We start from the raw sequence: 285110 nt of genomic DNA, 5'->3' as shown, positions 1-285110 counted from the left end.
GCTGGGTGTGGCCATCGGCCCCCTAAGGGGGCTCCCAGTGAGGACAAGCCCGGGTGGGGGTCAGGATATGAGGGAGGGGCTGTCCAGGGTGCCGTCGGATGCTGGGAGATGAGAGCCCATCCTGGCCTTCACCCCCACAGCAGGGGAGGCTAGGCTGAGCGTGGTGCTCTTGGAGTGTGTGGGGTTCACTCATGAGCCCCCCACCCAGCAGCTCCTCCTTGGGCCTCCCCCTGGGCAAAGGTGTGGCTCTGGCCCTGGGGAGCGAGCGAAGGTCTGGGGTGGGCATGTAGGCACCTCTCATCACCTCCCAGCTGGGGGACCCCAAGCAACTCAGATCACCCCCGCTTTGAGCTCCAGTTTTCAAAGCTGGAAAACGGGGTCACCGACATCTGCCTTGGATGACTAAACGAGAACGCACTTTAAGTGCAGACTGTGCCTGGCACCGAGGCTGCCATCGCTGCCAGGAAGCACGCGCCAGGCAGGATGCTGTCTGCCCGCCACACTCCCAGTACCGAGCGTGATGGATGCAAAACCCCGTCCCGTAATGTCCAGAGTGCCCGGGGCAGGCAGGCAGGCAGCCGAAGCCTTCTTATCTGATGCCCTGGGTGCCCAGCACAGAGCCTGGCCTGGGTGCTCAGCCCTGTGGGTGCTCAGTACTCAGTAGCTGAGTGAATGAGTCTCAGCCCCCCATCTGTGGGGTGGGGGGCCTCCCACCTGCAGGGTGAGGATCTTCAACCCGACTCCCTGGGGCCCCGGCCAGCCGTTGTGCAATTCAGGTGAAATGTACATCTGTGTCTCTTTTTCTGATGGCTCAGAAAGTGTTTGTTTTGATAATTTAAATGCGAAGGAGGAGGAGGAGGAGGGAGGTGGTAACTTCTCAGCAAACCAGATGGGGGCTGGGAGAGGTTCCAGGCCACGATGTCCCCCTGGCCCTGCTGGTCCGGTCAGCCTAGCTGTACTTACCACGGGGCCTGGTCATCACTCAGCCAGCCCCTCCCACAGCCCTTCTGGCCCAGAGGAGCATCCATCAACGTCTCCTTCCCCCTGACAGCCCAGACGATTAGCCAGTCCCGCCTGAATCCGGTGGCCCTGCCACTCGCAGCCACCATCTCTGCTTCCCCCTCCTCCGCCGGGGACCAGGCCAGGGGGTGGGCTGGGGAGTAGGGGCACAAGGCAGGCACAGCACGAATCCCCTCTTCTGGGGCACCGCCGGTGCCCCCATTTTACAGACCAGGGCCTTGGCTCCCAGAGGCCAGAGACCTGCCCAGGGTCACACGGGTGAGGCCCGGAGCTGTCACTCAGATGTAGACTGGTCTAGCTGCGGGGCCCACGCTCTTTATTTCTGTCGCCCTTGTCCCAGCCTCGGTCTCCCCTGTGCTAAGAGAGCTGCAGACTTCCTCCAGGCCCCACCCCCCCCCCCCCCCAGAGGGGCTGCTGCCTGCTCACCCTATCCCAGCATCCCGGGGACGGGCACGATGGATGCGGGTCCCATGGGGGGCAGGTGCGACATGCCCACACACCCACGGACCGATCCCCAGCTGATGGAGCTCCACCTCGGGGGCGTGGCTCCATCTGGTCAGGCGCCGCGCCAGGCTGATGGATGGGCCGCCCGCCCGACCACCCGCACGCTCACAGCTGTGCTCCAGGGTCAGCAGGGCGCCTCCACGGCCCCTCATTCAGTCATTCAACAAACACAGGCTTAGCGGGGGCGCCCACTGTGTGCTGGAACACAGCTGAAAAATAAGAAGACCCCACTGCTGCTGGGAGTGGGGGTGGGGGCGGCCTGCTCAGGGTCTGCAGAAATGAGGGGTGCAGATGCAAGCCCTGGCAGGTGGGACTGGAGGGGGCCACGAGGAGAGGGGGTGAAAGATTCTAGAGCTGACAGCAGGTCAGCAGCAGAAGCCGGGGGCGGGGGTGATGGTATGAGCCCCACTTTCTAGGTGAGGAAACCAAGCCTTGGAGACCGGGCACCACTAGTCCAAGGTCACAAGAGGGAGCAGCAGCAGGGCTGGGCCGGGGGTGACGCTGCATGGGGGCCACTGACACCACCGCCCCACCCTGCACCAGCCCTGGCATCCAAACCTTGACCCCGGCCCCAGCCCGGCCAGCCGAGGGAGTCCGAGAGCAGCCTCCGCCGCCACCTCACTCAGGGAGGCAACTGGCCCCTTGGTGCTGCCGCGGACAGGAGCCGGGCAAGAAATATCACATCATTAAAATGACAAATCCCTTCACTAACTGAACTGGAAGGCCTGCCTCCCTGCCTCAGATCACTCAGCCCCCTCCTCCCCGGCCCCCAGCTCATCCCTCCCCTCCCAGTCCGGCAGGAGCACGTGGAGGGACCACTGCCTCGTCCCTGAGATGACCTTGGGTCCCTAGCCTTCCGGCGGGGACAGGGGGGGAGTCTCTGTTCTACAGGTGAGGAAACAGAGGCTCAGAGAGGGGATGAGACCCTCCAGTGGGGGCTGCCTCATCTCCAAGGGTCCCCACCCCAATGTAGTGGCCGGGGCTCCCTGGGTGATCTCAGAGCCCACATCCAACTGCGGAATTCCACGGCCGAGCCCTGCCCCTGCTCAGAGGAACAAGGCCACAGCAAGACTTGTATTCCAGAACGCTACCGTGATCTGACACAGCGCCTTTCCCCGGGGCCCATCCTTGTCTCTCTCCCTGGGGGGCAGGGGGACACTTGTCTGAGCCCCATATTGTGAGAAGGACGGGGCAGGGCTGGCTCTCCTGGATTTACAGGCAGGAGCCCCGCAGGGGGGTTGCTGAGGCAGGCTGCTGCCCTCCGTCTCCCCATTTGACAGCAGGTCCTCTGGAGCAAAGCTGAGGCCGCGCCACGTGGGGCCTGGTGGGTACTGAGTGAGCGCCCGTCTCTCCCCGGGCCCACCTGTGCGTGCCCATGTCTCATCCACGCCTGCCCACACATGCCAAGCGTGCTGCACACCCAGGAGCATGCGATGCGGGTCCAGCCCTGGGCTCTGGGGTCCCGGGCGCTCAGACCTATCCACCCCCTCCCACATGTGTGCACACACTTGGCCACAGCCGCACACGCCCTCACCCACCCCTCAGGCACCCACCAGCCCCGTCCACATACATCTGTGTCCCGTGCCCACAGCCGGCAGGAGCCCCACATGGAGTCCGGGCTCCTCCGGGGAGAGGGGCAGGTGAGCAGATGCCGAGAGAGGCGGCCCGGCCCCACAGGCAGCCTGATTCCCAGAATGACCCCCCCACTCCGCGGCCCTCCTCCAGGCCCAGCCAGCAAGGACACGCCGTCCGCCCGCCCGCTGTCCTGGTCTCCTTGGACGCAGACAGATCCCACGGAGGCGTCTGGCGCATCCTGACTCGGCCGCAGCCACCACTCCGGCCGACCGGCCCCTTCTCCGTGCCCAGGGCCGTCCTGCCGTCCTCCCCCAACCTGCAGGGCGGCCGCGCCAGCGCCCCCCGTATCCCGCCCTCCCAGGGTGGAGAGGCGGCTTCTTTCAAAAATCACCACGAGGGGCTCTCCCAAGCCTTCCCACCTGACCTTGGGCCAGTCCTGCCTCCCTCAAGACCTCTGTTTTCCCGTCTGGAAAATTGGGAGGGAGGTTGGACTAGAAATCTGCTAAGGTCTTGCCCATCTCTGGCTGGGCGATTCTCCCAAAGGGTGGGAGAGGGGGGTTAGGGGAGATACAGGGAAGAGGAAGGAGATACAGAAGGGGACGGCCCCTCCCTGGCCCAGCTCCAGGCCTGAGAGGCTTGGGGGCTGGAACACCCGGGGGTCTGTGTGTGCTGAGCCTCTTCTCAAGCACTCCGGCCCCCTCCCAGTGGGTGCTTCGTTGCCATTTCACAGATGAGGAAACTGAGGCCTGGAGAGATGCCACGGGGAGCCTAGAGCCCACCCCACCCCCGGGTCCCTGCACTTGGCCTCCCCGAGGACCACAGTGTGGGAGCCGGGCGAAAGACTGCTCCCTGTACTGCCGGCGGTCAGGGAGGGCGGTGTTCCGGGAACCACTTTCTTCAGAGCCAGGCGCCTCCCCGCTCCCTGCTCCCACTCCTGGCTCCAAGCCCACCCCCCCGGCACTGCCCATCGCTGCCCATCCATCTGCTGTCACTTCCTGGCAGGACCAGCGGGCCATACATCACCCAACCACGAAGCCTGAGGCAGCCCGGCCAGGCGGGTGGGCCGGTGCCCGCCCCGGTGGGACCCACCCCAGGGCTGAGGGTGGGATTTCAGGCGCCCACTCCTGCCTGTGAACAGGGAGCTGGGGCCAGCAGAGGAGGGGTCTCCTTGGAGTCCCAAAGCCCACCCCAGGAGATAGCCACTCCCTGTGTGTGTGGGGGACACAGGAGGCAGTTGTGGGCCACGGGGTGACCTGAAGCGGAGTGTGGGTTGGTGGATGGCCCACAAGCGGAGGGCACTTGGCACTTGGTCGGTGGAGCTCTTGGCAGGAGGACAAAGACTCTTGTCTCCCCGGCCCCCACCTGCCGAGTAATTTGCTGATGGAGGTCACTGTCTCCTGATGGAGCCATGCTGGAGGGGGGCAGTGGGGAAGGCTCACACTTGGGGGGGTCCTCAGTAAGCCTCCTGCTCCCCTCAACCCGCACACCCCCACACCTCCTGCCCTCACCTGCCAGGGCTGCCTCTGTAGGGAGCCTCCAATTCTGCATTCATTCATTCCCTCATTCATCCATTGACTCATTCATTCAACAACCCTGTCTGAGCATCTGCTCTATGTCACAGCACTGGTATGCGGCCTCCAGCAAATCCAGCAACAGACAAGGACAGAAAGTCCATGGCGCGCTAGGTTGTGGTAGACCACAGACAGAGGGCCTCTATCAAACGCCCCTCCCACTGGTCCCCTAAGCAAGCCCTGGTCACTCTCTTGACCTAGGCGTGGTTCCCCCGCCAGCCTTCCAATGGCATCCACCTACTCTTGAAGGAGCCCAGGGTGCAGGGGCAGGCCAGGGCGGTAAAGCAGGACCGTGGGAGAACAGGTGTGGCTTGCCTGTGTGTGTTTTCTTTTTCAGCACGGTGTGGCCAAGGAAAGCCCATCAGGAAGGTGGCTTTTGAGTAAAGACCTGAAGGAGTGAGCAGTGACGGTGTCTAGAGAGACAGCGTTTCTGGCAGACAACAGAGCAAATGCAAAGGCCCTGAGGCAGCAGGAGGAGGTGAGCAAGGGGGGAAGTGGAGGGCAGAGAGGCACAGAGAGAGGCACCCTGGGCTCCTTCAAGAGTAGGTGGGTGCCGTTGGAAGGCTGGCGGGGGAACCACACCTGGGTCAAGAGAGTGACTCGGGCTTGCTTGGGGGACCAGTGGGAGGGGCGTTTGATAGAGGCCCTCTGTCTGTGGTCTACCTGTCCTGCTTCCCTCCTTTTTCTTTTTTCCCTTTTCTTTCCTTCACTAATTAATCCAGCAAATATTTTTTGAAGGCCAGAAATCGATGGAGCCTCTTGTTAACTCAACCCAAAGGACACTCCACTCTGCCCCCAGTGCCTGGGGTGGGGCTGGACCCCCCACGGCCCCCCTCCATGCTCCGGTTGTCAGCCCACCGGTCCCTTCACACAGACGCAGGGTGACAGGGTGAGAAAGGCCACCGAATGCTGGAGTCCAGGGCCGGTGAGTCTCAGACGCACACACGAGGCTGTCCCCTCCCGTCCCTGGTTCTCAGCTTCCTCACCTGTGAAGTGAGCAGGGCCAGAGGACCGAGAACTCTTTCTAGTCTAAAATGCAGACACTTTGTGATTCTCTCCCCCGTCCAGAGCCCTGGAAGCCCAGGGAGGGGCTGGGCTCGATGGAGCGGCTCCACCCTGTCTACAGGGAACTGAGCTTTGAGCTCGGAGGGTCCTCCTCTCCTCTGGACTCGGTGGAACCCCAGGTCTGGGAGGGGCACGCACAGACCCTGGCTGGCACCCCCCCCACTCCACTCAGCTGCCCCAGGAGCCCTTCTCAGGAGGAGCCAAAGAAGAGCAAGAGGTCCCAGTGGTGACTGAGCCCCAGCCGGGGATGGATGCTCCCTGCCCCTGGCCCTGCATGACACCCCAGTTCACCCCGACCCCCCATAGCTCCTCTAATTACATAGCCATAAAGCACAAATCTCTAACGATCCAATTAGTAACGCCATTACTCCTCTGTCCAGGATTAAAATTACCAATTAAACTGCTGTCGATTTTATCATCACTTAGGCTCGACACGACCGGGGCACTTCGGGCCACAGAGGCCCATTAGCGGGCCCTTGAGCAGGGCGCTGGCCGGGGCCAGGGCTGCAGGCCTAACTCAGCAGCTCAGAAGGAAGTCCTGGCACCCACCACCCCCAGCGTCCTGGTGCACTGCCCCCGTCCTGTCCCCCAACATCAGGGACTCCAAAAAGATGACAGCCCAGTTCCCGACGGAACCGGAAGTGGCCGGGGAGGAGGGACTTGTGCAAACCCAGCCTCTGTCTGGGCAGCGCCTCCAGCCTGGGCGTTCCCCCACGGTCCCCTCGTCAGGCTCCCTGATTCACGGCCCAGCGTCTCAGCGCCAGGCCAACCTGCACAGCTGAGTCCCAGGAGGAAGGGCCGGAAGCACTCCTGTGAAGCCTGGCCCCCCAACCCCGGCTCCTCTCTCTGCTTCCACAGTGCCCTCTGCCCCCAGCCTCGAGGTACCCTCCTCACACCACATCCCCGCTATCGGATGAGCTGCTCACAGATCAGTCCATCTCCCAGGTGACAAGCAGGGGCTCCTCGTGGCAGGGGCCTCAGTGTCTTGTCTCAGCACAGGGGAGATCTTGGAGCACAAAGTCAGGGCCCAGGGAACAGGCATGTGCTGGCCCTGCCTGGGGGGTGAGGGTGAGTGAGCTCCCTGTCCCCGGAGGTATGCAAGCACAGGCTGCAAGCACATACCACCCAGGCCACATGGTGGTAGGTGGAGGCAGCAGCTCACACGCGCGTGGCGTGGCATGCATTTTAGTCATGTCCGAGTCTTTGTGACCCCACCAGGCTCCTCTGTCCATGGGATTTCCCAGGCAAGAATCCTGGAGTGGGTTGCCATGCCCTCCACCAGGGCATCTTCCTGACCCAGGAATCAAACCCTTGTCTCTTGCCTCTTCTGCCTTGGCAGGCGGCTTCTTTACCAGCTGAGCCACCGGGGAAGCCCCCAGCTCACACATGGAGAAGCATAAACGCTGGGCTGGATGACTGAAGTCGGGGAATGAATCTGGTTCTCCTGAGAAAGAATTTGAGACGTCAGGATCTGAGAACCCTGTTGGAGAAACCAGAGGGCTCAGTCTTCTGATGTCCAGCCCTTGCTCTGGAGGTGCTTTCTGCAACAGGAGAGGGGCAGGAGCTGGGATGGGGGGTGGGGTGGTGGGATGGGCCCCGGGCAGTTGGAGACAGGGAGGCAGGCGCCAGCCTGAGAACTCTGCCCGGGGGGGTATGCTAAACGCTGCTGGTCCCAGCATCACAAGGACCCCTCTGAGACATCAGCTGAGCGGTAAGAGCGAACCTGTGTGCTCTGCCCTGGACCCCGGCTCCATGCTGCCCACATCATTTTCCTTCCGTGTTTGTCCTGGGATGCACCTGCCCTTATTCCCAACAGCTGGCCCGAGGTCACACTGTCTCTCTCTCGCTCTCTCTCGCTCTCTCTCTCTCTCTCTCTCTCTCCGGTCTGATCCCAGAGGACAGGTCACGGCCCCCTGGCAGGGGCAGGGTGTGCCACGTGAGGCCACAGAGCCCACCCACAGCGTTGGCCATTTCACTGTTTGAACAGCCCCTCATGCAAACGGAAGCTGACACACAAGCTCTTTTATGTCACACCGAGAAAAGCGGAAAGGACCTCACCCTGTCCAGAGGGGGCCACACCCTGCAAAGAGGGGCAGCCCCCTCCTCCCCCTCCCCCACCACAGGGCCGATGCCCAGGCCGGCCAGACGTGGGGTCTCTTCTAGAGGAGCGGCCGCCCTGGGCAGCTCGGTCTAGCGTCTCATCAGAGGCAGCAGACTGAGGCAGGGATCCTGGAGCCCAGAGCAATTAGGAGCGGCCTCGTGCCTGTCTCCCGCCAGCTGCCACAGCTGTCCCTCAGGAAGCGGGCCTGGAGCGGGGGCTGGGCCCCTGATGCCCCAGCCAGCCAGCAGCCTGCCCCAAGGGGGAGACCACAGCCCAGGGGACCAGGGGCAGGAGTGCTGTCCCATCCTAGGCAGGGACATCGTCCAATTCCTCCAGCCCCTGCCCACACTCAGCTTCCCAGACCAGACCTTCCTCCGTGGAGCTCTAAGAGCTCTAAGAGTTAGAGTTCTCACTCTCGGAAGCTCCTGGGAAGCTTTTTAAGAGCATTCCCTTGGCCTTCCCTGGTGGTCTTGCCAGTGGCTAAGACTCCACTCTGCCAATGCAGATGGCCCGGGGTCAATCCCTGGTCACGGAACTAGATTCCACATGCTGCAACTAAGACCCGGCACGGTCAAATAGAGAAATATTTTAAAAAACTAAATAAAGTACCCAGCCAAGCAGACTCTGGGGGAGAGTGAGGTGGGGGGAAGCGCCTGTGTCCGTCTCTCCCCCGCCAGGTTTTTGCACCTTTTGACATCAAACCCAGGCCCGAGGACTAGAAGCTTCTCTGCTCCTGTGGCCATGCCTCCCTCTGCCTCTCAGGCTTCTCCTGGGCTCAGGGGGGTGTAACAGCTGGAAAGGGAGGCTCTCAGGGTCCAGCCTCTCAGCATGTCCCAGCACGGTGTGTGCCAGGACCGGGGCACAGTGGGGTGTCATACCCTGGGCCCAGCCACACTGGACTTCAAGTCCAGTCCTCTTTTTTCCATCATTGAGCTGTTGCTCAGGAAGCAACAGTTTTAAAGACCTGTCCCTTCCACCCTGTTTCCCTCTCATGGACCCTGCCCCCTGCTCTGTCCTATACACCTTTGTCACCTGCAGGAGCTGGCCTCCGGGGGCTCACAGAGGGTGCCCAGGGCAAGGCAGGATCAGAGCAGACAGGGGCCTCTGGGCCCGGGCCTGCTCGTGCCGTGTGGCTGGGTGTGCCTCTGCAGGTCTACAAATTCCATTATTCATTAAGTGACCATGTGAGTTTGCCCGGACGACGAATATTTTATTCACCTCTACACACTGTCCCCAACGGGTTCTTGGAACAATATTGTTCCCTAGCCAAGGAGCAGAGGCCAGAGCCTCTGGCCTCCCTGGAGTGCCCCTCCCCGACCAGCGTCCCCCAGCAGGTCCTGAGTTTGGGCAGGGCTGTGGTCAGCGGTCCAGGCAAAACCCTGCACGCGATGCTTGCCATCCATCCACTTTGATATCCTGCCCTGGACAATGGGTTCATATCTCTTCAGGGCCTCCCAGATCCCTGCACAGCTCCACCCCATGTGGTGGAGCTCTCCCTGGTGCTGAATGTGGGTGGAGACAGGATGCCGGGGAGCATGCCGGCTTTGAGAGGAGAGGGCTGCAGTCTCCGGGTTGGCAGGGGAAGCCTCCAGCTTCTGCATGGGGAAGCCCCCACTTCTCTCATCTTGCCTCCCTGCCTGGTGGGTCCTTCCAGAGTCCTGGGGGGCGGGGGAGGGGTCACCTCTCCCAGGGTCTCCAGGACGCTGAGCCAAGGACTAGTGGGGGAAGTCCCTGGAGACTCCTCTCTGGAGGGCCCACGAGTCTCCGGGTAGCACCCCAGGGAGTGCGGTGTGATGACAGTGGCACCTTCCCCAGATGGGGGAGCGACAGACACAATTCACACCCTGCGATCTCGCCATCTGCTCCCCCGTGACGTGCAGAGGAGAGGACGGGGCTCTAGCGCCGAAGGGCGGGGGGGCTGGCGTGCGACCGCTCGTTCATCCATTCATCCTCTCATTCATCCTTTAAGCAGATCTTCGCCCAGCCCCTGCCACCTCCCCAAGCCCAGCCTAGCCCTGGATCAGGCCCTCAGATCTGGGGGGTGCAGACCCCCGGATCCTGCCCTCCAGAGCTGAGTGGGGGAGTGGTCCTCTCACACGTCTGAGCTCCTGCCCACCCTGGCTCCTCCTCCTGGGGTTCCTTTGGCTTGGAGTAAGAGCCACCATGTTCCATCCTCAGCCACCGTGTTCAGCACCCAGGATCTAGGCACTCACTCTGGGGGCTGGATGTGTTCCTATTTAACAGGTGTGTAAGCTGAGGCTCAGAGACACCCAGAGGCACAGGTCCAGCTCTGGGGTCTTCATGTGGAGCTCTTACTGCTCTTGGCACTGCCTGCCCCCTGCCCTGTCAGGAAAACTTCAAGCCCTGTTTCTATGATCTTCCTCTGCGAAAAACCCCTCCTCCCCCCACCCCCATCACCTCACCTGCCTTTCAGCAGGCAGTGAGCTTTGTCCTTGGGCGCTTGCTCTCTGAGCCCTCTGGACAAGCCGCTCCCTCATCCTCTGACTCCCAGCCTGGCTTGCTCGCAGGACCTGGCACCCAGGGGCTGCCCCACGAAAGGCTGAGAAGGTCGAGGAAGCTTCCTGAAGGAGGCAGCTTTCCTCTGAGCCTGGAAGGGCAGAGAGAGCAGATGACCCAGAGCCTGACTCCCCATCACATCCCTACCCAGCTCCTGCCTTGAGCTTGAACCCCAGCCCTGCCACCCCAGCATGACCCAACCTGGTCCCTTGGGCTCCCTGAATGGGGATGCCCTTGACCATGAGTTGGGGGCATGGCCAAACTGCCTTCAGAGTCTTAGAGGACTCCGTGCAGGTCCCAGGCGCAGCCAAAGTGTAGCCCAGGTGCAGCTGGCGGCATGTGGAAGACTCCCTGGACACACAGCCGGCTCCACGGGCCGTGACTTTGCACCAGGGGAGAGGACAGTGATGGCCTGAGGTCAGGGATGACCCTGGCAGTGGGGTGCTCCACGACCTTGCAGCTATAATCCCTTGCTGCTATACACCAGGTGAGTCCTGTCCCTTTAGCCTCCTGGGATCCTGCCCCAGGGAGCAGCCTGGCCAAGAGATGGTCACAGACCAAGGCTGAGGCCTGGAGGGAGGCCCATGTCTCCAGAGGACACCCACACCGTCCCTCAGCGCGGACGCGCAGGCAGTGCAAGGCGGGCCCACCCACTTGGTTTTTGTTTGATTTACTTAGGGACTGCTTCTGCCCGTCCCTAAGCTTCTTGGAAGCTTGCAAGCTTCTTGGCCTGGGAGTCAGGAGGGATGCAGTGGGAGCTCTGTCAGGCCAGCACCAACATGCCCTGTGGGCCACTTGGAAAGTCACCGGGAGCCGCATTTCCCCCCAGCCCCTCGGCGGGCTCCAGCCCACCCTCCCTCAGCGCGGGGGTCCCGAGGAGCCAGCTGGTTGCTCAGCAGACACCAAAGGAGCGGGCCGCTGCCACTCACCCTTCCAGTCAGTTAGTCGAAGCTCTAATTATTATTATTTCATATAGCTCGGGGTGCAGGGGTGGGGGGAGTTTTCATGCTAATAGGAAACTCCTCAGAGACACAGGGAGGCCCAGCCAGGCACCTCTCAAATGTTAACGTCTCCCCATCCTCACCACTGCCCAGGGGGTAGAACTGCCACCCTCACTTCACAAGGGAAACTGAGGCCCCAGGAGGTTAAAGGAGATGACTGACTGGTAGATGCGGCAGCCCCTGGTCTGTCTGGCTCCGAGGGCCGGGCTCTTTCTTCCCTGTTCCTCTGCTCCAGCAGAAGAACTGAGGGAGCGCAAACCACTCGGCTCTAAGGGTGGGATGTCAGACCCGGGACAGGTGGACGAAGAGGGCTTCAGCTGGGGCTTTTCTGAAGACTCTCACACCCCCAGCCCCAGGTCCTAAAGGGTACCCGCTGGCCCACAGAGGCTGGGGAGACAGACCAAGAGCCGCGGTCCTGCCTGGCTCCTCTGCAGGCTGTAGACGCTCCTGGGAGCCTTGTCCACAACCAGGCGTGAGAAGTGCTGGGCCCAGGCCTGGCCCGGCCCAGCTCAGCCAGGGTTGGCATCTCTCCCTGAGCCCCTCTCCCCAGGCTGTGATTAATCAGCGACAAAAAGCAGTAAAATGTAATCAGCCTGGGGAGGGCAGGGCCAGCAGGGCCATGGCAATCAGCTTTCCCCCTGGGGCCGAAGGCTGATTGGACCAAAGAGGGGAGGGAGGTGGTTCCAGTGGGGCCTCTATGGAAGGAATGATGCTGAAGCTGAAGCTCCAATACTCTGGCCACCTGATGCAAAGAGCCGACTCACTGGAAAAGACCCTGATGCTGGGAAAGATTGAGGGCAGGAGGAGAAGGGGACGACAGAGGATGAGATGGTTGGATGGCATCATCGACTCACTGGACATGAATCTGAGCAAACTCCAGGAGATAGTAAAGGACAGGGAAGCCCGGCATGCTACAGTCCACGGGGTCGCAAAGAGTCGGACACGACTGAGCGACTGCACAACAGGGGCAGGGTCTGCATCTGGGGCCATGGTGAGGCCTGGGGGCCAAGCCCTGCCCTGTAAAGATGCATGGACATCTGTGAACACAGGCCCGCACCCAAAGGCTGCACACCGTCCCCTGCCTGCCCACGGGCTCCTGCCCTCATCTCCCAGCTCACAACCTTGGCACACACAGGTGGCCGCACACCCCCCCCCAGCACGTGACCATCTCCATGTGGACTTGAAAACACACATACACACCCTGGTGGATAACAGGGTGTGACATGCACACACACGTGCTGCCCCCTCACTCCAGAGGCACATGTGCCCTGGGGCCTGGGACAGCCCTGCATAAGCTCCGGGTCTAACCTGGAGCCAAGTGAGCTGACCGACCCTCAGAGCAGTCCCCACAGGCTCCCAGCCACCTCTGTCCCCCACGGGCCTCCCCCGCCTGGCTGCTTCTCTGCAGGCTGGGTGGTGGTGAGCATCTGGGAAGGAGCCAGGACTGGGATTCCACTGCTGGGGTGGGGGGGCAAGGTCAGGGGCCAGGTCTCAGCCACAGAGCAGGGGAGACTGCCCGATACCTATCCCCAGCTCCTGCCAGCCGGCCCTGCCCCATGACCTTGGTCAACGCCCTTCTTCCTCGGACTCAGTTTCCCCTCTCTGGAGCCTCTCCTGGCACCAACACTGTGATTCTCTTCGAGGACTCAGGGGCCAGGGCGGGGGCAGACCTCCGCTGGCTGCCTGGTATCTGGTCCTCGGCTCCCTGCTGTCTGTTCGAGGCAGGTGGGGGCCAGCCAAGGGGCTGGAAGGAAGGGCCCCACCCCCACCCCACCCCACCCCATCTTAATTTAATCCGGGTGGCTGCGGACTTGGTTTGTATTGGGGTGGGGGTGGGCGACTGAGCCTCCGTAGGGAGAAAGAGGAGCCCGGGCCAAAGGGGTGAAGGAACCCCCGGCGGGCTCGGGCTGCCACGCAGGGGCCGGCGGCGGGAAGGGGCGGGGGGGGGGGGGCGGCGGGAAGCGCGGAGGGGGCGGGCGAGCGGCGGGCGGGGGAGGCGGGGAGCGCAGCCAGCGCGACACGGAGCGAGCGAGCGAGCAAGCAGGGGAGGCGGCGAGAGCCGGAGCGGCGGGCCGGGCGGCCGCGCCGGCGAGCGGACGAGCGGGCGGCCAGCAGCGCGCAGCGCGGAGCGCGCGGGGCACCGAGGAGCGGCAGCGGCGGGCGCAGCGCGCAGCGGCCCGAGCGGAGAGGCCCGAGCGGCGCCGCCCCCGCGGCCCCTGCGGGGCCCCGGCTGGGAGCCCGACGAGGGAGGGGGCGGCATGGACCGGCGGCCCGGGGCGCGGGGGCGCTAGGCCCTCGGAGGGGCGCCCCCCGCCTCGCCGCCCTCCGCAGCCGCGCGCCGCGCCCGCTCCAGCCGCCCCCGGGACCGCCGCCGGCCCATGAGCCCCGACCTCAAAGTTTGCGGCGGGCGGGCGGGCGCGGAGCCTTCAAGATGCCGTTCCACCCGGTGACGGCGGCGTTGATGTACCGGGGCATCTACACCGTCCCCAACCTGCTGTCGGAACAGCGCCCTGTGGACATCCCCGAGGACGAGCTGGAAGGTGAGTGCCCCGCCGGGACCCCCGCCGCCGGCCCTCCTACCTGTGCGCCCAGGTGAAACGCGGGCGTAAGGGCGCAGGGGCTGGGGGGCTGTCTGCGGGTGCCGCCTGCCAGCTGGGCGCTCCAGCGAACAGCTGCGCGGGGAGGCCAGACCAGGTCGCACCCCTGGGCGCCGCGGTGGGGGGTCGCGAAGGCGAAGGGCCGGCCCAGCCTCCGCCGCGTGGTCCCCCGCGCTGCGGAAACTTGCCGGGCCCCGCAGCGGGGTCACGGGGCCGCGCAGTCCGCGGTGACGGTGCGGCAACGCAGCGGGTTGGGTTGGGGGTCTGAGCTAGGCACCCCCCCCCGCGCCAGCGCCGGCCCCCGGAGCGCCCGCATCCTGATCCCCTCGGCGGCGCCCGCCCGCGGCTCTGCACTCGCATTGACATTCCGCTCGTGTCGCTTTTAAAATCCAATCTGCTCGGGCAGCCAGAAAAGGGGAGCGGGCGCCTGCCCTGCTCCTGCCGGCTGCCGGGCGGCCCCCAGCCCCTGTTGCGGGCCCCGTAGCCCTTTCCCCACAGCCCTGCGGGGACCCCAAGCCCGAGCGCCGGGAAGGCAGCCGGGGAGGTAGTGGCGACAACAAGTGGCCAGACTGGGCGGCTTGGTCGCGATAACCAAGCCTGGTAGGGAAAGGCAGAGGGGGACGCGACTGCATCTGTTCCCCGAGTCCCTCCACCTCTGGACATGAATGGGGACCTTGGGCAGTGGGCTGGGCAGGATCAGAGCAGATAGCAGAGCCCGGCGTCCTCAGACTGAGGATTATGGGCAGCGGTGAGACCCCTGGGGCCTGCAGCTATTTCTCTACAGGACTGGGGGCAGGGGCTCAGGCTTCCCCTCCCCCAAGCCATCCTGGGGGCGGCTGGCAGTGGAGTGAGGGGCTCTGGGCTGATGGGGGTCTTGGCCCCATGGTATCTGCTTGTCTGCTGTTGGGGGAGGGCCTGCAATCACCCAGAGGCTGGGCCTCTCTTCAGGTACCTTAGGGCCAAGGGTCTCTGAGATCTGGGGCTCAACAGGGCCTTTGCAGGGTACAGCTGAGACACCAGTGAAGTCAGGGGTGACGGTGGGAGCACAAGCCACAGAGAGAGGTCCAGCCGCACCCCCAAGCCCTGGAGGGAGCAGATCTTGAGGGAGTCAGAGGGGATCAGGGGGGAAGATCAAGGGGAGAAGGCACCCCCACCCCCAAGCCCGCACTGCACCACCATGAGCCACCTGCTTCTCACCACGTCCCCCCGAAAGCCGCCAGAGGTTGGGAGAGCTGTGGAAATGGGGTCTGGTGTCTGCTGCGGGCAGGACAGATGGATGGGTACCGCTACTGGGTCTCTGGCCTTGAACTCCAAAGCCCAAGTCCGTGCCCTGTCTGGGCCGAAGCCCGGGAACCAGAGTCTCATCCAGGGCCTAGGAAAAGGAGGGGGTACAGTGAGGGGCAAGAGGGCAGGGGATGGGGCATTAGCCGTCTCTGCCCTAACACTGTCTTCTCCTGCCCCGGGCACTCCAAACCTCTTAGAGTTCCCCCTCCACAGGCCCTCATCCATCCCTTCTGGCCAATCGGGCAGAGGTACACTTTGTCCCCCCCGCACCCCAGGCAGCTTTCATCTCATTCTCTCCTCTTGCTCCCAGCATCCCACCATGCCCCTGGCAGCCTTGCTGGGGCCTCACTGGTCCCTCTTCTCCTGATCTCCCAGCCCTGGAGTACAGACCCCAAGGAAGGGGAGAGGTGGGAGGAGGCTGGGGTGCAGGGGTGATCAGGGCACAGGGCGGGCAGTGCAGGGGCAAGGAGCCCGCAGGCTCCCCTTGGACCGCATGGCGGACATGCTGGCAGGAGCCCAGGAGTGTTAGTCACCAGCCACACCAAACGCACTGCCTGCTTCTCGCCCGTCCCCTTCTCCCAGGCCCTGTGGAGCAGGGGGCCCTGGCACAGGGGACATCTGAAGGGCAGGCTCTCCCTGGGAGGGAGGGGGAGGCAGATGATGCCTGTAGATGCTTGGCAGTCCCCGCCCGTCTGGGGCAGCCTGCGGGCAGCCAAGGATGAGAACAGGAAGTCCTCTGTGATCGACCCCCTTCTTGGCTGCAGGCACTCTGGAAGCCCTCCTCCGAGGAGACCAGGTCTCTGCAGGCCCGTGGTCTTTGGATGCCAAGGGCTGGGTGGGAAGGGTGACCATCCATGGCACAGAGTCCCCCTCTGCCCCATCCACCTCCCCAGTGGCCCGTCAGTGCTCCTGTCCCACCCAGGCCTCGGCTGGGGGACGCCCGTTGGTGGGCGAGCCACCTGTGCCAAGGACAGCGAGCCCAGCAGCTTGGGATGAGACGCTGCAGACAGTACATGCCCGCCTGCAGAGATCCAGGGGGCGGTTAGGACGGAGGAGGGAGGTGGAGAGCACTGGCTTAAGGTGAGGGCTTCCTAGCCAAGCGGTGAGGGGTTCACATCTCTGCTCCCTCAATTTATGGAGTGACCTCAGGCAACCACTTGCTTCTCTTGCCTCAGTTTCTCCATCTGTAAAAAGGGGTTGGCCTTGCCCCTCCCCAGGGCCGCAAGTGACAGAGGACATGATGGAAATGCTCAGCAAAGGAGGGGCTGGCACAGGGTTCAGTGGGGGCTCGGAGACCAGGGCAGCAGTGGGGAGGTTAAGGAGCGGGGAGAGGGAATCAGGGAAAGCCCATGAGGAAGGAACACGCGGTTCGCGGGGGACCAGGCCAGAAAGGCAGGCTTGGGGAAGGGGTGGGTGGAAAGGGCCTTGAAGGTCTGTGGACTCACTTGGGGACCCCTGGGTGGGTAGACGTGGCTGGGCAGAGCTGGCCCGGGTCCCTGGCCCTCCTCAAGTGGAGGACAGAATCCCCCAGATTCTCCCCAAGATGCACACTGCACGGCCCCCCACCTGCCGGGCCCGTGGCAGCGCTGAGGCTGACCCCAGTGGCATCGACGGACTTGAGCACCTGCGGGTGGCGGGCGGGTGGGGTGGGAGCTGGGGAGCAGCAGGCCCTCCCTCAGAGAGAGGAGGAGGGAGACAGATGGACAGGCAGCCACCCACCAGGACAGGGGTCTGCGCTGGGTACTTGACCTGCTCAGACAGTCAGTGGAGTCTGCACTGCATGGCCAAACGGGGCATTCTGAGTACAGAGGGGTCCCCTTTCCTGCCCCTCTTTCCTGCAAGCCCAGCAGGCACCTCCGCACAGGCCAGAAGCTCAGGGAGGCCAAAGTGCTGGGGCGCAAGGCCAATGCCGCGGAGAGGAGCCATCACCGCAGAGGACACACTCTGCCCCCTGAAAGTGACCTCCAGCCCACACACCCCTTCTCTGGACTCCGGCTCCCGTGGGGCTGGTTGGAGAGTCTGGCCCTGACGCAGCTCCCCGGGTCAGGGGAGGGATTGAGGGCAGAGGCTGGAGGCAGCAGGAAGGGACCCGTGTCGGCCTGGAAACTCAGAGGCCCTGCCAGCCCTTGCCCGGGCCAGGCGTCCCCATGCCAAGATGGAGCGCGGCAGGCTTCCCCCAGCCTCCTGGGGCAGGAACAGAGTGAGGCTTTCGGGGAAACACGCCCCGCTGGGCTGTGTCAATGGCAGCAGCAGCAACAGGCAAGCCGTGATGCCCACCCTGCTCTGGGAGCCCCCAGCAGCATCCAGGTCTCCAGGATGGGGCAAGAGTCACGTTCTCAGCTCACAAACGAGTCTGTGGAGGTTCAGAGAGGGAGGTGCCGTGTCCAGGTCTCTTGGCTGCTGAGCAGCAAGGCCAGACTCCAAGCCCTAGGCCTCCAGGTCCTGGTACCAGCAAACAGGAAGGCTTGCCTGGTGTCCGAAGCTCCCTGAGACCTCCCTTCTCCTTCCGGCTCTGCCGGAACATCTGGGGTGTTCTGATTTGTAGCATCCTGCTCTGAGCCAGGCTCGGCCCAGCCAAGCTCTCACATGCTTGATTTTCCTATTTATTCGTTTCTGCAGCCCCATTGTGCAGGTGAGCAAACACCCACCCGAGGGCACCTGGCCAGGACGTAGGAGAGCTGGGATCTGACCCAAAGTCTGTGTGACTTAGTGTTGATTCTCCGGCTGAGAAGGTGATCCCGGAACTTGGCCTCGGGGAATCAGCAGGGGCTGGGTCGTGGCTCTGAGCAAGGCTGAGGACACAGCAAGACAGAGGCGTGAGCGGGCGTGCCAGGGAGGGGTGGCTAAGGGGACACGTGGAAGGGGAGGCGGCGGCGTTTGGACTGACCCAGCAGTCTTGGGAGGTTAGTCCTGCCTGAGAAAGGGATGCCTCTGGGACTGTCGCCTGCCTGCATACCCCAAGATTGACCTGCTCTGCCCCCTGTGCGTGTATTTTCTCAGGACTTTTAGGAGGAGGTCAGGGGAGCGAGCCAGCACCCACTGCAGCACCACTGTGCTATGAGGCTGCGGTTTTGCCATCCCACTGTGAGATCTCCCAACTGCAGACCCAGAAAGATGGGGTGCCTTCCTTGGGTTCCCACTTCTCCAAACCAGCCCCTGACCTGGGCGTCAGGATGGTTCATCTGAGGGTGATTTCCCTCTGCCTGACTTTGGCTTGATCCCCTTCTTCTGTGGTGGCCCATGGGGGGCGGGGGTCCTTAGGGGCTGCACGAGAGGACAGGCGGCACCCCAGCCTCCCCCTACCCCCCACCTCTGGCTAACACTTGCCCTTACTAGGATGGTTTGTAAACTAAGAGTAAATGGGTTCTGAGAGGTGGCCCCACACCACGTGGACCATGAACTTCTGCTCAGCTCCTCTGTGCGTGCTCCAGATGTAGGAGGGGGTCCCTGAATCAGTCATTCATTTAACCATTTATTAGCAAATGGCTCGGTTTGGATGACTGCACCCTTCCAGGTCACGGGACACAGCGGTGAACAAGACCCACCCATCCCTGCACTCATGGCATCTCATAGTTCACAGTCCAGCGTGGTCAGGAAGGAGTCCTCGGTCGAAGGGGTCTGTGCGGGGGCAGGAAGGGAGGTGATGCCGTCCATCCTTGCTGGGAACCAGGGATGTATCAGAGTTCTCCATGGAGAGGGGACAAGCTTTGCAGGCAAAAGGAGCCTCACGTTCAGAGGGCTGCAGGGGGAGCAGCCCTGGTGCCCGCCTGGACTGAAAGGGCCCCTAGGGCTGGAGTTCAGGACACGTAAGGTGGGTAGAGCCTGGGGCTGGGTCAGGAGGCCAACAGAGCCAGCCAAAAACCTAAGTGTGTGTGTGTGTGTAGGGTCGGGCACACAACGCCTGGCTGCAATGCCAGTGTCTTCCTCTCTTACCCAGGACTCCCAGGGGACTGGAACCCCTGCAGCACGCTGGAACTGCTGGTCCTCTGCTCACACACCTCTGGGGGTGGGGGGCTCACGACCTTCTCGATGGCCCAGGGAAATTCTAAGTGGGCTTTGGCCTGGAGTTCCCCAAGTCCAGGGTTTACAGGAGTTCCTGGCCTGGCCCAGCTCTCCCTTCCAAGCTGCTCCTCTGGCCAAGGGGCCACTGGTTAGGAGACTGGTTTCTCAGGCCGTACCTAGGATTGGGGGGGTGGCAGTCCAGAGTCAAGAGGGTCTGGGGGACTAGGCAGCTCAGGTGAGGCCTGCGGACACTTGTCTGGCCTGCGTGGCAGCTGGAACCTTCAGGCCTTGGGTGCAGAGGCCAGGTGGGATGAACCTGATGAAGTCTGGAGCTTCGGCCGCAGCCGCCTTGCTATGTAGCTTGGGACACAAGGCCACCCTCTCTGGGCTCTAGTGGGTCCAGCAGGATCAGGGACTGACCCCAAGGTGCAGGATCCCACGGTCAGTCTCAGGGGCTCACAGACCCCCACAGTGGCCACCTAGCCTCCTAGACCTCACTTTTCAGGTATGCAGTACGCCTCTCCTTCCAAATACACCTGCACGCGTGAGCTCCCCTCCGCCTGCAGACTGAACAAGGAGACCCCCAGGAACCTAAGCAGAGCGGGGTGACAGTGGACTGAGAGACCCTCCACACAACAGGAGGTGCTCTGTAGGACCCTTCTGGGGCTGAGTAACAATGGAGGGACAGCAAGCCCAGAGACAGAGGTGGAAAAGTGAACGGGGACAGTTTAGAACCCTTCAACCCTCAACCGTTCCTGGATATCTTTGGTAAAACCTCACACCACGACTGCCCATTTTACTGTGGGTAAGACTGAGGCTGGCCCAAGGTCGCTCCTCGGGTTGCTTCTCAGGCTCCCAGCCCCGTACCTCGCTCTCCACCCCTGAGTCACCCAGGTTCCTCCGGGCTGTCTCCCCCTCCATACTATGTGGTGGTCGGGGGGAGTGACCCCCACACCTCAGCTGGCCTGGGCCTGAGGAGGCGCCTCCATCCAGCCTGTCTTCCCCCAAATCTTGGGCTCTGGGAGGCAGTCTGCGCCCAGCTGTTAGCCCGGAGCTGCGGCTGCCTTTCGCGGCCGCCATTAACGAGTGCTAGCCGGTGTTAACGAGCTGAGCCTGGGGAGGAAGTGTGATGGGGATGGGGGGGAGGATGGGAGGAGTGGGGGGAGGATGGGAGGAGCGGGGGTGGGCGGGAAGCCTTTGGCAGCTCACGGAGGACCAGCTCCCCGCCGGAGTCCTCCCCTGCACAGCGGGCTCCGTGGTGCCGGCCACACGGGGTCGTTGTGAGCACGCCTGGAGAGGCTGTGGGAGCCCGGCACGCGGAGCCCAAGACCCCGGGGCGGTCTCATCACTGCCGCCGCCCCGGCTCCACTGCTGTGAGCTTGGCCTGCCCCGAGCTCCAGGGAGGCAGCGCTGTAGTGGACTCTTGGGCCACCCACCGACTGTCTCTGACCAGACCTGCAGGGTCTCCAGAGGGTGGTGAGGGTCAGGGCGGAGGGGGCAGTCTCTATCCCAGGCTCAGGTGGAGGGGTCTGGGATCCCGGGGGCCTGGGGAGGGGGCTGTCGGGGACAGGGGTGAGGTCCTGACCGGCTCTGCCCCTCCCCCAGAGATCCGAGAGGCCTTCAAAGTCTTCGACCGCGATGGCAATGGTTTCATCTCCAAGCAGGAGCTGGGCACGGCCATGCGCTCCCTGGGCTACATGCCCAACGAGGTGGAGCTGGAGGTCATCATCCAGAGGCTGGACATGGACGGTGAGCCGCGCCCCTGCCTGTTTCCTCAGCCCTCACCTGCGGGGGGCACCGGGGAGCCAAGTCTGGACCCTGAGCCCCCAGGACTGAGCCCACAGGGGTCCTTTCACTCTCACAACTCCGGGTCAGCCCCAAGCCCATGGCAGTTTGCAGCCGGGTCTGGCCCCATTTCTCAGCTGGACGGCTGAGGCCAGACAGAGTGTGACAGCCCCAGCTATACCCAAGAAGTTGGAGACTCTGTACCTCTGTATTCCAAGAATTTTTCTTTCTTTGGCCGTGTTGTAGCTTGTGGGATCTTAGTTCCCCAACTGGGGGTTCAACTCGTCCCCCCTGCACTGGAAGCAAGGAGTCCTAACTACCAAGAAAATTTTAAAGTACAGAAAAGTAAGAATATCTACTAAATGGGCTTCCCTGGTGGCTCGGTGGTAAAGAATCCGCCTACAAGGCAGGAGATGGGGCTTCGATCCCTGGGTTGGGAAGATCCCCTGGAGAAGGTAATGGTAACCCACTCTGATATTCTTGCCTGGGAAACCCCATGGACAGTGGAGCCTGGTGGGCTACAGTCCCTGGGATTGCAAAGAATCGGACACGACTGAGCGACTAAACAATATACTAATATGCCAGTTCCCACCACCAAAAAAAAGAAAATCATTAGTTGTGTTTGCCATCTGGCTTTCCATGAAGGAAAACCTCCTAAGCACCAGGAAGGCCCAGTCCTCTCCTCCCAGTCTCCTCTGGCCCTCCCACGCCCCCTCTCCACAGGGACAGCACGTGCCCCCCTGAGCGGGTGGTCCCCCATCCTGAGCTTCGTTTCCTGTGTGTTGGGGGGAGGATGTCGGCCCTACACCTGCTCCGGGCAGCAGCGTTCGGGGTGAAACATGTCTCCCACGGGCGAGGCCAGTCAGGGCCCGCCTGCCGCACCCCAGCCCACACACACACCTGTCAGGTGGGGCCTCCGCACACTCGTCAGCTTCAGCGTCAGCCCGGAGCCTGGTGCGTGAGGCTCCGAGGAGGGACTCCCTGGGTCCCCGGCTGGCCCGCGGCGCCCCGGTGCGGCCTCCCAGCTGACCGGGACCCTGCCCACTCCAGGTGACGGCCAGGTGGACTTTGAGGAGTTTGTGACCCTCCTGGGACCCAAGCTTTCCACCTCGGGGATCCCGGAGAAGTTCCACGGCACTGACTTTGACACCGTCTTCTGGAAGGTACACCCTGGGTGACTGGAGGGCTGTACTGGGGCCATCGAAGGGTCGGGCCCACGCTGTAAAGTGGGGGCAGTGACGCCTCCAGGCTTGTCCCCTGGGCCAAGGGCTTCCCTGGGGAGGCCACTGGGTTGAGGACTCAAGGAGAGGGGTGAGTGGTTCCCAGCCCTCCGGGACCTAGAGGCTCGTCGCCGGCTTGTGTGGCCGCAGGGGCTGGGTGGGGACGGTGTTGGTATTGGTGGCTGTGGTGGCCGTGGCCAGAGCACCGTGTCTCCCCTGCACCCAAGTGCGACATGCAGAAGCTGACCGTGGACGAGCTGAAGCGACTGCTCTATGACACCTTCTGTGAGCACCTGTCCATGAAGGACATCGAGAACATCATCATGACGGAGGAGGAGAGCCACCTGGGCACGGCGGAGGAGTGCCCCGTGGACGTGGAGAGTGAGTGACCCCCCGGGACCCCCGGGCGGGGCAGGGGCGGAACCGGGCTGGGGGTGGGGAGCGCTGGGGGCCGTCCTAGTCTACGCCAGACGCCACGCCTCCACGCGCCCCTGCGGAAGGGCAGGCGGCCCCTGAGTCCATCGCCTGGCTGTCCCTTCTGTCTCTCTGCTGCTCCCCGGTGGCGGCGGCGGCCACAGCCTGCTCCAACCAGCAGATCCGCCAGACGTGCGTGCGGAAGAGCCTCATCTGCGCCTTCGCCATCGCCTTCATCATCAGCGTCATGCTCATAGCGGCCAACCAGGTGCTGCGCAGCGGCATGAAATAGGCGCCTGGTGCGCAGGGCCGGGGGCCGCCCGCACCGCCCCGCCCCCGCCCGCCGCCCTGCCGCCCGCCCCCGCGTGTCCTTCAGGGCCTTGCATGGGCCGTGGCCCCGCCGTGGAGGGCCCGGCCCCGCCTGCACCCTGCGTGCCCCACCCTGGCCTGCTGTCCCATAACACCAACTCTTCCCGCTGTCCGGGGCGGTGGGGGGCTCCGGGACGTTAACAGGAGGAATCTGTGCAGGGCCCGGGAGCTGCTGGGCTCCCGGAGGCAGGAGGAGGCTCTGTGTGCCCAGCCGTCCCTGAGGGGTGCCCGGGGCCGTGCAGGGCTGTGCAGGGGGTAGGAGGTCTCCCCCTGGAGTGGGACGAGGCCGGGGTCTCCTGGGCGCTGGGCCCTGCAGGCCTGAGGAAGCCCGGCCTCTGCTGAGTTCCTCCCTGTGACCTTCCCTAGACTCAAACCAGCCTTTGTCCTCACACTAGAGAATCAGCCCATTTCAGAGAGGAGGAGTCTGAGGTCCAGAGGGCTCCCAGAGTTGGCCTCAGCTCCCCCCATCAATGGTGATTTTCAGGAAGGGCAGAAGCTCACGAAAGATGGAGCCCGGTAGCCACCCCACCTGTTGGGCGCCCCCACCAGAGGCCCAGTGACAGGGGGCCTCATTGCCTGCCAGCACTCAGCACAGCATCTCGACCTGGCGTGCAGGCTGGGCCGCGGACGCCCTGGGCCGCCTGTGTGGTCTTCCCACCCATCAGGGGGCTGGCTCCTCCAGGGTGGAAGCCCCCCTGATGTCGGTGCTGGGACGCTCAGCCAGGCTGCTCGCCCCAGCCCAGGGCCCGCCCTCTGGGGGTCTCACCCACTTCTCCACACCATCCAGGCCGGAGACCGGCTCCGAGCCCCGCCCGAGCTGTGCCACCTCGTGCTTGGCACAGGTGGATGCGGGGGCCGGGACGGCAGACCCGGTCCTCAGCTCCCCTCCCCAGATCCGGAGCCACGCCTGGTCTGGACCAGTCCTGCCCAGCCACACTGAGCCTCCGCCGCCCCCCAGGGAGAGAAGGGCAGCAAGCACCGGTCAGGCTGGAGAGGACCTCACCTCGCCCATCTCCCGACCCAGGGCCAGAGCGCGGAGCAGAGGGCGCCAGGCGAGGGGCAAGGGCAGCCACGCCACTGTGGTGACAGACTTTCTTTATAAACATCCGGAAGGAAGTCCTCTGAAATGTCCCCTGAGGGGGTGGGCATGGAGCGGCCTGGCACCTAGTCAGGACCAGGGCTGCACCTGGCGGGGGCAGGGGGCGCTCAGGTCTCGGAGGGGCCCAGGCTTGAGTTTCCCACGCTCCATGGGGCGCAGCGGGAGGGGGCCTCGGTGTGCGCCGTAGGAGCCCTTCTCTTGGTTGTGGCCGACTCACGAGCTCGCCAGGCAGGGAGGAGGGGCTCAGCCCCAGTGGACGCTGGGCTGAAGGGGCCACCCCCCAGGTGGGGGTGCCCGCAGGGACGGAGGCAGCTCCTGGACTGGCGGCCAGCCCACGGGGTACTGGAACACGGTGGCTCTCACGGGCTCAGCCCTAGACCCAGAGGGAAAGACGGAGAATTAAGAGTGGGGCGCCACAGCCCAGGCTGGGGCGCTACCCCACCCCGCCCAGCTCACCCTCCCCAACACCCCAGCTGTGGGGGGGGGGGGGGGGGCGCTGCCTGAATCACCAGTTCAGGAAGGCAGAGCCTCAGAAACACGTAGGCTCTTTGAGCCTCCCCTCTAGGAATGCGCCCAAGGAAATAGTGGGGGTTGGGGGCAGAGACAGCTATGAGAGATGGGAGGAACCCAAGGAGTCCACCTGTGGGGAAGGGGTAAATGGATAAACATATGCACGTTCACAGCAGAGAATGCTATGCAACCTGTGTGAGAACAGGGGCCGACTTATATGCACTGATGAGGAAGGTGTCATGACATACTGCGTGAGGGGGGTAGAAAAAGCAGCTTATAAAATAATGTATATAGCATGATACTATTTTTGTTTAAAGATATATAACATATATAAATGCATAAAAAAAAAAAAACCTGGAAGACACAGCAAAATGTTAACAGTGGTTCTATCTGAGTGGTGCAATTATGGGTCATTTTTTTTTTCTACTTCTTTTATACTTTTCAAGAAAAGTTTTACAAGCACGCAAGCCTTTGAAATCAGAAAAAAAAATATTGTCTAAATTTTTTTTTTTTTTTATAAAGCCTCATTTCTCACGCTATTCACTCTCCTCCCCCTTGAGGTCCACCATCCTGAGAGCCGCCTCCTGGGGACCAGGGCCTGTGTGAAGCACGCAGCCCCGCTGTGTGCAGCCTGGGGCGGCCCTGTCCTCAGGGAGCCTGCCCCACCCGCTGCCTCCACAGCTGCTTGATCCTCCTGGACTTGAGCCCCACGCAGGCTGCTGCTCGCGCTTCAGCCTGCCCAGCCCTCCCCTCAACCCCCTCACCCCCAGGCCCCGCATTCAGTGCAGGCGAGGTCCTGGCGGCTGGCGGCAGGCCCGGGGCCGGCCATGGCCAGCTGTCTGCAGGAGGTCTGGAGGCTTGGGGCCCCTCTCTGGCCTGACCCGCCGTCAGACCCAGACCCAGAGCGAGGGCTTCAGGTGGCCTCGGGGCCTCCCGAGGCGCGAGGACAGGGAATCCCTGCTTGGCTGTCTGCTGCCTGCTGGAAAGCGCAGAGAGTGGCTCCCACCGTGATTTATGGTGTCGGGGAGACGTCATAAACTCCAGCAGCCGCAGAGAAGGGTGGGAGTGAGGCGGGGGGCCTTGCGGCTGCTGGAAGGGATGCCCCGGCTGCCCGCCAAGCCCGGGCTTCCCGTGGGGCCAGGGTGCCCCGCTGCTCCACAGAAAGGGTGTGACCCATCGGGGAGCCCTGTCCTGCCTCCAGGACCCGGGGCAGACGCCCGGGCGGCCGAGGGCTCCCGCCAGGATAAGGGCACGCACGTTCCCCAGGCCCGCAGGCCCCTCCAGCCCGCACAGAGCGGACGGGGATGTGGGCGTCTGGTGTGCCTGGCACGGGGACAGGGGCAGCTCTCCTCTGTCGCTGTCCTCTGCCCTGGGCCCAGTTAGGAGGAGAGAGTCTCAGGGAGGCGCCTGGGCTGAACAGGAGCGCCCGGCTCGGGGAGGGGTGCAGAGGGGAGATTAAGATGGATAAAGTCACAATCTGAAGCGCCAACAATGGAAAGCAGGATGAGCCCTGGCCTGGCCGGGGATTAGCCTGCTGGTCTGAGGCCGGCCCCCTGCTCCCAGCACTGCCCGCTCCAGCAGGCCCCTCAGGGTCAGTCTGCTGGGGTGGGGGGTGGGGGACACACAAGCAGCAGGCTGGGGCCCCCTCCAGCCTGCATCTCCCCTTCACAAGGAGGGCTGGCCCGCCTCAGCTTGAGGGCTCTGCTTGGCCTTGGGGGTTGGAGCCTTCGGGGCTGGGTGGCCCCAGGTGGGCCAGGCAGCCATTTGGGCCCTGTGTGTCCTGGTGGGGGGGGAACAGACACACCCCGAGAGGTAGAGGGGCCCCCAGGCCCGTCCCCACCGGGCGCCTGCGGCACTAACACCTCGGCACTAACCGTGGTCCGCCACCGGGCAGGCCCCTCTCCCCAGATGCTCTCCTCAGCCGGCGTGTCCTGGGGCCGCACCACATTGCTGACGCCTGAGCTCCGCCTGAGCTCTGGGCCGTGAGGGGGAGGCCCAGGGCGGGGCAGGCCGGGGAGGGGAGACGTCTCAGCTAAAGCCTGAAGGATGAGTCTGACTCTGCCAGGCAGACATGGCGGGGCGGGCAGTTCCAGGCCCAGGAAGTAGCACGAGGCGCCCCGAGATCAGGAGCGCCCACCACATCTGAGAAGCCGCCAAGCGTCCCAACGGGACGGGGGAGGTGAGGAGGTGGCCCCCACGGGCCACAGAGGCGGCAGAGAGTTAGCCAGGGCCCTTTGAGGTGGGCGGCGGAGTCCAGGCTCCCCTGAGGGGGAGGAGGCCCGGAGCGTTTCAGCAGGGGCTGGGGCCGGGGAGTGTTCTAGAAGCTGGTTGGGGTGGTTGTGTGGAGGATGGACCTCCAAGGTCATAACCACTCCTGACGGGACCAGAGGGAGGGGCCGTCACGCTCCAACATAAGAGTCGTGGCAGTACTGTGTGTTTTCAAGGTCGGGGGACAAACTGGGCACAGATTTAAAAGCAGGATTAATTTTAAAACAGCTTAACGAGCTCTCCTCACTGGGGCATGGAGAAGGCCAGAGGCTTGGCCCTCACCTCCTGTTCTAGCCTCAAGGGGAGGCCTCACCCCATAGACTGTGCCGGCCGGGCCACTGACCATGAGGTGCCACCGCAGACATCACCGGTTCTGGAGCCCCGGTGCAGCTGGGCGCGGGCGACCTCACCATGTCGGGCAGCTCCCGAGCACATCCCGTAGCCCTCTTCCTCCCTTCTCTCTCAATACCTGGGGGAAGGCCCCAGGAGCCCTGGCTCTGGCCTTGGCCGTGACCTTGAGGGGCAGAACCTGGGAGTCTGACCCAGGCTGCTCCTGTAGGAGGGGTGAAGGGCACCCTTCGTCTACTCCTGGGCCCAGGCAGCAGCTGGGTCAGCCCCATCCCAGCCCCCTCCTCAAGGCCAATGGCGAGGAGTCTGTCACCCCCCGTGCCATCCCGGCTCTGCCCACTCAGAGCTGTGTGCCCCCCAACACGTCACACCTCCCACAAGCCTCCCTTCCCCTTCTGCAGGGTCGGGGCAACCGTGGCCCTCTGGCAGGGTCTAGAGGGGACAGTGACCATGATCCAGCCCCTCCCTCTGGGAAGGGACACTTGGTGATGTGGAGTCAAGCTGCCTTGGCCACCTGCCCGCCTTCAGCCAGGGCAGACTGCCATAAGGGGGGAGACACCAAGGCTGGGCACAAGGCCAGGCACGGGAACCTACAAGCGAGTGCCCGTCGGCCTCTGGCCAGGGCCTGGGGGCCAAGAGCCCCGATGTGGCCCCCCTGGGGAGTCCGATGTGGGCATCCGTGTCTGGTCCCTGGGCAGTTGGTGGCGGCAAGGGCGAGCTGGCTGGGGTCCTGCTCCTGGAGGGTGCGGAGGCGGGACCCCAGGGCCGTACCTGCTGCTTGGGGCAGAGCTCAGCCGCTTGGCTCGCTTCTCCAGCCAGTCCTCCAGGTGGACCTCACGAAGCTCGGTGACGTCCAGCGGCCATTCCCTGGCCCGCCTCTCCTCTGGGGGGACAGACAGACTGGCGAGTGGGGGCCATACTCACTCCCACGCTCCCACATGGCAGGTGGAACCTTCTGGGGTGGGGGGCACAGGCTGGGAGGCCAGGAGTGAAGCCTCTGGCGTCTCCACCTGCAGCCACCTGCCTCCCCAGGCAGCACCCCCGGGCCTCCCTGCTTCCTCATCAATGGAGACCTAACCATGGCTGCCCCCCGGCTTTCTGGAGGCGGACACGGGATAACGTGTGTTGAGAGCCTGGTCTTCAGGAGGGTCCAAACCCTCCTGGGGTCGGCGAGGCAGTGTGGGCTGCAGAACAGGGCAGAGCCTGTGTGCTCCCCGCTCCACGGGCCATCGGTTCTGAGAGACGGCGGTGGGGAGGGCCTACAGATATAGCTGGCTGCTGGGATGCGCCGGCCTGGCCCATGGGCCTCACTTCTGCCCTGGAAAAGCGCGGAGAGACCTCTGTCTGTGCCAGGGCTGCGGCCGCACTGCCACCAGCCCCCTGGGGCAGGCACTGCCCACAGGGTCTGACTGGGCAGAGGAGAGTGAGGCCCATCAGGGGATGAGGGCGAAGGCCAGGCCGCCCCAGACGCTCACTGGCCACGTGGAGGGAGGCCCTGCGCTCGCCGGGGGCTCAGGCAAGGCTCTGTTTCTCCATGGGCTCAGTGAGGGGCAGCAGAAGATGGATAAAGACCACCTAAGAGGGAATTCCCTTTTCTCTAATTGCAGCGGTAAGACGTGAATGGCAGACAAAGGCTGACAGGCCGGTCTCCAGGCGGACGCTGACCTTGCCCTGAGGTCAGGGAAGGTGCTCTCTTCATCCCCTTGGACCCAGAGCGGCAACAGGGGAGCTGCCAGAGGCCGAGGAGGGACCCCAAACATGTGGCCTGACTGAGGAAGGGCGGGTGGGTGTACAAGAATGAAGGGCAGGCTAGCAGGGCCCCGGCGGGGCTGAAGCACACCCTCAGGACTCCCGGGCAGGAAGCCATGCGTCTCACTTTAAACCCAGCCGGGGACACGGACGGGAGCTTCTGGCTCCTTCCCCACTCATGCCCAGGGTGAACGGAAGGCGGCTCCTGAAGCCACGGGCCACCCGACATGGCAGTCACAAAAGAGGGGGTGGGGGAGACGCAGGGCAGCAACCCCCCCCGCACCCCCTGCCCCCAGCCCAGGGCCCTCGGAGACGCACCCTCCACCTGGACGCTCAGCTCCTGCAGGTCTCGCTCTGACATGTGGGAGAATCTGCAGTTGGAGCCAAAGTCGCACTGGCCTGCAAAGGAGGACAGAGGTACTCGCCGCCGGAACGGCCTCCCCGGGCTGAGGGGCAGCCTGAGGGGGCCACGCCGGCGCAGGGACTAAGAAGTGGCCACCCCAGCCCGGAAGAGGCAGCTGCACTCTGGCCTGGCCACAGGAGCTGCCAGAACGGCCTGTCTGGTCGCCCAGGCCCTGCTCACAGCCCTTCCCTGGCCGGAGACCAAAGTCCACTGTGGCCTCTAGTGAGTAAGTGAGTGAAAGTCGCTCAGTCGTGTCTGACTTTTTGCAATCTCATAGACTATACAGTCCATGGAATTCTCCAGGCCAGAATACTGGAGTGGGTAGCCTTTCCCTTCTTCAGGGGATCTTCCCAACCCAGGGATCAAACCGGGGTCTCCCGCATTGCAGGTGGATTCTTTACCAGCTGAGCCACAAGGGAAGCCCAAGAATACTGGGTGGGTAGCCTGTCCCTTCTCCAGGGGATCTTCCCAACCCAGGGATCAAACCGGGGTCTCCTGCATTGCAGGTGGATTCTTTACCAACTCATCAGGGAAGCCCCTCTGGTGACTGGGCTCCACTAAGCCTCTGCAGGCTTGTCCCCCGTCACCTCCCCCTACCCCAGCCCCATCAGGCTGTGGTGGGACCCTGCGAGGGCCCTGCTGCCTTGCACCCGCCCCCTGGGGGCCCCTGCCCACGGCGCGTGGTTGGGGGTGGGGCATAAACAGCTGGACTGCTCCCCAGAAAGGCTCTCACGGCAGCGTTGTCTAGGAGATGCCAAAGTCCAGGGTGGCTTTCCGAATCTCAACTGTGGAGACCAAAAAGTGTCTCAAAATAACAAGAGACTGTGGGGCTGGGGGAGGGATAAACTGGACACATACACCCTCCTGAATATAAAACAGATAACTAATAAGAACCTGCTGTATAGCACGGGGAACTCTACTCAATACTCTGTAACGGCCTATATGAGAAGAGAATCTAAAACAAACAAACGGTGGGTACAAATATACGTATAACTGAATCACTTTGCCGTACACCTGAAACTAATACATCACTGTAAATCAACACTGTAAGTCACTGTAAACCAACTGTAAATCAACCCAATAAAAATAGAGGTGTCCTAAGACAGCCTCGCGGACCACGTCGTGTTCAGGACACACTGGGGGCAGCGCCGTCTCCTGAGGGGAGCGTAGCCATTCACCCCGCTTTCTGAGGCCAACAGCAGTACCTGGCCCTGGTGCCAAGCTCCTTCTTACAGCTTGCTAACCACCATGGTATTCTTCTTTGCTTTGGCTGCGAGGAAACTCAGGGCCAGACCCTTAGTGAGCACAAAGGACCTCGGGGCAAGCCTGGAGGAGACGAACCGTTCTCCTGCCCTTGCCCTATTCTTCCTACCCTAGTTTTCACCTGCCTTTGGTTCCTCCACTTGTTGAGGTTTCTGTCTCTTTGAACTACATGCATCTTTATTAGCTGGGTACTGAGCAGGGAAAGCAACACCCAGCACCCTTTGTTCGAACTCTGAAGCTTCTTGCTATTGTTGGACCTGTTAGCGTCTCCAGCCGTGCCTGCTGGGAGGGAGGGCGCGGTGAAGGTCGGGCTCCCAGGCTAACTTAATCAGCCAGTCTATTACACCCATCAGTGTCTCCTGGATTGACTCGCAGGCTCTCGCTCACCCAGTGCTTGCTTGTCCTGGGTGACCTGATAAAATCACACACTGAGGTCTGAAGAGCTGAGGCTGTCATAAGGCACACCCCCCTGGGAAGGCCCCAGGGGACTGAGACCACGAAGCGGGCTCGGGGTGGTGGCTGGGGTGAGTGCGGGGAGCGGGCTGTGCAGAGGTCCAGGCAGGCCGGATGGGTCCCTGAGGGACCCGGATGGGGCAGGGCAGCTTACCTGTCAGGAGAAACTTCCGGCAGGGCCTCTTGTTCTGCTCATCCAGCAAGATGGCAGCTGCGTCTGCAAGGAGACAGAAGCCGGGCTCAGACTGGCTGCAGACGGGCACTTCCTACCACTGACACCAGGGAAGGGGAGAGCGCCTCACCCAGCGAGGAGGGTACGAGGGGACGACCACGGGCAGGAACGCGGGGGAGAGGGAGCCGAGCCTCAGAAGACCTCAGCCCCATCCAGCCCAAAGCCAGGACGGGTGTGAGGTCAGGGACTCTCAACCATGCACAGTGGATCACCAGGGGAGTTTTTTTTAAGTCCTGGTATCAGACGGTTTAGTCGTTAAGCTGTGTCTGACTCTTTTGCGACCCTATGGACTGTAATCTGCCAGGCTCCTCTGTCCATGGGATTTTCCAGGCAAGAATAGTGGAGTGGGTTGCCATTTCCTTCTCCAGAGGATCTTCCTGACCCAGGGACTGAACCCCCATCTCCTGTGTCTCTTGCACTCCAGGCGGCTTCTTTACCGACCAAGTCACCAGGGAAGTGGGTTTCCTGGGCTTCCCTTGTGGCTCAGACAGTAAAGAATTTGCCCGCAATGCAGGAGACCCAGGTTCAATTGGAAGAAGACTTCTGTGTACTGTCATTGCAACTTCCTAAGACTCTCTAGCCATATGCTTCTCCAGGGGATCTTCCCAACCCAGGGATCAAACCTGGGTCTCCTGCATTGCAGACGGATTCCTTACCATCGAGCCATCAGGGAATCCCATATTGAATATTAAATCTTACATGTTAGAATTTAAATTCTGTTAACCTTGTGTGTTCCTTGGTGGACAAGGAATCAATTGGTCAAAATCCGTGGGTGAGTGAGGCCCATGAGGACGGCGCCCTGGCTCAGAGCCCTCACGTCGCTCTGGAGGAGGGGGTGGCCAGGCCCGGGCTGTGCACTTAACCCTGTCTGTCCACCACCTTCTCCAGAGGCTGCTGGGGTAAAGAAAAGACCAGGGGCTTCGGAGCCTAGATTCACAGGACCCCAGGCAAGCGGCTTAATCTCTCCATGTCTCAGGTTCCCCACATGTAAAATGGGAGGAAAATGCTCACCTGCTGTGAACATTTAATAAGTTAATGGATGGAGAGCACTTGGCAGAGGACGCCACACATTAGAATTTTGCCAGGAAAGTGGGGCTGGGAGCAGGCTCAGCACCAGGGTCCCCAGTGACGCTAACGTGCAGCCAGCAGTGGAAGCTCAAACAAGTGCAGCTTTTACTCCATGACCTCCTCATAAACCCGTCCTACATGCAAGCAGGCCCATTTTGCAGATGGGAATACTGAGGTTCGTGCAAGGAAAGGGCCCACAGGGAGGAACCGGCAGCACCGAGCCTGCGCCCCGGCGGAGAGCCGCAAGCCCGCCTTCTCCCGCGAGGCTGCGGACTCCCTGGGCCGAGCCTCCCTGGTGGCTCGGTGGGCAAAGAGTCTGCCTGCGACGCAGGAGACACAGAAGGCTCGGGTTCATCCCTGGCTCAGGAAGAGCCCCGGAGGAGGAGCTGGCGATCCACTCCGGTGTTCTCACCTGGGAATCCCAGGGGCAGAGGAGCCTGGAGGGCTGCCGTCCACAGCGGGGCAAAGAGCTGGACACGGCGGGGCTGACAGATGGACGGGCGCCTCACCTCAGGTGGGCCAACTGACGGCCGGGGGCGGGGCTGGGCTGAGGTCTGCAGCTAGCTATCAGAGCACTCAGCCCGGCCTGCCTGCCTGCTGGAGCGTGGGTGGGGCTGGCAGCGTGGGGCGGGGTCCATCTGCCGGCACTAGGCTTGCTGCTCAGCCCGCCCGGCTGGTGCCAGAGGCTTCGCCTGGGGAGGTGGGCTGGTGGAAGGCATCTGGACATTGCTCAGAGCCTCCCCTGCCACCCGTCTCCCAGGCAGGACAGAGAAACTGGAAGAGGGGCTGAGTCTGAGTCTTGACAAGGTTGTCAAGACAACCCTATGGGGAAGGGCTCCAGGCTGCCCAGCATCTGGCTGCTGGCTCCAACTCCAGCCACACAGCAGAAGCTCCAGGCAGCTTTTCAAGTCTACTGAGTCCCAGCCTGCCTGTCTTTCCCAGCTTCTGTTTTCTTTCATCTGAGGGGAGGGCTTGAGAACTGTTAAAATGCTCCTCGGTGATGCTGAAGTGCATCCGGGTTGAGAATCCCCAGCCCAGGCCCCGCCTCTGCCCGGCATTCAGGGCTCCCGCGGTCTGACCCCACCGGCCCTCTCGCTTCAGCTCTCTGCGGCCCTGGGTCTGTTTGCTTGTTCATTGAGACATTCGCCCGGCAAACATTTCCCGGGCACGTCCTCGGCGCCAGGCACTGTGCCAGGATGAGGACTCAGCGGAGGACAAGTCAGACCTGGTCCTTCCTTCCACTCCGACACTCACACTAATCCATGCGGCGATGAGCGAGGTAAATAGCCAGCACGCGGCCAGATGACCTGTCCTGGCCCAGGGGTCGGAGAGGGCGTCCCGGAGGACACTTTGGGGGAGGGCAGGACAGCAGGAAAGGCCTGGCAGCTGAGAGGACAGTACTGGCTGTGGCCAGCGTGGCTGGAACTTGGAGGGAAAGGTCAGCAGGGCACAGAGGCCTGGGCAGGACAGGGGTTCCACCCTGAGCATGCTGTTGTAATGGGGCCTAAGGTCACAGAGGAGAGGGGCCCTGTTTTATTCACCCTTAGGTCTTCAGAGCCTCTTGGGCAGTCAGGCACGTGCCAAGTGCTCCCCAGCCCCGTGGCCAGCTTCAGCCCTGCTCCTCGCCCTCTCTCTCCTGCTATGAGAACACCTGCTCAGGATGGAGCCCAGGCTTTTCCCTAAGCCGAGGGCAGGAACACCAGCTCCTCAGAGAGACCCTCTCCCTGTCCCCGGTGTTCCCTGGAGCCTAGCAAGGGGTCTGAGAACGGAGCCTCAAGTCAGAACTGCGGGGAGAGGACTGCGCCTTCCATCTGCCCCTCCGAGGGCCCGTCTGGCCCAGGGGCCAGCGGCCTGGGCCTCTCTCTTTGGCTTCTCAGAGAGCCCAGACCAGGGCGGTCACTGGCCCACGGCGCTTCCCCGTGGATGATCAGCGCGATCAGAGACCAGGGCTCCCCCAGCCGGGCTGCCCGGCCTGCAGCACTCACCTCGGAACATGTCGTACCAGAGCTTCTTGGCCTTCAGGTGCTGCAGGCCATTCAGGTGCTTCTTGCGGTTGTGGAGGTTGTCCTGGAAGGACCGGTCACAGTAGTCGCAGAAGTAACGCTTCCCCATGGTGACCCACGCCGGGAGCTGCCACTGCCTGCAAGGTCAGAGCGCTGGGTCAGAGCGTGGAGGGCACGGAGTGCAGAGGGGCGCACCGGGGCCCGGCCTGTGCCAGGGGAGAGAGGCTCCCAGACCGCCAGGGAGGGACCACACGGGCAGATACTCAGAGCCTGAGATGCCACATTCCAGAGCGGTCATTGACAATTCTTTATTTTTTTTTCACTCAATTTTATTTTTTCAATTTTGTTATTTTTTTGGCCCTGGCCACACAGCATGTGGGATCTTAGTTCCCCTAGCAGGGATCGAAACTGCACCCCCTGTGCTGGAAGCGCGGAGTCTTAACCGCTGGACCGCCAGGGAAGTCCCTCTTTTACCAGTGCTGATGCCCAGCTTCTATCCCGGGCCGGCGAAAGCAGAGCCACAGTGGGGGAGGCTGGGGGGCATCAGGGTGTTTCAATGCTCCCTGGGGGTTCTCATCTGCAGCCAGGCTGGGGAACGGCCACCTGCCCCCCACTGGACAGCCCCCCACAGGGCCCCCCCACACCTCTCATCCCCCTCTCAGAGCTGTGCTCCTTCCATCTTTGCTCAAACACTACCTTCTCAGTAATCTCCCGTGACTATTTCATTGAAAACGGCAGAACCCTCGGCTGGGCTTTCCCATTCCCTGCTCCACTTTGCCACCTTTGAAGTGGCGTTATTTGTTATGTTTATTGTGTTGTTTCTTCTACAGGAATATACATGCTTGCGGGCTGGGGTATTTTGTTTTGTGTGTTTCTGAAGCCCCCAAAGTGGTGCACAGTACAGAGAAGGCAACCAAATGTGTGTTGAAAAAATGAACGAATTTCCATTTTCCTTATGCGAACAACTGAGTTTCAGAGAGAGGAAGTGACTCGCTCAAGGTCACACAGCTGGTACGTGGAAGGCAACCCCTGGTGCCCGACGATCCCGCCCGCTGGTGTCCGCTCTTCCACAGCCAGCTCGAGGCTTAAGGAAGCCAGAGGGCTCGGGCAGACATGCAGGCAGCTGAACGCTCAGGTGGTGGTCACGGAGGGAAACGAGAATGGTTCAGGGTCTTCAGACCCATGAGACCCCTCACCAGTGGTAACCACCGCAGCCAGAGGCAGGTGGCAACTCTATGACTCATGGCCAGCCCTTGGGTCCCCGTCTGGTGTCACAAGATGAGAGGACAAACGGGTCCACTCGGGGCCACCAAGTGGGATTGGCAAAGGGCTGAGCCCAGAATCGTCCCACACTTTTAAGGTCCTAGAGTCTGACCCCTCCTTTCCCAGAGCCGGTGCCTGAGGCCCTGAGGAGGAGAGGGCAAGCGACTTCCCCAAGGTCACCAGGTAACAGCCCGGGCCCAGCAGCAGAAGCCCTGGCCTCCCAGGGCCCGGAGAATACAGATAAAGCTGAGAGCCAATCCACAGGGCAGCCGGATGGGGATAGATACATCTTGGGATGTATCCCTCCTGATAATGGGGAGGGACACAGAGACAAACGAGCCCCCTGGAGAAGGCCGCTCCTGCGGCAGACAGCAGCCATTAAGTCAAGGGCAGTAATGGATCGGGAACAGACAGTCACTCAAAATGAAAACGTATAAAACCTCTCTTCTCCTATTACCGCTGAGAAACCGCATCCCAGACACACGGACTTGATATATTAAATTTGGCAGCTCTAATACACCCCGTCTTGCCAATAAACTTATAGGAATTGGATTGAAATTGTAAGAGATGAACGTTTAACCAAGAGATGAGTGCTTAACCAAGCCATTCACGAGGCCTGAAGCAGCTCAGAGGAGAGGAACGGACAGGGGGAAAGGCCAGGGGAGGGGCGTCCCTCGGGAGGCTGTGATGGAACAGGGGCTTTTGGCAGACTCGGCTGAGCAAAATCCCCCAAGGCACTGGGAAGCCAGTTGCGTGACCCCAGACCCCTCCAGGCCTCTACGTTCAAGCTAGGAATACGGGGGCAGTGGGTCTGACGGGCTGGCTAATTGCTTAGCGAGCAGCACACAGAAGTTTGCTTATCCAATGAATTATTACTAAAAGAGAAATAGCAATACAGGGCTTCCATGGTGGGCTCAGTGGTAAAGAACCCGCCTGCTAATGCAGGAGACATGGGCTCGACCCCTAGGTTGGAAAGATCCCCTGGAGAAGGAAATGGCTACCCCCTCCATTATTCTTGCCTGGAGAATCCCATGGACAAAAGAGCCTGGTGGGCTATGTCCATGGGGTCGCAAAAGAGTTGGGCGCGACTTAGCAGCTAAACGTCACTGGCAATGTGAATGACACTAACAACGTCTGGCATTGCGCAAGTGCACGATAAACGTTATGTAGTATCTGGTTCCACTGAGCACGTACTACAGGCCCGCACTGGGCTAAAAGCTCCAGAAGGCGTCATCTCATCGAATCCTCAGGACAACCTGTGAGGTTTCAGATGAGGGCTCTGAGACTCCCAGAAGTGAAATGACTGAGCCAAGATCATGCTGCTGGACGGCGGCCAGGCCCGGCTGAGAACACAGCGGGGACGGCTCTGGAGCCCACACTCCCCATGGCTAAGAGAGTCTCCTCCCAACAGATCATACCGATGACAGCTTTCCTCTGCTGTTTACTCACAACACCCCCAGGACCACATGGCGCCTTCAAGTCCCAAAAGGTATGTATCATGATCCCATTTACCAAGGACGAAACTGAGGCCCAGAGAGGGGCTCTGGGGTGCTCCAGATCACACCTCCAGGAAGAATAGCAGGTCTCGTCATGCCTGGGGCTCAGGTCTGCTGGGAAAGCCACCCACCAAGCCACCAGGAAATGAAAATCTCACACACACACCCCCCCAACCTACCCAGTGACACCAACTCAAACGATGAGCCCCTGGGGCAGGGCTGCGTGTGTCTGTGTATACGTGTGTTCGTGCATTCCCCGTCTCTCACATGCACAAACCACGGGGGACACGCCAGTCTCAGCTGAAGGCTGCCGCAGCAGCGACACCCACCCATGCCTCCTCCCCCCTGCCCACCCAAGCCACCCCTCATCGGGCAGGGGAAGTGCTCAGCCATCCAGGACAGGTCAATGGGCCGTGCATCCCATCCCAGCTCTGCCAGGCTGTGGCTCTGTCACATGCCCTCTCTAAGCCTCAGTCTCCCCGCATGGAAAGCAGGAGGTAGGTAGTTAGGCCAGGAGATCTCTAAAAGCACACATACACACACACACACACACACACACACACACACACACACACACACACACATGTAACACAGAGAGCCTGGCCCACAGCAGGCCCTCAAGAAACGTTGGCCGTCATCACCATCATTATTACTGGCCTCCATAAAGCCAGGGTATCAGTGCCCAGTGACCTCTGTGATCAGCTGCTCCATAATACAGATGAGGAAAGTGAGGCCAGGAGAGGGGAAGTGAGCTGTCCGCAGCACCCGGCACAAGGCGGCACAAGGCTAGTTCGCAGCCCCACGGCAGCCTAAGACCCCCGCCCACACGGCAGCTCTGCCGGCCCCTGGTGCCCGGGGAATGCGGTCAGGGGAGCAGAGCGGCTTTACGGGGGCCAGCACTTCCTGCCGCCTCCACAGGCCTGACCCCAAGAGGCAGAGGCCCTGTCCCTGGGCAGGAGCTGGCCCCCAGCAAGGTGACCTCGGCCGGGCACCGCCCAGGTGTGAACTTCCAGGGCTCCCGACCTCCCGCTCCAGTGCCCCGGCGCACATTAGGAGGGGCGCGGCTGCAGAACGCTCTGGACAGACACACAACCTGGCAGGCGGGGCGTGCCGGGCGTCCTTGCACAGGGCACAACCTGCAGCACCGCACTTGGCAGTCCTGAGCGGGAGGGCAGGGCAGGGGCGGGGGTGGGGACGGCCGGACGTCTCCCTGGCGCCCAGATGCCAGCATGGGGTGCTGACTAAGCGGGCCCTCTCTGCAGCCGTGATTCATCCCCGTCCTCCGAGGACGCTCTGCACCATGTGAGGCAGCCCCGTCCGGGAACACAGGCCCATCCGGTCCCGCTCCCTCGCCGGGAACACAGGCGGCACTGCCTGCCCACTCCCGGAGACCAGGTCTGCAGTGGCAACAGCATCTGCTGGCTCCCTGGACCTTTGCCAGGTGACAGAGTGGCTCTGCGTGGCCACGGGCAGGGGGCAAGGCTGGGGTGGGACCACCTTCTGGGGTCACACAGGCCTGGGTTTGAATTCCAGTTCTACCACTTATCAGCTGGGTGACCTCCGGAAAGTCCTTTTCATCTCCCGGAGTCTGTCCTCAGCTAGAAAACAGGGACCCCGCCGCTGCTGTGAATTTACCACCGCGGAGAGCGGAGGCTGTGACTGCTGTTGCCATCGTCATCCGGGGGGCTCACTCCTCCCCACCAAACCTGATTCAAAACTGCAGCCAAAGTCTCAGCAGCAGACACGTCTGTCCCTCTTGCCACCTGCTCTGCTTTCCAGAGCTCGTCTCACACGCTGACTTACTGTCAAACAGGCTGCGTCCCCGCTAGAACACAGCTCCACCAGGGCAGAGAGAGCTGTTTGTCCGTCCGGCAGCCGCACCTGATCAAATGCAGAGCAGCTGCTGGGATGAGTGAGGGACCTGCCCATCCCTGCCCAGGGCCTCCCGCCTGCTCACTGGCTCACCCACCCTCTTCTCCATAAGCTTGAATATGGGGACAAGCATAAGGACGAGAAGAGAGACATGAGGCCCCCCCAAGGCAAGAATGTCACCCTCACCCTCCCCGCAGGGCTTCTGTCCCCAGCAGAGCCCCCCTGACCCACTTAGCCCACACCCAGCGGGCTCAAGGAAAGGATGACCAATGAGCTGAGATGCAGTGAGGAGCAACAGGGAAGAAAAGAGAATCAGATTTGACTCCGTCATGCAAGGCATTCTCTTGTCTGATCCTCACAGACCCTCTGAGCACGCACCAGTGCGTCCATTTCACAGATGGGGACACACGTTCAGAAACACTCACTTCCTAATTTGCTCAAAGCCACGACTGGGAGAGACTCTGATGACCTCTCATCAACCTGAGCGCTGCGGGTGGGCCGGTGGGTGCTGAGGATCCTCAGGCACCTGCCACGGAGCTGCCACCACACGTGTCAAGGCCCGGTGGGGCCATCTCTCGCCCTGGGGCCCGGCTGACCCGGGACCCAGCTCTCCCTTCCCCAGCGCTTCATCTTGAGGCTGCTCCATTGATATTCTTAGTTCCTTTCATCACGAGCGGCTCGGGTCCAGAGCTGGCTTTGGCACAAGGCTAAAATAAGCCACTAGCTCGGCCGCGGGGGCTGGGAGGCAGCCTGTAATGATCCAGGCTTGTGCTCTCCACATGCTGCCCTCGGGCTCACCTGTCATTTCTTCTGATTACGGCACCACCAGACCCCAGGTAAACAGCAAACCTCGGCCAGAGGGTGGCTTTATGGCGCGCCCACTAGGAGCACGGCAACATTCCAGCATCGCATATGCCCACCGTCTGGAGTCGGTGGCATCAGACCCGCCCCACGCGGGAGGCCTGCAGACTGCCTGCTCGAGACCCAGCTCCAACGGCAGTGCCTAGGAGACCCAAATGTCTCCCCTGATGGGCGCCCCAGATGCTAAGGGTCTCCCTCAGATGCCCCCGCGGTCTTATAGCAACCACACAGCTCACTCATCCTGGCCTCCTGAAAGGACAGAGCTCCCAAACAGGAGAGGGGAAAAATCGTCTGAAGGAGGCTCTTGAACCACACGCCCCAATTCCAAACCATTCTCCAGCCCCAAGCCTGGGCTCCCAATACCATGGGACTCTCTGCCACTGCTGCCCAAGTCACGTCTCACCCTTTCACACCTAGACCAGCCTCCCCCTGACCTTTATTTTCTTTTTCCCACATTTTAATTTCAATAACATCTGGTTTGTTGTTGCTATTTAGTCGCTAAGTCATGTCTGACTCAGGGTCCCAGGCTCCTCTATCCATGGAATTTTCCAGACAAGAATACCAGAGAGACAAGAATACCAGAGTGGGAGGCCATTCCCTTCTCCAAGGGATCTTCCCAGACCAGGAATTGAACCCATGTCTCCTGCATTGGCAGGCGGGTTCTTTACCACTGAGCCACCGTTGAGCCCCTGGATCAGCCTCGTTAGTTCAGCCCACCCTGGGCAGCATCAGATCAACCCTCTGAAAACAGCTCCTCAAATTTTTCCATTGCTCCTGGTGAGGAGCTTATTAAAAATGAAGTCTCCTGAATCAGATCCTCAGGAATTCTGACTCAGCAGATCTGGAAAAATTTGCATTCTAACCAGTGAGTCTAGCACCCCCTAGCATATACCCCCAATAAATAAAAGCTTGGAGAACTGAGGTCCCACTGTTCATCAACCTTCTCTACCCCTGCATGCCACTGGCAGCCTCTGATGAAGGCAGTCAGTCTGGGTGGACAAAGCCCCCAAATTCGTGTCCCAGTCGGAAACGTGCTGGTCTACGAACACCCTCGGTGTGCTGAAACCCTGACTCGACCGGGTGGATAAAACACTTTTCTTACTGGCTATGTCTCCTGTCACACTCCAGGAGAGATTCAAATTGAAAACAGAGGACTTTCCCAGTGGTCCAGCAGTTAAGAATCCATCTGCCAAGACGGGGACACGGGTTTGATCCCAGGTTCCAGAAGATTCCACATGGTATGGGAGCAACTAGGCCCATGGGCCACAACTATTGGGCCTGCTCTCTAGAGCTTGGGCTCCTCAACAAAGAGGAGCCCCCGCTCTCCATACGGAGTGAAAGCCTGCACACACCAATGAAGTAAAAATAAATAACAAATAAAATAAATCTTTTTTTTTTTTTAAAGACACATGTATGGAATTTGATTCGGATTCCCTGATAGTTCAGTTGGCAAAGAACCACCTGCAATGCAGGAGACCCTGGTTTGATTCCTGGGTTGGGAAGATCCGCTGGAGAAGGGATAGGCTACCCACTCCAATATTCTTGGGCTTCCCTGTGGCTCAGCTGGTAAAGAATCCGCCTGCAATGCAGGAGACCTGGGTTCGATCCCTGAGTTGGAAAGATCCCCTGGAGAAGGGAACAGCTACCCACTCCAGTATTCTGACCTGGAGAATTCCATGGACTGTATGGTCCACGGGGTCACAAAGAATCTGACATGACTAAGCGACTTTTACTTTTCATGGAATTTGATTAATGGAGACAATCATTTTTTAGAAAAGAAAATACAGGTAGAAGAGCAGCTCAGGTATCGTATTAATGTTCTTGTCCTAAGTTTATCGATAATCAGTCTATACTTGGTACTTAAAAGTGTCTCACTGAAAAGAATTCTGTTGAGAGAATTCAGAGAAAAGCATGGCTTTTCAGGAATTGATTAAATTGATTCCAATTTAAAATATAAAAAGTTGAAATTTGTAGTTAGATAATTGATAAAATGGGCTTCCCAGGTGGTGCAGTGGTAATCTGCCTGCCAATGCAGGAGATGTAGACTCAATCCCTGGGTCAGGAAGATCCTCTGGAGGAGGAAATGGCAACCCATTCCAGTATTCTTGCCTAGAAAAATCTCATGGACAGAAGAGCCTACAGTTCATGGGGTCGCAAAGAATCTGACAAGACTGAGTGACCGAGGACAAGCACACAACTGATAAATTATCTGTCAGTAATTTATACGAGACTTGTTATTTTAAGTTGAGGAGTTAGCAAAGGTTGGAAACATTGGCTGCATGTTAAACACCTGCATATAACACCTGGGGTGCTATAAAAGCTACCAGGAGTGCCCCCCACCCCCCCATATTCTAATTTCATGACAGAGACGGAACCAGTATTTTTTGAATCCCCAGACTGAGAAAAAGTGACATAAGAGAACTTGAGTAAGTCTGTTAAAAGTATCAAACTGTTTACAAGAACTTAAAATTTATCACATTTACAAGTTTAATTTATTGACTTTTCTAGTTAATTGTTTAAGTATTCTGGGGAAATTATGTTAGGTTATATATCTGAAGTACTTAAAAGGAAAATCAAATATATTAAATGTTAAGTGGAATTAAATGTGTAAAGGAGTGTAATTGGGCTGAAGATAGGGCTGAATGTTTAAAGGAATTTTGTTTGCTCAACTTGAGTTCAAATATTAATCAAAGGGAAAGTTAAGGTTATTTTTCTTATTTTTTTAGGTTTAAACATAGAATAATAATTTCTAAACTGAAAGGGATAGCTTAAAGAAAATTAGATTTTTTTTTTTAAAGTGTTGCTCCAAAATGAGAATTAACTAAAAAGGCAATAAATAAATAAAACAAGCCACAGCTTAACTTCCTGTGGTCTTCCCTACCCATCTCCCCTAAAAATAATTCCTCCCTCCTCTTAACTTCCCATTAACCAGACTAGCTGTCAGCAAGATACAAATGTTCTTTCCCAGAAGCTTCACAGTCTCCTGTCCCAACGGGCTACCAAGATGCTTTGCAAATAGAAAATAATTGGTCATGGATATAGAGCATTTCACATTTTTCCTCCCCATCCCCTCATAAGGCATTACAGTTGCTTTTACAAGTCAGAGGTAGATCCAGGTTTCCAATCTGGTCCCTGCTTTTCAATACCACACCTACACAAACAACTTTTATCTCTGGCTCAGGCCTCTCCTCTGAACTCTAGATTCAAATCCCCCTTACCCTCTGGACAGAAGCAGTGGCAGATTTTTATTTTCTTGGGCTCCAATATCACTGTGGATGGTGACTGCAGCCAAGAAATCAAAAGATGCCTGCTCCTTGGAAGAAAAGCTATGACAAACCTTAACAGTGTATTAAAAAACAGAGACATCACGTTGCCAACAAAAGTCCATATGGTCAAAGCTATGGTTTCTCCAGTAGTCATGTATGGATATGAGAGTTGGACCATAAAGAAGGCTGAGCACCAAAGAACTGATGCTTTTGAATTGTGGTGCTGGAGAAGACTCCTGGGAGTCCCTTGGACTGCAAGGAAATCAAACCAGTCAAGGAAAGGACATCAACCTTAAATGTTCCTTGGAAGGACTGGTGATAAAGCTAAAGCTCCAATACTTTGGCTACTTGATTCAAAAAGCTGTCTCATTGGAAAAGACCTGATGCTGGGAAAGAAGGCAAAAGGCGAAGAGGGCGGCAGAGGATGAGATGGTTAGACAGCAACGCCCTATCAAAGAACATGCATATGAGCAAACTCTGGGAGATAGTGGAGGACAGGGGAGCCTGGCGTGCTGCAGTCTATGAAGTCACAAAGAGTTAGACACCATTTAACGACTGAACAATAACCACCTCCATTTGACGTCTGAGGAGCAGTTCAAGCTTAACATGGCCAAACAGAAGCTAAAATCATTCCATTGATTTTAAGTTGCTGAGGTCAAAACTTTGATGTCATCCTTGATTTCTCTTTCCGGTACCCCCTACATCACTCACCTAGAGCCAGACATCCTGGAATGTGAAATCAAGTGGGCCTTAGGAAGCACCACTATGAACAAAGCTAGTGGAGGTGATGGAATTCCGGCTGAGCTATTTCAAATCCTACAAGATGATGCTGTGAAAGTGCTGCACTCAATATGCCAGCAAATTTGGAAAACTCAGCAGTGGCCACAGGACTGGAAAAGGTCAGTTTTCATTCCCATCCCTAAGAAAGGCAGTGCCAAAGAATGCTCAAACTACTGCATAATTGCACTCAGCTCACACGCTAGTAATGCTCAAAATTCTCCAAGTCAGGCTTCAACAATACATGAACTGTGAACTTCCAGATGTTCAAGCTGGTTTTAGAAAAGGCAGAGGAACCAGAGATCAAATTGCCAATATCCGCTGGATCATCGAAAAAGCAAGAGAGTTGCAGGAAAACATCTATTTCTGCTTTATTGACTACGCCAAAGCCTTTGACTGTGTGGATCACAACAAACTGTGGAAAATTCTTCAAGAGATGGGAATACCAGACCATCTGACCTGCCTCTTGAGAAATCTGTATGCAGGTCAGGAAGCAACAGTTAGAACTGGACATGGAACAACAGATTGTTTCCAAATAGGAAAAGGAGTACGTCAAGGCTGTATATTGTCACCCTGCTTATTTAACTTATATGCAGAGTACATCATGAGAAACACTGGGCTGGATGAAATACAAGCTGGAATCAAGATTGCCGGGAGAAATATCAATAACCTCAGATATGCAGATGACACCACCCTTATGGCAGAAAGTGAAGAAGAACTAAAGAGCCTCTTGATGAAGTGAAAGAGGAGAGTGAAAAAGTTGGCTTAAAGCTCAACATTCAGAAAACTAAGATCATGGCATCTGGTCCCATCACTTCATGGCAAATAGATGGGAAAACAGTGTCAGACTTTATTTTTGGGGGCTCCAAAATCACTGCAGATGGTGACTGCAGCCATGAAATTAAAAGACGCTTACTCCTTGGAAGGAAAGCTATGACCAACCTAGACAGCATATTAAAAAGAAGAGACATTACTTTGTCAACATAGGTCCATCTAATCAAGACTATGGTTTTTCCAGTGGTCATGTATGGATGTGAGAGTTGAACTATAAGAAAGCTGAGCATTGAAGAATTGATGCTTTTGAACTGTGGTGCTGGAGAAGACTTTTGAGAGTCCCTTGGACTGCGAGGAGATCCAACCAGTCCATCCTAAAGGAAATCAGTCCTGAATTGGAATGACTGATGTTGAAGCTGAAACTCCCAATACTTTGGCCACCTGATGCGAAGAGCTGACTCATGTGAAAAGACCCTGATGCTGGGAAAGATTGAGGGCACGAGGAGAAGGGGATGACAGAGGATGAGATGATTGGATGGCATCACTGACTCAGTGGACACAAGTTTGAGTAAAGTTCAGGAGTTGGTGATGGCCAGGGAGGCCTGGCATGCTGCAGTCCATGGGGTCGCAAAGGGTCTGACACAGCTGAGCGACTGAACTGAACTGAACCCCCTACATGCATCTGTCAGCTTGTTCTGTTTGACCCATCCCCTTAATACATCCCAAATCTGATCACTACTCTAATCCATAACCTAATCTAAATTACCATCCAGCCTCCACTCCCACCACGGCAACTTCCCCTCTTCAGTCTGACCTCTGGAGAGCAGCCAGAAATGATGACCTTGAAAGTCATCAGATCATGTCACACCCCAGCTTGTCACAATCAGATCATGTCACACCCCAGCCTAAAACCCATCAGTGGCTTCCTAGTACAATAAGGAAAAAATAAGACTCCTTATCATGGGTTATTAGGCTATATATGAGCTGATCTGAGTTACTTCACAGTCCATTCTACTTTTTCCCCTGGAACACCCCAGGACAGAGCAGTCTCAAGACCTTTGCGCCAATCTTTTCCTGTTTGAAAGGCGACTATTCATTCACTCAGGTCTAGGGTTAAGTGTTGTCCTGGGCACCCTGGCTAAAATATTACCACCACTCCCTGCCCAATCAACCAGTCTTCTGCTCTTCTTAGTATTACTTGTTATTACTGCCCCTCCCCACGCACTCTAGAACGAGCGCTTCACAAGAGGGCAGGGACTTGTTCACCGCTGAATCCCCAGTGCAGGGCCCAGGGCCTCTTACAAAACATTTACTGGACCGCCCTCGTTCTCCGAAGTTCTTGCTATTTCCATTCCCCAGAAGCAAAGAGTGGATCTAGGTCTCCCGTCTTCCAAGCCAGGTTGTCAGCTTGCGAAACCCAGGGATGAGGAATACAGGAAGCAGGGGCAGAATCGCCTTTTCCCCGGGGGTCGGGCAGAGAGACTCAGCCCCCTGGACCCGACTTGTTGCCATAGGTTCCAACTCTAGACCTGGACTTGGGGCTGACAGGCGACAGGAGTGGGGACAAGCTTGAGATCGGTCATCCGGGCCTCGCCTACGTATCCAGTCCACGTCGTGTTAAATAGCGCGGCCCGCCGCGGGGTTCGCCGACCTAGTTGGAAGAGCCCAAGTCCTCCCGCGGGGGTGGTGAGGAGAAACTCTCACTCGATGTCCCCTTCACAGAACATACCTGCTTCGACGGGGCCCGACGGCTCCGAGCTCCTCCTCCGGCGCCCTCACTGCACTGCTTGCTGGGATTCGTAGTCCTCCCGTTGGGGAGCGTTCCGCCCTTCCCAGAAACCTTTGCGAATCAAAGCGGAAACAGAACGGAAGAGGAGGAAGCGTGAGGGCTTCTGGGTGTTGTAGTGAAAATATTAAATCTTTTTTTTCTTTTTAATGCTTAGGAAGTAGAATTCAGTAACACGTCTAACCAAGCTGTTTGGGATTCCATGATCTAGATTTTAGGAGACCTTAATCCTGCGCAAGCCATCAGTTTACCTCCATTCTTCAAAACGACGCGCGCCGAGATTCAGAAGAACTACAAATCCCATAAAGCATTACACGTGGAGGCCCTTTGGAGGGAAAGGTCGTCGCGGCGCCGGCGCTCGTTCTGCAGCGGACAAACATGGCGGCCCCGACGTTGACTGCGAGGTTGTACTCGGTGCTGTTCCGCCGGACCTCTACCTTCGCCCTCACCATCGCCGTGGGCGCCCTGTTCTTCGAGCGCGCCTTCGATCAAGGCGCAGACGCGATCTACGAAAACATCAACCAGGGGGTGAGGGCCTGGACCGTCCCTGACCTTGGGCCCTTCTGAGGGGAGACAGTGGGAGTGTAGGTGGGGCGGGACTCAGTCTACTTTTACGAGTAGCGGAGGAACCCTGGATGTTTTCTATCTGTAGACTGCCGTCTGTCCGTTACCCCCCGGTATGAATCCTAAAATGTTCAACGGGATCAATAGCTCCCACTGTGCAGGGGCTGTTATCGCTACCTCCCACCCCACACACCCACTTTTCCATTGGCAGAAGCGAAAACTAAACCCTCCTGAGAGCAAAGGATTTATTGGGGCCACACCACCAGGAGGCCAATGACAAGTCAGGGCTGGACCCGGGACCCCCTGTTTCGTCTGAGGGTTTCAAGGGCACATTTGAGCGGGCGAGGGCCGTGAATAGGACATCTTAGACATTGGGGCTGGCCTTTTTAGACAGCACTTTTCAGTTCCAACGCCTTTCTGTGCTGGCAGCGGTGGTATTAATAGTGGTGAGGGGGTGAGGGGGATCGGGAGGGTATAAAAGCAGAGAACCCTGGGTGGGAATACCGGGCCTTACCACCTAATAACTTGTGTGAGTTAACCTCTCTGAGCTTCACTTTTATCTGTGAAATAGAAATGATAGTAGCTATCTCAGGGAATTATTGTGAGGATTCCATGAGATGCTGGCAAGGTGTCGCAGTAGGTGGTAGGAGGTACCACTCAAAAACTAACATTTTTTACAATCCCAGGGAGAAAGTGGAAGCATAAGATAGAGAATAACAACACCTTTTAAAATCACTGTGTGCCAGGCACTGTGCTGAGTGCTCTGCATACTTTATATCGTTAAATTAAAGTATTTAATTTATGGCTCATACTAGGGAACGTCCTGGACAAGTAAGCTGTGTTCCACCACTCTGTTAATAATTTGAAACTGTCTGGCCCTACTGCCTAGGCGGGCTCTGTCTCCTGATGTACAGCCTGTGGCCAGGGTAGCTTTCCCTCCTTAAAAGTGCTGCTCCTGTTCATTTGCAAGCTGTTCCCCTGGCCATTTCAGTATGTGGGGAAGGCATCTCAGAAGATTGTCGTAATCCACCCATTCTTGGTGCTTTTAAGAATGAGAATACAGCTAGTTCCTGACCCAGGGATCATAAGTCTGATGAGGTTAAAATAGGGCTCAATGTGAAGTATTTGGGGGCCAGGCTCTTAGGACCTCTTGAGTAATACCTGGGAGTTGAAGAAATGAGACATTTTCCAGCCTCTGTTCCTTAATAATTGTGTGCTCTGGGCGCCCAGGTCCCTTGGTCTCTCTACCTCAGTTACCTGTCGAGTGAGATCATGCATCCCGCTTCCTGACACACTCACTGAGAGTATTGTGTAAATGCTGGGAATGTGTGTCAGGCCTAGTACTGCTTCCGGACTGCCCGCTGCAAGCTGTCTGGTTGTGGTATGTGTTTCTCTCAGGCTTGTTTTAGAGTCCAGGGCTGTGGGAGGCGTTGTACAATGTCAGACGCTAAACTCAGTTTGTGGCTCTTGTCTTTAAAATGCAGAAGCTGTGGAAGCACATCAAGCACAAGTATGAGAACAAGGAGTAGCTCCCAGGAGGCCCCCGTCCAGGCCAGAAGGACCAGGTCCAGCACCAGCTGTCTGCCCAGAGCCAGGGCCTCAGCTTGAAGACATGCTCGGGTCACTCTGCACGGACCACCTTTAGCTGTCAACAGGAGATGGCGTCACCTGACAGACTCTTTAACTTCTGCTGTGTTTGAAGTATGTTTAGTCAGTCATCAGCAAATAAATGTAAATTGTCCTTGAGACCTGCTTCAGCATCTTCTTAACTACCTGCTCTTCACTTAACCGGTTATTTGACACCACTTCAAAGTTCTCTGCAGACATCTGAAGGGCAGATTCCCTTATTCTGGCTCCCCCATTAACTTCCAAAGAATTCTAGTTTTCACACCATGAGCTAGAGCTGGAGGTGTGAACCTTCAACTTTGGCCTTTAAACTGATAGCTCCATTCTTGAATCATGCAGAGGACAGCTAACTGGCTTGGCCATGGGGAAGCGCTGTGGATGCAGCTGGGGAACAAATATTTATTCTCCATTCTGCCTTTAATTTGCTGAGGATCTTTGGGGAAGCTGGCATACCTCTCTGGGCCACAGCTCATCTTCTCATGGCTGTAAGGGACAGCATGGCTGGGAGCAGCCACGGAGAACACGGAGATGTGCTGAGCAGTAGAGGGCTTGGTTCTGTTTGGCGACTGGCCTGGGAAGACGAGTGACTCACTTGCCCACCGTCTTTCACCTGGAGCCTGGCGTGATGGGGCCAGAGCGAGAACAACCACTAGCATCTGATGGGGGAAGAGTCAGTTGGGAAACTCATGCAGGGGTTGGAGAGACCCTAGGAACAACTGCCTACCTGAGGCATATCCTCCTGAAGGTGAAGTCCAGGCCTGCAGAAATCATGACCTGACAGGTCGTACAGCTCTGGGGGCCAGATCAAGACCTGAGCCAGAGTAGAGGCTATTCTTTTTAAGAATGATTTCACCATGAAGTAAAGAATAATTCTGGGGGTTGAAGATTTGCCATGTACATTACACTACACTTTACCCAACAATTTGAGGATAGCGTGCTGGCGAAAAACAATAAAATGGAACTTTTTTTTGGGGGGAGGAATTATTGATCTAATCCTCTCTCATTTTTTTTTTCATTTATTTGTATTAGTTGGAGGCTAATTACTTTACAATATTGTAGTGGTTTTTGCCATACATTGACATGAATCAGCCATGGATTTACATGTGTTCCCCCATCCTGAATCCCCCTCCCACCTCCCTCTCCCCATCCCATCCCTCTGGGTCATCCCAGTGCATCAGCCCTGAGCACTTGTCTCATGCATCCAACCTGGGCTGGTGATCTGTTTTACACTTGATAATATACATGTTTTGATGCTATTCTCTCAGATCATCCCACCCTCGCCTTTTCCCATAGAGTCCAAAAGTCTGTTCTATACATCTGTGTCTCTTTTTCTGTTTTGCATATAGGGTTATTGTTACCGTCTTTCTAAATTCCATATATATGCATTAGTATACTGTATTGGTCTTTATCTTTCTGGCTTACTTCACTCTGTATAATGGGCTCCAATTTTATCCATCTCATTAGAACTGATTCAAATGTATTCTTTTTAATGGCTGAGTAATATTCCATTGTGTCTATGTACCATAGCTTTCTTATACATTCGTCTGCTGATGGGCATCTAGGTTGCTTCCATGTCCTGGCTATTATAAACAGTGCTGTGATGAACATTGGGGTACACGTGTCTCTGAGTTCTGGTTTCCTCGGTGTGTATGCCCAGGAGTGGGATTGCTGGGTCATATGGCAGTTCTGTTTCCAGTTTTTTAAGGAATCTCCACTTGAAAAGTTATTCTACAATATCCTTGAGCACCTGATGACAAGCTCAGGACAGCAGGGTTAGAATGAGCTTAATTGATTACCTGTCCCAGGTGAGGCATATTTAGCCCAAGCAGTAAGATTATCTCTAAGCCATCCTACATTAAGATTTGTCATCAGCATTTCTGAACTGTTGAGGTTGTGTGTCTCTTTTCAACTGGGAGACAAATATTAAAATAACCCCATTTTACCTATTTTATGGGAGTGAATATTATCCACCCAGAACCTCAACGTGACCCTCTTTGTAGATGTAATCAGTTAAATGAAGGTGAGGTTGTGGGATTTCCCTGGCAGTCCAGTGACTTAAGACTGCGCTACGAACGTAGGGGGCCCAGTTTTGATCTCTGGTCAGGGAACTAGATCCCACATGCTGCAACTAAGAGTTCACATGCCCCAACTAAAAGATCTTGCATGCCTCAATTGAGACCTGGCACAGCCAAATTAAAAAGAGATGGGGTAATGGGTTGGGGAACCCTCCCTAAATCCAATGACTAGTGTCCTTCTGAGAAGACCGAGACAGAAATTGGAAGTCGAGCTTTCAGGAGTCAAGGAATGCTAGCGATTGCCAGCAACCAGAAGCAAGGACAAGGATTCTTCCCCACAAACTTCAGAGAGACCTTGATGAAACCTTGATTTTAGAGTAATACCCTCCAGAACGTGGAGAAAATAGATCTCTGTTGTTGTCAGTCACTCGGTTTGCAGTCATCTGTCATGGGAGCCCTGGATAACATACACCTGTCATAATGGCCAAGCTGGGCTTCCCCGACGGCTCAGTGGTAATCTGCCTGCCAATGCAGGAGACACGGGTTCAATCCCTGGGTGGGACAGATCCCCTGGAGAAGGAAATGGCAACCCATTCCAGTATTCTTGCCTGAAAAAAAATCCCATGGACAGAAGATCCTGGTGGGCTACAGTCCATGGGGTTGCAAAAAAATCAGATATAATTTGGCACACACTGGCCAAGCTAAAGGATATTACCTAACCTTGTCAAGGATACAGGAAAATGACACAGATGGACTATTGCAAGAGAATGTGAAGCGGTACCATCTTCCTGGAGGATATTTTGTACTTATATGTCAAGATCCTTAATATACATACCCTTGACCCAGTAAATTCCACTTCTACCAAATTTTCCTAAAAAAAAAAAAAATGTTAATGTCCACAAGATATGTTCATCATGATGTTGTTTATAATGGCTGGGGGGGGGGGGGGGGCGGGGAGGGAGTGGCAGGCAGGGATGAGATATCCAAAATAGGAATTACTATTAAGGTGAAATATTATGTAGCCATTTAAAACCAAGAGATTTGGGGGTTAACTTTTTAAAAATATGGTTTTATTTCTTTATTTTTGGCTGTGCTGGGTCTTTGTTGCCGCCTGAACTTTTCTCTAGTTGCAACAAGTGGGGCTACTCTTCATTGTGGTGTGTGAGCTTCTCATTGTGGGGGCTATTCTTTTTTTTTTTTTTTTGACTGTCTTTGGAATTCTTCATTTCATTAAGGTTTTCACAAAATACAAAGCTCAAACATAACTGTCTATATCCACCACAGAACAGAATCAAGTAAGTGGTTAGCACACAATGATCTTTTTCATTTTTAAAAATATAAATAACAGTGTTCAAGGTTGGACAATTTTCTCCCGTGTGTTTGTCTTTAAGGCGGTACATCGCAGGCCCTTCACTGATAAGTATGCGTACTTGTCATCATGAAGCACTGCCCACAGGCAGGGAAGGCCACTGTGGATGCGGTCCTGAGGGTGACTCTGTGGGGGCTATTCTTTTGTTTTCTTTTGTGGAGTACAAGCTCTAGTAGTTTTGGCTCCTGGGCTCTGGAGCACAGGCTCAATAGTTGTGGGCACGGGCTTAGCCGCTCCACAGCATGTGGGATCTTCCTGGACTAGGGATCAAACCTGTGTCCCCTGCATCGGCAGACGAATTACTTACCATTGAGCCACCAGGGAAGCCTGACGCATTCATCTTAAACACTGGACCACCAGGAAAGTCCTAAAATTAAGTTTTAACTGCGAGAAAATAGCCGACAAGCATGGCAATGTACCAGCCTCACTAATGTATGAAACAGTGTTTCAAATCCATAAGAAAAAAACCACCAACACAGAAGAGGTTAGGGTGAATGACAGGAATAGGCAATTAAAACAGGAAATACAAATGGCCACAAACATGAAAGATGCCCAGTGTCACTAATAAGCAAAATGAAATACCATTTTTTTGCACATCTCATGAACAAAGATGGAGAAGATTAGCAAAACCAGTGTTTCGATGAAGAAGCAGGCACTGCCCACGGGCCCTGAAGCAGTGATATTGGAGAGTACTTCGGCGATATCTATTTTTAAATATCTGTTCCATTTTTTTTTTTTAATATTTATTTACTTATTTAGCTGAGCTGGGTCTTAGTTGCAGCACTTGGGACCAACCTTCATTTCAGCATGCGGGATCTTTTATTTTTTCGGTTGTAGCATGTGGGATCCTAGTTCCCTGACCAGTGATTGAACCCGGGTCCCCTGCATTGGGAACTTAGAGTATTAGCCACTGGACCACGAGGAGAGTCCGTGTTTATTCCTTTTGTTCCTGATCTTTCAAGATGAGAAAAATATCTCCAGGATCCCAGGTGCACATGCACATACACAAAAAGTCACTGGAGGCTTGTTCGGAATTTAAAAAAGAAGAAAAATGCCTTTCAGTGGGGAAGTGGTTAAATAAAAGGTAGCTTCGTACCATAGAAATCTTTGCAGACAATAAAAAGAATGGGGTGACTCCGCCTGCAGTTGAAAAGAAAGACAAAGTGAAAACAAAACCAAGCTGCAAAATGGCATGTTTAGTTGTTTAGTTCGATCCACTCGAGTAAACACATGCGAGTTGATAAGGCTACACACAGAATCCTGAGGTATCTGCATTAAATCATCCTGGGAAACACTCACCCGAGGGCTAGGATTTCAAAGATGTACCTTCATTTCGTGCAACAGTGATTGACTTTTTCTCCAAACAAGCAGATCTTGACATTCTAGTAAAAAATATTTTATAGGAAAGAAAGTAATTCAGTAAAAAATAGTTAATGCACATGCTCAGATAGAACAGTCACAATATAGAGCTAAGTGAAAAAACAGGTCACAAATTCCTATAAAGTGTGACACCTTTTATGTTTTTGGTAAACATGTATAAGAAAAAAAATTGGAAATGCTCACACAAAATTCCTCACAGTGGTTAACTGGCTGAGCCATTTTCTTTTCTCTTGTATTTTTCCCCCCTGATTTCTAAGTTTTCTACATCAAGCCTGTATTCTCTTTAGTGGGGGAATGGAAGTGAATTAAAAGGGGGCTGCCCAGGGAGAACATGAACACAGAGAGTCGCAAAATGTGAGCCTCCAGCCCTGCAACCCAGCTGCTGGGCGGCCCAGGGTGCCTCTTCCTGAAGTCCTGATGAGAACCTGTTCTTTTTTTGAATTTTTTTTTTAAATTTACGGCATGCAGGATCTTAGTTTTCCAACCAGGGGTTGAACCCATGCCCCCTTCAGTGGAAGCACGGAGTCTTTTTTTTTTTTTTTTAATTAATTATTTTGGCTGCCTAGGGTCTTAGCTGTGGCACACAGGCTTAGTTGCCCTGAGGTGTAGGGGATCTTAGTTCCTCGACCAGGGATTGAACCTGTGCCCCCTGAGTGGAAGCACACAGTCTTAACCACGACTGTGCCAGGAAAGTCCCAGGGACTTGTTCTTGATTGGCACTGCTAAATGGGAGCTAGGCCTCCCCAGGGTTCCACCCAGGTGGGGGAAGTGAGGATTAGCACCCTTCTCAGATTGACACAGAGAAGTTTATTACTGGGAAAAAGGTCCATCTCTGTCCCAAGCTCAGCCCATGGCATTTTCTGATGGCAAGAGCTAGGACAGTCTTTATAAGTCAAAAGCCCCAGGGACTCCACTGCTCCACTCATAGAGGTGTCAGGAAAAGCTAACTGCATAGATGCCTCATCAAGCAAGTTCCAGAAGGTCTCTGGAACTCTCTTCTGAGAAGTTGGCATCTGATATGTCAGCTCTGAGCAAGTAGGACCTCTTTCTGAGCGAAGAGTTTTATGCTGATATCCTATTCCTCTAGGTTCTCTCTTGCATTCAGTAACATCTCTCCAAATGTTAGAAACCATTCATTCATTCATTCAACCAGTACGTCTCTAAGGAGTGCCTATTTTTCCTGGCACTGTCTAGACCTTGGACAAATAGTGAAGAACCAGAAAGACCCCCACCCTCTTGGAGCTAAAGCATTCTAGTAGGTGAGACAGACAGTAAACGAGAAAGGAAATAAGGATTTCAGCTCATGTTGAGGGCTATGAAGAAAATAAACCTGGGTAACCTATAGGGGCGACTCAGGTTTGAAGAGCAACGTTTGATGGTCAGGGAAGTCTTCTCCAGGGAGATGACATTTGAGCTGAGAGTTGAATAGAAATCTAGTGAGGTAAAGACCCAGAGTAAGAGCGTTCCAGGAAATGAAAACAGCAGGTGCAAAGACCCTGGGGTAGATGTGAGTTTGGTTCAGTCACTGAACTGAAGGAAGAGAAGGGGTGAAAGACAGAGTCAGATACTGTGTGGTCTTGTATAGGTCACACTAAAAGAGTTTGGATTTCATTCTCTTTTTTAATCTTTTGATTTTTTTAAAAAACGTGTATTTATTTATGGCTGCGTTGGGTCTTAGTTTTGGCTCACAGGATCTTCACTGCGGCATGTGGGACCTTTTGTTGTGGGGCACAAGGGCTCTGTCGCTGCCGTTGCCCAGGTTTAGTTGCCTCATGGCAAGTGGGATCTTAGTTCCCTGATCAGGGATTGAATCTTCATTCCCTGCATTAGAAGGCGGATTCTCAACCACTGGACCACCAGGGAAGTCCCTGGTTTTCATGCTACAAAGAAAGGGAATCTCCTGGGGAGTTTTCTGAGTAATGATTTACTTTATAAACCTTTTACTATGAGCCAAGCATTGTACTAAGTGTTAGCGGTTCACGGCATTTAATTTGAATTGCAACAATCCAAAAGGTAACATTATTATTCCTATTGAATAACTCTAGTGAAGGGTGGAGAGCACAAATGTTTTAACAGTCCTGGGGTAGAGTTCATGCCCTACCACTCACTGGCTGTGTAAACTCAACCAATTTATTCACCCTCTCTGAGCCGATTTCCTCATCTGTAAAACACCCACCGTGGTCTTCACAATGACGGCTATGATTCTTGTTATTTCTGGAGATGCTGTCATCTTGCAGGGGTGTCAAGGGGAGTGAAGATTACTGTAGAGTAAATTCTCACCCAACTGTCTGTTTAATTAACCCAACCAGGGAGGGGCTACCCTGAAAACTTCTGGCATTTCAGGGCTGCCAGCCAAGGCTCAAATCTTTTCGGCTTTGGGTGGAGTCCAGTTTGTCCTGGCAGCTCAAAGAAAGAAGGAAGGCCCAGCCCTCAGAACATTCTAGTCTAGCCCCTGGTAGACACAAGGATGCTGCCTATCCTAGGCTGGGTTCCCTGGGCTGCAGACTCTGTGCAGGACGCTCATTGATGAGTGCTTTTGGGGTCAATGGGCTTCCCTGGTGGCTCAGGCGGTGAAGAACTTGCCTGCAATGCAGGAGACCCTGGTTTGATCCCAGGGTTGGGAAGAACCACTGGAGAAGGGAGTGGCACCCCACTCCAGTATGCCTGGAGAAGTCCATGGACAGCCTGGTGGGCTACAGTCCATGGGATCTCAAAGATTCAGACACAACTGAGCGACTCAACAGCAAGACATGCTTTTACCCGTTAAAGGATGCAAATGAGACATGGAAAAATGTTCACAATGTCTTATTAACTGAAAAGAATGGTGAGAACAGCCTGTGTTGAATGATCTCACTTTTGGAGAAAACCAATGTTTATATTCCTCTTTCTAAAATAATGGTGGAAGGATAAGAACTAAACTCCTAACAGGGATTCTTTCTGGTGGTTTTTCTTTATCTGCTTATTCGTGTGACCCACGGGAAGCATGTCACTGGTTTTGTAATAAGCTGGGCGTGGGGAGCAATGTAAGTTAATTACAAAGAAAGACATTCCATCCGGTAACTCAGCCAGTCCTTCCAGCAACAGGGCACCTGGACTGTCCTGCAGATGAGTCTGAAGTCTCCCAAGGAAGGGACAGAAATCCATGATTTTAAAATGTCTGAGCCACGTGTAGTGTTGGAGGGAATACAAATTCCTTGGGCAAGATGGAGGTGATGGCAGCTTCTTGAGTGTGAGCAAAAGATGAACACTCTGTACTGGGGGCGGGCAGCGGCCCACGCAGTACATATCACACCCACTCACACACACAGCTGCCTTCTCCGGGCATTCACCCAGGACCAGGCCATTAACATATCCCGTACCACTGGATCCTCAGTCTGAGGTGGGCACTGCTCTCCACCCCAATTTACAGGTGGAAACTGAGGCTCAGAGAGGTTAAGTGTCTTGCCTAGGGTAACACAGCTAGTGAGAGTGGCACAGAGGCTCAAAGACAGGCTGGTTGGCTCCAGAGCTCAGAGCCACTACTCTACACTGTGTAGAAATCATTTTTCATTGGGGCCTTGGTCTGATACGCTTGGCTTTATGCAGAGACTGGAAGCCAAGGGCAGGCTCCAGCCGGCATCGAGGACAAGGCGGCGATGGAATGCAGAGTGCTGGCCCCAGTTCGCGAGCACAAGGGTGCCGACTGCCTTGCTGCTGCCCCAGGCTTGTCCTCCCCTCAGGCCTCCTGCACATCCTCTTGCTCTGGACTCTTCCTCTCCACTGAACCCTCAGAAGCCTGCCATGTCCACTCCCCTGCTCAAACGCCATCAAGAGCTCCCCGCCACCTGTAAGATCAAATTCCTTAGCCTGACAATTTCAGATCCAGGCTACCTCAAACCTCACTTTATTCACCTTCTAAATAGGGGGCCCTTGCTGGGGGTTCCCATGGCTCTCTCATCTTGTGATTCAACATAGATTATAGGGGGACTTCCCTGTGCTTCCACTTCAGGGGGCACAATCCTTGGCTGGGGAACTAAGATCCCTCATGCCATGCAGCATGGCCAAAAAATAAACAAGGATAAAAATCGATGCCAAAATAAATCCATGATGAACAACAACAAATAACTCCTCCCAAAGCAACAACAACAAAAAAATCCCAACGTGGATTATGAGGGGACTTCTCTGGTGGGCCAGTGGTTTAGACTCCATGCTTCCCCTGCAGGGGTCACAGCTCAATCCCTGGTCTGGGAGCTAAGAACCCACAAACCATGCAGCACAGCCAACAATAACAACACAACAACCAAAAAGACACAGGGGTTCTAGAAACAAAGTCCAGGTCTGCTCCCCTCCAGCTAGGTGACCTTGTTGGGATGGGGTGGGGGTTTGGGCAAGTTGCGTCTCCTCTATGATCTTCAGTTTCCTCATGTGGAAAATGGGATGACAATATTGATAATAATAATAATACCTAGGGGTGCTTGGAAAGACGTGAGACGATGCTTGTGCTGTGCTTAGCACAGGTCTATGGGGTAGTTTTGTTACATTGCTTTAACGAGGAAGTTAATGGGGTGGGGGGGAAGCTGGCACAGTTTGCAGGGATCAGCGCCTAATTAGCATATTCAATCCACAAAAGGCAAGCTGAGAGCTTTGGGCATGACTGTACCCATCATTCAGTATATCACTTGGATGTACTGAATCATCCAAGGGACCCCCTCCCCCCACAGTGCTGTTGTCTCAGCTGCTTTAAAAGGAGCTACCTCCTTTGCATCCCTGGGAGGCCGGATCACTTTCTCATGTTCCCTTCTGTCCCCCTTATCTTGTTCCTGGCGTCTTTAACACTGTTGTAAACCCCAGCTGCCTCGTGCCTTCCTCAGACAGACCTTATCTCCTCCCCACACCTTTCACCGTGTAACAGAGTCCTCTCTGCTTCCGTCCATCTTCCTTCCTTCCTGACAACTTAGCAGACTTCTGTCTCCCTCCTGTGTAGGCCTTCGAACAGAGAAGCCACTTCCCACCCTATGGCTGCAATTCCGTGAGAAGCCTTATCTCTTTGGTTCACTAAGCTTTCCTAATGAAACCCATCCTTCAAACTGCAGCCTCCAATGGGTATCCTTTCCTTCTGCTAGGAGACTATGGCAGAGTAGAAATTTGGAAAATATGTCCTGTCTGGCTTGCTACTTTCCTTTCCTTTCTCCTGCCCCTCTGTCAATGGAATGACTTGATTAGGGGGATTGTATCAACAGAAGTATGGAGTGTAGAATGAGGGAGGTGATACACCCTTTTTTTCATGCTGAGCCAATCATGTGTGGAGTACTGTGGCTGCCGGCTCAAGCACCAAGCTATACTGAGGCGGGAAAACCAACGGGGCTGCAACTATGGACTTTGAGGGCTGTCGTATCTGGGTTTGAATCCTGACTCAGCCATGAATGAGCAAGTGACTACCTTGCTAAATGAAACTTCTAATCACACGTACCACCTGGCTTTGTTTCAAGGATTCAGTGAGGTAGTTAAACGTCCAACAAGGCTGAGCGGAGCGCCCCCTCTGGGCTTCCCGGGCACCTAGCGCACACCTACAGGCTGGCTTGAGCCTGTCTCCTCTCCTTCTGGTTCCTGTGTGTCCAGAGCATCCTGAGCCCTGGGAGGACTTCTGGGAGGACTGTCCTGGAGCACTGGTGGGAGGCACCCACCACCCCTCGCCTGGGGCCCTGTGAGCAGGGCTCTGCTGGGTCGCTGGCCACCCCACAGCAGGCCGGACTTTACACGCCTTATGCCAGCCATCCGGCCAACATCTCCGATCTACAGACAAGACAGCTCTGGCTTGGAGAGGAAAGGCCACCTTGCTCAGAGGCACAGGGTCCGGGAGTGGCTGAGGCCAGCTTGGTCCCGACCCCAGAGCCTGGCTCCTTCTCTGAATGGCAAAAGCAATATAGGCTGCTGGCCATTCAGAGGCCCCTGATCCCCGGTGGAAAGTTCTGGCCTGGCCCTTGCTGTTGCTCTGAGTTTACGACTCCGGGGAGGAACCAGTGCTTTTGTGTGCGGACCCCTCCTGAGCGGGGGAGCCCGGTTTTCCAGGTGTGACAAGCAGGTGCGTTCCCTTTAGCAGGTCACTCAGCTGGTCCTCACTGTCGCGCCTCTCCCGGGACCTGGGGGCGGGGCTCTGCCCATCGTCACGTGGACCCGGTGAGCCGGGCACAGGAGCCGGCAGGGCCTTCCACTCCTCTAACCAGACTCCCCACCGAAGGGGTCTCAGCTCCACGGTTCCCTGGCTTCCTAGAGACAGGGGCCTGGGGGAGGCTGTTTCATGACAGAACTTGCCCACGAAGGCAAAAGCCTTCCTCCGATTTTCTGTCCTTCTGCTGGGAACTGTCGGCAAAAACACAGATGCTGGCAGCTCTTAAACTGTTCGTGGCAGAGTGAAGGGCTGCCCACTGCAGTTTTTTTCTCTCTCGACTAAACGAGGTTCACTGCTCTGAGTGTTCCCCAATAGTGATCCCATCTGACCCCCACCCCCGCCCAGTTACTGGCCCCCATGAGGCAAGAGGGCTTGGAGGAGGATCATCCCCTTTCTGCACAAAAAGAAATAGAAGCCCAGAGAGTGACTGACCTAAGGTCACACAGCTTATTGAAGGCTAGGGCCTGGGCCCCAGCCTCCTGCCTCTTCATCCAGTGCCTTTTTTCATCACCCCTGGCCACCTTTATGAGCAAATTAACAATAAAAAGGATGGACAAATGAGGCCTGGGAGTGTCTATGTGAAGGAACGCTGAGTAAACCAGATGGGAGACAGGGTGGGCGCCTGCGTGTGATCTCTGTAAATAAAATTCCTAAGTGCGCAGGTATGATGGGTGCTCGTCCCACTGGAGGCGCTTTTTCTGCCAGGCTCTTCTATGAAAACCATTTTAAGAGGAGAAAACCACAATTACCCCTTGGGATGACAGAGCACTTAAGGGACATGTCAGGTGGCAGAGGGTGGGTTCATGTAGCCAGAAAAATCATATTCTGTCACAATGTCATCTTTGGAGAGCTAGAATTAAGAACCCATTGCTTTTACAATTCAGAGTGAAAGAAAGCTCCATACCACCTCCAGGGCTGGGAGAGACACACAGAAGCCTAGTGAATTCTTAAACAGGGCACACCTCCCCTATCCCCAGGGGAGTATCTGGAATCTGAAATCCCAGGGGCCTGAGATTGGGGCAAGTTGGGGGTTTTAAATAGGTTGAAAAACTCTGGACTCTGCGCCCTTTAAGGCTCCCTGAGTTCTGTCAGTCCATGTAAAATTCTCTTGATGATTATCGATTGTTGGAAGAGAATTTCTCTTATGATGTGAAGTTGGAATTTAACGCTCATTTTAAGATGTCCCCAGCCCCCATCTCTCTCTCTCTCTCTCTCTCTCTCTCTCTCACACACACACACACACACACACACACACACACACACACACTTAGGGCTGGAGATGGTAAACTTTAGACTGAATTTTTTACCTCGGTTCAGCCAGTGGAATTGCAAGAGCTTCTGACCACAGCCAAGGCCCCTCCCCACTGTCCCAGCACGGAGATCTAGATAAGAGTTGGTGCCAGGTTGCCCATGGTTCTACTGGGCTGCTCTGAGAGCTCCAGGGGGGCCCTGCCTCCACCCTTACCCTCCCTGAGGACTAGCCGCCCTGGCTTCTTCTAAAGATCCCATAAACATGCTCCAAGTGCTAATCCTCCTTCCTCACCTCTGAGCCCTCGCTTCCTTCTCTTTGATGTCAAGTTCCTTTAAAAAAAAATTTTTTTTTAATATATATTTCTTTGGCTGTGCAGGTCTTAGTTGCTGTACGCGGGATCTTTAGTTGTAGAATGTGAGCTCTTAGTTGCGGTATATGGGATCTAGATTCCCCAACTGGGGATTGAACCCAGGCCCCCTGCATTGGGAGCAAGGAATCTTAGCCACAGGACCATGACAAAGGTCCCTGAAGTGCCTTTTAAATGCGCCCTCTCTCCTGCCTCCTCTTCCTCATGTCCCATGCCTCCTACTGGCTACTTCCCCATCACTTCCTGGCAAAGCTGGGCAACGAGCCCCACTGCCTTAGTCTGCTTGACCTCGAGGCTGCAGCCTGACCCAGCATTCCCTGCCCCCTCCCCTCGCCCAGTCCCCTCCCACTTTCACCCCATCCGTGACCTTCCTGCCTGTTGGCCCCCTCCAGGGCCTCCACGCCCCCCAGCCTCTGCATCCCCATCTTAGCCTCCAGCCTTTCCCTGACTTCCCCTGGAGGGAGTCTCAGGGCAAAAACAAGGACCATTCAGTAGGCTGAATGGCAAGGCTGAAAGGATACATGAATTTAAAACAGAAAAATAGAAAGTGAAAAAACGGAACAGAGAGACTGAGCTCTGGGGTCACAATGGCAAATGGTCCAACACACATGCGATCGATCGGAGTCCTGTCAGCTTGGCCTGATGAAATGGCATTTCCTGTCCTCTTGTCCTGCAGCTGTTTGACTTTTTTTTTCCTTTGTAAGAAACGTAGTAACAAGGATGCAGGGCTGGGAGGAAGAGGGATGGCAGGAGACTTCAGGGTTAAGAGTCGGCTTTAGGGGACGCTTCTGAGACCAAAGCCTCTATTGGTTACTTGCTAAACGTGTGACCTCAGGCAGGCCACCTACCCGCTCACCTGTACCTACTGGGTGAGGATTAAGCAAAAATGAGCCAAGCAGAAAGTCTGGCCGAGGTAAGTGCACAGTGAGTGAAGTCGCTCGGTCGTACCCGACTCTTTGCGACCCCGTGGACAGTAGCCTGCACCAGGCTCCTCTGTCCATGGGATTTTCTAGGCAAGAGTACTGGAGTGGGTTGCCATTTCCTTCTCCAGGAAATCTTCCTGACCCAGGGATCAAACCCAGTTCTCCCACATTGTAGACAGACGCTTTACCGTCTGAGCCACCAGGGAAGTGGGCAGTGAGTGCTTTTTATTCTAATAACGAAGAATTGAATAATTGTGGTTTCACCACCACCACCAGCCATGCTCTTGTCATCATTTTCTCATTAGGTACGTTCCCTTCCAGACTTGGAAAAATGCAAAAAAAATCCAACCCTTTTTTCTAACATTTTCACAATCACAGTGTATTATCATGTACTCTGCTTTCAATTTTTTTTTTTTTTAATTTTACTTGGCCACGTTGCTTGGCACATGGGCTCTTAGTTCCCAACAAGGGATTAAACATCCGCCCCCTGCACAGGAAACAGAGAGTCTTAACCACTGGACTGCCAGGCAAGTCCCTTAAATTTATTCTTAAAAAAAAAAAAAAATTCTTGAGTTTTTGGTTTCTCATGTTGCTGCTAAGTGTTCACTGACATCATGTTTAAGGGCTACGCAACAGCCCCCTGCCTTTTGGTAGGCTTAACTTTTGTTTGTTATCTCCCTGTGTTATTTAACCCAAGCTTCTGGTGTGGGCAGGACAGGTGGGTTCTCGCCAAGCATTTAACTCTTCCAGCTTGTGCCTGGACGTCTCAGGGGGCCGCTCAAATAGGATGTGCATTCAAGCTCTGCTATTGTCTTGCCATGGGCTCTGGGCAAGTTACTTGAACTCCTGAGCCCCCCCTTTTATGCACAGGCTCTGCCCACCCACCTCACAGAGGCATAGGTGTATTTGTTCAAACTAACATGTCCACCATCATTGCCACTTGTGGACTAAAAACAAAAACACTCCAGTCTTCAGTCCTCTGGGAAGCACAAGATCTTAAAAGCTTCCTGGGAGATGGCTGTGATGGTGGAGTTCTCTGCCGGGGTACAGAGAAGGCACTTACAAGATTCCTGCTTAGGAGCAGTCATGGGGGTGGTGGGGCCGGTGGGCAGGTGGGCAGGGTTCCAGACACCACTTCATCTATAATGCTGCCCATCTCACACCCTGGGGCCTCCTTGGAGGATCTAATTGGCATTGAATGAAAACCATTCATCTGGTCCGATGTACCCACTTTATAGATAGGAAAACTGAGGCCCCAAGAGGTGAAGGGGTATGCCTGCCAGCACTATTCTGGGTGACCCCTGAGCGGTTTTCTTTCGAAGCACCCCGTAAGGGGGCCCTCGTGGTCTGAAATGGAAAATCACCATGAGGTGATGCCTCCAGGGAGACAAAGTTGGACCTGGAACTTGGTTGTGGAAAATTTCAAAAGTGATCTCTGTCTTCTCATGGCCTGCACACCAGGATGCTAAGGTGAAGCCGGAACTCCAGGTGGTCGGGAGGAGCAGATGATCACGTGCAGGTGTGAGGGTCTGTGTAAACAGTGAGGCAGGTACAGCCGGGGAGCCCCCGTCCCACCTCACTTCACTCCAGGCCCAAGAGATGGGCTTGAGCAGTTCAGAGAGAGAGAGAGAGAGAGAGAGAAAAAATTGGGCCTGACCCTGAGCTGGGTCCCTGGGAAATGCCTCCAGGAGGAAACAGAGTCTTCCCGCTGCCTGTCAGGATGGCTGACCCCGGACCTGATCTCAGCTAACTTGACATTTCGAGGGGAGCACATCCCCACCCCCGTATCTGCTCTGCGTCTCAAACACGCGGAGAGAACTGGCACGGCAGAGGAATTGCTATTGATTTCCACTTGTGTGGGCTGACCCAACAAAACCAATGCGTCAAGTGCCTGTCTGCCTCGCTGCTTCAGACGCTCATCCCAACCACGTACAGCATCTGGGGTGATTTGTCAAGGTCCAGCTGGGCAGGGGCCCTGGCTTCCGCCCATGGACTCCAGGCCAGGCCAAGTGAGGGGTCTCAGCCCAGCAAATGCCCCACCACTGATCCGTCACCAATCAGCCACATTCTGGGCAGCCCAGGAATTGGGATGTCTGGCAGCTGCGGCCACGCTGGGAGCTGGTTGGCCCTGGCTGGGAGGGGGCTTTTGAGTAACACGGCCTGAAGCCCACTTGCTTCAATTCAACAGGGCTCGGTAGTGGCATTATCACTTGTTTCTTCCTGCCTGTGACCCCCTGATTTCAGAGGATTTAATGGAATGTATGTGTGACCAAGAGCCACTGAGCTCTGGCTCTGGTGTGGCCACTGGCCAGCCGTCCTTGGCAGCTGTGAGGTGGAGAAGACACCCCTCATGGGACCAAGGGCCCGTAAAGGCCAGGGGTCAGAATGCATGTCCAATCCCTGGTTGCCCACCCCCCGGCTGTGTCCTGGGCAGCCACCTTCAGGTCTCAGCGTCTGGCTGCCCTCCCCCGCACTACGGGACTGGAAATCGTACCTACCCACTCCCTAGGGCGGCGGTCATGGGGGCTGCACGAGGTCACGGTGAGGGCTGGACAGCAGGGCCTCACACTGGCCCCTCCTTCTACAGGCAGGGAGCAGAGGCTCAGAGATGGAGGTGACCGTCTCCGGGCCACACAGCGAGGCGGAGCAAGATCAGGAGGGCTTAAAGTGAGAGGCAAGCACAAAAGGCTGATGGACAGAGCATCGTCCTGCCCTCTTCCTCTCCTGACGGTGGCATCGCTGGACTAGGACGGCAGGGCTGAGTGGGGGGCGGGGGCGGGGAGGGGAAGCAGTCATACGCCAGGCTCGGATCATTTCTTGAAAGGGTCAAAAATTTTATTCGAGGGACTTTTTTGTTTTCTGTTTGTGAATATACAAGCTTCCTGCTGTCTGGGAGAAAGGGAGGTGGTGTCCGGCTGCACGAGGCTTGGGAGGCTGGCCCTGGGGCTCCATGCCCGTCCCTCCGCCTGCTTGCTGGCCTCGCGGTTCTTTGGCCGCGGGCTAAGGCACGGTGTGTTCTGCAGGAAGGCGCTCACGGCTGGCTGGTGGATGACGAACGAGGCGGCCTTCTCAGGGGCTGCGAAGCTGAGGCTGTCAAGGGGTAGACTTGAACTTGGGGCCCCGGCAGGGGGCTCCCTGGCGAGGAGGCCCCGGGCGACGGTACCCCCCGGCTGGTCCCGGCGCCGCACTCTCATGATGGAATCATGCCTTTGCTTCTCTTGCGGTCGGCCATGGTCCTCCGGTTGTGGTTGGCTCGGGTGGCCTTGCTGGCTTCCTTCTTCCTGCGTTCCTGCATGGTCTCTCGGCTCTGCCCGTGGCCCCGGGGGCTGCCGGCCACCGCCGTGGAGCTGTCATGCCGGTACCTGAGGCAGGAACAACCCACCCCCAGAAGAATCCATCAGCCGGAGGAGAAGGCCCTGACGGGAAGGGGAAGGGCCTGCTGCTTTCCTCCGAGGTCCCCAGGAGGGGACACCAAGCTTGGGCCAGGACCCCTCCATGCCAGCTTCAGGTCGGAGGAGAAATGGAGTCTGTCACCCGCTGGCTGAGTGACCTTTGGCAGATTACTTAACACGTCTGGGCCTCAGTTTCCTCGTCTATAAAATAAGGACAATGACAAGACTAGCTACTTCCTCGAACTGTTGCCAGAAGTATCTTAACACACGTAAAGCACTCGGGGGTGTGTGTGGGCTTCCTGGGTGGTGGGCTGGGGCTTCCCCCGCCCACCGACACCGCCTTAAACGCTCACCCCTTCCTGGCCAGGAAGGCCATGCGTCTGGCTTCCGCTTTCTCCCGCAGCACCGCAGGGTCCTGCACAAAGTGGTCGGGCTGTGGAGGAGAAGGGAGAAAAGATCACGAGCTGCCCCCTTTCCCAAAGCCAGGCTGTGTCTGGCCCCATCTTGGGGATACCCCCCATGCCAGGAGTCGGGGGGCAGCCACGGCGGGGCAGGGCGATGCCCCAGAACTCGGCTGGTTGTTCTGGTCCAAGGTCTCCACCGGAAGCCCCCTCCTCTGACCCTTGTTCCCATTCCCAGCAGAGGTGGCTGACGGCTGGTCACAGCTGGAGCCGGATGATGACAAGGGGAGCGACGGGGGAGGCCAGGAGGGCGGCCTCTAGAGACCACGGGGAGCCTGGAACCCAGGAGAGCCGCCCGGAAACTGGCGCTTCCCCTTGCCGGCGCCAAGGCTGGGGGAGACTGGGACCCAAGGACCACAGACAGACTGTGGAGGCCTGGGCTGTGTCAAAAACACAACAAGGGGAATTAGTAACCTATGGAAAATGGCAGAATTTTGACATAAAAACCTGGGCTAACCCCTTGCCTGGAAGGAGGGAAAGCTCTGGAAGGTCCAGGCCTCCGTTGTGCTGAGGAGCCCCTGGGCAGGGGTGCCTGCTGCCCCCAGCCTCAGTGTCCATCAGGCCCTGCCACTCACTGACGCTGGTGGCCTGGCCCCGGACACAACTGAACCTGTCACCCTGCGGGGAGGATGTTGGGGGGGGGCGGGATCCAGGCCTCCCAGGCTGCAGCCCTGCTCACCCCCGAGCAGCGTTGCTCTCATCTGTTTTCTACAAGGCGTTAGTTAAGATTTCACTAGTAGAAAAAGTTTAGTGGCTAAAAAAATAGAAAATGTTCAAACCCATCATCACAGATGACCTTGGGCTCTAACGCCTCTCTGATGTCGAGAATTGCCAACCTGGGCATGGAGGCTGGCCCCCAGGCTCCTGGGCCTAATGAACCCAGCAGCTCAAAGGCCCAGCTTCTGATCCTTCCCCTGGGCCCTTGAGGGGCCTCGGAGGAGGCTTCTAAGCCAGCAGCTCTTCAAGCAGACATCCTGGGCTCAAAGGGACCCCCTTCCTGAGCAGTGATGCTGAAGATGCCTCAGGGCCAGGCTCTGGGAAGCCGGGCTGCGCCCCTGACTCACCCCTCGGAACTGTACCCTCCCCTCCACCTGCCAGTTGCCAACCAGGTACCTTGGGGGCTTCGACTGCAGCCTCCTGCTCCTCTTCCTCCTCGTCCTCCTGCCCTTCGCCGGGCACTCTGGTCCTCAGCACCTGAGGGATGGTGAAGGGCCTGAGGGTGGAGAGAGAAAGGGAGATCAAACACTAGGTTAAACCTGGAGAGCGGAGCCTCCAGGGGAGGAGGGGGTTCCTGCTGAGAGGGCCCGCCAGGACTGCAAACCAAAGCCAGCTTTGCTCCCACCCCGGACTCTGCGGGCACCAAGGTCTGAGGCGGGGGCTTCAGGGAGGCTGAGCTGGGTCCTGGGGGCAGGGGTGGTCTCCAGTCCTCGCTAGTCAGGGCGGCTCTGCCTTTACTGGGGGAACTGGGGAACCTCCCTAAGATCCCACTGGGGAAAGTTTTCTGCAGTTAAGAAGAAAAATGGAGAACTCCTGCATGAGACCCAGCTGATGGCTCCTCATTCAGGGTGGGCTGGACCAACCGGCCAGGGGGATGGCTTGGGGTGGAGGGAGCACTGGACCAGGAGTGAGAGGCTGGGGTTCAGGCCCTGGCTTGGTCACTGGCTTGTTCACGAGATCTGTGTAAGCCAGACGCTGGGGGAGGGCCGCCCACGTCAGCAGCCTCACCTGCGGCTGATGAGCTCGTCATCCGAGTCCGCATCGTTGGCGCCCACCTGGTTGCCATCGTATGTGTCGTCGTACTCATCCTCGTAGTCGTCCCCGCGGTAGGGCGCGCCCTCGCCCGGCTGCAATGGCACCTGCGACGGCCGACGCGTGGGTCCGCGGGGCCGGGCTGGACCACCGCCCCCTGCTGCGGGGCTGGCGGCCGGGGACGCCTACCCCGCCCCGCCCCCTCCCCCTGCCCGCCCCGCCCCCCGCCCCTTGGCCCCCTCCCCCTGCCCGCCCCGCCCCCCGCCCCCTCCCCTTGCCCGCCCCGCCCCCGCCCCTCCCCCTGCCCGCCCCGCCCCCTCCCCCTTGCCCGCCCCGCCCCCCTCCCCTTGGCCCCCTCCCCCTGCCCGCCCCGCCCCCCTCCCCTTGGCCCCCTCCCCCTGCCCGCCCCGCCCCCTCGCCCCCTCCCTCTCCCCGCCCCGCCCCCCTCCCCTTGGCCCCCTCCCCCTGCCCGCCCCGCCCACCTCCTCCACCACCACGCTGTACTGCTCATAGCGCTGCCGCTGCGCCAGCACCTCCCGCTTGTCGTTCAGCAGGCTCCGCGCGCTCTCCTCCTTCCTGATGTCGAGAGGGAACAGCGGGGAGACACGAAGGAAAACCATCAGGCTTCGAGGGCAGCGGGAGGGGGCCGCAGCGCGAGGGTCCAGACAGACCACCACTCACTTCTCCCGCCTCTGGCCGCCGCAAACTGAGATCAAGCACCGGCGGGGGGCGTGGGGCTCACCAGGTCCAGCCACTTCCGAGGCCCCCCTCTCCCCCGCCAAGGAGCAGCTATTAGAGTGTAACACGTGTCCCCCTCTTTCAGCCGGAAGACTCCCCTTCGAGGCGTCCACCCCGGAGAAACGTTGGCCCCCGCGCAGAGAGGTCTGATTGGGGATTTTCTTTTCAGCACTGTGTGTAACAGTGAAAAACGAGAGCAACTCATGTCCCTCATGGCCCAAGGACCAGGGCCCACAAGACGCTGGATGGGAGTTCTCAAGAGCGACAATTTGTGCTGATGCAGACAGAATTCTAAGACATCCTCCAGGGGAAAAAAGCAAGTGTAGAGAAACACAGAGCGTGATCTCATCTGTGTAAAAAGCAGAGGGCAGACCAGACCTGTCCCCTCCTCCTCCGGGGATGTTCATATCTATGCATGTAAATACAGACAGAGGGCTTGTAGGGCGCCCCCCGGGGCCCCGGGTTATTCTGAGGAGGGGCCTGGGGTCACCTGAATCATTTCAAATGAACAAAAACTGAAGAAACAGCAAGCCCGTGGGTGGCTTTCGTAGTCAGCTCAGGGGAGCCCCCGCCACTCTCTCTCACCCTGGCTTTTCAGCCCGGGGACCCCATCTGGCCCGCAGTTCAATCTCCCATGTCAGACGGCATGGCAAGAAAAATCTGGAAGTTTAACTCCGGTCCTGTCACAGGGGAGGCCAGCCGGGGGCGGGGAGGGACGTGTTTGGGAACACAGTGAGCTGCAGCACAGCCGCAGTGGGGACTTGGGCCTCTGGACTCGAGGCTTTGCAAATCTGTAGAAGAACCTGGCTTGTCAGACACACAGGCCTGTGGAATGTAGTTTCTAGCCCTGCAGGGGAAAATCAATATGAGATGCCAGGCAAGAAAATCCAGCTTAGCTGTGAAATCGGGCCTCTGGAATGTATTAGGGGTAGGGGGGAAAAAAAGAAGAGGCACAAAGCCCGTAGCGTCCATAAAAATCTATTAACCGGCTTTTAGTGTGGGGAGAGCCAGGCGCCTGAGTCTGGCTGGCTGTGTCTGGCCTGGGAGCCTGGGGCAGATCAGAACTGGGGCCCCCAGCACGGCGGGTTAGGACCTGCTTCCTTCAACTTTTTTTTTAGTTTTTTGTTTGTTTTTGTTTGTGCTGGGTCTTAGTTGCAACATATGGTATCTAGTTCCCTGACCAGGGATCGAACCTAGGCCCCCTGCACAGAGTCTTAGCCACTGGACTACCAGAGAAGTACCCCTTGAACAGGTTTTAATAAGGGCTTACTATGAGCTGGGATGGGGAGAGATTCAGAAGAGTAAGATCTGGATTTGCCCTCATGGAACTCAGTCTAGTGGCAAAGAGCAGAAGTGTGCTAGAAGTGTGTTTCCACGTCCTGGAAACACAAGGAAAGTAGAAATGAATGGGGGTGCAGGGGGCTGAGTGGGGGGCGTGGGGGGAGGCGCTAGAGAGGAGCCTTGGAAGCTCCGTGATGTGGAGATGTTTGGTCTGGACCAGGGAACCATCTCGGGCCACAGGAATCTGTCACCTCATTCCAGGAGAGGGAGCCTGTGACCGTGGCCTCGGCCCTTAGCAGGCGCTCTCTCTCCCAAGCTGAGGGGTGGAGAGGAGAGAGGCAGAGAGGAAGTGAAGGGGCCAAGCTCATTAGGGTGGAGCCCCTGGTAAAAGCGCACCCATTCAATCAACAGAGGCTTCCTGAGGTCCTGCCAGGTACCGGGTCCCACAATGGGCCAGGGGACCAAGGATGAATGAGCGCAGTCACATTCTCTCTGCCCCATCCCACAGCCCCTGGTCCACCCCATCCCCAGTGCGGGCAGAGGGAGGTTCTTTCACGCTGCATGGCCTCTGGTTATGTGGCTCCCCGGCAGGACCGCAGAGGAGCCTGGCAAAGTGCTCCTGCTTCAGCTGGGTCTTAGGAGAGGACACAGGTAAGGATAGGGTACCTTGTCCAGGAAGGCTCTGGCCCCATGACCTCATATGAAGCTAGAGAAGGAAAGAAAGAAAGGGGCAAAAGCAGCCAGGATAAGACACACGTGAGGGCCAGAAGGTCAGCCAAGCCGCGGGAGCTCCAGAGCCTGTCTGGAGCAGGGTGCCTCCTCTGCCTCCCTCAAGCCCAGGTACATGCGGGCTCCTCTGAGGCTTGATCACCTTTCTTCTCCTGACCTCCCTCCAGCCTGTCCTTCAGGATTAGCCCTCAAACTGGCCCTTGGAGGGGTGACACTCTCCTTTGAACTTCTACAGGGCCTGCAGAGGCAGTAAAGCCCTCCTCTTCCAGGTGAGGAATCAGGGGATCCAGAGAGGCCAAGCAACCCTCCCAAGGTCACACAGCTTCCACCAGCATAGCCGGGCCAGAATATAGGCCTCCTGACTCAAGTCTGCTCAGCTATTTCCTGAGCGGTGTGATCACAGGCCAGCCTCTTATCCTTGCTGAGACTTGATCCTGCCTCCAGGGATGATGCAAGGAAGAAATCAGAGGATGCCCTGGCATCAGGAAGAAATCAGCGGACCTGGCACCTGCTGAGCTTCACAAAGGGAATCCAGTCTCTTTGACTACAGGACTTGTCAGAGCCTTTATGGGCTAATGCGCTCTGTGAGTCTCCAGTGAGGCACACAGGGTGCGCAAGCATTTTTGGCAACAGAACTAATCTGAAAGAGAATGCCTTATCTTCTGGGGCACGACTGTCCAGTCTGAAGGAGTAAGGGAACGCAGCGTTACCCTCACTGCCTCCTTCCCTAGCTACGATACACCTGTAGCACGTGTGCTTGGCGCTGACCTAACAAGCCCCTCACCTCACCCCCACTCCTAGCAGCCCCTCATTTTGCTCAGGTCCTTCCCCTTCCCCCTTCTCCGGGAGCCCTGAAGCCCAGCTCCCCAGTGAGACATGAGGGGACTTGGGGGGCCACTGGGAAAGGTCTCCTGGTCTCTAAGACAGATGCAGAAAGACTTGGCCCTGACTTCCTGGTGGCCCGGTCATTTCTGGACGTCACGCTGCGGCCACCCAGGGGCCATGAGAAAGGAAGATGCAACCTTGAAGATGTGGTTGCGCCACAGGTCAACCGCGCCTCAACTGCCCTACCCTGCACCCACCCGTCCCACAAGGGGACAGAGTTCCTCATTTCTTGAGCCATTTAGGGCTCAAGTATTTGGTTTAATGACGCACATACATTTTAACTCGAGGGTGATCTGCCTTGTGCTGCTTGATTTCTCTTGTGTTCTGTGAAGACAGGGCCCAGGCCCTAAGCTCCCCGCCCTGCCCACATCAGGATGGGTGACCCCTCCGTGCCCCTCCCAGCACCTCCCCACTCTGCCGCATCTTGATTGATGGTCTAAGTCATTCCCAACGTCTCTGTGCCGTGGGAGGGCGAGGCCTGGGTGCCCCGCTCCCCTTGCCTCCCAGTGTGTCGAACACGGGATCTGGCCACAGTCAATCACCTGATAAACATTTGCTGAGTGGATAAATAAATAATGCGCATATGAACAGAGCCCCTGACTCTGTAAGCCCCAACCCCTGGGCTACCCAGCACGAGTCCAGTTTCTGAGCCGGGCGGCCAGGCGCCCCTCAGAGCAGGGGGACAGTCCTCGCCGTGTGGCCCTCTCCTGCAGCAGGGCCTGGAAGGGCGGGCACTGAGACGGGACCACATCGCCAGCCCAGGACCTGGAGATGTCGCAACGTGTGTGACTAAGCAGTTTGTAATAGCTTCCTGTCCAGCCAGCCAGATGGCTTTAGAGTTGCCCTGTGCCGGGTCCCCGAGCCCTCAGCCAGCCGCTCTACCAGCGCTGGATGGTCCCGGGAGCAGGGAACAGCTTGTGCTTCTAGCACTGGGGCTCCTGCCCCAAGAGTCGGGCAGGGCCCTCTCCCCTCTCTGCCCCTCACTGCCTCCATCTACGTGATGAGGAAGAAAGCACGCCAGACTTGCCCAGTGGCCCCCAGCTTTGTAGATTCCATGAAACGCTCCATTCACGCTGGGGGGCTGGCACCGGGCTGTCAGCGTCTGATCCTGCCACCACGCCGTGTGGCTGCTGACTCAATCCCTCCAAGGGGTCCCCAATCGAAAGCCAGGGGATCTTTCCAGAACATACACTGTACTGGTGAAGGGGACCCTTGCCATGTTCCCCATGGCCTCGGGGCCACTGCCCCTGCTGTTTGGTCCGCCTGGAAAGCTGCTCCTGCCCGCTCTGCACAATTGACCCTCCCTCGTCCTTCCACCGTCTGCCCCATGGCATTGACACCGAGAAGCCTTTCTGCCTGGACTGAAGCCCCGACTAGAGGCCTGGGTGTCTGTGTGCCTCCACCTTGGAGCATCTGTTTCATCTGTGAGTTCACAGGGCTTGTTTGCCAAGCCGATCAGTGCACATGCCACGTGGGCAGGGGCCGTGTCTGTTCCATCCCCCACCACGTCCCCAGCACCTCATAAATCCAGGGCCCAGAAGCACCAGGTAAATATTTGTTGAATAAATGAATAAATCATGAATAGACTTTTCAATGCCCCCAGAGTACGAAGGACACAGACCAAAAATAAGTAGAAAGGCCTTTAGATGGAATATATTCACTTGGGCAGAGGCCTTCATTCTCCCGTTGTGTCCCCGGGTGGAGAGGCGCTGGTCAGGGAGCACTACTGAGGATCACTACCCAGCTCTCCCACCTGGGGACTCCTCTGAAGATGGGAGAAGGGGAGAGGGGCCGCTTTGGCCCTGCAGGCCTTTTGCTGTCAAGGAGGACTCACTAACTCTGTGCACGGGGTTGGAGCCTGAAGTCAGACCATTAGAGGCCCGGAGCCCACCTGCTGGAAGCATACCGACCTGGGGTCTGGGGGAGCCCCAGGCGGAAGCCCCATGACCACTTCCATCAAGATGACGGCCCTGGGTGTCCCTTGTCCTCTCTGCACTTGCAGAGTTGGGGTCTCTGGGACCCCGCGGCCCACTGGACTCACCTCCTGCCCTTGTGCACCCGGCTCAGGTCCACCGAGTCCCTGCTGAACACGTCAAACTCGTCATTCTGGAAGACGTTGTGACGGGACGTCACCAGGGGCGTCGGGTCTGGCTTCACCTGTCTGGGGGGGCGACATAGAAATCCATTTCAGGGGGATGTTGCCCCTCCCACGATCTGTCCTTCAGAGCCTCCACTCCCCAGCAATAGCCACACCTGGGACACAGGCTAAAAACTTGCCACCCTGCACACGTGCCACTCACACAGGTTGTGTTCCCGACAGCCCTGCGAGACAGACAGTCAGAGGTCACTCGAGCTGGGTTTTTTTTTTTTTTGCCTCACTGCCTTCCCCTGTAAAATGGGCACATAGAGGCTGAGGAGTTGGTTCAAAGGCAGAGCTAGCCTCATTCTGGAAGTTATTCACTCATTCATTCGACAAACAACAGTTATTCACGGAAGAAACACCCGTTTACACTCATTCCTGTTGCCCCCGGGGGCTCCATGGAAGGAGTGGGCCCAACTCAGGAAGGGTGGGTGTGGGGGAATTCCCTGATGGTCCAAGGGTTAGGGCTCCACACTCCCGCTGCCGAGGGCCCTGGTGCAACCCCTGCTCAGGGAACTAAGATCCCACAAGCTGTGCACTGTGGTCAAAAAAGCCACAAAAAACAAAGGAAAGAAGGGTGGGTATGAAGGAAGTGAGAAGCTTGGCTGTGCTCCCTCAGTGACCAGGCAGGCGGCAACATCGGAGCTCAGAGGGCTGCAACCCCTCAGTGGCCCCCGCACCCCGTCTTCCCAGGAGGCGGAGCAGGGAGGCCCGGCGGTGCCCTCTCTGCGCTGCGGGGGGCATGTGAGCACCTCTGGGGGCCTGAGGTCTCGGTTTCCCCAAAGAGGACGTCGGCTTCCGTGGCTGGGAACCGCCACCCTGGGGAAGTGCCGAGTGCGGGACACAGGAGAAGGAGGAGGGGGAGGCAGAGGAGATGCGAAGGGCCCCGACCGGAGCCCGGGGCAGTCCGGGCGCCTGGGCCCCCTCCCACCCCACTCCCACCTGTGCAGGCTGCGGTCCAGCTGGCCGAGGGCGGGGGCCAGCCGCCCTTCCAGGACGTTGTTGATCACCCGCTCGGCGTCGTAGCCATAGTGCTCCAGGCAGGCCAGGATGAAGCCCTCACCGAGGTCCGGCAGCAGGTCCTTCACTTGGGAGATGAGTGAGTCCAGCTCCACACCGCACACGGTGGGGCCCGAGGCTGCAGCCGCCCCCAGGCACTGCGGAAGAGACCGAGGGGACTCCTGAGCTGGGCCGGGGACAGGCCCCAAACAGCACTGGTCTCGGAGTCAGGCGACCTGGTCTGAGTCCCAGCCCTGCCCCTCCTGGCTGAGGGACCTTACCCAAATGTCTTAAGTCTCTCTGAGCCTCCATTTCCTCCTCTGTGAAAGGGGGAGCTATGGCTAACCAGCTGAGCTGCTGAGTCTGGCTGTGTGACCTTGCGCAGGGCACTTAACCTCTGTGAACCTCGGTTTCCTACTCATAAAGCCCCCAGACTACTCCTACTTCATCGGGTTGTTTTCAAATGGTTCAAAGAGATGATACACAAAAAGTGCAGAGCACAGAGCCTGGTGTGGGCGAGGCTGTCCATAAGCAGCCGTGGCTTCTGGGAATCAGCCCCTTTCCCTCTCTGACAGGTTGACGACTGAGGTCGGAGGGGAATAGCAACCGCTGGAGCTGGCTGATGTGGAGAAGCGCCCCTTTGGCTCGGAATGGGTTAATTTTTTCAGCTTTTCAATTAAGGAAATTCACAAATCAAAAAAACAGTAATAAAACTCCTCCATGTCTGAGGCAAGAAGTCAAATGGGGAAAAGGTGGTGGGGAGGGGACTACCATTCTCCAAGGCCCTGGGACAGTGGACACGGGGCCTGGGGCCTAACAGAAGGACAGCAGCATCTGGCAGCGGGGCTCGGGGGCCGGTCACTCAGTCCTCGCAGCAGCTCTGAGCACCCACGTGGAGATGGGGACCGTGCCATCCCCTCCTTACAGGGGCGGAGCCAGGGCTCACGTGAGGGATATGCCTAAGGGCTCAGAGCTGGTGGGTGGCAGAATCAGGATACGCCCTTGAGTGGCCTGCCTCCAGAGACTGTGTCGTCTTAATCCCCAAGTCCACGCTGCCTCCTGACACGCAGGGGCGAGCCCCCGGCCAGCGGCCAATCAGTAGGACCACAGAGGTGGTGATGCTGGGTTCGGTGACGTCCGGAGCGACAGCACCAGCTCAGTGGCCTCCCCTGTGTTTAGAGGTGAGCGCCGGCGGAGATTTCATGTGGAAAAAGCGCCAGTGCTTCACCTTGTGGGGGGAACTGAGGCCCTGCCGCCTTGCCTACCTCACAGGCTGCCCAGCTCGCCCTCGGCTCAGAACCCTCTAAGGGCAGTGTGGAGCAGGCCGGCAGCTCAGAAGCTGTCAACCCCAAGACAAACCCTTTTCCTCGAGGGAACACAGAAGGGAGGTCCCCTGCTGCCCCGGCCAGTCCAATCACACACCTCCTCCTCCTGGGGGAGTGCGGAAGGCCCGCTGACCGCCTCCGCCGCCTCCCCCACCCCGTTAGGGTTCTCAGCCGCGGGCGGGTCTCTGGCGTCGGTGGCTTTCCTCCGGTCCACCCCTTCCCAGGCACTCTCGACCGCCTGGAGGATGTAGGCGGTCCGTGTCTCGTCCCTGGGAGGACGGGTTAAGGGGTCTCTCTCGGGGACCACAGCCCTCTCTCCACCCCTCACTGCGTGGCTGAGGCCAGGGGCCGTCTGGGCTGCACCCCGCGCGCACTGCGGGCTGCCTGGGGAAACGGGCCAGCCCACGGCCGCACGAGCCTCAAAACCCAGTACCTGCCGCTCAGCAGAGAGCTGCTCTGGCTAAGAGCAGGGCCAGGGTCTGGCAGCCGAGGGTCCTGGGACAAGGCAGCTGGCCGAGCCCGCAGCTCCCGCCCTGCACGGACCCCCCAGGAGGAGGGCCCGGCGGGGGTACTACCACCGGGGGTCCTGTCCCACTGGCTGTGGGCTTGCTGCAAAGGCTGGGGGCCCACAGGGTGTCCCTGAGGCTGGACTCAGCAACCTACCCCAGCCACCCAAATGGCCCTCAGGCCCATTCCTCGCGGCCCCTTGTCCCCTCCAGAACCCTGGGTGCTGCCAAGCCAGATGCTGGGTAGCTGCTCTAGACTCTCACTCTACTTTCTTCAAAGAAGAAAAAAAATTAACTAATTAGTTAGGCTGTGCCAGGTCTTAGTTGCAGCACTCGGGATCTTTGATCCTTAGTTACGGTGTGTGGGATCTAGCTCCCTGACCAGCGATCAAACCTGGGCCCCCTGCATTGGGACCATGAAGTCTTAACCACTGCGCCACCAGGCAAGTCCCTCCCTCACAGCTGCTTCTAACCCAAGAGCCCAGCACCCAAAGTCTGAGGCTGACAAGGTCAATCTCCGCTTCCCATCCTTCCAGGTCTCCCATCACCTGCAGGGGTGACCCCAAACTCCTCAGCGAGGGCCACCCCAGGGCTCATCTGCCATGGCCAAACCCGGCCCCCACCAGACCCCCGCCCCCAGCGCCCTGCAGGTTGCACCCAACGTCCACGGGCTCAACAGGCAGGCCTGCTGAGCCCCGGGGAACACTTAGTTCAGGGCGTGGCCGTCTCCTAGTCCTTGTGCTACTCTCAACTTGGGTTTCACTTCCGTGTGACACCCCCTTCTCCCCTCGCCTCCCCTGCCTCTGAGTGACGCTATCCCTGCCTGTGTGCTTATCCGTCTCCCATCCTGCATGAGGTCCCCGAGGGCAGGGTTGAGTCCCTCTTGGTCACACAGGCCCAGATGCTCAGCAAAGACCACGGAAAGCAGGGCTGTGTGTACCCCGAGGATCAGAGCAGTCTTCTCCTCCCAAAACAGGGTGTCAGGAAAAGCTGACTCCCACATGTTCTGGGGCTAAAAGGTCCCTCCACTCCTCCAGGTCCAACCCGGTCAGGACCCAGGACCCAGGGCCAGGCCCACCCCGGAGGCCGCGGTGGAAGGATACAGGGCAGATGACGCCTGCTGCAGAAGGCTGACGTCATCGGCCACGGGGAAGAGCGCATCGTAGTCCCGCAGGAACCTGGAGCGGGGCGGGAGTCAGAGGGGTGGTGGGGCGGGGGCGGGAGTTAAGAGGGGTGGTGGGGCGGGGGCCGGACTTTGAGGGTGGGGGGGACACCAGGCTGGTTTGCCACTCCCCGTGTCTGCCGCCCAACCACAAAGGCCAAAAGCTTAGATCGTGGTGACCCCAGGGCAGGGGCTCTGTTTTGGAAGGTCTCTCCTGGGGCTGGTGGGAGGGCTGGGCCTGCTCCCGCTGCTGCTCCCAGCTCACCTCTTCTCCTGCAGCAAGGAGCTGAAGATCTGAAGGAAGTCTTCGATGAAGCCCTGGACGCTGTCACAGCTGGAACAGGACACAGAGAAGAGGATGCGCTCACTCCCTGCAGACAGGCTCGGCTCCTTCCCGGCCCGCCCCACCCCTCTGTGGCCTCCCTCATTCTTCCTGGTTTCCCATCTTTGCTCTGCAACCCTGGGGCAGGGGAGGGAGCCCTCTGCAGTGAGGGCAGTGCCCCAGCCGGGCTTGGGTAAGGCGCTCTTCCGCCTGGGTGGGCAGGGGATCCCGAGCGCCCACCTGCTTTCCAGGACTGGGAGGAGGCAGGTCTGATTCAGGAGGATGTGGAGAATCTCCAGTAGCTTCTTCCTGGAATGGGAGAGCCTCTGCCACAGGTCACCTAGCAGCCTTGGAGGCCAGAGAGAAAAAAAGTAGATCTGAGAGGCAGAAAGGCACCAGGGGAGTGTCTTCACAACCTTTGCAGGTGCCCCCTACCCAGCCCTCCACCCCCCGGGGGCTGAGAAAGCCTCACAGTTCGCTGCTGACAGCAGCTGGCAAAGGGCAACAGGCTCTGAGAGGCTGGCTGGTTCCAGGGCCACCTGTCAGCTCAAATGGTGGCTCAGGAACCAGCGGGCTAATGAGTCTGGAGCAACAGCTGAAGGGGAGAAGCTTCCTTGCTGCCAGGAGGCTGCTAGGTAGGGAGGGAAGCGCCAGCCAAATTTGCGGGGCCTCTCGTCCCCGGCCCTTGGCCCTCGGCATAGAGAAGGGGGTGCTGACGCCCAGCACAGGTGAGCTGGGGCTCTCCCACAACACCCCTCAGTTTTGTCCCTGCCTCACTTGCTGTCTTCAAGCCTCCTCTTCTTAATTGCAGACTCCAGTTCGGGAATGGCTATTTCGTAAAAGGAAGCTAGCCTGCAATGACACATACGGGGTAAAAGGCTGGATTAGTTCAGAAATCTCACACTTCCTTAGAAGAATCAAAGCACGCTCAAGGGAGTGGGAGGGCCCATTTCTTCCTGCCAGGTTGTCCCCAAGACAAGTGTCTCCCTCACCCCGGATTGCTCCACTGTGGCTGGTCCTAGGAAGAGCCTGGTGGGCAGTGACCTGGAGCTCGCCCCCTGCTCAGATGGGAATCCAAGATCCAGAGGTGCTCGTTCTCACAGAGCAATGAGTGGGCCACCCAGGACGCACCAAGCTTTGAGGAATAGATACAAGGTGACCTTCTTCTTGCTCAGAAGCTGCCAGCAGCTCCCTACCTCCTGTGATATCAGAGTGAAACTCCTCTGTCTGGTACCTCTGTACCTGGTACAGCCCAGCCAAGCTGGCTTCTCACCTCGGTAACCTCACAGCCACCTGTCCTCAACTCAGACTTAAACTCTCCACCCCCTAAATTAGGAGACTGAGATGAACCTATACATACTGTTACAGGTGAAAGAGATAACTAATAATGACCTATACTGTGCACCACAGGGAGCTCTACCCAATACCCTGCAACAACCTATGTGGGAAAAGAGGCTGGGGACTTCCCTGGTAGTCAGGTGGTTAAAGCTCGGTGCTCCCAACGCGGAGGGCACAGGTTCAATCCCTGGTCAGGGAACTAAGATCCCACATGCCAAAAAAATAAAAATTACTAAAAAAAAAAAAGAATCTGAAAAAGAATGGACACACATATATTTGGTTGTTGTTCAGTTGCTAAGTTGTCCGACTCTTTGCGACCCCATGGCCCATTGCCTGCCAGGCTCCTCTGTCCATGGGATTTTCCAGGCAAGAATACTGCAGTGGGTTGCCATTTCCTTCTCCAGGGGATCTTCCCAACCACTTGCGTCTCCTGCATTGGCAGGCAGATTCTTCCCCACTGAGCCACCAGGGAAGCGTATATATATATATATATATATATATATATATATGTATGTATATATACATATCTGATTCACTTTGCTATACACTTGAAACTAACAGAACACTGTAAATCAACTATACTCCAATTAAAAAAACACACAAAACCCAGTTCTCCATCCGAGCCACATGCTTCCTGACCATCAGCTCACCCCTGTGACCATTCCTCTCTGGAACTGACACACCGCACTCAGAAGATGCTGTTCTTACACCTTAAAATGCAGCTACCTCTCTTCCGGGGCGTAATTCCATCTCTGAACATCTTAAGTTCCCAAAGCCACAAAAGCAGCTGATGTGCCTAGGACAGAGCTGAATCTGCAGCAGCAGATGTAATGTACCCTGTGAACATTTGTCTGTCGATCGCTGGCTCCTGGCAACTTTTTCCTGGTGTGGGGCTGTCCGTAGACGTGGGGAGGCAGGCCAAAAGGGACGCGGCTTCTGAGGCCCACAGCGTGGCACCCAGAAGACAGAGAGGACAGTTTGGCTCAAAGAGAGTCAGGCGTTGCCATGATACACTGTTGGTGAAAGGGTAAATTGAAACAGCCCCTATGGAGGGTGATTTGGCGAAATCCGTGAAAATTTCAATTGCATGTACCATCTGTTCCTGCAATTCTACTTCTAGGAATTTATTCCTCAGATATTGTTGTAACAGTACACAATGACCTAGGTGCAAAGTTAGCCTTCATGGCAATTTTTTTTTTTTTTTTTTGGTAATAGCAAACAGTTGGAAAAAACCTAAAATGCCATCTCTGGGGTCTGGGGTCCCCTACAATGGAGTTCTACACAGAGATACCAAAGACTGAAGGTGGTTCATGCACAGATATGCATTAAATTTAAAAGTAAAATGCCTACAGTACATATAGCACTCATAATATGCCGGTACGTGTGCATGCTGTCATGTCCGACTCTGCAACCGCAGGAACTGTAGCCTGCCAGGCTCCTCTGTCCGTGGGATTTTTCAGGCAAGATGCTGGAGTGGATTGCCGTTTCCTCCTTCAGGGTATCTTCCTGACCCAAGGATTCAGCCCGCATCTCCTAAGTCTCCTGCATTGGCAGGTGGACTCTTTACCACTCAGTCACCTGGGATGCCCAATATGCCAGTATATGAAATATTAAAAAGAGGGTGGAGGTAGATAATGTGTTTATTTGCTTATATGTGCATATTTACATGCATATCTTTGGAAAATTCCACAAAAAAACTAACCCAATGGTTGTGTGTGAGAAACAGAAGTGGAGAAGGGGGAGAGGGAGACTTTTCAATATGTGTTTTACATACCCTGTGAATATATTATTTGTTCAGAAAAGTACAGTGCAGAAGGAGAGGAAGGCGGAGAAGGCTACTCAGAGAGATCAGCTGGAGGGTATCTGGTGAGGCAGCCCCTCGCCTGGAGCCCTCAGCACGCCTTCCTGGCCTCCAGCGCAGTTGGAACAGGCTGGGCCGGCCTCAGGCTATTTGTGGGTCGGAGGCAGCTGTCCCCTGCCAAAGCCAGGGTCACTGGCAGTCAAAAATGTTTTCCTTTCTTCCTCCTCACCCTGAAGTGGGTGGAGCTGTGCCCCTGCCTCCAGGGGCGGTTGTTGTCCGGTCGCTAAGTCGAGTCTGACTGTTTGTGACCCCATGGACTGCAGCACGTCAAGCTTGCCTGTCCTTCACCGTCTCCTGGAGTTTACTCAAACTCATGTCCATTGTGATGCCTTCCAGGTACCTCTTAGGAAACTCAGCTCTTCCGGCAAGGTCCCTCCCATCTCCAGAGACCCCTTCCAAGGCCATCTGTGCCCCATTTCGCAAAATGGGAAAGTGCTCATGGTGAATGAAAATAACCCTAAGAACAGCCTGATTGTTCAGAGTGATTTTCATTTCCTACCTCTGGGGAGTTCCCAGGTTTCCAGTTTGTCACATTTACCATGAGGTAAATACCTTTAAAAAATTGTGACAACATTTTTAAAAGTCCCATCCCCACCCTTTTCTTCTGGGGACAGTGTGGATCGGTGCTTTTTTCTAACATTCTCCGGGAGGCTGAGCAATCCTCATGTCTGATTTTCAAGAGCTGAGGGGACCCGGTGGGCTCAGGGTGCCAGCTGCCATCTCTGGCACATGTCTGCGCTAGATAAATGTTTTGTGGGATAGCTGGGCAGATGACCCAGTGGACAGAGGGCTGGGGGGATGGAGTTGGGTAGCTCCCAGAATGGTGGGGGGGAGATGCCTGGCAAGAACAGCTGGAGGCCACTGAGAACAGGACAGCCCCCACCCCCCACTGTCACCAGATAACTGGCTAGTTACCAGCCCCCATCCCGGCAACCCTTTCTCATTGCCCAAGGAATGGATGCCCACAGGGCTAAGTGGGCAAAGAGGGTCTTTCTCCCTCCCCCTTATGCTCCTCTTGGTCTTTCTCCATCACAGCAGGGTCTTTCTATGACTTCTTTGGATAGAAGCCTCCTGCCTCCACCATAAAGGCCCCATTCCCCACCAGCACACGTCCCACACCAGGTCTGACTTCCCTGGGGCCGCATCTTGCGGTCGCCTGCTCCCCAAGCCCACTGCCCCACTCCCACCCCATGTCACACTGCACTCCGCGGCTTTCTCCAGGATCTGGGCCACCACAGGCTTCACTCTGCAGTCGGAATGCCCTTCCGGCCACGGCAGACTTTCTGCGCCAGGCAGGTTGCTGTTCATTCTAAAGGTCTCATCTAAGGGTCACCCTGAAACCATCTCTTATTCCTCCAGACAGAACCATGCTCCCTCGTCTGCTTTCCTGATACGGCCCCACCAGCTGGCCCCACGCGGACGCACATCTGCTCAGTCCTCAGCCTGAGCCTCCTCGGCCTCCGGCACTCGCAGTGCCCGCCCGGGGCCGGGGAGCCTGCAGTAGACCGGGTCTGAATGGAAACTGCCCCGCCCTTGGCTGGCGTTTTTCTCCCTCCCCTCCCCTGCTCTTAGCCCCCCAGTAAAAGTCCTTCTCAAATGCAGCCTCCATGCAGGCGGGCGCTGGAAGAGGGGGCCCGGCATGTTCTGAGTAAATATTGGCTGAATGTGGATGTGAACCCGAACCTCAACTGCAACCACTGTACCTGTAACAGAAGTCGTGTTTCTGGAAGGTCGGAGAAGCCAGAGGGAATATGTCCAGAAAGGCCCAGAGGGTGGTGCAGGTGTCACAAAGGTAGAGGACGACGTCCTTTAACTCCTGTCAGGCAGAAGCAAAACACCGCATTATTCTCCCCCAGGGACAGCTCTGCGGAGGGTCTGAGGCAAATCGGACAGAGCCCAGGGTTCCCCTGGGCCCGCCTGCCCCAGCTCCAGCGGACACACGCCCAGGGAGGTCTAGGGTGACCTCTTCCTCCGCCTTAATACGCGTCTCTCTTTGAAGCCGAAGGAGAACCCATCCCTGAATGTGAAGACAGCATCTGAGGTCCCGCACAGAACACACAGCCCGGGGAGGCCAGGACAGCCAGCACCCACTCTCCGTGGGGTCTGGAGAGCGTGCTGAGAACAGGCAGGGCTTCCTCAACGCTCCCTGATTCTCCCAACAACTCAAAAAGAGGCTGGGCCGCGGCGGGTCAGACCTCCACTTTACAGATAAGGGAACCTCTCTGCGGCTCACGGGGCAGCGTGCCCTGCTCCCACGGCACTGGCTGCACCCTTTTCGGGAACGCTTGTTTAAGGCCTGCTTTCCCACGACAGTGCGAGCTGCAGGAGGGCTGCCCGCTGCAGCCTCGCCCCTGCCCTAACTCCGGTGCAAACACAGGCGTCTGCTTCTGTAACTACTGGGCCTCACGGCCCAGCCTGGGGGCCTAGCCTGTGCTGGGAGCCCCTCGGGGCATGCTGGTGCCATGGATGAATGGCCCTGTGAGTAACGCACCCAGGAACCCTTCCAGCTGAACTAAGCGAAGGCTAAACCTCCATGCTGTTCCCTCTGAGACTCCATAAACGAAGTGAGAAAGCCAGTGTCCTAAAGCCTGCGTGATGGGCGAGCTGCCTGCGGGGTGGGGTGAGGGCTGTGAGCAGCGGGGGAAGCTCCAGGCCTTCTCTTGGCCAGAAAGCAGCCGGGCTGAAGGGCAGGCTCACCGGGAGAGGCATGTCGCTGGGGGTGAGCCGGCCCCTCTCCTCAAGCCTCTGGGGTGTGGCACTGGCCCCGTCCCCACGCAGACCACAGTGCTGGAGGATATTGCTGAAGACCTGTGAACACAGGAGGCGACTCTCTGACATCCTACTGAACTGGCAGCGGGGACCCCGTCCTGCAGCGAGCGACTGGTGACCCCAACACTGCCTTGGAATCTTCAGGATATATGCCAGTGTCCCTGGGACACCAGGTGAGACAGTGACCTTCTCAGTGACCTTCTCAGAATGGAACCTGTGTCAAAAGGGAATCATGCGGTCATCCTTCCTACAGGACTGTGGTGAGGACGATGATGACGAGATGTATGTAAACCCTGTGGATGTGACTGGGATCAGCTGGACAGGTGTATGGGGATGGATATTTAGGAGATACAGTCAGTAACATGTATTTTTGGATGCCCTGGGCAAGGCGATTTATGGGAACTGTACTGAAATAAAAGACAAATCAATAGTGAGGGGGAAAACAGAGCCCATTGTGGATTGCACCACATTTAAGTTGGAGAAGCAAATGGCAGCCACTCCAGTATTCTTGCCTAGGAAATCCCGTGGACAGAGTCTGAGCCTGGTGGGCTACAATCCATGGTGTTGCAAAGAGCCGGACATGACTTAGCAACTGAGCACCACACTTAAGTACACTGGCAGTAAAATTCTAGAGGGTACTGTGAACAGTGCTTATCTCCTGGTGGTGGGATTACGGAGGAAGGTTCATCTTCTTCTATTTATTTATTTATTGTAATTTCCCAAAGTTTCTACAATAAGCATTATTGCATAAAAATGATTTTATGCGGCTTTAGCGCTCGGACTTGAGAGACGTACAGGGGTAGCCCCAGGGGCAGATGGCTGTTGAGAGACAGCACAGAATGCACCGCAAGCCCCTCTGTGTGAGCGCTGCATGGCCCTCAGAGTGCAGCCCTGTTCGAGAAAGGACAAATTTGCAGGAGTGAAGTGAGGGGCAGAACACAGAGATGGTCTGGGGTGGGGGGATTTCCCCCAGACTCTTGCAGGAAAGTGGAGCAGCATCACCAGGTAGGAGGAGGGGTCTGCCCCGCCCCACCCCCCCGCCCTCCCCAGGGCAGGGAGAAGAGGTGGCACCTGAAGGATGGTGGGCACGGTTTCGTCCAGATCATTATAGTAACTTGGCTGCTGGGTAAAGATGTTTCCTGAAAAGAGAAGAGAAAGGTAGGAATTGGGGAAAGACGGTGGGGGCGGACAGGATGGAAGACAAGTTCCACATGGCTGCCAGCATGTTCTGTGACCTTTCGCCCCTCTCCTGAGCTTGCCTGCACCACTGCAGTCCTGGCCCCGGGCCCTGCTGGCACAGAGCTCTGGCCCAGCCTAGAAACTTCCCCAGGGTGAGGGAGGGGCCTCGCCTCAGTACAATTTAACCTTTTCAGCACCTCTGCCCCGGCGAATTACGTAAAAGACCCACCCGCCCTGGTCAAACCAGCTCACCCTGCCGTCCCCGGGGAGTGATTGTACTTGGGCACCGTGCCTTGTATGACAGTGTTGGCTTTGTAAACGGGAGTGAGTCATCCAGGAAAATTAGGAGACGTGATCTCTTTGCCCAAGAAACCTGGGTGCTGCAGTCCAGGAGTCCTGCCAGGCCGATTCTGGAGAAATTCTCTAGAAATCCTCTCACCCGCTGCTTTTGAACCTGCTGGCCATACACAGCCATCCTCCAAGGTGAGAGGCTGGCCAAGGACCTGGGGGGAGGCTTACCACACACGTGCCGTTATTCCCAGAAAATGAAGGCCCTCCCCGAGTGTGCGTTGCTGTTGAGTCGCTCAGTCATGCCCGACTGTTTGCAGTCCCATGGACTGTAGCCCACCAGGCTCCTCTGTCCATGGGATTTCCCAGGCAAGAATACTGGAGTGGGTTGCCACGCCCTCCTCCAGGGGATCTTCCTGACCCAGGGACAGAACCCCCGTCTCCTGCGTTGCAGGTGGATTCTTCACCACCGAGCCACCAGGGAAGCCCCGCGTGTTCACTGTGCCCCAGATACTGCTGCTGTGAGTGTGGTGGTCAGAGCGCACGGCCACTGGGACAGAAACCGAGTGTTCGGGCCGCCCAACAGAGCGGGCAGAGGATCACAGCTTGCGAGGGGCAGGAACGTGCAAAATGGCACCGCCTCAGAAAGGGGCCTGGCTTCCTCATCCCACTGCAGTCTTGGCACCGAAGGCTGGCTGGCTGTCAGGACGCTCTGAGTCCTAGGTGTCCTCCGTCCTTGGGCAGGGCTGTCCTTGGCTGCCTTCAACATAACCCTGCAGCCCTCACTCCATCCCGGAGGGCTTGAAAATGAATGAGCTCAGAGGCCAGATGGGGCTGGGTGAGTAAGCGAGCCACTAGGTGGCTGGACTTTCTCTAAACGCTTTCCTGGAGGCCACTTGGTCCTGGGATTCCAGAAAGTGTTACCGGCAGGAGCTTGCTTGGCATCTCCCACTCCAGATGGGTGCTGACCCCTCAGCCTGTGAAGGAAGTTCTCCCTGACCATCTGCGCCCACCTCCTGCTCCTGACGAGCGGGGAGTGAGTGACCGAGCTGTCTCCCCGCAGCCTCTGCTCTTCTTCATTGAACCGTCCTAGCGACATCCTCAAGGTCGTTTGAACTCCTGACTGTGGCGCAAAGGGCCTGCATGATCTGGCTTCTGCTGGCATCTCCTGCCACCCTCTCCCATCCCTCAAATTGCATTCTTCCCTCACACCATCCTCAGCCTCACAGAAGGAAACTGCCCCTTCCCTCTGCCTGCAGTGACCTCCCAGCGCCGAGTTCACCAGAAGGCAGATGTCACCCTCTGCAGACAGAGTCTCCCGACCCAGTTGTTGGGAGCAGGCCTCCTCCCACAATCCCCGGGCCACACGGCGGTCCCCACCACACCCGGAATGCCAGGCACAGGGGAAGGCACTCTCTCAGGAGCCTCCTCATGCTCAGCCCTGAGTAACAGGAATGCTCTATGAGCGTCAAAATAGATCACATTTCAGTCTACCCTCAGGCTCTTCGGAGCCTCTTTCTTCTCCTTTATCTGATCCCAATGACAGGGAAGATCTGACTTTTGATCTCCTAAAGAAATAACTAAAAAGTCAAAGTGATGGCACCCGTCCTTAGACTGAAGCAGTTCAGAAACCCAGGGTGCATGCGAGGTATGGCCAAAGAGACCAGGGCTGTCCTCCGCAGGGTCAAGGTCTCACAGCCTAACTGAAAGGCCTGGCTTTCACAATTACACTCGCTGATTCACAACACCAGCCTTGAGGTTGGAAAAAAAAAAGTGGGAGGTGGGGACAGGGCAAGGCCTGGGCTTCGGCCCGAAGGACAGGCGGTCAGTTCCTGTGCTCCAACCCCACCCCCACCCCCACCCCGTCTCCTTTGTCAAGCCTCTTCTTCCAGCTGATCTGCTTTGCTCAAGAGCTTCTGTGGCAGAGAAAGCAGAGGCTGCCCCATGCTGTGTCTCCTGTCTTCTGCTCAAGGGTTGGGAAGAGAGCTAACGTGTGTGTTGCAGGGTGTGGAGAAGGGGCCTGCAGACCGACAGGCAGACAGACACACACACAGGAAGAAGGGGCGCCTGAGGCCCGATCCCGCCATCTTGTCTGTGAACCAGCCTCCGTGAGCCAAAGACAGGGCTTCCCTTCGTAAACGGATTTCAGATTCTTAATCTGAGAATGAGAACATTCTTAAACAGCTCAAAATCTATGAGGGGGTATGTCTTCCTGGAGACAAGCTTCCGTCTGATTCTCAGAGGAGTCAAGTGACCCTAGAAATTCGGAACCCCGGCAGCAGGCGGAGCTCTCTCGCTCCAGCCTCGCCCATCTGCGGCCAGACGGCCTCTTCTCCTGGATCCTCTGAGTGGTTGACAGCCCCCAGACCCAACGCTGACCTTGCCTCTACTCACTCTCCAGGGGGGTTAAGACTCCTCCCTCCAGCCGACCTCACGAAGCCCCATCGACTCTCCTCTCGGGTATCCCTTTCCACCCAGGCTCTCCCGTTCCAGCCCACGCTGAAGCCCTGGGCCCCTCCACGGCCTCCTATCACCACCCTCCCCACCTGCGTGCTGCCAGATGGACCGTGTCAGCGGACGGCTCCCCACCCTGCTCCATGCTCACAGAGGCTCCCACGGCCCTGTCACGATACGAGCTTACATGTACCAAGTGCCTGTAATGTGCCAGGCTCTGTGCTGGGCCCCACCTCATATTCACTCCCCACAACCATCCTACAGGCTGGATGCCTCATCAGTCTTCCCTTTCTTCAAATGAGAAAACTCAGGCTTAGAGCGGCTGACTGCCCGAGTCAAAGGGACACAGCCCATCTACAGCTGTGGACTGGGCAGCTGGACCCCAGGGCCTTCCCGTTTGTCCACCAAGCAACGTACCCTTCCCCAGGTCCCTGGCTCGGAGCCCTCCCCACTCCCCGATCTGACCCCAGCTTCTTCCCCTGACCCCACGCTCCTTCCCAGAATGCTCTGCTCCAGCCAGACTGGCCTGATAATTGTTTCTCTAACTAACCATGCTGCTTCTGTGCACTCACCCCATCCTCTTGTTCTAGAGTATAATTATTAAGGGTCTTTTCCCAGGGAAAATATAAGAAATTAACTGATGATCAGGCCAATGATTAGACCTGAATGAGAAACCAGAGTTTGTGCCAGTGAAAAAGCTAGATGTGAAATTTCATATGCATTAGGCCCTAAATACATTTTTCAAAAATATGCAGAGAAAAGACTAGAAGGGAATAATCACCAAATGATCGTCTCTTCCGGGGGGAGGGGGGCGGTAAGGGCAGGAATTTGGTAATTGCTTTCCTGCTTCTTTATACTTTATACTCTTCCAAAATTTTCTAAATTAACCTAAATTACCTTTATCATTGGGGTTGGAGGGGAAAGGAAGGAAGGAAACCATTTCAAGGGGTGATTGAGCTCTGTAACTGGGCATTAGGAAGACCGTATCCTACAGTCTCACGGTGAGAAGGGCTGACAGAGTGTCCAGGGTGACCAGTTGGGCCAGTTGCCACAGGCTCCTCTTCCAAGGCAAACCCACGGGGGCACCGTCCCCTCTGGAGCTTCCCAACAAAGCTTCTGTGTGAGCCTGCCAGCACCCCCGCCTTCCGATGGGCTCCAACTGCTGATGTCTGTTGCCTCCACGACCCCAGGGAGTCCCCTCTGACCCCTACCCCTGTCTATTCTCAGAAGCTATGCAAATCTCAACATTTCTGAGGCGGCCTCGTCACCCATGAGGCAGAGTGTGAGCCTCAGGCCCCCGTGACGTCAACCCCAGCTTGGCCACTCATCAGTCACGGCCCTGCAGGCAAGTCCCGAACATTCAACCTCAGTTTCCTTAACCGTAAATGGGGGTGGTGACACCGCTGACGTCACAGGGTGGCTGTGAGTACCGCCTGAGATGACACAGGCGGGGTGTTGGCACACACTCAGGCAAAAGGTTAGCTGTCGTTGTGGAAGCAAACGCCCCCCTCCTTGGGCCAGGACACCCAGCCTGACACTGGGGCTCTGAGATCTGCCCTTGTCTGTCGCCCCTCCCCTGCTGACACACACATCCGCTAAGTCACTTCCAAGCACCACCTGCTGCTGCTGCTCTGATCCCCCTGTGGACACGTGGGGGTCATCTCTGCACCACCTGCGCCCACCCCCACAAGGCCCTGGGCCCCACATCCTACCCACCTATCATCTTTTGCAGCAGCGGGGAGTTGCCTTTTCCAAAAAGCACGCAGAGGTCCAGGATCTTTGGGATGTCGAACAGGAAGTTGTTGTAGAGGATTTCTCCGAAAGCAGAGGGCGAAATGAAGTGATCCTAAGGAACAGCAAAGAAAGGATGAGAGACCTCCCCAAACACGTGCGTGGCAGGGCAATAGCAAGCTCACAGGAAACAACCGTTGGGGCCATCGGTGGGGGCCTGGCTAGTAGAAGAAGCTCTGTCCACACCAAGGATGTGCCCAAGACACGTGGACTGACCTGGAGCAACAGTCGCTCACCCTAGTGTAAAATGAAGCGGAAGCTCCCTGTGAAACCATCAGCTGGGGATTCATTCTAAAGTTATTTACAGGTAAACTACCGTGATGTCTGCGACTGCTTTAAAATACTCCAAGACTGGACTTCCCTGGTAGTCCAGAGGCTGAAACTCTGCGCTCCCAATGGAAGGGGGCTCAGGGTCCATCCCTGGTCAGGGAACTAAGATCCTGCATGCCACAGGGCACAGCTTGAAAAGGACAAAAATAAAATAAAATGCTTCAAGAAAAACAGAAAACTCAGTGGGAGAGAGAAAACAAGATTGGCAAGATGCTAACTGTTGAAGCCAGGTAATGGGTACGTGGGAGTCATGATACTTTTGTGTATATTTAACAGTTTCCATGTTAACAAGCTAAAAAAACAGAAAAGATACTATTTTTAAAGTAAATATGTGGGCACCACACACAGAAACACAAACACATTGAAAGGAAAAAAGCTCCCTGAAGGAACAGGCACCTTAACAGTGGTTATTTTGAGGGAAGGGAATTTTGTGGGAGACTTTCATTATCTGCAAAATATTTTTGGCAGCGTTAGTATTTTTAAAATTGGGGGGAAGGACTTCCCTGGCAGTCCAGTCAGTGGTTAAGACTCCACACTTCCACGGCAGGGAGCAAAGTTTCGATCCCTGGTCGGGGAAGCACCTGATTGCACATGCCACATGATTTGGCCAAATAAATAAATAAAATTAACAAAAATAAAACCAGGGTGGGGGAGTAAAGGCTTTTAGAAAGCACATCCGAGGTCCTCTAGAGAAAATCAGAGTTGGTGCTTCGCCCTCTGACGCGCAAGGAAAGGCAGTCACGCGCCCCCTGGCACAGGGCCCTCGGCTCCCACTGATGGAAACACTGGGTGTAACGCAGGCGACCTGGCGGCTCAGAGGGTGAGGGCGGTGGCACAGATTGCTTCCCCAATGGCGGGAATGAAAGCGGAGGGGAGACAAAGAGGAAACTCGACACTTCCAGAGCCTGCATTCCCAGGGGTGCGGGCCCAGCACGGGGGTGTCAGGTGGCGGGGGCGACCTGTCACAGGACCCGGGGCTTACTTTGGATTCCTTGTGCGTGGACATACGGAGGAAGGTGAGAAAAACACTGCGGTGGAGGCGCCTCTGCATGTCAACGACCTCGGGGGCCGGGGCCACCCACTCGTCGAACTTCCGGGGCACATAGCGCAGGTAGGAGTCCAGGCACTTCTGCAGGGTCTCGTCGAAGATGACCTAAGCCAGGCGACAGGGGAACAGCCAGTCACTGCATCACTGGGGTCCGAGGGCCTGTGGACCTTTCGGGGCTCATGGCCCATCAGCCCTGGCCTGGGGCAAACACGCCAGTCAACCCCACGGGACCGAAGAGGCATAAATGAGCCAAGGGCGAAACACGAGTTTCTAAAAATGCCATGGTGGAAGGCGTTTGTGTAAACATTAAGATGGTGATAGGGAACACAGTAATTCCAACCACAGTTTGCTCTTAGGGATCCAGTGTAAGAAGCAGAGGAAGGAAAAAGCATCTCCTGGGGAGAAAAACAACAGCACCCAACCAATGGCATGGCATGTGCCTGGTCTTAGCGGGAATGGTGGGAGGACGTTACCTGGCACCAGAATTTATCGTGCGGCAGGGCCAGGAGCCAGTCCAGGTCAGTGGCTACGAAGGTGGCGCGTTCCAGGTATTCCTCCACTAGGGCGGGAATGTTGTCTTTAGGGGGCGGTTTGTATAACACAAAATACCGGTCTGCCTTCTGCTCAGGGTGCTACGGATCCAAAAACCACGTGTTAACGTGGCAGAGGTTAGTCAGCTAGGGCCCCTTTGCCAACCCCGCAGCAACAACCCCGGGCTGTTCCAACCGCTGACCCTCAGGCATAAAGAACCGAGTGTCTCTGACAGGGGGAGGCTTGGCCGCAGTCAGGGAACACCAGGCGAGCGTTAAATACCGTGTTTTCTGGAGAATGTTTAATGACACAGGGAAAGCTTAAGAGAAGAAAAAGCAAGACACAAACCCCTCTATTTTATACAACCATTTTGGGGGTTAAAAAAGAAAAGCAGCCATATTTAACATATTCACACACTGGTACGGATTTTATTTTTTAAAAAAGTGTTGGCAGGAGGGAACCTCAAAGCTAACAGTGGCTATCTCTAGTATAAAGGATTAGGACTCGACTATATTTTCCAATTTAAAAAAGAACATGTAGTATTTTTCAAAATTACACAAGTGAGGCAGGAGGGTGTTTTCTTTCAAAAACTCACAAGAGTATGGAAAGATAAGTCGCCTGGGACCACCACCCCGGTCTAGCATCAAACCAGAGGGAACCCCTCCCCATCCCGTGAGCATCCTCACTGCCCTTTTCTAAGCGTTTACATTAAAATGTAGCCACACGAGGCATTTGTTTGGGCCCATTTTCATCTTTCTGACACAAACAATGTCATACTGTACATATCACTGTGCTGTTCCCTTTGTATACTCAGAGAAAAACCTCAGTAATTTTTTGGTAAAGATGCTAATCAAGTAATTGCAGGTCTCGGCTTAGCCTCACAAGTTCTCTCTCCTAACCCTTACCTTGCCGGGAACAAACCTTACTTTGTTCCCCATAAAGAAAAGATGAGCTCGGGTTTCTCCTCTGACTACACTAGGGCTGCTTTCTCCGGGGGAGGTGGTTACAGGAAGGAGGCCGCCTGTTTTCGTTTCAGCTGTTATCAACCACAGTCCACCCACTTCCAGGCCTGTCAGTCCAGGGGGGGACAGGGAAGTCACGGCTGACGGCTCAGTTTCTTTGAGAACCAACTAAGCCTCCCGACTGCAAACTGCCGAGTTTTTTAGTTCCACGGGGCTCTTTGGGGGGTTGAGGGCCTCCACTGGGTCCCCCGCCCATTTAAATCACAATTTATACAAAAGGAATCCTGCTGATTGAAACAAGTTCAAAACTACTCTGGAGGGCCTAAATTCATCTCTGTGGTTTCCAAATTCCCCTCCTCTGCCGGTTGCTGCCTCACCTCTCACTTAGGTCACTTCTCGGGCCAGGCTGCTCACCGACCTCCACTAGCCCAACTGACACACACACGCGCACGCCCCTTGACCTTCCTGCAATCCATCCTGCGAACATCTACTGGCACCCTGCTCCGCCACGTGTGGGGTGCACGTGAGACGGGGGTCTGCGTGCTCCCAGAGCCCACTCTGCAGAGGGGACGGTGCATGGCTAAGTCAGACAGCTCAAACCTGGTGGAGGCGCTGTGGAGGCGCCTGGGCGGCGAGGGGGTTGGGGGGCACCAGGACACTTCCGGGAGTGGCAGAAATGTTCATTATCTTGCTTGTGGTAATGGTTTCATGTGGGTTTACAGATGTCAAAACGAACCAAACTGTGTACCATAAATATATGCAGTTAATTGTCCTCCAATGACATCTCAATAAAGTTAGATTGAAAGGAAGGGCCTGCCTTCTGTCTTTCCCGCTACCCTGCAGGTCTCTGGAGGGGGTCTGAGTCTTGCTCACACAGCAGTCCCAGCCCCTAGAGCCGGGCTGGCATCGAGCACTCCCTCCATACACACTTGCAGGCTGAACGGGGGAATGCATGGAGGTAATGAAGGACCAGGTCTTGCCAAGGTCTTTGAAGCACCTCTGACGCCACAACCAAGATCAGGGGCCACGGAGGATCCCAGGGTGAGGAGCTGCAGGCTCTCACTTTATCTCCCACCCTTCAGGCCTGGCCTAGGTCCCATTTGCTCCGTGAAGTTCCTGAACATGCCCTGCCCATCAAACTTGTGCCCTGTTCATCTTGATAAGAAACTATTCTGTACTGTTCTCCAAATCCTCCCCTTAAATGATCCTTATCTTTCTCAAGAGCCCATTCAACTACTTGGGTGCCAAACTTGATTTCTTTACAAGGCTGGGCTCCTTAACTCTGCAATGCCGCCTCCAACCCGGGGGCCGGTGTAGGAATCAGGCTCTCAGGACTCCGGGACAATATACGCAGGACCCCCTGCCAGGTCCGCCCTTTTCCCATTGTCCTGCCAGGCTGGTGCTTATTCACCCTTCCACATGCAGTTCAGGATCTCCCTCCTACAGGAGGGCGTCCCTGGTGGCGTGAGCTCTCCCACCACCCCCAGGACCTCCGTGCACCCCTCCCTGGTCTCGATCAGTGGTGTGGACTTCCTTCCATCACACATTGGTCATGCAGGCTGCAGAGAATCCACCAGTCTGCTTCCTCTCCATCTGTGGGCCCCACCAGGGCAGTCTTTTCTCTCTGTAGCTCCAGGGCCTGTCCCAAAGTGTGGCAAGGGTCCTTGGCTCATTTACTAGATGTCTCCTGAGAACCTACGATGCACCTGGCACTGGACAACCAGAGGAAAGGGAAGGGACCAGTCCCTGCTCCCAGAGGGCCCGCAGTCTAACAGCCTGGTGTCCAGAGCATGGGGAAGGCCCCAAGGAACCAGCCTCCACTGGCGCCGTCCAACAGAACCTCGGCAGAGACGGAAGCGCTCCAGACCTGTCCCGTGCTGGCCGAGACAGCAGATTCTCACCACATGGGACTATTTTAACTTAAACGAACTAAAACTAAATTAAAAATCCAGTCCCTTGGTTGAGTCACCCACAATTTCAAGAGCTCCATAGCCACATGTGGTGAATGGCTAACGTACTGCACAGAACAGTTCCTGATTTTCTAATCAATATCCTCCTTACCTAAAAGAGTTATGAATATGAGGATATATTCAGGAAACATGGCTAACATTTAGTAATAATTATAAGTGGAATATAACCTTTAAGGTCGTGAATCACTATGTCATACACCTGAAACACATAATGTTGGATATCAATGCTACCTTGAGTTTTTTAAAAAGTTACAAAAAAGAAACAAGAGGCTATATAGCAGGAAGGTGAAGAAAGTATAGACTCCAGGGACAGCTTAGCTGGGGTCCCGTTCTGACTCCCTTAGTGTTCTAGTTTTGTGACCTTGAACTCAGAGTTTCCTCATCTGTTAAATGGGGACAACCAAAATGCCTACTTGGAGGGCTGTGGTTCGGCTTCCATGAGATAATCCAGGTGAAAGGTTTGGCCCGGAGTGAGTGCTCTATAAATATTAAGCACTATTATTAGAGAGTAGTCAGGAAGCAATAGGAAGCCATCCAGAAAGCAGGAAATAAAACACCAAGCTCTTGTTTCCCACGACTTTACTCACGCACCCAGAAAATACTTCCTCCCACCTTGTTCAAGTAAGCTAATGTTCTTGGGAAAACAGCAAGCGGGTATGGGGACTCCGGTCCCCATGTCTGTCTCCTCCAGCAGCCTGGCACCTCTCCACGGCTCTAATCTCCCCCACAGCTGGTCATCGGCATGCTCACTTCCATTCTCCATCTCACCAGCCCTACCGGGTCTGCACGTAGTGCTTCTTAGCCCGTTCAGACCTGACCTCTGATATTATTAGTGTCCCCACTCCCACCCCCCACTGCCAAGTAGACCGTAGCTGGGACAACTCTGAAAAAGGCCCATCTGAAATCTGAGCGCCTCCTGCAGGGTCCAATCCCCAGATCCGGCTTTGGGCCAGCCCCGCTGCCTGGCCAGCTCGGGCTGAGTCAGAACTGCCATTAGACTTTTATTCAAAATGAAATGCTTTGCAGGGAAGGTATGGGGTGGTGACATGGAAAATACCACTCAAACTCAAGCTACTGCTGGGAAAGAAAACTGCACCGGGGCCTGGAAAGACCTAACAGCATCCTGGCTCCTGAAACATAGACTGTGGTCCTCAGGTCATTCATAGAGCTGATAAAGAAGGAATTTACTTTTTTGCTTCTGAGATTGCAAGTTCAATAATATTGGGCTGAACGGCCTCAAGGCACCGGCTCACCAGCGCAGGCGAAGTCCTCAGCTTTCCTGTCTTCAGGTCCTTGTGGGTGATCTGGAGTTGGTCCAGGGGCAGAGCGGGCATTGTGCTGCGTGACCCTCCTGAAAGGAATACGGACGGGAAGAAGAGGGCAGATGCAGAGGCTCCGGGGGACAGGGGTCTGCTCTGGGGCTCACCCCAGAGCCAGGAGAGAAGCTTCAACCTCTGGCCTCAGGGGGCTCCTGGCGGGCCTCAAAGGCCTGGTTCCCATAACTACTCACCTAGACCAGTGACTTTTTTGCCTAAAGCGGCAGTTCTCAGCAAAGGAGGAAAACACTCCCCAGGTGACACCTGACATGGTGGTGGTTGGGTCACTAGGTCGTGTCCCACTCTTGTGAGCCCATGGACTGTAGCCCACCAGGCTCCTCTGTCTATAGGATTCTCCAGGCGAGAATACTGGAGTGGGTTGCCATTTCCTTCTCCAATTCCCACCCAATTCGTGAAGTTCTGGTTAAAAGTAACTAGATCATCTTTCTCACGGCTCCAGCTCTGTGCCCTCCTTGGCCTGTGAGCTCTGGGAGGCCAGTGCCTGGGTCCTCCTTCTCTTGCTACCTTTCCTGTGACCAGCACAGGCCTGGTCCAGAGGTGGTTTCATGAAATATTTGATGAACAACTGAATACGATGACACTTTTCTTACCATTTTAACCAGATTTGGAGGGGTTGAAGCCATGGGAATTTCCTCCCTTGCAGAGGGCGTTAAGATTTTACAAACTTTCTAGGCTTCAGGGAAGAAGGATGTGGATAAATAGAAGGACCAGAAGGTTTTCACAGAGAATTCACGGAAACCTGCCAGAGTGACCTCCTCTCTAGAGAGGCCCAAAATGCCCTCAGAGCCAGTGAGTGGCAGACCCCACATCTCCTGTCTTCCAGTCCAACACTCATTTCTCAGTGCCGCTTGGCCTGATCCACAGGAGGGACGTGCCTATTGGCTGAACCATGGGACAGAAGTGACTCAGGCCTCTTAAGACATGCCACAAAAGGCTGGCACATCTCAATGACGACATGAAGATGTATGGAGGGTGGGATGAGGAAACCGTCACCTCCTGAGCCCTCCCTGAGGTGCTGAGGGACACGGTCAGCCATGAGTCACTGTGGTCCCGGCTCTCAGATATCAGGCCCGGCCCTGGTGTTACAAGGACAGACTGATAAGGCCTGGTCTCTGCTCTGTGGGAGCTTCCGATCCAATAATAATGATGACAATAACAGCAGCAGAAACACGCCTCTCAGGTGCTGGTGCTCTTCTGAGCGATTTTCTCAGCATGAACTCACTTTAGATACCTTAACTGGCGTCACATGTATTAATGCTTGAAACAAGTCCAGGGTTGGTGCTATTAATCTCATTGCCTTCATTTTCCCAATGAGCTTCCCTAATGGCTCAGACGGTAGAGAATCTGCCTGCAGTGCAGGAGACCCTGGTTCAATCCCTGGGTTGAGAAGATCCCCTGGAGAAGGGAATGGCAGCCCATTCCAGTATTCTTGCCTGGAGAATCCCATGGACAGAGGAGCCTGGCGGGTTACACTCCATGGGATTGCAAAGAGTCAGACATGATTAAACAACTAACACTTTACTAATGAGGAAACAGAGGCTCAGAGAAGATAAAAAAAATTCCCCTAGGTCTCAGAGTTAGTGCGTGGTGAAGCAGGCTGGCTCTTAACCATTTGCTGTGTTGAGTCTAGGGCAGTTGAGTTGGGGGCATGGGCTTGTGGTTGTAGAGAAAGCATTTCTAGAGGAGTGCCTAAAGGAGAACCTGAGCTGAGTCTTGATAGTGGAAACTGGGAAGAAGGGTGTCCCAGGTGGAGGAAACAGCAGGAACGAAGGTAAGGCGGTGGGAAGTAGCTTGGTGCACAAGGAACCTTGGTTCAGGGGCTGCTTTAAAGACTGTGAAGATACCCATCTTCACATGGGATGTAAAGAGAAGGAACTAGTCCCTAGTCTAGTCTGCCTAGTCCCTGAGGCCCATTCTAGCACTAGGAACTCAGTGGATAGTGGATCAAACACATGGGCCCCGCGACTGAGCTTCCATCTTTCACCTCTGCAAAATGCAGATAACACCATCTGCTGTATATCTGTTGTTGCCGTTCAGTCGCTCAATTGTGTCTGACTCTTTGTGACCCCATCGGCTGCAGCACACCAGGCTTCCCTGTCCTTCACTATCTGCCAGAGTTTGCTCAAACTCATGTCCACTGAGTCAATACATGATTTCTAATTGAGCTACTATCTTACTAGCCTTTCATAATAACCCAGTTAAGAACGACAAGGATTATTATGCTCAGATGTCCACAGAGGGGCCCTGATGTGCTCAGGCAAATACCTGAGTCGCCAAGTTGAAACTGAAGCCCAGCTCTTGTGCCTTGGCACCTGGGTCTCTGGTACTGAGTATGCTAAAAATACTTCTTTCCTAACCTCTGAGAGATGCTGGGAGGACAGCTGGAAACATCAGTGGTCTAGTGCAGAAGTCTAAATGAAGCCCAGGCCCAGTCCTTTCCATCCTCACCTTCCAAAGACGGTAGTGGGAGTGTCCAGTGCAGGGACCTAGGATGGGGAAAGAGTCATAAGGAGGAGGTGGCTCTCCACCCTTAAAATTCTACTTCCCAGAGTCCAGGTCTAGACAGGTACAGAAAGAAACCTGCTTTTAGAAGAAATCCACTCCTACAGGCCGAAGCCTATAAGGGCAGTTTAGACTCAGGCTGGTATGATGGTCAAAAGAGAAGTTTATAGTGCCACAGCCTGGGTTCAAATCTTGGCTCCATCCTACCCATGTTGAGATGTGAATAGTTCCTTAACTTCTTTAAGCTCTGATCTCCTCATCTGTAAAATCGGGATGAGAACAGTACATAATCTCATAATCTCCCAGGGTTGACATGAGAAGTAACCAATATTGTGAGAAGTAACCAATATTAAGTGGTCAGCACAGTACTTGGCACATAATAAGCACTCAGTAACGTTTGTTGTTGTTTAATCACTAAGTCATGTCTGACCCTGATGCTGGGAGGGATTGGGGGCAGGAGGAGAAGGGGATGACAGAGGATGAGATGGCTGGATGGCATCACAGACTCGATGGACATGAGTCTGAGTAAACTCCGGAGGTTGGTGATGGACAGGGAGGCCTGGCATGCTGCGATTCATGGGGTCGCAAAGAGTCGGACACGATTGAGTGACTGAACTGAACTGAACTGAACTGAAAGTTTGTTGTTGTTTAATCTCTAAATCATGTCTGACTCTTTTGTGACCCCATGGACCATAGCCTGCCAGGCTCCTCTGTCCGTGGGATTTCCCAGGCAAGAATACTGGAGTGGGTTGCCATTTCCTTCTCCAGGGGACCTTCCCAATCCAGGGTTCGAACCTATGTCTTCTGCATTGGCAGGCGGGTTCTTTACCACTGAGCCACCAACGAGGCCCCCAGTAAAGTTTAGTTGTTATTATTATTCAAGTCCCAATCGTAAGCCAAGCACTTTGGGCTTCCTCAATTACTCAGCAAATACTTACCAAATACCTTCTGGGACCTGGGCATGTAAGTGACTATTAATCCGTGTAGTTAGAGCTTTAACTGGAAATTTCCAAAATGAGCACAACAGAGAAAGGAAGAATGTCACAGAAAACATGACCTACAACCTGGCTGTTGAAGGATAGGAGAAAAAGATGGAAAGGAAGGACATTCCAAGCAAAGAGCAAGCATGAGCAAAGGCTCAGAGCCTGTGGCTTTGAAGGATGAGGGAGACATTTGGTGTGGCTGAAAACACAAGAAGTGGAGAGGAGAGGTTGGATAGAGAAGATGGAGCCACTTTAAAGTGAGCCTCAAACGCTGTGCTAAAGATTTTGGCTTTTCATCTGAAGACAGTGAGGAGTCATGTAAGGAGAGGAGAGACATAATCATAATGAGAAGGTAATAACCTGGTGGCAAGAGAGACCTTCTATAAACCACTGGAGAGCTAAAACTGTTAATAACCTTACTTGTCCCTTCAAATAATTCTTGAGTACCTACTATGTACCAGGCACTGAAGCCTGGAGAATCCTAAGGCAGGCAAATAACAGACCCAATTCTGCCCCTCACAGAGTTTACAGTCTTGATGGTTAACAAGACAGATATGAACCAAACAGCCACACGAACAAGGAAATTCAATACTTTGAGTATGCTTTGCAGGCAAGGCCCATGAGGCTATGACAGCATTTAACAGAGAACTGACTCAACAGAAAGAGGATGTCAAGGAATATTTGAGTTTTCATCTACAGTATGAGTAGAAATTAACTAGGCAATAACTGGACTCTAAAAATGGCAAGGTCAATGATCATGATGATATCTGTGCCCCACCCCACAGTGGATCCTCAGTGTCAAGCAGGACAGCAGAAGTTAAAAATTTAGGAAAGGGCTTTCTTTTGAAGGGGAGCTTGGAATAAGCGCAAGAAGGCCTGGGAGCATCCCCATGGCTACTCCCGTCTCAGTTTCTCTGTCTTAACCCTTCTGGTCTCGCTTCAATATTACCCTCCTCAGAGATCGTACCAGATTGCCCTATGTCAAGTATTCACTCCTCCGGTTGCAGTCATATCTTTAATTACCTAGTTCATTTCTTTGTCGTCGACTGTCTCCGCCCGCTAGACTGTAAGCTCTATGAGGGCGGGAACTTCCTCTGTTGCTCTGTTTATATCCCCAGTGCCTAGATCTGTGCCCACGTAGGAGGCGCTGGACATAACATTTGTTGAACGAATGAATGAACCCTGAGGAAACTGAAGCTCGAGGTGAGGGTAGGAAGACCGCGTCTCGCCCAAGGCCAAGGTCACTCTGGGGCCGATCCTCGAACCCTAAGACTCTAAGCTCTGGCGGCCTGACTCTGGGGTCGGGGTGGAAAGGTAGGAAGAACGGGGCGACTCATGGCCCCTGGGGCAGCCTAAGCCTTGGCCCTGCCGTCGAGGCGGGAGGGCCGAGGCCGTGTGAAGCACGGCTGCAGCCCCTCCCAGGTCCGATGGCCCACATCCGCAGGGATCAGCCACGCACTCACCTTGGCGGCTCCGATGCCGGCGACGTACCGCCGCCGCCGCCGCCGCCGCCGCCGCCGCCGCCGCCGCCGCCGCCGCGGTCCAGGGTGACAGCTCCTAGAGCGCAGGCACTTCCGGGGTCAAACAGCTATTCCGCAGGCGCAGACAGGAAGCCCCGGTCCGACCCCGTCCCCGGAGCCAACTGCCGCCTAGAAGCCGGGCCCGGGGCCACGCCCCCAACCCAAGACTCCGCCCCCTGTAAGTACAGAAGTGGCTGTGCCCACAGTTTATCTCCGCTGCTAGCACTGCTTTAGCAGAGATGGTAGGAGGTGGGCGGAGAGCAGGTGTGGTTCCACCTCTTGGAAAAACCAAGTGTGCTACCTGGGTTCCTCAAGTCCAGGAGGAATTCTGCAGCTAAATGCAATAAACTGTGTCAGGACAGGGGATGCGTTCTTTTATTGACATCAATTTTTTCAGGTAAACTTGTCATCCAGTGATCTAGAAGGGACAGAAAAAAACGTCCTGGTCACTCTATTTTTTTTCCCTCTGGCATCACACCCATTTGATGGCATCACATAGGAAATTTAATTTGTATCTTGGTGGTTGATTGTAAGAACACACGTGGCAGTCTTTGGTACAGATAAAGCTTAATTTCTTCTGGCAGAAATGTATGGATTGGTTTCATTATTTCCAATGTTATTAACGTCACTGAAGTTTTAAAGCTAACTAACTTGACTATGGGCTTCCCTGGTAGCTCAGCTGGTAAAGAATCTGCCTGCAATGCGGGAGACCCAGGTTTGATTCCTAGGTGGAGAAGATCCTCTGGAGAAGGGATAGACTACCCACCCCAGTATTCTTGGGCTTCCCTGGTGGTTCAGTCAGTAAAGAATCCGCCTGCGATGTGGGAGACCTGGGTAGGGAATATCCCCTGGAGGAGGGCATGGCAACCCACTCCAGTATTCTTGCCTGGAGAATCCCTATGGACAGAGGAGCCTTGCAGCTACCATCCATGGGGTCTCAGAGTCAGACATGACTAAGCACAGCACAGCATGACTTTTATAAGACACCTGACTTCTCTGAACATGTCTCAATTTCCTCATCTGTCAAAAGGGGATCATTGATAGCCACTTCATCATTTGGAGTATAAATGAGATAGTACAGACAATACCAAGCACGTAGTAGGTGCTCAGGAAATGTTAGTGGAGAGAAAGGAAGGAAGGAAGAAAATGAGGAACAGAGAGAGGAAGGAAGGAGGCTCTGTATTCATTGGAGTGGTTTTAAAAATTTATTTGTTTGTTTTTGGCTGTTCTGGGTCCTTGTTGCAGCACACGAGGGCTACTCTTCGTTGCGGTGCTCAGGCTTCTCATCGTGGTTGGTTTCTCTTGTTGGAGAGCAAGGGCTTTAGGGTGCACAGGCTCAGGAGCTATGGCGCATGAGCTTAGTTGCTCCATGGCTTGTGGAATCTTCCCAGACCAGGAATCAAACCCATGTCTCCTGCACCAGCAAGCAGATTCTTAACCAGTAGACCACCAGGGAAGCCCTTCCATTGGAATGTTAACCCTTATATTTATTTCATCTTTGTTTTCTCTCATGTTCTAGAACAGATTAACGAGAAAGGTGAGCTCCTAAAGGAGACATCCTTGTCTGAGCTGTCATATGTCCAAATGAAATAGAATTAAAAAGCCACGTTAACAGGAGAAGCCTCAAACCATGTATCAGTTACACACAAGTATGGAGGAATTGGGGGGGGGGGCCTCTGTTTTCTATATTAAAAGAAACACAACCACAACTAACTTAATTTAATGGCAATTATTTGGGTTGGCAATGGAGGCAAGTGTCTGTGGTGCTCAGAATCAGTCAAGTCTAGGAATAAATACAGAGAAATACTGTCAGTAGTTGGAGCTAGAAAATCAGCACTGGAATATCTGGGTCTGAGTCCCACCTGGCCCTGATGCTCTGAGTCACCTAAAATGAATCAGTATTGCCTTTGTGTTTCAACCCTCCAACCAGCTTGTGTTTGCAGAGGACCATTGTTCAGGTGAGCTCTTGCGTCGCCTGCACAATATTCATTTCCTCTGTTTCCCCACTAACAGCAGCTTGACCACTCCTCGTGTTACCAAAAGTGGGGTCTGGCTGCTTGCTGCCCAAAAGCCAATAGATAGGCCAGGTTGGTGGAAAGGAAAATAAAGCAAACTAACATTTGCTTAATTTTGGATGCCAGCATTGGGGCGGAGTGGGTGGGCTTGCCCGGTGGCTCCGCAGTAAAGAATCCACCCGCCAGTGCAGGAGACATGGATCCGATCCCTGGGTGCGGAGGATCCCCTGGAGAGGGAAATGGCAGCCCACTCCAGTATTTTTGCCTGGGAAATCCCAGACAGAGGAGCCTGGTGGGCTACAGTCCATGGGGTCGCAAAAGAGTCAGACACCACTTAGCGACTAAAACAACAACGATGAGGCAGCAGGGTGGGGAGGGGACAGCTTCCTGTCCAAAGGCTGACTCCCCCACTGACAGCCAGGGGACAAGGGCCTTTACAAACACAGGAAGGGGGTTACATGCAGAAACAGCACAGTCAGCTCTGACAGTCATCCTGAATTTGGTCATCAGTGGTCTGACTAGTGTCATCTTGATTATCTGAGGTACAGTTAATCTGCAGTTCCGTGGTCAGTTTGTTCCCATTTCCTTGAGGCCAGTTCTCAGAACTGTGGCACAGTTTATTGTTGGCTGCAGTCTAGTCATCATGCATCTGTAAGACAGCTCCTGGGATGAGACTCGGAGTATTATCTATAGCCCTTGAGAAGGAATTAGAGGTCCTTGACTATGCTTACTGACTAAACTATCATTATTTGGTCTCCTTTGATAGTTTTCCTTCTCATCTCCCATTGAACATTCTTTGGCTAAAGTTTTCCCACAGACAAAAGGCATGATGAGGATAAGGGAGAAGGACCATAGAGTCCTGTTCCATTTCACTCAGAGAACCATCCTTCCCAGTTCAGTCTACATGGAGTAGGAGTGACTCTTTACCCAGATTTGAAGGGTAAACCACTGTATTAGTTATCTACTGTTGTGCAACGAATTGCCCCAAAACTCAGTGGCTTAGAGCAGTAATAAGTATTTATTATCTGACATGGTTTCTGTGGTTAACGATTCCAAAGTGACTCAGCTGGGTGGATCTGGCTCAGGGTCTCTCACAAAGATACAATTAGATGTCAGCTGGGACTGCGCTCCCCTGAAGCCTTGGTCAGAGCTGGAGAATCCACTTCCAGGTAGGTGAGCCACTCATATGGCTGGCGAGTTGGTACCGACTATTGGCAAGAGGCCACGGTTGCTCTCCACAGGGCTGCTTGAACATCCCTGCAGCGTGGTTCCTGGCTTCCTTCAGAAGGAGTAATCCAAGAGATCAAAGCAGAAGCACCTATGCCTCTGTGGTCTAGCCTTAGAAGTCACATGCCATGACTTCAGTCATATATAGGGTCTGATACAACATCACTTCTTCCACTTTGCATTGGTCAAAGAAAGTTGAAGTTGCAAGGTCAGCTTTGATTCAAGGGCGAGAAGAACTAGCCTTCCTCTCCATCCACTGTTGTTGTTTAGTTGCTAAGTCATGTGCAACTCTTTGTGACCCTACGGACTCTAGCCTGCCAGGCTCCCGTGTCCATGGGATTTCCCAGGCGAGAATACTGGTATGGGTTGCCATTTCTTTCTCCAGTGGAATCTTCCCCACTCAGGGATCGAACCCAAGTCTCCTGCATTGGCAGGCTGTTTCTTTACCACTGCACCACCGCAGGCAACCACTAATCTACTTTCTATGGATTTTTGATGGCCGTTTTTACAGGCAACCTGCAACAGCTAGGGAGACTGTGCAATGAGAGAGACGTGTGGAAGATGATAGTGGTTTGAACTCAGGCAGTGGCAAAGAATCCTCATGAGAAAATGAAACAATGGCAATGAAATCTCTTTGCAAAGTGTTACATAAAAATACGAATTTCATAATCCACACTGTCGCTGGCCAGGAACTGCTGTCCCCAGCAGCTTTCTGCTAAGCCAGGCTTTCTCTCGATAGGCCGTGTCTGTCCGATCCCCCTGCCCTCTGTCGAGTTCATCAAAGCTTCTGCTGACTCAAGAGGAATCTGGAGAATGATCACTGCAGTGGAAGTATCAGATCATCCCCCAGGGCCCCTAATAACAAAACATCTGCTTGTCATTCTTCCCTTTCCCTTTGGGTTGTGGTAAGAAAACAGCATTAAAGAACGATAATGATAAACAACTTAAAAAACTAAGCCTCCTGGCTTCCAAGAAGGGAGGCTTAATTTGAAGGCAGCTAATTATCCACTCATTATAATTTACAGATAGTGGTAGTTATCTCTCCTTCTGTCACTGGCCTATGAATAGTTGTTGGAAAGATTTTGAAAATGTCCGGGTTCATGCCTTTTAGAAAGAAGAGGGCAGAGAACCCCCGAGTCAAAGAGAACCTCATCAAACATGTAGTCCCAATCTCTCCTTTGGCGGATAAGGAAATTGAGGCTCAGAAAGGGGATGATATTTGCCCAGAGATGTCCAGCAGCTGGGGGGGGGGGACAGACGGGGTCCCCGAACTGAAGCTTCCGTGCTGGCTCCAGCCTAAAGCTCCACCCAGGGAGATGAAAGGGTAGCTCTGTCTGCCCCGTGCAGCTCGGCGACACTGCTCTCAGACCACCCATCAGAGTGGCAATTGGTACATCCCTGCTCTCGGTAATCATCAGTGTGGGGCCATGGAGCCACAGAACCAGGAGGTAGAAATAATTCCTCTAGGGCTGGGACATAGTTTAAATTGCAGCGAGGGCTGGGCCGGGGCATTTTTGCTTCACTTTAAGATTAAACGTTTTGGGGGAGTTCTCTGGCAGTCCAGTGGTTAGGACTCCATGCTCCCACCGCAAGAGCATGGGTTTGATTCATGGCACGTATGCCATGGCATGGTCAAAAAATAAATAAATAAAATTAAATATTTTTTATATGGTAGCATCTCATACTTTTAATGTAAGAAATGAGATGAAGGGCTTTCAAAAGACACCTTCAGTTACTCTGGTGACGGGAAAGTTTGGTACTTGATGTTTTTAAACAATGAGCCTGAAGTTTCAATGCAGTGAAATAGTGCCAGCTCTTTAGCTTTCCTTGGGAGAGCATCAAAAGAAGTTACTGGAAGATATGCCTTGGCTATCATGAAAAGAGAGGGACCTTGCCTTGTCATGTTCCTGGATGTTCACTCCCTGGGCTGCAGAGTCCCCAGCAGACTCCAGAATGAAGCCATTTTGAGCTTCTAATTTCTTTTTTTTTTTTTCCTCAAATTTTTATTGGCATATAGTTGCTTTATAATATTATGTTAATTTCTACCATATAGCATAGTAAGTCATATATATATATATATATATATATATATATATATGTAATATACCATCTCTTTTTTTGGATTTCTTTCCCACTTAGGTCAGCACAGAGCATTGTTTGGCATAGTTCTCTGAGCTATACAGTAGGTTCTCATTAATTATCTATTTTATACGGAGTATCAACAGTGTACACGCGTGCATGCTCAGTCATGTCCAACTTTTTGACACTCCAGGGTCTGCCAACCCACGGACTGCAGCCCGCCAGTCTCCTCTGTTCATGGGATTTCCCAGGGGCGAGAATTCGGGAGTGGGTTGCCATTTCCTCCTCCAGGGGGATCTTCCCAACCCAGGGATTGAATCCTTCTCTCCTGAATCTCTGCAATGGCAGGAGGATTCTTTACCACTGAACCACCTGGGAAGCCCATCAATAGTATATATATGTCAAAAATATGGAGCACTTGATGAATTTGTACATCATCCCTGCACAGGGGCCAGGCTAACTTTCTCTGTGTGGTTTCAATTCTAGTATATGTGCTGCCAAAGTGAGCACCTGACCATCTAACTCCTTAAGTGCCCCGGCCACCCACACTTCAGGGCCAGATCCACACTGCTTCCTCAGCTTGAACTACCCCTGATGCTCTCCTCATCAAGATGAAGTCTTTATCTCTTCTTTCTCCAAGTTCTAATCATTCCCCCGACATATACACTCCTACCTAGCTCCCTGCACTTCCCCTGTGTAGCACTGATCACAACTCATCACCTTTTATTTTTGTGTGTGATCATTTAATCAGTGACTGCCTCCTCATTAGACTATGTGTCTTGACAAGTTAGGAACCTCATCTGTTTGTTCGCTAACCTTATTCCCAGTTCTCAGCTAAGTACCTGGCACCTAATAGCATGTAATAAATATTTGTTTGATAAATGATTGAATCAAAGCGTCAAGATAATCTAGACCGACTCTTCTAATTCCACGTAAACAAACTGTGGCCCAGAGAGGGGCAATGACTTGCCCAGTGTCACACGCAAGCATTTAATAGCTTGTTGATTATTCACTCTCTTCAAATACCTTGGCACATGGGAAATGGCCATTTCAAGACACTGCAAGCCTGGGGAACTCCGCTATGTTCCACACTCTGGACAATTGTAGCCCCTCCTTCAGGGAAGGCTCCTCGTGAGGCAGGAATTCTAAACCTGAGTCAGTAAAGTGGCTCCAGGACCTCTGCATCCCCTGAAATGTCTGTGGATATATTGGGGAGTTTTTCTTTTCAGTAGAAGGGCTGCCAGGTTTTATCTGAACCTGAAATGAGCATAATCCTGAAATGCTAAGAGTCAGTCACACTAGCTCTCTGTTGAACCTCTTTTTCCCTTCACACTAGAAAACCCATTCCATGGCTCTAGAATCTCTGGCAGCAGAAAGACGGCTTAGTGTGAGGCTGTGAGGTTAGTAGAGGTCAGGGGTAGGTAACTAACACATGGGATCAGAGAGAAATGCAATTTTGCTTCAGTTGGTTGAGGGTATCATGGAAGGCTTCCTGGAATAGGTGCCAATGAAGCTGGGCTGTAATGAACCATAAAGGTTTAAGAGGCTGGAAGTGATGGAGGGAGAAGGGTAGGATTCCAAATTCCCTTCTGGGAGCCCCATTGTCCTCATCACTTCTACACACCCCCAAGGAGAGCTCATTTCAGTTGTCTAGCCTCAGAGTCACTTCGGTCCAGACACCAGCTTGGCTGTAGAATTTCCTTTTTCTGCTCTCTTTTGAAGGCAATACAATCTGTTTCTATGATGCCAACCATTGCCACCAACCCTTTGTCCCTTCTGTTGAATTATTCATCCTGTGAAATGAATTATTAATTTCCAATTTTGTACAGCAAATGCCAGACAAACAGGTAGAAATGGAGTTGGGACCCTGGGCATGGAGCCACAGACCTCCCCAGGTTCCCTGAAGCACAAGCCACCAGGGCCAAGAAATTATGCAGGAATCTGCAAGGGGCTCGCCTTGGAACGCATCTGACCGAGGGTGATACTGGTACAAGCTCACGGTGCCCTCCGAAGTGGCTGGGCTCCACTCGCCTCTGGCTTTCAGGCCTCTCGACCTCCCGGGTCTTCCCTGTGGCGAACCTGACAGGCTCCAGGGCTGGGCTGCACTGCGTGCCCGCAGCGGGCCGGGATGCGTTTGGTGCAGCCCCTGAAATTTGATTCTGAGTCTAGCACCTAGGTGGCCCTCGGTCAATCAAGCAGGATTTCTCAGCCTCAGCCCTATTGACATTTTGGCCCAGAGACCTCTTTGTTGCGGACTCTTGTGTGCGTTGTAGGCCGTGGCGTGGCATTCCTGGCCTCTGCCCACTAGATGCCAGTGCATACCTCCCCCTGCCCCCAGTTGTGGCAACTGAAAAGTCTCGAGTCATTAAATGTTCCCTGGGGGGCAAAGCTGCTCCCACTAAAAAGCCACTGCTTTAAGTTAGTGCTTTTACTTGAGTCTTTTTTTTTTAATGTATTCAGTGAGGATCCTGGTAATAGTTACCAGGATGAAATATGATGGTCAAACGAGATGACAGGTGTGAAGTCTCCACTTGTTCAGGGTGTCTCCACCCTGGGACTTTACTGTTTCAAGAACGGACAGTTCTCTTTCATGCCTGAGTCCAGGTCTCGGTTGAGTGATTCCCAGCTGGCTCAGTCAGTAAAGAATCTGCCTGCAATGTAGGAGACGCAGGTTTGATCCCTGGGTTGGGAAGATCCCCTGGAGACAGAAATGGCAACTCACTCCAGTGTTCTTGCCTGGGCAATCTCACAGACAGAAGAGCCTGGTGGGCTACAGTCCAGGGGGTCACAAAGAGTCAGACACGACTGAAGTGACTAAACCACCACCACCACTGGGTCTCAGGATTGTGTTCAGCTGCAGGTAACAGAACATCCACCTTCACCAGACTTGAACAGTGAAGAGGAGGGACTGGTTCCTATAACTGGAATCCCAGAAGGAGGCTGATTTTCAGGTTTGGTTGATTCCACAACTCACCCATGTCCTCATTCTCAGGGACCAGTTCTGTCTGTCTTTTTGCTCTGCTGTGTACTGTGAGGACTTCTTCTGATATAGGTTCACCTTTGCACCCTAGGAAGACCTTCAGCAGTCATCAGCATCAAGGTCCTTTTTTTTTTAATCAGCAAAACCACGTGGCTTGTGAGTTCCGCTCCTAAGGATCAAACCTGTGACCCCCGCAGTGGAAGCACAGAGTCCCAAACACTGGATTGCCAGGGAAGTCCCAGGCCTTCTTATACACTTCCCATCTGAAAGGACACAACTGTTTCTGCATTCCAAGCCAGAGTCCTGGGCCACTTAGGTCACAAGCATACTCTGAAATTAGCGTCTACATCCAGTAGACTGTGTGTGCTGGTTGGTATAAGCTCATCACGTCCCATGCTGGAAACTTGGAATGGAATCACCTTTCCTAATATTAATATATGGCTGTGGAGATATCCAAATGAAGAAATGAAGATCTTGTACCAATTGGATCCGGGGAACCTTCCAGAACTGGTCATTCTAGTGGGCGGGGGAACAGATTAGCTGATTAGCTGGATCTGGGACTTGGCCAACCCTTGGAGATGAGGGCATGGGGAGGGAGGGGAAGTCAGTCTCACCCAACTACAGGGACTGAAAGTGAGGGGAGCTTGGCTTCCTAATGCCCAAAAAAGGGTGCAACGACCAGGTTAGAAATGGATGCTAGGCAGGCAAGAATGAAACATGTCCATTGCGTGAGGTCAAGAGAGGGCCGTGGGGGTGGACAGGAGCATGTTAGTGTATCTATAGAGTGTACCAGACACCTCTGTGTACCACTTCGGTTACACAGAGCTCACCCTTTTTAAAAATACTTAGGTAATTGTTGGCTGTGCTGGTCTTAATTGCTGCACATGACTTTCTCTAGTTGCAGTGAGCAGGGGCTACTCTCTATTTGCAGTGTGCGGGCTTCTCACTGCTGCGGTTTCTCCTGTCATGGAGCAGAGGCTCTAGGAGCTCGGGCTTCAGTAGTGGAGATACACAGGCTTAGTTGCTGCCAGGCACATGGAATCTTCCCGGACTAAGGATCGAACCAGTGTCTCCTGCACAAGCAGGCGGATTCCACCAGGGAAGTCCCAGAACTGACCTTTTATTCCAACTAGTGTTAGGTGGTCTCAGGTGAGAGCTGACAATGCCCCCCCCCCCGCCCCCATCCCTGGGCTGCCAAGGACGGGTTACCTATCAGGCCCAGTACTCACCCTGTGTAACCTGGAAGTGTGGAATGTTAATGCTTGTGAGGCAATCCTTGGCCAATGGGACTCAGAGCTGATGACCAGTTACTTCCCCCTTTATTCTTCAGAGGGATTGCTTCCCAGATATATTTCCTAAGGCGTCTCTGACGATCCCAAGGAGTCATGAATCACCCATATCAGGTCCACCCTTGGCCCACCTCCTGGCTCCTGCTCCTTGCCTGTCCTTCCCTCCTGCTCCCTGGGGTCAGATCCTAAATAAACTCTCCACACAGAAGACTTTATACCACACTCTATCTTGGGGGAACCCAGGATAAAGATTTTAGTTAGCCTGAGATGTAGCTGTAAGCCTTTATACTTTTTTAGACAGCATGTGAAAATGAAAGCAAGTTTTTGTATCTTTAAATTGGCCTGCCATCTGTTGATTGGGGGCCATGCTCAGAGGACACTGCTCTCGAGGCTGAAAGTCAAGCCTCTTGAGACCCACGGAGTTCCAGGCCTTTCTTGGCAGGAGGCTGTGGTCTGCCAGCTGCTGTGCTCTGGGTGGGCAGGCGGGTGCAGGAGCGGCCCAAGATGAACCCCTGCCCAGAGGAGCTGTCAGGGGCTGACCGCAGGCTTGAGAACTTGATCAAGATGTCATCAGCCAAACTGGGAAGGTTGCCCTGCTTCCAGCTGCACCCTGTGATTCTGATGGACATGCCTTCAGCTCCACTGGGGATCGAGTCCTCAGTCGGGGTGGCCCGCCAGTGACAAGACATAAAGGAGCCTTTGCAGAGATAGTGAGAGGGACCCGGGGAAAGGGCTGTCTCCTTTCCTCTGGCAGCCTGCCCCCTGCCCCCCACTGGCTATAGACAACATGTCACAGTGGGTCTCTGCTCCCTGCTCCCTGGGCCCGTTTCCTCCACTGATGCCCGCTGACACTCTCTGACTCTGTTGGGATGAATTCCTCCTTCCCTCACCCTTCTGGCCACCACCCACAGACCTACTGTGCATCCCTCCTGGCGGGACCCTCAGCCACCCCTCCAGGGCTCAAACCTTGCTCTTGGTTGTCAAAAAGGCCCGCAGGCCTCATATGACTTGCTTTTTGACAAGTCTTCTAGCTCCCCAACCGAAACCCAGAGCAGTGCTGGCAGGGCACGGAGGCAGCCCAGCTTATACACATCTGGTGATGTCTCAGTTCATGGTCAGGTGTACCAGGGGGCTTGCGGACAGGGCTGAATAGTTACAGGTTAGCCCCATCTGACTGTGTCGCTCCTAGGCTTCTTTCTCTCTCTATTTTTTTTTGGCTGCATTGCAAGACGTGTGAGATCCTAGTTCCCCAACCAGGGATAGAACCGGGCCCAGCAGTGAGAGCACGGAATCCTAACTACTGGACTGCCCGGGAAGTCCCGTGGCTTCGCACTTTTCAGGCACTCCCCCTGGTAGTTCAAGGACCCCTGTGGGGAATTCAAGCCTCTTCAGCCCTGCCTCACTGTGTCCCATGACCCCTCACCACTGAGACTCCTGCCGCTCCCTGCCGCTCCCACGCCTGTGCCCCAGCTGGCCCCTGCCTCTGTTTCCCTGTTACCTGGCTTACTTTAAATCATCTTTCAGGTGTCAGCTGAGGGTCATCTCCTCCAGGAAGCGTTCCTTACTTGCCCAAACCCAGTGAGAGAGGTAAGCTCACAAGTTGCCTAAAATAGACCTTCGCGCGTTGCCCGGTACCCGTTTGTTTACGGGCTTGTTCCTGCAGCAGGTGGTAAATTCCTAGACATTAAAGACCATCTCTAGTTCATCCCCGTTCATTCCCTTAGGGCAAAGCACTGTGCCTGGCACAGAGAAGTTGCTCAATAAGTATTTGTTAAATAAATATTAGGAGACTTCAAAGTGTCTAATAAACTTGAGTCGAGAGTTTATTCAGAGGGAATGAAGCCTCAGGTCTTATATAATGTCTAAAAGCAGAAAAACAATTTATGTATTAATATGAGATATTAATAACATTGTCAAGTACTGATAATATGTCAAATATATTTGTATAGATGAGTATTTTTTAATAGATGAATATTTAAAAACCCACACAGCTGCAAAATTTTAAAAATACTGTAAAAAACAGCAAAATAGATACGCAACAACCTAACAATATAAGAATAGTGTATTTTTCTCCAGTCTATGCCTTTGGGTAAGTATACTTTCCCCAGTCACGGCACCTGCTATTTCTGCCTTTTCACAAAACCTCACAACATCAACATTTTTTCATCTTGGAATCACTGCCTTTGAAGCTAAAAGAAACTTTAGAAATGGTCCCATCCATCTGCTTCACTTCCAGAGAGAGGAACCGAGGTCCAGAGTGGTGACTGACTCAAAGTCAGCCAAGGTGATGACAACTCTAGTTTCTAAACTTCCTGACAAGTGACGTCACCTTCCTGTCCAACAGCCTTGGAGACTTTTTTAGATGCTTTCTCTACTTCTGGATCGGTACAGGAAAACACTTAGAAATGAGGATTCTGAAGCACAGACAGATCTTAGCTGGACTTGCATGCAACCACTTTTTAGAATTTAGTGACACATAGGGGCTTCCTTGGTGGCTCAGTGGTAAAGAATCCGCCTGCTGATGCAGGAGACACGGGTTTGATCCCTGGTCCAGGAAGATCCCACATGCGGTGGAGAAACTAAGCCTGTGCATCACAAGAGTCCTGGAACTGCAACTGCTGAGCCCTCACCCCACAACTACTGAAGCTCTTGCACCCTTGAGACAGCACTCCACAGCAAGGAAGCCACTGTAGTGAGAAGCTCATGCATCACAACAAGGGAGAGTAGGCCCTTCTCACCGCAACTAGAGAAAAGTCTGGGCAGCAACAAAGACCAAGCACAGCCAATAAAGAAATAAATCTAATTTTCCAAAAGAATTCAATGACATATAAAGTTTTATACTTCCACGGGGACTCTCCCACACAGTGGTGGGAAAGCTGATTATAACAACCATTTCGGAAAACTTGCTGGGAATATCTCTCCAAAGCCAAACATCCGATTGCCCTATGACCAAAAGTCTTCTCCTCCATGTTTTAGTTGTTGTTGTTTGGCCACTAAGTCGTGTCTGACTCTTTGCAACTTTGTAGCCCAGCATGATCCTTTGTCCCATGGAATTTCCCAGGCAAGAATAGTGGAGTGGGTTGCCATTTCCTTCTCCCGGAGATCTTCCTGAACCAGGGATCGAACCCAAAGCTCCTGCATTGGCAGGCGGATTCTTTACTGCTGAGCCACCAGGGAAGCCCATATGCTCCCATAGAAATAAATGCTTAGGTCCACCAAACAACATGTACAAGAAGGTCATAGTAGCCAAAAACCAGAGACAGGGACTTATCTGGTGGTCAAGTGGCTAAGACTCCAAGCTCCCAATGCCTGGGTTCAACCGCTGGTCAGGGAACTATATCCCACATTTTAATCACACTCTTCTTCACCTTCATGTTTTATGGATCAAATACATTTATTTTCTTTTCTAAGTAGTTTTTTTTTTTTTTTTGGCTCTGCCACGTGGCATGCAGGATGTCAGTTCCCCCCACCGGGATTAAACCCGCACGCCTTGCAGTGGAAGCTCAGAGTCTTAACCACTGGACTGGCAGGGAATGGTTTTAAGTCCTCCCTGCCGCCCCTGCCCCCCACCCACCCTGCACTTCATTTTCTTAAGTGTCATTGAATCTGCCCTGTTCCTCCGCTGGGCACTGAGAGGGCATCTCCACAGCCTCTTACTCTGCATCCCTTGTTGAATCTAAGATCTGAGAGGCCTGGAATTCTTCATTTTGTTATCATCTCTATTTCTATCCCTGGTGACCCATGGCCAGACCTCTAATTTGTAATTCTGGGTTTATCTGTTTGGAAAGTGGGTTGAATAATTAATGCCTCCTTCACCAGGGTGTTGAAGTTTAATTACTGTTTGCAACATTGCTCAAGATGTCGAGATGAAAGGCAGTTTTAAAAGTCCATGTTATTGGCATTAGTAATAAAGCTGAGGAATTTGTTTGTGAGTTTTCAAGGTTGTCATAACTAGGAAAAGGGTGGGAAAAATGGTTGATTTTATGTGGAAAAACCTTGCCCCCAAAACAGCCATAGATCCTGGTTGGTATAAATAGCAAGAACATCCTGTACCTCAAAGGGCTTTGCAAATTTCACATTCTTCCATGCCCCTAAAAAGATAGAACCCACACTTCCAAAACTGAAAACAAAGAGTTATCTGGGGTTTTAAGGCAGGATATTCAGAAGCCAGTTTTTGACTGAGACTATTCTCTGTACTCTTCACAATTTATAAGAAAAGTGCAGTTAAAGAACAGGGTTCTTCCTTTTTACCCTCAGTTTGTCAATTTTTCATTTTGCATTCTGATCACATTTCTACCGACATAGCCGTTAACAAGGATTTTTAGAAACCTGCTATTTTTGTGAGCACTTTATAAGGGGAGGTTAGGAGAAAATAAAAAAGTTAAAACTCAGCCCATGCCCTCAGAACATTTACCGTCAAGCCAGAAGATAAATAGGAGCAAGTGGCCTATATTTAGAATTTATTTCATGGTGCCCTGTTATTAATAATAACTGCCCCCTTTGGAGTGGCCCAAGCCCTTTGAAATGCATTACTTCATTTGATCCACCGACAGGGCTGGAATTACAAGCTCTGATTTAAGGGGGAGGAAGCTCAGACCCAAGTGACGTTTGTTTCTAAGGCCACGCAGCCTGATGGTATTGGGACTGAGACTCAGTCTTGGGAAGTGGAATTGTCTTGGGGAATCTAGTGGAAGGATCTCGTGTTCCTTCCACTGTAGTACTGCCATGCCCGGAAGCTACTTAAAGGAAAGATCTAGCCTTTTGTCCCAGGTTGAAGGTCAGACCAAGCCAAAGACCAATGCCACGTGGCATCTGATCAAAGAGGACTTGTGCAGAGGTTAAGGGTGTGGGTCTTAGACTCAGAGGCTCTGATTTTGTTCCTGGCTCTTAATCACTATATGTGTGAGTGAAAGTTGCTCAGTCATGTCCAACTCTATACAGTCCATGTAATCCTCCAGGCCAGAATGCTGGAGTGGGTAGCTGTTCCCTTCTCCAGAGGATCTTCCCTACTCAGAGATCGAACACAGGTCTCCTGCATTGCAGATGGATTCTTTACCAGCTGAGACACCAGGAAAGCCCAAGAATACTGGAGTGGGTTGCCTATCCCTTCCCCAGTGGATCTTCCCAACCCAGGGATCAAACTGGGGTCTCCTGCATTGCAGGTGGATTCTTTACCAGCTGAGTTACCAGGGAAGCCTAATCACCATATGGATTGGCTTTGCTAAGCCTCAGTTTCCTCATCTAATAAATGAAGATATGATAACAGTGTTTCTGACTTCATCAGTTTCTTTTTTTTTAAAACTATTTATTTATTTGCCTTCATGGGTCTTAGTTGTGGCATGCAGGGTCTTTTAGCTGCAGCATGTGGGATCTAGTTTCCTGACCAGGGATCAAACCTGGGCACCCTGCATTGGGAGTGGAGTCTTAGCCACTGGCTCACCAGGGAAGGTTCTATTAAAAGAGATCACCTATGGAGAGCACTTAACCCAGTACCTGATGTACAGGCTTTGCTAAGGGTTATCATGTGAGACCCTGGTAGGCAAATGAAAGCTAAACGCACCCTTACCCCTCAAAAGAACCATCTTGGGCCAAAAATTCAAAGGAATTAAAAAAAATAAAACCCACCACATTTATTTTGAGATAATTGCAGATTCACATGCAGTTGTAAAAAATAGTCCCTTGTCTTTTGCCAATTTTCCCCTATATAATTATAGTGCCATATCACAACCAGGAAATTGACATTGATATAGTCCACCCACTTATCTAAATTTCATGTTTTACATGCATTCGTGTGTGTGTGTGTGTGTGTGTGTGTAGTTCTGCAATGTTACCACATGTGTAGATTTGTTTGATTACCATTACAGTCAAGATATAGAAGAGTGGAACTTGGTGGTCTAGTGGCTAAGATTCTGTGCTCTCAAAGCAGGAGGCCAGGGTTTGATCCCTGGTCAGGGAACTAGATCCTACATGGTGCAAAGAAGATCAAAGATTCTCAACTAAAGACCCCTCGTGCTGCAACTAAGACCCAGTGCAGCCAAATAAATAAATAAAATAAATATCAAAAACATTTTCTTAAATAATTTTTTATTTGTTTCCCTAGCCCCAGGCAACCACTAATGTATTCTCCATCTCTACAATTTTGTCACTGCAAGAATCTTATATATATAGAATCATCCTGTAAGTAGCTTTTTAAGGTTGGCATTTTTCAACCAGCATTATTCCCTTGACATCCCATGAAGTTGTTGCAGGTGTCAATAGCTCTTCCCTTTTTTAAAATTACTATTTATTTTCTATTACTAAATATTTATTAATAAATATTATTTTTTATAGTATTCCATGGCATGGATATGCCAAAGTTTGCTTTACATTCAGCCATTGAAGGACATTTGGTTTGTTTCTAGTTTGGGTCTACTGTGACTAAAGCTGTTATGGACAATCATGTACAGGTTTTTGTGTGAACATAAGTTTTCAGTTCTCCCCAACAAATGCCCAAGAACACATCTGCTGGGTATTGGTAAGTGTATACATGGCTTTGTAAGAAATTGCCATGCTTTTTTCCCAGAGTGACTATAATTTTACACTCCCACTAGCAGTGTATAAGTGATACAGTTCCTCTGCTTCCTTACCAGCCCTTGGTGTCATTTTTTATTTTAGCCATTCTGGTAGGTTTATTGTTATACCTTGTATGGTTTCAATGTTGGACATCTTTTCATGTGCTTATTTGCCATCTGTGTACTTTCTTCAGTGAAGTGTCTGTTCATGTCTTCAGCCCATTTTCTAATTGAATTATTTGATTTTTACTGCTGAGTTGTTGGGGTTTTTTGCCATGCCATGTGGCATGTGGGATCTTAGTTCCGGGACCAGGGAGTAACCAGAGTCCCCTGCAGTGGAAGCACATAGTCTTAACCACTGGACCACCAGAGAAGTCCCAGGGTCTTTCACAGAGTCTAAGGTTTTATTTCTGAGGTGGTCCGACTTATCAACTTTTCATATCATGCATGGTGTGTCATGATGCTTGGGGTGTCAAGTCTAAAAACATTTTGCCTAACCCTAGATCTCTGTCTTTTTTTCCCTAAAAATCTTATGGTCTTGTATGTTATATTTAAATCCTTGATTAATTTTGAGTTAATTTTTATACATGGTGTATGGCTTAGGCCAAAGTTCTTTTTTTTTTTTTTTTATCTATGGATGTCCAATTGCTCCAGCAACATTTGTTTAAAAGATGATGTTTCTCCTACTGAATTGCTTTTATACCTCTGTCAAGAATCAGTTGGGTGTATCTGATGGATCTGTTTCTGAGCCAAGAACCCAAAGCAATTTTTAAAACATTTATTGATTTATTTATTTGGCTGTGCTGGGTCTTCCATCTTTGTTATGGTCTGTGGGATCTTATTTAGCTGTGGCATGTGGGATCTAGTTCCCTGAATCAGGGATCAAACCCAGGTCCCCTGCAACGGGAGTATGGAATCTTAGCCATTGGACCATCAGCGAAGTCCCTCCATCAATACATTTAAAAGGGTTGGTCAAAGAAAGAAAAAAAGGTAAAAGGAGAGAATATGCCACAGAGATGTATGTGGCTTACAAAGCCTAAAGTATTTTCAATCTGGTCCTTTTCAGAAAAAGTTTGCTGGCTCCTGTTGTAGAGGATAAGATTGAGGCTCACAGAAGGGGAGGATGTCATATACTTGAGGTCACACAATAAGGTCGAGCTATCCATCTATTCATCCATCCAAAATGTATAGATTGGACTTCCTTATATGTAAGGGCAAAACGCTACATGAGCATGATATAGTTAATGCAGTATTTCCCATGGTGGATTCCAGGGAACCTAGCTCTCAGAAACAGGGAAATATGTCCTCAGCTCAAAAGAGTTCTGGAAACTCTGAAAACTCCATAATAATCTCTTCTTAAAAGACCATTATGTATATCAGCATATCAGGTCCCTGAGAAGTTCCGCAGCAAAGAAAATAAACTGGCTACCTTTGTTGAACTCAGCATGTCCCAAATTTATTCAGTTGGGAAACTTTGGTTTTGTTCTGTTTACTTTGATGATAGCTACATAATAGCATTCCTCAGAATGTGTAATTCCGAAACTAAAGACCAATCAGTTGGGGCTGACAGCTGATCTAGACACTTTGTAAGTCACCCAGCCTCACTGTTGGAAAGCAAAGACTCATTCTAGCTGCATCTCTGGTCTTCTGTTATCTGCCTTTAGAACCACATTTCCCAGAGAGGTGTTCGCTGGCAATCTTCCATGCCACTGGACTAGGGGTGCAGGATGATTTCTTCTCTCTGACGGATATAATTCTGTAATTTCCTTGTAAGAACAAGACCCCCAGATCATACCAGCTGGCTCTTTATGCCGTGTATGCCCTGATGAAGAAGGATGGAGTGGGTCGTGTCCTGGAAGACTCAACCTTAAAAAGTCAAGAATGTAAGACTCGGAGAGACAGATGGCATACATCCAATGAAAGGGTTTGTTAGCATCCAGATACTTGTTGGAACAGGGTTGATTATTTCCTAGAGGTGCTGATGAAGGAATTTGTAATATTAAAAGAATGCAACCATTAAGGAATCTAGTCTGCAATCTATTATTAACACAACATGAAGTCATAGAACTTCGGCATGATTTTAATCTTAAAAGGGTAAGCCTGCTGCACAGAAAGATGCCCAAATAAACCTATACTTGCTCCAGTTGGTTGGTTCAGCAATCAGGTTGGCTCTCTTTTGCCTCTGGGTCTTGGTATGTGCTGTTCCCTGTTCCTGAGCCATCCTTTCTCTTGACTTTCACCCAATTAATCCCTTCCTTTCTTTCCAGCCTCTGTATCAATGTTACCTGGACTCCTAGAAGAGTGGGGTGGGTTCTCTACTTAACTGCTACTGTAAATCCTGTATCTTCTCCATCAGAGTACTTATCTGCCTTCTGTTGACTTTGTTGTGTCAATCAGACTATAAGTCCCTGGAGAGCAGGGACTGGTTTTGTCTTGTTCGCTGTTGCATCTGCAGAGCTTGGCATCATGCTTGACAGAGGGAGTACTCAACAAGCATTGCTAACAAACAAGAAGATCCAGTGTGAGGACTTCCCTGGTGGTGTCCTCACATTTCTCACAGTGGTGAGACTGTGCTTCCAACATAAGGGGCACAGGTTCTGTCCCTGCTTGGGGAAATAAGATCCTGCATGCCATGAGACATGCCAAAAAAAAAAAAAAGAGTGTGTATACTTTTTGCTTCTCAGACACATTGGGTAAACTGAGGCAGCTTGGCAGACACTTTAGCAGGTCTGGGAATGGAACCGAGATTTTTTTGACACCAGGTGAGAGATTCTTTTTCATACCCTTAGACTGCTTCTTAAATAACTTAATTCCTTTCCAGCAGAGCTTTTGCAGCCTTATTCTCGTCTTTCTTGTCATCACCTTGGAGGCAAAGACTGTTTTGCAGAATTATTTGATAACAAATGGGATCTCGGGGCAGAGGAAAATTTATCTAAGTCTCAGGGGTAGGAGAAATGTGTGTCTTTTGGACCTTGAATTTAAATGAGCCAGCAAATCCCTGCTAATTCTCTTCCCTTGCTGGGACCTGTCTGCTTCATTCTCAGCAAAGGAGAAACCCAGCCTGTGTCACCCATGATTTATGCGCTGCTGTTTGCTTTCTTCCCCTAGAACATTAAACACCCTGAGCAGAGGGGGAAGAAGAGGTAATCTCAGGATGCCTGGCTGTCAGAGGATGTTTAGGGGCAGGTTCTCTGCTCTGGTGGGAAGTGGGCGGAGGCTGAAATGTTAGGGAAAAAAGAAAAGACCGATGGGGCTTTTACATAAAAGGAACAAGGGAGTCTCTATTTGCTCCAACCTTTGCGAAAACCACTGGCCTCTGAGCTGAGAGACCTGGGTACTTGATTCACTTGTTTACCAAGTGTCTTTGGGCAAGACTTGCCTCTCTCTGGGTCTCAGTTTCCCCGGCTGGCAAGGGAAGACCTGCCTAGCTTGAGGTCCCACAGCCTCAGGAAGCTGGGGCGAGCTGACGTTTGTTGTGTGGAGAGAGGCATACAGGCAGCTCCGTGGTTAACCACGTGGACCCCTGCTCCCCCTCTCTCTGGCTCTGTGGCTCTGGGCGAGCTCCTCAGCTGTCAGAGCCTCATGTGCGTGATGGGGTTGATCGCCTGGCACTTCCTTGTTGGGTTGCTGACAGCTAGAGCTCCCCGCAGGACTGGCAGGGGGCCAGCATTTAATAAGGGTCAGCTATTACTGGGACTGTTGCTCCTGAGATGGTCCCTGGCCGTGGTCTGAGTGTCCCTCCACCTGAGTTCCCTGCTTGGGGCCTGTGGCTGGTGGGGGCAGGGCCTTCCTGGCAGCGCTTGGAAACTCTGGGCAGAAGGGAGGAGGAGCTATTTTCAGTGGATTCTGGTTCTATTTGTGGCTTTGAGTTGGCCCAAGCTGCGGGGAAGCTTTGGGCAGAGCAAGCCGGGCGCCGAGGGTGGTGTGTCCTCTTACAGCCAAGCTAGTAGAGAGAGGAGGAGGGATGGTAGAGAGAGGAGGAGGGATGGAGAGGAGACCGAGGGAGGTGCCCCTCCTCTCCTATGGTTCCCTGCCCCATGCCCCCTTCTATCCTCTCCTTGCCAATTTCACCTTCTCTGCCTTCCCTGGGGGGAATTTAGAAGGGGAAATTGGCCTTTTCAAGGTGGATTTAGTTAGTAACACAAAGCGGTCCATCAGTCTGGTTAACACAGTGTTCCTGACCAGCCGCATTGATTTTCTTAGGCTGAAGTGGGATTCACATCCCCAGCAGAATTGTGCAGTATTTATTAAAACCTAAGTGGTGTCTAAACCACCAAACATCTAAATCATTCATCAAAGTGTAGAGGAAGCACTCTCATTTCCCCATTGGACCCTGGGGCATTACCTGTTGACAACCCCCACTCCCCCCCCAGCAGGCTTTTTAACCTCTCTGGGCCTCAGTTCCCTCATTCATGAAATTAATCGGGTGGGGGAGCACAGGAGGGGCTTGCCAGAGAGACTTGGAGCTCTTGAATCCTTTCCAGCTGCAAATCTGTGATTCTCTGAAGCCATAATTAAACAAGGAGAAGCTGAATCCTTTAATCAGAGGATGGTTGGTAGGACTGGGAGGCTCCACAGAGAGGGTGACATGCTACTCTGTCATTTTCTGGATGAGAAAACTGAGGCCCTGAGGGCGGGATCAGGTCAGACAGTGAGTCAGTGGCTCAACTGGGTCAGGAATCCAGGCCTCCGACTTCCTATTGCAGCACCGCACTGCTGGGGACCTCTCCCTGGGAGGAGGACTGGAAGCACATCAGTGCTCCTGCTCATTTATTTAACTCCCACCATAATTCATTTTACATATGACATCATCCACATGGTAAGGTGTGGTGGCAGGTCTGCCCCCGTTAAAAACTCTATCATTATTTCAGTGTTTCCCAATGACCAGTCATTTGAGTGCTATCCTCATGAATTTTTGACATCATCAGGTTTGATTAATATATATGTCACATTTTTCTTTCTTTTTCTCCTTCAATATTTATTTATTTGGCTGTGCCAGGTCTTTCCTCACTGGCTCAGTTGTTGAGGCATGAGGGCTTACTTGCCTATGGTGGCATGTGAGACCTGAGTTCCCTGACCAGGGACTGAACCTGAGTCCCTTGCATTGCAAGGTAGATTCTTATCCACAGGACCACCAGTGATGTCCCTACATTTTTCTTTAAATCAGTTCCTCACTTTACATAAATAAACTTAGCCTCATCCTAAGCAAAGATACCTGTTATACTGGGTTTTATCTGCTATGTTTTTCCACATATATGTTAAACATAACTATTTAAGTTTAAAAATTCACTTACCGACTAAAGATGTCTTTGCAATGGAGAAATTCCAATGAAAATGGCAGTGGTTCTGTATCTTGGTTTCCTTAAAAATTATTGAGGACCCTGGGACTTACCTAGTGGTCCAGTGGCTAAGACTGTGCTCCCAATGCAGGGGCCCCGGGTTCGATTCCTGGTCTAGGGAACTAGATCCCATATGTGGCAACTACAGACTGAGCATTCTGTATGCCACAGCTAAGACCTGGCACAACCAAATAAACAAATAATATTTAAAAAAATTATTGAGGACCTTGAATAGCTTTAGTTATGTAGGTTATGTCAATTGATAACCTTGTTAAGAATTACCTTGTTCTTACCTTGTTAAGAATTAAAACTGACAAGATACTAAAGTATCTTGTCATTTACTAAAAGATACATGACTTAAAAATAATATTACAAACCCAAGACATGGTAATATAAATTACATATTTTCATTAAAAACTACTTGTGTTCCAGAATGAAAAATTTACTGAGAAGAATGGCATTGTTTTACACATTTGCAGGTCTTATTAAGGTTTGATTTAAGAGACGAATTCTGTATTCTCCTATCTGCTTCTGCATTCAGCCTATGTCAATTTGTTTCTGTTGAAATACATGAAGACTCTACAGTCTCATACAGTTCGGACGGTTGTAGATATTCTTTTTTTGACACTACACTAAAACTTGAGAAGAGGTAGTTTCTTCAAGTTTAGTTGCATAAATTCATCTGAATGAAACTTTTGTACTCAGTCACACTAAACTCTATTGGTTTGTCCTGTACTTTGAATAGATCTTTTATTCATGCATGATTGGGTGACATTATGCATTGGTCATTTGGAAAAGATTGGTTCACTGGGTTATGCAGCTCTTCCAAATGTAGGCATAGTTTATTATGAGATATCAAAAATTCACTTTTGTTAATATTACTACCCATCTAAGCAGAAAACACATTAGGACTGGGAAGCTGTCAAGTGCATGGTGGGACATTCAAGTTTTGCAAAATTCCAATGAAGCTCCAGTTTTATCACTGACAACAAATATCATCAACTATTTTACTTAAAGTGTAACAAACCCATTTCATACATTTTTGAGAAAATGTTTGCCAGACATTCAAGTCTGAATAACTGTATTTCGCATGTTTGACCATTCCTTTCACATAAAGTGAAAGTCACTCAGTTGTGTCTGACTGTTTGTGACCCCATGAATTACACAGTCCGTGGAATTCTCCAGGCCAGAATACTGGAGTGGGTAGCCATTCCCTTCTCCAGGAGATCGTCTCAACCCAGGGATTGAACCCAGGTCTCCTGCATTGCAGGCGGATTCTTTACCAACTGAACTACTAGGGACGTCAGCCTTTCACATAAAGTAAAAGGTATTTGCTTTTTTTAAAATATTTTTTTCCCTTAAAAAAAAGGCTAGATCAGTGTAACTCAATGCAGAAGTGCTTTTCTTTGAGACAATCATCCTACTTCTGTACCTAGCAAAAGTGCTTTATGTGTGGGAATTAACAGTTTAAGAGGTATGGAGTTTCATTTTAGAGTGATGTGAAGTGTTTCAGAACTGGATAATGGTGGCAGCTGCACAATATTGTGAATGTACTAAATGCCACTCAACTGTTCACTTTAAAATGGTTTTTATGTTACATAAATTTCACCTCAAAAAGAAAGTGGAAAAAGGTGTTTTATGCATAATTTTTTTGTGTGTGTGCATAATTTTTATTCATCATAGAGAATGTTAAAAAGACTTGTAGGCAAAGGTCTAGAGTTAATAATATTGAAGTTTTGTTTTTGTGCTTTTTTTTTTTTCATTTATTTTTATTAGTTGGAGGCTAATTACTTTACAATACCACAGTGGGTCTTGTCATACATTGACATGAATCAGCCATGGATTTACATGTATTCCCCATCCTGATCCCCCCTCCCACCTCCCTCTCTACCCAGTCCCTCTGGGTCTTCCCAGTGCACCAGGCCCGAGCACTTGTCTCATGCACCCAACCTGGGCTGGTGATCTGTTTTACACTTGGTAATATACATGTTTTGATGCTGTTCTCTCAAAACATCCCACCCTCGCCTTCTCCCACAGAGTCCAAAAGTCTGTTCTGTACATCTGTGTCTCTTTTTCTGTTTTGCATATAGAGTTATCATTACCATCTTTCTAAATTCCATATATATGCGTTAGTATGCTGTAATGGTCTTTATCTTTCTGGCTTACTTCACTCTGCATAAGGGGCTCCAGCTTCATCCATCTCATTAGGACTGGTTCAAATGAATTCTTTTTAATGGCTGAGTAATATTCCATGGTGTATATGTACCACAGCTTCCTTATCCATTCATCTGCTGATGGGCATCTAGGTTGCTTCCATGTCCTGGCTGTTATAAACAGTGCTGTGATGAAAATTGGGGTGCACGTGTCTCTTTCAGATCTGGTTTCCTTGGTGTGTATGCCCAGAAGTGGGATTGCTGGGTCATATGGCAGTTCTATTTCCAGTTTTTTAAGAAATCTCCACACTGTTCTCCATAGCGGCTGTACTAGTTTGCATTCCCACCAACAGTGTAAGAGGGTTCCCTTTTCTCCACACCCTCTCCAGCATTTATTGCTTGTAGACTTTTGGATAGCAGCCATCCTGACTGGCGTGTAATGGTACCTCATTGTGGTTTTGATTTGCATTTCTCTGATGATGAGTGATGTTGAGCATCTTTTCATGTGTTTGTTAGCCATCTGTATGTCTTCTTTGGAGAAATGTCTGTTTAGTTCTTTGGCCCATTTTTTGATTGGGTCATTTATTTTTCTGGAATTGAGCTGCAGGAGTTGCTTGTATATTTTTGAGATTAATCCTTTGTCTGTTTCTTCATTTGCTATTATTTTCTCCCAATCTGAGGGCTGTCTTTTCACCTTGCTTATAGTTTCCTTTGTAGTGCAAAAGCTTTTAAGTTTCATTAGGTCCCATTTGTTTAGTTTTGCTTTTATTTCCAATATTCTGGGAGGTGGGTCATAGAGGATCCTGCTGTGATTTATGTCGGAGAGTGTTTTGCCTATGTTCTCCTCTAGGAGTTTTATAGTTTCTGGTCTTACATTTAGATCTTTAATCCATTTTGAGTTTATTTTTGTGTATGGTGTTAGAAAGTGTTCTAGTTTCATTCTTTTACAAGTGGTTGACCAGTTTTCCCAGCACCACTTGTTAAAGAGGTTGTCTTTTTTCCATTGTATATCTTTGCCTCCTTTGTCGAAGATAAGGTGTCCATAGGTTCGTGGATTTATCTCTGGGCTTTCTATTCTGTTCCATTGATCTATATTTCTGTCTTTGTGCCAGTACCATACTGTCTTGATGACTGTGGCTTTGTAGTAGAGTCTGAAGTCAGGCAGGTTGATTCCTCCAGTTCCATTCTTCTTTCTCAAGATTATTTTGGCTATTCGAGGTTTTTTGTATTTCCATACAAATTGTGAAATTATTTGTTCTAGTTCTGTGAAAAATACTGTTGGTAGCTTGATAGGGAGTGCATTGAATCTATAGATTGCTTTGGGTAGTATAGCCATTTTGACAATATTGATTCTTCCAATCCATGAACATGGTATGTTTCTCCATCTGTTTGTGTCCTCTTTGATTTCTTTCATCAGTGTTTTATAGTTTTCTATGTATAGGTCTTTTGTTTCTTTAGGTAGATATACTCCTAAGTATTTTATTCTTTTTGTTGCAATGGTGAATGGTATTGTTTCCTTAATTTCTCTTTCTGTTTTCTCGTTGTTAGTGTATAGGAATGCAAGGGATTTCTGTGTGCTAATTTTACATCCTTAAACTTTACTATATTTGTTGATTAGCTCTAGTAATTTTCTGGTAGAGTCTTTAGGGTTTTCTATGTAGAGGATCATGTCATCTGCAAACAGCGAGAGTTTCACTTCTTCTTTTCCTATCTGGATTCCTTTTACTTCTTTTTCTGCTCTGATTGCTGTGGCCAAAACTTCCAACACTATGTTGAATAGTAGTGGTGAGAGTGGGCACCCTTGTCTTGTTCCTGATTTTAGGGGAAATGCTTGCAATTTTTCACCATTGAGGGTAATGCTTGCTGTGGGTTTGTCATATATAGCTTTTATTATGTTGAGGTATGTTCCTTCTATTCCTGCTTTCTGGAGATTTTTAATCATAAATGGGTGTTGAATTTTGTCAAAGGCTTTCTCTGCATCTATTGAGATAATCATATGGTTTTTATCTTTCAATTTGTTAATGTGGTGTGTTACATTGATTGATTTGTGGATATTAAAGAATCCTTGCATTCCTGGGATAAAGCCCACTTGGTCATGGTGTATGATTTTTTTAATATGCTGTCGGATTCTGTTTGCTAGAATTTTGTTAAGGATTTTTGCATCTATGTTCATCAGTGATATTGGCCTGTAGTTTTCTTTTTTTGTGGCATCTTTGTCTGGTTTTGGAATTAGGGTGATGGTGGCCTCATAGAATGAGTTTGGAAGTTTACCTTCTGCAATTTTCTGGAAGAGTTTGAGTAAGATAGGTGTTAGCTCTTCTCTAAATTTTTGGTAGAATTCAGCTGTGAAGCCATCTGGTCCTGGGCTTTTGTTTGCTGGAAGATTTCTGATTACAGTTTTGATTTCCTTGCTTGTGATGGGTCTGTTAAGATCTTCTATTTCTTCCTGGTTCAGTTTTGGAAAGTTATACTTTTCTAAGAATTTGTCCATTTCTTCCAAGTTGTCCATTTTATTGGCATAGAGCTGCTGGTAGTAGTCTCTTATGATCCTTTGTATTTCAGTGTTGTCTATTGTGATCTCTCCATTTTCATTTCTAATTTTGTTAATTTGGTTCTTCTCCCTTTGTTTCTGAGTGAGTCTTGCTAATGGTTTGTCAATTTTGTTTATTTTTTCAAAAAACCAGCTTTTAGCTTTGTTGATTTTTGCTATGGTCTCTTTAGTTTCTTTTGCATTTATTTCTGCCCTGATTTTTAAGATTTCCTTCCTTCTACTAACCCTGGGGTTCTTCATTTCTTCCTTCTCTAGTTGCTTTAGGTGTAGAGTTAGGTTATTTAGTTGACTTTTTTCTTGTTTCTTGAGGTAAGCCTGTAATGCTATGAACCTTCCCCTTAGCACTGCTTTTACAGTGTCCCATAGGTTTTGGGTTGTTGTGTTTTCATTTTCATTCATTTCTATGCATATTTTGATTTCTTTTTTGATTTCTCCAATGATTTGTTGGTTATTCAGAAGCGTGTTATTTAGCCTCCATATGTTTAACAATTTTTTTTTCCCTGTAATTGAGATCTAATCTTACTGCACTGTGGTCAGAAACGGTGACTGGAATGATTTCAATTTTTTTGAATTTACCAAGGCTAGATTTATGGCCCAGGATGTGATCTATTCTGGAGAAGGTTCCATGTGCGCTTGAGAAAAAGGTGAAGTTGATTGTTTTGGGGTGAAATGTCCTATAGATATTGATTAGGTCTAGCTGGTCCATTGTGTCATTTAAAGTTTGTGTTTCCTTGTTAATTTTCTGTTTAGTTGATCTATCCATAGTTGTGAGTGGTGTATTAAAGTCTCCCACTATTATTGTGTTACTATTAATTTCCTCTTTCATACTCGTTAGCATTTGCCTTACATATTGTGGTGCTCTTATGTTGGGTGCATATATATTTATAATTGTTATATCTTCTTGGATTGATCCTTTGATCATTATGTAGTGTCCCTCTTTGTCTCTTTTCACAGCCTTTATTTGAAAGTCTATTTTATCTGATATGAGTATTGCGACTCCTGCTTTCTTTTGTTCTCCGTTTGCGTGTAATATTTTTTTCCAGCCCTCCACTTTTAGTCTGTATGTGTCTCTTGTTTTGAGATGGGTCTCTTGTAGACAGCATATATAGAGGTCTTGTTTTTGTATCCATTCAGCCAGTCTTTGTCTTTTGGTTGGGGCGTTCAACCCATTTACATTTAAGGTAATTATTGATAGGTATGGTCCCGTTGCCATTTACTTTGTTGTTTTGGGTTCACGTTTATACAACCTTTCTGCATTTCCTGTTTAGAGAAGATCCTTTAGCATTTGTTGAAGAGCTAGTTTGGTGGTGCTGAATTCTCTCAGCTTTTGCTTGTCTGTAAAGCTTTTGAATTCTCCTTCATATCTGAATGAGATCCTTGCTGGATACAGTAATCTAGGCTGTAGGTTATTCTCTTTCATTACTTTCAGTACGTCCTGCTATTCCCTTCTGGCCTGGAGGGTTTCTATTGATAGATCAGCTGTTATCCTTATGGGAATCCCTTTGTGTGTTATTTGTTGTTTCTCCCTTGCTGCTTTTAGTATTTGTTCTTTGTGTTTGATCTTTGTTAATTTGATTAATATGTGTCTTGGGGTGTTTCGCCTTGGGTTTATCCTGTTTGGGACTCTCTGGGTTTCTTGGACTTGGGTGGCTATTTCCTTCCCCATTTTAGGGAAGTTTTCAGCTATTATCTCCTCGAGTATTTTCTCATGGCCTTTCGTTTTGTCTTCTTCTTCTGGGACTCCTATGATTCTAATGTTGGGGTGTTTCACATTGCCCCAGAGGTCCCTGAGGTTGTCCTCATCTCTTTTGATTCTTTTTTCTTTTTTCCTCTCCTCATTTATTTCCACCATTTTATCTTCTACCTCACTTATCCTATCTTCTGTCTCCGTTATTCTACTCTTGGTTCCATCCAGAGTGTTTTTGATCTCACTTATTGCATTATTCATTTTTAATTGACTCTTTTTTATTTCTTCTAGGTCTTTATTAAAGATTTCTTGCATCTTCTCTATCTTTGTCTCCAGGCTATTTATCTGTAACTCCATTTTGTTTTCAAGATTTTGGATCATTTTTATTATCATTATTCTAAATTCTTTTTCAGGTAGATTCCCTATCTCCTCCTCTTTTGTTTGACTTGGTGGGCATTTTTCATGTTCCTTTACCTGTTGGGTATTTCTCTGCCTTTTCATCTTGTTTAGATTGCTGTGTCTGGAGTGGGCTTTCTGTATTCTGGAGGTCTGTGGTTCCTTCTTATTGTGGCGGTTTCACCCAGTGGATGGGGTTGGATGATTGGCTTGTCAAGGTTTCCTGGTTAGGGAAGCTTGCGTCGGTGTTCTGGTGAGTGGAACTGGATTTCTTCTCTCTGGAGTGCAATGGAGTGCCCAGTAATGAGTTTTGAGATGGATCTATGTGTTATGTGTGACTTTGGGCAGCCTGTAAGTTGACGCTCAGGGCTATGTTCCTGTGTTGCTGGAGAATTTGCGTGGTATGTCTTGCTCTGAAACTTACTGGCTCTTGGGTGGTGGTTGGTTTCAGTGTAGGTATGGAGGCTTTTGGATGGTCTCTTATTACTTAATGTCCTGTGTAGTCAGGAGTTTTTTGGTGTTCTCAGGTTTTGGGCTTAAGCCTCCTGCCTCTGGATTTCAGTTTTATTCTTCCAGTAGTCTCAAGACTTCTCCAACTATACAGCACTGATAATAAAACTTCTAGGTTAATGATGAAAAGATTCTCTGCCATGAGGGACACCCAGAGAGGTTCACAGAGTTACATGAAAAAGAGGAGAGGGAGGAGGGAGATAGAGATGAGCAGGAGAAAAAGAGGGACTCAAGAGGAGAGAGACAGATCTATGCAGTTCTCTGTTCCCAAAGTGTTCTCCGTAGCCCAGACACCCACAGAGATTCACAGATTTGGATTGGGAAGAGAAGGGGAAAGGAGGAAACAGAGGTGTTCTGAGTTAGAAAACGGAGAGTCAAAAGTGGGAGAGAGTAATCAACACACTCCTGAGTAAAAATGGGAACTGAATATTGGATTCTTAAATGTTCACAATTTATATCATATACTGAAAAACAAAAATTAAAAATCTAGAGTAGAGGTTAGACTCTTAAAAATACAATATTAAAAACAAAAACACAAAAATTTTTAGAAATATATATGAAGTTCAGTTTAAAAATAGGGCTTCTCTCTCTCTTTTTTTTGCAAGGTTATAGTGAAATGAAAATGAAAATTAAGGAGTAGTAGAGGAGTAATAGAGGACTTTAAAAGAAAATAAGAGAAAAAGAAGAAAAAAAAAAAAACAAGATAAAAAATTTTTTTTTCCTAATTCAGAAAATCGTAAAAATATATGAAAGTGAAAGTTAAGGAGTAATGGGGGAGTAATAGGTAATTTTAAAAGAAAATAAAAGAGAAAAAATAAAAAAGAAAAGTAAAAAAAAATTTTTTTTTTTTAGTAAAAAAAAAAAGGTAAAAATATATCTAGGAATTTCTCTGGAGCTGTTGCGGTCAGTGTGGGTTCAGTTCAGTTTCAGATAGCTCCTCATTCCAGCTTACACTTCTCGATATCTACAGGCCCCTTCCGGTGTAGTCGGTGTTTTCTACAGGGATTTTAATCTGTTGCACCAGTCCCTTCTGAAGCGGTTCCCTTTGTTTATTTGGCTTCTGTTTGCCGGTCTCTTCAGAGCCTCATTTCCGCCCTGACACAGGCGGGCAGAGGTGGTCCCTTGTTCAGGTTCGCTAGTTCCGTCGCGCTGCGGGGAGGCGGGGGCGCTGTTTTCCCCGTGTATGCTGCTCTATATGGGGCGGGCCCTGGGTTGTGTGCGGTTCCAGTTTTCGGGTACTCCACAAAAGCGTGGACTCAGTTGCGCCTGCGTTTTGTGCCTTCCCCTGCCCGAGCAGCTCAGGCAGCCAGGAGCTTGACGGGCGCTCTCTCCCCGGGTGCAGCGCGCCTTCTCCCCTCTGCAGCCCCAGCCTCAGTTTCCGCCCGCGCCAGTCAGGTGCGTGCGCCCTGTGTTTAGCCGCGCCCCTCCCGGTGGATGCCGACCATCCAGAATCTCATGAAGTCTTTGGTTAGAAACTGGAGGCCTGTTTGCAGTTTGGTAGGGGATGCTGCCTTTGGGGCCGAGTTTGCCTCCTGCCCCTGGCGGGGCTGGGCTGGTCCGCAGCTGGCTAGCTCCTCTGGACTTGCTCAGACCCTTTGTTCTGCGACTGGCCGGCAGCGTGTTCGGGCCGGTTAATTTTCTCTCTCTCTCTTTTGCTGTCCCACAGTTTAAGTTGGTTTCTCACAAGAGCTCCCTCTGATTGCCCTCAGAGCACTCAGGCCTGGTCCTTACCCTAAGCAATGCCACCCGCTCCTCTCCATTCTGCTCCCACTTGCTGGTGGCGGATGCGGGCGTCTGGGGTACTTTTCTGCTGGGAGTTGCTTTTAGGCATGTAATCTGTGGGCTTTATTTATTTTCCTCCCAGTTAGGTTGCCCTCCGAGATTCGAAAACTTCCCCCAGACCCGCCAGTGTGAGGGTTTCCTGGTGTTTGGAAACTTCCTCTATTAAGACTCCCTTCCCGGGACGGATCTCCATCCCTAGCTCTTTTGTCTCTCTTTTTATCTTTTATATTTTGTCCTACCTCCTTTCGAAGACAGTGGGCTGCTTTTCTGGGCGTCTGATGTCCTCAGCTAGCGATCAGAAGCTGTTTTGTGAAGTTTGCTCTGCGTTGAATTGTTCTTTCGATAAATTTGTAGGGGAGAAAGTGGTCTCCCCGTCCTATTCCTCCGCCATCTTGGCTCCTCCTCTGTTTTTGTGCTTTTTAAAACTGCTTTGTCAAGGACATTCTTAAGTGAAATCGGTATTTTGTTTACTATCAGTGTTTACCAGTTCACCACCAGTACATTCATGAAAAATATGATGGCAACCAGTATAAATGGTGTCACTATCTTAAATTGTGCCAGCAATTTTACCACCTCTGCTTTTGCACTATCAGTGCATATGTCAACATGGTAAAAAAGGTAAATGAGTTCTTAGCTTTATTATGAAAACAGTTTTAACCCATCTGGGTCCCTGAACAAGTTTCAGGTCTCCTGAGAACTCATGGACCACACTTGGAGGACCACTGGTCTATGCTGAATTGGAGTTGAGCTGACCTAACTCCAGCAGTAGGAGTGTAGTATGGTGCCTGGAAAATCCTTGAAGATGTTGAATTACAGAAATTTGGGTTCAATTCTAGTTTCTGTCTGATCCTGAGCAAGTAGTTCCTCAAAATCTGAAAGCTGCAGTTACCTCTGTCTGCTAGCTGGATATGAAGGCCAATGAGATGCTGAATCGTTATGAGAGTTTGGGGATAATCTTCTCAAAGTGCTCACTGAAGGGGAAGTGACTTTCATCATTAAGCAGCAGGACCTAGCATTGGGAACACTGCATTTTAGGGGGTTGAGGGATTTCTGCTTTCCAGGGACCCTGTGTGACCCCGGGAAGCCTCCATAAATCAATGTTCCCATCTGTTCTTAGACTACTTCAAAGAGTCACTGAGCAGCTGGCAGAACATTTTCAGCTTTAAAGACAGCAGCGGGGAAAAGAGGCTGAAAGGGCATCAGGAGGCGGGGAGGAAGGGGAGGTGGGGCACCAGGGGCCCCCTCACATGAGAAATAGGGCAGTGAAAAGCTGTGACTGAGCCTGGATCCACTTTCTCTTTTCTTGAATTACCTCACAAGGTATTGTCAGCTGAAGCCCACAATAAATCCCACCCATTTGTTTGGCTTTTCATAAGTTACAAAGTTTTCAAAGTTATTACTTTAAAGAATCCTTACACACCAAGGTGAGGTGAGCAAAGAGACGACTGGGACCCCATGGAGCTGATGAGAAAACCGAGGCAAAGAAAAAGGAAATTAGAAACAGGTACACAGAAGCACCAAGATTCAAGTGTAAGATTCAAAGGTAAGTCCTTAGACCCAGAGCAGCTTCCTTTCCATTGTTTCTTCTTAGGCTCTACTCCTTGAAGTGTTTTTTCAAGGTCACTCAGCAGTTTTCTCTTTTTTATTTGGAGACAATTTACTAAGGTCTGCTGCCTTAACAGTAAGAGGGTGGGTGGCAGTGGGAATGAGGTGCAGAATGGAGTTTAAAAGCATATTCTAGAATCAAATCGTTGGAGTTCAAATCCTGATTTACTCCTCCTCATGTGTAACAAGGGAGCGAACAATACCTGGTCACAGCTTTGTTAAGATCGCATCAGATCTACATGTTAAGGATTCATATAACATAAGCACATCTTAAGGTTCAATCCATGAGAATGAGGACACGCAAATAGTGATTCAAAGTGCACAAATTTCTCCTACGTCTATGGACTAGTTGAGGATTTAGCCCAAGTTAAAAGGCAAACACTGCGACTATTGTTATTCAATTGCCCAGTCGTGTTCCACTCTTTGCGACCCCGTGGACTGCAGCACGCCAGGCGGCACGCCGGGATACTCTGTCTAAAAAGGGGTCCACGTGCTATGCCAAAAGTCGGCCCTCTACTTTCGGACTCTTGGTGACTGTGAGATTGGCTGAGTGAATGCTAACACTCTATTGGCTGAATATCTGCCACGGGCTACTTCATGAGGAGCTAGCCAGCCTGTGGGTGGGCCATCCTGGAGTCAGGTGCTAGCTTCCATCCAATAAAAGACCACCAGCTATAGAAGCCGAAGCTTCAGTCTTGGCCCGAGCAGAGGCCTAGGTAGCAAAACGTATGCTCCCCGGGAATGAACTTGACGGGAACCTTATTTTCTTGGACAACAGGAGAAACAGGTGGGAAAAGCAATTTTTTGTTTGTTCATCAGTTCTTTGTACTTACTATTTCCTCTCTCATTCCTTAAAGGCTATACAGTCATAACAGGAAAGGGAAAACTCGATAGCAGAACTATAAATAAAGCTGCAGATTTAAGGCAGGGGGGAAAAGTCACTATTAATACATGGATTTGAGGGGCCAACAGTAGGCCACCATTGAACTTCACAATTAGCATTGGGCTTTCTGAAAGCCAAGGTAAAAAGATACAGGATCATCTGCCTAATACTAATTATCAGAAATGAAGGACACCTGTATCTGTGAATCTTGTAGGCAGAGAATAGCCTGCTATATCAGTAACAAAGGATATTGTGACCGTCAAGCCATTAACAATTGGCAGCTGCCTCCCCTAAGCTGCACCTTGATGGGATTCAGGGTGCAATATCTACAGTACTAGCGCCAAAAGTTACGGTGCGTTTTGAAGGAATGATTTCAATGAGCCCGTATGGCTTGCATCTTCCCATACATAAAAAAGTGCTAAATTCATTAACTTGAGATGTCTGCTTTTTTCTTAAATTAACAGTGATCTTACGATGTTTTAACTACCTGATTTTTGGTGTAAAAATTTCTACATATTCGGCTCCTCCCTTACCTCTTTGGAACAGTCCCTCAGAACTATCAGAGAGGTTGACTCTCGGGCTTAAGTCCTTCGTATGTTGGCCAAATGAAACATAATTCTCAGTTTTTCGGTTGTGCAATTTTTTTTCTTTTTTAGCTGATAGTAAAGCAAAGCCTTTCCTAACTTTGAACTCTAATGTAATTTCTTACTTGGGATTTTATTTCAGGCAATGATGCCACAAAGTTGGCAGTACAGCTTGGTGGGGAGAGGAGAGTTTTTGTTAGCAGTAGGATTGGGTTTGCTTTTTAAAAAATTTTTAGTGTATCTTATCCTAGACTGCAATTTCTTCAGCTGTAAAATGGTGATAATAACAGTATCTACCCATTTAAGCCATGAAGATTAAATTGGATGTGTTGTATTTAAATTAGCTATTAATCAAGAAAATTTCCGGCTATTTGTCATGAGCAGTTCTAGGTGCTGGGGATAAAGTGATGAACAAAACAAAGAAGATCCTTATCTTTAAATAGCTTTTACTTAAGAATAGGATAGAAAGACAACAAACATAGAAAAAACGGATAAATAATTGCAGAGTGCTATGGAAAAAAACAATACAACTAATGCAGGATACATTTCATTTGCTTTCATTGTCACAGCTTTGTTAAGATCAGCATCAGATCTACATGTTAAGGATTCATGTAACATAAGCACATCTTAAGGCTCAATCCATGAGAATGAGGACACGCAAATAGTGATTCAAAGTGCACAAATTTCTCCTACGTCTATGATTCAGAAATTTTCCAGAAAAGTCAAAGACAGAACGTTAAAATGCTAATCTTACAGGTGAATCTATTAGGGCCTGAGGGAATTCGGTCCTGGTTTGTAGATTTGTTCTAGAAGCTATTATTGTGTATGGGTTACAAATTTTTCCTTTTTTTTTTTTGCCTGTTTGTTTGAAAAGACTTCTTTTACCTGAGCTTTGGTGGAAGCAGTGTGAAATTGTATTCTGAGTAGAACCTTGAGCACGCTATATTTACTTGCATTACATTAAATTAGTTTTATTCTTAGCACAATTAAAGGTGAAAGATACTACCATTGTTCGAGCATTGTCTTGCCCCTGGCTGTAGAGCTAGGAAAAGATGCCTCGCCCAAAGGTTGACTTCCTCGCCCATTCCCAGATCCTGTTTCTCTCTTTTTTCAGCTGGAGCGTCCCAGCTAACCCCTCGCCCGCCGCGGGCGTTCAGCTGATCTGCAGCCCCGCCCACCACCGGGGCGTGTCTACCGCCCCAGACCACGCCTCTTGCTCCGACCGCCGGCAGCCGGCCGGAGCGTGCGCGCGCGCCCCCGCTCGCGGCCCGGCTCGGCGTCGGGAGCGCGCTCTGTGTGGCTGGTGCCGCCATGTTGTTGTGGTTGTGAGAAGGCGGTGGCGGAGGCGCAGCCGGTCGAGACACTCCAGCGGCCCAGGCGCTGCCCCCCGCCTGCCCTGGCTGGGCGCCTCGAGGGGTGGCGGAGGCCGTGCCGTGACGGGCTTCGCCATGTTCTGCAGCCCGGTAAGGAAGCCCACCCCCCCACCCCCCCGTCTGCTCCGGGGGTGAGGAGGAGCTGGAGGAGGGGCGGTCCTCGGCCCCGGCGCCGCGGCTGTCACCCTCTGAGGAGGCGGCGACCCGCGGGGGGCTGGGGACGGCGTGCGTGGCCGGAGGAGGGTGGCCCGGACGGCGGCCACGGCCGCCAGAGGGAGGCACGGGGAGCGGGAGCGCCGCGGCGGGGCTCGGCCTGGACCCTCGGCGCGGGGGAGGCGGGGTCCGGCCGGGACGGCCTTTCCGGACCCGGTGGGGAAGGGCCCATGGGGACGCGGGGTGTGAGGCGCTACCCGGTAGCGTCCGGGGAGATGCCCGCGGACTTCCAGGAGGTGAGCGTGCGCCCCTCACCCCGACTGGGTCTGTGGGCGTCCTCTGGCGGGAGGCCGGAGGTCGGGGGCCACGGAGCCCCCGGGGCGAGCGGCGCGGGCCCGGGACTTGAGGGAAGGAGGAGTGGCCGCCCGACTGGGGAGCAGGGCATCCTCCTGACCTGGTAGTCCGGGGTGGGAAGGATGGTCGGAGGTGCTCGAGAGAACTCGGCACTCGTCAGACTGCCTCACGAAAGGTTAGAGTGATTTCTCAGGTGAAAAATCCTGCCGCTTAGGACCCCTAAGATAGTATTGTTGGTTGTACTTTGGGCTGGAAAACTTGCCTCAAAATAGTAAGGGTAAATTTTATGGCCATTTTAATATTTAAAACTCCTCTGGGGTATGATAACCTTACCTGTGAGTTTTGCACAGGAGCTACTGTAGGGGGTAATGATATCCAGGTGTTGTCTCCAGACTGAGGCCTAAATTCTTACCCGTATCTTGACATAGACTTTGTTGTATGACAGTGTCTGCTTTTTTTTTTCCCACAGCGAGGGGAAAAAAGTGGGCTTGCTCTTCCAGTTGAGCTTCACCTTCGTTTCTCAATGTGGGCGACGGTGCCATCAAGGCCTGCGTTGAATTATGCGGGATGATTTTTGTTTTTAGTTTTTAGTATAAAATAGTTGGGATTTATATGTGTAGAGGTGTTGGGGACCTCCCCCTTTCACATCCAAGGCTGTTTCAGTAGGGCAAGAGACAAGATGCGTGTTTAAGTGAGGTATACCAACCTGTGTTGGTGTCAAGCAGTCTTCCCTTCTAAGGCCTGTGACTTGGGTGGGAAGAAGAGCTTAGAGAGGGACACTGTTTGGAGTAAACCCAGTACAGTTTGTGATATTTAGCTAAATTTGGAGGGTTCTAGAATTGTAGATTGGCTCCGTATGAAGGCTTCTTTCAGCTCTAATTACCTCCCTTATTTTCAGGTGGCTCAGAGCTGTTCACGTGACCGGTGTGCTTCTATGGCCCCACTTGTAGTTAGTTAATAGCAAGCCATAGGAGAACCCAAGTTTTCCCAGTTTGTAAACTAGGTTTTTTAGTTCGATGGTTAACTAATTAAATACCAGTTGTCCGAAATAGTATGGACTGCCTGAAATGCTTTTTCCGGGCCTCACGTGGGACCTGGTGAATTAAAATCTTTGAGGGTGGGGCCTTACAAAGCTCCCTGAGTGATTCTAGTCAGCCAGGTTTGTGAATGTCTGCTTTAAGTCACCTCTGGTATTCCAAAGGATTTCCAGTAATTACAACTCCTGAGAGTGTTTTTAATTGTTTATACAATTTGAGAGGTATGGAAAAGAGAGGAGCCTGAGCATCTCTTAAAATACAGTGGATTTATGTACAGGAAACAGATCTATTGCCAAAAATTATTTGTGCACATCTTCAGGAACACGCTTCATAAAATTAGAGGTATATCCGGAGATATAATGAGCAATCCAGAGGACAGAAGCAGAGAGGGAGAGGCAGAAAGTCTGCTTGTGGGCCACAAAGAGCTCCACTGAAGCTGCTTTCCAACATCACTGTTGCCCCTAGACTGTCTGATTCAGGTTTATAGTAAAGTGGGGGTAGGGCAGGTGAATTAGCAGTCATTTGAGACTAGGGTTGTGAACCAGGAAGGTTTACTGTGGATTGTGAAAAGTTCTTGAAATATGCCTAAGGCCATGAGGAGCACAGAGTCAGTTCTAAAGTTCTAAAGTCTGGTTAACTCTGTGCTAAAGTGGAGTGCTGAGTTACCAAAGGAAGTATTCATATTTCAGAGGGGGTGAGGTAAGGTTTGTTAGAAGTTTGGAAGAGTTGGGAGAGAGCACAGCTGTAGAGAGCGGTGAAGGAGTTTGGTCAGCATCCGGTGAAGTCCTGGTGTAGCAGTGTTAGGGGAGCACACCTGCCTGTCCACTGCGGGAGCCCGAGGCCTTGTGTGTCTCCTTCTGGTATCTGGAGTGGTTAGCGTAGTTCTCACATATACTGTGCCCTCAGGTATTTGTTGAGTAAATGGATAGTATTGAGGTGGGAGAAAGAACAGTTTTGGTGGTTGATAACAGCATTTGTTATTAAAAGCTATTTGATAATTTGCATTGAGTTAGAGTCAGATTTTTAGTCCTTGTGTTTTGCCTAAGAGATTCTGTTTTCTAGACTGTCATTGGACACTATCCTGTCCCTAGTTTTGGGGTCTTAAATGTGCCTTGGTTTTTTATTTTTTAGATTGTGTTGTTAATTGACTGCTGCTGGGAATGTCACTTCTCTAGACCTCCATTTTCTTATCCGTAAAATTAAAAGGTTTGTAATTATTGACCTAAAGTAGTTTCTCCAGCCTGATTTTGCAAATCTTTATTAATTTGTAATTGTTATTTAGTATTAATCTCATATAGGTAGATGAACCTTCTGTTTTGGATTCTGCTTTTGACTTACGGATTATAAACATTGTCCAAAAGTGCTCTGGAAATTGCATGCATGTTGCAAGTATTATGCAGAAACAACATGCTTATGCTGTTGTAATTCACTTAGTGTTGAAATAAAAACGGATTTCTCATAGGGAACTTGATAATTGAGTGTGAAGCCACAAGATTAAGAATGGCTTGGTGCAAGTTTGTGTAATTTCTGTGGTCAGTTGTTTCTTACAGACCACCCAATTCTGTAATTGTCTATGCTGAATTTATATATAGTTTTATAATTAGTGAAACTTAAGACAAAATGAGATCAAATCCATACCCGATTGAACTAGGATTCCCAATTTTAGAAGCTACCAGAATTGCTGACATTGTTATTTTTCATTTTAATTTTGTGCTTTTATCTTCACTTTTGCATCTAGAACCTTAACAGACCTTTCAAGTTCATATCAGACATTTAAAGTGAAAACCGTTGTAGCATGACAGGGGTTGACTAGTAAGTCCTGAGTTCAAGTCCGTGTTGTGCTTCTCATTAGCTGTGTTGTTTCTGGCAAACCACAGGAGCCTTCTGAGCTTCAGGTCCCTCGTTAGTAAAAGGAAGAAGAGCAACTTCTCTCTGTATTTCAGAGAGATAAAATTATACACACCATGGAATGGTGTGTATGAAAAGCAGTCTAAAAATGTCAGTGGACGATGATGGAGCCCTATTGTATTAGAATCCTGTTTTCCTGGAAGAGTTGACTTGTGGAACAGTGGTAAGTCTGGTATCTGCTATCAAGTGCAGAATTTTGTAATATCACTGATAAAGCAACAGAAAAGGTTTCTGTTCTGTACTATTGCTTGGAGAAACCTTTTAGCAGCCCTTGAATCCAGTCTGCCGGTAGGAATAGCCAGTGTTTCAAGAAACCTCAGAGGAATCTGAGATGTCTTAAATTTGTGCCAAGGTTTGCAGGCTACACACTCCAGTATTCCTGGACTTCCCTTGTGGCTCAGCTGGTTAAAAATCTGCCTGCAATGCGGGAGACCTGGTTTCGATCTCTGGGTTGGGAAGATCCCCTGGAGAAGGGAAAGGCTACCCACTCCAGTATTCCGGCCTGGAGAATTCCACAGACTGTATAGTCCATGGGGTCGAAAAGAGTCGGACGTGACTGAGCGACCTTCACTTCATTTCACTTGCCCTTAGAGTAGATTTGCTAGATTTCACCCATTTTGTTATGTTGGAGTGGTGGTGGAAAGTGATAGGGTCAGGGAGTTTGGCACATTCTGTGTAATGATTTAGGGCTGTGTTTTATAAATGGCAGGTGGCAACATAATGAAATCAATGTGGTGATTTCTAAAAAACAGCACATAGAAAATGGTAAAAATAATTATTGATTTGGGAAACTTTTGTTACGTTACTATATGTGTACTGTTGCCACATAAAATGTAATTTTATAATTACAGTCCCCCCCACTCGCCCACCCCGCTCTGTGCAACTTTTGGGATCTTAGTTTCCAGACCAGGGATTGAACCGGACCCCTGCAATGAAAGCGCAGAATCCTAATCACTGGATCACCAAGAAATTCCCCAATGTATTTTTTCTTGAGTTGTAAAATTTGGAAGCAATTGCTCAGGGACATGGTACCTGAGCTTTGCAGTTAGGATGACTCTAAAATAGTGAGGCATAAAACAAATGAAAAATCACAAGAAAATTGTGAAGTTTGGTTAAATTAAAGCTGTTTTGTTAAGGGTGAAATACTGTGTGCGTGTATGTGTTTGTGCACGTATGCACATGCTGTTACATCTGACTGCGACCGCCTGGACTGTAGCCCACCAGGCTCCTTTGTCTATGTGATTTTTCCAGGCAAGAATACTGGAGTGGGTTGCTGTTTGCTCCTCCAGGGGATCTTCCTGGCCCGGGGATCAAATCCACGTCTCCTGCTTGGCAGGCAGATTCTTTACCACTAAGCCACCTGGGAATCATAAATACCTCAAGATACCTCATAGCTTTGTTATAAATTGTTGACTTAATGGGGGTTAAGACATAAACTTATGCTAATATTCTTAAGCCTCTTTTTCCTTAAATGGACTACCTGGTAACTACAAAGATGTTGTCTCATGGTGCAGATTACTACATCCAGCATCATGTTGGTTATATGTCCAGACCTAGATCTATTACGTGCCTATTTGTTTCTTCATATAATGTTTAGAATGATTTTATTATGAGGGAGAGTAGGAAGCTTTCCTGATTTCATTTGTGTTCTAAATTTATTTTCTTTAGCTAATGCGTCTGTAATTTAGTTGCAGAAGATACATAAATTTCTCTGAAATATTCATAGATTGATAATCTGGCAAATGTAAGGAGTTATAAGTATATTGATAAATCCTAGCATTTGAAAGAATTGTTATAAAGACCTTGAAACAGGGTCATTCTTATTTTTTTGTTCACACCTATCGTGTTTCTATAAAACAAATTTGTAATTGTATTTTTTTTTTGTAATTGTATTTAGACTGATTCCACAAACCACATAGGGCAAAGTAGTGTGTTTATAAAAAGTTTTAGAAGTCTACAGGGCAATAGTAAGGAGTTTATCTACTGAAATACTTAAAGAAGAGCAACTTCCCATGTCAAGTTGATGTTCTGTTAATGGGTATTTAGTATTCTGTGATATGGGTGCAGCATAGTTTACAGCAATTCCCTCTTAATGGACATTTCAGTTTTCCCTCATAAAATCATAAAACAGAGCTGTGATGAACTCCTTTGGACTTTTTTTTTTTTTTGGCTGCACCAGATGGCTTGAAGAATCTTAGTTCCCTGACCAGGGATCACACCCGTGTCCCCTGCAGTGGAAGTGAGGAGCCCTAACCGCTGTATTGCCAGGGAAGTCTCTCATTTGGGCTTTTAAAATACAATTATGCTGCTGTTTTCTCAGGCTAAATTCCTAAAAGTGGGCTTACCTGGCAAAGGGTTGTTTTTTAAATTTCAATATACTCAGGGTATCCTCTAAATAGTATGCTATTTTAAAGTCTGAGCAACAGTAATATTGTCCGATTCCAAATATTCTTTCTAGTGATTCACTACCTTTCAGCTTGTTGGTGGGAATTTAAAATAGTTTGGAAATACCTTTCCTTTGTTCTTTTTTCATCATCAGCCCTTACCCTCTACAGCTTAGCTGTGGACGGGGCAGGTGAAAATGGAAGGGCAATGATAGAGACTACTTAAAAATTTTTTGAGCATTAATCCTCAATCATTAATTATTTAATTTACAAATAATATGTGTAGTAACTGGTTATTGTGTGTCTTATAAAATATAGAGAAAAAAATTAACAAGGATGAGAATTAAAGTTCAAATATCTTTCTCCTTTACTGCAGTGGAGCATCTTGGGTACTCCTTGGCTGTACTATATTCTACTTTGGATATAACTGTCTTAGACACTTAAGATGTAATGTTGGGCTTTTATGGTTGACTATTTCAGAGCTTTTCCACTAGTTTTGCAGATGGTCCAGCCTACTTGGATTATGATAGTCTTTAAAGTGTCCCATGCTATTGAGAGTCATGTCTTCAATAAGAGCAAACATAAACCTTGCTCATAAAGCACCAGTTGAGGTGCTTGTCTTAGTCTTTGTTGAGGTGCTTGAATTTGAAAAGGGCCAATCATAGGATAGGAAGCAGTCTAAATAAGTAGCCTACTTAGAGATGAAGAACTGATATTGTGTAGAGTATATTTTTAAGTTTGCTTTATGGAAAGCAGTTTGGTTGTAACATTTTTGTTTTCTAAGAGCTTAGGTCTTGGAGACTGAAAAAGATGAATAATTGCTACGTACTAGCTTTTCTTTGCTTGCAAAATACCACAATTAACCTGTCACTCTACCTCCATTTGGAAGAGCCTGAGTCAATAACTTAAAAAATGTTTTCTTGGGCCAAAACTTTCTCTGAGTCTTGGATTAAAAGGTGACTTTTTTTCTTGGTTTGAATATGTTCCTTTTTTAAAAAAATTTAAACTTTTTATTTTATGTTGGAGTGTAGCCGACTAACAGTATTGCGGTTGTTTCAGGTGCACAGCTGAGTGACCCAGTCATTCGTGTGCGTGCACCCATTCTCACCCAGTCTCCCCTCTCATCCAGGCTGCCCTGTGACGTTGGGCAGAAGTCCTTGTGCTTAAGTTCAGAAGTTACTTTTGATTTGCCCCTCTCCTCCCTGCTGCTTAGTTACGAAATCAGGAAATGGTGCTTTTACCCTACAAAAATGAGTCTCCCTCTCTCTTCCTATCATAGGGAATTTAATTTCAGTAATTTTATATGGATGGGTCATTATCGGGGAAAGATGATATTGAAGTCTTCGAGATTGTGAAAAGAGCAACTTGTGATTGTTTTTTGCTAGTTAAAAGAAATTTTTTTTTTGCCAGTTAAAAGATAATTTATATTGAAGGTGATTGCTATATACAGTATTTTGGGGAAAAGGCCAGGTATTCCTTTTTACCTTAGGTAGCATGATTTATAAGGTGTTGTCACAGACATCTTAGACCCTCATAAGGGTTTGAGAGCATCATTTAATCACGGATATTGTGACTGCTCTGAGGCCACATGCCTCAAAGGAGTGTTTGTCATTGTGTTTAAAGACTATAAGCCCTGAAGAAGTAGGTAGTATTTAGTCGCTAAGTCGTGTCCGACTCTTCTGCGACCCTGTGGACTGCAGCCTGCCAGGCTCTTCTGTCCATGGGATTTTCCAGGCAAAAATACTGGAGTGGGTTGCCATTTCCTCCTCTAGGGGATCTTCCCCACCCAGGGATGGAACCCGCATATCCTGTATTGGCAGATGGATTCTTTACTACTGAGCCACCCAGGAAGCCTGCAGAAATAGTTACTGATGGCTGTTCTCCTTCACTCCTGAGCACTTAATGTACTGCCTGGTATAAAGTAAGCTATCAGTTTTATGGACTGTTTAAACTCTTATCTATATATTTACACATGTAAATAAACTATAGGTTTGTGAAACCAACACATCACTTTCTGTAGTTAGAGCATTCCTTCATCTGATGCGCACAGAAAATGTTTCTGGGGGAGAGGTCATTAATTTTACATCAGCCTTTGAGATATCCTCTTACTTTCTCTTCAGGATAGATGCATGGTGACAGAGTCTTGATGTAATTCCTTTGTGTCGGTTCCTTCTACTGGCAAGACTCTCGTGTGTGTGTGTGTGTGTGTGTGTGTGTATCTATTTATTAGTAGTTTGCTATTTAAAAAGGAAACACACTCAGTTTTTGGGTATATAATGGTTCTTCAAACATGGAGTGCAGGGTTTGCCATAGCGTGAATGAAAAGGAGTAAATATAGTTTCTGTCACTTATCTTATTCTCTTCAGTTCCCTGTACCCATGGTTTTGGTTTATTCCGAAAACACTGAAAAAGATTAGTCTTCTGAAGAAGCTAGTATTTTATTTCCCCTTTGATCTGCTGAACTTAAAATCATGTTTTGTAAGTGAACTAATATACTTTTATACATAAGAGAGAGTCTATAAAGACAAGAATGGAAATACTAATAGTGATTAATTTCTGGCTGGAATGGTGACCATTTTCTGCCTCATATTCTTCTGTAGTTTTCCAGTTTTCTGTAATGAACATGTGTTACTTTTTTTTTTTTTGGTATTACTCCTATAATTAGGGAAAAGCTGCTATTTTAAAGTACATTTTAACATCTTCAGTTTTCATTGGCTGGCTTATGAAGGTTTAAGTCCTAGTCAGCATTAAAAAAAAAAAATGGTTTGTGGGCTTCCTTAGTGGTCCAGTGGTTGAGACTCCACACTTCACTGAAGGGGGTATGGTGAGGAAGTTCCGCATGCTATGGGGTGTGACCCCCCCCCCAAAAAAAACCAAAACAAAACATTGACTCCAGTTCTTAAGGAGAGTGGCAGCTGTAGGAAGCAGTATGGGAAAATGGATCAGGCAAGCTGATTTGAACTTTCTTACTGTAAATTCCACTGTGACACTGAGGCAGTCTGGGCTTTGGTCACAGTTAAATGCAAGACCCCCATCTGATATTTCCCTTCCTAATGAGCTGATTGAGAATTATGAATGCCATCTTGAAAAGTCAGATACTGTGAACTTAAACACAGGACTTGGCCGGAATTCCTAATTTTCCTGCTGACTTGCCATGTGGAGCAAGAACTGTAGTCCTGTGTGTATTTAAAAATATCAAATGGGGGAAAAAAGTCAAATGGGATTATAGCAACTCAGATGTGATACTGATTTTGCACACATAATTTGAACTGGAAGATACTTGGATAAATGACTTTCATTTTGACAGTTGGGGTTTTGGTGTTAATGTATATAGCTGGGAGTTGAGCCACTGTGAGTTTATTTACTCATTCGTCTGTTGATACTTTAGGAAGAGCTATGTAATATATCCAGAGTTTAAGTGATTAGGTAAAGCCTATCAGCTTTTGCTGTTTATTGAACATTATAGTAGCTTCAGTGCTTGTGTAGATAGGTATATCATTCACACATTTCTGGGGTAGAACATTATTAACTGCCCTTTATTCTTTTAAAGAATAAGATTAAAGTTCAAGGACAATCAAGGTAATAAAGGTAGGTACTAATATAAATTTATAGGATTTTTTAGTTAAAAATTTTATAATAAAGATATACAGGTTTATTAAAAAAAAAAAATACCTTGTAGAAGTTGATTAAGCCCATTTTTCTGTTCCCAAATCCCACAATCTTGGCTTTCTTTTTTTAAAAGAAAATTTAAATGTTTGAAAAATTCAGAAGAATATGGAGAATAATTTAACAGACACCATGTGCCTAATTTAAAAGATGTTGACTTAGATTTAATGTTGATATCTTGTAAAATTTGCCTCAAAGGGGTATTTATATTTGTTTTTAAAAATAAAAATATTTCATAGTTGGAGTCCTTCCTGCGTTCATCTTAAATCTTATTTCCATTATCCAGAGGTGGTTTTACCATCTTAGGCCATGCTGTGCTGTTTTATTCTTCCTACAAATGTCTGTGTGTGTTTGACATGTAGTATTATGGTGTTTAAAATGCACATAGTACCTTAATGTGTATATTCTGCTGTTTGAAAAAGCTTGAAATTTATCTCTTAATATATGTTTGCTTAATAGCTATGTAGTACTCAGTTGTATGAATAGAATGCAATTTTAGTCCCATATTGTTTTTGATTAAATAGATCTTAAAATTTCCTTTTAATAGGATCAAGCTGTACATGCTGATCTACAGTTTTTTTCTCAATAATGTATTATAAACATCTTACCCTATCGCAAAATATTTACCTGTTTTTAAGGACTGTAGTTTTTTTTAAAGTTCTTATAGAGATAAGACACTTACTTCCAGTCCTTTACTGATGGACATCTAGGGATTTTTTTTTTTTTTTTTTTGGTACTTTTTCCCCATATTACAAAAAGTGCTGTTTCTGATGGATATTCTTGCACTTTATACTTTTGAACAGCTGTAGGATAATTTCTATAGAAATAATTCTGCAGGGTAAATTTGGGTGACTAGAACTGCATGCAGTAAATATTGATGCTAAACCGGTATGTGTATTTGTAACTTTCTTATTCCTGGTCTGTTCACTTAGGTTCGTTCAAAATTGGGTGCTATGTAAGAGGTGCTGAGATATGGGTAGTTTTGCCATATAAAACAGCTAACATGTTGAAGTTGTGTAGTAGAAACTAGGAGGAGTTCAAGCTTTACTTAGGTAAGGCACATAGAGCTATGTTTGGGAAATAGTTTTAGTTTTGCTAGCACAGAATAGAATATTCAAAAATAAGTTTGTAAAGTGCTAAAAATTGAAATAAAATATTAAAGTAGTTGAAATTTCTTTTACTCTCTGTACTGAGCCCTTGCAGGGAAGAGATGTCTTGTGGCAGTGTGCATAATTGGGAACAGGCAAAGATTGGACAGCAGTGAAAAATCTGTCCTGTACTCAGAATTAGGTAGTAAGGATCTGAATTAAGGTGGTGGCAGGGTGGTAATTTAGCTTGCTAACTTAAGCATTCTTAGTTGACAGCCTGAAGGAAATACACAAACTTGTGAACTAGTTGAATGGGAAGTTTAGTGGCAGGGACTCAGAGTTGGTGGGTTTTGGGCCTCAGAGAATAGTGATGGTACAGAAATGTAGAACTGGGAGGGGGAGTTTGGAAAAGGACTGAATGAAACCCTTCCCACATTTAACGTTGAGACCAGGGAATATACAAGTGAAAATGTCTCGCCGGGGCTCGGAGATAAAGAATTTGAGGCAGGAAGAAAGGTAGGTCTTATCTGCATGAGATTTCGAACCTAGAAGAGCCAAAGATTGAGATCACATTTAGGGGAGTGGGAGAACATCAAATTTTTAAAAAGCTGTTAAAATTAAGGTTAATGAGGCATAATGGAGGCCAAGGAGAAGTAATTTCCAAATGAGTAATAATTAAATTTGAGTGAGATGGTAAATAATTTAGTGATCCATACTAGTCATCCATCATCATTTTCTTCTTTTTATTTTTTAAATTTCTCCTCTCCACCCCCAGGCCTTTTAAAAATTTATTTGGCTGTGTTAGGTGCAGCATGTGGGATCTAGTTCCCTCACCAGGCATTGAACCCTGGTGCCCTACATTGATAGCATAGAGTCTTAGCCACTGAATCACCAAGGAAGTCCCCATTTTCTTAGGATATGCATTCAGGATATTGTAAGAGACGAGGAGTGCGACACGAGACAGCATATATGAAACATGTGTTGTCCAATAGAACTTTCTCTGATTCCTTCTGATGTTTGATAACTGCTGTTCAGTACATACTGAGCACTTGAAATTTGGCTAGTTTGAACAAGGAGCTAAATTGAACGTTTTAATTAAATTTAAATAGCCACATGGTTAGTGACTACATGTTGGACAGCACTGCTTATGGACTCTTAAAATGAGACAGTGATGTAGATTAGCAGCAGGAGGAGATCTCAGGATAAGATAGAAGCATTTACTTATCTAAAAATTTTATTGCAGTGCTATCAAACTTGCATTGGAATTAAGTATTTTGGTGCAAACAAAAGTTTTGCATTTTTGTATTTATTGTTGGCTATAATTGACAACTCTTTTCTATATAAAAGAGTAAAATTATTTTTAAGAGACTTAGAGTCTGCAATTTCTTCATGATGTCCCTTTTTTTTTCTGTCTTGCTTTTTAAAAGTTATAATTCAATCTTACTGATGAAAGGATATTTATTGAGATATTTTGGATCTCTGTTTTGTCCTGTTAAAAGTAACTGAAAGTTTATTAGAATTCTCACTGGGGAGAGAGAGAGTACTAGTTATCCTTTAAATAAACCAATACCTTAGATTTTTTTTTTTCATTTATTTTTATTAGTTGGAGGCTAATTACTTTACAATATTGTAGTGGGTTTTGTCATACATTGACATGAATCAGCCATGGATTTACATGTGTGCCCCATCCCGATCCCCCCTCCCACCTCCCTCTCTACCCAATCCCTCTGGGTCTTCCCAGTGCACCAGGCCCGAGCACTTGTCTCATGCACCCAACCTGGGCTGGTGGTCTGTTTCACCCTAGATAATACACATGTTTCGATGCTGTTCTCTCGAAACATCCCACCCTCGCCTTCTCCCACAGAGTCCAAAAGTCTGTTCTGTACATCTGTGTCTCTTTTTCTGTTTTGCATATAGGGTTATCATTACCATCTTTCTAAATTCCATATATATGTGTTAGTATGCTGTAATGGTCTTTATCTTTCTGGCTTACTTCACTCTGTATAATGGGCTCCAGTTTCATCCATCTCATTAGAACTGATTCAAATGAATTCTTTTTAACGGCTGAGTAATATTCCATGGTGTATATGTACCACAGCTTCCTTATCCATTCATCTGCTGATGGGCATCTAGGTTGCTTCCATGTCCTGGCTATTATAAACAGTGCTGCGATGAACATTGGGGTGCACGTGTCTCTTTCACATCTGGTTTCCTGGTACCTTAGATATTTTATGGCTTGAGAAATGGTTTGCTTTTCAGAATGATTGATGGTTTAAATTGAATATTTGACGGCAGTGAGAGAACGTTTTTTACTCCATGGTGTGTTGTGCTCAGTTGAGTCTGACTCTTTGCAATCCTGTGGACTGTAGCCTGCCAGGCTCCCCTGTCCACAGGATTTTCCAGCAAGAATGGTGGAGTGGGTTGCCATTTCCTCCTTCAGGGGATCTTCCTCACTCAAGGATGGAACCTGTGTCTCTTGCGTCTCCTGAATTGGTAGGCAGATTTTTTACTGTTGTACCACCTGGGAAGCCTAAATGCACTTTGTCTGCAAGAAGAAAAATTAAGTGTATGTGGAAGAACCCATTCACAAGGCAGCGCTAACTGTGATTCCATTTTTATAAAGTTACCAAAAAACTCCTAATAGATGGCAACATAAGTCAGAATAATGGTTATCTTTGGTAGTGAGCACAGGGAGACTGGGGTTGCTAGTTATGTTCTGTATCTTGATCTGGGCGGTAATTTCATGGTTTTCTTTATGAGAATCATTGAGTTGTGTACTTAGGATGTATATACTTTTTTTGTATGTATGTATGTAACACTTCAGTTTTAAAACTTTTACCACCTCACATAATTTTTGTGAATATAATTTTCTTCAGCTTTTTAAATTTTCTTCTACCTCTATTCATACATGAATACACTTAATGAAGAAACCTATTTCATCTTTTAAAATTACAATGTCAAACATGTGGAAGGGTGCCTAAAACAAATGTATAGCTTAATGAATTTTAAAATGAGTATATTGGAGGGACTTCGCTGGTGTTCCAGTGGTTAAGACTCCAGGCTTCCCCTGCAGGGGACAGAGGTTCAATCCCTGGTCTGGGAACTAAGATCCTGTATGCCTTCCTGCATGCTGTGTTGTGGGGCCAGAAAGTACATTGGAGGGTTTTGTTTTGTTTTTGAGTATGTCATACCTATGTCTGTAAGAAGGGAAGGCATTGATAGAAGGCTAGAATGTTTGAAGAAAACAAAGTTTCAAGGACTTTCAGAATACTAGATTGGCTTTTTCTTTATTTCTTAGGGCAAGTTATTTGACTTACTTTGGGCCTCAGATTTTTCTGTACAGTAGGGATAATACCTAACCTTTGCAAGGTGACTGGTGCAATTGAGGTAAAATTATAGGAACATAGAATAATATTATTAGGCGTTTAGGCCATTGAATGTTGGTCTCTGACCTCACAGAATAGAATTGTGATATGAAAAGAAAATGATTTGTACAAGGACACACAGTGATTGAGATCATTCATTTGGATTGGCTTAAAAATTTCTGAGACTTCTAAGTATGCCAGACACTATTCTAAGCAATTTGTATGTATTAAGTCATTTAATTGTCTGGGATTATTCCCAGCATGTGTGTGTGCTGTCTTTTCAGTTGCAACCCCATAGACTATAGCCTGCCAGGTGGCTCTGTCCATGGAATTTTCCAGGCAAGAATACTGGAGTGGGTTGCCATGCCCTCCTCCAGGGGATCTTCCCTACCCAGGGATTGAACCCAAGTCTCTTTCCTGCATTGACTGGGGGGTTCTTCACCACTAGTGCCATCCGGGAAGCCCCAATTATTATATTTAATTATAATTACTCCAGTTTTACTGACGAGGAAATTGAGGCAAAATGGGGTTAAGTAACTTGAGAGGTAGTTCAGTTCTTTGCTGTATTGCCCAGTTAAGTGAAAGCTCTTAAAGATTTTAGGCAAATGTTGAGATCTTTTAATAATCTTTCACGGGTTTTGTGAAGTAAAATTTTGGTTTTTTGAACCAAAATTAGAAAAGGAACCTTATTTGTTGTGACATGATTATGGAAAAGATTGATGTTAGTACTTACTGTTTGAATTTTATTCCGTCCTTGACAAAGCTCATTTTCTTCCTAAAATGCTTAGGATGTAAACAGTAGATAGTTTTCTTTTAAAAGTGGATTTGTTTTTTAATCTTCAGTCAGTTTGTTTCTGCCTACAAATACCATTTAGACTTGTGGGCAAAATGTTAATGGAAGGGAGCTGTCAGATGTGGAGGCAGTTCTAACAAGGTTTAGTGTTTTGTTTCGGTATTTGGTCCGTGGTTTTCAGAACGATATTACAGATTCTGTCACATCTGTGGTTTGAAAAAATTTAAAGCATAGTTTTTTATAATAGTAATAAAATATAAAGTATAATTTATATGCAGTAAAAGTCACCCTTTTTGAGTACTGTTCTGCAGGTTTTGGAAACACGTGTGATCAGTACTCTCATCAAGATAGAGGAGAGTTCCATCGCCTCAGAAATTTTCCTCCTGGTCCTTCAGTCAGGAGGACTCCCACTTCTTGTCCTTGGCAAGATGTCCTGATGTGTTTTGTCACTATAGTTTTGTCTTTTCCAGAGTTTTATATAAATGGAATCATGCAGTATGTAACTTTTTTAGATTGGCTGCTTTTATTTAACATAATGCACTTTGAGATGTCCATAGTTTGTGTATCAGGGATTACTTTTTTTTTTTCTTTTCAGGGATTACTTTTTATTGTCGAAGCATTCCATTTTATGGATGTATCCCAGTTTTTACATTCACGTTCCAAGATCATTCAGGTTGTTTCCAGTTTTTGATAACTATGAACAAAGCTGGTATAAACATATTCACACACTTGTATGTGTGTGCCCGTATTAATGTGTTTTCTCATGGTTTACAAAAAAAACCTGGTGCCTAGAAGTTTTTTAACTTTACTATGGAACCTCAGAAAGCTCGTAATATTCACAGAATTTTGTTATTTTCTTAGTAAATCCCTTCTAAAATGTCACTCTAGAATGAGAGTAATTTGTTACATAAATAACCATACAGTGTAAACTATAAATAATTAGTATTTTTAAAATTAAGGAAATAGGCGCATGTACTTAATCAGTGAGTATATTTACTTATCAAACTCCTTAGTGCATAATTTCTTTTTTTTAAAGTTACTTTGTTTTTAATTGGGGGATAATTGCTTTACGATGTTGTGTTAGTCTCTGCAGTATAGCATTGTGAATCAGCCGTAGGTATACCCATGTCCTCTCCCTCTTAAACATCCCTCCCACCCACTGCATAATTTCATATTTTGTTTTTAGTAGCTCTTGAATTGTGAGCCTTTGACTTACTTTTGTTCCTCTAGCTAGCAGAATGGTTATATAATTGGTTGTGAAAAGTCTTAAGAAGAACAGGCTTAGCACTGTAGACGCCCCCAGGATGACTGGAAATACTAATATTGGTGGCCAATTTCATGTCAGCATGTCTTGAAACTTACAAGTTTATGGTTGATTAGCTACTTGAATGAAAGTATTCTCTTTGTGTAGTGACTGACCTTTCTTTTTCTAGTGGTGTGAAGCCAAGAAAAAGAGGTAAGGCCTTTTTACCTTGGAAAAGAAATTGCAGGCAATGTTTGCAAATTAATATTGAGGTTCCAATTCTGATTCTTCAGAGGACTACAGAGACCACAGGTGATATGATTGAGCATAGTATGTGTGTATTTCTTTTGATTAGTCTCAGAGTCTTAGTTTGAGCCTTTCAGAGGCTGACTGAGGTACTTGGTATACAGAGCTACAGAGCTTCTTTCAGCAATGTACTTTTCTTCTGAGTTAGAAACTGAATGTTGTGTTTAGAACCAAGACACATTGCACTTCAAATGTGAACCTTTGGTTAAGGGTTATCTTACTTGTGGGCTATCATTTTCTAGCTATTTCCTCTGGAAATACCTACCTGGAGATGCCCAATCTTGACAGTAATGGGGGTTGAAAGTAACCATTCCTCTTCTGTATGTGGTTGTTTGATAGGGGCAACACTTAGGCTCTTATTTTTCCTGAGACTGCAATATTGGTGATTCACGTTGAGAATTCCAGAATAGGGTTGCCAGAATTAGAAACATGGGAATATGGAGGTAGCAACTGTTATGGAATCAGTATTACACATAAAATGTTAATTAGTTGTGTTAGTTGCACACTTAATTTTCACTGCTACCTTGTGAAGTAGTCAGGGCAGGTGATAATATTAACTCTCACTTAACAGGTGAATAAATTGTGTGTAAAAAGTGTCATTACTTGTCTGAGATCGCACTGCTAGTGAGTAGCTGAACTAGAACTTCAACCCAGATCCTCTGATACCAAGTTGGACGCCCTTTTCACTATTCCAGTTTAGTGTGATGGATAAGAGCTCAGGCTTAGGTTAGAGTCGTGGTTCTGCCACTAGTACTCTGCGATCCTAGACAGATTGCTTAACGTCTTGCTTCAGATTTCTCAATTTTAAAACAGGGCTGACAGTATTCTTGGGGCTTTTGTTAGATTCAGCAAGTGCTTTTAACAGTAGCTAGCACTCCATGTAGGCCTGTTGTGATCGCTGCTTCTGATACTACAGTACTGACACTGTTTCTTTCCCTGGAAGCATTATAGCTGTCCAGTACTTTATTTGGGGCTAGGAACTTTTGCCTTCCTGCTCTGTGGAACTACTTCAGCTGCACTGCATACACCCTTCCCCCATTCCCAACAGTGTTTCACCTTTTCAAAACTAGAAAGCCAAAAATTTATTAGTGAGTTCCTTTAAAAAGGTATAAAAATAAATTTTTCCCCTTAGAGATATTTGGTGAGCCTTCAGAAAACTCCTGGGTATCTCAAACTTTCTTTAACTTAAGAATTCTTAAGCCAGAAGAGCATAAAAAACTTTAAAATATACCAATTTGCATAACACCTACTTAAACCAAGTTACCAGGAGATTTTACAGGACATTTTTGGACACTTGCAGTTAAGAGAATCTTTTAACGTGATACTGTATAAACCTGCTTGGGTTATTCCTTCTTTTACTGAGATATGTGAGTGGCTTGCTTGGATATGTATCTGTGTCCTTTCTTTGATAAATACTTGAGGGAGCCTTTTGAAATGCAGTGTTTTGGCCACCGTTTCAACTCTACAGAAATATGGTTTCATGATAAAGTTAACAAAAAGCACATTGGCAGCAGTCCAGAAGCTGACTCACCAGGGAATAACGATAGACCCTTTGAAGGGAATGGCCTATCCCAGGGTCCTATTTCAAAGCTTCATACTAGGATACCATCAGTGAAAGTCAGCCAAGAAATCAAGATGAGATCTTACTTGTGTCTACTGGGAATAATGATAGGAAAGATTTCTATAGTAGGATGCAAGTAAGATTTTTCCCTAATGTTGTAAAACTTGGGGATGCACAAAAAGGTGAGGATACAGAATGGTGGTGACCTTTGTGGGGCTGTGGGGCTGTTTCCTTTTCTGGGACTGGATGAGAATAGTCTTGTCATGACTAAGGGTTAACTCAAGAAGCTCAGTGCTGTATCAGTTTTCTAGAGCTCAGGGAGTATACTTAGCTCAGTAGTAAGCACAAGTATCATGTTCATGTCAGACACTGTAGCTACTGTTTTCTACTTGAACAGACTCGAAGAAACTGAAGCAAGACCAGAATCAATTCAGTTCAGAGGAACAGACCCCTTTGCCTACTAGCACTGCATGTTTTAGGAGTAAAAATGCTCAAAGTGAACTTGCTTCAGAGTCATGAAGTATCTAAATTATTAGCTGTGTCTATGACTTGGGCAAGTTAACTTATGTTTTTGTGCCTTAGTTTTCCCCTTTGTAAAAAGGGATAATACGTTGTAGGGTTGTTTTAAGATTAAGTGACTAATAAATGGTGAGGCATATATAAGAGTTCTCTTATGTGTTGGCTATTAAAATTGTTATGAACAAGGACCTTTTCCGTTACACTATTTGCAGCTCTGTATTTTTGTTATTTTTTGTAAGCAGTATGACGAATAGAACTTTGTATTAAGGAATTTCTTTATCATAAATAAATTTGCTACTTGTTAAAAATAGAGTATCATTTTATTCCATCAAATTGAGCCTGAAAGATAAGAATTGTAGAGAGTGAGCCTTTTTCTGTGTCTTACAGGTATCAGATATTACTAAATGTAGGTCATCGTTTGAATTGAATTCTGAGTGTACATGCAGTTATGTAGAACAGAAACAGCTTGTGTAGGGACTGGAAATGCCGGAAAGATAAAAACTGTAGAAGGTAGCAAACTGTGTCGTTTAAACTGCATGGTGGATCAGCAGAGAATTTGGGGTTGCCGTGTTTTCTTTGTAACAGTCAGTTTTTCTGAAATGATTAGCCCTGAAACAAAGTAATTTAAAACTTAGAATATGCTAGGAAATTTCAGTTTCTTTTTCACATAAAAAATGTCTCTTTAAGGAAGGAAGCGGGAACTCCCCGGTGGTCCAGTCGTTAGGACTCCACTGCAGGGGGCCTGGGATGGATCCTTGGTCAGGGAACTGGGATCCTGTATGCTGTATGACAGCCAGAAAAGGAAGGAAGCATTTCTCCAGAAATATGTAACTCCCCAAGTGTTGTATGATTCTTAGCCATTGCTGTGTTGTCTGTATGATCACCAACAAATAAGCCTCTCAGATTTGTGCCATCAGAGTGTGAATTTTTAAAATGAGGTTGCTTTGTCTCTTGCTAAACTATCATAAATGTGTATATATGTTTGCTCATTAAGTGGACCTTCTCCTTTTTTCCCGTGTTTGGACTTTTTTGTAATTTTAGGTCAGTGATCTAGAGCCAAGGATTAGATTTCCTTATTTTATACATTTTGGATTATATCTGGAGGATTATTGCTAATTCCTACATTGTGTCCTTAAACCAACACTTGATTATACTAGCAGTGAAAGGTGTGGGGTTTTCATTGGATTTTTGTTTTTGAGATCCTTGCATTTGATTCATGAAATCAAGATAACTTACAGAGGCAAGTTGCTGCTTTTGATTTATTCAGCAGGATTTCTCATTACTCATTTTCTGTTGCCTTAAGGGTTGAGCACATGTTATACCTGGCCAATTTTGTGTCTGTATCACTTGTAGTACTGGTTGGCATTTGACACAAAAGGCCAATAGGTATTCTTCACTGGTATTGTTAACACAGATGACAGGAGCAAGCTGTCAGTTTTCTGCATTTGTGAAGCTGGGACTGCCTCTAGTGGGAGGCAGGAGGTTTGTCTGCAGCGGGAGAGAATGAGACCACATGAGTCAAGAGGAGCCTGAGATAAAAGAAACGGATCCAGTGGCATTGAGACTTTGAGGCCCTACTGCCTGAAATTCATTCTTTTTGTTTCTGTGCACCACTTTTATATCCTTCTGTGAGCCAGGCAGTTCTGAGTTAAAAAAAAAGGTTGTTTTTGGCTGTGCTGGGTCTTTGTTGCTGTGCAAGGGCTTTCTCGAGGTGAAGCGAGCTGGGACTGCTCTCCGCTTGTGGTGCGTGGGCTTGCTGCGGAGCGCAGGCTCTAGGCCCGAGCGCTTCAGTAGGCGTGGTACTTGCGCTCAGTAGCTGTGGCTCGCGGGTCTGAAGCACAGGCTCAGTAATCGTGGTGCACAGGCTTAGGAGTTAGTTTCTCTGAGCCATGTGGGATTGTCCCAGATCAGCAATCAAACCCATGTCTCCTACTTGGCAGAGGGATTCTTTACTACTGAGCCACCATGGAAGCCCCAGGGAGTTCTGATTTTAAATTAGCTTGGGTTTCTTTCACTTAAAATTGAAAATTCTGATCAATATATCTAATATCAGTCTAATGATGTTTAAAGATAGTTTGGACTTTAATCTCAGGGTAAACATTTAATACACATAGGTAAATTCAGTTCGTATATAAAATGATACTCAGCATCAGTGAAAATGATGATGTATTTTCAATTGTGTTAGGATGGGTGTAGAATGGGTCAGTGTTCTTTTCTGTTTATACCTGTACAATGGAGAGGTTTCCTTTAAAGAGATTATCATTGTAAGTAGTAGAGGAAAGATAGAAATTAGATTATAATCATAATTTCACTCATCAGTCATGAATATCCTCTATTGTTTTCTCAAAAAGAGGCCGTGGTAATTGTATAAAGGTTGCAGAAAGAGGGAGGAGAAAAAAATGAAAAGTAGAACAGATAAAAGGAAGTGAAAAGATAAGCTTCATATGCTGAGAATTAGTGAACCACTAGTAATTGCTGTGGGTTCCGTAGATTACCTACTTCTGAGTTCGATGTTAGACCCTTGTGAATGAATTGGTGACAGACATGAAAGGCTGAGGTTAAGATTCATGTGGTTATTAAGTATTCAGAGCAATTTTCTTGTGTTTTAAAATAAGCTGTTGGCATTGTTTCCTTACAAAACCTGGTTCATTCATTACTTGACCCTAATTGCTTGATTGTAACATATAAGAGGAGAATGAAAGATACAGTTACGCAAAACTTTCTTTCAGAATTGTTTTGGAAGCCTTTGAATAATGGGATTAATGCGCAGGGCACTGCAGTGAACATGAAGAACTTAAAAATAATCTATTCCCAAAATAAACTTGACCACTGGCAAGAATGTGGTAAGCCAAGTATTTGAGAAGTCTATGCTATACCGTCCAACTTTTAGCCTAATCTGTTTTAGCTGGCTTGCCCCAAGTAAACTGAAACTTCCTTTACGGTCCACTGTGGGTTAAATGCAGTTCCTGGAGCTTCATCAAAATGGTTTTAGTTATACAGATTCTCATGGTCATCCCTAAAGCCTACATTCTATGTTTTAGATAAAATGATAAAACGATAAAATGATTTGTATCCCCAAACATGGTTTCACCAGTAATTGATAATATGATTTGGGGGCAAGACATTAACTTCTTAGGGCCCTATTCTAACTAAGATTTAGGAAAAAAACTTGCCTTACCTAGAGCATATGTTTATACCTCTGACTTTTTTTTGCTAAGTGGGGTCAGAGGGAGGCTTCATTGAGGTATAATGCACAAAATTCACTTTTTGTTTTTGGCCCTGTTGCATGGCGTGCAGTATCTTAGTTCCCTAACTTGAGATCAAACCTGCATCCCCTGCAGTGGAAGCATGGAGTTTTAACCAGTGGACTGGCAGGGAATTTCCAAAATTGACTCATTTTTAACTATATATAGTTTGAGTTTTAAAAATTGTATACAGTCATAAAAATACTTTTTCTATCACTCCAGAAAGTCTGGATCACTGTCCTTTCCTATCCCTGCCCGTGGCAGTTACTAATCACTTTCTGTAACTGTAGTTTTGCCATTTTTCTAAAATGTGTAAATGGAATAATGTTAACACAATACATACTATTTTGTGTCTGCCCTCTTTGATATAACATAATGCTTTGAAATTCACTCCTGTTGTTAAAAGTAGTATTAGGTTGTTCTGTATAATTGTTGTACAATTGCTTAGTTCTTCAATTCTTTGTGACCTCATGGACTGCAGCACGCCAGCCTTCCCTGTCCTCTACTGTCTCTTGAGTTTGGTCCAGTTCATGTCCATTGAGTTGGTGATGCCATCTAACCATCTCATCCTCTGACGCCCCCTTCTCCTTTTGCCTTCAATGTTTCCCAGCATCAGGGTCTTTTCCAATGAGTCAGTTCTTCATATCAAGTGGTCAGAGTATTGGAAATTCAGTAGCTGTCCGTCCAGTGAATATTTAAGGTTGATTTCCTTTAGGATTGACTGGTTTGATCTCCTTGCAGTCTAAGGACTCTTGAGTGTTCTCCAGCACCATAATTCAAAAGCATCAATTCTTGGCGCTTAGACTTCTTTATGGTCCAGCTCACATCCCGTACACGACTACTGGAAAAACCATAGCTTTGACTATACAGACCTTTGTCGGCAAAGGGATGTCTCTGCTTTTTAATACGCTGTCTAGGTTTGTCGTAGTTTTCCTTCCAAGGAGCAAGCGTCTTTTAATTTCGTGGCTGCAAGTCACCGTCTGCAGTAATTTTGGAGCCCAAGAAAATAAAATCTGTCACTGCTTCCACTTTTTCCCTTTCTGTTTGTCGATTGTAGTAATATTCCATTGTATGGATATTCCACAGTTTCTTTGTTCACTAGTTGTGGATGTTTGAGTTTCTAGTTTTTGGCTAGATAATAAAGTTCCTTATGAATGTATGTATTATTTAGCTAGTAATAAATAAAGTTTCTTATGAATGTATGTTATAGATCTTTGGGCATTTGTTTCAGTTTCTCTTATTTAAATACCTAGAAGTGGAAATTACAGAGTTACATAGTAAATGTATGTTTATAACTTTATAAAAAACTGCCCAACTATTTTCCAAAGTGACTACACTGTTTTTCATTGCCACCAGCAATGTATGAGAATTCTAGCTGTTCCACATTCTTTTTAACACTTGGTATTGTCAGTCTTTTGGAGAAGGAAATTGCAACCCACTTCAGTACTCTTGCCTGGAAAATTCCATGGATCGAGGAGCCTGGTAGGCTGTACAGTCCATGGGGTCTCAAGAGTTGGACACGACTGAGCAACTTCAGTTTCACTCATTGTTGGTCTTTATTCAGCCATTCTTGTGGGTTTGCGGGCTTCCCAGGTGGCTCGGTAGTTAAGAATCTGCCTGCCAGTGCAAGAAACTGGGGTTCCACTCCTAGGTCTAGAAGATGCCTTGGAGGAGGAAATGGTAACCCACTCTAGTATTCTTGCCTGGGAAATCCCGTGGACAGAGGAGCCTGGCGGGCTGCAGTCTGTGGGGTCACAGAAAATCACACATGACTTAGCACGCGTGCATGTGAGTCTGTAGTGACATATTATTGTAGTTTTACTTTACAGTTTCCAGATGAGTAACACTGATCATCTTTTCATGTGCTTGTTTGCTGTTCATTTATCTTCTTTGAAATGTTCTTTAAAATCCTTGGCCCAGTTGAAAAATCAGGAATTTTTTAAGTTGCATGAGTCCCTTATCTTTTCTAGGTTGTTGTTGCTGTTCAGTTGCTCTGAGTTATGCCCAACTCTCTGAGACCCCGTGGACTGCAGCACTGCCAGGCTCTCCTGTCCTTCACTGTCTCCCGGAGTGTGCTCCAGTTCATGTCCATTGAGTTGATGATACGGTTTAGTCAGTCTCATCCTCTGTTGTCACCTTCTCCTGCCTTCAGTCTTTCCCAGCATCAGGATTGTTTCTAATGAGTTGGCTCTTTGCATCAGGTGGCCAGAGTATTGGAGCTTCACTGTCATTCCTTCCAGTGAATATTGAGGATTGATTTACTTTGACATTCACCATCAGATTCATCCATAACTGAGCATTGGTTCTGCTTTGGCCCTTGCGCTTCATTCTTTCTGGAGCCACTGGTGATTGCCCTCTGCTCTTCCCCAGTAGCATATTAGACACCTTCTGACCAGGGGGGCTCATCTTCCTTTGCCATATCTTTTTACCTTTTCATACTGTTCATGGGGTTCTCAAGGCAAGAATACTGGAGTGGCTTGCCATTCCCTCTTCCAGTGGGCCACGTTTTGTCAGAGCTCTTCACTGTGACCTGTCCATCTTGGGTGGCCCGCACAGTATGGCTCATCGCTTCATTGAGTTACTCAAACTCCTGCACCACCAAGAAGCTGTGCTCTGTGAAGGGGATTTTCTGGATATAAATCCTTTATTACAGATTTTACAGATCATATTTTGTTGAATATGTTCTCATCATTTGTGGATTTTACCTTTTCATTTTCTTAATAGTATCTTTCAAAGATTGGAAAATTTAATTTTTATGAAGTGTTATTTGCTGACCTATTATACTTAATATTCTTTACAGCCTATCTCAGGAATCTTCTGTAGGCCTAAAGTCACTAATATTTTCTTAAATTTTCCTTCTGAAGTTTTGTGGTTTTATGTTTTACATTTAGGTTTGTGAAACTGAAGTGTTTTACAACTTGAAGTAGTTAGTCTTTTTCATGAATGAGATAAGGGTTAAGGGTCATCATTTTGTATATAGATAACTAAAATTTCCTCTAAGCAATGCTCCAGCTGCAACCCACAATTGACATACTATGTCAGATATTTTCTAATTTCTCTTGTAATGTCTTTTTGCTATGGATTATTTAGAAGTGTGTTGTTACTGATTTCTAATTTAATACCCTTGTGATCAGAGAACATACTCTAGGATTTCAGTCTTTTGAATTTGAGAGTAATTTTGTGGTTAGGCACATCATGGTGAATATGCTGTGTGTCCTTGAGAAGAATATGTATCCTGTAGGTCGACATCGGTTTTGGTTGATAGCATTGTTAGTCTTTTATATACTTAAGTTTCTTGGCCTGCTTGTACTGTCAGTTACTAAAAGAGGAGTGCTCAAGTCTCAAACTACATCTATAGATTCAGTTCGGTCGGTTTTTGTTTCATGTTTTTTGAAGTTCTGTCTTTAGGTGCATCTATAGTTCACAGTTGTGATGTGTTTTCAGTAAGTTAACCCTTTTATCATAACCACTTGTCCTACTTTGGTATTATTTGCTCTCCCTAAGGCAGCTTGGGGAAGGAAAGTTATGACCAACCTAGACAGCACATTAAAAAGCAGAGACATTACCTTGTCAACAAAGGTCCATTTCGTCAAGGCTGTGGTTTTTCCAGTGGTCATGTATGGATATGAGAGTTGGACTATAAAGAAAGCTGAGCACTGAAGAATTGATGCTTTTGAACTGTGGTGTTGGAGAAGACTCCTGAGAGTCCCTTGGACTGCAAGGAGATACAACCGGTCCATCCTAAAAGATCAGTCCTGAATATTCATTGGAAGGACTGATGCTGAAGCTGAAACGCCAATGCTTTGGCCACCTGATGGAAAGAGCTGACTCATTTGAAAAGACCCTGATGCTGGGAAAGATTGAGGGCAGGAGGAGAAGGGGATGACAGAGGATGAGATGGTTGGATGGCATCACCGACTTAATGGACATGAGTTTGGGTAGACTCTGGGAGTTGGTGATGGACAGCGAGGCCAGGCGTGCTGCGGTTCATGGGTTCACAAAGAGTCGGACCCGACTGAGCGACTGAACTGAGCTGAAAGTCAGCTTTATCTAACATGAGTATGGATAGCTCTTGTAGCTTTCTTTGTACTACACTAGGATTTGGGTGGTCTTTTTCCATCCTTTTAATTTCAAACTATCTGTGTCTTTATATTTACAGTGTGTTTCTTATAGTTATCATATAGATTTTCATTATTAAAATTTAGTCTGACAATGTGTGCCTTTTAAATGGGGATCTTTAAAAAAGCCAGTTAACATTTAAGTATTGTTATTGTTGGACTTCCCAGATGGTGAGAGTGGCAGTCCACTCCAGTATTCTTGCCTGGAAAATCCCATGGGCAGAGGAGCCTGGTGGGCTACAGTCATGGGGCTGCAAAGAGTCAGACACGGTTGAAGCAACAGAGCGCACCTTGATCCTGGTTAGTTCAAGTTTTGCCTAAACTTGCTCCTTGTTCTCTGTTGTGGGGATCCGAGTGATACATGATTATTTTGAACTAAAGGCATTTGATATTCAACAATTCAGAAAGAAGCCTTCTTGGAGTTTCCCTTGTCTCTAAACAGAAACTTCTGGATTGAGGCTCCCATAAATCCTCTCTCCAGAGAAATTTATGGCCATGAAGAAAAATGGGTAATGCACCTTATACCTGCATAAACTTTATCACAAACTTTCTTGTGTTTATTCCTCTAGAAATCCATATGTTGTTCCCCAAGGAATTCTTTTCATCTCCTACATTTTCTTTTAAATTAAGTGTATAAGCCTCTGTCTTTCACTGTTTAAAAGAGCCACTTCTTTTGTGCACTTTTCATATTGTTGTTCACTCGCTAAGTTGTGTCCGACTCTTTGTGACCCCATGGACTGCAGCACACCAGGCTTCCCTGTCCTTCACTGTCTCCCTGAATTTTCTCAAACTCATGTCCATTGAGTGGGTGATGCCATCCAACCATCTCCTCCTCTGTCACTGCCTTCTCCTCTTGCCCTTTCCCAACATCAGAGTCTTTTCCAGTGAGTTGACTGTTCGCATCAGGTGTCCAAACTATTGGAGCTTCAGCTTCAACTTCAGACCTTCCAATGAATATTCAGAATTGATTTCCTATAGGATTGACTGATTTGATCTTCTTGCTGTCAAAGGGACTCTCAAGAGTCTCCTCCAGCAACGCAGGATCAGTTCTTCGGCGCTCAACATTTTTTATAGTCCAAACATGACTGCTGGAAAAATTGTAGTTTTGACTATACAGACCTTTGTCGGCAAAGTGATATCTCTGCTTTTTAATGTGCTGTCTAGGTTTGTCATAGCTTTTCTTCCAAGGAGCAAGCGTCTTTTAATTTCATGGCTGCAGTCACCATCCTTAATGATTTTGGAGCCCAAGAAAATGAAATCTGTCACTGTTTCCACTTTTCCCCATATATTTGCCATGAAGTGATGGGACCAGATGCCATGATGTTAGTTTTTTGCAAGTTGAGTTTTAAGCCAGCTTTTTCACTCTCCTCTTTCACCTTCATCAAGAGGCTTTTTAGTTCCTCTTCAATTTCTACCATTAATGTGATATCATCTGCATATCTGAGGTTGTTGATACTTCTCCTGGGAATCTTAATTCCAGTTTGTGCTTCATCCAGCCCTGCTTCATATGATGTACTCAGCATATAAGTTAAATAAGTAGGGTGACAATATACAGCCTTGACGTACTTCTTTCCCAAGTTTGAACTTGTCTGTTGTTCCATGTCTGGTTCTAACTGTTGCTTCTTGATCTTCATACAGGTTACTCAAGAGGCAGGTAAGGTGGTCTGGTATTCCCATCTCTTGAAGAATTTTCCAGTTTGTTAGGATGTGCACAGTCAAAAGGATTTAGCATAGTCAATGAAGCAGAAGTAGATGTTTTTCTGGAATTCCCTTGCTTTTTCTGTGATCCAGCAAATGTTGGTGATTTGATCTCTGATTCCTCTGCCTTTCCTCAGCCCAACTTGTACATCTGGAAGTTCTTGGTTCACGTACTGTTGAAGCCTAGCTTGAAAGATTTGGAGCATTACCTTGCTAGCATGTGAATTGAGCACAGTCATACGGTAGTTTGACCACTCTTTGGCATTGCCCTTCTTTGGGATTGGAATGAAAACTGAGCTTTTCCAATCCTGTGGCCATTGCTGAATATTCCAAATTTGCTAACATATTGAGTGCAGCACTTTAATTGCATCATCTTTTAGGATTTGATATAGCTGAGTTGGAATTCCATCACCTCCACTAGCTTTGTTCATAGTAACGCTTCCTAAGGCCCTCTTGACTTCACACTCTAAGATGTCTGGTTCTAGGTGAGTGACCACACCATTGTGGTTTATCTGGGTCATGAAGACCTTTTTTGTATAGTTCTTCTGTGTATTCTTGCCACGTCTTCTTAATGTCTTCTGCTTCTGTTAGGTCCTTATTGTTTCTGTCTGTTGTCATGCCTATCTTTGCATGAAATAGTCCCTTGATAGCTCCAGTTTTCTTGAAGAGATTGCTAGTCTTTCCCATTCTGTTGTTTTCCTCTATTTCTTTGCATTGTTCATGTAGGACTTTTTTCTCTCTCCTTGCTATTCTCTGGAACTCTGCATTCAGTTGGGTATATCTTTTCCTTTCTGCTTTGCCTTTCCTTCTCTTCTTTTTTCAGCTATTTATAAGGCCTCCTCAGACAACCACTTTGCCTTCCTGCATTTCTTTTTCTTTGGGATCATTCTGGTCACCTCCTCTTATACAGTGTATGAACCTCTGTTCATAGTTCTCAGGCACTCTGTCTACCAGATCTAATTGTTGAGTCTATTCGTTACGTCCACTGTATAGTCATAAGGGATTTGGTTTAGGTCGTACCTGAATGGCCTAGTGGTTTTCCTACTTTCTTCAATTTAAGACTGAATTTTGCTATAGGGAGCTCATGATCTAAGCCACAGTCAGCTCCAAGCCTTACTGTGTAGAGCTTCTCCAGCTTCAGCTACAAAGAATATAGTTAGTCTGGTTTCGGTATTGACCATCTGGTGATGTCTGTCTGCTGGGTTGTTGGAAGAGGGTGTTTGCTGTGACCAGTGTGTTCTCTTATAAAACTCCATTAGCCTTTGCCCTGCCTCATTTTGTACTCCAATGCCAAACTCATTTGTTACTCCAGATATCTCTTGATTTCCTACTTTTGCATTCTAATCCCCTATGATGAAAAAGACATCTCTTTCGGTGTTAGTTCTAGAAGGTCTTGTAGGTCTTCATAGAATTGATCAAGTTCAGCTTCTTTGGCATTAGTTGTTGGGGCATAGACTGGCATTACTGTGATATTGAATGGTTTGCCTTGGAAATGAACCGAGATCATTCTGTTATTTTTGAGGTTGCACCCAAGTACTGCATTTTGTTGACTGCAAGGGCTACTCTATTTCTTCTAAGGGATTCTTATCCAGAGTAGTAGATACAAAGGTCATCTGAATTAAATTTGCCCATTCCCATCCATTTAGTTGACTGATTGCTGAAATGTTGATCTTGTCATCTCCTATTTGAGTATGTCTAATTTACCTTGACTCATGGACCTAACATTCCAGGTTCCTATGCAATACTGTTCTTTACAGCATCAGACTTTAATTCAGCCCAGACACATCCACAACTAAGCGTCATTTCCGCTTTGGCCCAGCCTCTGCTTACTTTATGGAGCTGTTTCTCTGCTCTTCCCCAGTAGCATATTGGACACCTACCGACTTGGGGGCAGGGGGGCTTATCCTCTGGTGTCGTATCTTTTTGCCTTTACATACAGTTCATGGGGTTCTCAAGGCAAGAATGCTGAGTGATTTGCCCTTCCCTTCTCCAGCGGACAGCGTTTTTTCAGAACCATGACCTGTCCTTCTTGGGTCACTGATTTAGTGACTGCTCATTCTGTTCTTGTTCTATCAATATAATATCCCAACACCTTTAGAAAAGGATTTTCTGTTGGTTTCCACCAGCTAGAATTCATTAGAATTTGGAAATAATTCGAGGACTAGCCTCTTAAAAATCCACTTAAACCTTAGAAGAGAAAAGGTGATTCTAAGTGGCTTTTTTTCCCCCCACACATGAGGGTGGCATTACATTTTCATATTTATTGCTTGGAGAAAAAATTATGTGTTCAAAGGTATCTCTTGTGGCTGGGTCATTATTTAGGACTGCAGGCATCAATTTTGTTTTCTTAGTAGTAGTAATCTCTACTCCCTCAGCATCTGAGAAAAGACCATTCATATAAGATTTAAAAAGCTGTACTGGGATTTGCATTAAAAGTTACACTTCCATGTAGTATAGGTAACTTGGAACTTTAAAGTTTTTCATTTTGATAGCAGTTATGAGTTCTCTGAAGCATTTTCTCTGCCTTGAAACATCTTCCTTTTTATTATCCTTGCTTGTTTTCTCTACAGGATTTGGCTTAGGTTTATTAATACAATAAACATTTACCAAGTGCCACCTATTTACTGACACTGTTACATCCTAGGCCTGTGGATGCAGTGGGGAACCAGAATGACGTAATTCAGTTTGTAGCCTGTAAAGGAAAGGAATAGGAGTTGGGGGATTATCTTGTTTGTTAATAAAGTCTCCAAACTGATGAATGATTAGGACAAGTCTCCTGTCTTTTGGTATACTGGGGGTTTCAGCAGAATCTGTCTGGAAGTTCTCAATCAGCTGTTAATTTAAAGGGACTGTATCATGTCACATGTTAAGAGTAAAGGGAATTTTCACTAAAATGATGCTACTGGTTGTGGGTACTAAAAGGTAGAGGTGCACAGTCTTATTTGCTTTTAAGAATACAAAGAATGGACAGTTGCTTTGTACAGTTAGTTTTCTTATTTCTTTTCTTCCCATAAGAGACAGTTTGTATTAGGCTAAAATCTAAAATTATAGTTCTTAATGTTTGGGGAAATAGTATCATATGACTACATAGTTTTGGTAGTAGTCACTGGGTAATTAATTGTTTCCTCATTCTATGTTTCCTGTCCTTTTTTCTTTTACCCTCGGGGTGAAAACAGTTTTCTCAAAGTCCCCCTCTTCCTAATTCTTTTAGCGTGGCACATTGTTGTTTATACTAAAAGTGTCCATACTTGAAAGTGAATGACATTATCTTGCCGCGGATTTCTCACTGACACATTCGATTTGAAGTGGTTTAAACTGCCTGATCTATATATGTTGCCTGCAAAAGCTAGCCAAGAAAGGAGGAAGGAAAGTTTTTATCAAGAGGTTAATAAAATTATTGTTGTAAAACAGTGATATATGCCCAGTAAAAAATTTTGCTCTTGAAAAATAATAAGTGTTTCTGGACTACTAACTTATATTGGCCTTTGGACGTGTTTCCAATCCTGGTTTTAATTTGTAGGAAATATTTTTCTAGGTTAAATTCAACCCAGTATAATTATGTTTATAATTTATTTCAGATATCTGACTTTATTAGGATACTGGTTGATGACTTTATACTTGGAATTTATTTCACCTGTGCTTTTCTTATTCTTGAAGACTTAGGTAATTTGCTTTAAAATTGGAAAACTCGAAGTGGGGAAGGGGAGGATGATGGACTGGGAGTTTGGGGTTAATAGTTTCAAACAATTATATTTAGAATGGATAAACAACAGGGTCTTAACGTATTGCACAGGGGAATATATCCTATCTCCTGGAATAAGCCATAATAGAAAAGAATATTAAAAAATGTATGTATGTGTGTGTATAAATGAGTCACTTTGCTGTACGGCAGAAATTAGCACAACATTGGAAATTGACTATACTTCATTTAAAAAAATACAAAAAATGCATGCGAACATTAAAAAAAATTAACTCAAACTCACCAGTTCCGTTTTTTAAAACATTATTAGGTTACGTACTATGTTAGTTTAGTGACTTATTTATGCTAATTAAACCATCTGTAATAGGCTAGAGAAAACACTTTGTTAGAGTCTTACTATGTAAAACTAAGCCCACCAGTAAGTTCATGGCTAATCTTAAGACTTTAGGAATACAAGGTTCTTAAGCTGAAGTCTGAATGTGGGAATTTAGTAAACTTAGTATTCTTGCTGAATTTGTCTATTCATATACTTTTTAAAAAAAGAAGCTGCAGGGTTTTTTATTTTTGTGTGGTATGTGGGATCTTAGTTGCCTGACCTGAGATTGAACCCATGCCACCTTCATTGGGAGCTCAGAGTCTTAACCACTGGACCACCGGGGAAGTTAAAGTTGTCTATTCAGTATTGAGTCCTACTGGTATTTAGAATATTCTGGTATTTAGAATATTTGAATGTTGTATTATATTCATTTGGATATTTATTTTTTCCATCTACATAACAAAAAGGAAATGGCTGTTATTTAAACTTTTTGAATGCTAGGAAAAGAACCCTAGAGGCAAAGGAAATCATGTCAAGACCAGTGTTATACATCTGTTAGGAATAAAGATTTTTTTTTTAACCTCATGGTGTAAATAATTCCCTAGCATGTGGATTGTTCAAACTTTGATATAAAGCACAGATATGAAGTGCATTTGGTCGAAAGATTGTTGCTTAACCCACGGAGCCAACTTTGGCTCATCAAAACAGTGTCAGAGCTGTTCCAACAGGAGGCGTGTCTTCTCTGAAAGTATGAAGCCAGTGATTCCTATACACAAAGCAGCTTTTTGCCACCACTGTCATTGGGCGAGGATAGCAGTAGGTTCATACGAAATCATTATTTTTGTTAGAATGTGATGGAGTGAACATAATTTCTACTAGTTTCGTGATTTTTCTGCCAGAGTACTGAGGTTAATGTCCTTGAAGTCCAGTTTATAAGTGTCTTTTTGTAGTGATAATAATAATTTCCCTGGGAGTTGGAGCTCTTCTCTGCTTTTAGCAGATCCTGGGCAAACCAAGTAATAACCTCACTGGTGCCTCACCTTCCTTGCTCTTGAAAGATGCACGTCCATCCAGGTGGGAGAAGGAACCAAGCTGTGGGCAGAGGTGGTGGGAGGGTCACAAGTCCAGGCTCAGTTTTTCCCCTTGTTTCTTAATTCACTGTTCATTTCTCTCTACATCTTAAGCTTGCTTCAGTAATATGTCTTAGAGACATTTGCTTAATATTATAACATTCCCTATATAAACTTTGTTTTGTTGTTACTGTCTGTTGCAGTGAAGGTTTTTCTTCATCTCTCTCAGTGCACGCGTGACTACTTCTCAAGTTTATCAAGAGAAATAGATTTACTGGGTTGTATGATATGCATGGCTATATATAGTTTTACCACACTGCCAAAATGGTCTTCAGAGCAGCTGTAACAGTTTTCATCCTATCAGAAGTATATGCTAAAGTAGTCATTTTCCATGCTCATTTCAGAATTTGAAATTAAACAGTATCTTTTTGCCAGTCTTAGAAATGGAAAATAATTATTGTCATTGTTTTCATTTGTATATTTCTGGTTATCTGAGGTTGATCATATTTTCATATTTGTTGAACGTTTGCATTTTTCCTGTGATTTCCTATTATCATTTGTCTTAATTTTTTCAGTTGGATTATTTTCAATCTGTATGGATTATAGGAGCTTTTAAAAAGAATATGCTCAGCTCCTTTTCAGGTTATTAGAATCTAATCTCTGTTACCATAGATTATAGAATTTAATATAAATGATCATTCCCAGATCTTTTATGTGGATTTCTGAACCTATGATTATATTCAGTTTGTTATCAAGAAAGGAAACTTAAAAAATACTTGAGTTGTTGGCTAAAAAAATGTTGAAGTAGAGTTGAGTGGTTTCTGAGTAGTTACTTGGCAACTTCACTGTTTAGAAAAAAAAAAAAAAATTGTTTTAAATTGTGCAGTGGAAACACTGACACAGCAAGGTTAACAGTACTTTCAATCTCTGAAATGAGATACAGCCCAGTGGAAGGAAGATAGCAGTAGCTGATCTACCCTTATCTGTTTCCATACTTGCCTCTTAAATGTTAGTTTTGTGGTTCTCTTTACCATTACATACATTGATTTTGGTTTATATTGTCCTGTACACGCAGACATTGTTTTGAATAAAGGACAACATCCAGAGTGTAGTATTTTAATTTTTGCCAAAGCTATATTAAGAAAAATTTTTTTATTCCCATAGTCCCCCCAAAAGGGGAAAAAAACTTCAAGTTTATTTTTTCAAGCAGGCTAAGATAGAATAGGGGAGGATGTCTAACCTGATTTCTAGCCTTTTTGTAGCACAGTTAATGTTACAGATTAGTCAAGATTACATGTTATTTGGTAGGAACTCCAGAGCCATCTCTTCTTTCTTCCTTGCATGTGCCTTGATCTCGTTGTGCACCTTTTTCTTAAAGTTCTACAGTGGGGTTTTTTTTTCCCCAGAGATATCCATCTCAGTGCTCCACTCATGTTAACAAAGATTACAGGGACTGGTTAATGAATCTGAATGCCAGTGCAGTATAAGTTAGTCTGTTGCATTGTAGATTTTGTATGTGAGCCAAGAACTTCTCTGAAAGTACTTTTTGTTTTAATTAAACAATTGAGATATGATATGCATATAATGAAGTTTAGTAACCCTAACTTTTGGCAACTTCTTAACCTATCTAACTACACTCAGATTAAGATGAACATTTGCAGCTCTCTTTCATTAAGACTCCCTCCCACCCTTTCCCAGTCAGTATGTACCCTAAAGAGATAACCAGCAATTTTGACTTCTGTTACCGCAGTGCCTTTACTTTTGTGTTTAATTCCTTGGTAAAAGTTCTTTTTAAATTGTTTCTTTTGTTTGGTTGTAAATTTAATAGAACACTGGAGCAGTGGACCTAACCTGTTAGTAAAGTTATAATCAGAGATTGCTTGGAAGACATGGAAATGAGCAAGGCAGATTATGTAATTCTCATGATTCATAATAACATCATTATAGGGCAGTCTTATGCAGCCTTCCTCATGTTCAGAGTATACAACCTGTTTTCTTGTTTGGATTTTGTTTTTGTCATAAGAGAAAGAATGACGAATGTTCGTGTACGTACAGACTGTTTATTAATCTTCTGTCACATTTGTGGCAAACTTAAAAATTTTTTGCTTTGATATTATTTCAGATTTAGTAAAATCTATGAAAGTAATACGAGGAGCTTACCAGTGTCCTTCACCAATTTTTTACACTTTGTTTCATATGTTTTATCATACTCTTTGTTTTTTCTTTTAACTATTTGAGAGTAAGTTTGAGGCGCTGTGTCCTTATGCTTCTTTAGAGTTTATTTCCTAAGAATAAGGTAGAGAATATTTTCTTATGTAACCACAGAGCAATCCTTTATGGGTTCTTTTTAAGTTTAATTTTGGGGGTGATTTTATATCTGAGTTCTTGGATATACCTCGCAGTTGGCAAAACACTTATGTTACGTCCGGTTCCTCTACCATCAGAATTTTTAGTATGTTTTTAAGTGTCTTGTAGTTGTTGGTTGTTGTGCTGTTAGTCAGGACATTCTGACATTTGAGAAGCAAAACCCGTCTCCCTCACTCCTGCTTGTGCTTATTGTGGTGCTGCCGCCAGGAGTACTACGTTCCGGCACCTTCACGTGATTTTTTAATTGAGAGGTGCTAATCGGACTTTAGTCTCTGAATGTCCTTTGCACATTCTCCCTATAAAGTATCAAAGATGATACTGTAAACTTAACAAGAGCATTTTTTGTTTTTCCATACCACCACCTTCCAGAGAGATGATGTACTAATGCTTGTGTGAGCCACATTTATTCTCCTCCTGATTCTCCATATAACAGTACCTACTTTTAGGGCAGTTGATTTGTAGATAAAGACATATCTGTTGTGCATACAATTCATGGATGTGAGTAAATTTGCTTGTGAAAATTTATGTCTATAAGACCCAGACACTGTAGCATACGTCTAACCAAATGAGCAGCTATCCATGTTACAGTACTGGAAGGTGGTGGTTTTCTTTATTCCCTGTTTGGATAATTTTTCTTTTACACATGTAACTTGTGAAATTTTTCTCTTGTTATATTTGCATTTAAAATAAAATCTATTTTTTCTGTTGACGTACGTCAAGGCTGTATATTGTCACCCTGCTTACTTAATTTATATACAGAGTACATCAGCAAAATGCCCGACTGGATGAAGCACAAGCTGGAATCAAGATTGCCAGGAGAGATATCAATAACCTCAGATACACAGATGATACCACCCTTATGACAGAAAGTGAAGAGGAAGTAAGGAGCCTCTTGATGAAAGTGAAAGAGGAGAGTGAAAAAGTTGGCTTAAAACTCAGCATTCAGAAAACTAAGATCATGGCATCTGGTCCCATCACTTCATGGCAGATAGATGGGGAAACAATGGAGGCAGGAAGAGACTTTCTTTTCTTGGGCTCCAAAATCAATGTAGATGGTGACTGCAGCCATGATATTAAAATACACTTACTTCTTGGAAGAAAAGCTATGATCAACCTAGACAGCATATTAAAAAGCAGAGACATTACTTTGCTGACAAAGGTCCATCTCGTCAAGGCTGTGGTTTTCCCAATAGTCGTGTGTGGATGTGAGAGTTGGACTATAAAGAAAGCTGAGTGCCGAAGAATTGATGCTTTTGAACTGTGGTGTTAGAGAAGACTGTTGAGAGTCCTTTGGACTGCAAGGAGATCCAACCAGTCCATCTTAAAGGAGATCAGTCCTGAATATTCATTGGAACGACTGATGCTGAAGCTGAAACTCCAATACTTTGGCCACCTGATGCGAAGAGCTGACTCATTGGAAATGACCCTGATGCTGGGAAAGATTGAAGGCAGGAAGAGAAGGTGACGACAGAGGATGAGATGGTTGGATGGCATCACTAACTCGATGGACATGAGTTCAAGCCAGCTCTGGGAGTTGGTGATGGACAGGGAGGCCTGGTGTGCTGCAGTCCATGGGGTTGCAAAGGGTTGGACATGACTGAGCAACTGAACTGAATTTTTTCTCTTAATGCCTAAGTTTCAGTGTTTTATTTTACGTTGTTATATTGGTAGAATTTGAAAAACTCGACTCAGGTGATCATTCACATCATGAAGTGTCTGCTCTGGTGTTTTAGAATCTAGAAGGATACTAGCTCTTTGATTTTGGGCAAATTACTTAGTCTTTTGGAGATTTGGGGTCCTGTCTCTGAAATGAGAATGAGTTGTCCTACCTCAGGAACCCTATGAAGATTAAATAGGATAATGTATGAAAAGCACACAGTTCAGTGATTGGCACATAGTTTAGTAAATGTGTGCATGCCAAGTCGCTTCAGTTGTGTCTGACTCTTTGTGACCCCATGGATTGTAGCCTGCCAGATTCCTCTGTTCATGAGATTTTCCAGGCAAGAATTCTAGAATGGGTTGCCATTTCCTTCTGCAGGGAATCTTCCCCACCCAGGGATCAAACCTGCATCTCTTAGTCTCCTGCATTGGGAGGCAGGTTCTTTACCACTAGCTCCACGTGGGAAGCTCCCCAGTAAATACTAGCTCTTAAATATGAAGATAGTGGTGTTTATTCAGAATTTGGTTTTGTTTAACAAAATAATGAGATATTCCTTTGGACTAGTTTGTCTAAGCCTATATTAACTTATAATGGTGTAAAATCAGAGCTCTGTGTGCAGTATTTTAACTGTAGTTCTGAACTGCATGATTGATACTTCTGTAATGAAGACCTTTTAAGAGTTATTTATGTATATTAGTTTATTCTCCAGTAATTCATGTGTTTGGTCAGGGGAAGTAATTAAATTTTTAGAGTTCAAGAAAGATCATTAGTTTGTGGTATAAGGAGTTATTGATATCAGGGCATTAGTATTAAGCTAACGGTGTGTGATTGCTAAGTGCCAGGTACACTTCTAATTGCTTCTTTGTATTAGATCATTTAATCCTTACAGTAATACTTTGAGATATTGTTGCTGTCAGAAGCTTATTAATGAAGAGTGACCTGTTCAAGATGACAGAAGTAGTAAACGTCTGAATTAGGTTTTGAGGCAAGGTTAGTTAAGTTGACTCTGAAGTAGTGCGGGAATGCCTAGAAACTAACACTTTGTAATGCTAGTGTATGTTTTTAATTCTTAAACATTAAGAATTAAAAGTTCTGGAGGCTTTGTTTAGAACAGCAGATAGTGCAGAGATACTACACAGTCAAGGGGGAAACCATGTTCCTTTACTCTGCCACAAGCTGTGGGAAGTAAACAAGGGAAGGAAAGCAGGAGAGGTAGTTTTGAATGTGGACTTTTACCAAAAAAGAAAAAAAAAAAAAAAGATGCCTTTCTGATTAGGTTTACTGTCTGGTTAAATAATCCTTTCTCTCCTATACTCATTCCAGGGAAAAGTATAGAAGCAGAAGACAAAACTGTTTATCCACTCTGAAACCCTTTAAATGTGTTTGTCTCTCTTCGTAGTCTATAGTCTGCAATTATAATTTGGAACAAGATTAGATTTAAGAATAAAAGATTCTTTAACTTCTGTGGCTTTGTTACAGTACTGACTCTAACCTCCTGATAAATTTTCTTTGAAAATCAAATAATTTGGGTATGCTTGGGAACTTTTAGGTAATTGTAGTCTCATTAATACACTGATCACATGGACCAGATTCTCTAATCCGGTCAGCTTTTTGCTTCCTTGCCCTCATATTTGCGCTATTGTGCTGGTGCCCATAACAACACAAGCTTACAGCCCAGCAATGCAGGGCAAGTAGACTTCCTTCCTACGTGCAGCTTTTTCCTGTACTAGATAGATGCTTGCCCAGGACAAGGCACAGGACAGGGCTCCAGGAGCCCTGGAGTTTAATGGAAAGACCTGATTCCTGACTTTCTCCTGTTAGATTAGATTGCCTCAGTGCTGAAGTAGAAAGTTGGTAGAAAGCAGTGCCCAGCTTGAGGAGATCTAATAAATGTTCAGCTTTAGAGTGAATGGGTTTCTTGTTCTAACATCTCAGAGACTGTTAATGGCTTCAGTGTTACTATTGAATAATAACCTGTAGTAGAACATTATTTAGTGACACAAAAATGTCAACTTAATAGCCATTTATTTGCCTTGGTAAATTCTCTGCATTTTCCCATATTCTCCAATACTTGCTTCTATTCAGTTTTCTGACTTAATTTCTTTAAATAGAATATGAAATTGCATTATTAAAAATGGCCCCCTTCATTCTTTCCATTGGAGTTTTAAAATGCTTTTTTAAAATATATATGTTACTGATGTGGCTGAAAGACATCCTGGATAATTTTTTTTTTTTTTTTTTTTAATTTTAAAGACATATTTTATCCCCTTTCCAGAAACTTGTCAAGCATCTCTGTGTACAGTGGAAAAAACTAATGCTTCTTGATAAGTATTTTAAGTAAGGATTAAGCTTCTTTATTATATACCTTCTTACTCTGTTACCTTTTTTCCTAATCATTTCTACTAATTTTTCAGCCTCACCCTATTTTGTCTTCTGTGGATTTGGAGTTTTAATATCCTCATCAGCAGGGCTGAATCTTTTTTTTTTTTTCTGAAGAGAATGCTGATACTTCAGATGGTTGTAAAAATGAGATGCTTGAGTGCCTGCTGAGTGCCAGGATGCCTTTTCGGGAGACTTCTTTCTTTACCACACGTTGTTTGCCTTGAGACTCAGGAGCTGTTTGCGCTCTTCTTGTCTGTTGTTTACTTTTGTTTGCTTGTTCACTTGTTCTTTCTTAAAACTTTGAAGACTTATTTTTTAAATAAAATACTCGTTTTTAGAATATAAGATTTTGTGAATAATAACACTGCATATATAAATTTTGGGTGTCAGTGAAAGTGAAAGTTGCTTAGTCGTCTCCGACTCTTTGCGACCCCATGGACTATACAGTCCATGGAATTCTCCAGGACAGAATACTGGAGAGGTAGCCTTTCCCTTCTCCAGTGGATTTTCCCAACCCAGGGATCAAACCCAGGTCTCCTGCATTGCAGGCAGATTCTTTATCAGCTGAGCCACCAGGGAAGCCCATGTTGGTGAAGTACACATCAAAATGGATTTCATAAATGTGTATAAAAGGATTAACATTACTGAATGGTGGAATAAATTCATCAGTTATGATGCTTCAGTAGATATAGACCTTTTTGAAATCTTAAGTCTCTGATTTGGAACCATATGTATAGTTCTGGTCATAATAAGGAGGAAGAAAAATTTGTGTTAATTTGTGAGCCCAGAAGTAAATTTTTCTTGGTCACTGGAGTACTGTTGTTTGTAAATTCTTTTCCTCTTTTCCCATAGAATCGTGGCACAGGACAGAATTTCAGAAATTTAAGGTTTTCTTTCCCCAAAATTCTGGATTTTTTTTCAAAAATTAAGAATTTCAGAATGGCTACAACATAGCATTAAACCAAGTGTGCATGGGTTGCAGACCCATGAAGCTGGCCCTGTCCTGAGTAACATGTTCAGTTCTCCAACAGATGACTTAGAACCTACATTTTCTAGTTGTGATGCCTAGTAGTATGTTTTACTGTCATTTGATGAAAATATGTCTAGAATTTAAAATACCCTTAAAATGGTTTACATTAGTTTTATTTTGTAATGTAAGATCTGGATAAGGAGTGTCACAGTTCAAATTTTTAGTACAAGTTTAAACAAAAGCCTGCATCTAAAAGATTGGAAAGGGACTTTGATGGTTCTAAGTTGTGACTTGAAGTCATGTGCTTACCTCACTCTTGAGATACAACCTTATAAACCTTTTCAGGCATGCTAATTGAGGTTAGCGAAAACTACTTTTAGCAAAAGCCACATGATACTTTTCCTGTTGAACTACATAGCCTTAAAATCTAAGGATACGATTTTTAAATTAAAGTTTTCAAGATAGACATTATTCTGGGATGATTATGTGTATGGAGGCATATCTTGGCTGCTATTTTATTCAGAAGAATAGCAGTTAATGTGGACTTTCAGATGGTGCTGTACTTTTGATAATACTTTTTATATTATTTTTAATATTTTATAATATTTTTAATAGGTGAAAAATATTGATGGGAATTGAAACTAGAACTCCCTTTTTCTTCCAGATGGGAAATTGGAACTTTCTCAAAGATCCAACGTTTCTTTTTTAATTGTTGCTTGTTGCCTATAGACTAGTGAGTGGTTAAACAATTTTCTTGATGAAAGATGCAAGGTAAACTGATGAAACCATCACATAGTATATGCCTTTGATCATGTCGTGAACTTGATCTCCTTGGAGGCAAGTTAACTTCATGGAAATTTCAGTACCTTAGAAGAACCTCAGACTTGACCCAAAACACTCTTCAACTGTAAAATGTATGCTCTTTGGTTATAAGGGAGGTCAGGAGTTCATATGCATACCCTCAGAGTCTGGGGACCTTGGGAGGATGGTGCATATGAGGTGGTTGGTTTTTATTTAAATGTTGTCACGTTTAGCATTTGTTAAACTTAGTTGTAAAGTCTTTTTTTTTTTTTTTTTTTTTAATTTACCTGAGGTTAAAGTTTACTGCTTTTGATGTACAGTTCTGTTAGTTTTGATAAATGCATACAGCAGTATAACAAGCACTACAATTTAGATACAAAACAGTTTTGTTGCTCCAGAAGTGTCCCTCATATGTATTCTTTTTATTTAAACCCTTCCTCCACCCCTCACCTCTGGCAGCCACTAATCTGTTCTCTGTTCCCATAGTTTTGCCTTTTCTAGAATGTCCTGAAAGTGGGATCATAGTTATGTAACCCATGGATGTACCTATTAGAAAGCTTTTAGAGATGTTTGAATAACTCAGGCATTTGTATCTACTTTTTCAACCACAAATTTATGAAATCTAAATACAGATCATATATTTCTTAAAAAAATATACAAATTGATTCTATTTGTTTACACTCGCTTAAACCAACACAAAATTAATGTAAATAAGATACCATATACAATGGCAAAGATCTGTGTACATATTAAAATTACTTATAAATTAACCAACTTGTATGACCTTTGCTAAAGACACTACTTTTGGTTGAGGATTAGAGCCTCTGCTTTAGGATACTATTTCTTTTTTTTTTAACAGTTAAAATAGCTTTTATTTAGTGAAATACACAGATGGAAGTGTGCAGTTTGAGTTTCAATAAATATTTGCAACTGTGAAGCCACTGCCTCAATCCTAATATAGAACTTATGTATCCCATTATAAAGGTCCCTCTTGCCCCTTTCCGGTTATTTCTTCTACCTAAACTACTGTTCTTATTTGTCACTACAGATTAGTTTTATCTGCTTTTGAACTTCATTTAAATGGAATTGTATAGTATTCTTTTGTAACTTGCTGCTTTGAGTCAACATAGTGCTTTTGAGTTCATCCGTGTTGTTGAGAGTATCAGTAATTCATTTATGAAGTGAAGTCGCTCAGTCGTGGCCGACTCTTTGTGGCCCCATGGATTGTAGCCTACCACACTCCTCCATCCATGGAATTTTCTAGGCAAGAATACTGGAGTGGGTTGCCATTTCCTTCTCCAGGAGATCTTCCCGACCCAGGGATTTAACCTGGGTCTCCTGCATTGCAGGCAGACGCTTTACCATCTGAGCCACCAGGGAAGTTTAAAATTCATTTTTTGCTGAGTAGTATTCCAGCAATATTTCTATTCAAGTAGAAATATACTACAGTATATTTGATGACCTTTTGCTGAACACAGTTATGCGTTCTTTCCAGCTTGGGGCTGTTGTGAGTAAATTTGCTTTGAACATCAGTGTCCAAGCCTTTCTGTGATCACGTGTTTTTCACTTCTCTTGGGTTAATACTAAGGAGTGAGATTGTTGGGTTATAGGGTAAATGTACGTTTAACTTAATAAGCAGTTGCCAAACTGTTCTCCAAAGTGGTAATGCCAGTTTACATTTCCATGAGCTGTGTATGAGTTCCAGTTACCCACCATTCTAGCCAGCATTTGCTCTTGTCCGTCTCTTTATTTATTTATTTATTTTTGTCCGTCTCTTTAGTTACTCTACTGGGTGTGAGAGATTATCTCACTGTGGTGTTTTTATGTGCTTTTTGTGGATGACTGATGATGCACATTTTTATATGTTTATTGGCTTTTTATATATCTTTTGTGAAATTTCTGTTAAAATCGTTAACATTGAAAATTTTTTCTATTACTGATTTGTTAATTTTTTTGAACACTCTTTAAATTTTAAAAATTTTCATATTTTGGCCACTGTAAGCAACATGCAGGATGTTAGTTCCCTGACTTAGTTCTCAGTTGAGACTGAGAGAACTGATAATTTAGGCTTTGTGATTTATTTTGGTCTTCTTTACTGTGTTTCACTACTTCCTTATAATCCATCTTTGTTGGATTTAGTCCTGAGTGCTTGATGCTTGATATGTTTTGATGTGGTTATTTACATACATTATCTCTTTAATTTCCCCCTATTTTATATAAATTTTTCTTTCAGTCTTGCTAAATCTTTGTAATCCTATGCTTTATATATTTCTACATCAAACTTTAGGTTTATATAATATAGAATCATTGTTTTCTTATCTTGAACCATATTATCTTTATGAAAGGTTCTATTTCTAGTAATGCATTTTTCCTTAAGTGAAAGTTACTCAGTTGTGTCTGACTCTTTGTGACCTCATGGACTATACAGTCCTTGGAATTCTCCAGGCCAGAATACTTGAGTGGGTAGCCATTCCCTTCTCCAGGGGATCTTCCCAACCCAGGGGTTGAACCCAGGTCTCCCGCATTGCAGGTGGATTCTTTACCAGCTAAGCTACCAGGGAAGCCCTCTTTCCTTAAAGTCTACTTTTTTTTTGTTAATAAGTATAGCCAAACCCAGTTTTCTCTTTGTTAATACTTTCTTGACATCTTTCTTCATAATCTGTTTTCCAAATTTTTTGTTTCTTTAAATTTTCAGTTGTGTGTTTCTAACAGTTTGTAGTTGAATTTTTTTTTTTTTTCTGGCTGCGCTCTGTGGCTTGCAGGATCTTAGTTCCCCAACCAGGGTTTGAACACAGGCCACTGAAGTGAAGGTGCTTGGTGCTAACCACTATACTACCAGGGAATTCTCTTGAGTTGGAATTTTAAATTTGGGGGCTGCTGAGTTGGTATAACTCTTCAGTTTCATCAAATTACCCCCAGGGCAGATGCCAACCCAGATATTGAACTCAACTCTGAATCTCAGTCTTTTTTTATGTCTCAGGGAATTTGATTTTGATAATAGCTCATTGTCTGTTTAGGTCTTTGCTTTTAAGAGAATTTTAAATATTTTATCCAGCTTTTTAAGTTGTCTTCAGTATGACTGGTGATTTGAATTATTGGGTGTTGTTGGAAGTGTTTTAACCTTTGAGTTTTCTGCTTAGGGTTCTATGATAAAATTTTGTCTGTTCTCATTCTTTCCAGCTAAAAATTGGAATTAAATAGGTAGACTTTAGTGAGGGTTGCCTTGGGTTATGGAATTGGGGTTAGGGATGCAATATGAATCAGTGTGTTAGAGGTGAAGATATAATTGTAAAATATTATGTGAAATTTGTCAGTCACAGGCATTTTTGTGACTTCATCCTGGGATGAAAGCTGCTTTAACTTATCTGATACACTTCCATTAGTTTTATAGTGAACTGCAGGAAGGCTTGTTCCTTCTGTTGCTAGGTTGAGAAGCATTAGAATAAAGAATGGATGCAGGAGGGAGTTCTCTGGCGGTACAGTGGTTAGGACTTGGCAGTTTCACTGCTGAGGGCCTGCGTTGGATCCCTGGTCGGGGAACTACAGATCCCACAAGCTGTGTGGCACAGCCAATAAGTAGATACATAAATTTTAAAAAAATGGGTGCAAGGGAAACATGAAACAGTGTTGGAATGAAAACCAGGGATGAAGGATCCTCAACAAACTTTGAAGCTCCTTGAAACTGCCATTTCATCCCAGTGTGATAATCTGAAATATTTTATAATGTATTTAAAAAATTTTAGCTCTGTTCAAGGTTGGGTGAAAATGCAAGATGAATTAGAATTCTAAAGAAATCTTGAGTGACTCTTGGGTCTGCTCACCCGGTGACAAAAGGAATAATTTTAAAAACAGGCTGCTGAAACATTAGGATGAAAGAATTTAGAAAAAAATTTCTAATTGATTTGAATGTATGGGAAAGGGAAAGAGGACATGATTAACCTAAATTTATGCATAGGTATCATGGTATAAAGATCACTTGATTCTTTTTTTTAATACACATTATCCCCTGGAGCCCTGTTTTCTTTTTCTCTTCATCTCCTGCTTCCCTTCCTCCTTTTTCTTCTTGCTTGACTGATTCAGACACTGCTGGGGTGTGGCAAATGGGTGTTCAGACCTCAGTGGCTCATTGTTAAGTACAACGAGATTAATGAGTTCTATTTTTTCTTTATACTTTTTTCTAAGTAAACATTTAATCTCTTATTTCTTTTCTCTCATTTCATCTCTAGGCCTCTGGGCATTTATACAACTCAATAGTCCTCATACTCCAAATGCTCTTTGTTGTTGTGAGTCACTGAGTCGTGTCCGACTCTTCGTGACCCCATGGACTGTAGCCCGCCAGGTTCCTCTGTCCATGGAATTCTCTAGGCCAGAATACTGGAGTGGGTAACCTTTCCCTTCTCTAGGGTATTTTCCGAGCCCAGGAATTGAACCCAGGTCTCCCACATTGCAAGCAGATTCTTTACCAGCTGAGCCACCAGGGAAGTAGGTCTATATAAATGCTTTATCACAGGGCATAAAAATTGGCTGTAATTGCCGTTATTAATTGGTATAGTTCTCACTTAAGCTTTTCTCATTTTTGAAATGTTTACTTTTCTTTCAATTGCAATGAATGAAGTGTAAATTGTTCTCATTGCTGAAGTCACTGCTGTCTTTGATTTATATTAAACAGATCTTCATAAAGTAAATGAGTTCTGTATGAATTTATTTCTGGAAATCAGTTATTAATTTAAGAAAATATTTGACTTTAAATGTTCATAAAATTGAATGTTTTATTTATTCTTTGAAGCTGTAACTTGAGTATATCAGAATTTGATTGCTTAGAAATTTTCTAATTTCTGTTGTGAGTTTGAAAGAAAAAATGTGGTATGATTTATATTGTCATGAAAAATTAATTCAAATGGGTATTTTTGTGAAGAAATGTGCAAAACTTTAAAACTAAATTTTAAGTATACAGTATCTAACAGTATTCTTTGTTCAGTTGATTCAGGAAATAGTAAACAGAATGATTTATATTTGAGTTAAAGTAATGCCCTAAATTGTGTAAAAAAGAAAAGAAAACACACACACAGACACACACAAAAAAACAAGCAAACCCTATCTACATTAGTTAGTGACGATTTTGCTAAGAAAATCAGGCTGAATGTTTGAATCATTGATTTTGTTATTTAGAACTTTGGGCTGCTGGTAATAGAAACTGAATTAGAGCTTAAATAACCGAAAAGAAAGGGATGGCTTTATTGGCAGAGTACTGGAGCGGCTCACATGATTGAAGAACTGTGGCAGGCACCTTGGGGCCTCTGAGGACTGGGAGTTGGGGTAGAGTGTCTTAGATATTGTAGCTTTGCACCTCTCTAGGCACTGGTGTGATTCTCCCAGGTTTCTCCTGGTTCATGGCTGCATAGTCCAAAGGCTCTTGTTAGCTGTCTCAGTAATATTTTCCATGGTGCCCGCCCATTGGCCAAAAAAACCAGCTCCATTTGTTAAGTAGTTAAGACCAAACAACCTAAGTATTTATTTCCTGACAGTTTAGTTATTTGAAAAATTGATTCATGCAATTTGAAGGAGAATATTTTGATTTTTTCCGTGTATGTGGCTGTTGGATACTGCACACATTCTCAAGCCTTAGAATCAGGTCAGACATTATACCTCTGATTTCCTGTTCCACACTGATTGTTACATGGTGCTGGCTTTTTATCATAGCAGCTGCTAAATCTCTTGCTTCTTAAAGAAATGATGTCACTGAAAGGAATGTTTTGTGAGTTAATGTTGAAATTATGAATGACCTCAGATAGTCATTTGCGTGGTCTACTAGATGTCAGTTACTGTTGTTTTCCTTAAAAACTCAAAACAGCCCTTACTGTTTTGAACTCACTGTGGTAGGTCCAGGGTGACTTGGTGAACTGATTGTCGTTGAGGAGGATTCTCATTGGTTCCCCCTTGGATCATGTGGTTGATGGAATAGGCTATGACTCAATTAACCTGGGTTACTCACCCAACTCCTGTGCTTAGAAGGGCATAATATTCCATTGTATGGGTATCAGTTTACTTATTTCCAATTGTTTAAAAATTGTAAACAGGGCATAAATTAACATCTTGTAATATCATTGTTTCTATAGCATATAGATTCTGTTAAGTCTCACCTAACAGTTGAAAAAGTTTTTATGAAATTAAAAACATGATTATTTGTGCTTTAATTATCTGAGTAATTGAGGATCAAAGACCTAAACCTGAGAGCTAGAACTATGACACTCTTAGAAGAAAACATAGGGGAAAAGTTTCATGACATTGGATTTGACACTGATTGCTTTGGTATGACATCAGAAACACAGGCAGCAAAAGAAAGAAATAGGAAACACTATCAAGAGAGTGAAAGACAACCCGAAGAATTAGAGAAAATATTTGTAAATTATGTCTGATAAAGGATTACTATCTAGATTATATAGAGGATCACAGTACCGTAAAACAACCCAACTAAAATTGGGCAAAGGATTTGAATAGACGTCTTTCCAAAAAGGTTACACAGGTGGCCAGTAAGCACATGAAAAGAGATGAGTATAACTGATCATTAGGGAAGTGTGAATCAAAACCTCGAGAAACCACTTCATACCCATTATTAAGAGAGCTGTCGTCTAAATTGGAACAGTATTGATGAAGATATGGAGAAAATAGAATCCTGGTGCATTGCTGGTGGGAATGTGAAATAGTATAGCTGCTGTGGAAAACAATCTGGTGGTTCCTTAAAAAATTAAACAATTATAATATGATCCAGCAATTCCATTCCTTAGGTATCTACCCAAAAGAAGTTAAATCAGGGACTCTTAACAGGTATTTATTCGTCAGTGTTCATAGCACTATTCATAGCAGCTAAAAGGTAGCCACGGCCTAAGTGTTCATCAGTGGATGAGAGTATAAACAGAATGTGGCGTGTGTGGTGCCTGACAGGGACTGCTCAATGTAAGTTAGCTGCTAATGAAACGAGCTTAACAGCTGCCACAGTTGACTCATTAATGTGAGATTATATTTGTTTTGTTTGAGAGTATTTTCTCACCTTGTTCTTCCTGTCACTTAAATTATTTTTTAAAAAAAGTTGGACTTAATTGTTCCAGGTAGTATGCCAAATAGTACTTCTGTATTTTTTTGACTCTGTAGAGTCAACTGTGCATGTGGGTGCAGTACTGTTGATGATCTTTGCCAATTATTAGAAAGCATTAAATGTATATGATGGAAAAACTATCTTGGCTTCAAATTGGAAGAAACCGCTTTATAATCTCACCTTTGTTGAGAAAAGGAAAGGGAAGGAGTCCAATTTTGGGGGTAGAAGCAAAATTATTACACAAAGAATGGAACATGAAAAGGATGCATTAAGAGTGGCTTGATCAAAGAGTCCTACTTTTACAGTATTATCAATGATACCTCAAACCTCTTTTAGGAAGATTATTTGTACTTTAAGAAGAGAAATTTCATTGATGAATCAGAACATTTTGAGTAGCTCTTGAGGGAACTTGCCTCTGTATTTGAGAGAGTGAGGGAGGTGGGAGGAGGGTGAGAAAATTGGGAGGGAAAGAAGCAGACCTAGGCAAAAGAGAATAAGTGTTAAATCACATATACTTGGAAAAAATGCAATGAATATTTAGTGGTTTGGATTACTAGTGAAGCTCTAGGGATCTGGTTGGTGGAGAAAGGGCCAGTCTGGGTATAGGAAGTAACATAAACAATGGCAAGGAATTTGGAATGAACATAGAATGTCTTAGAGGGGAAGAATAGGATGTTCATTTGGGGGAGACCTTGTCATTAAGAAGGAAGATCCTCATTTTGGGGAGGCCTTGTTGAGAGGTATGCACTAGATCTTGACAAGTACTGTGAAAGAGTGTCCTGAGAGTTGAGAATGTGTAGAGAAAAACGGTTAATATTGCTTGGCTCAGTTATTTCTTCTTGGTTAGCCTCAAGTGCCTACAACTAAAATTTTTGTTTCAGCAAAATCACATTACTTTTAAAAAAAATTTTGGACTTAGAAAGTTTATAATGAATAATGGAAACTTACACATCTGTCAGTCCCAGGGATTTCTTCTGTATGAAGAAAGGCAGGTAGAAATGTTGGATTTATGGTAAGAACTAGAATTAGAGGTTTTAAATGGGCATGGGTGTGCTTGAAACATTTATTCAGTGTGTAGGTACTAGAAGGCTCTGGTTAATTTCTTGTATTGACTTAAATTGTGTTTTTTTTAAATCCAGAAAGCAGCCATTGAGCATCTTTCTTGTCCTCATCAGAATTAGTATTCATTGAACACTGATTAGAAAACTTATTGATGTTCTCTCCATTTTACAGATGAGGAGACTGAGTGAACGTCCCAAAGCGATTCAAATAGGTTTGGAGCCAGAATTCACATCCAAAATGGTCTGATTCCAGAACCTGTGTTCTTATTTAGTAATCTATATTGTAATGCATCTTGTTAACAGGTTGTGTATGGCCCTTGAGTTCAGATGTTGAGTAGGAAAATGACCTATATAGCTAATCATAGTCTAGACAAATAGAAATGGAAATAATTATAATGGCATGTAGTGAGCTCTGTTATAAAATAGAGCTATGTTGAAACTGTACATTGAACTCTGAAGGGAAAACTTTCATAGTGAAATTACTGTTTTCAAACCAAATACTGAAGGATATGTAGTAAAGTGAAAGTTGCTCAGTCATGTACAACTCTTTGCAAGTCCATGGGTTTCTACAGTCCATGGGGTTCTCCAGGCCAGAATACTGGAGTGAGTAGCCTTTCCATACTTTTTCCAGGGGATCTTCCCAGCCCAGGAATCGAACCAGGGTCTCCTCCATTACAGGCAGATTCTTTATCAGCTGAGCTACAAAGGAAGCCTAGAAGGATATATAGGATTTATCCAAATGGATTAGGTGGTATGTGTAAATGAGGCAGAAGTAGTAGCAGTGACAGAAGCTCATGCATGAAAAATTTTAAAGAAGCCTCAAGTTGTTCATTCTGGGTATGTATGCCGTAGGACGTATCTTTTTTGAGCTGGGACGTTTTATGTCTGTTGACAGGGTGGTTATGCCAGGTAATGTTCCAAAGAGGAATTGACCAGAATCATTTCTTAGCTGGTTATTTTGTTTCTTTAGTAATAAGGTCTAAATAAATTTAATTCAACAAATGCTTGAGAACCAGTTGCTAGACCAGTAGTGGTGGCATGAAATGGAAAGATGAAAATTGTGCATTTCAGAGAAAGCAGTGGGAGATGGTGTCAGATGCTGTTGGAAATAGTGTCAGTTTCTAGCCTTGAAGACCTAGGCTGACCAAGATTCCCAGTGGAATATTAAGAAAGAAGATATGGTGTAGGGAAGGGGGAGGCCAGTGGTGGCTTCTATTTGGAATATGTGGAGTTGGAGGTGCTACACTGACAGTCCAGAGTAGGTCTCGTATTCTGCTACTGTGCCAGCAGTCGCTGTCAAGATTGGGGAAGTGGTGGAAGTTTTCAGGTATTAGTAGCAGAAACCTTCAGAGAGAGGCTGTCGTTTCTGTGGGGGAGGACCGGCTGTTTGAGGCCCTGCTCAGGCCTGCTTTGAATGGATTCAGACTTTAAATGGACTGGAAAAGTAGGTCTTATGAAGCAAAATGAGAGAATAAAGCAACTCGAGGAAAGAAAGGTAAGGAGCAGTTTGTATTATGAAGGATTTGCATTAGCATGTAGTGAGATACGAGAGCTTCCCAGGTGGCTCACTGGTAAAGGATCTGCCTGCCAGTGCAGGAGATGCAGGAGACACGGGTTCAGTCTTGGGTCGGGAAGACCCCCTGAAGTGGGAAATGGCACCCACTCCAGTCTTCTTGCCTGGAAAACTCCCTGGACAGAGGCGCCTGTGCGCTACAGTCCGTGGGTCGCAAAGAGTTAGACACCGTGAGCACGCATGCACGTGATAGTGCAGTGTCTTCCAAACGTCTCCTTAATACATTACTTACATGATTTTTTTTTGCAGTATCTGTATACCAAATGGTAATGCATCTAAGATCAAGTTTTTTTCTTTATTTCCTTGGTGATGTGTAAGTTTAATTATGTACCTTGAATTCAACAGCATTTCAGAGTCGATAGAATGAAGAATGTTTTTTCCATTGTTCACTAGCATATTTTTTAAAGAAGGCAATTATGTTACATTTAAATCATCTTCTCACATATCACCAATAATATATATACCATACCATGGAAACAATTGAAAAAATACCTATATATTGTAGAATATAAGTTTTAGGTTAGATGGTGATGTTGTTCAGTCACTAAGTCATATCCGACTCTTTGCGACTCCAAGGACTGCAGCACACCAGGCTTCCCTGTCCTTCACTGTCTCCCAGACTTTGCTCAGACTCATGTCTGTTGAGTTGGTGATGCCATCCAACCATCTCATTCTCTGCTACCCTCTTCTCCTCCTGCCCTCAATCTTTTCCAGCATCAGGGTCTTTCCAGTGAGTCGGCTCTTCACATCAGGTGGCCAAAGTATTGCAGCTTCAGCATCAGTCCTTCCAGTGAATATTCAAGGTTGATTTCCTTTAGGATTGACTGGTTTGATTTCCTTGCTCTTCAAGGGACTCTCCAGTCTTCTCCGGCACCACAGTTCAAAAGCATCAGTTCTTTGGTGCTCAGCCTTCTTTATGGTCCAACTCTCACATCCATACATGACTACTGGAAAAGCCATAGCTTAGACTATATGGACCTTTGTCGGCAAAGTGATGTTACCTTTTGATACGCTGTCTAGGTTTGTCATAGCTTTTCTTCCAAGGAGTTAACATCTTTTAATATCATGGCTCCAGTCACCATCTGCAGTGATTTTGAAGCCCAGGAAAATAAAATCAGTCACTCTTTCCATGTTTCCCCCATCTGTTTGCCATGAGTGATAGGACTGGAAGGCATTATCTTAGTTTTTTGCAAGTTGAGTTTTAAGCCAGCTTTTTCACGCTCCTCTTTCACCTTCATCAAGAAACTCTTTAGTTCCTCTTCACTTTCTGCCAGTAGAGTGGTATCATCTGCATATCTGAGGTTGTTGATATTTTTCCTGGCAGTCTTCATTCCAGGTTGTGATTCATCAAGCCTGACGTATTGCATGATGTAAAAGTTAAGTAAGCAGGGTGACAATATACAGCCTTGATGTACTCCTTTCCCAATTTGGAACCAGTCCATTGATCCATGCCTAGTTCTGATTTCTTTTTGACCTGCATACAGGTTTCTCAGGAGACAGGTAAGGTGGTCTGGAATTCCCATCTTTTTAAGAATTTTCCACGGTTTGTACACAGTCAAAAACTTTAGTGTAGTCAATGAAGCAGAAGTAGGTTTTTTGTGTATGGAATTCCCTTGTTTTTTCTATGATCCAGTGAATGTTGGCCATTTGATCTCTGGTTAGGTTAGATGTTGAAGAGTAAATCAATAGAAAAGTGTAAACTCTTCCCAAGGTCTTTATATTTCTTTGCATTTTAGTGTATGTGTGTCCTGGCTAAAAATGAAAGTAGTACAGGATATGTTGTCCATTCATTCATAGGCCTGATATTTACCAGAGAGCTTGGGTAATGCATTATTTCTTAGATCTTTTTTAGACTTTAGTTTCATTGAACTTTATTTCCTTTAGTTTCATGTTGGAAAATGCAAGAAACATGAGTGGCTCAGATTGACCTTGAAGGTGTACAGGTATTATTATTCTTAGTAGCTGTGTTCACATGCTTATTGGAAACTTGAGAATTCCAGGTACTTGTCTGTGTGGATTTTTTTTTTTTCCCCCACACCATGCAGCATGCAGGAACTTAGTTTCCAACCAGGGATGAATCCCATGTCCCTTGGAGTGAAAGCTCAGAGTCTTAACCACTGGACCACCGGGGAAGTCCTAGTTCTTAAGTTTTTTGATGTATAAGCAATATCCTTAGACTCCCCAGTGTGTTTAGAATAGGTTGATATTAGGCTGTATGTTTGAGCAGTTTTTAATTTTATTTTAGATGACTATTTTACTAATACCTATATTTTAATGTGTTTTGCATGAATGTAAGTATATGTGCTGTTTTAAAAAGTCCCCATCTCCTTTTCTGATTAATGGGTTAAGTGAAATGATAGCTTAAGAATTCTTAAAATTCATGGTTTGATTTGTGTCTTCAGTTTGAACCTTTGATTTGTCTAAGGTTTTTAGAGTGGTTAAGTGCAGTTATTTAAGGAGAATCCTCTTTACTTAATAAGACGATTTTATTTTTTATTAGCTTAGGACTTTTGGTCTCCTTTAAGTAAAGCATTTTCATGAATTCTACTTTTTGACTTTAGCTGAAAAAGTTTTTTCTCCCTATATATGTTTCAGTGGCAGTTACATGTTTCCCTCTGGTTACATGAAATAAATGTTACTAGTTTAAAAGGGTGGGTAGTTTTCTGGGCATCTGTTGGATTGTATTGGTCTTAAAAGGATTCTTAAGAAGATGGTGTTCTGGTCTTTCGGCTATTTAGTAATTGAGGAGTACTGCTTCAAAAGAGTGGGTATTTGAGCTCACCATTTTAAATAGAGCCCACATTGTTGTGTGTGGTTGGTTATGAGAGGTTATTTGGATCTTCACTGGCTTGGTTTTCAAAAATATGAGTAGCCCCTTGCCTAATTGCCAGAATATCCCTTGTAGCTCAGATGATAAAGAATCCACCTGCAATACGGGAGACTTGAGTTCAATCCCTGGGTTGGGAAGATCCCCTGGAGGAGGGCATGACAACCCACTCCAGTATTCTTGCCTGGAGAATCCTCATGGACAGAGGAGCCTGGTGAGCTCCAGTCCAAGGGGTCGCAAAGAGTTGGACGCAACTGAGCGACTAAGCACAGCACACATATTTTAACTAGACCAGGGTAAGAGTGGATTCTTTTTGTTGCACATATAGCCTCTACTCTTGGAATTTTGTCTCTCTTCTCTGAATGTGCCTGTTGGCTATCTGGAGTTGGACAGTTTATAATTGAAATGACAGCAGTTAAAATTAAAATCTGTTTCTTTTCTTTATTGTTTTTTTTTAATTGTTGACATGTTTCTTTATTGAATTAAAATTATACTAGTACAAAATAACAATGTATACACAAAGGGATTTGATGCAACACAGTATATACAGTTATCTTTAAAAAGTCACAATACAAGTTACAATGATTATGAATATATGCTTAAAGGATGGATTTGCATTTTCATTCAGCTTTCTGGTCCTTGTCCATTTTGTTGCCTATTACTCTGCATGAAGCTAAGAAGAGGGAACCAGAACTTTTCTGAAGAATCTGTTTGTAGATGGAGAGAGGACCATTAATATTCTTATATATTATTGATAAACTAATAAGCAATATACAGATTAGCTAGGTTTGGAATGCTGATAGCTATTTTTTGAGTGTAGTTTAATTCCAAGTTTTTCTAGAATCCCAAGTACCTAGGCCTGATAGGAAAATCATGTCATTTATACATGGGGGAACTCTTGACTTCCTATGGTAAGTTGACCTTCAAACTAAGTTGCCGTCTTCCTAGAAAAGAAACCTGTTACCCAGCGTGAGGGCAGAGGGTTGGTATAAAAAGGGTGGGGTTTGGAGAGTGTTCTTGCCCTTTTAGGGCAGGGCCCAGAAGCAAAGCATATTGGAATAAACAGTGTGAATTTGCAGATTTCAAAATGACATTGGTAGTTGAATTTTGCATAATATTTTACTTGCCTTTAACAAAAGTAAGTTGTTGTTCTTTGCTACCTATCTCATGATTAGTAGTCTTTTTTCTGTTGGAGTACATAAGAAATTGGAGTTCATAATTTAAGCCTTATTAAAAAAACCTTTTGAGAACCTATTGTAAAACTGCTCATCTTCATAGGTAGGGGTTGGTCATTTTGGTGTTTTGTTCAGGAAAATGCAGTTATAATTTTATTCTGACTTGTAGGAGGCATGGTCAGAGTCTGCAGGCTCTGTTGAGATAATCATATGATGTTTTAAGAGGGGCAGAAGTCATTATAAGGTTATAATTAGGAAATTTTAAGTTTCCATGAGGTATGAATTTCCTGAAGTAGGCATCTTTAAAAAAAAAAATAGAATATTTGTCCTATGATTGCCCATGAAAACTTCAATTTGGGACAGTGTAGGGAGAAAGGAGGGCTGGGGGAAACAGAATTACTTCTTTCCTCTTCCTGAAAAGTTAACTGAGCAAGGTGCAGCACATACATGAGTGTGCAGGAATTCACCTTCTGTTACTAATTTCCCAAAGGTAGGCCTTGGAACTAGTCAAAGAAACAAAAGTCAAGAAACATTTTTTGAACACTGGAGCTGGTCTTTCTGATCTTTCCATAGCAGTTATAAACTACCCCTGGCACTTAGATAAAATGATCTTGCTTGGCTTTTAATTAATTTCTAGTGATTTGAATGCCTGGATTTTCTCTGTCAGTAACCAAGACTTAAGTATTTGTTTTCTGATAGTTTTTTTCTTTCGTAGCTGTTAGGGAACATCTCTCCATTTACCATGGTGAACCTAAATGTTGCCTCACAAAGCTAAATTTAAAATTCTTAATTTCAATAGTAAAATAATACCCGCCTTGCGACTTCTGGTGGAGGATATAGAGTCAGAAGATAACATTACACATTACTCACAGAAATTTATAATCCTATTAATAATTTAATATATGAGTTAGTAGTATGAAGTGGGTGTTTTCTTTATAGAAGTGATTATAGAGCAAGTCAAAACATTAAAAAAACTCTTGAAGAAATTTTTACCCTTTTTAGTAGATTGTATTATATCTTCAATTTTAATTTTTTCTGGTCATCACCAGAAAATGTCTTCACTGAGCTTTTCAGGTCTACTGTATCCTTCTACTTTTCTGTATATTCATTCTGTTAATTTTTGAGAGTTTGATATTGAAACTCAAACTAAAAATCTTCTACTTAAAAAATAATTGTAATAGTGAACTATATGTAACTTTGTTCTGTATTTTCCAAGTTTCCAGTAAATGTGTTATCATACTTGCATAATTTAAAAAATAAAAAAGAGGAAAAAAAGAAAATGTCTTCACCAAGACATCATGTATGAATTTAAAAGAGACATCATGTATGATTTATGCTTCCCCTCTTCCTATCTTTTGTGTAAGGAGTAAGTTTAAAAGGGAAACACTTGTAAGAAATAAGTGATTTTAAAAGGTACAAATCAAATTTCCTAAAGTTGGTTTGATCACAGTTGATCTTTCTGAGAAGGTGGTCAGGGCTTCCTTTTGCCTTCTTGAGATGTGAAAAGCAAAAAGGTACATCTGAAATGCAGTCAGATCTTAATATCTAAAAACACTAGAGCACAAATTTCTTTGCTTTTGACACCTCACATTTTGGGGTTCCGTTTGGAAAAAGCAGCTGTCAATGTTTGAGTGACTTAAATGAAGACATATGATCTTAAGTATTGATCAGTAACTGAAATTCTGTCTGTTGCAGCACCTCCTTTGAGGAGTGTATTCAGAACTTTTCCACATTAAAAACAAACAAACAAACCTGATAGAATGAACCACACTCTTGTACTACTAATGTATCCACAGAATTATACAAGATTGATATTTGGTTATTATCTACTGAAACAGAACTTGTTAGAGTGAACATTGCCGTAAATATTGCTGGTTCAAGAGACTTATTGCTCTTTGATGCAGAATTGAGATTATAATATGGAGTTCATCTGGCAATTTCTGGACAATTCACTGGATTTTTGTTTTTCAAGAAGATGGTTGTTTTTTTGCTTAGGAAATGATAATATTTTAACTGCTTATCTATATCCTACAGCTGGCAGAGGAATGCATACTCTGATCATGAATTTGTGTCTGGATCCCTGTAAACATACAGACTTTAATGTTTTTGAAAGAGGTGGAAAAGACATACAGCATCTTTTAGTTTTTTTTTAAAATAAATTAATATCGTTTGGAAGTGTCACTGCGCCAGGACACTGACTCAGTTTTACATTTAGTTTTTGTTTGTTTGTTTTACTTTTTTTAAAAACATGATCCTTATAAGTAGGGGGGAAGTCCCAACTGAGAGCATTCAGCCATGCCTTTTGAACTGCTTCTTGGTTTCTATTTTAGTTTATAGTTGACTTCAGCAGCAAACGTTTTAGAAAACTTGAGGGTTGGGATATTGTATGGGGAGTAAGACCAAACCACAGTAGTTTTACTCAGCTGATAAGTTTTGGGATTTATGAGTGATTAAATCATCTCCCCACCGTGGAATAATCTCCCCAACATGCCATGGAATCCTAGTTTGGGAAGGTCATGTCATCCATCAGATATCCAAAAAGTTACTAGGCATAAATGGGGAAAACACTGAGAAACTGAAAAGCTCGCCCAAAGTGGTCACAGTTGTAAGTCACTTCTTAAAAATGACTCATTTAATTACTTTATTTTGCCTCCACACTCAAGTTTTACTGTCAGTGTTTCTTACTATGCAATACATGTGCAAGAAAAGCCATTTCTTTCACATATAGTGAAAATAAAAGATTCTTTTAAAATTACTCAGTGTTGTCTTCTTAAAGTTTTGAACTCTCAATTATTCTTGCATTTGAAAGTGGGGGGAAAAATGCTTCTTTTTTTCTTTTGAAGTTTAAAACATACCGGAGCCCAAAAAGTGCTGCTTTAACTACCCTTTCTTCCCCTGAGTCCCACCCCTCCATCCATATTATAGGAGTACTGACTTGAGTCTCTTAAGTTTTCCTCGTGTATTTGGTTTAGTCTAATTGATTTTTGTAGTTTAGATTCCCTTGTTTTATTATAGAAATGGTCCAGATTGGTGTGCCTCTTTGCCCTTGTTGAAGCTGATATAGTAGTGGCCTAAGATGATGACAGACTGTTCCATGTAGGTGTCCATTCCTTAATAGCCTTCTCGTGACCTCCATGCCCTTCCTCTTAATCATTTTCTCATTATCTTCCTGAAGGACCTTGTGTACAGTAATATCTTGTATTTTAGCGCTTAATAAGTATGTCTGTTTTTTGTTTAGTTTCCTCTTAAAGTAGATAAAATTCTATCCATAGTATATTACATGATTGTAAACAATTTGCCCTCTTAGTTCAATTCAGTTCAGTCGCTCAGTTGTGTCCGAGTCTTTGTGACCCCATGAACCACAGCACGCCAGGCCTCCCTGTTCATCACCAACTCCTGGAGTCCACCCAAACTCATGTCCATCGAGTCGGTGATGCTGTCCAGCCATCTCGTCCTCTGTCATCCCCTTCTCCTCCCACCCTCAATTTTTCCCAGCATCAGGGTCTTTTCCAATGAGTCAACTCTTCGCATCAGGTGGCCAAAGTATTGGAGTTTCAGCTTCAGCATCAGTCCTTCCAATGAACATCTCCTTTAGGATGGACTGGTTGGATCTCCTTGCAGTCCAAGGGACTCTCGAGAGTCTTCTCCAACACCACAGTTCAAAAGCATCAATTCTTCAGTGCTCAGCTTTCTTTATAGTCCAACTCTCATATCCATTCATGACCACTGGAAAAACCATAGCCCATCAAGTAACTTCGAAAGGTTTTTTTTTCCCCCTTACTACTCCCCAGATGGAACGTAAAAGTGACCATCATTAACTCTTGCTCCACATTGCTGCCCAGGTTGTTCATCAGTGCTGTTCATCAGTGCTGAATGTGCTTAAGAATCCATGTTCTTAGACGCTTTAGGTTATTGCTTAGATTTAACATAACCACTTTACATTCTACCTCTTCAAATGCATGACTGGTATCATGGGATACTGTCTGAGTTCATGAGACAGCAGCTTGTGGCACCAGAGAGCTTCCTTCTTTCTTACTCTACACGGCCTTTATCTGGCAGATAGTCTGAAGAGCCATGGGCAGTGTTTAAAGTTTGGTTGGCAGTGTTTCACAGTGGCGTACTTGTTTCCAACTAAGAGGGTGTTGGTTGTGGTACGAGGGGTCATCGCTGGCCTTGAAGCAGGCCTGCCTGAGCCTTTTGTTGAGTCGTCCTGTTGCTTGGTCCATGTCTTGGAGCTTTACACCTCTGGAAGCTTTCCACAGTTTTGTATTAATGGACTTCTCCTATCTTTGACAGAATAAATTACCAAGTAATTTCTGAAACTATGTCAGATGATTCTTGTAGTAGATAGTAATTTCTTTGAAATAAATGGAACACCGTCAGTTCATTCTTACCCCTAGATTTGACCTGTCTCCTGAATCTAATCCCATTTTACCCCTAATTACTGGCTGGACATACATTTTCTTGTGAGGCCACCTTTATTTATTTATTTATTTATTTTATTTATTTATTTTTTAAATTTTTTTATTAGTTGGAGTCTAATTACTTCACAACATTTCAGTGGGTTTTGTCATACATTGATATGAATCAGCCATGGATTTACACGTCTTCCCCATCCCAATCCCCGCTCCCACCTCCCTCTCCACCCGATTCCTCTCGAAACATCCCACCCTCGCCTTCTCCCAGAGAGTTCAAAAGTCTGTTCTGTATTTCTGTGTCTCTTTTTCTGTTTTGCATATAGGGTTAACATTACCATCTTTCTAAATTCCATATATATGTGTTAGTATGCTGTAATGTTCTTTATCTTTCTGGCTTACTTCACTCTGTATAAGGGGCTCCAGCTTCATCCATCTCATTAGGACTGGTTCAAATGAATTCTTTTTAATGGCTGAGTAATATTCCATGGTGTATATGTACCACAGCTTCCTTATCCATTCATCTGCTGATGGGCATCTAGGTTGCTTCCATGTCCTGGCTATTATAAACAGTGCTGCGATGAACATTGGGGTGCACGTGTCTCTTTCAGATCTGGTTTCCTCAGTGTGTATGCCCAGAAGTGGGATTGCTGGGTCATATGGCAGTTCTATTTCCAGTTTTTTAAGAAATCTCCACACTGTTTTCCATAGCAGCTGTACTAGTTTGCATTCCCACCAACAGTGTAAGAGGGTTCCCTTTTCTCCACACCCTCTCCAGCATTTATTGCTTGTAGACTTTTGGATAGCAGCCATCCTGACTGGCATGTAATGGTACCTCATTGTGGTTTTGATTTGCATTTCTCTGATAATGAGTGATGTTGAGCATCTTTTCATGTGTTTGTTAGCCATCTGTATGTCTTCTTTGGAGAAATGTCTGTTTAGTTCTTTGGCCCATTTTTTGATTGGGTCATTTATTTTTCTGGAATTGAGCTTCAGGAGTTGCTTGTATATTTTTGAGATTAATCCTTTGTCTGTTTCTTCATTTGCTATTATTTTCTCCCAATCTGAGGGCTGTCTTTTCACCTTACTTATAGTTTCCTTTGTAGTGCAAAAGCTTTTAAGTTTCATTAGGTCCCATTTGTTTAGTTTTGCTTTTATTTCCAATATTCTGGGAGGTGGGTCATAGAGGATCTTGCTGTGATTTATGTCGGAGAGTGTTTTGCCTATGTTCTCCTCTAGGAGTTTTATAGTTTCTGGTCTTACATTTAGATCTTTAATCCATTTTGAGTTTATTTTTGTGTATGGTGTTAGAAAGTGTTCTAGTTTCATTCTTTTACAAGTGGTTGACCAGTTTTCCCAGCACCACTTGTTAAAGAGGTTGTCTTTTTTCCATTGTATATCCTTGCCTCCTTTGTCGAAGATAAGGTGTCCATAGGTTCGTGGATTTATCTCTGGGCTTTCTATTCTGTTCCATTGATCTATATTTCTGTCTTTGTGCCAGTACCATACTGTCTTGATGACTGTGGCTTTGTAGTAGAGTCTGAAGTCAGGCAGGTTGATTCCTCCAGTTCCATTCTTCTTTCTCAAGATTACTTTGGCTATTCGAGGTTTTTTTGTATTTCCATACAAATTGTGAGATTCTTTGGTCTAGTTCTGTGAAAAATACCGTTGGTAGCTTGATAGGGATTGCATTGAATCTATAGACTGCTTTGGGTAGAATAGCCATTTTGACAATATTGATTCTTCCAATCCATGAACACGGTATGTTTCTCCATCTGTTTGTGTCCTCTTTGATTTCTTTCATCAGTGTTTTATAGTTTTCTATGTATAGGTCTTTTGTTTCTTTAGGTAGATATACTCCTAAGTATTTTATTCTTTTTGTTGCAATGGTGAATGGTATTGTTTCCTTAATTTCTCTTTCTGTTTTTTCATTGTTAGTATATAGGAATGCAAGGGATTTCTGTGTGTTAATTTTATATCCTGCAACTTTACTATATTCATTGATTACCTCTAGTAATTTTCTGGTAGAGTCTTTAGGGTTTTCTATGTAGAGGATCATGTCATCTGCAAACAGTGAGAGTTTCACTTCTTCTTTTCCTATCTGGATTCCTTTTACTTCTTTTTCTGCTCTGATTGCTGTGGCCAAAACTTCCAACACTATGTTGAATAGTAGTGGTGAGAGTGGGCACCCTTGTCTTGTTCCTGATTTCAGGGGAAATGCTTTCAATTTTTCACCATTGAGGGTGATGCTTGCTGTGGGTTTGTCATATATAGCTTTTATTATGTTGAGGTATGTTCCTTCTATTCCTGCTTTTTGGAGGGTTTTAATCATAAATGAGTGTTGAATTTTGTCAAAGGCTTTCTCTGCATCTATTGAGATAATCATATGGTTTTTATCTTTCAATTTGTTAATGTGGTGTATTACATTGATTGATTTGCGGATATTGAAGAATCCTTGCATTCCTGGGATAAAGCCCACCTTTAAAGCCAATATATCCTATCTGGTGTTGCTTCCTTGGAAGCTGCCCTTCAGTTCTTAACAAAACCATACTTTTCCTGGTCACCACAGGGCTTAGAATTTTGCAGTTATCTCTGCCAACTTGCTCTGCCTCCTTTTATCGTTCCTACTTAATTACCAAGCTTAAGCAATTAAAGTTTTCCACTCACTTTGTTGGTGCCTCTGCGTTTTTACTATCATTAAGATATTGGGCCCTTAGCAGTTCATATCTGAACTACTAGTCTGGAAACATTGTAAGTGACTTTCCCCCTCCAAACCATCCTGCTTGCTGCTTTCTGATACAACCACTTTGGTGTTATTAATCTCCTGCTCTTGAAGCTTTTGGTTTTATGCCATCGAGTGAAATCTAGACTCCTTAGCCTGGCATTCAAGGCCCACAGTGTGTGCTGTCTTTTTAGTCTCATTTCCCTGAAGATGATTGGTATTCTAACCTACTCTCTGTTGCTCAAAAATGTGTTTTCTTCCCACTGCGGTATTAGTATCCAGCCTCACTTGGCTTACCTCCCCCTCTTTCTTTTTATTTAAATTCCACCTAATCTGTAAGACTGAGTCATTTTCCACCTCCTGTGATGACTCCCTGGTTGTCTCTTTCTCTGAACTCTGAGCACTTGCATGTCATTGGAGTTACCAAGAAGTATCAGAGTACTACAAGGTTTACAATGAAATGTCTCACTGTTGCTTGGCATTTAGTTCTTACGTGAAATGTGCCATCGTATACTGATACATTGTCTTACCTGGTTGTTTTTTAACAGCTAAGGACAAATAGACCCAGCATCTGTTCTTTTTGACAAGTGTTTTAATATCGTAAATAAAGTTCATAGATGATACAGTGTACCTACAGACATAATTTAAAAAAATAATACCCTTACTGTAGTATAAAGGAAAAATGAATGAAAATAATTGTAATTTGTATTTCAATCTTCAAATACTAAGCAAAAATTATGTTTTAGCAAGAAAAGTTCCTGCAGATTTAAAACCTTTAAACTTTCCTGCTCTACTGTGTTGTACCTCATTAAACAACAGAACCAATATTGATACTAATACGATTTGTATCTCAAGTTGCAAATTATGAATAGCCTTTTTTCCTGTAGAGCATGTTGTTAATGTGGCCCAGCCTGAGTTATAAAATTTAAAAGTTACTGGGAGACAAAAATAACTTCTTGTGAAATGGTTAGAACATTTTATAATTACATATTTAGCCTCCTCTTTTATGGTTCTTGTATAAAAAGTGTTTTCAGAGGTTATGGGAATAATGCAAAATGTTGACTGACTCCTTGATTTTAAGACTTTGGTATTTTGTGCAGTCTTGTTCATATATGTGACTTTATGTCACATAAACATCTCGAAAGGATAAGTTGTCTGCAAATACTGAGAGAAGTCTTTACAAAGGAAATCCACCTGCAATGTGGAAGACCTGGGTTTGATTCCTAGATTGGAAGATTCCCCTGGAGGAGGAAATGGCCACCCACTCCAGTATTGTTGGCCTGGGGGCCTCCATGGACAGAGGAGCCTGGGGGGCTACAGTTCATAGGGTAGCTAGAGTTGGACATGACTTAATGATTAAATAGTAGATTGACGAGGTCTTTTATCTCTGTAAGGGTCAGATTGTTGCCTCTTTGTGACAGGAGTTCTTTGTGTTTAGACTACACTTTCCTCTTCTCATCTTTTTTTTCTCACACACAAAAGATCCTTTGGTAGAAGCCAATAATGTGTACCAATTACCTTCAACTCCCAAGTCCGTGTCTAGATCTCCTGTGATTTTCTTAATTTTTGAAAGTACTTGTTCCTTTAGTGGCAGAGGTTTACCTGAGAAGCCATCAGAAATGATGTTAGATTGACAGAGCAAAACTCTTAAAGAGGAGTATTTGTAGGTTCTTGGAAACTTCTGTCTGTATGGTTCTGCAGTTTCTAAAGGCGTGCTAAGGCCTGAATTGGCCCGTTTTGCACAATTAAACATTCTAAAACGTGGTGGACTAAGTAGTTCACATTGTAGCAATTTAAAAAATAATGTATTGTCATGGCATAACAACTTGCAGAGAAAAGCCTTGTGGGAAGATCTAAGTGGCTTAACTTGATACTTAGGATATTTGTCATTGTTAAACTACTGGTTTTTCTTCTGCAGATTTTCTTGTGAAACCTTCAAATAGAAAAAGTTCTTCAGACAAACTTCATTTGGTAAGTTTGTTCCCCCTACCCTTCACCCCTTACTACACTCTGCTGTTTTGAGGCTGCAAAAGACAATTGGCAGATTAATTTTGGGGCCCTGTTAGTGGACATTTAGGTGAACTCTTGTATGTTCACTTATATGTTAAATCTTAAAATTTGGTGGTCTCCCCACCATCAGGACTCAAGCCGGATTATTTCCCATATGTAATTGTGCCGTAGTGTAATATGCTGTGCCTAGAAACTTGTATTAACGTTGAGATTAAATGAGTTGTAGCCTTAATCTTTTGTTTAAAATAGTTTTAAACATGATGTTCTTTTAAATTGAAACTTCATTCTTACTTTGAGTTTTCTTAAATTGTTAAATCTGTGTGAAAATCAAGGCTTTGTTACTAGACTTCAGTTCAGTTCACTTCATGTCTGACTCTTTGCTACCCCATGAACCCCAGCACGCCAGGCCTCCCTGTCCATCACCAACTCCTGGAGTTTGCCCAAACTCATGTCCATTGAGTCGGGGATGCCATCCAACCATCTCATCCTCTGTTGTCCCCTTCTCCTCCTGCCCTCAGTCTTTCCTAGTATCAGGGTCTTTTCCAATAAGTCAGCTCTTCGCATCAGGTGGCCAAAGTATTGGAATTTCAGCTTCGACATCAGTCCTTCCAATGAACACTCAGGACTGATCTCCTTTAGGATGGACTGGTTGGATCTCCCTGCAGTCCAATGGACTCTCAAGAGTCTTCTCCAACACCACAGTTCAAAAGCATCAATCCTTCGGCACTCAGCTTTCTCTATAGTCCAACTCTCACATCCAAACCTGACTACTGAAAAAACCATAGCCTTGACGAGATGGGCCTTTGTTGACAAAGTAATGTCTCTGCTTTTTAATATGCTGTCTAGGTTGGTCATAACTTTCCTTCTAAGGAGTAAGCGTCTTTTAAATTTCATGGCTGCAGTCACCATCTGCAGTGATTTTGGAGCCCCCCAAAATAAAGTCTAACACTATTTCCCCTATTTGCCCATCTATTTCCCATGAAGTGATGGTACCGGATGCCATGATCTTAGTTTTCTGAATGTTGAGCTTTAAACCAGGTTTTTCACTCTCCACTTTCACTTTCATCTAGAGGCTCTTTTGTAGTTCTTCACTTTCTGCCATAAGGGTGGTGTCATCTGCATATCTGAGGTTATTGATATTTCTCCCGGCAATCTTGATTCCAGCTTGTGCTTCCTCCAGCCCAGCGTTTCTCATGATGTACTCTGCATATAAGTTAAATAAGCAGGGTGACAATATACAGCCTTGATGTACTCCTTTTCCTATTTGGAACCAGTCTGTTGTTCCATGTCCAGTTCTAACTGTTGCTTCCTGACCTGCATACAGGTTTCTCAAGAGGCAGGTCAGGTGGTCTTGTATTCCCATCTCTTTCAGAATTTTCCACAGTTTATTGTGGTCCACACAGTCGAAGGCTTTGGTGTAGTCAATAAAGCAGAAATAGATGTTTTTCTGGAACTCTGTTGCTTTTTCAGTGATCCAGTGGATTTTGGCAATTTGATCTGTTTCTGCCTTTTCTAAAACCAGCTTGAACATCTGGAAGTTCATGGTTCACATATTGCTGAAGACTGGCTTGGTGAATTTTGGGCATTACTGTACTAGCGTGTGAGATGAGTGCAATTTCAGTCTAGTCTGTTCCCACCCTACAGCCAGAGCCATCCTTTACGTCACCTCATACCATACTTCGATCACAACTGCATAAGGCCCTGGGCCCTGCTACTTCTTTGATGGCCTCTGTTCCCTCACTTTCATTGATGCTAAAGCATTTGCTTTGGATATTGAATCCCAGACTTCCAAAAATATACTGTATTTGTAGAAGTTTAGTGAACTAGAAATGCTGGCTTTGCATGTAATGTATCTATTTTATATATATGTATTTTTTTTAGAAAGCTACTTATTAAAGTGATAGTGTTCTTACTAGCCTGAGTTTCTTGTTAGGTATTCCTCCCCCACTATTATAGTTGTTTGTGAAAACCAGGTAAAGGTATTAGCACAGTTTGGGTTTTCACTGAGCATAGGATATTGGGGTAAAATGCTTTTTTCTTTCATGTTTTGTTTACTAAATCAGTTTGCTTCCCACCGATGGGGAGATCCATTTTGAATTTACGGAATTTACAAAAACATGCTATATAATATTGTAAGAATTATATTGTTGTTATACTGTATTTGCATTTGCAGGTTGGTTTTAATTATTGCTTTATTATTTTCATCTAAGGTTTATAATAGTTTTCATATTACTGTCAACTTTAGGAGCATGAGCCTTTGCAACTTTTTTTGCTCAAATAGGTTATAGTCAGGATGATTTTCACAATCCTTTAAAGGAGTTTGGATTTGACTAGTGGATTGGCTGGGTGATTCTCAGCTTTTTCTTGGCTGACTTTGGTCAAGTCTTTAGGTCCTTGTATATGCAGTTCCTTTAATTAGGGTATGGCCAAATGGGAAATTGGGCTTCCCAGGTAGCGCTAGTGGCAAAGAACCCCCACCAATGGAGTAGATGCACAAGATGCTGGCTCGATCTCTGGGTTGGGACCATCCCCTGGAGGAAGGCATGGCAACCCCCTCCAGTATTTTTGCCTGGAGAATTCCATGGGCAGAGGAGCCTGGTGGGCTACAGTCCGTAGGATTGCACAGAGTCAGACATGAGTGAAGCAACTTAGCACGCACATGGGAAAGTTACCAATTTTGTCCTTTCCCCCCTGCCAAGTTCCAGGCATAAAGGAAAGAAAAGGCTTGCCAAGATACTGAAGAAGGGACGGAGATCTCTCCTCCTAATCTGGGCCTCCTGTCATGGTAAGTACAAAGAAATAACAAGACAATTAGACTTGAACTCTGTCTTGACAGTTAAGTGAATACTAGTAAGTTTATAGTTACCCGTCCTCAGAACTCTCTTGTCTGTTTTCTTTTATTGTTTATTTAGTATCACTAGTAATAATTTGAGTATTCTAGTGTCTTAGAGCAGTTTTGCTTCTATTCACTTTAATCGTGTGAGTTAGATATTCTCTCTTTTCAGTCAGGTAGTGTAAATAGATTCAAGACCAAATGTTTCTTGGACTTCAGGTTTCTTATTTCTTTTCTGGGAAGGAAGATACAGTAAGAAGCTGTCCTCTGTGTGTATGTGTTGCGTTGTAGACCATATTCTTTATGAATTTGCCTTTCTGGATGAAAGCAGTCCCCTGTCTTCCCTGTTTTTCCTCTTTAACATTGTTTTTATCCCAAAGAAGATGAAGTAGCTCTGCACAACCCCTGCCTGCACCTGTGACTTAAATGAGTGTCTTTCAGTGACTTGTGGGCCGTTTAGGACCCACTTTAGGCAGAGAAGTGGGAGCAATGAGCCAGCTACATTTCTATCAGTCCCGAAAATATGTAAACAGTGCTTCAAGGCTTAAGAAAGAAATGGTCCTCTGTAATATTGTTCTGCTTCTACCTTGGTGATATTTGCTGGTTCCAAACTGTTTCATGCTGGCGCACAAAGAAGGAATTGAGAAGGCCATGTTAATTTCAAGCATCATTAGGAACATGGGTGAAAAATGCCATTCAAAATTAAAAACAAACTAAAACCAAAAACACTAGTTGTATAGAAGTGTCATTAAAATGAGGAAGGTAACTGCTGTCATCTTTAATCTTTGCCAGTTTTTTTCTTAGTTTATGGGCACAACGGCTTTCTGATGTATCCTATACCCAAGTACTGACGAGCTTTTCTTTATACTGTATTATTTTATTGGTTTTCATGAGTTTTTAATGAATTGAAAAAGTGTTTGCCTATTATTTATATGATATGTATGCCGGTGCTAGTGAATCGCAGATGATGGGCTTATGAAAGCAGCTCTGTTGTGTACTGAAATGTCCTTCCCTCATCCCGCACAGCCACCGCGGCGTGGCCCCTGCTCGGTGCTGCCGGCGGCTCTGGTGCCTGCAGACAGCCTTCCTGGTGTGCTCTGGAGATGGGTGTGTGTGCGTGTGCTTGCGTGTTTGCACACAGTGTTCAGGGAGCCAGTGTGACCATGTGTCTTAAAAAAAAATCTTTCATTAAGCAGCTTTATAATAAGTTTTTAGATGTACTCATTTATAATTCTTCCACCAAAGCCCATAGTTGTATTCCTGTCTAACTAGTTTATGTGCCTATGTATAGTTCATGTAGTTGGAATTAAAACATAATTAAATTTCTGTTTTGCTTATTTCACTAAATGAATTAAACATTTTTCCTTGTTGACTCGTTGGACTCCTAATGGTTTTTTACTAGCTACCTAACACTTTGCAAATTGTTGAACCATTGGTTTAAGTAGTATTAATTAATATTTTCTGTTTTAGCATTTTGATTACATGTTCTTAATCCTTATTTTTCTGTGTAGAGAATTCTGAAGCACTGGTTTTTCTTGAATATCATCCTTTCATACTTTTAAAAAATTCTTGAATGAGGTTGAGATCTTTTGGGGAGGTTAAGCATTAGGAAAATGTTTTTATGTTTCATTATGGAAGATCTCAAGCCTATGCAAATTGAAAATAGTGTGATGAACTCTCATAAGCCCCACATAGGCATCAGCCAGATGCAGTAATCAGTTCATGACCACACTTGTTTCTTCTGACTCCCCACCCCCACCTCTTTGGATTTTGTTGAAAGAAATCACAAACATTATATCAACAGAAATTTTTATTTTTGATGACTTTTAATGCCAGTCTTAAGAATGGTAACTAAAATTGACAATAAGACTGATAATCACTTTAACTTTTACATTTGTTATTTAAATATTTCTACACATATGTGACTCTAAAGAGTAATTTTTTTTAAAAAATCATGCAACATTTATATATAAATTTAGTTTATAGACATTTCCACTGGTTAGCCTCTACTCCCTATGTTCTTTAAATACTTACATTTAATGTTGACTTCCCCCTGACTTATAGACTGACTTGTGTTACCTGCATAGTTTATCAGGCAGCAGAAGTTAGCCTGGAATTGTGGTGACTGATCTGTTTTCAAGATTTTATAGTGACCCCACATGGAGCTGGTGGGGATTAAAAAGTATGCGATCTGACCATTCCCGGTGTTCCTCAGCGATATCAGGAAATTGACCATGTGGATTATATCTCTTTCTCTTGTCCTAGTAAACTACTGCTTGTAGCCAGCCAGGAGAAATTTGTTTTCAAGGCTCTTAACAGGCTAACACTTGTCAGACTTTTTCTCTTCCTTGACTTTGTCTCCTTCCAGCTCTTCTCTATCAGCCATCTCAAATTTGGCCTCCCTTTTCCCTATGAAACTCAGTAACCATAATAAATTAGGCAGTTGATTCAGCTTATGTTTAGCTAAGTAATATTTTTACCATTCTTCTTGCAAAGTCAATAAATAGTCTATCCTCAGTTTAGTTCATTCACTTAGTTGTGTCCGACTCTTTGTGACCCCATGGACTGCAGCATGCCAGGCCTCCCTGTCCGTCACCAACTCCCAGAGTTTACTCAAACTCCTGTCCATTGAGTCGGTGATGACCTCCAACCATCTCATCCTCTGTCGTCCCCTTCTCCTCCTGCCTTCAATCTTTCCCGGCATCAGGGTCTTTTCAAATGAGTCAGTTCTTCGCATCAGGTGGCCAAAGTCTTGGAGTTTCAGCTTCAGCATCAGACCTTCCAATGAATATTCAGGACTGATTTCCTTTAGGATGGACTGGTTGGATCTCCTTGCTGTCCAAGGGACTCTCAAGAGTCTTCTCCAACACCACAGTGTAAAAGCATCAATTCTTCAGCACTCAACTTTCTTGATAGTTCAACTCTCAGGATTAGGATTAGTCTATTTTAATCCTTGGGAACTAAAGGCATTTTTATATACAAGGGGGAGAATCATTTCAGAAGCCGTACATGTAATGTGTACTGGGACAGTCTTATAAAAAGATCTTATCTTTTATTTGACTGTAAAAAATTATTTCTTTATGTTCTGGTCTTGCTGGCCAAATTCTCATTTGTTGAAAAGTCGTTCGTTCCAGTTTCAGTTTTCAGTAATTACGTAGGTTATATACATTGGCCTGGATTAGCATGCAAGTGAATATGCCAGCAAAAATGAATTGGTAAATAGCTTCTCTAGGTTTTTTTTTTTTTTAAAGCGTGCTATATTATTTTAATTCTACACTATTTATAGGTCAGTAAAAATCTAGTTAGGGAATCACTTAAACAATGATCTGTGAAATGATCTTTAAGAGAATGAAAGTGTTCTGTTGTAGTTGTTTAGTTGCTAAATCTTGTCCAACTCTTTGTGACTCCATCAGTTGAAGCCTGCCATGCTCCTCTGTCCATGGGATTTCCCAGGTGAGAATACTGGAGTGGGTTGCCATTTCCTACTCCTGGGGATCTTGCGACCTAGGGATTGAACCTGTGTCTCCTACATTGGCAAGAGGGTGCTTTACCTCTGAGCAACCAGGGAAGCCCCCTTATGTGTTTAGGTGAGTTTAAAAAGTTAATGTGATGCTGAGTAAGCATGTTTACAATGTACTTTTATGTGATAATTTTTAAAAGGCTTCCCCGCCCCCAGTGTTTCTCACTTTTCCTGCCTATCCTCTATTGGTTTTTGAGAAAAATAGTCCTAAATCCAAGGTTTTTCCTATCGTTTCTCTTTAGTTCTGAGTGTAAATACTTGGTGTTCTTTAAGTCAAGAACTTTCTCTTAAGAATGGAAATAGCTTTTTGCCTTTTTAACCAATTCTAACATTTATAGAGAAAATGAGTTCCTTTCAAATAATGTGTGTCCCTGTTCCTTCACCACATCATTGACTTCAGAGGACATGAGTGGAATGGAATAAAATGGAACTGACTGACTCAGAACTCTATATCTAACAAGATATTTTAGTTTATAGGAGTGGAGCCATTCTTTGTTCACTGTAGGTAGTTTTATTTTTGGAGGCTCCAAGCCACATCATATCAACCTGACTAAAACGCACTAACTTCATTAAACTGTTAATTTATTTATTGCTATAGTATAAATAACTGAATAGATTTTTATACTTTTGCTTTTGAAATTATGATTCTCAGCTATGCTTTTTGACAATGATGGTGAATACGTAGCAGCCTCAGGGACGCGACGTGACTAACGTGGTTGTGATGTGCACCAGCAGCTCTCTTACGCAGCATTTACTTAGTGACAGGCTTCACGCGTGATCTGCGATGGTTGTGGAGTATGTGCAGATACTGTGTTGTCAGGGAGCATTTACGTAGTGACAGGCTTCACGTGTGATCTGTGATGGTCATGGAGTATGTGTAGATACTGTATTGTCAGGGAGCATTTACTTAGTGACAGGCTTCACGCGTGATCGGCGATGGTCATGGAGTATGTGCAGATACCCTCTCCCGGGCTGAGGAATCCAGGCATTTCCTTTGTTAGTTTTTCAATGCAGTGATAAGTACCCTCTTCCTTCTTATGAACCATACGGTAAAAGTGATTGTTTACAATTCTCTATCTTTAATATGGATCACCTTATGTTTTGTAAGTCTGGAATTTTAATCTTTATCTTTGCTGAGAATAACTACCTTGTAAGACAGTATATATGCCCACACCATGTTGATTAAAACACCTTTGCTCCATCAGAGCTTGGGTCCCCGTGTCTGTCTGTCTATCTGTCTGTCTGTATCTCTCTCTCTTTCTGGCTCATTCCTTGGAACGCGAAAGCTGGCTGCGTAACTGTTGCAGGAAGGGGGGACCCCTTCCAGGGCTCAAAACTGGGCTCTTGTCTAACATTTGGAAATGGATTGTCCGAGGAAACACATGTGCTGGCAAAGCAAGAAATTTTATTGGGAAAGGGCACCCAGGTGGAGAGCAGTAAGGTAAGGGGACCCAGGAGGACTGCTCTGTCACATGGCTGGCAGTCTCGGGGTTTATGGTGATGGGATTAGTTTCTGGGTTGTCTTTAGCCAATCATTCTGACTCAGGGTCCTTCCTGGTGGTGCACGCCTTGTTCAGCCAAGATGGATGCCAGAGAGAAGGATTCTGGGAGGTGGTCGGACAGGTGGTGTCTCCTTTTGACCTTTCCTGAACTCTTGTGGTTGGTGGAGCCTTATTAGTTCCCTATTCCTTACCAGGACCTACTCTTGTAAAACAGCTCATGCAGACGGTTACTATGGTGCCTGGCCAGGATGGGCGGTTTCAATCAGCGTGCTTCCCCTAACATAACGCTGGGAATATTAGCCTCTTTCCTTCTTTCACTTTCTCATCATCTACTCTGGACCACCAGGTTCCAGTCCATTAAAGGACCCCAACACTATATGAAAGTGAAAGTGTTAGTTGCTCAGTCGTGTCTGACTCTTTGTGGCCCCATGGACTGTAGCTGGCCAGGCTCCTGGGTCCATGAAATTCTCCAAGCAAGAATACTGAAGTGGGTAGCCATTTCCTTCTCCAGAGGATCTTCCCAGCCTAGGGATCGAACCTGGGTCTTCTGCATTGCAGGCAGATTCTTTATCATTTGAGCCACCAGGAAAGCCCATTAAATACTATAAACCTGTTTATGATAGGGATTTGAGTGTCCATGGGAGAGGTGTGTATCCTGGAACCAGTCCCCCCTCAGATACTGAAGGATGAATGTGTCTGGTAGTAGAATATAGAGGAGCAGCAATTCTCAAAGTCTTTGGTCTGAGGACCTCTTTTTACATTCTTGATTTCTTGAGGACCCCGAAGAGCTTTTGTGTATGTAGGGTGTTTCTGTCTGTACTTAACTATCAGTTCAGTTCAGTCGCTCAGTTATGTCCAACTCATTGCAACCCCATGGACTGCAGCACGCTAGGCCTCCCTGTCCATCACCAACTCCCAGAGTTTACTCAAAACTCATGTCCCTTGAGTCAGTAATGTCATCCAATCATCTCATCCTCTCTTGTCCCCTTCTTCTCCTACCTTCATTCTTTCCCAGCATCAGGGTCTTTTCCAATGAGTCAGTTCATTGCATCCGGTGGCCAAAGTGTAGGAGCTTCAGCTTCAGCATCGGTCCTTGCAACGAACGTTCAGGACCGATCTCCTCTAGGATGGACTGGTCGGATCTCCCTGCAGTCCAAGGGACTCTCAAGAGTCTTCTCCAGCACCACAGTTCAAAAGCATCAATGCTTCGGTGCTCAGCTTTCTTTATAGTCCAACTGTCACAATCCATACGTGACTACTGGAAAAACCACAGCTTTGACTAGATGGACCTTTGTTGGCAAAGTAACGTCTCTGCTTTTTAATATGCTGTCTAGGTTGGTCAGAACTTTTCTTTCAAGGAGTAAGTGTCTTTTAATTTCATGGCTGCAGTCACCATCTGCAGTGATTTTGGAGCCCAAGAAAATAAAACCTGTCACTGTTTCCCCGTCTCTTTGCCATGAAGTGATGGGACTGGATGCCATGATCTTAGTTTTCTGAATGTTGAGCTTTAAGCCAACTTTTTCACTCTCCTCTTTCACTTTCGTCAAGAGGCTCTTTAGTTCTTCTTCACTTTCTGCCATAAGGGTGGTGTCATCTGCATATCTGAGGTTATTGCTGTTTCTCCTGGCAGTCTTGATTTCAGCTTGTGCTTCATCCAGCCCAGCGTTTCCCATGATGTACTCTGCATATAAGTTAAATAAGCAGGGTGACAGCATATAGCCTTGATGTACTCCTTTACTGATTTGGAACCAGTCTGTTGTTCCATGTCCAGCTCTAACTGTTGCTTCTTGACATGCATACAGATTTCTCAGGAGGCAGGTAATGTGGTCTGGTATTCCCATCTCTTGAAGAATTTTCCACAGTTTGTTGTGAGCCACACAGTCATAGGCTTTGGCATAGCCAATAAAGCAGAAGTAGATGTTTTTCTCGAACTCACTTGCTTTTTCGATGTTGGCAATTTGATCTCTGGTTCCTCTGTCTTTTCTAAAACCAGCTTGAACATCTGGAAGTTCACGGTTCACTGACTTGGAGAATTTTGAGCATTACTTTACTAACGTGTGAGATGAGTGCAGTTGTGCAATAGTTTGAGCATTCTTTGGCATTGACTTTCTTTGGGATTGGAATGAAAACTGACCTTTTCCAGTCCTGTGGCCACTGCTGAATTTTCCAAATTTGCTGGCATATTGAGTGCAGCACTTTCATAGCATCGATCTTTTAGGATTTGAAATAGCTCAGCTGGAATTCCATCGCCTCCATTAGCTTTGTTCCTAGCGATGCTTCCTAAGGCCCACTTGACTTTGCATTTCAGAATGTCTGACTCTACGGTTGTGATCACATAATCGTGATTATCTGGATCGTGAAGATCTTTTTTGTATAGTTCTTCTGTATATTCTTGCCACCTCTTCTTAGTATCTTCTGCTTCTGTTAGGTCCATACCTTTTCTGTCCTTCATTGTCAGTTTCTGTCCTTTATTGCCCATCTTTGTGTGAAAAATTCTCTTGGTATCTCTAATTTTCCTGAAGAGATCTCTAGTCTTTACCATTCTATTGTTTTCCTCTGTTTCTTTGTGTTGATCACTGAGGCAGGCTTTCTTATCTTTTTCCTTGCTATTCTTTGGAACTCTGCGTTCAGATGGGCATATCTTTCCTTTTCTCCTTTGCCTTTCACTGCTTTTCTTTTCATAGCTATTTGTAAGGCTTCCTTAGACAACCATTTTGCCCTTTTGCATTTCTTTTTCTTGGGGATGGTCTTGATCACTGTCTTCTGTACAGTGTCATGAACCTCCGTCCTTAGTTCTTCAGGCACTCTATCAGATCTGATCCCTTGAATCTATTTGTTACTTCCACTGTATAATCGTAAGGGATTTGATTTAGAAGTCAAAGCTGAGAAACCCTTAAAATGTTCATAAATTCATTTTAAAAATAACAATACCAATTTCCCATAACATTTTTAATGAAAAGTAATGTTTTTCTTATCCAGCAATAATTAATGTAAAAAGAGTGACATTGTTTTACATTTTTACAGTTTTTGAAAAAATATTTGGCTTAATAGATGATAGCTAGGTTCTCATATCTACATCTGCATCCAATTTGTTACAGTGTATTTTTTGAAATAAATGAAGTAAATCCAGCCTTACTCAGAAGTTAAATGAAAGAGTACTTTAAGTTTTTCCAGGTAGTTGTCTGTATTCTTCTATTACACATCAAAACTTGACAAGTGTTAGTTCTTTGAAGGTTAGTTACAGTGTGGAATTTGAAGTCATGTCAGTGAACTTTTTGTATTATGTTAAAACCATCAGTTGTCTTGCACTTTAAATGGATCTTTTATCCATGCATGATTTTGTAACATCATGAATGGGTCATTTTGAAAATAATGAATAGTGAGAAAATGAGGAATGCAGATCTTCCAAAGGTAGACAAATTTTGCAGTAAAATTTCTTTTAAAAATCACAGTTGGTAGTATTGCCACTGGTCATATCAGAAAAGTATTTGGTACTGGAAAGCTGTAAAGTTCCTTGTGGCAGATGATAGACTTTCCAAAATTGAAATTTTCTCATTAAAACTTCATCACTGGTAACTTATGTCAAAAGATCTACTGAAGTCCAAATTACCATAGTCAGTTGTTCTTTTCAGTTGCAAATGGTGCTCATTCATTTGCAAAATAAGTTGCTAGTTCAGCTTGTAACTGAAACAGTTGCACAGGTGCTTTACCTTGAGACAACCATAACACTTCAGTGTGCAGCAAAAGGCTTTCATGGGTATTTCCTCTTTATTTTTTAATATTTTATTTTTTATATTTATTGGACATGCAGCATGTGGGAGCTTAGTTCCCCAACCAGGGATTGAAACCATGCTCCCTCCATTGGGAGTTTAGAGTCTCAACCACTGGACCACCAGGGAAGTCCCTATTTCTTCTTTAAAAACAAAAAAAAAGAAAAAGACTTAAGGATCAGAATGTAATAAAATTGATCGTTTTTCTCTTACTTGTTACCAAGTACATTCAAAGTGCCACTGCTAGATTATACTAAGGGGCCAGCAGGTTTACTCACTGAGTCTCTCTATGCTGTTTGTACAAATGTCAATGCAGAGAAAAAAGGCTTAGTATTAAAAGAAAGTCTTAGTAGTATTGTGACTGTGGTTTTGACCTCATAGAGGCCTTGAAAGGGTCTCAGAATCTGCAGATCACATTTTGAGAACCATACTATTAGGATTTATGTTTAAAATTGCTATTGCTCTTATAAAATTTGCTGTGTAAATAGATTTCATCATAATTTACCCCTGGACTTTCCAATAGATTGGTTTTCCCCCTGATCTTTGAATATCATACAAATTTATAATGTAAAAGACTGTTTTTATGTAAATTATGATTAGTTCAAGTGCCATTTAGATTATAATTTATTATCTTTTGAGATTGTCTTAATAGAAATAAATATGTAATACAAAGATTAAACTAGGGGTAGTGGTTTACACACATGTTTTCAGTTTGAGGATTCAGTTCTTAAGTTTACATTGAAAAGAAAACAGCTTTGTTATGGAAAGTTCCCATATAACCAGAGTAGACACTGAGATATAGTGAACTCTCACTTAAAATTCCATGTATCAGTCCCCTCGTGGACAGTTGTTTCATTTATGCTCCATTCACTTTCTTGTTACCCTTCCCCCTCCAAATGTTTTGAGTCAAATTCCAGACATTGATCACATCATTTCATTCTTAAATAATAATAATTCAGAATGCATCTTTTACAAATAAAGGTTATAACTTAAGAGAAAAAAGCCACTAGATCTTAGTTTCTCTTAAAAGTAATATACTAGCAACTTATTAGCACTTAATAGAAATGTTCTTAACCTCTTTGACTTTCTTTGGTAGTGGTGTGTGTTCCATTTAGAGGCACCTGGATTTTGTGATTATGCTACTAGACATGGCAGAAAAACCAAACATGGAGTAGGAGCTTTGAAATTATTTAAACATTTGGGGTTTTTCCAGGATGAAGAGACCCGGCACAGCCTTGAGTGCATCCAAGCCAATCAGATCTTTCCCAGGAAGCAGCTTATCCGGGAGGATGAGAATCTTCAGGTAATCCCAGGCCACTTCTGATTGTGAAACAAGTATTAAGCATCATAGTAACAATGTCACAGAGCCAGTGGATTGAAGTAATGCACTGCATCTAGGAATACATATTAGAGAAATGTATTTTTTCCCTAAACCACACACATGATAGAAATGTATGCTGGAAAACATCTCTGTTAGAAAGACTTTCCCACTGAGGTGGTCATGTCTGTGTCATTTCTTCTTTAGTCTTAAATGTGAATAACTAGGTGTTTTGAATCTTGTGGGTGTACACCCGTCCTCTTCAGGTCCCGTGCCCATCTGTGTGCTGTCTGGAGCGAGTGTGTGTAGTCCGTTCACCTGACCTGTGTTTAAGGACTTTGCGTTACTGCTCAGAGCTCTGAAGGGTTTCTCCTTCCCTTGAAGGTTCCTTTCCTTGAACTGCATGGAGAGAGCACAGAGTATGTGGGCCGTGCTGAGGACGCCGTCATCGCCCTTTCTAATTACAGACTTCACATCAAGTTCAAGGAGTCTCTTGTTAACGTAAGTGCCGTCAGCTGTTCTTCCACTAGAGTAGGTGGAGAAAGGAAGGAAAAAACCTTCCGTTTCTTACATTGGAGTGTTATATAGAGTTTAGCATGAAAACGTTGTGTACTCTGCTTTTTTCTCAATTTAAGCACTGGGGACACTACATTAGCAAGCAGCTCTTAATGCTTGATGTAAAATGATACATGTAGTTGTCAACTGAGGTGTCCATTGTTTAGTAACACTGCATGATTTGCAGTTGGTAATGCTGTATCATTAAGATTTGTAATGGTGCAGAAACTGTGTAGGCTTTTATTCCTCAATTTTTAGCAGTTACCGACTGCATCAGTTGAAAGAATTTCCTAGACCTTAATGTCAAATGGTAACAGTTTTGTCAAGAAAGCACAGTGGTAATAGCAAACACCCTTTTCCAACAACACAGGGAGATGACTTTACTCATGGACATCACCAGAGGGTCAATACCAAAATTGGATTGATTATATTCTTTGTAGCCGAAGATGAAGAAGCTCTGTACAGTCAACAAAAACAAGACTTGGAGCTGACTGTGGCTCAAATCATGAGCTCCTTACTGCAAAATTCAGTCTTAAACTGAAAAAAGTAGGGAAAACCACTAGGCCATTCAGGTATGCGTTAAGTCACTTAAGTCATGTCCAACTCTGAGCGACCCTGTGGTCTGTAGCCCACCAGGCTCCTCTGTCGAGGGGATTCTCCAGGCATGACTACTAGAGTGGGTTGCCATTTCCTTCTTCAGGGCATCTTCCCAACCCAGGGGTCGAATCTGCATCTTTTACTTCTCCTGCATTGGCAGGCAGGTTCTTTACCACTAGCACCACCTCCTAAATCAAATCCCTTATGATTGTGCAGTCGAGGTGACGAATATCTATAGACAGAGGTTTATAACATTGTACAGGAGACAGTGACCAAAACCACCCCAAAGAAAAAGAAATGCAAGGAGGAAAAGTGGTTGTCTGAAGAAGCTTTACAAATAGCTGAGGAAAGAAGAGAAGCAAAAAGCAAAGGAGAAAGGGAAAGATTTACCTAACTGAATGAAGAATTCCAGAGAATAGCAAGGAGACACGAGACCTTCTCAAATGCACAATACAAAGAAGTAGAGGAAAACAACAGAATGGAAAAGACTAGCGATCTCTTCAAGAAAACTGGAGATATCAAGGGAACATTTCATGCAAAGATGCACAGGCTAAAGGACAGAAATGGTAAGAACCTAACAGAAACAGAAGAGATTAAGAAGATGTGGCAAGAATACACAAAAGAACTATACAAAAAAGTTCTTAATCACCCAGATAACCACAGTGGTGTGGTCACATCACCTAGAGCCAGACAACCTGGAATATGAAGTTAAGTGGGCCTTAGGAAGCATCACTATGAACAAAGCTAGTGGAGGTGATGGAATTCCAGCTGAGTTGTTTAAAATCCTAAAAGATGATGCAGTTAAAGTGCTGTACTCAGTATGTCAGCAAATTTGGAAAACTCAGCAATGGCCACAGGACTGGAAAAGCTCAATTTTCATTCCAGTCCCAAAGAAGGGCAATGCCAAAGAATGTCCAAGCTATAGTACAGTTGTGCTCATTTTGTATGCTGGTAAGGTTATGCTCAAAGTCTTTCAAGCTAGGCTTCAGTACATGAACCGAGAACTTCCAGATAAACAAGTTGGGTTTAGAAAAGGCAGAGGACCAGAGATCAAATTGTCAACATTTGTTGAATCATAGAGAAAGCAGGGCTTCCCTGCTGGCTCAGACGGTAAAGAGTCCTCCTGCAATGTGGGAGACCTGGGTTCAATCCCTGGATTGGGAAGATAGCCTGAAGATGGCATGGCAACCCACTCCAGTATTCTTGCCTGGGGAATCCCCACGGACAGAGGAACCTGGTGGGCTACAGTCCGTGGAGTTGCAAAGAGTTGGACATGCCTGGGCAACTAAGCACATAGAGAAAACAAGGGAATTCTAGAAAAAACATCTGCTTCATTGAGTATGCTAAAGCCTTTGACTGTGTGGATCACAACAAACTGGAAAAGTCTTAGAGATGTGAATACCAGACTACCATAACCTGTCTCCTGAGAAACCTGTATATGGGTTAAGGAACAACAGTTAGAACCCTACATGGAACAGCTTATAGGTTCAAAATTGGGACAGGAGTATGGTAAGTCTGTATATTGTCACCCTGTTCATTTAACTTGTATGCAGAGTAATCATGCGAAATGCTAAGGTGGGTGAATCACAAGCTGAAGTCAAGATTGCACAGTCTCAGAAATGCAGATGATACTACTCTAATGGCAGAAAGCAAAGAGGAACTAAAGAGCCTCTTGATGAGGGTGGAAAAGCTGGTTTAAAACTCAACACTCAATAAGATCATGGCATCAGGTCCCATCATTTCATAGCAAACAGAAGGGGAAAAAGTGGAAACAGTGACAGATTTTATTTTCGTCCTAAAATCACTGTGGATGGTGACTGCAGCCATGAAATTAAAAGACACTTGTCCTTGGAAGGAAATGTATGACAAACCTAAGTAGCGTACTAAAAAGTGGAAACATCACTTTTCCAACAAAGGTCTGTATAGTGAAAGCTATGGTTTTTCCAGTAGTCACGTATGGATGTGAGAGCAGGACCATAAAGAAGGCTGAGCACTGAAGAGTTGATGCTTTCGAATTGTGGTGGTGGAGAAGATTCTTGATAGTCTCTTGGACTGCAAGGAGATCAAAACAGTCCATCCTAAAGGAAGTCAACCCTGAATATTCATTGGAAGGACTGATGCTGAAGTACTTTCGCCATCTGATGGCAAAGAGCTGACTCGTTGAAAAAGACCCTGATGCTGGGAAAGATTGAAAGCAAAAGGACAAGAGGGCGGTAGAGCATGAGATGGTTAGATAGTATCACCTACCCCATGAACATGAATTTGAGTGAACTCCAGGAGATAGTGTAGGACAGGAAAGCCTGGCTTGCTGTAGGGGGGACGCAAAGAGCTGGACCTAACTTAGGGACTGAACAGCAACGTCAAACGATGAGATGTACTTTGAGTTCAGTGCAGGCTTCTGTTACAGGATGAAGTGACTCTTATGGCTTCTTAGTGGTAAAAGTATAGATGTTAAATAAAATGTTTATTTGCATAATGTACTGTGTATTGCTGAAGAGAGGGAAAGCTCTCAACTTTTGAGTGCATTTACCCTTTTCAATTAAAAGGGTATTCTCAGTGAACTGGGTCTTCTAGCACTATTGCCATCCTTAATATTTTTCAGTAAACTTGTCTTTCAGCACAAAAATGCCAAAGTTCATGTATTTTAACCAAATGGATGCCTTCTTTTTTCCTCACTGAACAGTGTTTTGGCTCTTTGTGCTTTGGGTCTACCACAGAGGAGTGTCCTGTGACATCTTACAAAAGCTCAGGACTGTCCCTTCATTCAGATAGTGTGTTTGGGAGCTCATTTTGGGATTCTTAGAAAGTTGTTTTACTCAGTCATCCAAAAGTTAACCAATTCCTTCATCATATTTTTTCCTTGTCAAGACTCAAATGGCTGACATTTTCTTTGTGGTTGGCATTTATAATTTTAGTATTTATTAGTACTCTGTGCAGTTAGGCATTTACATCTAGGAATCACTGTGGCCTAAATTCTTCTTGCTTGTAGATTTGGGCTATGATCACAGCTCTTGTCTTAGTTTTCTGTCTGTCAGCTAAAAATACACACTGGATTCATCAAGGCAAGAGACATGTTGCGCTTTCATATAATGTGCCGCTGTTCAGAAGGGTCCGTTTGGAATTGAGTGGCCCTGATAAGAGGTGACAGGATGGAATCTCCTATAACATCCCAGCAGCCAGATCCTACTAGCTACTGTGGAAATAATGACAGCAATATTTAGTAGAATTACCCAATTTAATTTTGTGTTTAAATGTCTAGAATTGGTGAAAATTAAATTACATGTGGAGATAATGTAGTTTCGTATCATTGCATTTTTTCCTGCAGTCCTGTCTCTCAGCTTTTTGGTTTATGGCCAAGTATTTCAGAGACTATTTTTAGATCTATTGGGGTAAAGGATCTGTTGGAGAGAGCACGTGGATTGGATCATGTCATTCACCAACCTAAAAGCCTTCAGTTTTTCTTGATTACTTCTAAAGTGAAATTACTTAACGTGGTGTCACCCTGAGTGATGTGATCCTTGGTCCTTTATGGCTTTTCTGTTTCCCTCTCTTTCCCCTTCTCCCCTTTGTATTAGTGAAACCACCCTCTTTGGACTCTCAGACATACCTTACACCTCTGAGTTCTCTCTTCTCCTACCCAAGGAACTTTTCTTCATCTGTCAAAACCCAATTCAGGTGATAATATTCTTCTGTGAAGCCTTTCTCAGTCCCAGTTCCCTCCCTGACAGTTTATTACCCTCTCTTCTGGCTTTTTCTGTGTCTTGAACACACTTTAACAACTTTTACCAGATATGTTGTAATTTTTTGTTTGTTCATCTTTGTATCTTTAGAATCCAATGTGTTTACTTGTGCCATTGTATTCAGTAAATATTAAGTGAATTGAAGTTAATAATGGGTTTGAAATAGATATTAGACCATTTAAAAATCTTCTCTGGGTTTAAAGCTCCTTTTATTTATTTATTTATTTATTTATTTATTATTAGTTGGAGGCTAATTACTTCACAACATTTCAGTGGGTTTTGTCATACATTGATATGAATCAGCCATAGATTTACACGTATTCCCCATCCCGATCCCCCCTCCCACCTCCCTCTTTTAAATCATACTTCTGTGTAAATAAGCCTGCATCATCTTTTTCTCTAACAGTAGCTGTATGATAGATTGTTTACTGGAATTGTTGGTCCCCCAACTGTGATTGAGATACAGTGCTTAAGAAAATTTACCCTTGTTTTTAACTTGTGAACCCATTTCTTCACCAAAAAGTGTTTTCCATTTAGCATGATAACCCTCTAAGGCACAGAGTCTGCCTGTCTTTTTTTTTAAAAGCCCAAGATAATGGCTTTGCACTGAAAGATGGTTGTGCAAAAGTATTTTGTAGTTGCAGTGATTTTAAGTAATTCAGATTGGGAGAGACTAGGGCTTCTTTGTACAAATAAGTTAATCACATCACAGTGCTAGGCTCCTAAAACCTGTGGTTACTCCAGGAAACAATGGCTCCTCCTACTCTGGTCCTCCCTCAGCAGATGAGTATTTCAGTAAAATCTGTCATATTAAGAGACCCCTCCCCTAAAAGTTACTATATCTAAATCAAACATATATCAGCCATCAAAACCCAGATGTGTCAGTATGTATTGTGGCATGCTCCGATTTGCATCATTTTGTATGTTTTCAAATGAATGCATTTAACTCTTAAATGACTTATACCATCAAGCTTTAAATAGCTGTCTGATATATATTCTCTTAACCTCACAGCATATTGAATTATATCGTTATTGTAATGCACATACATTATATCAAATTTCCAGTTTCTAGGGTAAAGAACCTCTGTAGTATAGTTCAGTTGTAGCATTTAAGGTATGAATTGCTCCTATTCTGTGCTTTTCCCAAACTGTATTTTTACATATGTATAGGTATATTTCTTTGCTCAGCTAATTTACAAACAAGTAAGTGTTCAAGTGAAGATAATGAAATTTTAAAATGATTTTTGTTGTGTAATTCAATAGACAGCCTCTCAGTCTGCTGCTTCTGAAATCCCAGTAAGTAGCATGAGAATTGTAGGCGGTTGTTGCACCTGTGCTTGGAACAAACTGTTTTTGAGTGTCAGATGCTCACCTTGCAAGTCAGCAAAGTGTGTCCTCTCTGCATGAGTCTCTTTCCTCATATTAGAGAAAGTTCTAGTGGTTTTGTGTACATGAGGACAATTTGTGGAGTGGAGTAAAGCCCCATAGTCCCATGAGCAGATGGAATTGTGACCTTCAAAAAATGTAACCTGAATTTCAACCAGAAGTAAAGACAACGTTAGTATTTAAAAGGATGTTAAAACTCCCATTTCTAGACTGGTCTGTTAATGCTTCTTAGGAACAAGCTGGAAGTATACCTGGAAACACCTTCCTTAGCATTTCCTACATTTTTTACATTGCCTAACTGTTGTACATTGAAAATCTTTGTTGCTCTCCAAGCATCAGAAGGTTATTGTTAACGATGCCCTTTGGCCTTAGCATTCATAAATCAGAGGAGGCTTCTGAAAACCCATGTTGGAAGAGTACGTTGTAAATACCAGAAGTGAGCCATAAAGAATTTGGGTCTTTAACCTGTGACCATTTTCTTCTGACTGGTTTTTAAATTGTTAGAACCCAGATAACCCACAGTGTGTTATATAGATTTTAGGTTAAGACTCATTACATTATTTTTACTCTGTTACTGCCATTTTTATTTGCCATGTGTATGCAAGGTTAGTACTTCCCCATTCAGTCTATATAAGGGCATTTATTATTAAAAAGTATACATTATCCCACTTTTAAATTGTGGTGCTTAGTAATTCACACATATTCAGACCCAGAATGAATTACGGTAAATACAGTAGGAAATAACATAAACATTCCCTCTGGAACGAGTACTGCAACTCTCTTATACTTATGCATGTCTATTAGGTTCTTAAACTGCCGCTGTCCTGCTCTTTTGGATTGATGCTCTCATGAGTTTTGGTGTATGTAATATAACTTTTGACCTTTAGAGGAATTGATTAACAGCACTGAAGTGTGTTTGATGTATTTTAAGCATGAATTTGGTGGGTTTTATAAGGAGAAAAGCACTGTAATGGGAGAGAGAATTGCCTGGCAAGTAGAAGGCAGAGAAGAAAGGAGCAAAATGAGGATGAGTTGTTGCAAAGCACTGAATCATTGGGTTAGGGAGGATATGATTGTGACTTCAGATTTCTTAGAATTGCCTCTGTAGAATGTTGGGTTACATTGTGTTTTCCTCTTAAGCTCCCTGGTGAAGAGGCTGTTTAATAGTGAAAGAAAAACTAAAGTAGTGCTCACACAAAAGGGAAGGGCGTCTTAGAGGAAGAACGGCACACCACGTATGTCGGAAGGACCCTGAGCTGGAAGGCAGTCATGGATTCTGGTCCTGACTCTGCCGCTCGCTTTGGTGGAGTGTCTTAACCTTCTTGAGCTATAAAATGGTCTGCCTCATGAACCTGTATTTCTTTGCTTTGGGGTATGTCTAGTGACAGAAATGGTAAGGACCCTCCTCATATGTGATGAAAGTTGAGAAACCTGAATCAGTGGACTTGCCTTTAAAGAAGTAGAGAAGCTTATTTTATATTTTGGTTGACTGTATGAAGAGGAAAAGCTAACTAGCCCTGCCTTTTTCAAAGAGAAGGCAATCTTGAGGGTGGGTACATTGAAGAGTAACATTAAGATGAAAGGGGAAGAAAAAAAGGAGCTGTTCATTTGATACAAAATCAAGTGTTTCTCTTTTATGTCCTTGTTCTTGCTGCATATTAAACTTCCTTGCATGTGATAATCTGCATGATTATTAAAATCTGTTTGCTGTTATCTATGACTTGAATATACATGGTGGTTTCTTGTGATTTGCTATAATCTATATACTAGCAACCAGTATTTTTATCCTTCTTTCTTAAGTTTGCAGTGTTAAAATACATGAAAAATTGTATATTGGAAGCATGTAGGTAGCAAATGTTTTGCATACTCTGAAGTGTTGCATCTTTGTGTTTTAGAAGTCTGAACATAGGCTCTTGGGCTCTAGTCCAAAATAGTAGGGATGTAAAACTTTTGTTCTTTGTGGCAAAATAGCACAGGCTGGTCCATCCCCTCCAGCATCTGTAATAATGTTAGTAGGTTTTCAGGTTTTCTAGCTATAAGGTAGGGTGTTGGAGGGGACATGGAGCACGTGATTGCTGTGAGAGCCTGTGGATCTGTAAAGCTCACTTGCGCTCCACCCCAGGCTCTGCCCATTCCCTGTGCCCGGGCCTCCCTAAGCTGGGACCACCGGAAAGCAAAGGCTGGTGGCATGTGGGAAGGTTAGAGGATTGTCCAAGGATGTTGGTAAGCAGGCGGAATTTTGGTTGGTAAAATTTTAGAAAATTGAAATTAGAACTCAGGCCTCTGAATTGCCAGCCTGGCACCTCTTTTTCTGTTTTTGTTTTTGGGGGGGTTTTGGGGGAGAATGGGGACTGTAGGTTTAAAAAAACAAAAAACCTAATATGAGTCTGTTACAGGATACCCAGAGGACCAGCCTGAGGAAAAATCAGTGTCCCCTTCTGATCTCTTAATCTCCTATTAACCCTTCACAGTTTATCCCTACTGATACATTGTTGTTTTTCCTTCTTAGATGTACAGGTCTTAAAAGAATCTTTAACTGCATCAGCTCCGGTTTCTCACAGCACCTTGGGGTAAAGGACTTAAAAACAGAGGGCCAGAGGTCCTTTTTCTTTCTCTGAACACAGACAGGAGTTCTTAGTCTTTCTCTTACTTCTGGTCCTATTATGAGGGAATTTTGTAGATAAATCTAGAAGGCTCTACTTCTGAGGTAGGACTCTCAGCCATTAGTTGAGTAACAGTAGTTTGTTTTCTTCTCTTTTTTAATTCCTACCCGAGTTTCTTTGTGTTTGTTCGACATGTCCATCATAAGGGCTTCTTTTCGATCTCCACGTCCTTGTTCTGAGAGTTCTCAGCTGACTCTGGCAACTGCATGGTGGGGCAGGGTTTGCCGGAAGCCTGTCCCTGAAAGGGGCTCAGCCAGCAGCAGGGCCACCCGCTGCAGGCAGTGCTCTCTTGTTTCTGTCTGTGCTGGAGGAGACTGCCGCCGCCTCCTCATGCAAAACACGAATTGCTGGAATGCTCCTTGCAGCCCCCAGAGCCACATTTTGATTGGGCTTGATACAGTGTAAAAAGATCCTTTTTCAACGAGTGAGAGTATCTGCTATAATTTTTACCAGGTTCTCTTAAAAGTTTTGGAAATTGGAAATTTTTGAGGTTAAGGGTTGAGTCAGGAAAAGTTGAGGGACAGGAGGATTCTGACGACAGCTTGAGGATTTATCACCCTCTTCAGATGCTTTCCCTCCTATCTGCCTCCCTTCTCTGATCCCCCTCCGCTGTTATACTGATCTTGTTTCAGTTTCAGATGACCAGATTGGCAGGGAGAGAACCATCCCAGCTTACTCATACCTTGAGCCCTACTTGGCAAGCAGGGCTCCTCAGCTTGTCTTTTGAAACACAGTAAACCTAGCCGATGAGGCCACTGTGAGAGCTGTTGCTCCTCTTTTGCTGAGCAGAGCGCCTGACCAGCAGCCCCGTCTACTGTCGGACCTCCAGTCTTTTCCACATTGCTCCTTTGCTGACACAAAGGCCCAGGCACCTTGGCATTTGGGATAGGAGACAAGTATAGTCCCACTAGTATCTTGATCTGCAGCTCTTTTTTGTCAACAGGACAGGATTAACTGTTCTGGTTCCCTTCAGCGTCTGTGTCACCACAAATCACAGCTAGCTCTAGCATCATAAAGTAGTACTTTGAGAGAGGAGATTGTAAGTTTGTTGCTGGAGAGATGACACATTTCCGTATTTCCTTGTTCTTCTAGATGTGCTGCCTCCTCTTCATTGGTTGTCCTTGTGCTGTGACATGACTTGAGGGCATTGATTAGAGACTGAGGAAGGGAAGCCTAAATCACCCACCAAATCACTTGAGTGCTGTTGATGCAGATGAATATGCAGTTCTGTGCTTCTTTCTCCTGTAGGGCTCTCTGATCACTCTTGCTGGACACATTGCAGAACTGCAGGGGCAATGCCTTTTTGACTAAGGGAACTTCATCTTTTTTTAATTGCAGATCCCATTGCAGCTTATAGAAAGTGTTGAATGCCGAGATATATTTCAGCTTCATTTGACTTGCAAAGACTGCAAAGTTATCAGGTATGTGACGTGTTTATGCTGTTGTTTAGTGTGGAAAATACTTTTTAAAGGGTAGATTCATGATTTGATAACAGAAACTGCTTTTGAGGGTCAGCCTAGTTAGGGACATTTTCTGAGTAGTTAGTCCCTAAAATATTTTATCTTCAGGCTACTTTGCTACTGGAAAGATACATTTTCTTTTTTATTTGGATATAACCGTAAATTTGCAAAATAAGTACAAACATAAAAATAGTAAAGAGCACTAGTACTGTTAACATTTTATCCCATTTGCGTTATTTTGTGTGTGTGTGAGAAATTCTTGTTCTGAACAATTAGAAAGTAATTTATGTAATCATGGCTCTTTGCCCCAAAATTTTCAAGTGTGCTTTCTTAAGAATAGGGGTATTTTCTTACATAACCACAGTATCATTATCAACTTCACAGTTTTACACTTGTAATACTTTTATCCAGTCTGCTACACATGTTCTAATTCTGTCAGTTGACCAAATAATGCCTTTTTATAGCATTGCCCCTACCTCATTCAGAACAAGATTCAGTCAAGGTCACATACTGTATTTAGTTGCCATGATTCTGTAGCTTTCTTTAATCTGGAATATTTTCCATCACCTTTCTTTATCTTTTTGACATTAGCACTTTGAAGAAAACAATCTTTTATTATAATAGAATGCTTCTTTTGTGTCCAGTGTTTCCTCAGGAATAAATTGAGGTTGTACATTCTCAGCTGGAATACTGTACACATGAGGTGGTGTCCTCTTCAGGATATTGTATTACAGCTAGAGGCAAACAGTGCCTGCCTGTTCCCTACCAGTGATGTTAGTTTTGATCATTCTTTGAAGGAGTCACCCACTTTGTGTGTAATTTCTGTATTTTCTCCATTGCAACTGATAGCAATCTGGGAGGCACTTTAAGACTCTACATTTGTCCTGCTGCTCGTCAAGGTTCTTCAGTGTTGGCTTTATCTGATCTAATCTTCATTATAATGGTTGAAAAGGGATGACTGAAATGAATTTTAAATGTAGTAGCTGTCCCAGTTTTCACTCCCCAAATTTTTGTTTTATTTTTATGACCTATTCTGGAGTGCCAGTAAACATTGTGTGTGGGCATGTTGATAAGTCACACTAGCTGGGATAAGAGAGAGGTTTAAGTGACCTCCTTGTTTGTTTTTTCAAATTTTTGTTGGGAGTATAGTTGATTCCTCCTTGGTTTTAAGGTAAATATTTAAGTTGCTTTTTAGCCATTCAGATTTGGCTTGCTTTTGATAGATACTGGTTATAACTTACTGTTTAAAAAGCTTGTGTATTAATTACTCAGTTTTAAATACTGCATTTGAAAAGATTATTTTTTTACACTGTTTTAATTATTTTAATCTCCTAGTTATATATATACACTAAAAATCGCACTTGATAATAGAACGGTTTTGGTCTCTACACGGTCACAGCTGAGAGTTTCAGGGTGATGTATCTTACTTTCAGTCTAAAGGTGCTGATTTTTTCTAATTGCTAAGTAGATTAATTTTGAAATTATTCCCTAATTGGCTAAAAGTAGTACTGTGAACTGCTTCTGAGTTTAGCATGACATGTCATAACAAAACAAAAAGAACTTTTCTAAACATATTTCTTGAGAGGGACAACCATAAAGCTTTGGTGGGAGAAGTGGAATGAAACCCCATTCCTGGAAGAGGGACTGGTATTTTACTTTAATAATTTCATTAATCAGTCTCAGAAGAGATTTTATTAAAGTTTTCCACATGTCTAGCTTTTTTCTTCTTGACATTTTCCATCATTGACTAAAATTTGTTGGATGTGTTTTTTCAAATTATAAATCATAAATATTAGACCACCTCTATACTAATGTTTTTTGACCGTAATTATCATTCACTGTGAGTAGGCACTCTTGAAATGGTGGTTTCCCTTAGGTTTCATTGTCAGCTGTCTTCTGATTACATTTGTACTTGTTTGGCTTTACAAAGGTGTCAGTTCTCAACCTTTGAGCAGTGTCAAGAGTGGCTTAAGAGACTGAACAATGCAATCCGACCACCTGCTAAAATAGAAGATCTCTTCTCGTTTGCATACCATGCTTGGTGCATGGAGGTCTACGCCAGTGAAAAAGAGCAACACGGAGACCTGTGCAGGCCAGGTAGGCCTTTCTAAATGTGCAAATGCTGGCTTTACTGAATTACTGCTTGAGACACCCTTAACATGAAATGAGACTCCTAAAATTGATGTATTTATTAATCAGTGTACTTTTCATCAAGCACCTAGCACGTGCTCAGCATTCTTCTAAGCTCATTAGAAGATGTCACTTCTTCCCCATGAAAATTAGAAAACACCAGTTTACTGAGCCTGACTAAAAATACTGAGGGTATGGGTGTTATGGAAACCCCCTGGAAGGGAGCCATGAGTGTTGTATACATGTTTGTGAAGACTTCAGGTTAGGAGTGGCATTTGAGTAGGCTTTGAAGATTGGAAAACTGTTATTGATAATAGAATGGGGAAAAGAATTTTAGAGCAAGTAGCACTAATAAAGGTAGAGGTGTGAGGTTAGGCCACAGAATAATGGATTTCTAAGTGACCTTTTGCTGTCTTTGAATTTTCAAGTCCTAGAGTACCTTTTGTAGGTAATCTAGGAGTCTGGGTTCCAGACTTCCTGACTCCTTATGAAATCTTTGTCTTCCTCACTATGTTTCTGTCTCAGAAATGGCTCTGACCAAGTTCATGTCATTTCTCTGTGTGTAATTTTCTATAAATTGTGTGTTGCCATAAATAGAAGTTTGCTGATCTATCACTGAATCTTAAAAGATATGTTCAGCTTGAAAGCAATGACTTGAATTGCTAAGCTGTGAAACAAGGTGCGCTTCCTTCTAATACAGTATACTTTAGAGATTTTTTAAGAGATTTTTTTTCCTTTAAACCTCAATCCTGAACCTTCAATCTTAACACTCCTGCTCTGGGTTGTTTTTAACATGGGAGGCTAATCTAAGCTTGTATCCTTTTGTTTCCTGGCTCATTTACTGGTTGAAGCTTTTGGTTCATATGTTTAATTAAATTAAAGCAAAACATAGGCATATTTTTAAAGGTGCTTTACTATATATACTTTTGACCCTCATGACCTTGTCAAACGGTCAGAGTAGCGTGGTGTTTCTGTTATGGTAGCCAAAGAAATGAAGACTCAGAGGCAAAGCCTATTGCAAAGTCCCACTCAATGAAACTATGAGTCATGCCTTGTAGGGCCACCCAAGACGGATGGATTATGGTGGAGAGTTGTGACAAAATGTGGTGTACTGGAGGAGGGAATGGCAAACCACTTTGGTATTCTTGCCTTGAGAACCCCATGAACAGTATGAAAAGGTAAAAAGATGTGATACTGAAAGATGAACTCCCCGGGTTGGTGGGTGCCTGATATGCTACTGGAGAAGAGTGAAGAAATAGTTCGAGAGAGAATGAAAAGGCTGAGCCGAAGTGAGAGCAGCGCCCGGTTGTGGATGTGACTGGTGATGGAGGTAAAGTCTCATGCTGTGAAGAACTGTGTTACACAGGAACCTGGAAGGTCAGGTCCATGAATCAAGATAAATTGGAAGTGGTCAAACAGGAGATGGCAATAGTGAACATCGACATTTCAGGATTCAGTGAACTAAAATGGACTGGAATGGGTGAATTTAATTCAGATGACCATTATATCTACTACTGTGGGCAAGAATCCCTTAGAAGAAGTGGAGCAATCCTCATAGTCAACAAAAAGAGTGAGATGCAGTAATGGGGTGCAATCTCAAAACGACAGAATGATCTCTGTCTGTTTGCAAGGCAAACCATTGAATGTCACAGTAATCCAAGTCTGTGCCCCAGTCACTAATGTCAAAGAAGCTGAAGGTGAATGGTTCTATGAAGACCTACAAGACCTTCTACAACTAACACCAAAAAGAGATGTTCTTTTCATCATAGGGGACTGAAATGCAAAAGTAGGAAGTCAAGAGCTACCTGGAGTAACAGGCTAGTTTGGCCTTGAAGTACAAAATGAAGCAGGTAAAAGGCTAACAGAGTTTTGGCAAGAGAATGCACTGGTCATAGCAAACACCCTCTTCTAACAACGCAAGAGACTATGCATGGACATCACCAGATGGTCAATACTGAAATCAGATTGATTTTATTCTTTGTAGACAAAGATGGAGAAGCTCTATACAGTCAGCAAAAACAATACCAGGAGCTGACTGTGGCTCAGATCATGAACTCCTTATTGCAAAATTCAGACTTAAATTGAAGAAAGTAGAGAAAACCACTGGACCGTTCAGGTATGACCTAAATCAGATTCCTTACGGTTATACAGTGGAAGTGACTAATAGATTCAGGGATTAGATGTGATAGACAGAATGCCTGAAGAACTATGGATGGAGGTTCCTAACATTGTATAGGAGGCCATGCAAAACCATCCTCAAGAAACAGAAATGCAAACAGGCAAAATGGTTGTCTGAGGAGGCCTTACAAATAGCTGAGAAAAGATGAGAAGCAAAAGGCAAAGAAGAAAAGGAAAGATATGTTCATCTGAATGCAGAGTTCCAAAGAATAGCAAGGAGAAAGATAAGAAAGCCTTCTTAAGTGATCAGTGCAAAGAAATAGGGGAAAACAATAGAATGGGAAAGATTAGAGATCTCTTCAAGAAAATTAGCGATACCAAGGAAACATTTCATGCCAAGATGGGCACAATAAAGGACAGAAACAGTATGGACCTAACAGAAGCAAAGGATATTAAGAAGAGGTGGCAAGAATACACAGAAGAACTATACAAAAAAGATCTTCATAACCCAGATGATCACAATGGTGTGATCAAGCACTTAGAGCCAGACATCCAGTCATGTGAGGTCAAGTGGGCCTTAGAAAGCATCACTACAAACAAAGCTAGTGGAGGTGATGGAATTCCAGCTGAGCTATTTCAAATCCTAAAAGATGATGCTGTGAAAGTGCTGCACTGAATATTCCAGCAAATTTGGAAAACTCAGCAGTGGCCACAGGACTGGAAAAGGTCAGTTTTCATTCCAATCCCAAAGAAAGGCAGTGCCAAAGAATGCTCAAACGACCGCACAATTGTACTCATCTCACATGCTAGCAAAGTAATGCTCAAAATTCTCCAAGCTAGACTTCAACAGTATGTGAACTGAGAATTTCCAGATGTTTAAGCTAGATTTAGAAAAGGCAGAGGAAGCAGAGATCAAATTGCCAACATCCATTGGATCATAGAAAAAGCAAGAGAATTCCGGAAAAACATCTTCATTGACTCCGATAAAGCCTTTGACTATGTGGATCACAGCAAACTGGAAAATTCTTCAAGAGATGGGAATACCAGACCACCATACCTGCCTCCTGAGAAATCTGTATGCAGGTCAACAAGCAGCAGTTAGAACCAGACATAGAACAACGAACTGGTTCAGAATTTGGAAAGGAGTACGACAAGGCTGTATATTGTCACCCTGCTTATTTAACTTATGGGCAGAGTACATCGTGCGAAACGCTGGCCTGGATGAAGCACAAGCTGGAATCAAGATCACCAGGAGAAATATCATAACCTTAGATATGCAGCTGACACCACTCTTATGGCAGAAAGCGAAGAAGAACTAGAGAGCCTCTTGATGAAAGTAAAAGAGGAGAGTGAAAAAGCTGGCTCAGCATTCAAAAAAACAAAGATCATGGCATCCAGTCCCATCACTTCATGGCAAATAGATGGAGAAACAATGACAGACTTTATTTTTGGGGGCTCCAAAATCACTGCAGATGGTGACTGCAGCCATGAAATTAAAAAAGATGCTTGTTCCTTGGAAGAAAAGCTGTGACCAACCTCAACAGCATGTTAAAAAGCGGAGACATTACTTTACTGACAAAGGTCCATATAGCCAAAGCTGTGGTCTTTCCATTAGTCATGTATGGATGTGAGAGTTGGACCATGAAGAAAGCTGAGCACTGCAGAATTGATGCTTTTGAACTGTGGTGTAGGAGAAGAGACTTGAGTTCCTTTGGACTGCAAGAGATCAAACCCGTCAGCCCTAAAGGAAATGAATCCTGCATACTCATTGGAAGGACTGAAGCTGAAGCTCCGATACTTCGGCCACCTGACGCGAAGAACTGACTCATTGGAGAGGACCCTGTTGCTGGAAAGATTGAAAAGGCTGGAGGAAAAGGGGACGACAGGGAATGAGATGGTTGGATGGCATCACTGACTCTATGGACTTGAGTTTGAGTAAGCTCCGGGAGTTGGTGATGGATAGGGAGGCCTGACGTGCCGCAGTCCATGGGGTCGCAAAGAGTCGGACATGACTGAGCAACTGAACTGAACTGCAGGGCATTGACAGAGTCAAAACTTGAAAGCAGTTCTTAGTTATTGGGAACCGATTGTATGATGTGCTGTGGGTATGAGGTGAAAAACAGGCACCTGCCCTTGCGGAGCCTCAGGGAAAGTCTTAGGAATCTGAGCGACCCACAGTGGTTCCCACAGGTCACCGACAACCAGCCTGGGAAGGTGATGAGAATGTGCCCAAGCTTTCTCTCACTTCACTCCTTTATCCATTCCACCTTTCTTTTTCCATCTTTATATGCCATTGGTTTTGTTTGTTTATGGGTCTTTTCAGGTGTTTTTTTTTTTTTTTTTTTAGTTTTTAAAGTGATTTTACATGCAATCAAATTTGTGAATTTTACATGTATATTTGCTAAGTTTTTAGCCATTACATCATTTTTTTAAATTGTTTTTATTTGGCCACACACACCACACGACATATGGGATCTTAATTCCCTGTGAAAGTTGCTCAGTCATGTCTGACTCTTTGCGACCCCATGGACTATACAGTCCATGGACTGAATTCTCCAGGCCAGAGTACTGGAGTAGGTAGCCTTTCTCTTCTCCAGGGGATCTTCCCAACCCAGGAATTGAACCCAGGTCTCCCTCATTGCTCTGACCAGGGATCAGATCTGTGCTTCCTGCAGTAGAAGCATGGAATTGTAACTACTGGACAACCAGAGAAGTCCCCATTACATCTTTTCCTTTTTTTTTTTAATGCGAATTTCTCAGACTTTACTTTTTGGCTGTGGTGAGTTTTCATGATCGTGCATGGGCTTTCTCTAGTTGTGGCGAGCAGGGACTGCTGTTCATTTCAGTGCATGGGCTTCTCATTGCAGTGGCTTCTTTAGTTGTGGAGTGTGGGCTTCAGTAGTTGTGGCCCATGGGCTCTAGAGCACAGACTCAGTAGTTGTGGTGCATGGGCTGAGTTGCTCCGTGGCATATGGGATCTTCGCAGACCAGGGAAGACTAGGGAATCTGTGGGCAAGGCGGATTCTTTTTTTTTTTAATATTTATTTGTTTTTGGCTGTACAGGGTGTTTGTTGCTGTGCAGTCTTCGCTCTAGTTGTGGCTAGTGGGGGCACTCTTTGCTGCAGTGTGCAGGCTTCTCATTGCCCCGGCTTCTCTTGTGGAGCATGGGCTTCAAGAATTGCAGCACCTGGTCTCAATAGTTGCGGCTCCCAGGTCCTGGAGCACAGGCTCATTAAATGTGGTGCTACGGGTTCAGTTGTTGCATGGCATGTGGCATCTTCTGGAATCAGGGATCGAACCTGCGTCTCCTGCATTGGCAGGCAGATTCTTTACCACTGAGTCACCAGGGAAGCCCCCCAGCATATCTTATGTATTAGATTGTTTAATCTCTACCATCTCCTTGGATAATGAAGTTATTGGGTGTACCTTGTTGTATTATGTTAAGAAGTTATTGTGTGTACCTTGTATTGTGTTATATAAGAACTTTGATTTGTTTAAGGCTCTTAATTACAAAAGGCATTCCTTAGTTTTGGGCTTTAGTGTTTAGTTAACAAGGCTTGAATTTCTCCTAACCTGTTTCTCTCACAACCACAGACTGCAAATTCCTCATCGTTAGGTGATTCCTTATTTCTTTGATAATTTAGTTTCTTTAGGATTTGAGTCAACTCTTAGAATATTCCTAAGATGTGCCAGATCAGAACTTAACTCCTGTTTATTAATTGTAGATGGCTTTGTCCTGAGCTGAGATGATTTTAGTTCCCAGACCTTTCTTTCCCTTGACGATACTTGGTATTCGTTGGCCGCCAGGACATCCACAGTTTCCTGTTTGTTTGTTTTTTTTCATGCTGTGGATGGAGGCATTTAGGGGGCAAAATACTCATTTAGGGACTAGAAAACCTGAATTCAAACCTGTATTCTACCATTTAATTTTTAAAACAACGCTGGGCAAGCCATCCGTCCTCTCTTCAGTTTCCTGTGTTCTTCAAAGTGTGGGACATTTTTCTTCCTGCCCAAGCTGATCTGTATATTCTGAAAGTTAGCACTGTTTCAGTTCAGTGAATGCTTGAGTGCCTCCTAAGTGTCATGCTTATGAAAACATTTTGGAAAGTATGAATATATAAAGTGATACCATTGTAACTGATTGGAACTTACTCTATGACTAAAGGTTGTGTTGTGTGTTTAATATGTATGTTCCACACTGAAGTCAACCTGCTACAAGTCATATGCAGTCTTAGTGTACTTCAGTGACTTGGTTTGAATATGTGTGCATATATATGCCTTTTTCCTTTAATATATTTGCACTGTGAAGGAAAACTCGCCCTTGAAAAACACTGTGGTGGCATTTTTAAAGCCAGTCAGCCTAGTTCTTCTGTCTCTACCCAGTATTGTTGAGTATTGGTGGTGGCTACAGCATTACTCACCAGTTAGGAGCAGACCAGACAGCCACATTCCTTTAAGTCATCTTTAGGTGAGACAGCACCTGAGGTATTTCAAAGTCATGGCCATTTTTTAACCTGCCCCAGCACATGAGATCACAGGCATAGACTCCGAAGGGTGGAAGTTAGTTTAGTCTTTTAGAAGTTATTAAAACCTTTTATGGACTCTTCTCTGCCTAACCTGTTAAGAGTAGAATGTGTCAGAGAGGAGGGAAATGGGAAAATTATATTACCTTGTATTCATGTAAATCTTAGTTTCTGACTGTATAACCCGTCATAGTTAGCCAGCCATCCTATGGCCGCATTGCTCTAAGTCTTAATCTGTTTTGGAGGAAGTCTCCATAATGCTGTTAGAGTTCACTGCAAAACTCTTGACTCTGCTGTTAGCCCCATTTCAAAGTCTAAATAAGAATGGACTCAAGCTGTATGCTCAACATCCTTCTCGTTTTAGCTGTTTTCTTGGTGGTAGTTTTGTATGTGAGCATTAATCTGGAGTCTGACAGATGACTGGGCAATTGAGTTGCTAGTTTAGTAGCATCAGACCAGCCTCTCTGACCTCTTCCCTGTGAATTGCCTGATAAGCACCTTTTGATTAACCACGAACAGCATGACTCTGGGCCATATACTGTTGTGCAGCTGCCTGTTTAGAGGAAGTAAAAGCCCTTGTCAGCAGAGTCTGCTTTCTGAGTTTGATCGCAGTCCAGTAATTGTACATTTAGACAACTGAACCGGGCCCTTTGTTCACAGAAGAGAAGGGTTCTTCTCTCCATATTTGAAAATCTGGAGGCTGTTTCTCACCTTCTCTGACTCTGGTACTGATCTTCCTCACATCCTGGGTATGGGCCTGGCCCTTCTGCCCCAGGCCTTTAGGTTGCATATAATTGTAGGTGTGAGTGAGTACTCAGGATCACCCCGGGAGCTAGACTTTTGGGGGGGAATTTTTGTAGACTGCTGGTTGATACTGAATTTATGGTAGAGGGACTTACTGCTTTAAAGAAAAGTTTATATTCTCATTAAAATAATTGCTGGACTGTATGTAGTATAAGAAACACAAAATGTTAAAGAGGTACAGATCCTCACTTGGGGATGGGGAAGGCCCATAGGAAGGGTTGAAATGGAAATAAAAACCACCAGATAAATTGGGGTTATTACAGCATATCTGATGTTGAGTTGGTGGAGATATGAGAATTCTAAGAGGGGAGTTCTCAAGGAAAACCCAGCAGTATTTGTGCTTGGCTTGCACTTTTCTGGCAGAAGAAGCACAAGCGAACTTCTAACAGTTTCGCAAAAGCCAGTTGATTTACTCTGTGTATGTAAGGTCTGCGGCTCAGTGTTTTTTCAAGCAATGGTTTTCAAACTGCAGGTTGTGATCCACCAGTGGGTCATGAAACCGAAGTTTTAAGAAATGAAGTATGAAATGAAACACTTAGGATAGAAAATAGCAATGAGTCACACACATAGTAAGGGTCAGTATTGTTTTATGAAACTCTTAAAACATACATTGTATTGAATTGTGGTGTAAAACATTCTTACTGTAGGTTGTAATGGTCAGATTCAAAGTTGATGAAGTCACTGCTTTAGAGAATACAAAGAGAATTAAAACTCATTCTTGGTTCTCAGGGAACTTGAAATAACAGATGTTTTTAAATGATGGCTACTCAGTATATGTTTGTTTGTAGCTCAGTTTCGTGCTGGGAATGGGAATTCTAAACCCATTCTTGGGCAGTGGTTCTATATAGAAAACTGCCTGAGGAGGAGGGAGGGGAGGGATGTGGAGATGGTTAATCTTAAATTTATAGGATTCTATTTAGGGTGTCTGGGTATCCATTAAGATAGAGGTACTAATGTAAATGACCACTAAGTAAATATCTTTTTACATTTTTCAGAGACTTGGAACTATATTCCAAGTTGGGAGAAATCTTGTCATTAATTAATGAACTTGGAAGTTGCTATAGTTTTACAGCTTTTGTATTGTGATTATAAGTGAAAAGACTCCCTGTCTAGAATTCTTGATGGTCACCATTGCCTACAGTTTGTAGACAGATGGCACTCCTAATTCAGATAGCTTTTTCCTGTTTGAAAGATTATACCACTTTTAAAACTTCGCCAGAATGGAATAGATTCAGTTGATTATTTCCTCTTGCATCTCTGAACCTCATCATTTTATAGCTCTCCTTCAGGAAACATACAATGCCTAGTTTAAGCTCAAGAAGAGCAGTTTAAATGGGAAGTAGTTTTATAGATTTGTCCTTCATTCAAGTAATTGCTGTTTCCCATTCTGAAGCTCTTCTCCCAGGAGAGCAAAGCTGTGATCACCAGTGCTGGCTGTTTTGTGCTTTTGTTACTGTAGTTTCTCCCAGCCCCAACAGTGTTTATTTTACAGCCTATAAGGCTATATGTTAGAGGTATTGCCGAATGGTTTGTTTTGTTGTTGTTTGTTCTTTATAAAATTACTGTTCTAGGACTCTGTTCTCACGGAAGGAAATATTTCAGATTTAATGACTTTTATATTTGGTTCATTTCTGCCTCTCTAGCTCGCTGTCTTAAGGAAGAAGGAGCCAAATCCACGAGGGCAAATGTAGGCAGGTTATACTTGTTTGGGTGGATGTTCTTACAAATGCTCGGCGTTCTAGTTAGTAGTGTGGTATTTCTTGAGATTCCTGGATACAGGCAGTTAAAGTCCTGTGATCTTTTATTTATTTATTGGCCGTGCTGGGTTTTTGTTGCTGCTCGGCTTTTCGTGGGGGCTATTCTCTAGCTGTGGTGCACGGGCTTTTCATTGCGGTGGCCTCTCTCGTTGCAGAGCATGGGCTGTAGAAGTGCAGGCTTCAGTAGTTGGCAGCTTGTGGGTTCAGTAGTTGCGACTCCCGGGCTCTGGAGCACAGCCTCTGTAGTTGTGGCACAGAGGCCTGGCTGTTCCGACCAAGGCATGTGGGATCTTCCTGGACCATGGATTGAATTCATATCTCCTGCATGGGCAAGCAGATTCCTTACCATTGAGCCACCAGGGAAGCCCTGTCTCATGATCTCTTAACTGCAATTCTGTAATCTATAAGGTTCTGAAAATCAAAGATTTTAATTTTATTTGATGGTTTGACTTGATCTGAGCTAGCTATTTGCTGCTTTATTTAACCCACTTAGTTTGAGTTATCCATGTATTTCACTGTGAAGGTGTTAATGTTTGTTTAATGCTTTTGAGATCATTAACCCAGCGTTGCCAACAAAGGTCCATCTAGTCAAAGCGATGGTTTTTCCAGTAGTCATGTATGGATGTGAGAGCTGGACCATACAGAAGACTGAGCGCCAAAGAATTGATGCTTTTCATCTGTGGTGTTGGAGAAGACTCTTGAAAGTCCCTTGGACAGCAAGGAGATTCAACCAGTCTATCCTAAAGGAAATCAGTCCTGAATATTCATTGGAAGGTCTGATGCTGAAGCTGAAACTCCCAGTACTTTGGCCACTTGATGCCAAGAACTGACTTATTTGAAAAGACGCTAATGCTGGGAAAGATTGAAGGCAGGAGGAGAAGGGGACGACAGAGGATGAGATGGTTGGATGGCTTCACTGACTCGGTGGACATTGAGTTTGAACAAGCTCCAGGAGTTGGTGAAGGACAGGGAGGCCTGGTGTGCTGCATTCCATGGGGTCTCAAAGAATCGGACATGGCTGAGCAACTGAACTGATAATACATATACCACCGTAAAATCCAGAAAGCTCAATTTCTGAAATCTGGCCCAGAGAGTTTCTCATGAGGAGTTACAGATCCATATTACTCATCTTGGTGAACTTACTGATTTTATTTCTTATGTATACCATCAGTCTGAATGTGGAAGTAGGAAGCTAGCCAGTATAGTGACAAGAACATGGGTTTTGGGATCAGACAGAGCTGCCATAATAATCTCCCCAGTCTGTTTTATCCTCTGTAAAATGTGCTCAGTGATACTGCCCTTAAATTTGATAGTAGTGATTAGATGAGATAATATTAATTCCTTTTTAATTTTTTAAATTTATTTTTAATTGAAGAGATAATATCCTTGATCAGAATTAATTTCCTCATTTCTTTTTATAGTCTTATCCCAGCAGGAGATTTTTTTAAAAACTAAATATGGTATTTATTACAATACTTAAAAAAAAAAAAAAAACAAAACTAAGTAGGGTACCAGTGCTTTTATTCCACTTGTTTTGCAAAATCATACTCCTTTCTTCCTTTCTCCTGTCTGTCTTTGGTCCCTAGGGGAACATGTAACGTCAAGGTTTAAAAATGAAGTGGAGCGGATGGGTTTTGATATGAACAACGCCTGGAGGATTTCTAACATCAATGAGAAGTACAAGTGAGTTGTATTTGGTCCCTGTGGACTGTGTTTCATGACCACTGTCTTTTCTAGAAACCCCAGTTCTCATGTGGCAGAACATTTGAATTTAAAATTTTTCTTTAAAACAGAGTTTTATTTATTAAATATAAGTGTATGATTTTCAGAGTACTTATTGAGCCTTCTGTTTCCATTGCTATCACTGGAGTGGAAAGAGATTCTCACTTAGTAGAATCCTGGAGTCTTCCTTCCGGTCCCCTCCAGGCCTCTCTTCTGGCACATGTACGTCTAAATACCTGTAGGCAGGCAGGTTCTCTTGTCCTCATCACTATTCGATAAAACACCTAGGAGCTGGTTTTTACGTACTTTTACCCCAGATCATATGAAATAGGCTTGTCTTATTCTGTTCTTTAATTCATTGATCTAAAATTAATGTCATAGCTATGATTGTTTAACCTTTAAATATTAATGTAACCATTACTAAATATTTCCTTGGAAGGTATAAGAACTTTGATAGGGAACGGCAGTTAATTACTATGATTTTGGTGATTCAGATTTCTATAAAATGGAAGAAAATTGTCCAGGATTTTTAAACTAACGTGTCCTTTTCCTCTTAAGTTTCCCTGCAGCAGTTGGAGACATTAATCACTGTGTTATCTTTCCAACTGCCTCAAATTATGATGGCTACCCACAAACAGTCCAAGAAAACAGCTATCATGGCATTTAATTTTTTGCTGGAAAAACTACAGCTAATTACTATATACAGTTCTTAACATGGACCTTGGCCAAGAAGGTGTTGCCAAGAGTCAGGAGCTACAGGTGTGTCATACCTTTGCCTGTTCTCAGCTGACAAGTCAAAGGAGAGAATCAAGGTGGGAGGGGTCCTCAGGGAGCCTGTGGCTGCGACAGGCTTTGCTCGCATGTAACCCACCTTTCCTATACTGGAGACTACGTATCTGCCGAGTGAGCGGCCATACTTGGTGAAGAGCTGACTGCTAGGTAATGTGGTACTTAGAGGACAGGAGTGTAGCAATCCAAATAATTGTGAAGTAAGACAAACAAAACACCTAATGTTTTCCCTAATGAAAGCAGCTTTTTTTAAACACAACACTGTAAGTCAACTGTAAGATAAAATAAAAATTTTTTAAAAACTGGCTCCCCCCCCCCTTGATTGTAGTTCTGAAGTGTGTTTTATAGAAATGATGATTAATAGCATACTCGCATCATTGACTTGGCTTAATGGGCCTGTGATTGTGTATGCAGGTGGGGCTGACCCACTCTGCTGTATCTGTATACCCACAGCTGCACCTGTTACCTACAATTAGGACACCTTGTTTGGTTCACATCAAACAACACCTTAGTAATCCTATGAGGTCTCTGGGAAGTCGAAACTGGGGGCTCTTGCACTTATTACGTTTCCCTGAAAGACTGAGGGCCTGGTAGAGTAACACAGACTTCCACCTTTGCAGGTGAACTGGGTACCTGTGTAGTTAGAAGTGATCCGTATATTGGTTACAACAGTTAGGGTAGAGTGAGTGCCTCTCAGCTCCCTGTTTTTCATTGATTGTTAAGATGGCCAGATTTCCAAAAGGCAGCATCAAGTGGAACAACCCAAGGTAGTATCACTTGACATGCATAACACTTAGGGCAGCCCACTCCACTGAGTAGGGCGAAGCCTCAAGTCTTGCTCCTTGCTGCCTTTTGAACTGGCTCTGGGGTAGCTTGATGCCCACCCTTACCCTGGCTCACTCGAGTCTCTCCTCCCCCTCCCCTTCTCCCTCTTCCCCACTGTCCCTGTTAGGCTGTGTGGGAGCTATCCACAGGAGCTCATAGTGCCTGCCTGGATCACTGACAAAGAACTGGAAAGTGTTGCAGGCTTCCGGTCCTGGAAGCGCATCCCTGCTGTTGTCTACAGGTAAGGAGGCCTGGCCAGGTCCAGCTTGGTCTGGTGCTGCTTGTGCTGCCACCCGGGGGTGGGGTGATGTTGGTTCAGGGAGCTCTCCAGGCTATTTTGCGCTTCCTTTTTGTTAAAGTTGCTCGTCCAGTCATGGACCAGTCAGTACTTCACTGGAACACTACCTGATGATTCAGTTGACACTGAAAAGAAAATTTTGATTGAAAAATGGCTGGATTTGCTATTTTAAGATCCTTCTGACATTGTTTTGTTTTTTAAAAATGTTTGTTTAATTATGGCCGCGCTGGGTCTTCGTTGCTGCATGGACTTTTCTCCAGTCCAGGCGAGTGGGGTCTACTCTAGCTGCGTGCACAGACTCCGCACTGCGGTGGTTACTCCTATTGCGGAGCTTGGGCTCTAGGGCGGTGGGCTTCAGTAGTTGTGGCTTCCAGGCTCTAGAGCACAGGCTCGGCAGCTGTGGCACAGGGGCTTCGTTGCTCCACAGCCTGTGGGATCTTCCAGGACCAGGGATCGAACCTGTGTCTCCTGTACTGGCAGGCACATTTTTTACCACTGAGCCACCAGGGAAGCCCTCTTCTGACATTCTATGGGAAGATAATGTATTCACTGCTTTTAGCTTCAGTTGATGACCTTTGCATTGAGAGAAATGAGTCCTGGAAAGTGAGAATAGGGAGTGTAGATTTGTGATTGTCTTTGTGGTTGAAATATTGCCACACGGAAAAAGTTTGTTTTGAGAGGGAGCATTTAGAGAAGGCTAGCCCTTGGCTGGTTAGAACATACTAGAGATCAGAGGCAAGAGAGTCAAGGGAGCCAAATTCTAGAAGGGGTGGTGATGTGGTCACAAGCACAGTGTTGGAACTCAAGTCTGCTCTCTGACACGCCTTGCTGTGGCACCTTGAGCAAGTTCCCTAACTGACCTCAGCCTGTTCCCATGATGTTCTCAGTTCACAGGTATGCTGTGACATCTGAGTGACTCTGTCACACAAGGCTTCCTAATCAGTATCTGGAGTAGATTGTATTCCTGAGGGCTGCTTTTATAATTCAGTGACTATGTAGCTGAATCCTCACAAATCATGTGAAGTTTTTAAGAAGTCATTCCCTCATGTTTTGGAACAATTTCAGATGTCCTTGTAATATTCATAGTCCCCATTTCATTTTCCCCATTTGCAGACTTTATGGACTCTCCTTGAATTTGGGCCAAACCAGTGAGGCTTAGTTAGAAGCTCATGCCAGAAGGAAGTCCATTGAAATACTGAGGTGGTAAGAAGGGGTTTAAAATTAAAACTTCTTGTATAATTCCTAGTGAGGTAACCAGCTTGTTTTCTTAGTCCATGGAAGGCAGATTTTAGTGGCCATCCTGAAGAGGGAGAGATGTGAAAGTACACATTTGCTTCTGGCCCAATGAAAGTTGCTAAGTCGTGTCCAACTCTTTGTGACCCCATGGACTGTAACCTGCCAGGCCCTTCTGTCCATGGAATCCTCCAGGCAGGAATACTGGAGTGGGTAGCCATTCCCTTCCCCTGGGGTTCTTCCCAACCCAGAGATCGAACCCAGGTCTCCTGCATTGCAGGCAGATTCTTTACTATCTGAGCCACCAGGGAAACCCATTAAATTTTCAGTCTCAGTTTTCATCACTGTTGTTTTCAGACACCTCTAGAAAAGTAGGTCACCAAATTTACCTATCATTCAGGTGGTAAGGTTGACACAGGAATTAGAGAGCAGTGCAAGCTGAAAGGATTTGTGAGCCTTACCAGTGATCGGGCCAGCTCAAATAGGGAAAGCCGCCAGCTGCGGCCAGCAGCTGTGTTAGATCAGCAGCCCTGTCGTTTGCGGAGTTAGCTGACTTTGAGCGTAAGGGGAAAGGACTCTCATCTCAAAGCAAGGGTCATTCTGTGAAATTCTCCCTATTGGTAGAGAGGCCTAAAAGTGTAGGCTGAAGAAAGACTTAGAATAAACATGGGAAGCTTCTTGTCCCTTCCAGAGTTTATGCCAGAAGGAATGAGCTTTGTTAGCTCAGGTGGCAGGATGCTTCTGAATCCAACATGTGTTTACTGAATGTAGTTGTCTGTAGATCGCTAATGACTCCTGAGGTTGCTGGCCGCACTTTTCTTGAAAGCACCACATTGAACCAGCATCTGATCAGTGCTTTCTCCCATGGTGACGAGAGTGCTTAATTGGATTTATTATTGAAGATGGAGGTTGCTTTAACACAGTGACAGTGCAAAGGCTGCCTGCCCATCTGTAGTGCAATTTACAGCTCTCTCACTCTGCATTGAGTGATGATTAGAAACTTCTAGTCATGGGGCTGTCTGGTGGCTCTGACGGTAAACAGTCTGCTGCAACACAGGAGACCCAGGCTCGACCCCTGGGTCGGGAAAATCTCCTGGAGAAGGGAAGGGCAACTCACTCCAGTATTCTTGTCTAGAGATTTCCCTGGACAAAGGAGCCTGACAGGCTACAGTCCATGGAATCACAGAGTTGGGCACGACTTAGCAACTAAGACTTTCACTTTTCGAGTCATTTAGGGAGTTTGACTAATACTAACTTCGGGACAGTTTAAACATTTGTATCTTTCTATATGTAAAATTGAAGAATTCACTGTTTAGTAGGGGGCTCATCCATTGAACATCTTAAGTTGATTTTTCCTGGTTCTGTTTTAAAATGATAGAAACACTCTTTAGTGATTTTTAGCTACAGTGTTTTGTTCTCTTTCCTGCTATCTAAAGCATTTAGAAGACTGCGGAAACTGCTTTTTGCAGCAATTCAGTTGCCATCTAGCTATCATACTGTGATCCTTAAAACCCAAGACCCAGGCTGACGAGTGCCATCTACTGTTCTTCTCGAGCGTTGCTGGGAAAAATTTGGGAAGAAAAGGATGTGCAGCAAAGACCCCACTACCCTATTCTGTAAAGAGCTGCCGCCCCTCGGCTCATTGGTTACCCGGCATCTATTATTGTATGCTAGTAGGCATTTTAAGAATCAATGAGGTTTTATTTATAGTTTAGCTGCATTCAGCAGTTGACCTAATTGTTGTGTTGGCTATACACAAGTACTTTCTATTATTTGTCTCTCCTAATGAGGGACGATTTAAAAACGACAAACAAACTGATGATTCCAGTGGAATTTATTGTTCCCAAATTTAATTTTATTGTTGATGAGTTTTAGGATTAAAGACAAAAATTTTTCTCACATTGTCCTTTGAACAAGACATCTAGATGCAATAGTCTGTTAAAAACCCATCTGTGCATAAAACATCCACATATGTTTTATGTGGATGAATGTGTATTTGGAAACAATTTTAATGGGAGTAAAGACATTGACTGTTCTCTCTAGGATATAGAATTTGGGAGATAAAATTTTTTGCTTACTGGTTTTTTACTCATTTATTTTTGTAGTGAACTGACTACTTTATAACGTCTCAGCAGCTTTACCGAGCTGTCACATACCGTTCACCTTTTAATGTGTGCCGCTCAGTGTTCTGAGTATGGTCACAGTGTTGTTCGGCCGTCACTATACTTAGACTTCAGTGTGTTCTCCCCACCCTGAAAAGAAGTCCCAGACCCGTTAGCAGACATTCCCCGTTCCCTCCTCACACTCCCTAGCTCTGGGTTATCAGTAAATCTACATACTATCTCTATAAATTTTCCTGTTCTGGACACTGTATAAATGGAATCATAATGTCTTTTGTGACTGACTTCTTTCACTTTGGAGCAATAACATACTCAAGGTTCATCTATGTTGTGACATGTATTAGAGCTTGATTCCTTTTTGTTACCAAATTACATTACCCTTACAACTTTTTAGTTGCTAAAATCACCTTACTAAAAGTCCTAATTAGGAAAAGCTTGGATAGACAATCCAAGACAAAAGCTTGGATATAATTTCTGGTCTTTATTTATTTATTTTTTTTTCCATCAAAAAGGGTCTTATCAGAGTATGGCTTATTGATGCTCTTAATTTCCTTCTAAGAGTTTATGGAAGGGTAACTGGCTCATTGAGCTCTCTGCCTATAGTAAGAGCAGTTGTGACTCATGAAATCTCAGGAGGTTTTGTAAAGCAGTCCATTGTGGCCCAGGTAAATATTTCAGTCCCAAATGTGGGATATTGTTTTGAAAAGAATCCTCAAACCAGCCATAATTGCACAGTTGCTATGCTGAGTCCTCAGAAATCAGTGAGGAAACAGATGTTTGTCTTAGCATCCATTAAGCTTGGATATTCAGGGGTAGTATTAAAAAGGAGAGATTAATGCTTCATTATTAAGTAGCAGAATTAGTGTGGCATTGGTATTTTACTTTTTACCCAATTTTCCAAAAGCAGTTATTCAGGTAGTTTTCCAAAAGTAGTTATTCTTCATGAATATTTTGTTTTATGTAAGAATACACATTTATCATTTTGTTGGTTATTCTACAAAGGTCTCTAAAATGGTATGATAATCCAGAAAGATCCAGATAGATTTCATTATTCTGATGGTTTATAAAACTTCTGCCCTGGGAGGCCTTAAAGTTAACCCATCACATGCCTGTAGTCAAACCATTCATTAAGGCATCTAAAATCTATTGTGTCACTCTCTGTGTGAGCACAGAGTACCCAGATGGGGCCGCAGGGCTGGGTGCGGTTGTCGCCTTGTTGCCCACACAGGCACCAGAGCAACGGCGCTGTCATTGCGCGCTGCGGACAGCCAGAGGTCAGCTGGTGGGGCTGGAGGAACGCCGACGACGAGCACCTGGTGCAGTCAGTAGCCAAGGCTTGTGCCTCCGACTCCCGGTCCAGTGGCAGCAAGCCGCCGCCGAGGAGCAGCCCCCGGGACTTCCCCTGCGCAGGAGACCTCTCTGATGTGGAGTTCGGTAAGTTGTCCCTGGGCCTCTGGCAGCAGTTTTTATAGCATCTGACAACCTTTTCTTGAAATGGCCTTTTTCGTTTAAGACAGAATTTGGTTTCTTAGAATAGCAAGAGTGAAACTTCAGTTAGTGGGATTGTTTGAGGAGTAATGGGTCTTGGCAAAAACCAGAAGACCTTCTCTTTCAAACTTGGTTTAAGAGGACTAGAGTGTTGTCTTTCTTGCAGTCGTGACAAGATAAGATAGGGGACCTACACAGTGTTTCCAGACCATGAGGCTTATGTTGTAGTCATTCTAGGTAGAACTGAAGTATAAGAGATTGTAGGCAAAATAAAAAACAAAACTCAGGAGAGAAGTCCCATTGTATTTAGGTAGTTTGGGTTAGGTGGATTTCAGTTAATCGAGTTTTTTGGGTACTGTAATAAGTGTCTGTGGTTCTTATTTTGCAACAGCTCTGGGAGAGACAGGTTCATTGTGTTTTTTCTTCCTGCTCCTGATGTCCCCAGATTCTTCTCTGTCGAATGCTTCAGGAGCAGAGAGTCTAGCCATCCAGCCGCAGAAGCTCTTGATCCTGGACGCACGCTCCTATGCCGCAGCAGTGGCAAACCGAGCCAAAGGAGGCGGCTGTGAGTGCCCAGGTGAGGCGCGCAGCGCTGCTGTCCTCATGCGGGCCGCCCGTGCCCACCTGGGCCTCAGTCCTCAGCCTGAAACCAGTGGGAAGCCATGTTCTCAGCCTGTCCTGAGGAAGCCACATTTCTCCTTGGAGTCGCAGTACTGCATGCTCTTTTCATGGGAGAAATGGAGGAGGGAGTGCAGTGAAACCAGATTCTGCCTTCCCGGTGCCAGCCTTTTGGTGACAAGGAAAGTCAGTCCTCTCCCTTAAGAAGGCCTGTTAGGTTTGGAAGCTGCTTCTTTGGTGGCTTGATTTCTTAGCCTTCTAAAAGCTTTTTATTGTGTTTGACATTGGGTATGCTCATCACTGGCCCCACAGAAAAGTCCTCAGATGGCTTTTACTTGAAAAACGTGGGGTAGAATTTGAAGAAAATGCAGAACTCTAGTGAAGCGCCTCGGTCCTGACCTGTGGCGCCCCACCATGTGCATCCTGGCTTTCCCCACGGAGGGGCCTCTGGGTGCCGCTTGTGTGCCGATGGAGCAGGGACAGGCCCCGAGCCCCGTGTTCAGGTGTGAGCTGATGGCTGGAAAGAGCGGTGTGAGTACAGGATTCGAATGCGTGAGTGCGGGGTTCTGCTTGGTTCTTCTTATAAATTCCAGAGGTGCATGTTAGCAGAGGCCCAAGAAGTAAACCTGGGGTAAGGTAGAAGAAAATGTGTGTCCGCCCTCAGTCATTCAGTCATGTCTGACTCTTTGTGACCACATCAGCTGTAGCCCACCAGGCTCCTCTGTCCATTGGATTTCCCAGGCAAGAATTCCGGAGTGGGTTGCTATTTCTTATTCCAGGGGATCTTCCTGACATAGGGATTGAACCCACATCTCCTGCAGGTGGATTCTTTTCCATTGAGCCACCTGAGAAGCCCTAAAGTGGAAGTACACAGCTTTTTTTTTTTTTTAATAAAAGCTTCTATTTTATGTCAGTACCTTCTTCACATGGAGAAGGGAATGGCAATCCACTCCAGTATTCTTGCCTGGAGAATTCCATGGACAGAGAAACTTGGCGGGCTACAGTCCGTGGGGTCGCAAAGAGTCAGACACAACTGAGCGACTGACACATCCACACATCTTTTTCACAAATCCTTCCTTTTCAAAAAGATGGCTAAAAATCAAGTGCAGTGCTGTATAATAAAGGACTGGGCTAATAGTCATCAAAACACCAGTATTTCATTAGGCAGCAGCTCCAGTGGATTTGTTCTAGAGCCAGTTTGCTCCTTTTGAACTTGGCGTTGTGGACGTTAAACTCACCATATCTGTGTTCTCTCTGTTGCTGTCTGCAGAGTACTACCCAAACTGTGAAGTTGTTTTCATGGGGATGGCAAACATTCATTCAATTCGGAGGAGTTTTCAGTCTCTGCGTTTGCTCTGCACTCAGATGCCAGATCCGGGAAAGTAAGACCTTGGCCTTGGCTTGAAGTTTGCACTGCCCTTTTTTTCTTTTTTAATGAGTTGGAGGGGGTCTTTCTATTTTTTGGGTAAACTTGAGTTTTACCATGAGTCCATGGGTGTTCTCCTTCCTGTGTGAGGATCATGCAGCAAAAAGGAGGAGCTGGGAGAAAAATCTAGCCCTTTGAAAGGTTTGAAAATGTGCAGCAGAGAACAGGTCTCAACCCTCAGAACAGAAGCACTGCTGCCTTATTTTTCCCAGGCCCTCTTCTTTCTCTTCTCCATGTTTTTGACTCAGAGTAACTTAATTCTTTGTTTTCTGACATCCTGTAGTGACACTTAACCTCCTCTGAACTGGAGTGTTTTACCATGAAGAGTAAAAGTGTATTCATCATGTTCTAGAAAGGGTTAAACCTTTAAACATGCCAGGAGATCAGCTCCTTTTACACTTGCTTCTGATTTTAAACTACTTTCTTATTTACTAAAAACATTACCATGATTTTTATTGCTTATTAAAAATGAATGGCTGGCATTTGCTGTGAGGAAGGTGAAATAACACCCCTTCCCACAAGGGAACTGTTTGAATACAAGATAAATTAGGAGGAATGCTCTGTAAAAACAAATATGGACAGATAAATATTTAAAAGCCCCTATTTTACTATTTCAGGAAGCCAGGCTGGTGCCAGAGAAGATAGAATTTTCTGTTTTCTGGTGTTCATGCAAGAGCCCATAGCAATTTCTCTGAGTTCTGTTCAGTAGATCTCATGATTGCATCAATTTTGCAGCATCCTTTGATTTATTAAATCAAATGGCTGCCTGAATCACTTGTACGAACTCCTGGTAGCAAATGATTAATTTCATCATAGTTGCAATCAGCCGAGAGGGTGAAGCATTTGTCCTTGGGGAAAAGCCTGACCAAAGAAATGATGGCTGTCTTGCCTGGAGGGTCAGCAATTTGCAACTGCTACACATACTTAGAGCCCAGCTAGTAGCACTCCCTTCTCTGCTGATGGCACACAGAAAGAGTCTGCTGAGGGTCCAGGGGATCTGCCACTAATTGCGTGACTCAAGCCAAGTGGCTTAATTCCTGTGGTTATCAGGTTAATTCCTGATAACCTTTTTCCTGCCTATAAAAGGGATAGCGTCAATACTCCCTGGTCTCTAGTATCTTCCATAGGTTAAAAGTCTTTCTTAAAAAGCTGTTTTTTAAGCTCTGAGTCAAGAAGATATAATTAATTAGGCCTTGTTTGGTCCACATGAATGTCGGGGAGGAGGGAAGTTGTAAAGGAAGAAGGAGATGACTTGTCTGTATTTGGCACAGATCATAATGCATTACTGACGCTTCCCTGTAGATAGAGATGCTATGGCTGTGGCGGGAGTAGCTGTAAGCCGGCCTCCTGACACTTGCTTGCAGCTGTGAAGGGCTCAGGCCCGGTTGTGTTTCTCCCTCAGTTTTTGAGAACAGGACGAGGGAGTCTGCAGTATCAGCGCAGTATCAGTACCTCCTCCATTGGCAGATTTTGGATGCAGCTTCTGTGTTGGGCATGGAGGCACTGACTGGGTTTTAAGGATGAGTCAGTCAGATTCAAGAGAACTGGGTTCTCATTTACTGTTTCTCCAGGGGCCAGGAGGTAACTTGGTATTTGTTCTCCTAAGCCCCACCTTTTAGTTTTCTTTTTCAAGACTGTGTGAGGAATAAGAATAAAGAATCCACCTGCAAAAAATATTTCTCATGTATTTAATAGCCCATAGAAAGTCTTGAGATAGAATTTTTACCCACGATTTAATAAGTAGGAACCTTCAGTGTATGCTAGGCACTGCACAGGGCAAGTGTAACTGTGCCTGAGACAGTTTAGGAGTCAGTCTGGTTGGTAGAACAAGCCAATCCTTGTGAAGCCAGCACTTATGCAGTACGTTCTGTTGTCTGTTTGCCGGGAAAGACCCTCTCTTTCAGCTATTCCAGAAACTCATACTTATCCCCCAAGGTTTAATAGGCCTCTATAGACTCATCACAGCAAAAGCCTTCTCGTAGTTCCCTGATAGAAGTATTCATTCCTTCCTCAGACTCAGTGTTTGAAGGGCTGGACTATGGCCTTAACCACAGATCTGATCATATTTTGGAGAAATCTGAGCTTTTTGTGGGGGGTGGGGAGTAGAATTCATGGCAGGGCACAAGAAACAAAATGTGAGCACAATTTTAAAAAACCTATTGTCATTATTCCCAAGGGGTAGTTCTTGGGATCTGATACTTTTGAAAAAATTGTTTTCGATCCCAGCTGAATCCAGTCTTCACTAAGCCCAGCAGCCATTGACCACTCACTTGTGTGAGTCTAAATCATTAGTGTGGGCCTACCCAGTTCTAATCCATAACCATTCAAGACTTGGTCAGTAGTGCTAAGTGATGCTGTCTGCACTGTTATTGGAGTGGCATCCAACTTGTGTCTTGTGAAAGTGTTAGTCCCTCAGTCATGTCTGTCTCTGTGCGACCCCGTGAACTGTAGCCCACCAGGCTCCTCTGTCCATGGGATTCTCTGGTCAGGAACACTGGAGTGGGTTGCCATTCCCTTCTCCAGGGGATCTTCCTGACCCAGGGGTTGAACCTAGGTCTCCTACATTGTAGGCAGATTCTTGACCATCTGAACCACTAGGGAAGGCACTGTATCTTGTTACAGAAACATATTGCTTTAAATATATTTAATTATTTTATTTGTGTGTACCAAATCTTGGTTGCAGCATGTGGGATCTTGAGTTACGTAGGCGAACTCGTAGTTGCAGCATGTGGGATCTAGCTCCCAGACCAGGGATCGAACCCTGGCCTGTATGGGGAGCACAGGGTCTTAACTGGACCACCAGGGAAGTCCCCACAGACATATATATTTGAGTTTTCCTTTTTTTTTTTTGAGAACTTGTTAGGCAGAGTTGCTGATTATTAAATACAAATATTTTCTTTTTTCCATCTCAGAAGTGGTTGCATTTTTTTCTTTAGGAGAAAATTCCAGAAAGAACAAACTTTACTGGGTAGATACAACTCTTTACGGACTGAAAATTATTAATTCTCCCTGGGAAATTAGCAGTAAGATTTTTGGAACAAAAGGTGGCCCTGTTAATTACTGTCCTATTTCTAAGGCTTTCCTGTGTTGCGTGGTGGGGCCTGGGCCTAGTCCTTGTACATACTTTATAAAGACAGAGATTTCCTGTTTGTTTTCTTTGGAGGGAAGTGTCTTTGGAAACTGCTTTTCAGTTTGACAGGTGTTTGGCGTGACCCAGTGTGCGTCAGCGTCTCCTGTCCCCTCCTGTTTCTTGTTTCAGCTGGCTCTCAGCTCTCGAGGGCACCAAGTGGCTCCATCACCTGTCTGTGCTGCTGAAGTCGGCACTCCTGGTGGTGCACGCTGTGGACCGGGACCAGCGGCCCGTGCTGGTGCACTGTTCCGACGGCTGGGACCGCACCCCCCAGATTGTGGCACTGGCTAAGCTCCTGCTGGACCCTTACTACCGAACCATAGAGGTAGGGTTGAGCCCTTCAGGATGACCAGGGGAACCGTGCAGGGATTTAGGATCAGTTTTGGTTCAGGTGGTTAGGTCCAGTCAAAGTGAAATTTCTGTGGTTTAGAATCACTGCTCCTTTACCTTGAGCTAAATTGTAGTAGTACCTACCACAGCACCTGTCCCTCTTTAAAGGGGGTGGATTGTAGATAACAAGGTACTGAGCATACAGACATATTTTCCTTTGCAGAATATCTACATGGAAAAGTTTTGGCTACCCCGGAAAATGGGGTTTCTGTAGGAAGGATCTTGACGTGCTTCTTAGGGTAACGGGTCTAGATGTCACCACAGTGTTCTGTGCAGAAAGAACCCTATTGTGAAATATCACCTGTTGGATTAGAGAGACAAGAAAAACCTTTAAGGTACCCTAAAATATATGTAAATCTGGGATTGGGGAAGATTTTACAAACATGACTTCATAAGTGTAACATGAAAGAAATCTAAAAATAAGATAGGAAGGGGACAAAAGTGTGACTTTTTAATAGTGAAGGAAGCACTAAAAATACAGTCTTAACAAAGACTTAGATAAACGCTTAATTTACCACCCCTCTGCTGATTATGGAGTGGAGGCGGGGGAGTTGGGAAACCGTCCTAAGTATGTGTCCTATCATTTGGCCATGGGGCTGGGTCGGGGCTCCTGATGGACTGAGTGCAGGCTGTTGAAAGGGATTCCTGTTGGTGACCTTGGGTTCAGGACAATCATAGTTTGGATAGACAGGCACAAATGGGTCTCTCCTGGGTGCTTCTCCGCAGGGTTTCCAGGTCCTCGTGGAGATGGAGTGGCTGGATTTTGGCCACAAGTTTGCTGACCGGTGTGGTCATGGGGAGAACTCGGATGATCTGAACGAGCGTTGCCCAGTGTTTTTGCAGTGGCTTGACTGTGTTCATCAGCTTCAGAGGCAATTTCCATGCTCTTTTGAGTTCAATGAAGCATTCCTTGTGAGTCTTTGCTTGTGATTCTTCATTTTGGGGACCCTCTAAATTCGTAGGGGTATCAGTGTAAGTGTTAGTGGGCCAGTTTTCACATTTAACAGTATCCTTTCTAGATTTAATTAAGGGGCTATTCTTACCTTTTTTATTAAAAAAAAAAAAAATACAGGTGTTTGTTCATTTAATGAATCCATGTGCACTAAGTTTATATAAAGTCTTTGAGTTGTTCCAGTGTAGCTTTAAAAATGGATAATAGAAGTGCTAAACAGTAGTTAAAAATAGAAACAACAGATTTTTGTCTCCTCCCTCCAGTCGGTCTTACCAACCCGCCTGGGTCTATTTCACACTCTCCGCTCCCGTCCTTTGAAGGAGGACACACTGGCCTTGCCCTCTTCCAGCTTCCCTCCACCTGTGCACCAGCTTCCACTCCCTCCTCTGCTCAGCTTCACGGCTTCAGCATTCCTACTTCCCGCCCTCTGTGTCGGCCTATTCCCGCTTTTCTGGATCACTGCTGTCGGCATACAAACACGGTGCAATGCCTCCTGTTTGATCACACCTATTCTGGATCCTGTATCCCCCTCGGGCTGTTTCCTCATTTCTTATTTCTTCACAGCAGAGCTCCTCAGGTCTTCTACATTTACTCTCCAAAATTCTTCTCCCATTCTCTCTTGAAACCTGGTCAATCAGGTGTTCACCCCACTTTACCAGAGCTGCTCTTGTTAAGGTCACCAGTGATCTTCACGTCGCTAACCCAGTGATCAGTTTTCAGTCACCTTTTAAAAAAGTTGTAGTATAATTGATAACATTTTGTTAGTTTCAGGTATACAACAGTGATTTGATATTTGTATATATTGCTAATTAGTTACTTCAGTCGTTCAGTCGTATCCAACTCTTTGCGACCCCATGAACCGCAGCACACCAGGCCTCCCTGTCCATCACCAACTGCCGGAGTCTACCCAAACTCATGTCCATTGAGTTGGTGATGCCATCCAACCATCTCATCCTTTGTCATCCCCTGCTCCTCCTGCCCTTAATCTTTCCCAGCATCAGGGTCTTTTCCAATAAGTCAGCTCTTCATATCAGGTGGCCAAAATATTGGAGTTTCAGCTTCAACATCAGTCCTTCCCATGAACACCCAGGACTGATCTCCTTTAGGATGGACTGGTTGGATCTCCTTGCAGTCCAAGGGACTCTGAAGAGTCTTCTCCAACACCACAGTTCAAAAGCATTAATTCTTTGGCGCTCAGTTCTTTATAGTCCAGCTCTCACATCTGCTAGAAGATACCCCAAAATCTAGTTAACATTTGTCACCATGCATAGTGACAAAGTTTTTTTCTTGTGATGAGAGCTTTTAAGATGTTGCTCTCCTGGCAGCTTTCAGATATACAGCACAATACTACTCACTGTCTTACAACCGACCCCCTGACTTATATCCCCTTAACTCATGTCACATCCCGCTGACTTGTTTTATAATAGGAAGTTTGTACCTTTTGACTTTTCTTCATATTCTTTGGTTCATCGTTAATATTTGGCATAATTTAATCACCCCTTTCTGAAACACTTTCTTCAGTTGACTTCTAGCACACACTCTTAGTTCTCTGCTTCACCAGCTGGTCCTTTCCGTCTCCTTAGCTGTTCTTCCTTACCCCCCACTTCTGAATGTTGGGATGCCCCAGAGGTCAGTCTCCTCCTCTAGGGATTTCATCTGGTCCTTTGGCTTTAATTGCTATCTGTGATTCTCACATGTATAGTCTTCAGCCTAGACCTCTGTCTCTACTTAACTCCAGGCTCTGATATCTGCTTGTGACTGCTCAATATCTCCACTTGAATGTCTTAATGGTATTTCAAACTTAACATTTTCAGAACTTAGTTCTTAATATCTATATCTCCCCACCTCAAAACTGATCTTCCAGAAGTCTTCCTTCTTACCAAATGGCAACTCAATCCTTCCAGTTCATTTAGGGCAAAACTTTTATATTGTCCTCAACTCCCCTTTCATATTCCACATTCAGTCTGTCAGCAGATTGTTGTTCTGCTTTAAAAATGTACCTAAAACCTGATAACTTATTGCTGCCTGTGCTGTTCCCAGCACTGGTCTAAGCCACCATCAGCTGTTGCCCCAATTGCAGACAGTCCAGCAGCCTCAGAGGTCCTTCTGAAACATGATATAGACTGTGTCTTTCCTGTCAGGAAACCTCTAGTTACTCTGCTTTTCCACACAGTAAAAGTCACAGTCCCTAAAGTGGCCTGCAGGGCTCTCCCAGAGGTTACCGTCCAGGCTCATTTCCTCCCACCCTTCACCTCATGCAGTGTCCGTCAGTCACACTCGCCTCCTTCAGTTCCTCAGAAGTGGCAAGCTTCTGCTCATCTCAAGACCATTGTGCTGGCAGTTGCTAGTGCCTGGAACAGCCTCCCAGCTCCCTTCCCCCAGTGTGCATACGCCCTGCTCTCTCATTTCCATCCCCCCTCTGCAGCGGAGGCCTCTCACGCTGCCCTGTGTGTGCTCCGGCCCTCTTCCTGCCTCCCTGTGCCTCGCACTGCTCAGGCCTCCCCGGCAGGGTGGGAGAGCGGCCTCCCTGCTGCTTCTCTGCGCCCACAGACACGTCTGGGCTGCCCGACAGCGGCGTGTTGAAGGAGAAGTGTTCTGAAGTGTGCTCTCAGTTCAGACTTGGTGGCACTGACCCGCTCCTGTGCCCAGTTAACTTAGGACCGCGGAAGCTGTTTACAAGGAGGCTGAGAGGATGGGGGTGCCAACGCCCTTTTGACTCAGGAGTGGTGGTGGTCGGGGTTGTGAGGAGGCTGCAACTTGGTTCCCCCATCCTTCCCGAGTGTGAACGGAAGTGCACATCAGGAGTGTTGGGGAAGGTGGCTCTGCTGAGCTGACGTCCCCCCAGAAAACATGGGCCCCTTGCTTGATTTTGCTTCATGTTGGGTCTCACAGGTGAAGCTGGTGCAGCACACCTACTCCTGCCTCTTCGGGACATTCCTGTGCAACAACGCCAAGGAGAGAGGGGAGCAGCACACACAGGAGCGGACGTGCTCTGTGTGGTCACTGCTGCGGGCGGGCAACAAGGCCTTCAGAAACCTGCTGTACTCCTCGCAGGCAGAGGCCGTACGTATCCTGCCGTCTTTCTGCTCCCAGCAGCAGAATAAACTCGGGGGTGGGCACACAGGGGATCCTCTTCAACAAGGCATCTCGGTTGTCTCTGGAGGCTTGGTTCCATTTTTTCCAACCACTTTGTCCTGAGAAAGGCCTGTTTTCTGTTTATACTCTGCCCCGCTTCCAACTCCTCTTTGTTCAGAGTGGTTTGACCTTAACACACATCTCTACTTGGCTACTCTAGATAAGAGTCTTTTCTGAGCATCTCTGCCAGAGCTTAACTTACTCCGAGCATCTCCTGACATGTGGAAGAGGCACTTAGGTCATTCCCCGGATGCCTGACAGCTCAGAAGGCTCTGCAGGCCCCCCACATCTTCCCAGTGTCAACAGGCGGTGATAGCCACTGCAGCTTCTGCCTCAGCAGAAGACTGTGTGTGACACTAGCCTGTCTGTTTGATTGACCCTCTGCTCACATGGAGAACTGGCAGCTCCTTTAAGACTTTGTTCCTCAAAGAAACACCTGTTAAGCAGAGAAAAGGAAGCACATACATCTGTGCACTGGTCCATGGTCTTGTTGCTCATGTCAGAATGCATCTTAAATTCTAAGTCACAAGGAGGCTGCTGCTGCTAATTTGCTTCTGTCGTGTCCGACTCTGTGCGACCCCAGAGACGGCAGCCCACCAGGCTCCCCCGTCCCTGGGATTCTCCAGGCAAGAATATTGGAGTGGGTTGCCATTTCCTTCTCCAATGCCTGAAAGTGAAAAGTGAAAGTGAAGTTGCTCAGTCGTGTCCGACTCTTAGCAACCCCATGGACTGCAGCCTACCAGGCTCCTCCATCCATGGGATTTTCCAGGCAAGAGTACTGGAGTGGGTTGCCATTGCCTTCTCCGACAAGGAGGCCAATCTGAGGTTATATTGGTTTGCTGGACTATTAATGAATGACGTCTTACTTCAGTTAAGTGGTCCAAGGAAGGATTGAAGCTAGCTGCTTCTGTCTCTCCTGTGCCTGCTGGACAAGTAGCAGTATGGAAGAAAGTTTCCTTCCTTCCTTTTCCATATGATTAATTTAGGTGATCCTGTAAAACAGGTTTGACAGTGTGTTCTGAAGCCAGGCTTTGTACCAGGGAACAGACAATCACCATGTAGCAGAATGACTCGCTTTCTTGTGCAGTAAAAGCAACAATTTAAGCTGAGAAAAGCCAGTCATTCAGTAAAGGTGACTTAAGAAATAACTGATGAGAAATGGATTTTTGAAAAATGTTTTTAGATTTTCATGCTCACAGAGGCTCTCGGGTGAAAAATGTCTACCACCCTCTCTGGCCCGATAAGAACTGCGTTCACTCATGTAACGGCTTTCGGAGATCTTGAGGACTGCTGGGCGTCCCCGCTTGGCGCTTGCTGGGCCCCCCCCCCCCCCCCCCCCCCCCCATTTCTAGGCGTTTCTGATGGACCTGTGGGAACGTGTTTGAACCCATGTCCCCGCTCTCTCCTCAGGTGCTGTTCCCTGTATGCCACGTGCGTAACCTGATGCTGTGGAGCGCGGTGTACCTGCCCTGCCCGTCCCCGTCCACCCCCGCGGACGACAGCTGTGCGCCTTACCCCGCCCCAGGCTGCAGCCCCGACGAGCCGCCTCTGAGCCGGTGAGGTCCTCCTCGGGCGTATTCCTGTGTTGGGGTGTACACAGGGATGGTCGGAGGTTTTGACATTGCCTGGCTCCACACCTTTCTGAGCTCTCTTGAGGTTTTCTTAGGGAAGGGGTAAGGGTTTTGGGCTGTGAGGCTGTATGAGCCTCGTCCCTGAAGAGTCCTGGGCCCTGTTTCCACTCTGCTCTTGGGCAGTTTCTCAGTGATGGAGCAAACCCTCTGTGTGCCTGTGACCCACAGCTCTGTGCTCCTGCCTCCCTGTTGTGACCTGTCATCTTGCTCTCGAAAGGCAGATTTTATTAGATGATAATCTGCTTTGCAACCTATGAATTAGCTTTACTGAATTCAGACTGATGACTAATAGAGTAATTTAAAATATTGTACTATCAGAAAATCAGCAACGCTACTTTGCTTTGCCACTAATTGAGAAATGCAGAACTATCATGAAGATTGTTTTTCTAAAACCGTGTTTGGCATTAGTTTATCTGTATGTGTTGGGCATGAGGTAGGGGAGGTGCCCGAGAGTAGAAGTTCTCAGCCTGGAGCTCTGCCTGCCTGCAGCCTGAGTTTTACTCCAGATATGCCACGGCTCCTTGAGTAGCTGTGATGGAGCCAGTGAGGAAATGACTGCCTGTTAAAACCTGTTGTCTCTGACTTACCCTAGAACAACCTCAGATCCTCATTTCCCCCAAACTCCTTTCTTTAGGCTACCAAAGACCAGATCATTTGACAATCTGACCACTGCCTGCGACAACACAGTGCCTCTGGCCAGCCGGCGCAGCAGTGACCCGAGCCTGAACGAGAAGTGGCAGGAGCACCGTCGCTCGCTGGAGCTGAGCACCCTGGCTGGTCCTGGGGAGGAGCCTGTGGAGCCTGACAGCCTGGGGAAGCCGACCAAAGTGCTGGGTGGTGCCGAGCTGTCTGTTGCGGCTGGAGTAGCTGAGGGGCAGATGGAGAACATTTTACAAGAGGCCACCAAAGAGGAGAGTGGGGTGGAGGAGCCAGCCCACAGGGGGGTGCAGGAGGTCAAGGAGGAGGCTCTGTTGGAAGAGGGGAGCAGGGGTAAGAGCCCTGAGGGCTCAGCTCGTGAACCTGATCAGCAGCCAGAGGTGGATGAGGCTGCCCTAAGGAGCCATCCAGGCACCAGCCTTCCTGGGCTCTCACAGGGTGTTCCTGAGCAGGGCGGGCCCAGTGTTCTCCCCAGTTCTCTCCAGGAGCCGCCCAGGGGAGAGGGTACCCAGGAGGTCCCTGTGGCACCGTCTCAGATAGGAGCTGTGGCAGAGGGCAGGGAGGAGGCAGGCCTTCCCGTCTCAGCAGATGTGGACGTTGACTCTGGTACCTCACCGTCAAGTTCTCTGCCCTCCCAAGTTCCATTTGAGACCAGAGGACCAAACATGGATGGGTCTGTGGACATGTTAATGGAAGATAAAGTGAAGTCAGACAGTGGGCCCCAGGGCCATCATAGACCTGGCCCAGTCCACAGGGGCCGGCTCAGTAGCAAGGACGTGCTTCCTCCAGCCGTGGAGCCCAGGCCTGCAGAGAGAAGCCTGGCGGAGATGCCCCAGCTGGGGCCTGCGGTGTGCAGGACTTCCCCTGGTGGCGCCTGGAGCCCAGCGCATTCTCCTAGTGCCTTTCCTTTAGCTGAATGTAAAGAGGGGCTTGTGTGCAACGGTGCCCCAGAGACTGAAAATAAGGCCTCGGAGCAGCCCCCAGGGCCTAGCACCCTCCAGAAGTACCCCACCCCCAATGGACACTGCGCCAATGGGGAGACCGGGAGGAGCAAGGACCCCCTGAGCCGCCAGCTGTCGGCCACAAGCTGCAGCTCTGCCCACGTACACGCGAGGGGCTTGCACCACAAGTGGCTGCACGGCCACTCGGGGAGACCGTCGGCCGCCGGCAGCCCTGAGCAGCCTTCCCGCAGCCACCTGGACGACGACGGCATGCCTGTGTACACGGACACGATCCAGCAGCGCCTGCGTCAGATTGAGTCGGGCCACCAGCAGGAAGTGGAGACCTTGAAGAAACAAGTCCAGGAGCTGAGGAGTCGCCTGGAGAGCCAGTACCTGACCAGCTCCCTGCGCTTCAACGGGGACTTCGGGGATGAAGTGGTGAGTACACCATGGTGCCTCCGTCTGCACAGGAGATGGGCACGCTGCGCCGGGCGCCCTCTGCCCGATTTCAGAAGCAGTTGGAAAGGTCTAGAATAGCCCTGGAGAGAGGCTGGAGACCCACCTCCGCCAGGTGACCGGCAGTACTGCTTTTTTTCTCCTGCCTGCGTACTCTCCACAGGTGTCCTGTCTCCAGGAGAGGCAGGAAGAGGGCGCACTCACCGTGTGGTCGGCCAGCTCTCTGTGCAGGGAGGGTCAGGCCTTGAAGAGCGTGAGCTGGGCAGAGTGACCTTTGTCCGGCAACACAGATGTGCCTGTCCTACCCCGCCCCCAATAGCGTGACCTGTGGCTTGGAAGGTTTAGTTCTTTCTAAACGTATTTGTACCCATCTTGTGGCAGGTGATGGCAATAGAGATGGGAAGAAGGATTGGTTTCTAGCACGGTCGGGAGTTAGTGCAGATGGGCCTGGTGGCTGGAAGTGGGGGGTACCTGAGGGGAGGGTCTCAGGGAGACACTCTCCTTCCTGGTGGGATTGACTCGGCGTGATTAAGTACAGGTGTGAGTCTGGCTCTGAATCAGTCAGCGTACATTAAAGGCGGGCTCATCCAATCACTTTACTTCAAACTGACTTGGTTTTTTCATTTTCCCAAAGAGTCCTTCAGAGAAAGGAAGACATGCCCAAAGCACTGTTTCAGCACACAGATGTCAGTGGCAGGGTTAGATTGGCAGGTCCCCTGGAGCAGCCGACGTAGAGTTCCCAATCCACTCTGGTCACTTTTGCCTACTCACTCCCTGGAACCCGAGGCCTGCCCTGCCGCTCCAGAGTCACTGCACCCCACCTTAGATCTGTGTATCTCTCTTCCAGCTGAGCTCAACCCTGTCTCTGCACCTGCTCAACCCAGCTCTCGATGGCTGAGGCACCTAGAGATTCAGCAGCCCTAACACCCAGGCCCGCCCACATTCCTTGTGCTCCCTTCTTTGCCAAGCTCTTTCTTCTTCTGGGAGGAGACCAGGTTCATTCTGTTCAGCTGTGTTTGTTTGCCAACAGACTTCAATTCCCGACTCGGAAAGCAATCTGGATCAGAACTGTTTGTCTCGCTGCAGCACAGAGATTTTCTCTGAAGCCAGCTGGGAGCAGGTGGATAAACAGGACACGGAGGTACAGGCTCAGCCCCTGTTCTGAGTGCCACCCATGCAACTATTTTGCGGTTCTTCTCCACCCCCATCGTCTGTTCCCCCTGCCCCAGCCAAGGGAAGAGCTCACCGCACACTTAGCCCTCTCTGAGTCTCAGCACCTATGACTCCCCGTCAGATCTGGAGTTTCTGAGCCAGGGCAACTCGAGCCAGCCCTCTCCTCAGTGCCTCTGCATGGAGCCTTGCCCGCTCTCGCAGCAGCCGGGCTGCTCTGGCTGCCTCTCGATCTCAGGGGCGTTTGGAGTCCCCTCGAGGGGAATGGTTTGGACGCCTTTCTTGTACTGCTGACATCAGGCCCGATGGGCTGGTGCCCCTGGAGCCAGTGTGGTCCTTGTGACGCTTGCTGCCCCGGCATGGCTCCGTGGGCTCCAGCTGGATGGCCGTCTCCTGTCACTGACCTGGCCCCGTTGTTTTACAGATGACCCGTTGGCTCCCTGACCACCTGGCCGCCCACTGCTATGCGTGTGACAGTGCCTTCTGGCTTGCCAGCCGGAAGCATCACTGCAGGTGCACCTGGGGGGAGTGGCGGGGCGGGCGGGGGTGTGGGGGCCGAGGCTGGGGCAGAGCCTGCAGATGGAGATGCGGGCATCTGGCTGGCAGACCCAGGGGTCTTCAGGACCCCGGCTCACCTTTTGTGCCTCTGAAATTGGTGTTTACATAACTGCATTTGGTCTCTCTCTTTCATTTTAGAGTGATTGTGAGTAAGTTTTGAAATGTACAAATGATGTCCCTTTTTGTTTTTTCTTCCTTGATTGGTGAACAACAGCCATCTCCACCCAAACCACCACTTCTTATTCCTAGAGTGAAAGTGCTTCCCCTGCAGCACGGCTGCTGTGAGCAAAAGAGCTTTCCTGTTGTGGGCAGGGAGCTTCACTTGCCTGCCCCTTGCCCTGCTCCCTGCTCCCACCCCACTTGCGGGTGGGGGCTGGTGGGACTGGCTGAGCAGGCAGTTTTCGGTCCACAAGGCTCTTAACTTCTTTCTGGGCTGCAGAGTGAGTGGCTATGGGTGCTTTGCCCCAGCTGGGGTGGTGACTGGAGCATAGTGTTCCTGGGATAGGAATTTGATCTGAATTGTGACAGAGCTCACCTGCGTGAGTGGGCCTGGATTGAAAATGGAACCACCCCCCTGTCCAGCGATGATGCTTCCAGGACTGTGTATCTCCCCGCCCTCACCCAAGCCCAAATGTCTTTAGTTGGCTTCTCCTCTGAGCTCTCTCTCCCCTCCTTGCAGGGACACTGATCGTGTTGATCAAACATGGTGAGCATTTGCAACAGCCTGTCTGTGGTGTCTGCACATCTACAGTAACTTCTCCACACTAACGCTCCCATTCCCTTCTCTGCACTCACCGGGATGAAGCTTGGGTCCGGGAGCGCAGGCGGGTGGGCTGGGGGCGTGGGGGCACCACAGCCGCTGGCTGAGGAGACCACTGGAGCTGGTCAGGCTGCAGTCAAGGGTGCGCCTGCTGACTGCACAGGTCAGGCGAGCCATCTGCTCTGGCGAGCCCTGAAGAGGGCTGCTTCAGCAGGGGCTGGTCCTGTGAAGTGGCCAGTAGAGGGGGTTTTAGAGCTCTGTCTTTTGGGTCAGTCATTCCCTGCGATGCCAGAATGGTACTGGCATCACTGGTCTTTTCTTTTCTTTTTTTTTTCTTTGGAAGAAAAAAAAAAGAGCCCAGGACCGAACAGAGGTGGTCTTTCCAGAGAACTGCTAGCATTGAAAACTGCAAGGCAAGACCCCACATGGCATCTGTCAGGATTGCCTGAGAGAGGTCAGATAGACAAGCTTAGCTCATCAAATTCATGTCAGGCCTTTGAGTTGAATTCCAGCAGGTATGTGAAATAAATGTACACATTAAGAGATAGATTGAGGCAATTTCTCTCTGTAACCACAGGTTCTTACTGATGCACGCTTTTCAGAAACAGTTGTGAATTACTCACTGCATTCCAGAGGATGAAGTCTTGTGTGTTGGTTTTCCTTCTGTCTTTTCATTGCCCCTTTCCTTTTGTGGTATTCTTTTGTCTGCAAAGGGTATTCAGCATTCTCTCTTGTGCTTAAGTGGTCCTTAATCCAGCAGTGGGTTTCCTTTCTGAGGAGCATCAAGGAGAAGGTCGTGAGTGACGCTGGCTGAGGAGGAGTTACCCATTAGCTTTTGACCCCACATCGTTGGAGGGCTGCATCAGACTCTTTGGGAGCCTCCTGTTGGGCTTATTGGGGTTGATTTTAGGACCTTCCCAGAGTGGGGCTGTAAGGTGAGCAGAAACTCAGCCTCTGCCAGTTCCCTTTCCTGGAGGCCGTGTAGGGCATCTGTTTGGCTGTGCAGACCTATGCTGCACACACACGTCAGAGCTGGGCTTTCAAATGGAGGAAGGGTGAGAGGTCAGGGTGCAGTCAGGCCTTCAGAGCGCGGATACTCCCTGGAGATGCATGCGGGCAGCAGAGTGACCCACGAGTGACTGACCCTTGTCTAATCGGGGGTGTGTGTGCACGCGTGTTCATCTGCATTGTCTTTCTACCCTGAGCACGTGGCACGGGTCGCTCGTCTCCTGGCTTCGCATGCCGGCAGCACAGCAGCCTGTTCTGTGTTACTGCCTCTGAGCCTTTGGGCACGGGCTCCTCCCTCCCCAGGTGGGCTGGAGGTTTCTCTCATCTGAGTGGCTCGGAGACCAATTGAATTGGTCTCTGGCCTCTTTATGATCACAAGCTACACAGAGGCCATTGCTCAGGTGGGTGTGGCCACAGGGTTTTCCTGGGCCAAGACTCGGCCATCGAGCTAGTAGCTGCCTTCCACCCTGGGCCCATTTGCTTCCATGGATCTCTGTTGAGCAGCGTCTTCTGACACCTGGTAACCCTGAGCCATAGTGGTAAGGCAGCCAAGTGTCCTGGACCTTAAAGTGAGAGTGGTGTGCGACTGTGCTCGGGAGGGGTCCCTTCCCTGCCTGGCTTCTCACTGGGTCAGACCCACCGGAGTGTTTGGTGTAGAGGAGTCCAGTCTCCAGCACATCTGAGTTGCATACAGGGCAGCTCTGCCTTCTGAAGTTGGTTTCCCCAGCCTGTCTCTGCTGCTGACACTAATGCTGTTTCTGTTTTTTCTCATCTCAAGGAACTGTGGGAACGTATTCTGCTCCAGTTGTTGTAACCAGAAGGTTCCAGTTCCCAGCCAACAGCTCTTTGAACCTAGTCGAGTGTGCAAGTCTTGCTATAGCAGCCTGCATCCCACAAGCTCCAGCATTGACCTAGAACTGGATAAGCCCATTGCTGCCACTTCAAACTGAAGCTCCGTGACCTGGGGCGGGCGGAGGCCAAGCTGCTGCTCCCCTGACAGGCCCACTCAGCCTGGGCAGACCTGGAGGCCCGTGCGCTCTGGAACGCTGTGCAGCTGTGCAGAATGGGGGCACTTTGGGATGCACCACTGGGTTGTGGTTTGGTTCCTCCCTTCCCATCCCACCCCGCATTTTTTTTCCCTCTCCATTTTCTATCCTCCCTCTGCCTCCCAAAAAGAGAAAAGTACCCTGGTTGTCTTTTTAAAAAAAAAAATTATTTTTTTTGATGGAAGACCAGAGGTTGCCAGCTGTTGAGCGATGCTGAGCGGTGCTTTGTTCTTCAGGATGGGAGGAGGCTGGTTGAGTCAGGAGTGGAGGCCTGAGATAGACAGCGGGGAAGAAAGCCGGTGCTGCCGTTTGTGACCGATCCTCATTACCACCGCCACATCAGAGCTGAGTGGAAAACCTTTGCTTCTGAGGATGCCAAGAGCATCTGCCCTAAGAGCAGTTCCGTGTGCCCTCTCCCCCTCAAGAGGGGCTGGGCCAGTCCCCCCACAGGCAGAGGAGTGGGAGTGGGGTTGGGAGGGGGCACCCTCCGGAGGCCCTGAGAGGGCTGGCATCTCCTCCTCCATGGGATTCTCGTCGTCTTGTTAACAGACCCAGGTGTCTGGGCCCCCTCACTGTCAGTGGTCAGCCCCCTCAGCCAGGCTGGCAGCACTTCCCACCCTCAGGCGTCAGACCGGCCAGAGCACAGCTCCCCGCTGCTGCAGTCAAGGCCGGAGTAGGCGCTGAGCCAGGGGGCACCTGAAAGCCCCCTCCAGGGCCTGCACCCCCAAACACTCTCTTCCTCGGCGAGCACAGGGAAGTCCAGACTCAGGGTTCCCGAGACACCCCCCACTCCCAAACAATCATGGATCTCCCCCTTGAGGGGTAGAATCGGCCTCTCAGAGTGCAAGCGTCTGGAAAGGGGGAGTGTGTCCCACAGAAGCAGCCTTCCTCCGCTGCCCCTTGGCGCGGCTGGCAGGGCCCCGCCGTTGCCCAGTCCTGCTGTGTGCTGCTTGTCAGCCGCGAGGGGCGATGTGGTGACTGCAGGGTTCCTTAGAGGAGGGACACAGCCCGTGGGAAGTGCGAGGCACCTCTCCTCAGCAAGCTTTGATGTGGCCCTCAAAGAGCCTTAAATCAGGATTTGTGGTGGAGGTGGGCATGCAGAAGGGCGGAGCGGAGTTTAGGTTTGTGCTTTGGGATCTTGGTGTCCACGTTTTGTGCCTGCCCTCTCTCCCGGGGGAAGGGCCATCTAGGCTCTGCAAAAAGCTGCTAACTGGTAACAGGGCAGATTGTGGTGAGCAGTGGGGGTGCGGCCTGGGAACTCTCCTGACCCTTTGGGAGCAGTTCCCTGGTGAAGGGCAAGTTGTGTCTCAGGAAGGTAGCTCCTGTGTGTGCCTGGGTGTAGCCAAGACTTGGCCCGGAAGCCTTCCCTGGAGCTGTCAGTCCAGGCAAAGCCAAGGGCACCTGAGCACGTCTGACTTTCCAGTGGCAGCAAGCTGCTCAGAATTTGCATTTAGTGAAACAGGGTGTAAGTTCTCCTCCACACTCTTGTGTGGTCAGGCCTTGCAGGTTGGGAGAAGTCAGTCTAATTGAAGATTGTGCAGTTCCTAGTGACAGGTGCCAAGAGGTAATGATTACGGGTTTCTTGGGTCTGATGTACAGTGTGAATAAATGCTTGCAGCTCTTAGCCCTTTTTTGATCAATGAAGCACTTTTTTATTAATGTTTTTCTTTGTATGTAAAGGAGGAACCGTAACTCTCCGCAGCTGTACATATGACCCTTTTCTCCTAAAGAGGAGTCAATGAGCGCTCCTATATTTTTCATTTTTTGTCAAAGCAAGAAGTAAATACTTTAGAACTGTTAAATATATAAATAAAGTGAATAAAGTTTAGTGTTCCGCATGGTAGCGTTTGCTAACACGTTCTGATTTTTCCCCCTGTGGTGTATTCCCCTTCATCCCATTTCCCTCTGACACCAAAGCAGTTTGAGGTGCTGCTAAGAAATTGAATTCTGACACAGGAAAACCAGGTTTCTTCTCAACTCTAGACCTTGGCAAGGAGCCTGCACCGCGATGCCCACACACTGAAGCACATGTCTTTGATAGTTTTTGCCCCTATTGTCTCCAAAGTTAAAAAGAAAGCATCTTAACAGTCGGCCATTCTTCCTTATCTGAAGGAGTGAGTGTCAACAGTAATTAAAACTACCTCTGTCCTCCAGGCTTTTTTTTTTTTGCTGTTACTTTGATTTCAGCCAGTGCTCTGGCCCCTTAACCCCACACACCAAGGGCGTGTCGGCAGCACCTGCAGCAGCAGGTAAGCACCGAGGCCTGCATGCAGCGGAGACTGAGGGGGGTTTTGAGGGGGTGGCCAGAAAGCACCTCGCCTCTGCCTGTCCTTGGCAGAGACTCCTTGGGGCAGAAGCTGAGCTGGATGTGAGTAGACTGTGTGTGTAATTAGAGGTCTCCTTCCTCCTCCCACAAGAGGGAGGAACTTCCGCCTCTTAGGTCTGCAGCCAGTAGAGAAGGCCATGGCTTCTCGTCACTTCCTGACTCGCTCCTGCTCTCTGTAGAGGGATTTTCCTTCCGTGTCACTGTTGGGCACCCTTCCCGTCCCTCGGGCCTCTGAGGGACGTAATGTGATGCAGTCCTTCCCGAGGGAGGGTAGGTACCGAGCAGTGCCCAGCTCTGGGGTCGCCAGCCTTACGTCCGAGGTGAGTTGGGGGCTCTTGCCAAGTGGCCTGTGATGACCACCTGAGAGCCTCCCAAGGCCCTCATCACCCTCTGGGTGTACTCGCTGCTTAAAGTGCACACAGGCTTTAAAACACTCCAGCTGGTTCCACTCTGACATCTCTGTGCGCCATGTGGGTGGTGTGTGAGGGCGAAGGTGCCACTTCAGCGGCCTTCAGTCCATCAGGGAGCGGAGTCTGGGTTTAGGCCATGTTGTGAAAACCTGAGTGTGTCTCTACACAGAGCTCCTGTCCCTGAGGGCTGATGCTTTAGGCCTTGGGGAGTTAGAAATCCTGGTAGAACCGAACGAAGCCGTTGGGGCCGTAGACGGGGAACTGCTGGCGTTACAAAGATGGATGAGACCTGCATAGTGTGGGCAGAAGGCAAGGATGTGCCCCTCGGAGGAGGCTGTACGTGGAGGAACTGGTTACCCGAGGACACAGCCAGTTTTCCTCACTCAGAGGTATTTGAGCCCCCGAGCGCTAAAGGTGACCTTGAGGTGCCAGGTCGTCATCTTCATCTCCGGATTTGCCTTTCCTGGGTGTCTCCAGTACTTCCCTTCTTTGAGTACTTTGGTCTCAATCCCGGTCCAAAAAACGATAGCACTGTGGTGATCCACTAAGACTTCCTAGTAAAGATGTACAGAAAATTGATTTTGCTAAAATGCTCATTGTTTACTTCTACATTAGCAAATTATAAAGAATTAAATACTGTGGCACATTTAAAGGGGGAATGAACAAAATGCTCCCAGAGCATTTGTTAAACTTCCAGCTATTAAAAAAAATCAAAATGGGAGTTGAGTAAACCCTAGAATAAATACGGTCTTCAGGCCACGTGACTTGATACGCCTGGCCTGGCCCACAGGCTGGGTGATCCCGCCACTGAACAGCTCCTGTGCCCGCGGCACGCGGCGTCAGCCGAGGGTGCGGCTGGCGGTGACGGCGGGCCGGGGCTGCGCAGCAGGATGACTGACTCCACTTGGAGTCTGGAGCATGTGGCGGGGGTCCAGCTGCCGGTTGGTTCCGTCATCTAGGAGCACTTGTTCTCAGTGGAGCTTACCGATGGGTATCTGGAGGGCAGGGCTAGACCTAGTGAGGGAGGCGGCGGCGCTGCTCCCACGCCTCTGGCTCCTTCAGACGGGGTCTCCCTGGCCCCGATGCACCGCGGCCGTGCTGCCTGCATCCTCCCCCTTGTTTGGAGGAGTCTGCTGCCTGCTCTGCAGATAGCAGCTGCCTCTGGTCAAACAGGGCTCTTCTAGGTTAGGCAGATGGTCAGAGCCTTGAGGGGAAAGGGTACCCTCTGAAGCGGGAATTAAAGGTTGGTTTTAAATGCCATTGTATTTTATTTACCACTTACTGTCTTTCTATCATATCCATGTTCTTAGTTAGCGTCTGTGATACTGCTCATGGCAGCTGGCATTTCAGTTGTATTTTCAGTGAAATTTTACATTGGCTTTCAAAACTGACTTTTAACTGCTTCCAGACTGGTTTTAAGATTTTTTTCTAAATGCAAAACTTAACCCCTGAGGCTTGGCTCCTGATTAAATACTCTGTTGCTCGGACAGCAGTGCCTGCTACTGCAACAGCCTTGATTCTGCTGTAGACTGAGTGACTGTGGGAACTGAGGAGCTATCGTTTTCACCTGCAGCTGTTCAGCCCCTTGCACTGTGGTTCTCTGGTCAGTCTTGTGGCCAGTGTTTAGGTGCCTGGAGTAAATCCACTCTGCCCCTTAGTCTGTTCAAGAGGCTTGGAGGGGACAGCAGGAGCCCACATTTGTGTTTCAGAGGCCTGGGACTTGAAACTCTGACGTCAGAGGTGGGTAAGGGACCTTAGGTGGGTAGTTTTGTGGTTTTCATGCTCTTCTGTGGGGAGTGAGTCTCCAGCCCATTTTAGTATTTGGCTTCCAAGTAAGATCTGATTTGAAGAAAGGTTTTGATGATTAAAATTAAAATTACTGATTTAATCCACCCTCCTGGTTTTAACTTTTACAGTGGTCCTTATTGGTTAAATGTTTTAAAAACAACAGTGTGTTCATGTGAATTCCAAACTCCCAAACTATCCTCTCCTGCCTCACCCCACCCTTCCCCTCTAGTGACCTTACATTCATTCTGTTTCTGTTTTGTAAATACCATCATAGTTTTGATTTGCATTTCCCTAATAATTACTGGTGATGAGCATCTCTTTATGTGGCTGTTGGCCATCTATATGTCGTCTTTGGGAAAATGTTTAGGTTTTCTGCCCATTTTTTGATTGGGTTGGGTTTTTTTTGTTGTTGTTACTGAGTTGTATGAGCTGTTTGGTGACTAATCCCTTGTGGGTCATGTTGTTTGCGATTTCCTTTGTTGTGTAAAAGCTTTCACGTTTAATTGGGTCCCCTTTATATTTGTTTTTATTCCCGTAACTCTGGGAGATGGACTGAAAAAGATATTGCTGCTATTTATATCAAAGAGTATTCTGCCCATGTTTTCCTCTAAGAGTTTTATAGTATCTGGTCTTACACTTAGGTCTTTAATCCATTTTGAGTTTGATGCTTTGTTGAGAAAAATGAGATTCAGGGAGCAGCAAAGATTCTTCCAGGGTTACCAGTGAATAAACAGCAAAATGTGAATAAGAAACTTTTCTCTCCTGATGCCTTCCCCTCAGAGCTCTTGGGCTTCCAGAAAGCAGCCTTAGATAAATAGTTATTCTAACCTGGTTCTCTTTGAATTAGCCAAATCAGAAATCTTGGAGAAGAGCCTAGCAGTCACTACACAAAGGCTTAAACTTTAAGTCCTCCTATCCCTGGTAACCAAAATCAAAAAGTTTTAATATTATATATAATCCAGGTTTGTTTTTTTTCTTTTAACCTTTCAAGTACCTAAAAACAATGTTAATAGAATGAACTAAATTCAAGTCATAATGTCTTAAAGTCAGCGTGGGGAAGCATTTCCGACCAGTGCAAGTTGTGAACTCTGTCCAATTCATATCTGCTTTTATTTGGAATGCTATAGAGGAATAAGCCTTATTTTCATCTATGTAAGTGGAAATAGTTACAGTTTGTCTGCAGTCTCTGCTTATGGACAAAGCTAAAGTAGATGCTTGAAAAAAAGGATTAACAGGACTACCCAGGACCTGCTTTCATCCCTTATTTTCCATACATCAGGTGAGACACACCCAAAGGTTATAATCACTAACATTACACATGGTGACAGCCACTAGCAGCCAGGTGTGGTGATCCCAGCACCAGGCTTGCACCCTCCCAGCAGCAACCCAAGAAGCCCTCACAAGCACGAAACTGGAGGCCTTACCTGAGGTCTCTGGCAGCCTAAGCCATGCGTGTTTTATCTCTGAGCATACCTGTTAAATATTGAAAATCATCCTTAATATGACACTTGCAGTGAGTGACTGCAGGGAACCTCTGAAGTGCTGCCACAAAAGCCAGTTTCAAAACCAGTTATTTGATGTAAAGAATCTGGGGTTTCTGAGCCCACAGCTTGGGGTGGAATCCAGCCCTGCAGCACCTGCTGAGCAGCGGCCCCGGGGTGGGGGGTCGATGATGAGGACCTAGTAAGTGCTCCCCACCCCTCTGTCCCTGAAACGAGGACTGCTGGGTCCACTGCTGGCGGACGCGGGAACCCTCTGAGCCAGCCGGGCTCCTGTCCCACCATGTCTTAACACCTGAAGACAAGTGGTCCTGCCCTGGGTCTTCCACCTTACAGAGGTAACATTCTGATCTGAGTTTACTTACAATAATGTGCAACTGTGTCACTATTCGAAGACTTCAAAGTTCATGTGTGAACTTTAAATATCGATATATTTTAAATGGATGCAGGTCTGGAGATGCACTGCTGCTTTAGAATCCTATAAAAGCAATGGGAAAGGGGCCAGAGGAGAACTGCCTGTTGGAGTTGAGGTGGCCTCAGCTTGCCAGGTTCCTGACTGAAGACTGCAGAAGCCGAGAGAGGCACAGAGCAGCCGCTCTGCAGGCCGAGCAGCCGGGGAGGGAGTGCGCTGGGCCTTGCCTCTGCACAGCGTGGCTGGCTGAGGCACGGGCCTGGGCCAGGCTGTGTCTGCTACTGAGCAGGTGAGCCTGAGGCTGGAAAAGAGTGACCACCTTCCCTTCAGGTCACCCTCCTTGCCACCTCCCATGCCAGAGGAGCCCGGGTGGCTGAACATACTTAAGGCTTCATCATCCAAATTAAAACAGATGTGAGTTAATTGTAAACAGTTCCCCTACTGTACTTTGCCTGTTGGACAGTCATCCCCTAGAACTGGAGGCTTTTCAAGTCCCCCTTAGATGCTGGTACCTGCTGACACACTACTGGGGCGGCTCCCGGTTTTGAAGTTCCTGTCAGCCCTGGGGACCCGCCCTGGGGGACATGTCTGTTCTTTCATTCGACTTGGTAGACCAGCCAGCTGCTGCCTCAGACCTCTGTGCCCCACACGTCTGTTCTCTGGGGTCCCTGCTGGCTCTCCTGCCTCTGCAGCTGGCCTTTGGGCTGTGCCAGCCTGGCCTGGCCTTGCTCCTGTGTGGTGCTGGCGTTCCTGACGTTCAGTTCTCTGCTCTCCTTCCACACGTGCTTCCCTGGAGACTTGTATAAGTCAAGGTACTTTATTAACAACAGTTCCATCCATGTCTCTGCCAGAAATGCAGTGAAGGCCTCCTTCCCCAGGGGCTTGGAGAAGCTGTTAAGGCGTCAACCCGAGGGACTAGTTCTCAGGGGCCCAAGGACTCCGCTCACCCAGTCTCGTCAGCTGGAAGGAGGGCTGAGCCAGAAGGTCTGCAGCCCGGGCCTTGTTGCTAGTCCTCTGCGTGCCGGGTCTAAGGCACTGGGATGTCGCAGTTCCTTCCCAGTCAGCCTGGAGCAGGTGTGAACCTGATGCCACTCTGCCTTCCTCTCCCCCACGTCCAGGTAGGAAGTTAACCTCCTCTTTCCAGATGGTAGTTGAATTCTTCCCCAAAGCCCTGCCCACCTTACGAAGCTTGTCATAGGAAGTTCTGAGCCACACTAGGCAGGAATGAACTGTGGCAGCTAAAGCCAGTGCCCACGGCTCCTGTGTGCTGCCCGAGGCCGGGAGGGCGAAGGGGCAAATCCTTTGCCTCTCATGTCCTCTGTAGCTCTGCCCTCCAAAGCCCTCTAGACTTTCGGAGATCACTGCCAAGGCCTGAAAAGCTGAGGACAAGAGCCTGGGTGTCAGTCACCTGCTTGCCCTTCATCTCTGGGGCCCTAACTGAGACCTCAGCTTACACTTTGCTTCTGACAGCTCTGGATATATCAGCTCACTCTTTTAACAACTAATGAGACCAGTGGTTCTGCACAGGCTTCTTTGGTGACTTAGATGCATCCCTATCCCAGGAGATAACGTGGCATTTCTGTCTCTGGCACTGCCGTCTGTTAGGGAAGACTGGGCAGATAAAAGATCCTCATTATCCAGAAAGAACTGGGATCTGGAAAACCCTTTTAGAGTTAACCCACTGTAGACAGAGACCAGAGTTTCACATAGTAAATAATGAAAAAGGCTTGACTGGAACAAGTATCTATTAGTAAAGTGTATTTGCAACTATGAGCTAATTCTTAGAAAAAGAGTATTTTATACCTATATATATTTCCATCCTAAAGTTATGTGATTGGAAATCAAACATGAAACGAAATGTTGTTGTACATAGTACAGTCAGCCACAAGGGTGGTTTTTAGTCAAGGCCTTCTCCAGTTTTCCAGAGAGCTTCTCTTCAGCCCTTTGACAGTCAAACCACCTGCCATGCAGCTCTTCTGCTCACTTGTTCCTGGATCTCATTGTGAGTCCTCAGTTGCCAGGGGCTACACTCATTGGTAAGTGGCAGCAGACACCGCCTCCATCGGGGCTGAGACAACTCTTAGCCTGAAGAAGCCAGATCTGGGTGTCTGCCTAGGCCCGTGCCTGTGTTTGTGTAGCTCGGTGCTGCCCTGATCCAGAGATCATGGGACCTGTGTTCTAGCTCTTTTGCTGATTTAGGCTGTGGCCCTGACCACTCCAGTCTGTTCTGATTCTCCTCTGTGGGGAAGTTTGTTTGGTTAACCCACAAAGCTGTTGAGGATCCAACGAGCAAACAGTCATGTTTTACAAACTTAATTGCCTTGCAGCCTGGAGGGCAGCATCCTGAAAGCTCGCACTTGAACTGCTCTGCCGGAGTCACCCCCCCATACCTGCTTTCCCATGTCGTCCAGAGTTGGAGGGGGCAGGAACCCTTGTTTCCTAGGCAGCCAGCCTGCTCCAAGGCAAGGAACTTCTCGCCTGTACCTGCCCAGCTGGAGGGAGAAGGGAGACGTGTCGGGTTCCCAGTGCTCACAGGATTCCTGGCCACCTCTAGCCAGGATGGTCCCCGCCGTGAGCTAGCGAAGATCCAGGCAATGTGGGGGGAGTGTGACTGGGGACAGCTTCTCTGGCTGGGTGGCTCATTTCCAGGGCCGGTGAGGGCTGAGCCACAGGCCGCGGTGCTGGCACCTCACCTCCATTCTGGGCAGTGGCGACCCCGGAACTTCTCGAACACAAACCTCTTGATGTCTGCCCATCTTTGGAAAGGAGAGCCACCAGAGGTGCCCCTGGGGAGCAGAGTAGTGGGCCCAGGTGGTAGGTACCGAAGGTGGGGGAGTTGACCCCCCGCCCTCAGAGGGGAGCTGCGCTCCAGTAGTCCGAGCAGGGCCTCCGGCAGCCCTTCCTCCACAGCACCGCCCGCCCCGCTCTACTCCCATGGCCCTGCCTGAGCTGGGAGTCCCTCCCCCTCCCAGCTGCCCACCGCTGTGCCCACGGCCGCTCCTGCTGCTCCCCCGTCACCCCTGCGAGTCCCCCAGGACAGCCCCACCCAAAGGCAGTGAAAGCACACGCCAAAAACAGCGCGGTGCCCGCCGCCCGGGCAAGGGGCAGACGGCCTGCAACGCCACCTGCAGTGTGCGACAGCAGTGAGCGAAGGGGCCAGGCACACGTGCACACACGCGTGAATCTCGTGTCTCAGGTGCAGACACACGGTAAGCACAGAAGCCAGGGCCCTGGCCAGCTCTAGAGGTGGGAGAGGATAAGTGACCTTCTGGAGAGAGGTGGGTTTCACGACTGCTCATCTCATAACGCATCAACCTCTGCAGATTTTTAACATGCTTTTCTAGTCACGTTATTTTACAAAGGTGAAACAACACCCCAGCGCCTCCACACCTTGGGCTTCTCAGGGCTTTGGCCCCTTGGTGTGCACGCCTCTCCTGTGGTCGGTCAGCCTCGGGGGGAAGCTGTCAAGGCCTGAGAAGCAGCGCTGGCTCAGCCGCTCGGGTGGCCGTGGGTCGGTGAGCAGAGGGCCGCCGTCATTCCCCCGGGGGTGGGCTCGTCTGGCCCGTAGTGTTGGCACTTCCTCGCCCCAGCCCGACTGCATTCCCAGGGCAGTGTCCCTCCGTCTGGGGCACTGGCTTCCCGGCTGCTGCAGCCTGGCCCCGAGTGGGTCACCTGACCCAGGCCTGCTTCTCATGAACGGGATCTGCTATGATGAGTCGCCCCAGGGCCCTAGGTCTAACTTATATCAGGTGGGGTTCTCTTGGTTTCCACTGTTTGTTTATATAATGTGGTCATCTGTCCACTTACCTGGAGTTGGCAGGGGAATATTACAGGGACCCCCCCCCCCCACGCCTGGAAACCTTTGATTATGTACAGGGGTAGCAGTCAAGTAGCAAAGTACAAACCCCACTTCCTGTCAGGCACCTCAGTAGATGAGGCAGAGAAAGCCAGAACCCTGCCTTCATGGAGAGGACTGGTGACAGAAGATGGTAAGTGTGAGAACGCTGCGGAGTGGTCTGGGGGGACCTGCAGCAAGTCAGGAGAGGGGTCCCTAGGGAAGTAATGTGTAAACTAGGGCCTGAGGGATGGAGAGGGAGACAAGAAGCCAATTTGTTGAGCATGTACTGTGTGCTAAGCCCCCTTTGTCCAGACTACCATTGTTTAAGATAGGTGTTATCATCCCCATTTTACAGATGAAGCAGCTGAGGCTAAGCAAGGTGAAGAGCCCTATCCAAGGTCGTTCAGCTAACCTGCCGCAGAATGAGAACTTCAACTCCAGTCTGATGATCCAAAAGCCAGGCAATGAGGCGGCTGCCGTCACAGACAAGGCCAGAGGTGGCGGTCGCCTCGGTGGATCCAGAGGGAAGCAGATGTGCAGGCCCAGCAGGGACCCGGCAGGGAAACAGGACCAGCGAGCACTGCTCAGGCAGAGGGGCCAGACGTGCTGCAGGCTCCGCCTCCATCGGCGGGACGGACAGCATCCTGCCGGAGAAGGAGGGGGAGGGCAGAGGGTTAGAGGGGCAAAAAACATCATCTAAATTTGATATATTCTACTTCAGTTTAAAAACTGAAGAAATGAAAATAAAACCGGGATCATCCCATGCCTAGAAACTCCCTCTCCTCATGCCTCAATCCCAGCGTTCTCTACACCCATTCCCGCCCCTCCTCCCGGCGGCCTCAGGCACCCAGTTCTCTTCTGATCCTCCAGCCTTCTAAGACCTCACCTCAGGCAGGGCAGAGCTGCAAGGCCCCCCAGGAGGATGCTGTCCTTGGACACCCCATCTGCCGCCGGCACCCCCGGGCTTGGTTCAGGCCTCTCCTGACGCCCCCTCCGCTGCAGAGGCTCTGCCAGGGGAGGAGCTGCTTGTGTGCTGAACTCCTCAGGGTGGAGTCCTCCCCCACCCCTCCCCCGCCACCAGGACCCAGAACATTCTGCGTGCACAGCCTCCGCAGTCACAGGGCTCAGAAGAGCCTTGCCTCGGTCTAATGCGCTTCTGCTGCAGTTCCAAATATATTCCTACTGTATAGAACAAGGGGCCCATGTTTTCATTTTGGATTAGGCCCTGACACTAGCTGTCCTGTCCCTGGATTGTAATGATGTGAGACCCCGAGTGGCAGGCAGCCTTTCCCAGCTGTGGGAGTGAACCTCATTTCTAGCTAGGAAGGCCCACTGTTTTAAAGCAGAAGGAAATAAAACAACAAAAAGCTCACTTACTTTGTTTCTATGAAATACACAGTTTTATGTGCAGTTTTATGTTTCTTCATGGGTAATAACTTAGGAGGGAACCTTGGGAATAGAATACAGAAATAACAAATTATGGGCCATTAACCGTGGTTAATTGTTTCTTTATAGCCTAGTGTGGAGGCGCATCTGGGTTGCTCTGCACCCGCAGTCACAGGTAGGGAAGGAGGTCTGCTTAAGTATAAGCCAGCAGCTGGTGATCCCAGCCTGGCTCCCCAGGCAGACACTGCTGTCAAGGCCTCACCTCCAGTTAAACAGTGTTTCTCACAAGCCTAGGCACTGAGCTTACCTGAGGTCCCTTCGGCTCTCAGGTGTGGAGGAGGTCCACGTGTTGCCCAGGCATCCTGCAGCAGCAGCTTTTGGGGTGTAACCCACCCTTGTGCCCAATAAATTGGATGAGTCTGCCACTCAGGCTCCAGACAGCTGCAGGTTGCTGCTTACTCTAGTAAACACCTGTTTAAAAGAAAAAATGAATTCAAAAAGTGTTGGACTCTGCTCAAGAAAGGTACAGAAAGGTTCCGCTGGTGGGCCTGCCTGTCCTGATGGGCTAACGGATGAAGCACCAGGACTGCTGAGAGTCACTCCCCCAGAGCAGTAACACAAGAGACGGGATGAGCACGCAGGAGAGAAAGTCCACCCCCAAGTTCCTTTTCTCAGAGACACAGCCGGTATCAATCCAGACTGGCTGTGGACGGCCTTCTGGAATGTACTCGGTCATCCTGTTACCCTCTGTCGAGCTGATCCATGTAATTCAGCGGTCCCGTCCCGGGAGCGTGGCTGACCTTCAGTTCACAAACTACAACCCAGATTCCTTGCTCTGATGGCAGCTGGCCTCCCAGGCATACTCAGCTGTTCTTCACCCCCTGGACTGTCTCCCCTTAACTCTTCTCATCTGTCTCCTCTCCCCCAACTTCCACATTTCTATTACTGAGTGCCTGTCCTTGCTCCACCTGGGGGACATGGAGGGAGGGAAATAAGCCCGGTCCCCAGCCCGAGCTTTCCGCCTGGTGAGTCCATGGGTTCCGCAGACCTTCATGGTAAACCCTGAGAAGGCATGTGATGGGGCTCTGAGCCCCCACCAGGGCGTGGCTCTGGTTTGGGCATCAGGAAGGGTTTCCCTGAGGAGTGTGATTTCTGTGGAAAGAAAGAGGTGGTAACCAGGCACCAACCAGGGGGCAGGAGAGGCTGCGAGGAGGGAACACTGAGGCCAGGCCAGCAGGGCAGTGGACCTGGAAGCAAGGACCTTTGAGGGGAGGCACTCTAAGGCCAGTGGGGCTGAAGTGCAGGGGGCACATAGGGAGGTGGGTTCGGCTCAGATAAGCGAAGTCTGGGCTCGAAGAGCATTCTGCCAAATGCCCCTCCTTCGGTGTTATTGCAGACCTCTTGCTGCCACTCACCAACATGGTGAGTTAACGTGCAAACAGGATTCCGCTACATACAGTCTCTGCACCTCTCCTCACTCGGCCAGCAGCCATCTCGAGTGTCCTTCTGGGTGGATACACGCAGACCTGCCCGCAGGTTTGCGCGGCTGGACCGTCCTCCACAGCCTGTGGATGTGCTTGTGTCTGAGGATGCTCATTTATTTTCTTTAGCCTAAAATGGCTGTGGAGGTGCCTAAGGAGAGGAGTGTTCCCTGGGCACTAAGTCCCAGGTTGGTTCTGCCATTAAGTACCTGACTTTGGGGGTGACACGGCCCCTCCTGGGCCTGTTTCCTGGTTCACTGTGTGCTGGGCACTATTATCTCATAAAACAAAGTCAGTGTTGATATTTCTCATCAATGAAGGGCTTTAGCTAGAGGACTGTCATGATTAGATTTGTGCTTCAGAAAGATCACTCGGGTTGCAGTATGAAAAATTGCTTGCTCTTCTCATCCACATTTGTAAAAAAAAAAGAATCTCACAGTCTGTCAAAGCTTAGTTCAGTTTCCCTCTTCCAAATGTTGCCTTCTCCAGCACACACAACCTCTTAACTGGAATTCTCCTCTACCTGGTTGTCCCCTAGAACATAAAACCCCTAGAAGTTGAGAATCGTGTTTTTTTCATCCTTGCATCCCCCTCAGGAGTAAGTCTATACAAGGACTTAATAAATCTCAGCAGAGTTGTTCATGCACTAAAGAAATCATTTTGGTTGACAGATAAGTGACCCACTCAATACCTGTTTGGGACCCAAGCCTCCTTTTGATACGGAGTTTTATCCACAGGCCTTGAGCTGTGTATGATTAAGCACTGCAGGAAGTGTTTTCCTGGCTCTGAAAGGCTCTGACCTGCCCGGCCTGGAGTGCAGATATTGAATGAGACTGTCTAGAAAGACGCCCTAAAAGCCAGCCAGGTTTTTGTCCCTGGGCTTTAAGAAGATCCTGCGATTCGGAAGCCTGAGCGCTTCCTTTTCACCTTGCACAATACACTGAAAGCTTTGCCTTCACTGGACTATTGCTGTATAGGAATGAGTGACCGGCTTTTTCTTTCCTTTGAAAGTTTTGCTCATTAAATACAGTTTTCTTAGATCCATGCAGCTTAGTGTTATGGAAATAAAAAGCTTGTATCGAATACCTGCAACTTGAAGATCAGTTCTTCTGTTTCATAATTTAAAATAACATAAAAATGGAAACAAATGGGACCTAATTAAACTTAAAAGCTTTTGTATAGCAAATGAAACCAAAACTGAAATGAAAAGACGACCCACAGAATGGAAGAAAATGTTTGCAAACAGAGCAACCAACCAAGGGATTAATCTCCAAAATTTACAAACAGCTCAAGAAGCTCACTATCAAAAACACAACCCAATCAGAAAATAGTCAGAAGATCTAAATAGACACTTCTCCAAAGAAGACATACAGATGGCCAACAGCCACATAAAAAGGTGCTCATGACCACTAATTATTAGGGAAACGTAAATCATAACTGTAATGAGGTTACCACCTCACACTGGCCAGAATGGACATTGTTAAAAACTCAACAAATAAGAAATGCTGGAGAGGGTGTGATGAAAAGGAAACCCTCCCACACTGTTGGTGGGAGTGTAGATTGACAGCCACTATGGAGAACAGTATGGAGGTTCCTTAAAAAACTAAAAATAAGAGTTGCCATATGATATAGAAATCCTACTCTTGGGCGTATACCTGGACAAAACTGTAATCTGAAAAGATACATGCACATCTATGTTCATAGCAGCACTATTTACAATAGCCAAGTGATGGAAGCAGCCTGAATGTGCACAAAAGATGTCTGTGTGTGTGTGTGTGTGTGTGTGTGAGATGGAATATTACTCAGTGTGTGTGCGTGTGTGTGTGTGTGTAATGGAATATTACTCAGTGTATGTGTGTGCGTGTGTGTGTGTGCGTGTGAGATGGAAATATTAGTGTGTGTGTGTGTGTAATGGAATATTAGTGTGTGTGTGTGTGTGCATGTGTGTGTGAGATGGAATATTAGTGTGTGTGTGTGTGTGTAATGGAATATTACTCAGAGTGTGTGTGTGTGTGTAATGGAATATTACTCTGTGTGTGTGTGTGTGTGTGTGTGTGTGTGATGGAATATTACTCAGCCATTAAAAAGAATGAGGTAATGCCATTTGTGGCAACAAGGTTGGGCCTAGAGATTACCCTACTAAGTGAAATAAGTCAGAAAGACAAATACCATGTGATATCACTTATATGTGGAATCTAAAATACAGTACAAATGAATATATCTGCAAAACAGACACATACACAGAGAACAGATTGTGGTTGTTTAGGGGGTGGAGGAGGGAGGGAGGTATTGGGAGTTTGGGATTAGCAGATGCGAACTATTATATATATATAGGATGGTTAAAAAAACAGGTCTTACTGTATAGCATAGGGAACTGTGTTCAATATCCTGCAATAAGCTATAATTGAAAACAATAAGAATATATATATGAATCACTTTGCTGCACAGCAAAAATTAACACATTATAAATTAACTATACTTCAATAAATTTTTTTAAAAGAAATCAATAACAGGAGGTAATGTGGGAAAATCACATTTATGTGGAAATCATACAACACACACCAAAACAACCAAGAGGTTAAAGAAGAAAATTAGGAAATTCAAGGAAAATTGGGAAATTCTTTGAGGTAAATAAAAACAAGAACAGAGTATATCAAGTTACTCAATGCAGCTAACGCTTAGATGGAAAGTTATGGTTATAAATGTTATCCTAAGAAAAAACCTCTAATTATTAACCATATACCTTAAGAGGCTTCCTTGGTAGCTCAGCTGGTAAAGAATCCACCTGCAGTGCAGGAGACTCCAGTTCGATTCCTGGGTCAGGAAGAGCCCCTGGAGAAGGGACAGGCTGCCCACTCCAGTTTTCTTGGGCTTCCCTGGTGGCTCAGATGGTAAAGAATCTGCCTGCAATGCGGGAGGCCTGGGTTTGATCCCTGAATCGGGAAGATCCCCTGGAGAAGAGAATGGCTACTCACTCTAGTATTCTTGCCTGGAGAATTCCATGACAGAGGGGCCTGGCGGGCTACAGACCACGGGGTCTGCAAAGGGTCAGACACAACTGAGCGACTAACACTTTCTATGTACTAAACACATATACCTTAAGAAACTAAAAAAGATGCGCAAAATAAACCTAAAGCAACCAAGAGGGAACAAGACACATTCTAGCAGAAATAAATGAAATAGAGAACAGAAAAACAATAGGAAAAAAAAATCAATGAAATAAGTTGATTCTTTGGAAAGACCAACAAGCTTGACAAACCATCCGTTGGAAAGGCCAAGGGAAAAGAGAAGAGAGTCAAATTATTAAAAGATGGAATGAGAGAGAGACATGATAGCCATTCTTACGGAAATAAAAAAAAATAAGAGGATTCTATGAACAAATGTAAGCTAACAGATAACCTAGGTGAAATGAGAATATTTCTATGAACACACAAACCACTGAAATGGAATTAAGAAGAAAAAGAAAGCCTGAACAGGCCTGTAAAGGAAAAGAATTGAATCAGTAATCAAAACACTTCCCACAAGAAAAAGCCCAGAGCCAGACAGCTTCACTGTTGAAATCTACCAAACACATATAAATGAGAATCCATGAACTCGTTAAAAACAACAATGCAAAAGGAGGGCCTTCCCTGATGGTCGAGTGGCTAAGACTGCTTACAACGCAGGAGACCAGGGTTCCGTCGCTGGTCCGGGAAGATCCCACATGCCATGGAGCAACTAAGCCTGCGCACCACAGCTACCCAGCCTGTGCTCTGGAGCCCGGGAACCGACTGCAACTGTTGAGCCCACGCGCCTTAGCGCCTGTGCTCCGCAACAAGAGAAGCCACCGCGATAGAAGCCTGTGCACTGCACCCAAGAGGAAGCCCCGCTTCCCACAGCTAGACAACAGCCTGCACAGCAGTGAAGACCCAGCACAGCCAAAAGAAATACATAATTATTTTAAAAAGGTGGCAATGCTCCCCACACCTGATCTACCTTGATTCATGGACCTAACATTCCAGGTCTGTATGCAATATTGTTCTTTACAGCATCAGACTTTACTCTCACCACCAGACACATCCACAAGTGAACGTCGTTTCTGCCTTGGCCCAGCCTCTTAATTCTTTCTGGAGCTCTTTCTCTGCTCTTCTCCAACAGCATATTGGACATGTACCGACCTGGGGGGCTCATCTTCTGGTGTCATATCTTGTTGCCTTTTCATACTGTTCATGGGGTTCTCAAGGCGAGAATACTGGAGTGGTTTGCCATCCCCTTCTCCAATGGACTGCTTTGTCAGATCTCTCCACCATGGCCCATCCATCTTTGGTGGCCTGCACAGCTCATAGCTTCACTGAGGAACCAGAAATTGCCAACATCCGTTGGAGCATAGAAAAATCAAGGAAATTCCAGGAAATATCTGCTTCATTGACTATGCTAAAGCCTTAGACTGTGCGGATCACAACAAACTGTGGAAAATTCTTAAAGAGATGGGAATAAGACCACCTTACTTGCCTCCTGAAAAACCTGTATGCAGGTCAAGAAGCAAGTTAGAACCAGACATGGAATAACTGGCTGGTTCAAAATTGGGAAAGGAGTACATCAAGGTTGTATATTGTCACCCTGCTTATTTAACCTCTATGCAGAGTACATCATGCAAAATGCTGGGCTGGATTAATCTCAAGCTGGAACCAAGACTGCCAGGAGAAATATCAACAACCTAAGATATGCAGATGATACCACTCTACTGGCAGAAAGTGAAGAGGAACTAAAGAGTCTCTTGATGAGGGTGAAAGAAGAGAGTGAAAAAGCTGGCTTAAAACTCAACATTCAAAAAACTAAGATCATGGCATCCAGTACCATCACTTCATGCAAATAGATGGGGAAAAAGTGAAGACAGTGGAAGATTTTATTTTCGTGGGCTCCAAAATCACTGTGGACAGTGACTGCAGCCATAAAATTAAAAGACTCTTGCTCCTTGGAAGAAAAACTATGACAAACCTAAACAGCACATTAAAAAAACAGAGACATCACTTTGCCATATAGTCAAAGCTATGGTTTTTCCAGTAGTCATGTATGGATGTGAGATGGACCATAAGGCAGGCTGAGCACTGAAGAACTGATGCTTTCAAACTGTGATGTTGGAAAAGACTCTTGAGAGTCCCTTGGACTGCAAAGAGAGCAAACCAGTCATTCCTAAAGGAAATCAACCCTGAATATTCATTGGAAGGACTGACGCTGAAGCTCCAATACTTCGGTTACCTAAAGCAAAGAGCTGACTCATTTGAAAAGACCCTAATGCTGGGAAAGATCGAAGGCAGGAGGAGAAGGGAATGACAGAGGATGAGATGGTTGGATGGCATCACCGACTTAATGGACATGAGTCTAAGCAAACGCTGGGAGACAGTGAAGGACAGGGAATCCTGGCGTGCTGCAGTGTGAGGTTGCGAAGAGTTGGACACGACTTAGTTACTGAACAACAATACTCCCCAACCTGCATGTTCAGTGCAATTCCTATCAAAATCCTAGGTGCCTCTTTTGCAGGAATTGACAAATTAATCCTAAAATTAATGCAAGGGAGGGGCTTCCCTGGTGGCTCAGTTGTACAAAATCTGCCTGCTAATGCAAGAGACACGGGTCCCATCTCTGATCTGGGAAGATCCCCCATGCCGCAGGGCAAGTACGCCCAGCACCACACCTACTGAGCCTGCGCTCTAGAGCCTGGGCACTGCACCTACTGAGCCCACACCCCACAGCTTCGGAAGCCCGTGTGCCCTAGAGCCTGCGCTCCACAACAAGAAAAGCCACCACCCTGCTCAACGCAGTGAAGACCCTGTACAGTCAAAAATAAATAAATAAATTTTTAAAATGAATGCACAGGACCCAGAACTGCCAAAACAATCTTGAAAAAGAACAAAATTGGAAGATGCACACTTCTCTGATCTCAGAACTTAATAAAGGGTACAGTAATCAAGGCAATGTGACAGTGACAAAAGGATATATATACAAATATATGTGTGCACATGTATATAGAATAGAAATGTGAGTCTATAAATAAACCCTCACAGTTTTGGTTAACTGATTTTTTACAAAGGTAACATGACAATTCAATGGAAGAAACAGTCTTTTCAACACTTTTGTTCTTGGATAAGTGGATAGTCACATGCAAAAGAATGAAGTTGGGTCCCTACCTCACACAATATATCAAAGTTAACTCAAAATGGACTGAAGATCCACATGTAAGTATAAAACTTTTAGTGAAAAACCACACTCATACATCGTTATCACCTTGAATTGGCAATGATTTCTTAGAAAGGAGAGAAAAAGCACAAGCAACAGAGAAAAGACAGGTTGTATTTCATCAAAATGAAAGCCTTTTGTGATTTGAAGGGCACCATCGAGACAATCCACAGAACGGGAGAAAACATCTGAATATCATGTGTCTTTTACAGGACTTGTATCCAGAATACATAAAGAAGGCTTACAACTACCATAAGAAGACAGCCCAGTTTTGAAATGGGCTTAGGGTTAGGACAGACATTCCCCCAAGAGATACAAATGGCCAACAAGCACATGAAAAGATGTTCACCTTTAGTCAATAGGGAAGTGCAAATCAAAATCACAGTGAGCTATCATTTCACATCTGCTAGGAAAGCTTGAAACAAAAAATGCTTGGGGAGATGGAATGGACAAGGCAAAGATGTGGAGAAATCAGAACCCTCATATACTGTTGTTGGGAATATAAAATGGTGCAGCTGGTGTGAAAAGAGTTTGGCAGGTAATCAAAAAGTTCATATCGGGATTATTTTTAATAGCAAAAAGGTGGTAACCCAAATGCCCACTGACAGATGAATGGAATAGCAAAATGTGGTATACCCATGCAATGGAATACTGTATTTAGCCATAAAAAGGAATGAAGTACTGACATATGGTACAGCATGGACGACTATCATACTTTGTTTCACGAAATGAAAGCTGTCAGACACCAAAGGCTATATATTGTACGATTCCATTTATGGTAACAGTCAAATCCATGGAGGCAATAGATTAATGGGTGACAGACGACAGGGGAGGAATAAATGGTGAATGACTGCTAACAAGCATGCAGTTTCTTTCTGGGGTGACAAACGTGTTTTGCAATTAGTGGTGATGGCTGCACAACTTTATGATTATACTAAAACCTACCAATTTGTATGCTTTAAAGTGGTGAGTTGTATGTATATATAAACAAAAATTACATTTAAAAAAGAGGATGGTGGGAGTTCAGGCCAAGATGGCAGAGCAGGAAGACCTGAGCTCACCTCCTCTCATGGGCATGCCAAAATCACAACTATTTACAGAGCAACTGCTGTTGAGGAAGACCAGGACCCAGATACAAAGCAGGAACCATGTGGCGAGATGGGCAGGAGGGGTCGGGCAGTGCAGCCGAGAGCCGCACCTCCGAGTGGGGGGCCCACACACTGGAAGATAAGCACTGCTGCAGAAGCTCTCACCAAGGAGCGATGGGTCTGGGCCCCACACTGGGCTCCCCAGCCCTGGGGTCCTGCCCCAGGAAGATGAGCCCCAGAACGTTCGGCTCTGAAGGCCAACAGGGCTTAGTTTGGGGACTGCAGTCCCAGAGGACTATAGGAAAGAGAAACCCCACTCTTCCAGGGCGCACACAAAATCTCACACGCTCCAGGACCCAGGGCAGAGGCACTAGCGGGTGAGCACCAGCCTCAGGACCAGCGCAGCCCTGCAGCCTGCCGTGGCGGGACCTAGCCCACCTACCAACAGGCCAGGACGGGCCCTGGCCCACCTGGCCCTGCTGCCCACCCGCGGGCCGACACCAGCTCTGAGACACTGTGGGCCTATCGGCCAGCCACCTGGGGTCTGGTCCCCCCGCCCGTGGGCCAACACAAGGCTTGGGACACCCCAGATCCTGTAGCTAGCTGTGTCAGGAAATGGCCCTGTCTACCAGCAGACCCACACGAGCTCCAGGATCCCCAGGGCCCTGCAGCCAGAGCTCTGGGAACTGGATCCGCCCACCAGTGAGCCAGCAAGAGCCCCAGGAACCCCAGGTCGTCAGCTACACCCCCCAGCAGTTCAACACCAGTTCTGGAACCCCTGGGCCTTGCAGTCAGAGACCACAGGACCTAGCGCCACCTGCCAGTGTGCAGACCCCAGGCCCAGGACCCAGCTTCACCCGCTGATGGGAGGCTCCGGCACAGCCACCCTGGGCCCTGACCTCGCCCACCAGCAGGTGGACACCAGCCCCAGGACAACCACAGCCCCACGGCTGCCTTGTCAGGACCCAGCCAACACACCAGCCGCAGCTCCAGGACCCCCACCTCAGACCCCCTGCACCCAGCCCTGCCCACCAGCAGGTCAGCTCTGGGACGCCTTGGGCCCCTCAGCCAGCAGTCCTGGAATCCATCCGCACCCCCAGCAGGCCACCACCACCTCCACAGGGCCTCAGTCTCCTGAGTTGGCTATGCCGGATCCGGCCCGCTCACCACAGCCCCAGAACCAGCCACGTAGGAACTGACCCCACCTACCAGCGGGCCAACACTAGATCCAAAAACCCTGGCCCCACCACCTACTGTCCCAGAACCTGGCTGTCAGTGGGCCAGCACTAACCCCAAGACCCGCCAGGCCCTGCCAACCAGAGGGCAGCAGCCTCCTCCCCCGGCAGGGCCTGGCAACTTGACTGGTCCGAGGACCTGCCACGTCCACCATGCCGCCCACCGTAACAGAAGGACCTATGTAGCCTCCACGGGGCACCCCGAGAGCATGTGGCCTGGCGACCAGAGCGGGGCGCAGTGCTGGGACACAGAGGATGTCTCCCACAGAAGGCCACTCTCCAAACCTGGGAAACAGAACCAACTCACTAGAGACACAGAAATAAAAACAGCAAATTCAGCAAAATGAGGCAACAGAGGAACACATCCCAAACCAAGGAAGAAGATAAAACCCAGAAGAACTAAGTGAAATGGAGGCACAGGCAATCCACGTGATACAGAGTTCAAAATGATGATCATAAAGATGGTCAAAGAACTCAGGAGAAGAATGGATGAACACATGGAGGAGAAGAACAAAGAGTTAAAAGCTATAAAGAGAACCAAATAGAGCCAAAGAACACAATAATTGAAATTTAAAATACATTAGAAGGAATCAATAGACTGGAAGATACTGAAGAATAGATCAGTTGAGATCACTGAAGCTGAACAGAGAAAAGAACAAAAAGAAATGAGGACAGTTTGAGAGTCCTCTGGGACAATGTCAAGCATACTAATATTTGCATTATAGAGATCCCAGAAGGAGAAGAAAGGGGTGGAGAATATATCTGAAGATATAAGAGCTAAAAATTTCCCTAACCCAGGAAAGGAAACTGACATTCAGGTCCAAGAAATACAGAGAGTCCCAAACAGGATAAAATGAAAAGGGATCACATCAAAACACACTGCAATTAAAAAGGCAAAAATGAAAGATGAAAATACTATTAAGAGCATCAATATAGGGGACCGGAATGCAAAAGTAGGAAGTCAGGAAACACCTGGAGTAACAGGCAAATTTGGCCTTGGAATACAGAATGAAGCAGGGCAAAGTCTAATAGAGTTTTGCCAAGGGAATGCACTGGTCATAGCAAACACCCTCTTCCAACAACACAAGAGAAGACTCTACACATGGACACCACCAGACGGTCAACACCGAAATCAGATTGATTATATTCTTTGCAGCCAAAGATGGAGAAGCTCTATACAGTCAGCAAAAACATGACCGGGAGCTGACTGTGGCTCAGATCATGAACTCCTTATTGCCAAATTCAGACTTAAACTGAAGAAAGTAGAGATAACCACTAGACCATTCAGGTATGACCTAAATCAAATCCCTTATGCCTATACAGTGGAAGTGAGAAATAGATTTAAGAGACTAGATCTGATAGACAGAGTGCCTGATGAACTATGGACGGAGGTTCGTGACATTGTACAGGAGACAGGGATCAAGACCATCCCCATGGAAAAGAAATGCAAAAAAGGCAAAATGGCTGTCTGAGGAGGCCTTACAAATAGCTGTGAAATGAAGAGAAGTGAAAAGCAAAGGAAAAAAGGAAAGATATTCCCACTTGAATACAGCATTCCAAAGAATAGCCAGGAGAGATAAGAAAGCCTTCCTCAGCGGTCAATGCAAAGAAATAGAGGAAAACAACAGAATGGGAAAGACTAAAGATTTCTTCAAGAAAATTAGAGATACCAAGGGAACATTTCATGCAAAAATGGGCTCAATAAAGGACAGAAATGGTATGGACCTAACAGAAGCAGAAGATATTAAGAAGAGGTGGCAAGAATACACAGAAGAACTGTACAAAAAAGACCTTCACGACCCAGATAATCACAATGGTGTGATCACTCACCTAGAGCCAGACATCCTGGAATACAAAATCAAGTGGGCCTTAGGAAGCATCACTATGAACAGAGCTAGTGGAGGTGGTGGAATTCCAGCTGAGCTATTTCAAATCCTGCAAGAGGATGCTGTGAAAGTGCTGCATTCAATATGCCAGCAAATTGGGAAAACTCAGCAGTGGCCACAGGACTGGAAAAGGTCAGTTTTCATTCCAATCCCTAAGAAAGGCAATCCCAAAGAATGCTCAAACTACCACACAATTGCACTCATCTCACACGCTAGTAAGGTAATGCTCGAAATTCTCCAAGCCAGGCTTCAGCAATACGTGAACCGAGAACTTCCAGATGTTCAAGCTGGTTTTAGAAAAGGCAGAGGAACCAGAGATCAAATTGCCAATATCCGCTGGATCATCGAAAAAGCAAGAGAGTTCCAGAAAAACATCTAATTCTGCTTTATTGACTACACCAAAGCTTTCAACTGTGTGGATCACAATAAACTGTGGAAAATTCTGAAAGAGATGGGAATACCAGACCACCTGACCTGCCTCTTGAGAAACCTGTATGCAGGTCAGGAAGCAACAGTTAGAACTGGACATGGAACAACAGGCTGGTTCCAAGTAGGAAAAGGAGTACGTCAAGGCTGTATATTGTCAGCCTGCTTATTTAACTTATATGCAGAGTACATCATGAGAAACGCTGGGCTGGAAGAAGCACAAGCTGGAATCAAGATTGCCGGGAGAAATATCAATAACCTCAGATATGCAGATGACACCACCCTTATGGCAGAGAGTGAAGGGGAACTAAAAAGCCTCTTGATGAAAGTGAAAGAGGAGAGTGAAAAAGTTGGCTTAAAGCTTAACATTCAGAAAACTAAGATCATAGCATCTGGTCCCATCACCTCATGGGAAATAGATGGGGAGACAGTGGAAACAGTGTCAGACTTTATTTTGGGGGGCTCCAAAATCACTGCAGTTGGTGACTGCAGCCATGAAATTAAAAGACACTTGCTCCTTGGAAGGAAAGTTATGACCAACCTAGATAGCATATTAAAAAGCAGAGACATTACTTTGCCAACAAAGGTCCGTCTAGTCAAGGCTATGGTTTGTCCAGTGGTCATGTGTGGATGTGAGAGTTGGACTGTGAAGAAAGCTGAGCACTGAAAAATTGATGCTTTTGAACTATGGTGTTGGAGAAGACTCTTGAGAGTCCCTTGGACTGCAAGGAGATCTAACCAGTCCATCCTGAAGGAGATCAGTCCTGGGTGTTCATTGGAAGGACTGATGCTGA

The 285110-nt window shown here is 47.4% G+C and overlaps 5 protein-coding genes and 1 non-coding gene across 14 annotated transcripts; 3 read left to right on the top strand and 3 right to left on the bottom strand.

Annotated features, from left to right (window-relative positions):
- The first annotated feature begins 20384 nt into the window (after positions 1–20384).
- Positions 20385–22948, top strand: CABP7 (calcium binding protein 7). Its single transcript, XM_061140683.1, has 6 exons — positions 20385–20393; positions 20485–20713; positions 20843–20986; positions 22073–22185; positions 22470–22623; positions 22821–22948. Exons 1-6 carry the CDS (start codon positions 20385–20387, stop codon positions 22946–22948), a joined length of 777 nt encoding a protein of 258 aa, XP_060996666.1.
- Positions 22949–24103: 1155 nt separating this feature from the next.
- On the bottom strand, positions 24104–46564 carry ZMAT5 (zinc finger matrin-type 5). The gene is made up of 6 exons (XM_061141573.1): positions 46460–46564; positions 34404–34558; positions 31273–31335; positions 29318–29398; positions 28022–28133; positions 24104–24497 (listed from the first exon to the last, which is right to left on the bottom strand). The coding sequence occupies exons 2-6, from the start codon at positions 34528–34530 to the stop codon at positions 24368–24370; spliced, it is 513 nt and encodes a 170-aa protein (XP_060997556.1). The 5' UTR covers positions 34531–34558; positions 46460–46564; the 3' UTR covers positions 24104–24367.
- A 281-nt stretch (positions 46565–46845) lies between these two features.
- On the top strand, positions 46846–48826 carry LOC133056352 (cytochrome b-c1 complex subunit 9). Its single transcript, XM_061141574.1, has 2 exons — positions 46846–47044; positions 48565–48826. The coding sequence occupies exons 1-2, from the start codon at positions 46895–46897 to the stop codon at positions 48607–48609; spliced, it is 195 nt and encodes a 64-aa protein (XP_060997557.1). The 5' UTR covers positions 46846–46894; the 3' UTR covers positions 48610–48826.
- A 16144-nt stretch (positions 48827–64970) lies between these two features.
- Positions 64971–100710, bottom strand: ASCC2 (activating signal cointegrator 1 complex subunit 2). Of its 2 annotated transcripts, none has more exons than XM_061141571.1 (20): positions 100656–100710; positions 95624–95721; positions 91381–91539; positions 90842–91012; positions 89455–89584; positions 84889–84956; positions 83746–83856; positions 82752–82864; positions 78627–78701; positions 78090–78197; positions 77793–77861; positions 77469–77543; positions 75957–76128; positions 74478–74692; positions 73437–73556; positions 68245–68338; positions 67739–67869; positions 67127–67226; positions 65906–65985; positions 64971–65522 (listed from the first exon to the last, which is right to left on the bottom strand). In XM_061141571.1, the coding sequence occupies exons 2-20, from the start codon at positions 95702–95704 to the stop codon at positions 65351–65353; spliced, it is 2244 nt and encodes a 747-aa protein (XP_060997554.1). In that variant the 5' UTR covers positions 95705–95721; positions 100656–100710; the 3' UTR covers positions 64971–65350. The 2 variants fall into 2 exon arrangements, with proteins under 2 accessions (XP_060997554.1, XP_060997555.1); XM_061141572.1 differs by having other exon boundaries at positions 91381–91466.
- Positions 100711–106436: 5726 nt separating this feature from the next.
- Positions 106437–106543, bottom strand: LOC133058104 (U6 spliceosomal RNA). The gene has a single exon (XR_009693225.1). It is a non-coding gene; the product is annotated as a U6 spliceosomal RNA (small nuclear RNA).
- A 29130-nt stretch (positions 106544–135673) lies between these two features.
- Positions 135674–262168, top strand: MTMR3 (myotubularin related protein 3). 8 transcript variants are annotated; one of them, XM_061141562.1, is made up of 21 exons: positions 135674–135806; positions 161625–161756; positions 199205–199257; positions 201996–202081; positions 212135–212224; positions 212624–212740; positions 222519–222601; positions 224571–224737; positions 235559–235655; positions 237436–237549; positions 242188–242393; positions 242893–243024; positions 244336–244447; positions 247751–247946; positions 248738–248923; positions 251856–252026; positions 253509–253654; positions 254364–255765; positions 256814–256924; positions 257378–257466; positions 260058–262168. In XM_061141562.1, the coding sequence occupies exons 4-21, from the start codon at positions 202079–202081 to the stop codon at positions 260227–260229; spliced, it is 3594 nt and encodes a 1197-aa protein (XP_060997545.1). In that variant the 5' UTR covers positions 135674–135806; positions 161625–161756; positions 199205–199257; positions 201996–202078; the 3' UTR covers positions 260230–262168. The 8 variants fall into 8 exon arrangements, with proteins under 8 accessions (XP_060997545.1, XP_060997548.1, XP_060997551.1 ...); XM_061141564.1 differs by lacking the exon at positions 161625–161756 and adding an exon at positions 138392–138466 and having other exon boundaries at positions 135685–135806; XM_061141565.1 differs by lacking the exon at positions 256814–256924.
- Positions 262169–285110: the final 22942 nt, after the last annotated feature.

This window comes from Dama dama, chromosome 5 (assembly GCF_033118175.1).
Source record: "Dama dama isolate Ldn47 chromosome 5, ASM3311817v1, whole genome shotgun sequence".
Taxonomy (NCBI): domain Eukaryota; kingdom Metazoa; phylum Chordata; class Mammalia; order Artiodactyla; family Cervidae; genus Dama; species Dama dama.
Note: the sequence above shows the minus strand (reverse complement) of the source record. Positions and strands in the feature narration are given on the sequence as shown.

Coding starts and splice junctions, on each gene's coding strand:
- CABP7 (XM_061140683.1), top strand. Junction 20,987..22,072: donor CCAGAGGCTGGACATGGACG/GTGAGCCGCGCC, acceptor TGCCCACTCCAG/GTGACGGCCAGGTGGACTTT. Junction 22,624..22,820: donor GTGCCCCGTGGACGTGGAGA/GTGAGTGACCCC, acceptor CGGCGGCCACAG/CCTGCTCCAACCAGCAGATC.
- ZMAT5 (XM_061141573.1), bottom strand. CDS start 34,530: ATGGGGAAGCGTTACTTCTGCGACTACTGTGACCGGTCCTTCCAGGAC. Junction 29,399..31,272: donor CCGGAAGTTTCTCCTGACAG/GTAAGCTGCCCT, acceptor CCTCCTTTGCAG/GCCAGTGCGACTTTGGCTCC. Junction 28,134..29,317: donor GCTGAGCGTCCAGGTGGAGG/GTGCGTCTCCGA, acceptor CTGTCCCCCCAG/AGGAGAGGCGGGCCAGGGAA.
- LOC133056352 (XM_061141574.1), top strand. CDS start 46,895: ATGGCGGCCCCGACGTTGACTGCGAGGTTGTACTCGGTGCTGTTCCGC. Junction 47,045..48,564: donor ACGAAAACATCAACCAGGGG/GTGAGGGCCTGG, acceptor TTTAAAATGCAG/AAGCTGTGGAAGCACATCAA.
- ASCC2 (XM_061141571.1), bottom strand. CDS start 95,704: ATGCCCGCTCTGCCCCTGGACCAACTCCAGATCACCCACAAGGACCTG. Junction 82,865..83,745: donor CCAGCGACATGCCTCTCCCG/GTGAGCCTGCCC, acceptor TCTGCCTGACAG/GAGTTAAAGGACGTCGTCCT. Junction 67,870..68,244: donor ACAGCGTGGTGGTGGAGGAG/GTGGGCGGGGCG, acceptor CGGCCGTCGCAG/GTGCCATTGCAGCCGGGCGA.
- MTMR3 (XM_061141562.1), top strand. Junction 242,394..242,892: donor CCTCTCTGATGTGGAGTTCG/GTAAGTTGTCCC, acceptor TGATGTCCCCAG/ATTCTTCTCTGTCGAATGCT. Junction 256,925..257,377: donor TGGATAAACAGGACACGGAG/GTACAGGCTCAG, acceptor GTTGTTTTACAG/ATGACCCGTTGGCTCCCTGA.